General features: G+C 39.2%; 2 protein-coding genes, 1 long non-coding RNA gene, 1 other non-coding gene and 1 pseudogene across 5 annotated transcripts; 1 reads left to right on the forward strand and 4 right to left on the reverse strand.

The window, feature by feature from the left end:
- Positions 1-41936: 41936 nt before the first annotated feature.
- LOC136396569 (U6 spliceosomal RNA) lies at positions 41937-42058 on the reverse strand (annotated as a pseudogene).
- A 36502-nt stretch (positions 42059-78560) lies between these two features.
- On the forward strand, positions 78561-181202 carry VEPH1 (ventricular zone expressed PH domain containing 1). The gene is made up of 5 exons (XM_066365878.1): positions 78561-78698; positions 123890-124105; positions 134279-134453; positions 162522-162687; positions 181153-181202. The coding sequence occupies exons 1-4, from the start codon at positions 78561-78563 to the stop codon at positions 162662-162664; spliced, it is 672 nt and encodes a 223-aa protein (XP_066221975.1). The 3' UTR covers positions 162665-162687; positions 181153-181202.
- Positions 113302-117073, reverse strand: LOC136393266 (uncharacterized). Of its 2 annotated transcripts, none has more exons than XR_010749069.1 (3): positions 116820-117073; positions 115227-115363; positions 113302-114169 (listed from the first exon to the last, which is right to left on the reverse strand). It is a non-coding gene; the product is annotated as an uncharacterized lncRNA (long non-coding RNA). The 2 variants fall into 2 exon arrangements; XR_010749068.1 differs by having other exon boundaries at positions 115227-115379.
- PTX3 (pentraxin 3) lies at positions 148911-154246 on the reverse strand. Its single transcript, XM_066365877.1, has 3 exons — positions 153990-154246; positions 153174-153554; positions 148911-149532 (listed from the first exon to the last, which is right to left on the reverse strand). The coding sequence occupies exons 1-3, from the start codon at positions 154117-154119 to the stop codon at positions 148922-148924; spliced, it is 1122 nt and encodes a 373-aa protein (XP_066221974.1). The 5' UTR covers positions 154120-154246; the 3' UTR covers positions 148911-148921.
- Positions 181203-251662: 70460 nt separating the features above from the next.
- Positions 251663-251738, reverse strand: TRNAA-AGC (transfer RNA alanine (anticodon AGC)). Its single transcript has one exon. It is a non-coding gene; the product is annotated as a tRNA-Ala (tRNA).
- Between the last annotated feature and the right edge of the window lie 36620 nt (positions 251739-288358).

The raw sequence follows: 288358 nt of genomic DNA on the forward strand, positions 1-288358 counted from the left end.
GTCCAATTGATCTAGTATGTCCTTTATGTATGCTTTTTCCTTGTTAATTTTCTTTCTTGAGAATCTATCCAGTGATGTTAGTGGTATATTAAAATCCCCTGATATTATAGTATTGCTGTTGATCTCACCCTTTATGTCCATCAAAATCTGCTTTATATATTGACGTGCTTTGATATTAGGTGCATAGATATTTATAATGGTTATATCTTATCTTGGATTGCTCTCTTTATCATTATGTAGTGACCTTCTTTATCTCTTACTATAGTCTTTGTTTTAAAGTCTATTTTGTCAGGTATAAGTATTGCTACTCCAGCTATTTTTTATTTCCATTAGCATAAAATATATTTTTTTCATCCCTTTACTTTCAGTCTATGTATATCTTTTGTTTTAAGGTGGGTCTCTTGTAGACAGCATATGTACGGGTCTTATTTTCTTATCCATGCAACTACCCTATGTCTTTTGATTGGAGCATTTAAGGCATTTACATTTAAGGTTATTATTTATATGTAGTTGTTTATTGCCATTTTATTCTTTAAATCTACATTTTTTTTACTTGATTTTTTTTTCTTTGTCCTGTTTACAGCAGGCCCCTTAAAGTTTCCTGTAGCATTGGTTTGGTTGTAATGAATTCCTTGAGTTTATTTATTTTTTTTGTCTTGGAAGCTTTTTATTTCTCCTTCAATTTTAAATGATAGCCTTGCTGGACAGAGAAGTCTTGGTTGTAGTCTCTTGTTTTGCATTACTTTAAATGTTTCTACCCATTCCCTTCTGGCCTCTAATGTTTTTGTTGAGAAGTCAGATGTCATCCTTACAGGGGCTACTCTATAGGTAATTGACTGTTTTTCTTATACAGCTTTTATTATTCTTTCTTTATCTCTTAATTTTTGTATTTTAAATATGATGTGTCTTTGTGTGGGCCTCTGAGTTCATTCCTAATGAGACTCTCTGTGCTTTTTGAACTCGTGTGACTTTTTTATTCATCAATTTATGGAAGTTTTCAGCTATGATTTCTTCAATCAGATTCTGTATCCCTTGTTCATTCTCTTCTCCTTCAGGAACCCCTATGATTTGGATGTTATTTCTCTTCATGTTGTCACAGAGCTCTCTTAGAGTTTCCTCAGACTTTTTGAGCTTCTTCTTTTTTTTTTTTTCTGTTCTGCTTCAGTGCTTTTGTTTATCTTGTCCTCTAAATCACTGATTTGATTGTCAGCTTCATCCAGCCTGCTTTTAATTTCTTCTAGTGTGGTCTTTATTTCTGATATTGTATTTGTCATTTCTCAGTAGTTCTTTTTTATTATTTCAATGTTCTTTTTTATACTTGCTATCTCTTTTTTAAGGTGCTCATTATGTCCATCCGTTGTTGCTCTAAGATCTTTGAGTATCCTAACGATCATTATTTTAAACTCTGCATCTGGTAATTTGGTTATTTCTGTCACATTCAGGTCTTTTTCTCGGGATTTCTCTTGTTGATTTATTTGGGTTGCATTTCTCTGCCTTTCCATTTTGTCTGTGTGTAAAAAGGGTGTGGCCACAGGAGTCTAATTGGTGTGGCCTCTGTGTGCATGAGTCCCATAGGTGTGATCTGTCTGCAGGACTTCCAATGCTTCTGCCATCGCCTTGGGCATTCGGGGATGGGTGTTGCTGGTGCCAGCCTGCCACCATGGTCATTGTAGCTTTTTTTTTTTTGCCTCCAAAGGCGAGACTCCATTTGCATACCCAGGCTGCAAACTTTGGCCAGCCTCCGGCCTCTGCACCTCCCCTACTTGCAGGACTGTGCTCTTGCACCTGGGCATCAAACCGTGGCCGGCCTCCGGCCTCCACCTGGACCCTGCAGGCAGGACTGTACTTCCTCATCCTGATGCTGCCTGCCCTCCAGTGAAAACTCAGCAGTGTGGGTGTGGAGATGTAGCTCAGACCTCAGCACTCAATACTGTATTCTTGATTCTTCTGTTTCTAAGCAATTCTTTGCTCTGACTGCAGCAGGAGATCTTCTGTTTGGCTGGTGACCTGCTTCCTTTTGCTGGTATTGCTGGTTTCAGAAAAAAAATACTTACTTTCGATTTGGGGAGTGACTCATCCCAGGGATTAGGGTGGCTGTTCCTCAAAGTGTTTTTCTCTTTGCTTCATCTATTACACTCTCTTCCTGCTATTCTGGTCCTCTCAGCTCACTCCATCCTCCAGAGCCCCAGGTTAGTGGTTGTGAAAGAAGATTTCTGTGCAGTCCCTTTAAGACTAATCCTGGGTCAGAGAAATCTTTCTCTTTCTCGCAAACAGTATTCTGCCTTGTTTAACAGCTAAATACTGTCTGTACACCTCTTTTAGGTTCTGGAGCTGCAGGTTGGGGCTTTGTTCCTGGGGCCCAGGACCCTCCCTTCTCCAGGAAACTCCCCTCCCACCACGCAAGTCTCTTTGGGATGCTGCTTGCTCTCGGAAGCTGGGCAGCCTTTTCCTCATTTCCACTTTTTCTACCAGTCTCAGTGTGGCTTTTTCTGTGATCTTTGGTTATAGATTCCTCTTGGTTTAGCCCAAAATTGGTTTTGTCAAATGATTATTCTTAAGATTAAGTTGTAATCCACTTTGATCCTGGGAGATGGAAGTTGGAATATCCGCCTACTCCATCACCATCTTCCCTAAAGTTTTTAAAAGGTGGAGCTAGGAGGTCATTTGGAGAGAGTGGCCACATTTTTGTAGGGAGGAGGAGCTCAGATTGGAGCAGGGTAGGGAAGCCACATGGAGAGGCAGCCAAAATGGTGAAATGGGAGAAGAAGAAGCCAATTCATGAAGGAGAAGGAGATGGAGCACACAGGTGAATAAGATTGGTGAGGTGGAAACCTTTGATTCTAGAAAAACTTGGGTGAGTCAGTGGCTTTGGGAGCTCTGGATAGAATGGGAAGTATTTTCTGCTGTGTGTATTTTCTCACCTGTTAGGTGCACATTAGGATTAAAGAAAAATGGCCCATCAGTTTTTGGCTCTGTTGCTTCATTACCATTAGTCTAAATCAGGCCTGAACCTCCATTAGCCAAGCAACTTTGATAGTGGCCATAAAAACTGGCCATACATTCTTCATCTGAGCTATGCTGGTCAAATACTTTATATAAAATACCATGTTCCTTTTTTCCTCCAAAGCCTGAAATTATAATAGGGTACAGGACTGAGATATGTACAAATTGCCAAGCACACATTCAGCAATGCCAGGCAAGGAAGGGAAAGCATCATAAACAGTTCCACTCTAGTACTTAGGAATGCCAGTTCTAGAGCCACAGTCTGGTGTGAAAGACTCAATACACTCGATATATGACTAGGCATAGTCAGCTGGCTTGTTGCTATAGGGCCTTATTTAAAACCATACAAACTTGGCAGCTGCCCTGTGGCTCCCCTTGGGTAGGAGAGGTGCTAAGGACCAGAATCTGAAGCAAAGGTGTCCCTGACAACCCAGAAACAGGCACTGGTGGGACCAGAAATAACAAACCACATTACCAAGGCAGTGAGTTCTGCTCATACCCTCTTCTTTCATTTTCTTTTCTTAAAATTTTTTTTTTCTTAATTTTAATGGGGTGACTGATGAATCAGGGTACATATGTTCAGAGAAAATATCTCCAGGTTATTTTGACATTTGATTATGCTGTATACCACTTATCCAAAGTCAAATTTTCTTCCGTCACCTTCTATCTGGTTTTCTTTGTGCCCCTCCCCTTCTGCTCTCCTCCTCCTTCCTCCCACCCCTTAACAACACACTCCTTGTCCATGTCTCTGAGTCTCATTTTTATGTCCCATCTATGTATGGATTTATATAGTTCTTAGTTTTCTCTGATTTAATTATTTCACTCAGTATAATGTTATCAAGGTCCATCCATATTGTTGTAAATTATCTGATGTCATCATTTCTTATGGCTGAATGGTATCCCATAGAATATATGTACCAAAGCTTTTTGATCCACTCTGCCACTGATGGACACTTGGGCTGTTTCCAGATCTTCGCTATTGTGAACAATGCTGCCATAAACATGAGGGGGCATTTCTCCTTTTGAAACAGTGCTATGGTCTTCTTGGGGTATATTCCTAAAAGTGGTATAGCTGGGTCAAAAGGCAATTTGATTTTAATTTTTTGAGGAATCTCCATACTGTTTTCCACAGAGGCTGCACCAGTCTGCATTCCCACCAGCAGTGCAGGAGGGTTCCCTTTTCTCCACATCCTTGCCAGCATTTATTGTGTTGTTTTGTTGATGGGCGCCATTCTGACTGGTGTGAGGTGATATCTCATTGTGGTTTTAATTTGCATTTCTCTAATGATTAGTGATGTTGAGCATTTTCTCATATGCCTATTAGCCATCTATATGTCCTCTTTGGAGAAGTGTCTATTCACTTCTTTTGCCCATTTTTGATTGGATTGTTTGTCTTCCTGGTGTTGGGTTTTACAAGTTCTTTATAAATTTTGGTTACTAACCCCTTATCAGATGTATTGTCAAATATGTTCTCCCATTGTGTAATTTGTCTTTTTATTCTGTTCTTATTGTTTTTAGCTCTGAAAAAGCTTTTTAGTTTGATATAGTCCCTTTTGTTTATCCTGTCCTTTATTTCCCTTGCCTGTGGAGGTAACTCAGCAAATATATTGCTGCGAGAGATGTTGCAGAGCTTACTGCCTATGTTTTCTTCTAAGATTCTTATAGTTTCACGACTTACATTTAAGTCTTTTATTCATTTTGAGTTTATTTTTGTGAATGGTGTAAGTTGATGGTCTAGTTTTATTTTTTTGCAGGTAGATGTCCAATTTTACCAACACTATTTGTTAAAGAGGCTGTCTTTACTCCATTGTATGCTCTTACCTTCTTTGTCAAATATCAGTTGTTCATAAAGGTGTGGATTTATTTCTTGAATATCTGTTCTGTCCATTTATCTATATGCCTGTTCTTATGCCAGTTCCAGGCTGTTTTGAATAAAATGGCCTTATAGTATAACTTGATATCAGGAAGTGTGATACCTCCCACTTTACTCTTTCTTTTCAAGATTGCTGAGGCTATTCGTGTTCTCTTTTGGTTCCATATAAAGTTTTGGAATATGTGTTCTATATCTTTGAAGTATGTCATTGGTATTTTAATTGGTATTGCATTGAATTTATAAATTGCTTTGGGTAATATAGACATTTTAATGATGTTTATTCTTCCTAACCATGAGCATGGCATATGCTTCCACTTGTTTGTATCTTCCTTGATTTCTTTTATAGATATTTTATAATTTTCCAAGTACAAGTCTTTACTTTTCTTGGTACTTTTTTGTTGTTGTTGCAATAGTGAAGGGGGTTGTTTTCTTAATTTCTCTTTCGGACAGTTCATTGTTGGTGTATAAAAATGCTTCTGATTTCTGAGTATTAATTTTATATTCTGTCACTTTGCTGAATTCTTTTATCAGGTCCAGTAGTTTTTTGACTGAGACTTTAGGGTTTTCTATATACAATATCATATCATCTGCAAATAATGATAGTTTTACTTCTTCTTTTCCAATTTGAATACCTTTTATTTCTTCTTCTTCTCTGATTGCTGTGGCTAGGACTTCCAGAACTATGTTGAATAAGAGTGGTGAAAGGAAGCACCTCTGCCCTGTTCCTGATCTTAAGGGGATTGCTTTTAATTTTTGCCCATTGAGTATGATGCTGGCTGTGGGTTTGTCATAGATGCCTTTATTATGTTGAGGTATGTTCCTTGTATTCCCACTTTGTTGAGAGTTTTGATCATGAATGGGTGCTGGAATTTATCAAATGCTTTTTCTGTATCAAAATTATCATGTGATTTTTCTCCTTCCTTTTGTTTATGTGATTAATCACATTGATTGATTTGTGAATATTGTACCAGCCTTGCTTCCCCAAAATGAATCCCACTTGATTGTGGTGTATAATTTTTTTCATATATTGCTGGATCCAGTTTGCTAATATTTTGTTGAGGATTTTAGCATCTATATTCATCAGAGATATTGGCCTATAATTTTCTTTCTTTGTGTTGTCTTTGCCTGGTTTTGGAATCAGAATTATGCTTGCCTCATAAAAGGAGTTTGGAAGTCTTCCTTTGTCTTGGATTTTTGAAATAGCTTGAGAAGAATAGGAGTAAGTTCTTTGAATATTTGGTAAAATTTACTTGTGAAGTTATCAGGCCCAGGACTTCTTTTTGTTGAGAGTTTTTTGATAACTGTTTCAATCTCATTTGTTGTAATTGGTCTGTTTAGGTTTTCTGATTCTTTCAGATTGATTTTTGGAAGATTGTATGTTTCAAGGAATTTGTCCATTTCATTTAGGTTGTCTAGTTTTTTGGCATATAGTTCTTCATAGTATTTTATTTTTTTATAATATTTTGTATTTCTGTTTTGTCATTTGTTATTTCTCTACTCTCATTTCTAATTTTATTTATTTGAGCTCTCTCTTTTTTTTTTTTTTTTTTTTGGTGAGTCTAGTTAAAGGTTTGTCAATCTTGTTTAGCTTTTCAAAAAACCAGTTCCTGGTTTTATTGATCCTCTGTATTGTTTCTTTAGCCTCTATGTCATTTATTTCTGCTCTGATCTTTATTATTTTCTTCCTTCCACTAGCTCTGGGCTTTACTTGCTGTTCTTTTTCTAGTTCTTTTAGATGCAGGCTCAAGTTGTTTATTTGAGCTTTTTCTAGATTCTTATTGTATGCCTGTAATGCTGTGAACTTCCCTCTCAGAACTGCTTTTGCTGTGTCCCATAAATTTTGAGTTGATGTATGCTCAATATTATTCATTTCTAGGAATATTTTTATTCCTTCTTTGAGCTCATTTTTTACCCATTCATTATTTAATAAGATGTTATTTAGTTTCTATCCTCTTTCTTCTTAACCTTCCTCTTGTACCAGCTTTAATTTCTGTCTTTTAAGATCTGTTTTGAAGGCACAATACCAGAGAGCTGTGGTCAAACGTGGCCTGGGTCTGGATAATTTTTAGCCATTAATTCTAAAAAAATTTTAAGTTGCTGCTAATATTTAAAAGCAAAGATATTTCACATAAAAGTAAAAAATATGGGTTTGTATTAGAAATGGGAAAATGTGGCAATTATAGCAGCTCTCTCTACAACAATGGGCTGAATGGAGCAGCTTTACCTTCTAAGGCTACAGGGCTCCAGCGGATCTCCTAGCAGCTCTAACTTTTAAGAAAATATGTAGATAAAAGTGCTGTGGTGGCCCTGGCCGGTTGGCTCAGTGGTAGAGCGTTGGCCTGGCGTGCGGGGGACCCGGGTTCAATTCCTGGCCAGGGCACATAGGAGAAGCGCCCATTTGCTTCACCATCCTGCCCCCCTCCTTCCTCTCTGTCTCTCTCTTCCCCTCCCGCAGCCAAGGCTCCATTGGAGCAAAGATGGCCTGGGCGCTGGGGATGGCTCCTTGGCCTCTGCCCCAGGCACTAGAGTGGCTCTGGTCGCGGCAGAGCGACGCCCTGGAGGGGCAGAGCATCGCCCCCTGGTGGGCAGAGCTTCGCCCCTGGTGGGCATGCTGGGTGGATCCCGGTCAGGCGCATGCGGAAGTCTGTCTGACTGTCTCTCCCCGTTTCCAGCTTCAGAAAAAGAGAAAAGAAAAAAAAAAGAGAGAAAACTTTTTAAGACCTTAATTTACAAATTCCAAAGCTTATTCTCTGACCTCACCTAAACTCACCCTCCTATCCTGGAGTCATGAGAGTGACTTGTACCTCTAGACAAAGGAATCATGATCCCCTTGCATGAAAACCTGTATTCTGTAAAAGGTATATAACCTGTGAGAAAGTCAACTTTGAGAGCACGTTTAATTACCTCTTTTGGGGTTCCACTGTTCTGCCAGCTAAGTAAATCCTACCTCCTTCATCAAGTTGGGCATTTTTGTCCTCCTTTGATTCCTGTGATAACAGATTCTACAGCATGAATGCAGAGGAATCTAGAAGAAAGGCATTGCTTTCTGAAGGGGAAGCATGAGTTTGTGCATGTCTGAAGAGCACTGGCCCATTATGACTCTGGTCTTCTATTCATCTTGTTTACTCAATCTTTAACAAAAAAACCTTATCTCTGCTACTTGCTTAACTTTTCTAAACCTTTTCCCCTCACTTTCATGAAAGTCCTTTGTGAAACAACTGCAGAGACCTTTTTTTGCTTTTGCTAATTTATCTCTTTCCCTAGGAGCTTTTACACTACTACCCCTGAAATTTCCCTGATGGGTTTCACCCAACTTTAGGTACAAAACAGTTTCTTTTTCAGTATAAGAATAGGGGAAACAGCATGCTCAGAGTCTTCAAAGTCAGGCACCACTTCTTACTCGGCTTGACTCCTGCCTGCTCTGCCCCAGCTCTATGATCTGCCATGCTCAGTCAACATGGCTAAGCAGAATTAATTGGAGGGGGGTCATGATGGCATGGTGCCACTTTCCATATGTCACCAAATGATATTTAGCTGCTTAAATGCTGTAAGAAAGTTATTTTTGCAAAATGGCAAATGATATAACAATAAGGTTTAGAGGCTATGTAAAGCCAGTAGCCACACCATCATCACAGCCACCTGGCCCATGCAGGTTCATATTTGATTCAGACAGATGGTAGTAAAACAACAGAGCAAAGAACTGGTGGGCTATTAGCTTTAATCCTAGCTTGCATCTGGCAGGCAAGAAATACACACAGTGGAAAACACTTCCCTTTCCATTCAGGGCTCCCAAGGCCACTGATTTATTTGAGTTTTCTAGAATCAAAGGTTCTACCTCACCAGCCTTATTTACCTTTGTTCTTCATCTCCTTCTCTCTGCACAAACTCTGCATTAACTGACTTCTCCTTCAGCACTCTGTCATCTTGGCTAATTTTTCTTTCCTCCACATGGCCTTTTTCTGCTCTCTTACAGCATGGGCTCCTCTTAGTACCATGATGGTGAACCTATGACACATGTGTCAGTACTGATACACGTAGCCATTTTCAGTGACACATGGCCACATGCAGCTGCATACCAGAGAAGTGTGGGGCTGCATGCCAAGAAGGATGTTTTATTCTTGGCTCCTGCATTGCCAGGTGCAGTAGCCAAGGATAAAACATTTGCTGTAGTGTAGACACTCTGTGCCAGAGGTCTGTAGGCCAAAACAACAGAACTCTGGCACAGAGCGTCTAGTTCTGGGACTTCCGGTTAGGCCATTAGGGGATCTTTGACCTTGCTTCCAGTTGGCAGAGCAGGGAGCAGCGGAATGCCATGGGGACACATCTCTGGGGGCCCTGTGATAGCCATTACCAGCAACCATGTAACCACAGCAACCATCATCCAATCTATTGTTCTGGGGTGTTGTGGATTTCTAATTAACCATCATTACTGAGATAAGTGAGGGGGAGGTTGGGAGAGGCAAGAGCCTGTGTTATGGGTGCTGTTTTCTGCCATTAGAATTAGCGGCAACCATCTTAATTTACATAAGATGCAACTTGCAGAATTTCAAGACAGCATCTGGGCTCAGGTGTTTGTTGACTTGAGGCCAAAGTTTGAGAATCTGGAAAGGTGATGCTTGGAGAATCAAGAGGAGTGCTACTACAAACAGAAAATTTGGAGTGCCTGGAACCGATTACCAGACACTTTTAGCACCCTGAAAAATATAGCAATGGCTTTACTCACAATTTTTTCCTCTACGTACTTTTATGAGACCTTATTCTCAGCATTAAATAACATCAAAACCAACAAAAGAAACAGATTGACAGATGAAGTTAGTAGTGCTTGCTTGGGCATGAAGTGTACAAAATACCAACCTTCAATTGAAGATTTAGCCAATGAAATTCAGCAAAAAAATGTTACTAATAGGCAGGTTAGTTAAAGAATTTCCCCTCGCGCTCACTTATCTTAGTTCACAGCACCCCACACAAGTTAAATAATATCAGGACCAACAAAAGAAACCAACTGACAGATGAACAAAGAAGTCACTAAGCAGGTAAGTTAAATAATTAGTTTTTGGTTTATTAAATACAGTTATATATTACAATTATACATTTTTGTTATTTAAACTATAAATATCATGAAATTATTATGTTTTTCTCGAAGTGACACACCACCTGAGTTATGCTTGGTTTTTTGGCAAATTTTGACACACCAAGCTCAAAAGATTGCCCATCACTGTCCTAGAACGTAATCCCTCTTCCCCCGAACAATGTGATCTCTCTTCCTTTTAAAAGCTTTTGGTGTGAAAGCCCTCCCCCAACACATATTAACATAAGCACGCCTATCACCTGGGTGATGGGCTTCCACGTGGGCAGCGCCATCCTTAACAAAGTGAGCATAATATATTTTATCTGCCCAACAGGCTGGAACACAGATTTGGAGATAGGATATAGATCTACTTTAAATCCTGGCTCTACCATTTTATATCTATATAATTTTGTTAAGCATTAAGCACTGTGTCTGATACAGCAGGGACTCAATAGGTGGGTCCCTTCTGTAGTGCCATTTCCTATAGACAACAGAGGACAAACCTCAGGAGTCTCATCATTCTTAGTGACAGAGAGAAAATCTGCGAACTCTGCAAAGGGAACACTGAGAAATACTTTAACTGCAATATGAATCCAAGCCAACTGAAGGGAAAGAAAACCATCAGCCTGGGAAACTCAGGAGTAAAATTAATTTAAAAGATAGAAATAAAAAATTCTCCCAAATGAAAATGTGTCCTTATTCCTTGATCTACCCTTAAATCAATCCTCTCCAAAGGGGTTGCTTAGCCAAACCCATCTCTCAACACCTGTCATCTGTGCCTTGCTTTATACCAGTCGAGTTCCTTGCTACTGAATTGTGCAGATGAGTAGCATCAACATCTTCTGGGAGCCTGTTGAAATGTCAAGCTTCAACTGAGACCTACAGAATCAAAAATTGCAGCTCAACAGGATTTCCAGATAATTTCTATCATATTTACGTGTGGGAAGCACTGCTGTATTTCATAAACTGTATGCTGTATGTCAATTGGACACTTTCTTGTTTATTTCCATTTGTACTATTCTTTGAGCAACTATTATGTGCCAAGCACTGTTAGGTATTTGGTATCTGCTGTATTTCATAAACTGTATGCTGTATGTCAATTGGACACTTTCTTGTTTATTTCCATTTGTACTATTCTTTGAGCAACTATTATGTGCCAAGCACTGTTAGGTATTTGGTATCTGTATTCTCCAGTCTTCACACATAGAGTGGAAATTATTATAACTAATTTACAAATGCTCAAACTGAGCTGCAGAGATTTTAGGTGTCTTTCTTAAGCAGTGTAGAAGGGATCACAGATTCTCTTAAGTAGGTCTCTTGTATCACAGAGTCTTATATCAGAGAGTCTCTTGTATCTAGAGTCTCTTGTATCAGAGAGTCTCTTGTATCTAGAGTCTCTTGTATCACAGAGTCTTGTATCAGAGAGTCCCTTGTATCTAGAGTTGAGGCTCTCAAACAGGTTTAGTAGGCAGAGTCCCAGAGGCATGATAATGTCTTTAGGGAACATAATGAAATATAAGATATATAATTTTATCACCTGAATTAGAATTCTCTTCATCAGTAAAATACAGTACTAAATTATGTGTTTGCAATATAAAAATCATGAGCTAGACATGTAAAAAAAAGTCAAGCTGTCACACCTTACCGTTAGCTGCTTCTAAATTTTCCATTAATATTCATCTGTTCCTTGATCACTCGCTTGGCTGTCTGTTCACACTCACAAGCCAACAAGTTGTAGCAGGCACCAAAACTGTAGGAAATGTGAGTGAGGAATACTTAAAGGTAAGATAATTTTGTTAATTTTATTTCCCCCTGTGATTTGGATGAGACCACATCTGGCCCATGCTAGCAGTCAGATATCACTGTGTGCAGCTGCTAGTATTTTGACAGAGGGAAGTGGAGAAGTTAACTACTCAATAACTACATAACTACAGTTTATGGTACAGAGAACCAGCCATGCAGCCTGTTGGTGCTGGGAAGCTTCCCCACCTAAATAGCTCAACACATGCTTTCTATATACCTCCATCCCCTGAAAGCACCCACAGCCATCCACAGATGATTAATGGCAACCAGGTGAGATAGCCCACTCTCTCAAATCCTATAGGTGCTAAGTATTTACAGGCCAGGAATGAAATCTAAACTACAACATCTCCTCTTTCTCCATCTCCCACCCTTCCCAGACTTCCATGCATTCAATGAGGGCATTTTAAATAAGATACCTTGATAATACTATTACCATTTATCAAGTGCCTCCTACCTTACACTAGGCCAGGCATGGCCAACATACGGCCTGTAGACAGGATCCGGCCCACGTAAAGAGTTTATGTGGCCCACAATTAAATTTTTAATATTCTTCACTACTGTAAAATCTCAGCTACTCAGAAGCCAAAGCATCGTTGATTATTGGAAATCGAGATATTTAAGAAGATAGTGATATGTGGAAAAGAAATCCACATGTGACTAATCTAGGGTTAACTTCCAATAATTGGTCAAATGGATTCATGATACTTCTTTATTTTTAAAAAAAAATTCCAGTATAAAGATTTACAACTTTTTTACTCACCTGTACTTGATATGAACTGTTTGATGTTTAGTAGCGATGTGAAACCCACATTCTTTTAGGCGGAGTTTGCCAGTGCACACCCAAGTTCAAACAACTTGTTATTTTTGTGGTCAAGTGTGCTGAATCAAGTGGCATTGTAGCATAGACAATAGCTGCAGTTGATAACTGAAAATGTGTCTAGGTTCTTTGTAAAACAAATAATTGTTTTATTTATGATATAACCCTTTCAAGTTCATTCTATTAATTAAATATTGTTTCAACTGATTGCGATACAGTTTGGATATTTATATGGTATGTAATTATGTTTTTATTAAAATATATTTTTATTAAAATAATATTGCATATTAAAATTTTTTCATTCACTGACTTACATTTATTCATAAACAAATTACATAATAAAATTCTGTTTACTTAAATAAATTGTTTTTGTATTTAACATTTTTAAACTTTAATATTCTGTCTGGCCTGTGAAAAAAGTTCTCTTTCTAACCTGGCCCAGGGGCAGACACCGCTGGCCAGGCCTGCACTGGACCCTGCTGCAGGGCTGGGCACAGTGAGACTCCTGTGTGCAGGTACAGAGCAAGCAGGAGCTCTTAGAACCACACCTGTCTGGCCTACAGATGTTGCAGTCATCATCGTCAGAGGCCAGACACCCAGTCTCACTTTAATAGGAGTTCACACCAGCACTTTATGGAGAGAGAATCTACAAGGAATGACAATAATAAAAAAGAAAGCTGAAAGAGACTTTTTACCCTCAGAACCCAATAGCAATTCTCTGCACTCTCAAGTCCTATTCATTTACCACTTTTCCCTCTAGCCATGCCACACATGCTCCATTGTAGACAGAAACATCCAGAGAGCAGGGCCTGAGATGGACTCCCTGTTAATCACTCTGCTGAATGAGGTTCAGTTTAATCCCTTACCATCAGCACAGCTTGGGTACCCACACAGAGCTAAGTTCTCATGAGTGGACTTCTCTCTGCTCCCAGTTCCACTTCAGTGGTCATTCCATCTCTTCTTTGAGCTACTTTTATAACCTAATTTTCTCTAAAATACCTTGTCAGTGGCAGGACAGAGCTCAGATAGGGTCTATGCCCATCTAAAATCCTCCACTAGCTCATTCTCAGCACATATGTCTTTCCTCCACACTGACATGTAAGCCCACAAAGGGACAGCTTTAGTCTACTGTCACACAGGGACACTGCTGGTTTTTTGAATGGGACAATTATTCATGGTGTTGGGCTATCTCAGGAACCATAGCACATCAAGCTACCTTGACCTTGATCATTAAATTTGAGTGGTGCCCCATGTTTGTGACATTCCAAACAGAAATGGGATACATGTGGCTGGCTACATGGGTGGGCAGTCTTCATTCAATGTTATTTCTCAATTGCATTTGGCCACCATGTTTTCTTGTCATTACACTTACTAGTGCCTGATCTATCGATAGGTATCCACAATTATATATATATATATATAGCAAATATGTAGCTTTTTGTTTGTTTGTTTTTATGGGGGGAGGGACAGACAGGAAAGGAGAGAGATGAGAAACATCTACTTGTTGTTGTGGCACTTTAGTTGTTCATTGATTGCTTTCTCATATGTGCCTTGACTGGGGGGCTCCAGCTGAGCCAGTGACTCCTTACTTAAGCCAGTGACCTTGGGCTCAAGCCAACAACCTTGGGCTTCAAGCTAACAACCTTTGGGCTCAAGCCAGCAATCACGGGGTCATGTATATAATCTCACATTCAAGCCAGCAACCTCAGGGTATAGAACCTGGTTCCTCAGCATCCCAGGTTGACACTCTATCCACTGCGCCACTGTCTGGTCAGGCTGAAACAATTTTTAAGAGAGAAAGTTTCCAAGGAGTCCAATATATTCTAGCACCATAATCTCAAGCGGGTTGCTTAACCTTTCTCTGCATCAGTTTTCTCAGCCACAAAATAGAGATAATAAGAGTACTCAAGGACAGATGATTCTTGTTCCCTTTCCATAGTGTAGAATTGTTCTGTGAAGTGACTCCTTGGCCAGAAACTCCATTTCCTTGGCTAACATTGCATGTAGGTGGGGCTATGTAGTTAATTCAATGAAAGGTAAGCAGTAGTGATGTTTGTTATTTTCTGTTCATGTGATTTAGAAGTAGGTGCATCTCTGTACTTGTTTCCTCACTTGCCAGCTAGATGTCAGTTTCCAGAACATCCTAGGAGCCACACATTGGAAATAAAGAAGCAACAATGTGGAAAGAGCCTGGGACCCCTGGATCTCCAATTGGAGAAGTGCCTGCCAACTAGCAATACTCATACTGAACTTGAATGGATAAGGAAACTTCCATTGTGTTTGAGCCATTGTACATTTTGTAGTTAGAACAGGTAACATTGTCTTAAGTAACACAAATATTTACCTCCTGTGATAAATTAAATAATGTAAAGCACTAAGGAAAACCCTTGGTACATAGTAAACATTCAACAAATGCTAGCTATAGTTATTTGAGTTATTAATATTATCTTATATTTTTTAGTGGGGCCAAAGGCATTGAAGTCTCTTCTATTGTGTGGTGAAAATTAAGTGTGTATGACAATTTTGAAAGCCCTGTTTTATCTGTGACTGAAGGGTTTCCTGAGATGTAAAAATTTTAATATAAAAACTGAAGATGTGTTGACCACCTGTCTAGGACCTCTGTAATCAGTTCCCACCTCACCTTCCTCTCATGCATTTATGCATAGGAAAGATACATTTTCTGTTGAGAATGTAAAGCTTGATACCTGGTTTGGTAAATGCAGGTGATTTCACTTGAATAAAAATATTCATATTTCTGTCATTATAGCCATTATGCCATCTGCAGAAGGGTCCTGGGTAGACAATAAAATGAACCACTCTCTTGGCCAAGACCAGAGTACATGAATACTTCTGCATGGCTGGCAGATGTGGAGGTGGTTCTGATACACAGGGCTAGGGCCCTGGAAGCCAGCTCAAGAGGCTGTATCTGCCTGCCTCTGAGTCTGAGGCACATTAATAACTTCAGGTTGGCATAAACCTTGAGAGTACACTTAATGGACCAGAAATCAATACGTTATACAGGCCCAACTTTATTTGTCTTTCATATTGCATTGCCTTTTATTTTTGTTTGCATTTCTTCCTTTGTCAGTTCCTTTTAAGAATTATAGCTGATCTTGGTGCACCAAAACAAACAAGAGCTTTTGCCTACATTTAGGATAGGATTTTAAATCCTTGGAGCATGCTCTGGCCAAAAGGCAATAGTCATCTACATAAGGGAGCTCTGAGCAGGGAGGGAAACACGATGGGATGGTTCAGAACTGCTTAGCCAAGCACCTCCTTCCATCCTCCGGGGCTAACCCTTGATGAAGCTCATATTTTGTTTTAATAAGGGTAGCAATTCCTTATCCCCTTCTGCTTAAGAGCATAGACTGTGGAACCAGACTGCATGAATTCTGACTTAGTCAGCTTGGGCTGTCATAACATTCTGCATTTTGGCTAGCTTAATCAACAAAAGTTTATTCCTCACTGTTCCCTGGAATGCCTCTCTTCTTGTAACCACTATTCAAGTGTCTCCTGAAGCTCTATTTTTTCTATGCAGCAATCTCTGAACATGAACTTTCTCATCTTGGAATTTCTATATTCTTATGGTCAGTATCACATTTTGGTAGCTATTATAGATAACACTAAATTTATTTAATTGTTTGAAGTATATAGATTTATTCACTTAAAAATTGTTATTGAGCACCCACTATACAACGGGCACTAGGGAAACAATGATGAGTAAAACATAATCCTTGCCCCTATGTTTCTTACAGCATGTGGGCCAGTAGTCACAGCCATCATCACAACTGCCTGGCCTGTGCAAGTTTGCATTTAATTCAGACAGATGGTAATAAAACTGCGGAGCCAAGAACTGATGGGCAATCCTTTATTCCAGCTCACAACTGGTGGGCAAGAAAATGCACACAGTGGGAAAACACTTCCCTTTCCATTCAGGGCTCCAAAAGCCACTTTCTTCAGTTTTTCCTAGAATCAAAGGTCTTATCAGCCTTATTAACCTCTGTTACCCTTCAGCATGATGCCATCTTGCTGCTTTCTCTCCAACCACCATGTGGCCTCTCTTTCTTGCAACAACGTGATCTCCTCCCAAAATGGCCTCCTAGCTCCTCCTTTAAAACTTTTTGGCACAAAACCCCCTCCTCCAGCACACATTAGCATAACCAAGTCCCTTCCCAAGCATGAGGTAATCAGCTGCCCCATGTGGGCAGTGCCATTTTTAACAATAATAGTGTGCAAAACCAAATAACACATCTTGGTCAAATAAGTTTGTAAATATGATAAAATATATATTTATTTGCTCACTTATAGTTTGCATTGGGTGTGGGGGACAGGCTGTAAGCAGGCAGGGTTGTTATAGCCTAAGGCTTAGTTTTAAGACTAAGCTTTTCTCCACACCCTTGACTATTGCATGATGTGGGGTAGTGTACTCTCATGAGGAATCCCATTATGTCTCAGATAAATGACTTTGTATCAGAGACTTCCTTGTTTGTGTATTGGATTAAAGGTTTTGATTTCTACACTATAAAATGGGGCAGAGGAGCCCATGCTGCAGGAGAGCAGAGAAAGGCCATATGGAGGGGAGGAGAAGCAGCCAAGATGGTGGAGTGCTGAAGGAGAAGCCAGTTAGTGCAGAGTTTGTGCAGAGAGAAGGAGATGGGGAACAGAGGTGAATAAGGCTGGTGAGGTACAAACCTTTGATTCTAGGAAACTCAGATAAGTCAATGGCTTTGGGAGCCCTGAATGGAAAGGGAAGTGTTTTTCCACTGTGTGTATTTCTTGCCCGCTGGATGCAAGCTAGGATAAAGATGATGGCTCACCAGTTTTTTGCTCCATTGTTTTATTACCATCTGATCTAATCAAATGTGAGCCTGCAAGGGCCAGGCAGCTGTGATGGTGGCCATGGCTACTGGCTTTACAAAACAAATTTTACAAACTTATTTGCCCAACACAGCACTAGAAAACTCCATTCCTCAGATGCCTTCAGGGTCTTCCATGCTGATTAGCCCAGAGCCAAGCATAAGGTGAGCATTTAAAAATTTATCTGTAACAGTATACCTAGGGATATATTTGGAAAACAAAGAATTACCACCACACAAACCCAATTTGTACAGTGTGCACCCATTACTTTCCCTCAATTCTTACCTTAAGCACTGAAATAACCCAAGTGAAAGCTCATTATTACAACTGTACCAATAATTTTAAAATGTCAGTTTCTCAGGGGTTAAACATCTTTCAATCAATCTGGATTATCATGTTTAATCATGTGTTTCCTGCCCCAGAAGAATGTGTCACCATTTGTCTTTTCTCTATAAAAATATCCAGGGCATTAAATCACAAAGGGGAGAACAGACAAGAGAAGAATAGATTTAGGAAATCACTTAGTAATTGCCTTAGGACTTGCACGTAGAATATACAAGATAAAAGAAAGTGAAGACATAATCACTTTCAATAGTCCCTTGGAAAAACTCCATCTCCAAATGTCCTTCATTCTTGTTGCTATTTGTTGAAGGTTCACAAAGCTGACTAAGAGTGCTTTATGCTAATTGGCTTTATCTGACATCCCTTTACCATTTGAAATTAATAGACAGCCTAGTAGGTAGAAGGTTAATGGAATATCTTTTCTACCTTAGATTTGCAACTTGGCATTTTCCCCAAAACACCACTTTCATCTTTATACTAGCAGTTGTGTCGATAAAGTCTTCTAAGAAAGGCATGCTGTCTAATCCCATCAACCCATTTGGGAAGCATTTCAGAAGAAAATTGTTTCACTGTCATTGTAGCTGTTCTGCCTGGCATGCTCCTACATATCCAACAGATTTGACATCATCTCAGCATGGTGGGGAGTCAGCAGCCTGATGTGCCAAGCACCAAGCAACAGCTGGTGCCATGGCAAAGCCCCTTCTTTAACTCTTTAGGGTGATGCCACCTGAGAGAAGGAAAACTTAAAATAAAGTTGAATCAAACTCCATCCCATGGTGCAGAGACGGCAGAGGTCCTCTTCTCTTGCTTTTCCTTTTTTAAGACTACAGGCTGAGAGGACAATTGTAAAAGAAGGATGAAAATACTCTAAAACTGGAAAGACTTTTGGCTAAAGGAGAACTTCTCTGAGTAAATGTAAAGGAAAGAAGAAAGGAGAGAAGAGACACTAGATTAGGGATGATTGTTTTGATCTTCAAGGAAAAGATTCAAAAGGAACAGCAGGTTTATTTCTGTTTGTGCAACTCAGGTCAATGAAGGGACAGGAGACTTCATTGAATGTGAGCCCATAATGTTAACTCCATATACTCACAGCTCCAAGAGGTCCAAAGGCTCCAAAGTATTATCCTACTGCTTAAGACATACACAAAGTATGAAGAATCAAACAGGATGAAACAAAACTCAATACATGTATATATGCCTCCATCTCCTCCCCCTGCTTCCCATCTGTTGGTCAAATAAGTTTGTAAATATATGTTTGCTCACTTATAGTTTGCATTGAGTGTGGAGGACAGGCTGTAAGCAGGCAGGGTCATTATTGGCTAAGGCTTAGTTTTAAGACTAAGCCTTTCCCACCCTAAGTGACTTTGATTCAGAGACTTCCTTGTTTATATATTGGATTAAAGGTTTTGATTTCTACACTATAAAATGGGGCAAAGGAGCCCATGCTGGAAGAGTGTAGAGAAAGACCACACGGAGGAGAGGAGAAGCAGCCAAGATGGCTGAGTGCTGAGGGAGAAGCCAGTTTGTGCAGAGTTTGTGCAGAGAGAAGGAGATGGGCAACAGAGGTGAATAAGACTGGTGAGGTAGAAACTTTGATTCTAGGAAACTCGGATAAATCAGTGGCTTTGGGAGCCCTGAATGGAAAAGGAAGTGTTTTTCCACTGTGTGTATTTCTTGCCCGCTGGGTGTGAGCTAGGATTAAAGGTAATGGCCCACCAGTTTTTAGCTCCATTGTTTCATTACCGACTGTCGGAATCAAATGTGAACCTGCACGGGCCAGGTGGCCGTGATGGTGGCCATGGCTACTGGCTTTACACCATCCCAAAAGTAATCATTACTGGGATTTTGTTCATCACTACATGCTCTTCCATGCCTTTGCTAAGTGCTAATTGTTTCACATGTTTTTAAATCTTAGTTACATCTGTATCGGATATAAATAGAAGCAAATAGATATAACAGAAAAAAAATAAAAGGAGCTTAAACAACAAAAAAATTTTATTCCTCTTTAAGGAAAGAAAATCTGGAAGTAAACCTTCCAGGGCTGATACAGTGGAATACAAGAATCTGCTTCTCCCTAGCTCATGGCTTCCATTTTTAATGTCACGCAAAGTTCGTTGCTTGAGTATCACACATTATGTTCACATTGCTGGCTGAAAGGGGAGAAAGCAGAAGGGCAAAAAAAAAAAAAAGCATCATTAACAACTGAGCAGAACCTCTTTAAGAAGTTCCTGAGAGTTCTGGTCATTACTTCTATTTACAGCTCATTGGTTAGAATTAAATCACATGACCACACAGAGGTGAAAGGTCTCCTTAATTCTGGGAAGCAATTTGTTGAGTGATATTGGCATTCTATTACAAAGAATAAAGAGTTTGGTTTAACACACTGTAGTCTCTGCAAAGATTCATAGTCTATATATGCTTCATTTTGCTTAATTTCATTTCTGAGATTTATGCCATTGTTGGAAAGGGACCAGTGAGTTCCAAAGAGACACCAGAGTTACAGGGAATTTTCAGAGGAGATTTATGAAGCCAGTGACGACATGAGGCTTAACATTCCAAATCATGCTGCCCTGAGGGGTCAGGGTCTGAGGTCTATAAAGACAAGGCTGTAAGCAGGCAATTTCTTAAAGCAAAACTTGCAGTTGGTTTTCAGGAAGTCCCTGCTGACTGTTGAAATCTTCTTGCTGATGGCACAAATTGTAATTTAGCTCAGTTTGCAAACTGGTGATTACAAGAGGATTACAAGAGGCATACAACATGGCTTTGCTTGTGCTAACAGTGCTACAGTTTCTTGGTACCTTGTCGCACCATATTAACAGTTATAGCTCTGGTTCATTAATTTTCACTGTTATTTTCTTTCTTCCTCCCTCCCTCCTTTAATCTTTCCCTCCCTTTCTTGTTAAATTCTCTCTCTCTCTCTCTCTTTCCCTCCCTCCCTCCCTGAATCTTCAGGTCAGTGATGAATACTGAACATAAGTGGTAGTAACAGGTCTTCTAGTCTCAGTCCTAATTTCAAAGGCAATTTTTCTAACATTTCACTTACCAGTTTGAAGTTTTGCTGTAAGTTTTCATACAGTTTTGTATTTAGCCCATTTTATTTCCCTTCAGAACAAATACATACTTATTTATCTATTTAACTTATTTTTGAGAGAGGGACAGGAACATTGAGCTGCTCCCATATGTACCCTGACCAAGGGGAATCGAACCAGCAACCTCCGTGCTCCAGGACAATGCTTTGAACAACCTAGCTATCCAGCCAGAAATTAATTTTTCTTTCCTCCCCCTCCTTCTCTTCTTTCTCCCCCCTTTTTATTTAGAGACAGAGAGAGGGAGGGAGAGAGGGGAGGAGGAAGGGTAGTGCTCATTGCTGTTCCACTCAGCTGTGCATTCCTTGGTTGCTTCCCATGTGTGCCCTGACCAGGGATGGAACCTGCAATGTCGTTGTTTCAAGAACACCCCAACTGACTGAGCAACCTGCCAGGGTCCAAATATTTATTTACAGTTTGCAACATAAAAGGTGCTAAGTGCTACTTAACATTTGCAATATGAAAGGTGCTAGGTGTTAAAAAGTAGACAAAGATATATAAAACAGGGTTCTTCAAGAAACTAACTGGATCATTAGAGATATAAAATACATACAGCTAACTTTAATACAAAGCAGATTGAATGGTGACAAATGAAAGACACAAATCAAGAGTTTAGGTGTTGCATCATCTCCTTGGAGGATTCAGCTCAATAAACATTGAGTACCAACTTTGTTGCAACGATTAGGAAAAGTTCTGTAAGATTATTTGAATCTCAGAAATGTTTCTAAAAATTAAATGAATAAACTCTTTGATTGATAGTAAGGATAAATTTGTCTTTAGTACTTTGATTATTTAATGATTTAATTTTTAAAACCTCAAAGCTTTAAGATGAAATGGCCAATTTTATCCCCATGATAGAGCTAAACTCTAAAGTGTACATATAAACAAATAAAAAAGATTTTATATGTTGTTATTACTAAAAATAATGTTTTAGCTACAAAGATACACTTTAGACATAAATTTTAGATGTAAGAGTTGTAATGTTATCTTTACAGAAATGGAGACAAAAAAAATACTGTTCATAATTGCTTTTAGTGTCTCTAGAACTTAATTTTTTTTTTTGTAATTTTGTAGTTAAATTCAATTTAGTAAACTGCAGGAGAAAAATATCATCCTCTAGGACTTGGATAAAACCATTTTTTTGGTGTTTTCTCATGATGAGTAATTAAAGGTAAAATTTGACTGTGCCCTCTTCTGACTATAATATTTTTTTTAAAGTAAATATCCACTTTTCTAAATCATTGAACTTGGCAATGTTACATGTTTTATCACACAGAAAAAATGACTTTCAACATTTTTCCATACAAAATGTCTATCAATCTTATTATTGTTAATATTTTACAGCTAAAAATCTTGTCTGGCTCAGTTGTGTGTGAAGAGTGAGAAAAAGCAGAACTGACTCTGAGGTTTAAAGTGTAATAATACTGGAAAAAGAACAAAAAATGATGGGAATGATCAACAGTTTACAAAGCCAGTGCGATGAAGATAGATGTCTAAGAAGTATCTGTTCCATGGGGTCAGTAGGAAGTCACCTTACTAAGAGACCATTTTCAATGAAGTGATGGGACAGAGAAGGAGGCCTCATGGTAAGGTGAGGAAAGGTGAGGGAGAAGGGCAATGTGGCAGGGGAAGGTGAGGAGAGCAGATGGTAAGGACAGACAACCTTTTCTGTCAGTGAGTCAACACCTGTATCTCAAGTTCCTTCAGGGAAGTTGAAGTCGGGGAAATCAGTGGTTCCTAATACCGATTGTTAATCCCATACAAATACATAAAACAATTTTCACTGCTCCAAATCAAAGTGAGAAGGATATGGATTTTTAGGAAGCTGTTCACAAAACTACACTTATTCGGTTTAAAGAATTGGTTCCTACCCCAAAATAATGATTCTCCATCTCTTTGAGGAAGTGGGGTGAAAGAGGAGGTAGAAGAGTGGAAAAAACACCCTTTCCTCTATGAAATGACAGGGAAAGTAGAAACATCTCAGTTATGACCTTTTTGTGTATGTAAAAATGTTCTAATTTAGTAAAATTTTAATAGTTGGAGTTACATATTTATTTCCTATTATTTCTGCTGTTTTGGTTTTCTGCTAGCCTAGGATTTCAAGTCTTGGAATTAGATTTCCTTACAAGGGTCCCCAAACTACGGCCTGCGGGCTGCATGCGGCCCCCTGAGGCCATTTATCTGGCCCCCACTGCACTTCCTGAAGGGGCACCTCTTTCATCAGTGGTCAGTGAGATGAATACTGTATGTGGCGGCCCTCCAACGGTCTGAGGGACAGTGAATTGGCCCCCTGTGTAAAAAGTTTGGGGACCCCTGGGATACCTCACTTCCTATCAGGGGCCTGTCTTCTTTCTCCCAAGTTTACTTTCTCAGATGGCTTGCCCTAGGGACATGCAGGGTCCTACTAAGAGGGCCACTTCCTTTTCTTAGCCCAGGAGCAGGGAGCAGTGGCACAGAAGAGGACATAACTTGACCTCTTTAGTTGTAGCATCCCTAACCACCAACTCTGGGCTCCTTAGTGCCCTGCACAGTCCTGCCAGTGTCTCTGTCTGCAGCAGCTCTGTCTGGTGTGTAGGTGGTTGTAGTGTAGCAGTTGTTCCATTTATACTTGTTCAGTTTGATAGGGCAAGAAGCTACCCACGTGGCATTGTTAGGGAGATATTCAGATATGAGTCCAGCATTCAGAAGAGAGGTCTGGGGAGATACAAGTTAGAGAGTCCTTTCCCCACAGATGGTCTTCAAAGTCAGGGAAACAGATGAGATTACTTAAGAAAAAGTGTGATGAAGAAGAGGAGAAGTCCTGGAATGAAGCTGGAGCCCAGCACTTGGAGGTCTGAAAGGGAAGGAGAGAGAAGCTTTACTTTCAAGTGAGAAGAGTACTGATATTTCTTTTTTCTCTGTGACTGTTCTGCTCAGTGAATAGGGCAACTGACAGGGAACCAACAGGAACCAACAAGAGCTGGCCTTGATCCTCCTAGGACTCCTCCCTCCTGAGGTTCTGAGTGAAGCTCCTCCTGTGTTAGTTTCCCCTGTTACACAAAAGGGCCCCTATGGTAGCAGCACTGCCATTGCCATCCTTACAGGGTTTGGTGAGAAGTGGCAAGATGAAATTAAACTCAGGCACAAAGATTTACATTCAAAAGCCAGCCATTTTCTGTCTTTAATAAAGTCAAACTCTGTATTTTAGGCCTTCAGAAATACTAATAATGCAAACGGAATCAAAATCATCATTCGTATTATTAACAAGCATTTTTGAGTAATGTTTTGAGTAAGTGCCTAATAAAGTTTAAGAAATAAAAGTAACTCATGTTTATTAAAGAGGAATTATTTGGTCTCCATTCATAGGCTTTAATATCCTGCTTAATGGATTCCATACAACCTAACACAAAAATCCAGTGAATGAATTATGGAGAAACAGTCCACAAAAATTATATGGTTTCCTCTTTTACTGTTGGTCCCCCTCCGTGAAATAACAATGAGGAATGTAACTTGAATAAAGCCATTTCTTGTAACACAATGAAAGCATTAGGGTGACACTGGTTGTATTTTAGCAGACTGGCAAGAACATCAAAAGCTTTATGGTCAGAAGGCGCCCCCTTGTGGAAGATGTGAGTAAGAGGTGGTGCATGGGAACCAGCATTGTGCTCAAGATTGTGTGAGAGAACCAAGGGTGAGGCAATGAATAAAAGACTTGTTGCCCACATTTTGTAAAGAGCTGTGTAAGGAAGCAGACACTTCATCAAGGAAGGAAATGAGTGTAGCTGGGTGGAAAGGAGAGCCTGGGGCAATTAAGTTTGCAATTTAGGTTCTAGAAAACTTGAATCATTTATAATCAATTGTATATGAAAAAGCCACTGAATGAATTGTAAAGTGGTAAAGAAGTATGTTGTCTTCAAAATCGGGTTGCCTGGGTGCAGTTCTTGGATGTTAGGAGCTGTGTGACTTTAGGGAGACATTTTGCTGTTCTTTGAGCCTCACTCCATCTGTAAAACAGAAACAGAATAATAACAGTGCCTTGGAAGGTGTTGGTTGTAGTTGCAAATAAAGGTTGTTGTGAGAAGCAAATGAAACCATGTATAGAAAGTATTTTTGGTATAGTGACCCCTGTACTAAAACAGCCATCACTATTACTTGCCAGTGTATGCATATAAAATCAGGGAAAGACATTTGCATTTCTATTTTTAAAAATGACTTTCAGATACAGACATTCACTGCCAACAGAGTTTGGAAGCTCTGTAGCTCAGTGAAAGTTGTGAGACTTAAGATTTTTGAACCTGAGACTTGCAGGAGGGAAAGGGGTTGGGGGGAGGTGAGGGAGGGTAGAGTAGATAGATGGTGATGGGAGGAGACTTTCTTTGGGGTGATAAACACACAATGCAACATGCAGATATTGTAGACTCGTGCACCTGAAACCCATATAATCTTATGAACCAATGTTACCCCCCAAAATTCAATAAAATAATTTAAAAAATCAAATAAAATATTTTTGCAACTTTCTTCAAGATGCACCAGAGATGGTAAATCCGCTTCCATTAGCTCATCTGCTATGTATGTATCACTGAAGGTGTGCTGACAAAAATGACCAGTGAGGTCACTTCATTTTCACTGCAGCAGAGTTAAGGTCGGTCAGGGCTTGTTGGGAATATGGTGTGGGGCAGAGATCAGCTTGCTGTGGGAGATAGGTAAAGGCAGGAATGGGAGTCCCACCAGGGCCACAGGAAGGGCACAGGGCTCCTGGCACCCAGAAGAGCTGGAGGGACATGGGCACATTTTCAGGGCAGTACCCCCTTCCACTCAAGTAGGAACATGGTGCCAGTGGGCAAACAGAAGAACAAGGGTGTAATGAGAGGAAGTTTTCTGAGACTTGTTTTAAACAAACAAACATAAAAGTGTTTGTCTTTTAATTCTCTCAAATGTGCTGCCAGAAATTCAGGTATTTGAAAATGTCAAGAAGCACTAGTGAGACTAAGAATCTCAAGCTGGAAAGGGAGGTTGACGATGTATGCTTTGGGTCCAAGGGCCATGCTAGGGGCCAGACTGTCCTTTAGAAGGAGGCCACAGGGAGATGTGGTGATGGACCACTCTGCCTATCTCTCTTCCTCAATGATGGGAGCCACAAGCTGGAGTAGTAAGTACAACTTTTGTGAAATAATTATTAGAATATAAAGGGAAATTCTATTCTAATTAACTAACATTTGGAAATTAACTACCTTTTCCCTCTCTATAAACACTATAAGGGGTAAGTTTCTTTTGTTTTTTCATATTACAGAATGATAGTTCAATAAGCTTTGGTAATTTGTTCTTATGAATGAAACAAAACCAGCCTAATGATTCTAATTATTGATGTTGGACTTCCATGACTTTCTCTGCAACCATGCCATCCTTGTGGCTTCACTTGGCTGGCTCTTTGGCCTTGGTCATTCTTTGCTGTCCCCACACTCTAGCACCTACCATCGCTATCCTCATTGGTTTTCTGCAATTCCCATCTAGCCTGCTCACACCTCTAGGTAAATCACACTTTCTGTTTTGTCTTTTCTTGATCTGCTTTGACAAATGTTACTTGGGAATAAAATCCTCAAATAGTGCTATTAGACTCCATTGTGTGTTTGTCTCTCAAAATCTGATCTGGGACCTCAAGGCCTCTTGCAAATCTCCTATTCATCTCTTGTTGTTCTCACATTGCCCATGGTGTCTGGGTCAGACCTATTCCTCTCCTCAGTGTCTGATGAAGGTGTTGGCAGCCCCACTCTCTGCCTCCTCATTGTCTGGGCACCCCGAACACCTACCCCTCCTGAAGGAATTATTTGGAGTTAGAGACAGCAAGGTTGGAATATTTGTTTTCCAAAATCATAGAGCCAATTTTAAGCCTGGAACATCAACAGAATGCAGAGAGCAGGGTTAAGAACTCTTGTTTTCTTTCTGTTTGAACTCATCTAGAATTAAGAACTCATCTTGAACAAAGAATTACTCCTTGACTTCTTTGTTTATCTCATTATGTGTGTGTGTCTGACAAAAGCATTCAGTTTTCATAACCAATCCTTGAAAATGAGAAAAGTGCTTTAAGGTCTAATAAATGAATGCTATTCTAGTTAATATTGGTTTTGATACCATCTGAGCCCTTAGGTACAAAATATGAAAATTCCGAATGGTTATTATTCAGATTAATCAGCAAAGAGCACATCAATGCCTCAGTGGAGCTTCTCAGCTCAATTAGCACACACAGAGTCCACTCCACATTTTCCAGATGCAGCTCACATCACCCAAGACCCTGCTCAAGCCACATTGTGGTTAAAGATGTGTCACAGTGAATCAACAAAATATGTGGTTTGATCAGCACATTCTGAGAGCAGATCATTAAAATATGCAACCAGATGCCCCCTAAGTGCATAAAAATTAACTAACAAGTTTTGTGTCTTGATCAGTTTAATGAGTGAGAAGTCACTGAACAAGATTGTCAAATTATACAGTCTGGCAAAAGGGGCAGATGATTGCCTGGGAGGAGCTAGGGGGCCAGAGTTAATATTGTTGGTTTTTAAAACACCAGTCCTTAGAATTCAATGTCAGAGAGAGCTGATTAGTATTAAGATGTCGTCCAGCCTGTTTCTAGCAGGATATGATGAGATGTCAAGCCTTCTGATGTAAATGAAACATTGATTCTCCCTTTTCAGGCTTCACTAAGTCTTAATGGACTCAGCCATGTGCCAGTAAGCCCCTGCCAATGGCACCCTATACCCATGTGTGGAACTAAGATGCAGTGGCAGCCTTCTGGATATATCTAAACCATCTGACCTTGAAGAGCAGCTAAAAGAAAAAAAAAGTCCTTTAATCAAAGTGTATCAGGGATGCCCCACGCCATTGAAAAAAAAGCAGGGCTTAATAAACCAAGAATGCCCAAGCAAGAAAGTTGGTGGTGAATTTGAGTAAATTAAACCCGAATGGCTGAAGATCACCAAGGAAACATTTGAATTGGATTGTCACAGGAGACTATAGGGCCTGCCATTGCCAAGCTACTGGCAGGATGCTGATGGAGAGGTTGACAACCCACTTTTAACACAGCCATACATGCCCCAGTGACTTGGCCCATGTATAAACGAGGACTAGAGTACCAGTCAATTAATTCTTTTCGCTACCTTATCTTGACTGAGCAGCTGGCATTACAGCTGCGGAAGCATCCGTTCCCAGGGCATAAATTTACACCATGCTATAATGAGGTGAACAACAGAATACGGCAATCCCAAATAAAAAGCAGAATACGAATCCAAATGGGAAATGTTTAGCAAAGGAAAAGACTGGCTCTCTGGCAAATGCGGAGGCAGGGCTGGCTGCAGCTTGCCTCTCTGTTGAGCATGTACTATTGGTGCAGAGGAGATAGAAGAGAAGTAGACCTTTTTCTTTTTCTGCCTTTTTTTTTTTTTTTTGTATTTCTCAATTTGATTAGACATTTCCAAATTGAGGCACTTGGACATACCTAGTGTAGAATCGGTGGATAATGGGGGAAAGTCACATGGGGAACTCAGGCCCAGGAACTTTGGCTAGGACCGCCCACAACCAAGCGCTAAAAGAAACTTCCCAGGAGCCCTTTGGAAAAGAGCAACACCTCCATCAGCCAGTGAGATTTCACCACATCATATTAACTTGACCACCCTAGGGACCCTTTAAATACCTCTCACATGGGTCACCCTAGGAGACTTCCCAAGCCTCTGTCCCCAGGGCTAGGGAACCTCATCGGGTGGGGTGCACACTGTACTCAATAAAGCCTTTTGTTCTTCCACACTTTGTGGCTTCAGCCCCTTCCTTCCTTCTCGGCGGGGAAAAATACCTTACACCTAGAATGACTTTTGGTCAAATGTGGTATATGGACAAACTTTTAAAATGGTTATATTAATATTTCCATGACTATCAGATAAAATAGAAATAGCACATCAAATTCATCATTTAACTAACATTATTTCTGAAAGTGAAGTAAAGATAACAAAGATGAGTTCAATTAAAAAAAATTTAAGAAAAATTCTACATAGACAATAGAACATGTGTTAAATAGGTATGTCAAAAAACATAAAGAAATTTTCAAATGGCAGAAGTCCAGAAAAATGTAGGTTAGAATATTTTCTTTGAGTTAGAAAGGTTCATGTAATTCAGCCTATAAAAAACAATTGTGTATCTGTTGAAAATTTTAGGAAAACTGGAGGGGAAGAGTAACAGAAGAACCCCCAAATTTGTCACTTATCCAATTTTTATTTGTTGGATGGATTAAGAAAAGTTCTCAATAACACACATCTCATAATGAGTCAGACCCAGATCTGCATGAAGACCCTCTTTTTACATCAATCAGAAAATGTGAATTTCAAAATTTTATAACATACAGGCAAAGGTATCTAAAAGCACATTACTTGCATTGGCTTATTACCTTATCATATACAAAGATACAAAGGGACCTGGCTGGGTACTCAGTTGATTAAAGCATCAATCCAATATACCAAGGCTGTGAATTTGATCTCCAGTCAGGGCACATATAAGAATCAACCAATAAAGACATAAATAAGTAGCACAACAAATTGATGTCTCTCTTTCTCTTCCTTCTTCTCTCTCTAAACTCAATAAATAAATATATTTAAAAAGATACAAAGTAATAAGCTCAAAGCCAGAACACACTCTGAGGCACTAGCATATTAACCAACTGTCGTAAAACCATAAAGCACACTTTGAATTACCAAAATATAATTTTCAGTTATTAAAAGTTTTAGTTAAAATTTTTTTTTTTTTGTATTTTTCTGAAGCTGGAAATGGGGAGAGACAGTCAGACAGACTCCCGCATGCGCCCGACCAGGATCCACCCGGCACGCCCACCAGGGGCGACGCTCTGCCCACCAGGGGGCGATGCTCTGCCCCTCTGGGGCGTAGCTCTGCCGCAACCAGAGCCACTCTAGCGCCTGGGCCAGAGGCCAAGGAGCCATCCCCAGCGCCCGGGCCATCTTTGCTCCAATGGAGCCTTGGCTGTGGGAGGGGAAGAGAGAGACAGAGAGGAAGGAGAGGGGGGTGGAGAAGCAAATGGGCGCTTCTCCTATGTGCCCTGGCCGGGAATCGAACCTGGGTCCCCCGCATGCCAGGCCGACGCTCTACCGCTGAGCCAACCGGCCAGGACCAGTTAAATTTTATTAATATATTATTATAAAGGATAGCATGCATTCAAAAACATATATACTATAGACATATGTATGACATCCATACACACATATGTATATTTTAAAAATAATAAGACAGACCTGTACTCTATAGTAATCTTAAGTAATAGAAAATGACTAGTATTTCTTTTTTTTTTTTTGTATTTTTTCTGATGCTGGAAACGGGGAGAGACAGTCAGACAAGAGTCCCACATGCGCCCGACCGGGATCCACCCGGCACGCCCACCAGGGGGCGATGCTCTGCCCCTCCGGGGCGTCGCTCTGTCGCGACCAGAGCCACTCTAGTGCCTGGGGCAGAGGCCAAGGAGCCATCCCCAGCACCCGGGCCATCTTTGCTCCAATGGAGTCTTGGCTGCGGGAGGGGAAGAGAGAGACAGAGAGGAAGGAGGGGAGGGGGGTGGAGAAGCAAATGGGCGCCTCTCCTATGTGCCCTGGCCGGGAATTGAACCCGGGTCCCCCGCACACCAGGCCGACGCTCTACCGCTGAGCCAACCTGCCAGGGCCAATGACTAGTATTTCTAAGCTGCCATTGTGATCCCCTAAAAACAACCTTGTTCCCTCCCTTTCCCAGGTATGTACCTATTTGACTGAGTTTAAGATTGATCATTGTTTTGTCCTTCTTTATAATCTTACTATGTGTGCCTGTACCTCCAAACAATATATAGTATTATTGAATATTTTTTGTCTTTCAACTTTACATTAAATGACTCACACTACATAATTATTTTTACTTGTTTTTTCATTCAATGTTATAATTTTAATATTGACACAAGTTAATATAACTAGATTTAGTTTATTCATTTTGAATCCTGCATACTATCTCACCGAAAATATCACAGAAATTTATTCACTAAACTGCTCACTTTTATTATTATGAACAATGCTGCTTTTACAGGTTTCTTTGTGTTAATGAGAAAGAGATTTCCTTGGGTATATACTTAGGCATGGAATTGCTAGGTCCTAGGCATGTATCTCTTCCTTGAATAAGGCAGTGTTGCATTGTCTTCCAAAATAGTTTCATTAATTTACATTCTCACTATTTACAATAGCAATAAAAATAAAACTTCTAAGTCTTTATCTTATACTGTATATATAAATCAACTTAAAATTAATTAAAGACTTAAATGTAAGACCTGAAACTATAAAACTTCTAGAAGAAAAAATGGGAGGAAAGATCCTCAGTATTGGTTTTGCCAATGATCTCTTAAATATAACACCAAACACAGGCAATGAAAGCAAAGATTAGTAAGTGAGACTACATCCAACTTAAAAACTTCATCACAGTAAAGGAAGCAATAGAATGAAAAGGTAATATATGGAATGGAAGAAAATATTTGCAAACTCCAGATCCAGTAAGTAGTTAATATTCAAAATATGTAAAAAACTCCAACTCCCTAGCAAAAGAAACACCAAATAACCCAATTTTAAAAAGATCAAAAGACTCAAATAGCTATTTCTCAAAAAAAGACATACTAATGGACACCAGATATATGGAAAGATGTTCAAAATCACTACTCTTCAGAGAAATTAAAATCGAAACAACAGTAAGATATCATCACCACACACCTGGTAAGACTGCTATTCTCAAAAAGAAAAAAAAAACAAACCCCAGAAGATAATAAACATTGGCAAGCATGTGGGAAAATTGGAACCTTTTTACAGTGTTTGAGGAAATGTAAAATAGTGCAGTCACTATGAAAAACAATATGGAAGTTCCTCAAAAAGTTAACAATAGAGCTACCATATGATCCAACAATTTCACTTCTGGGTATATATCCTAAAGAGTTGAAATCAAGATGACACAGAGATATCTGCACTCCCACATTCATTGTAGCATTGTTCATAATACCCAAGATACAGAAGCAATCTATATGTCCACTGATGGATGAATGAATAAAGGAAATGTGATATACACAGACAATAAAATATTATTCAGTTTAAAAAAAAAGAAAGAAAATTCTGCCTTATGTGATAACATGGATGAACCTGAAGGACATTAAACTAAGTGAAAAAAGCCAGTCACAGAAAGACAAATACTGCATGATTCTACTTATATGAGGTACCTAAAATAGTCACATTTATAGGGGCAGAGAATAAAATGGTGGTTGAAGGGACTGAGGTAGTGGGAGTGTGGAGTTGTTCAACAAGTACAAAGTTTTAGTTAAGGAAGATAAACAATTCTAGAGATATGTGGTACAAGATAGTTCTCATAGTTAACAATACTGTATTGTGCACTTAAATTTTGGGGGGAGGGGAAGATCTCATATTAAGTATTCTTATCACAAAAACAAAACCACAAGCAAAGGGGCACAAGGAGGTGATGGACTAACTCTTACTCTGATTGTAGTGATAGTTTCATGAATAGGTATATGTGTATGTCCAAACTCATCAAATTGTGTATATTAAATATGTCCAGTTTTTGTAAATTAATTATACCATAATGCTATTTTAAGAAGTGTTTAAGATGTTTTAAAAATGCATAACTTATTTATTAGATTAATTTGTTTAAAAACATTAAAGAAGTTCTAAATAATTTTGAAATTACAGCATGTTATTAATAAAAAAATTTAATATTATATAAATCTTAACTCTCCTCAAATTAATTGTAAATTTTATACTTCAATAAAAATTTAGATGAAGTTTTACATAAAAGTTATAATTTGATTCTGAAGTTTATATGGAAATTCAAAGGGCTAAAAATATCTAAAATAATTTTGAAAAAGATGAGGCACATGCTCTGCCAAATGTGTTAATTAGAGTGTAATTGATATCCATGCAAAGATTGGCTGTACACTAAAAGAACAAAACATAGGACCCAGAAACAGAACATCTTTTCTTTTTTTTCTCCTGAATTTGTTTGCTGCTTCCTCCTTTTTATGAAAAGATTAGAAAAGAAAAGAGATAACTCAGGACTTAATATATAATGAAACCTGTTTATTTGGGAGAAAGAGGTAACAGATGCTGAAAACTCCACTCCTTCAAAGCAGCCCCTCTTGCATCTCCATTAGATCCTAGTCTTTGTAGAAAATGAATTAAAGTTCTAATCAGTAAGTTTCATTTAGCTTTAAAAGACTCATCCAATTTCCAAAACAAAATGTTTTTCATTTTTCTATTATGTCTTTTTCAGGCTAAGTCTCAGGCTCCAGTTATTACATTTATTTGACATCTAATTTAGGGTCTGTCAATTTTACTTTATGGGAGAGGATTTTTTAGATCTTTATCCCTAACAGAAATAAATGTAAAATTATTCATAAGATTCTGGCTGCCTTAATGGAGTTTACTATTTTGTGGGATGATCAAGTGAAGACAAATATTCAGTTTTCTTAATTACCTTTCTCTATACTCTCCTCTTAAAAAACTGAGCACTACTGCTAAGGAAACAGTGTACAAACTCTTGGTTTTTCTTTTTGGCTTCTCCTTTTGAACTCCAAAGCTGTCTTTGAAGTTCATTTTAGTGTCTGCACAAAACTAAATATTCACAGTCAGAATAAAGGTCAAGTTCACAGGCAAGGTCAAATTCACGGTCATGTTTAGGTTCATATTCAGGTTCATGTTCACAGTGCAGCTATGGCTGTGGCTCAACTCCAGCTCTGGCTCCAGCTCAGGTTCTTACATTTATTTGACCCTCAGATTATTTTTATGACTTCTCCTTTTAATTCCAAAGCTGTCTTTAATGATCATTTTAGTGTCTGCAAAAAAGCTAACAGTTCAAAGTTCAAGTTCACAGTCAAGGTTCAGTTTAAGTTCATGGTCACAATTCAGTTCAAGTTCACGACAGTGGTCAAAGTTCAAGTTCGGCTGTTTAAGTTCAAGTTCAAGCTCACCCATGGGTCAAGTTCAAGGCTAAGCTCAAGTTCAAGGTGGCAGCCAAGGTCCAGTTCATGGTTTCAGTCACCTTCAAGTTCATGGCCCAGTTCGAGTTCAAGTTCACAGCTGAGTTCACAGACACATTCAAGTTTAAACTCACATTCATATTCACATTATGGCTGCCACTCTAGCCACAGCTAAAGCTCCAGTTCTGGCTCAGGCTCGGTCTCCATCTAGATCAGGTTCTTACATTTATTTGACATCCACTGTCAATTTCACTTAATGCGAGAGGATTTTTTTGAAGTTTTATTCCTAACTGAAATAAATGTAGACTTACTCATTCCAAAATAGTAAAGAAAAGCAATACTTCCTAATACATTTTGTGAGGTCAATAATACCCCAATATACAAAATTTTTTGAGAGCCGACAGGATTGCAAAAGGTCACACAGCTATCCCCAAGAAGGGGGTGGTATAGGTGGGGATGGTAGTGTAGGTCACTAGGGGAGGGGTAAACTTCTTAGTAAATACTCCTCTGATTGTTGACTGACTATACTAAGAAAAATAAAACAGAGTCTTACGTACCACCACACACAACAATTAATTCTTGTGAATTAAGATTTAAATGTGAAATGTAAAAAAAAAACATAAAAAACTTTTAGGAGACAGTCTAGGAGAATAAATTTATAACCTCTGTGTAGAGAAGAAATTCCTTAAGACACAAAAAGCACAAAGCATAAAGAAAAATATTTACTTTTTTGACTACATTAAAAATCAAGGTATCAAAAGTCATTTTAAAATGTCATAAAGGGAGTGAATGCAAACCAAAAACTGGGGAACATATTCAAAATACATATATCTGGAAAAGAGCCCTTATCAAAAATAAATATAAAGAACTCTTATGATTATTAAGAAAAACATAAATAGCCAAATAGAAAAATAGGCATTTTACAGAAGAAAATATAAATGGCAAATATTAAAAAATGGGAAGAAGATATGAACAGACACTTCTCCCAAGAAGAAATACGAATGGCCAACAGATATATGAAAAGATGCTCATCTTCTTTAGTTATTAGAGAAATGCAAATCAAAACTGCCATGAGATACCACCTCACACCTGTTAGACTAGCTATTATTAACAAGACAGGTAATAGCAAATGTTGGAGAGGCTGTGGAGAAAAAGGAACCCTCATCCACTGTTGGTGAGAATGTAAAGTAGTACAACCATTATGGAAGAAAGTATGGTGGTTCCTCAAAAAACTGAAAATAGAACTACCTTATGACCCAGCAATCCCTCTACTGGGTATATACCCCCAAAACTCAGAAACATTGACTCGTAAAGACACATGCAGCCCCATGTTCATTGCAGCATTTTTCACAGTGGCCAGGACATGGAAACAACCAAAAAGCCCGTCAATAGATGACTGGATAAAGAAGATGTGGCACATATACACTATGGAATACTACTCAGCCATAAGAAATGATGACATCGGATCATTTATAGCAAAATGGTGGGATCTTGACAACATTATACGGAGTGAAATAAGTAAATCAGAAAAAACCAGGAACTGCATTATTCCATACGTAGATGGGACATAAAAGTGAGACCAAGAGACATTGATAAGAGTGTGGTGGTTATGGGGGGAGGGGGGAGAGGGAGAGGGAAGGGGGAGGGGGAGGGGCACAAAGAGAACTAGATAGAGGGTGACAGGACAATCTGACTTTGGGTGATGGGTATGCAACATAATTGAACGATAAGATAACCTGGACATGTTATCTTTGAATATATGTATCTTGATTTACTGATGTCACCCCATTAAAAATAAATACAATAAAATAAAAATAAAATAAAAAATAAAAAAATAAAAAATGCTCAAACTCATTGGTTATCAATAAATTGCAATTTAAAACCAGGGTAAGATACAATTTACAAGTCAAGCAATATTATCTATTGATGATGACATAGAACTAAGAACTCTCACCCATTGCATATGAGACTGTAAATTAAGACACCCAATTTGAAAATGAATATTTTCTATTAGAGTGGAGGATTCACATAGTCTATGAACTAACAATTCCACTTCTTCTTTTTTTTTTTTTTTTTTTTTTTTTTTTAGTGAGAGAGACAGAGGAACAGACAGGCAAGAAGGGAGAGAGATGAAAAGCATCAATTCTTCGTTGCAGTACCTAGTTGTTCATTGATTGCTTTCTTATATGTATCTTGACTACAGCAAAGCGAGTGACCCCTTGCTCAAGCCAGCAACTCTGGGCTCAAACTTGTGACCATGAGGTCATGTCTCTAATCCCATGCTCAAGCCAGTGAGCCCACGCTCAAGCCAGTGATCTTGAGGTTTCAAACCTGGGTCCTCCACATCCCAGGCTGACATTCTATCCACTGCACAACTGCCTGGTCAAGCTCTGCTTCTAAGCATATACCCAAGACAAACACTTGCACATGTGTGCCATGAGACATGTACAAGCATTTCTAGAACAGACTCTCCAGAAACAAGCCAGATGTCCATCAATAAAGAAAGTATCAAGTAAAACAAAGGCATACAGTGGGCTATTATGCAAATGCAAGAAGTAAATCAATCATAGCTCCATAGAGGAATTGCAAAACACACACACACACACACACACACACACACACACACACAGAATGTTTATTGAAAAACACTGAGTCATAGAAGAATACAAACTGTAATGTCCAATTAATATTTTTAAAAAATAAAATAGATAAATATGTAGCTTATGAAACTATAAAGAAAAGCTAGGAATGATGGTCTAGAATTAACGTAGTACATTATTTCTGAATGGGGAAAGAGAAAAATTAGGGAGATACACACATTGAACTACAGTTCATGTTTATTTCTGTAACTGGAAGGTGAGTACGAGTGTTGATTTTATCAGCCTTTAACTTGTATATATAAAAATATATGTCATGTATAGTGAGTGAAATTATATATTTATAACACAGAGATACAGATAATAGGACAGCAAATCCCAGAAGGAAGGAGGGAAGGAGTTAAGGGGAGGGGGGCAAAAGAGGTGTAATGGGGGGTACAAGGGTGGGGGTGAAGATGTTATATTGAGTGGGACACTTGAATTCATGTTAACATAATAATTTAAAATTAGTAAAAATTTAAAAATAAAAATATACATCGTAACACTTGATTGTATATATTGTAGAATTCACAATAAAAAAAAGACAAAATAAATTAAACAGCTAACAAATATGACAAAAATTGTTAAGGTATCACTTGCTTGACTATGTAAAGGTATTTCTATGTCAGAGAGAAAAAGAAGGTATGATATATAGTATATCAAAGGGCCCATTAATTCATCTAGGACACCAGTGTATACATGAGTATTTGGTACCTGGTACATAATAGATATTTAATACAGTTGGTGAAAGAAAGGAGAAAAGGAAAGAGATAGAAAAGAATAGAGGATGACAGATGGGGATAAGGAGGGAAGGAAGGAAAAAGGTAGAGAACAGGGTGGGGAAGAAAGGAGATTGACTGTCCTAGATTTGTGAATAATCGATTCACAGTATGTAGATTTACTGTTTTCTGGAAAGGTTTCAGTCTTATCTTGACTGAGGGAGAGCTCTATTCTCTTGCAGAATTTAACCCACTGTGTCTTGTGTTACTAATGGCAACATTGACAGCTATAGTACACCACTGAGACTTGCTTGTCAAACATTAACTTCCATACCATGTTATAGATTTTTTTTTCTGATAGAGTAATCAGTACTACTTATGTGAAATGCCAGAAGCTGCCTGATAGTATTTAATCTAATCTGAAAACATAAGAAATAACTTAGCTATGTAAGACAAAGAACCCAAAGGAATTTTTTTTTTAAAGTTAAGACAGGAAGGGAAGCTTTAAGCCTATAGTTTAGTTATAACTAAACTCTGACAGAATGGCAGAATGAACCTTTTGCCTTGGTTTCATGAGAATTGGGACAGTGGATAAATAATCCAGTATGTTGACTGCATGCTTAAATCCGCATTTTTTTAATTTTTATTTATTTTTTTATTAAGTGAGAAACGAGGAGGCAGTGAGCCAGAAAGACAGACTCCCACATGCACCTAGACTGAGATCCACATGGCAAGCCCACACAGGGGGCGATGCTCTGCCCATTTGGGGCCACTGCCCATTTGAGGCCACTGCATCCAGGGCCAAATTGCTCAAACCATTCAAGCCATGGGCTGTGGGAGGGGAGGGATAGAGAGAGAGAGAGAGAGAGAGAGAGAGAGAGAGAGAGAGAAAGGTGGAGAAACAGGTGGTTGCTTCTTCTATGTGCCCTGACCAGGAATCAAACCTGGGATTTCCATACTCTGGGCAGATTCTGAGCCAAGCAGCTAAAGCTAAATCTGCATTTTAAAACTAAATGTTTAAGGTTGAATACAAAAGATATTCATAACATATTTTCAGAGTCTAAAATAATGAAAACAAAAACAAAAACATGTAACCAACATACAGCTTTCAAAAATGGAACATTAATGCAATTTTAGAAACACTTCCCATACCTTCTACCTTCCACTTTCCATTGCACCACGTGACATAATGCTGATCCTGAATTTTCTTTATATTATTGCAGTTCTTTTTATAGTGTTCATATTTGTATATAATCCTAAGCATGACATTCTTTGTTTTATAGATTTTTAAACTTCATATAAATACAATAATGCTGTCCTTTTTTCTACTAATGACTTGTTAATTTTTTTTTTACCATTCAGCACTCATTTTCTGAGACTTGTCCATGATAAAATGTACTTGCCTATAATTTATTCATTCCCATTGCTTTTCACAATCACATCGTATGAATATCACAACGAACTTATCAAGTTTTCTATCAATAATTGATTGATATTTAAGTTGTTAACAGCTTTTTGTCACTACCTCATTTTGAACTTTCTTGTACATTTCTCCCAGTTTGCATGTGCAAGTTTCTCTGGGACTATGCCTAGCAGATAGCATATTGGGTTAGAAGGAATGCACATTGAAAACTTTACTAGATAGTAATTGTTCTCTACAAAAGCTCACTAATTTTTACTCCCACCAGCAAGATTGAAAATTTCTGTGCCTAACTTCATCTGTCATTTTTGCCATACTTATGAGTTAGTATTCATCAAGTCCTCTGATGTACTAACTTATATCACACTCCTAAGTAACTGCAGATGTGATTTCAGTCAGTATACAAACCCTATGCCCATGATTTGAAGTTAGTTGTCCATGTTGAATTGGGCCATGACCTCATTAAGACATTTATCAAAAAGCAAAGCTTAAAAAGGAGAATAACTTTGCTGTTTTCTCAATAAAGTGCTGATTGACAAATGTAAGGAAAAAAATCATGATGTTAGTAATAGAAGTGAAATATTGTGTTTGGCACTGTTGGAAAATCACCCAAGTTTTGTGGGTTTCTGACTTCATAACTACAAGATATTTGGATCAAAGTATACTTAGTTTAGGTGACATATGAATTCATAATCCAAGAAAAAAATCTCATAAAAATAACTTAACATTAAATATATCTTACAAAAAGACCATTTAACTTGGCAAAATATTAATGAAATAAAACACATGGGTTAGATTTCCCTCATGATACACATAGGAATAAAGTGTGCTCAACAAAATATGCTTTGACTTTTGCTAAACTAGAAACATTTGAAAATAACCTAAGAGATTTCCTTAAACCATAGCATGTCCTGGCTTTGTCCACCACTTAATTAAGTGTTGTTTTAATAATGAAGCACATTGAGAGTGGAGGTGGTACCCAGCCTACAAACCATTCTTTATGAGGTTGTAAAGATAAAGACAACAGTACTGACATTAAATATATATATATATATATATATTTAATTTCACGGTCTTACCTTTCTAGCATATGTTTCATATCAGCCATATTAGTTATTTTCTAAAATCTCCTTTAGTTAAGAAAGTTAACCATTGTTTTGTCCTTGAAAATTTGGGTGGAAATCTATTACTATGGATAAAGGATAAAGGAGATAGGAAAGATGTTTCCTGGCAACTGTCATACCATTACTTATGAAGAACCAGGTTATGGATGCTGGGAAAGCATAATCGAAGTTCAGTCATGTTTCAAGGTAAATTATTGCTCTATCCTGTGTCTTCACAAAGTGAACTCTCAAAACTTTAAACTAAGGTTGTAGAAATGATACAAACATAACCATAAGTGCCATTCTAGTACAATCTCAGTATATGTGTGGACTAATTTTCTAACTTATAGGAAAAACAGTGCATTTTAGAGATAAAAACCTGTTTTAGACTTCTACTGCAAATAAAAATAGTCTAGATAAATCTAACTAATCCATCTGCTGAGGACAATACAACTGGAACACGACAATTTTTTAAGTGTTTGAAAAAAAAAATGTGTGTTGAGGCATTGAAAAAAAAAAAAAACCTCAAGCATTGATGAGCCAAGATGTGGAGGAGAATGGAAGCCAAGGGAGGTGAACTTGGCTTTGGGGGCCATTTTTCCCTCAGTGGGCTTTTGCAGATTCAAGGCCATTTCTCCCTCAGTGGGCTTTTGCGAATTCAAAGCCATTTCTCCCTAAGTGGGCTTTTGCGGATTCAAAGCAGAACCTGAAAGCCTAAGAGACTGAGAAGCTGAGCATTACTTTTTACAACTTCACATAGAAAAGGGAATAGGCATTAGAAGCCAGGACCTATTAAGAACAGAAGTGGACTTGTAGAAACCCCTGTAGAAATCCAGAAGATCTAGACCTTAGGAACAAAACAGGGTCTACTGGAAATGGAGAAAATGAAGCTCACTTTCAACTGATCTTAATGTCTAAAAATGAATTGAGGTGACACTAATGTCAACATGTGAACAAATGTGAATCCTCTTTCTAAGAATAAGACATGCTGAGCCTCAAATTATTTTTACCATCAGTTTTGCAAATACAATGCCTTCTCTCTCTCTCTCACACATGCACACATACTCTCTCTCTCTCTCATATACAATAAATAACCAGTATCCAAGGAGCCAACATAATATAAATAAAAACAAGAGAAAAAATAGTAAATGATATATAATTTTCAAGCTAATTGAGAAGAGAAGAATTTTAAATGCTCAATAAAATCCAAAGCAAGGAAAGAGAAAAGAATTGTAAAACAAATAAAAAAACAAATATTAAGACAATAGATTTAAACCCCAATATATAAGTAATTAGATTAAGTGAAAATGGTATAAATGTTCTAATTTAAAGACAAGGATGATCAGATTGAGGAGAGAAAAACAAATTATGTAAAAAGAGAGACATATAGCCCTGGCTGGTTGGCTCAGTGGTAGAGTGTCGGCTTAGCATGCAGAAGTCCTGGGTTTGATTCCCAGCCAGGGCACACAGGAGAAGCGCCCATCTGCTTCTCCACCCCTACCCCTCTCCTCCTCTCTGTCTCTCTCTTTCCCTCCCTCAGTGAAGGCTCCATTGGAGCAAAGTTTGCCCATGTGCTAAGGATGGCTCTATGGCCTCTGCCTCAGGCACTAGAATGTCTCTGATTTTGGCAGAGTGACACCCCAGATGGGCAGAGCATTGCCCCTGGTGGGTGTGCTGGGTGGATCTGGATCGGGCATATGTGGGAGTCTGTCTGACTGCCTCCCCGTTTCCGACTTCATAAAAGTACAAAAAAAAAAAAAGACATATACAAAACATAGAATACAGAGAGGTTGAAGTTAAGAGATAAAGCATACAAATATTAACCAAAAAAAATTTTTTTAAAGACTGCATAGTTGTGTTACTATCAAAGCTGACTTTAGAAGAAATTGCATTAATACAGGTAAGAAATGCTTCATAATAATAAAAGTTTCTATCCACCAAAATGATTATGACAATTCTAACTTTCTATCCAAGTAAACAGAGCCTAACCATAGTGATAATTACAAAATAGAACTTTAAACCAGACCCCCCCAAAAAAACCAATTTCAAAATACATCAGAATATTGTAATAAACCTCAAAATATCTCATTTAAAAGCCATATAAAAGTGATATCATAAAATTTAGAAAACTTATTTGCAAATTTGAATTCATGCACATAAATAAGACACTAAATACAACACACGGGCACTTTTTAAAAATATAGAACACTTCATGAATTTGTGTGTTTGTGAATTTGCCTGTCATGCTTTTACCAGGGTCATGCTAATCTTATCTGTAACGTTCAAATTTAGTATATGTGCTGCCAAAGCGAGCACAGCATCTTTTAAAAGACCATATGATAAGACATAAAAACAAGTTTCAAAATTAATATCTTAAAGTATTGAATAAAGTGAATTCTCTGCCCATAGTGGGGAAATAAAAAGGTAACTAGAAAATCTCTAGATGTTTGGAAATTAAATAATACACTTCTAAAAAATTCCTGAGTCAAAGAAGTCACAATAAAAATAAAAAATATTTTAACTTAATAATAATAAAAATACAACATATCAAAACTTATGAATGACAGCCAAAACCATGGTTAAAAGGAAATTTACAATTTTAAGGTAAATATGAAGAAAGAAGGCTAAAAATCAATAACCTCAACTTTAAACTCAGGAAAATAGAAAAAATAGCAAAATAAATCCAGAGAAAGTAGAAGAAAAAAAGTAATAAAATAAGAGTAGAAAATATATAAACACAAATTAAAAGACATTTTAAAGAAAACTAAAACAATATATGAATAAGCCAGTCATTTCAAGAGGCTAAGGGAAAGTAAAGTAAACTCATTAAAACTTAAGGGATTTATTTTTTGTGACAGAGACAAAGAGAGAGACAGAGAGAGGGACAGATAGGGACAGACAGGAAGGGAGAGAGATAAGAAATATTGATTCTTTATTGCGGCACCTTAATCATTCATTGATTGTTTTCTCATATATGTGCCTTGACCAGGAGACTACAACAGAGTGAGTGACCCCTTGCTCAAGCCAGTGACCTTGAGTTCAAGCTGTTAAGCTGTGCTCAAACCAGATGAGCCCAGGTTTTGAACCTGGGTCCTGTGTCCTAGTCTGACACTCTATCCACTGCTCTAAGGAAAAAACAATGTAAATGAAAGCAGAAGTTAACAAAATAGAAACATAAAACAGGACTAAGCAACAAAATTGAATCTGGTTCATTGAAATAATGAATGACAAGGCAGGTTTAAAAATAAACCAGGAGATACATATAAAGAAGAAAGAAGTAAGAGGTTATGAATTAGGGAATGGGGAGAATGAATAAAACTGTCTTTATTTAGAGATGATAAGATTGTCTCCATGCAAGTGACTCTACAGACAAACCTTTAAAATTAATAATAGGATTTTATAAGGTTACAGATACTATGTCAATATACAGACATATTTAAGTTTCCCTCACACTAGAAATAATAAAATCAAAAATATAATAGAAAAAAATCACAAAAAAGATACAACAGCAACTAACCTACTAAGTATCTAAGTAAAAAGACCTACAAGTATGTGCATAAACTTTACAAAAAAATATGTCATTGCCTACTGAAGAATATAAAAGAGGACTAAAATAAGTAAAAAGTTTATCTTGTCCAGGAATTAAGTAAATGAACATTGGAAAAATATCAGTACTTCCCAAATAATTCATATATAATTCATTAAAATCCATACAAATCTAATTACAATTCTACTCAAGATCTCAAATTGATTTCTAGGAAATGATTAATTGAGTCTAAAATTTATGTAGTCAAAGAATTGTACAGGTCAAAATATTGCTAAGACAAGTTTAAAAAGAACAAAGAAGGGTGACATTTCATACAATATAAAGACATATTAAAATGTTAAGATAATCAAAATAGTGTAGGACTGTCACAGTGGAAAACAAATAGATCAACAGGACATATTAGAGGTTCTTTAAATAAATGCAAACATATATATGTAAACTTGTAATATAAAAGACTATATTTGTATCATAAATCATAAAACATTGGTATCATAAATCAATGGTTTAAGAGAAGAGTAAATATTATGTTAAAAATTTGCTATGTATATTTTGTATGTACATATAAATAAAACCAGTTCTTATCTCATATTACAAAAAAAATCAAATTTTGCATTAAAACCAAAATATGCTAAAGCTACCTATTTTAGAAGAAATACAGAATTATCTATCTTTATGAACTCCAGGTAAAACATTTCATTTTAATTTACTGTTTTATCTCTAGAGATAAAGAAAGATTGAGATTACTTATCAATTATAAATAAATTATGACATATTTATGTAGTAAAATAACATGCAGCTTTAAAAAAATGAGTAAACTCTCTATGTGTCAATATAAAAAAAGTAACAAGATTTTAAGTGATTAAAACAATATACAGGAATCTGGAAGATGGCAGCAGAGTAGGCAGATGCACAGACTCCCAGCTCACACCATCGAACTGGATTACAAGGTAATTTATGAACAATCAGCATAAAAAACCAAATCTGGACTATAAGAACAGTTCTCAAAAACCAAGGAGCAATGAAGAAGCCACAACAAACCTGGAAGAGAGTGCCTGAATCTCCCCTGCTTACAGGAACGGGGAGGGGGGGGGGAGGCTGAAAGCCCAGAAGGGATCTCATTCTAAGGAAAAGAGCAGTAAATACTTCTCACAGCCCCTTGCCGGGTGACAAGGGAACGAGGTGTGTTGAAAGGGCCAGATTATCTTCCACAAAGAAAGGGGAGAAAAAGAGACAGATGGTGTGGGGCAGAGGAATGCAGGGGACGACCTGAAAAGCTGACTCATCCAGAGCTGGAGGCCGCCATAGCTGGGGGAGGGACTAATTCTTCCACAAAACAAAAGAATAAATTGCTTCCAGATCACAGATCTCCAGATATCTCTCCAGTTCCGATCAGCACAACAAGACACAGCTGAAAACAAGAAGTGGGGAGAAGGGGCAGTAACTTAGGTCTCCATGGAGATCTGAGATACATATCCCTCTACTGAAGCTGAGAAAATACCCTGCCCCCAGAGAGATTATCTGGTAGAAGAGGCCTTCAAAGTCTCAGGTTACATCTGCCTCATTCCTGGATACAGTTTCAAGAAAACCCCCTGCTGAGATCAGTAAACAAGACTATAACCTGTTAAAAAAAAAAAAAAATCAAGACTTCAAAGCAGCCCAAATCCAAAAGTAGGTTACAAATAATAGCTGATGCCAACCCAAGAAGACCTAGAAATAACACAATTGAAAACTGGAGGCAGACAACACCAAACCTAGACTCAACCAGCTCTACAAACAAAACATAGACATGATGAGAAGACAAAGAAGTGCAATCCAAATGAAGGCACAAGAGAAACCATCAGGAGATGAACAGAGTGATATAAAAATAACCAAACTTCCAGATGCGGAGTTCAAAATAATGATTGTAAGGATGCTTAGGGATCTTAGAACAACAATGGATGGTCATTACAAACACCTAAATAAAGAAATAACAAGTATAAAAAAGGATATTGAAATATTAAAAAAGAATCAGTCGAAGATGACAACTACAATATCAGAAATGAAGACCACAATGGAAGTAATTAAAAACAGGATGGATAGAGCTGAGGATCAAATCAGCGAGTTAGAGGACAACTAGAAGGAAGGCAAGAAACCAGAGAATAAAAGAGAAAAGAGACTCAAAAAGTCTGAGGAAACTCTTAGAGAGCTCTGTGAAAACATGAAGAGAAATAACATCCGCATCATAGGGGTTCCTGAAGAAGAAGAGAAAGAACAAGGGACAGAGACTTTGTTAAATCATATCATAGCTAAAAACTTTCCTAAATTAATGCAGGAGAAACTCTCACAAGTTCAAGAAGCACAGAGAACTCCATTAAAGAGAAACCCAAAGAAACCTATACCAAGACATATCATAATTAAAATACCAAAGCTAAGTGATAAAGAGAAAATATTAAAACCTGCAAGAGAAAAAAAAAGCTATCACCTACAAAGGAGCCCCTGTAAGGATGACATCAAACTTCTCAACAAAAACACTTGAGGCCAGAAGGGAATGGAAAGAAATATTCAAAGTAATGCAGAATAAGCACCTACACCAAGACTACTTTATCCAGCAAGGCTATCAATTAAAATTGAAGGAGAAATAAAAAGCTTCCCAGACAGAAAAACCTCAATGAACTCATTACAAGCAAACCAATGCTGCAGGAAATGTTAAGGGGCCTGTTGTAAACAGATCAAAGTGGGAAAAGAATATAGCAAAGGAGAAATATATCTTTAATGAATAAAATGGCAATAAACAACTACATATCAATAATAACCTTAAATGTAAATGGATTAAATGATACAGTCAAAAGATACAGGGTAGCTGCATGGATAAGAAAACAGGGCCCGTACATATGCTGTCTATAAGAGACACACCTTAAAACAAAAGATGGACATAGATTGAAGGTAAAAGGATGAAAAAAAATATTTCATGCAAATGGAAATGAAAATAAAGCTGGAGTAGCAATACTTATATCAGACAAAATGGACTTTAAAACAAAGGATATATTAAAAGATAAAGAAGGCCACTACATAATGATAAAGGGAGTAATCCAACAGGAAGATATAACTATTATAAATATCTATGCACCTAATATAGGAGCACCTAAATATATAAAGCAGACCTTGATGGATTTAAAGGGCAAGATCAACAGCAATACTATTATAGTAAGAGATTTTAATACCCCACTAACACACTAGTTAAATCCTCAAGAAAGAAAATTAACAAAGAAACATCAGACTGAAAGGACACACTAGATCAACTCAATTTAATAGATATCTTCAGAACTTTTCACCCTAAAGCAGAAGAATATACATTCTTTTCAAATGCTCATGGTACATTCTCTCGGATAGACCACATGTTAAGACACAAAAGTTGTCTCAACAAATTGAAGAAGATTGAAATCATATCAAGCTCTTTCTTTGATCACAATGGCATGAAACTAGAAATGAACCACAACAGAAAAGCTCAAAAACTCTCAAACACATGGAAACTAAATAGCAGGTTGTTAAATAATGAATGGATTAAGAATGAGATCAAAGAAGAAATAAAAAAATTCCTAGAAACAAATGACAATGAGCATACAAAAAGTCAAAATCTATGGAACACAACAAAAGCAGTACTGAGAGGGAAGTTCATAGCACTACAGGCACACTTTAAGAAACTAGAAAAAGCTCAAATAAACAACTTAACCCTGCATCTAAAAGAACTAGAAAAAGAACAGCAAGTAAATTCCTAAAGTAGTAGAAGGAAGGAAAAAATAAAGATCAGAGCAGAAATAAATGACATAGAGGCTAAAGAAACAATACAGAGGATCAATAAAACTAGGAGCTGGTTCTTTGAAAAGGTAAACAAGATCAATGAACCTTTAACTAGACTAACAAAGAAAAAAAGAGAGAGGACTCAATAAATAAAATTAGAAATGAGAGTGGAGAAATAACAACTGACACAACAGAAATACAAAATATTGTAAGAAAATACTATGAAGAACTGTATGGCAAAAAACTAGACAACCTAAATGAAATGGACAAATTCCTTGAAACATACAATCTTCCAAAAATCAATCTGGAAGAATCAGAAAACCTAAACAGACCGATTACACCAAATCAGACCGAAACAGCTATCAAAAACTCCCAACAAAGAAAAGTCCAGGTCCTGATGGCTTCACAAGTGAATTCTACCGAATATTCAAAGAACTAACTCCTATCCTCCTCAAGCTATTTCAAAAAATTCAAGAGGAAAGAAGACTTTCATGCTTCTTTTATGAGGCAAGCATAATTCTGATTCAAAAACCAGGCAGACAACACAAAAAAGAAAATTATAGGCCAATATCCCTGATGAATATAGATGCTAAAATCCTCAACAAAATATTAGCAAGCAGGATTCAACAATATATGGAAAAAATCATACACCATGATTAAGTGGGATTTTATTCAGGGGAGGCAAGGCTGGTACAATATTCGCAAATCAATCAATGTGATTCATCACATAAACAAAAGGAAGGAGAAAAACCACATGATAATTTCAATAGATGCAGAAAAAGCATTTGATAAAATTCAGCACCCATTCATAATCAAAACTCTCAGCCAAGTGGGAATACAGGGAACATACCTCAACATGATAAAGGCCATCTATGACAAACCCACAGCCAACATCATACTCAAAGGGGAAAAAATTAAAAGCAATCCTCCTAAAATCAGGAACTAGACTGGGGTGCCCCTTTCACCACTCTTATTCAACATAGTCCTGGAAGTCCTAGCCACAGCAATCAAACAAGAAGAAATAAAAGGCATTTAAGTTGGAAAAGAAGAAGTAAAACTATCATTATTTGTAGATGATATGATATTGTATATTGAAAACCCTAAAGTCTCAGTCAAAAAAATGCTGGGCCTGATAAATGAATTCAGCAAAGTGGCAGTATATAAAATTAATACTCAGATATCAGAGGCATTTTTATACACCAATAATGAACAGTCAGAAAGAGAAATTGAGGAAACAATCTCTTTCACTATTATAATCAAAAAAATAAAGTACCTAGGAGTAAATTTAATCAAGGAGACTAAAGACTTGTACTCAGAAAATTATAAAACATTGATAAAAGAAATCAAGGAAGATACAAACAAGTGGAAGCATATACCATGCTCATGGTTAGGAACAATAAACATCATTAAAATGTCTATATTACCCAAAGCAATCTATAAATTCAATGCAATATCAATTAAAACACCAACTACATACTTCAAAGATATAGATCACATATTCCAAAAATCTACATGGAACCAAAAAAGAACACAAAAATCCTCAGCAATCTTTTAAAAGAAGAATAAAGTGGGAGGTATCACACTTTCTGATATCAAGTTATACTATGAGGCTATTGTACTTAAAACAGCCTGATACTGGCATAAGAACAGACATAGAGATCAATGGAATGGAACAGAGAACCCAGAAATAAACCCACAGCTCTATGGACAACTGATATTTGACAAAGGAGGTAAGGGCATACAATGGAGTAAAGACAGCCTCTTTAATAAATGGTGTTGCGAAAATTGGACAGCTACCTGCAAAAAAATGAAATTGGACCACCAACTTACACCATTCACAAAAATAAACTCAAAATCAATAAAACATTTAAATATAAGTCATGAAACCATAAGAATCTTAGAAGAAAACATAAGCAGTAAGCTCTCCGACATCTCTCAGAGCAATATATTTGCTGATTTATCTCCACGGGGAAGTGAAATAAAAGACATAATAAAGAAATTGGACTATATAAAACTGAAAAGCTTTTGCACAGTTAAAGACAATAAGAACAGAATAAAAAGACAAACTACACAATGGGAGAACATATTTGACAATACATTTGATAAGGGGTTAATAACCAAAATTTATAAAGAACTTGTAAATCTCAACACCAGGAAGACAAACAATCCAATCAAAAAATGAGAAAAAGAAATGAATAGACACTTCTCCAAAGAGGATATACAGATGGCCAATAAGCATATGAAAAAATGTTCAACATCACTAATCATTAGAGAAATGCAAATTAAAACCACAATGAGATATCACCTCACACCAGTCAGAATGGTGCTCATCAACAAAACAACACAGAATAAGTGCTGGTGAGGATGTGGAGAAAAGGGAACCCTCCTGCACTGCTGGTGAGAATGCAGACTGGTGCGGCCTCTGTGGAAAACAGTATGGAGATTCCTAAAAAAATTGAAAATCGAACTGCCTTTTGACCCAGCTATCCTACTTTTAGAAATACACCCCAAAAACACCATAGCACTGTTACAGAAGGAGAAATGCACCCCCATGTTTATGGCAGCATTGTTCACAATAGCAAAGATCTGGAAACAACCCAAGTTTCAGTCAGAGGACAAGTGGATTAAAAAGCTTTGGTATATTTATACTATGAAATACTACTCAGCCATACGAAATGATGACATCGGATCATTTACAATAACATGAATGGAACTTGATTACATTATATGGAGTGAAATAAGTAAATCAGAAAAAACTAAAAACTATATGAACCCATACATAGATGGGACATAAAAATGAGACTCAGAGACATGGACAAGATTGTGATGGTAACGGGTGGGGTGGGGGTTGGGGAGGGGACGAAGAAAGAGAGAGAAAATGTGGGGGGAGGGGAGGGTCACAAAGATAACCAGAGTGGTATGCAACATAATCAAATGTCAAAGTAATCTGAAGATGTTTTCTCAGAATATATGTACTCTGATTTATCAATGTCACTGCAATAAAATTAATAAAAATAAGATTTAAAAAATTAGGGATTATAACATAATAAAAAGTAAAATAAAAAAAGAAAGAATTGGATTAGCCAAAAAACATATACTGTATTTCTCCATGTATAAGATGCACACTTTTTCAAAACATTTGAGGTCTAAAAGCTGGGTGTGTCTTATACAGTGGTTGTAGATTTTTTTACTTGCATTTCCCGCCTTTTCACGCTTGTTTTTGTGCTCATTGTTGAAGACAGTGATTCGTCATCAGACGCAGATGAGGACAAGCTGATGGATGGAAGTTTTGACAGTGATGAGGAGTGTATTAATTTTATGATGAATAAAACTTGAATTCAATAAAAAATATATACAGAATTGAGTATATATAGCAAATTGTAATTTATGTAAAATTGGGGAAATAAAAAATATATTTATATTTGTATTTGAATAAAAATTTTTGAAAGAATGTATGTTGCTTTTTGTAAAAGAAAGTCATGCAAGAATTAAGAAGGTGGGGGACAGGGATTTGAGGGTATCTTTTCACTGTACACCTTTATATATATATCTTTTTTTAAACTTGAACTATGTGAATGTATTATGTTTTTGAATTTTATATTAAAACAAAACTTTTTTATAACAAAACCATCCCCTAAGCTAAAGTGAGGCCCTGGCCAGTTGACTCAGTGGCAGAGCATCGACCCAACATGTGGAAGTTCTGGGTTTGATTCCAAGTCAGGGCACACCTGCTTCTCCTCCCCTCCTACTCCTCTTTGTCTCTCTTTCTCTTCTCCTCCCTCAGCCATGGTTCAATTGATTCAAGTGTGTTGGCCCTAGCACTGAGGATGGTTCTATGGAGCCTCTGTCGCAGTTACTAAATATAGCTCAGTTATAAGCATTGGCCACTGATGGGCAGAGAATAGGTCCCAGACAAGGGTCAACAGGTGGATCCTGGTCTAGGCACACATGGATGTCTGTTTCTCTATCTCCTGTCCTCTCACTTAAAGGAGTAAAATGTGAAATACAAGTTAAATTAAATTTAATTGCAATATATATAGGCAACAAAGCCTTAGTACCTATAGCTGTAAGAAAAAGACACTCAATACCAATCCATAAAAAGAATATAATTTTAGACAGACATTTAACAGAAGAATTATGAATACATTCAGAATTTAAAATATGTTTAATTTCATCACTCATCTGAAAAGGCAAATTAAAATTTAAAAAAAACATAGTATTTTCATCCACCAGGTCAAATTAAAGAGTCTTTGTTTCATGTTGTCAGACATGTGACAAAAATGCACCCTTCTTGTGGGAGTATTGGTTGGTACTGACAATTTGGAGTGTATGTTGGCAGTCTAGTAAAATAAAAAATGTGTATACTCTACAACCTAGCGATTTCACTTTTGGTATGTATCCTGGACAAATTCCTGCAACTGTACTCCAGGAAGCACTTACAAGGATGTTCCTTTTAGTGTGTATTTAACAAACACTCATGTAACACATACTGCATTCCAGTCTGGTTTCTAAACACTTTACAACTATTTCCTCAGATAATCCTCATAACAACTCTAAGAGGTAGGTAAAATTAATATCCTTGCCTTATAGAGAAAAAAGAAACATGACATGCTAAAAAAAAAAAAAAAGGTTAAGATTGTGACTCAGAGTCACATGGCTAGTAAATGGTAGACTGAGTGTGAACCCAGCAGCCTAGCTCAAATGTGTTCCTCAACCCCAACAGCACAGTGTCTCTTTGTCAAATCCTGCACACTGTTTACAACTTTATCAGTAGAGGAATGAACAAACAGAATGTGGTATTCTCATAGGATAAAATGCTATCAGCCACTATACATATTTATAGATATTTATTTATAATTCCTATATGAATAGTTCTCAAAGCATCTTATTGTGAAATAAAATTTCTGAAAGAATTTGTATCTAATTGGTATTATTTATTTCTTAAGTGTTGTATAGAATTTATCAATGAAGCTCTCTGGGCCTCGACTTTTTTTAGGGAGTTCCTGGATATGCCTGAGTTTTTCCGAACCTGTGATAACCTTTTGCGAAACTGGGTGCTGAGCACAGAAATGGTGCACCTGAAGGGTGCTCATGGGTTTCCGGTAAGAGGAATACTTACAGGGAATGAAACCATTTAGGAATTCTCAGTGTTTATATGTAATTTACCCATGTTAAAGTTGCTTTAGAATTCATATAATTGCCATGAAGGAAGCGTCTCAGTCTGACTTTGTGGTTGAAGAAAATGTTCTTTACTTCAAATTTACCAAGAATGGGGTCGGGACAGGAGCGGGGTAGGGGGGATGAAAATAGAGCAGTAGTCTGTAAAGCTTATTAGCCAAAGGAATTTATGAAAACTGTGCATGCATGGATAGGCTTCACGATCATGTTTATTGAGGTCAAATAGTATGTGGCTAGGAACCACCCAACAAGTCTAGGTGGTTAAAGTGCAAGGATTTGAAAAATTGAACATGTTGATTAAGAATAATTAATTTAGAAAGTCCCACTTTCAGGTACACTGAATAACTGCCTCTTCCCTAGGCCTTTCTGGCCTCTACTGGTTGTCTGTGGAAGCCTGTGGTTGTCATTAAAGGGGCTTGTTTGTCACAGTTGGTTTCTAATGAGTCTCTTATTTCATTTCCTTTGCAAGCAACTGCCCTGCAGGAACACAGAGAGCCCTCCCACAAACCTGGGCTTCCTCTGTCAGGTAGAACATTTTTAATGGTAAATGGCAGAAAATCAAACCCCAAATTACTTAAGCTAGTGAAGAATTGGCTTCCAGTGAAGGGTAGATCTTGTGAATTTTAGGGGTAGTTAGTTTAAGGGACCCAAATGAAGTCACTCAGATTTGATTTCCTGGTGGCAAAATGACAAGAACAACCAGTCCTCATATTTTCTCATCATCAAATCTAGCAAGAATGACTCTGCCCCACCAAAACCAAACATTCATCTTTGTCAAACCTTTCATTGGGCTGAAAGGAATAAAACACGTCCACTAATCACTATGGTCAGGAGAATGCAATTTCTTTAAATAGCTAAGACCCAACCTGTCAATGCAAGTCAATTCTGCCTAAAGATCATTGTTTCTCAAGAGATATTTAGGTAGAATTTTTACCACAAGTAGGATAAGTGGATGGTGGGTGGTAAACACACAAAAAAGGTTCTCTTTTCCCCACAAATATGCCTTGTAATTGAGCAAGCCATTTTATTTACATGCCAACATGGTTGCCAATGACACAGAAATATTGATACTTCCAATTGTACACCTTGTTCTTCCCCACCCACACATGCACTTAGTTTGACTGAAAGCAAGTTAGAAGTGACCCAGAAATATTCTAGCATTCTATGTGTAGGCAAAACCTCAGATACACTTAAAAAGGGAAAGAAAAGCTTCAGGTATAACAATCCACTGGGTACCACCAATTAACTTATGCATTAGAGGTGTAAAGAGCTTCTTTTTAAAAGAGCGAGGGAAAGAGAGATATAGGACTGCTTGTAAGGGATCCTCAGTGTATTAAGCATGAAAGGAAGAGTTCTATATTTAGATGGTACAAGGAAGTAAATTTGGTGATTTGGATGGGTGCAGGAAGGCATAGCACTGGCTTGGAAAAGTCCCTAGTGCTTCATTTAGTTCTGTGTTTCATCAGCAATACCAATAGCAGACTTTGTCTTTTTGTTCCTTTAGCCATTTTACTTCTCTGGTGGTGTTTTTCTTCTATCATATTTGCCTTAAATACTATTTCACTTCACTGCTTCCCTCTCTGTCCCTGCCTGAGCTGTTATTTCTTGATGCCTGCTTGATAAAAGGCCCACATCTGATAGCAACCTAATACTTCCCTGATTCCTTAAAGTGGGTTATTTATTATTATTTTTGGGGGGTATTTTTCCTAAGTGAGAAGCGGGGTGGGGGTGAGGGGAGGCAGATAGACAGACCATGTGCCTGACCAGGATCCACCTGGCATGCCTACCAGGGGGCGATGCTCTGCCCATCTGGACTGTTGCTCTGCTGCACTCAGAGCTATTCTAGCACCTGAGGTGGAGGCCATGGAGCCATCCTCAGCACCTGGGCCAACTTTGCTCCAATGGAGCCTTGGCTGCAGAAGGGGAAGAGAGAGACAGAGACAAAGGAGAGGAGGAAGGGTGGAGAAGCTGATGGGCGCTTCTCCTGTGTGCCCTATCTGGGAACTGAACCCAGACTTCCACACATTGGGCTGACGCTATACTGCTGAACCAACCAGCCAGGGCCAAAGTGAGTTATTTATTAACAGAAGTTAAATTACTGGCTGTTATGGAGATCCTTTCATTCTTTCAAACTACTGATTTGCTCAGAGAAGCTTCTGTAAATCTCCTGTAGAAATAAGCAAAGCTTTGTGTCAATTGTTAGCTCTGAACAGAGGTTTGGCAGAAGGAAGAGAAGTTACTCATTTGTCCGGTTCCACACGGTGAGTCTAGGGGAAGGAATCAAGTGTACCACCGGCTTGACAAGCAGCACAGGGAAGCTTGCTGCTGCCAATAGGACAGGATGGGGTAGGGGCTACTGGGCTGCCTCTGAACATGGTCCTGGGTTCCAGATGAATTGCTCTATAGATCAAGCATTTTGCCTTCTCTTTCTTATGATGGCCAGAGGTTCCTGAGCTAAGAGGTATGTATATCCTCTTTCCTGTCTTTTTGTTCAGCAAAAACAAAATCTAATTAAAATAAGTGTCAGAAGCTACAGTGAGACAGGGAGTCAACTGTGAAAGCTGGGCAGAGAAACTTCAAGGGGCTGGCTGATGGTGCAGACAAAGTGCATTTGGGCAGGGTGTGTCTGGCTGTGAATGCATGCTTTTCAGTTATTAGGGTAAAAAGTTACCTCTCTGTGGGTAATTAAAACATGTCTGTAGGTCTCAGAATATGAAAACTGTGCTTCTATTGCATTTTTGTTTTACTCCATGAGAGTCTAGACCCATTTCTATTTCACACTTTTATTTACCTGAAGAAACATTTTGCAACAAAGAAATTGACCCTGCCTATTGTTTTCCAAGAAAATTCAATAGCACCATTGCAATCACTGAGCAGGACAGTCACATTACTACTATTTATTGTTGCTATCATTTTTTTCTTTGATATTTCAGATACCTTAGAAATCCTAATTGAATCTAACCACTTTTTAGTTCATTCAAATTGCTGCAGTAAATTGATCATTGGATTTCATGACATTTATATGTTTTCAATTTAAAGGTTAGAAAAAAAATACTTAAGGCATTACTTGAATTGGCCATGTTGTTTGATATATAGAATTTAAAAGTAAATAAAGATACATTTAACATTGAATTTTTCTTGTAATTTGAGAGTTTGGGTATCCTTTCTGGAAAAACAAGCCTGAAAAATTAGAATTAAACTTTTTAGCAAGATGTATACCAATTTCAGAGTACATATGACCTGCAAAGTCCAACTTTACAGGTGAAAGTGGATACACTATAAAATCATTGTGACAGATCACAAATTTTTAGTTTAGAATGTTGCTTAGACTTGAAGGTGTTTCCCTGATTCCCAAGGAAGAAAAATGTTTCCTATCTATTTGTGTTTCAATAAGTTGCAGTACATATTCAAATTTAAATATGGTTTTTGAGCCCTTGTCTAAACAGATCACCAGACCTATTTGTTGTGTGCTTATTGTAACGAGCCTGCTACAAACTTAGACTATATGAGTCCTAGCAAACAGACCAAGGGCTGAATTCTTTAGCATCATGTGGAATAATACAGCCTCAGAGGTTTCCCATGGAAGTGAAATGTAGCAACCTGTCATGGTAGAGGAAACCGAGAGAGCCCAGGTAACAATAGCCATCTTGCCGGAAGGGCTGAAATGAATGTGGCCAATTCCATGCGAATGCTCAGAGTCCTTTTACACTGTATGAAAAACAGATGCGCCTTGAAAAGAATCTTTACTCCTTTCTTTCAAGGGAAAGTTTATCTGAGAACTTTATTGAAAATTTTTAGAACCCAAGTGGGTCTATGTTAAGTCAGTTGGGGTTTTTAATACAGGTAATAAAATAAGAATTTTTGATGCACAATAATGTTGTCCAATGCATGATGTAAATAAGTATTGTTATTCTAGAAGGGAAGAAGCCAGAGAACATCTGGACCTGGAGCTGGAAGCTAGAGAATAATTTTCTCGAAAAAAAAAATTGGCTTCTTGAGTTTTCCTGTATTTTCACTGAGCAGGAACTACTGATGCATAATAGTGTAAACCAGCAATTTTATTATTGTCCATTGAGTGTATGTAGGTCACCTTGAAAAGTCATAAAGAACTTTCCCTTCAGTGTCCAGAAGGGAATTAATTACACACTCCCTCTTTACTGTTACTATTTAGCCATGGTAGAACAGTGTCATATAAAGGTTTTTTCTACAGGGAATAAAATAAACTTGCCCAAAAAGGGGGGGTAGGGGGACACATTCAAGATAGTTCATGAAGTGTAAATATAACACAATGGGAAAGTGTATGGCCAGTAGCCACAGCCATCACAGCCAGGCACATACAGGTTCCCATTAGATACAGACAGATGGTAGAGAAACAGCAGAGCCAAAAACAAGTGGGCCATTCCTTTACTCTAGCCTCACAACTGGCCGGTGAGTAAAAACACACAGGGCACCAAAACCCACTCACACATTCTCCAGTCCCACAACCAGAAAAATATTTTAATGATTTTTCTTAAAATCAAAGGCCCCCACTAGCTCAGTCACCTCTGGTTCCCATCTGCACACCTTCTCCCTTCTCATCTCTGCACAGACTGGCTTCTCTGTCAGCACCCTGACATCTTGGCTGCTTCTTCCTTCTCCTGTACCACTCTGCCTTCTCCCTGCTCTCACTCTGCAAAAACATGGCCTCCTTCCTCTCCTTTCTACTTCTTCTTAAAACTTTTTGGCTTGAAAAGCCCTTCTCCAGCACACATTAGCACAGGGGTTGGGAACCTTTTTGGCTGAGAGAGCCATGAACGCCACATATTTTAAAACGTAATTCTATGAGAGCCATACAACCACCCGTTTACGTTATGCACTATCCAATAAAAATTTGATGTTGTCCGGAGGACAGTTATGATTGGCTCCAGCCACCGCAACCATGAACATGAGCAGTAGCAAATGAATGGATTGTAATATGTGAGAATGTTTATACTTTTAATGTTATTTTTTTTTATTAAGGACTTGTCTGTGAGCCAGATGCAGCCATCAAAAGTGCCACATCTGGCTAACGAGCCATAGGTTCCTGACCCCTGCATTAGCATAACAAAGCCCGTTCCCAAGCAGGAAGGTAATTGGCAGTTTCACCTGGCAGCAATTTACCTCGGCAGTGGCCATTTTTGAGAATAAAAGTGAGCAAAACCAAATAACAGAAATTTTACAAACTTATTTGCCCAACAGAAAGACATGGACATCTTTAATGCTGTGTATTCAATGTTACAGTAGGCCTCAGTTTTTAAAAGGGATGGCATTGGGACATGATAACAGGAAAACGACTTACAAAAATAATATTTTTTTTTATTAATTTTACTAGGGTGACATCAATAAATCAGGGTACATATGTTCAAAGAAAACATGTCCAGGTTACCTTGTCAATCAATTATGTTGCTTACCCATCACCCAAAGTCAGATTGTCCTTTGTCACCTTCTATCTAGTATTCTTTGTGCCCCTCCCCCTTCCCCTTTCTGTCTCCCTTTCCCCCCAACCCCCGTAACCACCACACTCTTAGCAATGTCTCTTAGTCTCGCTTTTATATCCCACTTACGTATGGAATAATGCAGTTCCTGGTTTTTTCTGATTTACTTATTTCACTTTGTATAATGTTATCAAGATCCCACCATTTTGCTGTAAATGATCCGATGTCATCATTTCTTATGGCTGAGTAGTATTCCATAGTGTATATGTGCCACATCTTCTTTATCCAGTCATCTATTGACGGGCTTTTTGGTTGTTTCCATGTCCTGGCCACTGTGAACAATGCTGCAATGAACATGGGGCTGCATGTGTCTTTACGTATCAATGTTTCTGAGTTTTGGGGGTATATACCCAGTAGAGGGATGGCTGGGTCATAAGTAGTTCTATTTTAAGTTTTTTGAGGAACCACCATACTTTCTTCCATAATGGTTGTACTACTTTACATTCCCACCAACAGTGAATGAGGGTTCCTTTTTCTCCACAGCCTCTCCAACATTTGCTATTACCTGTCTTGTTAATAATAGCTAATCTAACAGGTGTGAGGTGATATCTCATTGCAGTTTTGATTTGCATTTCTCTAATAACTAAAGAAGATGAGCATCTTTTCATATATCTGTTGGCCATCTGTATTTCTTCCTGGGAGAAGTGTCTGTTCACGTCCTCTTCCCATTTTGTTATTGGATTGTTTGTTTGTTGTTGAGTTTTTTTTTATGAGTTCTTTGTATACTTTTAATATTAGGCCCTTATCTGAGCAGTTGTTTGAAAATATCATTTCCCATTTAGCTGGCTGTCTGTTTATTTTGTTATCAGTTTCTCTTGCTGAGCAAAAACTTCTTAGTCTGATGTAGTCCCATTCATTAATTTTTGCCTTCACTTCTCTTGCCTATTTAGTACAAGGGGACAAACTGTAGTCGAGTTTTATTCTTTTGCCTGTGGCTTTCCAGTTTTCCCAGCACCATTTGTTGAAGATGCTTTCTTTTCTCCATTGTGTGTTGTTGGCCCCTTTATCAAAAATTATTTGACGATATATATGTGGTTTTATTTCTTGGCTTTCTATTCCGTTCCATTGGTCTGAGTGTCTATTTTTCTGCCAATACCATGCTGTTTTGATTGTCGTGAAATAAAGTTTGAATCAGGTATTGTAATGACCCCAGCTTCATTCTTTTTCTTTAGGATTCCTTTGGCTATTCGGGGTTTTTTATAGTTCCATATAAATCTGATGATTTTTTGTTCCATTTCATTAAAAAAAAGTCATTGGAATTTTGATGGGAATTGCATTAAATTTGTATATTGCTTTGGGTATTATGGCCATCTTGATTATATTTATTCTTCCTAACCAAGAACAAGGTATATTCTTCCATCTCATTATATCTTTTTTAATTTCCCTTAACAATGGTTTGTAGTTTTTGTTATATAAGTTCTTTACATTCTTTGTTATATTTATTAGTAGGTATTTTATTTTTTTTGTTGCAATCGTGAAGGGGATTATTTTTTGAGTTCGTTCTCAAATGTTTCATTGTTCACATATAGAAAGGCTATGGACTTTTGTATATTAATTTTGTATCCTGCAACCTTACTGTATTGGCATATTGTTTCTAGTAGTCTTTTTGTGGAGTCTTTGGAGTTTTTGATGTATAGGATCATATCATCTGCAAAAAGTGATACCTTTACTTCTTCTTTTCATATATGGATGCCTTTTATTTCTTTGTCTTGTCTGATTGCTCTGGCTAGAACCTCTAGTACCACATTAAATTAGAGTGGAAAGAGTGGACAATCCTATCTTGTTCCTAATTTAAGGGGGGAAGCCTTCAATTTTGTGTCATTTAATATGATGTTAGCTGATGGTTTATCATATATGGCCTTTATCATGTTGAGATATTTTCCTTCTATAGCCATTTTGTTGAGAGTCTTAAACATAAAATTGTGTTGTATTTTATAGAATGCCCTTTATGCATCTATTGATAAGATCATGTGGTTTTTGTTCTTTGTTTTGTTGATATAGTGTATTACATTAACTGTTTTATGTATGTTGAACCATCCTTGAGATTCTGGGATGAATCCCACTTGATCATGATGTATTATCTTTTTAATTTGTTGTTGTATTTGATTTGCTAGTATTTTGTTCAGTATTTTAGCATCTGTATTCATTAAAAATATTGGTCTGTAGTTTTCTTTTTTTGTGCCATCCTTGCCTGGTTTTGGTATGAGGGTTATGTTAGCCTCATAAAATGTGTTTGGAAGTATTGCTTCTTCTTCAATTTTTTGGAAGACTTTCAGTAGAATTGGAACCAAGTCTTTGAATGTTTGATAAAATACGCTAGTATAGCTGTCTGGGCTGAGACTTTTATTTTGGGGGAGGTTTTTAATGGTTTTTTTCTATTTCTTCTCTACTAATAGGTCTGTTTAGGTGATCTGCTTCTTCTTGACTCAGTCTAAGGAAGGTTGTATTGTTTTAGGAATTCATCCATTTCTTCTAGGTTGTTAAATTTAGTGAAATAATGTTTTTCATAGTATTCTACAATAATTCTTTGTATATCTACAATGTCCGTGATGATTTCTCCTCTTTCATTTTGGATTTTGTTTATATGTGTTCTTTCTATTTTTTCCTTGTTAAGTCTTGCCAGGGGTTTGTCAATTTTGTTGATCTTTTCAAAGAACCAGCTCCTTGTTCTATTCACTTTTTCTATAGTTTTTCTGTTCTCTATTTCATTTATTTCTGCTCTGATTTTTATTATCTCCTTTCTTCGGCTGGTTTTGGGTTGTCTTTGTTCTTCTTTTTCCAGTTTCTTAAGGTGTGAAGTTAAGTGGTTCACTTGGGCTCTCTCTTGTTTGTTCATATATGCCTGAAGTGATATGAACTTCCCTCTTATCACTGTTTTTGCTGCATCCCATAGATTCTGATATGTCGTATTGTCATTTTCATTTGTGTGTATATATCTTTTGATCTGTGCACTTATTTCTTCTTTGACCCATTCATTTCTTAAAAGTATGTTATTTAGTTTCCACATTTTTGTGGGATTTTTTTCCTCTTTTTTGCAGTTGAATTCTAGTTTCTAGGCTTTATGATCAGAAAATATGCTTGGTACAACTTCGATTTTTCTGAATTTGCTAATGTTGTTTTTGTGGCCCAAAATATGGTCAATTCTTGAGAATGATCCATGTACACTGGAGAAAAATGTATACTCTGTCACTTTGGGATGAAGTGTCCTGTAGATGTCTATCATTTCTGGTGCTCTAGTGTTTTATTTAAGGCCAATATATCTTTATTGATTCTCTGTTTGGATGACTGATCTAGAGCCGTCAGCAGTGTATTGAGGTCTCCAAATATGATTGTATTTTTGTCAGTTTTTGTTTTTAGGTCAATCAGTAGCTGTCTTATATATTTTGGTGCTCCTTGGTTTGGTGCACATATATTAAGAATTGTTATGTCTTCTTGATTTAGTGTCCCCTTAACCATTATGAAATGACCATTTTTGTCTCTGAGTACTTTTGCTATCTTGTAATCAGCATTATCAGATACTAGTATTGCTATGCCTGCTTTTTTTTGGATGTTATTTGCTTGGAATATTGTTTTCCAGCCTTTCACTTTGAATTTGTTTATATCCTTGTTACTTAGGTGAGTTTCTTGTAGGCAGCATACAGTTGGATTTTTTTTTAATCCATTTGGCTACTCTGTGCCTTTTTATTGGTGAGTTTAATCTGTTTACATTTAGTGTAATTATTGACACTTGTGCGTTCCCTATTGCCGTTTTATAGATTGCTTTCTGTTAGTTTTGTGTCTTGTTTGATCCTTCTCTTTCATTTTTCTATCTTTTGTTTTTATTTGGTTGTATTCCATACATCTGTCCTCTTTTGCTATCTTTTTTAAGTCATGTGCTTTGTGGTGGTTTTTTTAATGGTGGTTACCATTAAGTAATGAAAAGGGTTCCTACCCTGTTCATTGTAGTGCACTATCTTGTTAGTACTTTTGCACTCCATTGTCCTTTGCTACTGTTAATCTCCATCCTCCCCCCCCCCTTTCTTTTTGTTGTTGTCACAGTTTAAATTTGGTTTTATTGTGTTCTTCTTGGAGCCTTTACTTGTGGCTTTTTTTTTTGTTGTTGTTGTTGTTCTTTGTATCTGATTGGAGAAATCCCTTTAGTAATTCCTGGAGTGGGGGTTTTCTGATGATAAATTCCCTCATCTTTTCTGTATCTGTGAATGTTTTCATTTCTCCTTTGTATTTGAAGGATAGCTTTGATGGGTATAATATTCGTGGCTGATAGTTCCTCTCTTTCAGGACTTTGAATATTGGAGTCCACTCTCTTCTAGCTTGTAGAGTTTCTTTTGAGAAATCTGATGATAATCTAATGGGCCTTCCTTTATATGTTGTATTCTTCTTTTCCCTGGCTGCCTTGAGAATTTTTTTTTGGTGTTGATTTGTGCCAATTTCATTATGATGTGCCTTGGAGTAGTTTTGTTTGGGTTAAGAAAACTTGGAGTTCTGTTTGTTTCCTTAATTTGAGGCTTTCATTCTTTCCACAGGCTTCGGAAGTTCTTATTTATTATTTGTTTGAATATGTTCTCCATTCCATTTACTCTCTCTTTTCCCTCTGATATATCTATTATTCTTATGTTATTCTTTTTAATGGAGTCAGATAATTCCTGTAGGGCTATCTCAGTTTTTTTAATTTTTGAGTCTCTTTCTTCTTCTCTCTGTTGTGCCTCAAGTTGCTTGTCTTCTATTTTACTAATCCTACCTTCTATCTGGCCTGTTCTATTAGCTAAGCTTGTTACCGCATCTTTTAGCTCGTGAATTGAGTTTTTCATATCTGTTTGATTTGTTTTTATAGTTTCAATTTACTTGGTAATATATACTTTGTGTTCATTGAGTTGTTTTCTGAGTTCCCTAAATGGCCTTTCTGTGTTTTCTTGTATATCTCTGAGTATTTTTAGGATTTCTATTTTAAATTCTCTGTCATTTAGCTCCAAGTTTTCCAATACATTAAATTTTTTCTCCATAGATGTTTCCTCATCTATCTGTGTTACCTCTTTCTTTCGTATCCATGATATTTGAGTTTCTCTTTCTTAATGGCATCTGAGGGTGGTTTTGTTGATAGAATTAATGAGATTTGATAAAGAATAAAAAGTTAAAAAAATAAAAATAAAAAATAGAAAAGAATTTAAAAAAATTAAAAATTAAAAAAATTATTCCCCCCCCTCCTTTTTTCTTCTCCTCTCCTCTCCCCTCCTTCTTGAGAAACTCTTGTGGTAAACTGTGAATTATATTGTGCTAAATAGAACAAACAATACCTGTAATGTAGGGCCTGAGTTGGGGAGAAGTAATAAAGGGGCAAAAGAAAGGGGTATGGACCTACAAAATGGAATAAAGGAAAAAATTTGGGTCAAGAATAAAATGATTTGCTTTTATGTATTGGTTGACTAAGAGATATGATGAGAGGAATAAGAGGAAAACAGGAAAATTTAAAAATTACTATTGTATTTAGTGGAACAAGAACTAGATAAAATGGAGAGCCAGGGTTGGGAGCACTGCTAGTGAGTTAAAAAAGTGAAGTAACCCCCCCCCCCAAATGCCACAAACATAAGTTTGAATCCCAGATAAGATAATTTGTTCATTACTGAGTGTTGAATGAGAGGAGATGTAAGGGAGAACGAAAGAAATTAATATAGAGGGAGAAAAGAAAGAGAGAGGAAAAAAAAAGAGGGAACCATTAAAAGAAGAAAAAAGAAAAAAAGGAGAGAGAGAGAGAGTGTTAAGGGTTTTGGATTGCAACCTTCATAGAGAGAAAGGAAGAAGAAAGAGAAGATAATGGTAGCTGTAACACTTATGGGTAGTGTAGTTCAAGGAGAGGAGAGAGTAAGACTGGCAGAGAATTAAATAACCAAATTGGAAGAGGAAAAAAATAATCAAGACATGAAGATAAGAGAAATAAATAAACAAATATAAAAAAATGGGATAGGTTATAAAGTTTGTGGATTATTCTTGATTTTCAGAGGTTATCTTCTTGCTTTTTCTTTTCTCTCCCTCTTCCTGGTTGGTGACTCTGTACCCCGGGTTCTGCCCCTGTGGCACACTCAGGTAGAGGTTTGCAGTTGATAAGTCTCTATGGCGATGTCATATATTGGGCTTCAGTCTCGTTGGCAGTCGAGGCTCATTAGCATTTGTAGGCTCCAACAGTTAGAGAATCCATGTTCCCGGATCCTCTCTCCTAGTCTTTCCTTCCTCAATTAGTAGCCTGATAATCCAGCTATGGGGTTGCTGCTGCCTCTGCCTGGAGAGTAAGAGGCTCAAAGAGCTGGCAAATTCCCACTCTATTCTCACTCAGCACAGGGCTCTGGGTAAGACTCAATCAGTCAGAGCTGCTAGTATAATCAGGTGAGGCTTCCACCCACAAATAGACCTCTGACTCTGCCACTCTGTCCAGTAACATGGGCGGGCACCCACTCCCAGGGCGCTCGGAGGAAGCTCTCACTCAGTATCTGTGCGCGCAGACCAGGGTATGGAGCAGGCCATCTCTTACTCCGAATGAGACCCCCGTCTGCACAGAAAAGTCCAAGCGTTAGAATTAGCTCTCGCTCCCTCCTGTGCGTGCCTTTTTCAGGGCACTGGGTCGGCCTGGAGATTCTGCTTTTGGCCCACACAAAGGCCCCTGACTCTGCCTCTCTGTGGGGTAACACGGGCGCCCACTCCCAAGGCGCTTGGACGGATCTCTTGCCCACTCTCCATGCACGTCCACCAGGATAACAGGCCGGCCATCTCACACTCTGAGAGAGACCCCTGCCCACATGGAAAAGTTCCAGCATTGGAATTAGCTCTTGCTCCCTCCCTGTGCGCAGCTTTTTCAGGGCGCTGGGGTGGCCCGAGATTCCGCTTTTGGCCCTCACAAAGGCCTCTGACTCTGCCTCTCTGTGGGGTAACATGGGCGCCAACTCCCGAGGACCTAGCAGAAATCTCTTGCCCACTATCTGCGTGTGCCGACCAGGAGATGGGGGCAAATGGCTGCCCCACTTGTCTTTCTTTGTGTGGGTTTGGCGTGAGTGTTAGCTTGTATTGACTGGGTTGCTATAAATACAGTTTTTTCTCAGCTTTGATCTCCGTGCCACAGCCTGATTCAGCCGTTTGTGCCACGGCCTGGATCTATTCACCCCCTTTGCCTGCCTTAGTTCTTATACTCTCAGTTCCCAGTGAAAACAGCCCTATTTAGGTTAGTGAGGAAGTCAGAGTGTTTCTTACTTCCTATTTCCTTTGGGGTTTGATTATATAGTTAGCCAATTTTTTGCTCGACCATACCTTTGGGTGTATTGCAGAACATCTGGAGGCTCCAAGAATAGATTTTTCTGTTTCTGGTTTAAGATCTTGTTGAGTTTTTGGGGAGATTTATTGGTATCACTTCCTACCATGCCATTACTCTGATGTCATTCGAAAAATAATATTTTTAGGGATACAATTGTTGTCACTTCTTGTATGGTTTCTCTCTGCCAAGGTCTATATTAAATGCTTTACATAATCTCATTAAACTTTCCAACAACCCAGATTCCAATATTTAGGTGCAAATAAATAACCTCAAGCTTGGGGAAGTTAATTAACATGCCCACATTTACACTATAAGCAATAAGCCCAATTGTGTTCATAGCTAAGCCCAATTGTATTCAGGTTCCCATAAGTCTGGACCCTATATTCTTTTAAAAATGTAAGAAAATTGAATAAAATCTAGTGATAAGAACCATTGAGAATTAACAGAGAATGAGAAAGAAGGAATGCTAAAGAAATATAAATTCTTCACTAAAAGAAGCAATGCTATCTCTATCTGAATGCTAGAAAAATTACTAATAAAAGAAGACACCTACTCATAGATGACCAGACTCTCTATTTTTATGAAAGACCTCTTCAAAGGGACATATATCCATGAATTAATGGCTTAAAAATATGATTGATCATCAAAAGTTTATGAAGGTTTGTGAGGTCACTGAAGGCTATGACAGGGTTCAATGGCAGGTATGGGAACATCTGTCTACATACCTTTTGGGAGAACACCATGAAAAGACAGTCACAATGCCTACATCTTAGTGACCACAGATGGATTTATGTACAACACAGTTTCCTGTACACTTTGTCAGCAAATAGGTGATTTGATGAGCTATTAACCTACCACAGAAACAGGCAAAATAGGGGTGGGGATTACAGTTTGAAAACATACTTTTTAAAAAAATTCACTGCCAACTTTTGAAACAATAAGATGGTTTCTGTATCCTTTGGAATGTGAATAGAACAAGCAAGGTAAACATTTTCTCTGCAATATTTACAAATTAATATATCTAGTTCAAATAGATTTTTATGAAGAATCTTCCAGCAAATAAAGTAGAAAAAAAGAGGATATAGTAAGTTCTCACTTAATGTCATCAATAGGTTCTTGGAAACTGCAACTTTAAGCAAAATGAGGTATACCAACACTATTTTTATCATAGGGACATTGATATCAACAATGTTTAAATTCCCGTAGCAGTTTTCTGGTCACAAAACCATGCCAAACTTTTAAACAAACACCCAAAACACTTGAAATAAATGGAAGCTATACATACATTTAAGAAGATTAATAAAAAGAAGTCAGATCATTATTTTCCAACCCGCTTATTCCAGTTCAGGGTCTCGGATGGCATTCTATGCTTGCAGTTAGGGTGCAAGGCAGGGACCATCCTGGACAGGATGCGCTTTCATGGTGGGGGAGACTTACACACACACTCCCACAGTTATGCAATCTGGAACAATTTAGACAAGCCCATTCACTTCACATACACACTTGTCAGATGTGAGAGAAAACCTATGCAGATATGGGGAGAACTTGCATATGCCACACAGACAGTGGCTATAGACTGGGATTCCAATTTTTTTCCTAAACAATGTTATAACAAAATGATGTTGAACAAAAGGACATTATTTGAGAATATGCTGTGTGCATTTCTGTTGAGTAAATTTGTTCTATTTATTAGCAACTTTTTCCATCTTTAAACTTTCAACATTATTAATCTAGAGGCAGATCAAGAAGATCACTTCTTCAGGAGCTGTGGCTCTTGCAGGACAAACGCTCAGTGTTTCCGACTCAAAATCTCAATAGGGAGGCAAGTGTTAATTAAGTTACTGTTCTCTCCTCCCCAGACTGTGAAATGGCTCCCAGTGGCCATTCCAGTCACCTGCTCAAGTTCCTGTTGAAACTGTGTTTCCTACGTGGCTTTTCCCCATCCCATTCTTCCCAGGGAAAGTATAGATTTTCACAAACACAGGGAGTTTTGTTTTCTCTGTTAAAAATAACTCTACTTTACTAAAGCAGGCTTTATGTTTTGCCACAGGACACAGAGCATTTTACTCAGAGGTAACTCTCTCCCCACTGGGTGAAGTGCAGTCTGTCACCTAACCAGCTCCGGAGCTGCGGATGGCATTGGCTGCATTTCTTGAACTCTTTCACCCACCCCAGCACAACAATAAACAGCTTCAGGCTCCCTGATTTGAGCATTCCGCTGGCTGTGCCCTGCAGTCCTCTGCGGATCTCCCTCAACCTCTAAACACACAGCTAAGTACCAGCAGGCATGCCTGTGAGGAGTGGCCGGCAGGTAAACGCAGTGTGCAGGAGGTCTGTGATTCCCTGAAATGTGTCACTCTTGGTGCCGAATCCTTCCTCTTTCTGTAGTGTCTGTTTCTCATTACAGAAACTTGACTTGTCAACCAAGACCTGCTTAAATTATATACTGTAAATAATGAGAATGTTGACTTCAGATTAGGCTCTCTTTGAATGTTAGAAAAAGAAATTATGAGGGTGGAAGTTGAGACTATAAAGAAATTTTATAAGCCAGGTTTTTGTTTGTTGTTTGGGTTTTTTTTTTCTTGTGATTTGAAAAGTACAAGATTTGGAGGCTGACCTACTTGGATGTGAATCTTGGCTTTGTGTGTAGCCTTGGACAGGATATTTAATCTCTCCAGTCCTGTTTCCTCTTTGGTAATATCTATCTGCAGGGATGAAGAAAGTGTCTAGCAAAGAGCTGGTGTATGGAATGTATCTGATGTGCATATGTATGCATGTGTGTGTGCTTGTGTGCGTACAGTCAGTGCATCTCTATGCAAACATACGCGCCATGGGGCTACGACATGTATAAGGATAGTGGGTTTCCCAGAAGATGAGGTGGAATTTGATCTGGCTCTGACCTTCTCTGCTGTTGCAAACAGACCAGACACTTGAGCAAAACACTGACCTGAGCTGCTGAAACATAAATACCATGTCTTGCTGATCCTTATCCAAGAAGGGTAGGTATAATGTCGCATGTGGGATACTCTTTAAATGGACACTGATGGGAAGATAGGAAGCTTAGTAATATCAGCCATGGCCATATATACAACTGCATGTGCCTGGAGAGTTTTGTCTTGAGGGACCAAATGCCTTCAATCCTCACTCTGCAGCTTACTGTCCATGTGTCCCTGGGCTTGTTATTTTCCTCTCTGAACATCCGTTTCTCATCACAAGGAACTGTCATGAGAATTAAGTTATGCAATACTTGAGAAGTGTGTGGTACATGTTAACACTTGTCAAATATCAATGTTGGTGTCATTATTTTATAAAAAGCTCTTTTATGTTTTATGTTATCAGCTTTGATTTTCAAAATGACCTGATGAAATAGACTAGGCATGTATTAGCCCCATTTTTGCAGCTCAAGAAACTGAGGCTCAGGAAAGAGAGAAGTGTAAATAGAAAGTCCCATAACCCCTGAATGGCCAGTCTTGAACTTGAACCTCATTTGCCAGACAGGAAGCTGACTTAGGACACATTCATTGGATGAAATATATTCTAATAGGTTTGGCTCAAACAACATTTCCTCTGCAAAGCCATTCCTTATCATATTCCCCTAGGAGAACTCTCTCTCTCCCTTGTAATTCCATAGACTTTCTTTTACAGTAAGTACACAGGAGAATTTGCTGGGTCATCCTTATATTGTAGAATGTTTGGCATAAGTCTCACTCCTCCCTCACCCACCCCTAGATGTGTGAAAATTTTTATGTATAGCTGTGTGTTGAACAATGATGGTTTACACATGGTGGACACTCAAGAAGATGAAAGTGTAAAGCACCAGCTGTTGCCATATGTGTGGAGAGTAAAGAAGGAGCCCAGGAAAAGCCTGTGGGTGCTCCTCTCACCCAGCCTATATTTCTGCTCCTTCTTGGAACTCCCATTCTAATAGGTGTGGGACAGCTGAGTCTGATTCAGGAAGTGCTAGATATTGACCAAAAAGCTGACTGATCAAGAAAAATTTATTTCTACTCAATGTATCATTTTCCTGAATATAATTTCACTGAGACTTTGTCACTTAAATGTCTGAAGTGGGGTGGGGGGATGTGCTAAGGGAAAAATTCAGAAAAGTAACCATCTTAATTTTTCTTGTAGAAACTGTAGTTTACCCTTCCATTTTTGCCAGAGAACAAACTACTCTGTGGGACCCTCACCCCTCACTTCCTGAAACCTTCCCTACCAATCTCTTTCATTTCTCTTCCTCTAAGCTTGTCTTCCTCGTGACTCTCCTGCTCTCTGGTTGGCCTAAATCCCAGGGCATAGGTGGGCAGGGATGCAGGGTCAGTGAAAAATGGAAGAGGAATACATTTTCTTAAGACTCTACTCATCTCTTCATCCTCAGTACTTTTAGGGACTTTACTCCTAATAGTAGCCTCACATGGCATCAACATTCCACAATGGTTATGAATTTTGAGCCTAGTGCTCTAGGTCTAAACTAACTCCACAGTTTACTAGCTATGTGGCTTGGGCAAGGTATTTAGTGCCTTGGGTTCCTCACCTGTCAAAGGGGGTTCAAATACCCTCATATATTTATTATTGGGGTAAAATGTTTACAAAGCATCTAGAGCAGAACCTGGCACATAGTCAAGCATATATAAAGACTGGGGTTCATTTTTTTAAAGCTGGCAGGTAGTGTAAAAGATGTATGTAGACACTATTACCTTTCATGGAAATTCCTTCAATGGCCTATATAAATTGTATTCTTTGAAATACTACTGAGAACTTATTTAATTGAGTGTCTGGTGAAAGATTAGGCTTGTATTTAGAGACCATACTGTGTTGAGAGTATATATCTTTAAACTTTAAAATTGCATTCAGAACAGAGAGGTACTCCCACAGTGACAGCTCATAAAGGACATCTGAGATGGCCCAAGAAGCAACAGATGCCCCTCATCCTTTCCACACTCATTCTGTGGAGCACATGCAGAATGAAATGCTGGGCAAAATTTCCTATTGCTTTTATTAAATAAATCACTCTCGGCTCTCACTCTCTGTGCATGTGGCTGCATTTGTAAGTTAATTGCATGCTTGAGATAACTTCACTGTAAATTGCAGGAAAATTCCACTAACCAGAAATTAGAAGAACAGCACAGCCAAGTTACCATGGGGCCTTGGTGTGGGAAACAGGCTGTAAGCTAGCAAGGTTGTTATAGCCTAGGTTTAGCTTAAGACTAAGCCTTTCCCACTCTTTTAATACTAAGATCTCTTAACACTAAGGTCTCTTAATACTAAGATCTTTTAATACTAAGATCTTTTCAACACTAAGCTTTTCCCCACACCCTTGACTGTTGCATGATGTGGGGTGGTGCACTCTTATGAGGAATCCAATTTATGCCTCAAATGAGTGGCTTTGTATCAGAGACTTCCATGTTTGTATATTGGCTTAAAGGCTTTAATTGTCTATGCTATATAATAAAGCAAAGACTGGGGGCTCTTGTTCTCTGATCTTGCCATCAGCATTGCAGAGGCCTCCCGATCCCATCTTCTTTTCTCAGTGAGTCTATTTTCTTAATTCTGTACCATTCTCCCTCAGGACCTGGAATTACTAGTTGCACTGGTTCACAGCAAGTGGCACCCAATGTGGGGCCTGGGTACAAGAATACTGAACTAAAAACAGATGAGAGTACTCCCCAAGTGTGCCCAGTGAGTAAAGAAAGTTTTTGGGGAGAGTATAGTTGTGAGTAATAAATTATGGGACAATTCGGGTCAAAAGTAGGGATCTTTTTGTAAGAAGAATTATGCAGCTAGAATGCTTTACACAATATATTCAAGATGTATGCCCCTGGTCCCCAAAGAAGAAAATGGTTAGTTCTGCTAACGGGGAGCAAGTAGATAAAGTTCTGAAAAGGCAGTGGTGTGAGGAGACTATGGAAGGTGGTTCTGTACTTTGTGGCTTAGGAGCCAAGGAATGTGGGACAGTGTGGCTGCTCCTAGTTCTCTCCAGCTGCTTGGTCTGCCACTCAGCTAAAATTGAGGTAGAAGAGAAGTCCTTCCATGGTCTTCCTGAGCCATCAGTTACAGCAACTATGGAATTTGAGAATGGTTAGGAGACTCAGCTCTTAAAGTTATAGCTTTTCCTGTTTTGTCTGATTGTCTTTAAAGTGTTAGCAACAATCCTCTGAACTATTATTTTGTTTCTTTTCTATTTTTGCCTGGAAATTAAGGCAGGAGGCCCCTGGTGGATTTGACTGCAAAATCTCTCATGCAGCTGCTGAGAGCAAATTTTCTCAGGGAGATTTTGTTTAGTCCCATCCTTCAGTCCCTCTGTCAGAAAATGCCCTGACTAAAATCAGGCAGGCATCTTTCTACTCAGGTTGTGCCCTAAAATCCCAGGTCTCTCTCTGGGGTTTTTTTGGTTCATCTAATTCTTGTTTCTATTTAGTCTTTGTTTAATGTTGTCTAAAATGTGTCTGTTTTTAAGGGCTAAATTAAGTTCTTGCATGCAAAAATTGGAAATGCTGGCTCTAATATTGAAAAAATAAAATGATTTTAGAACTTGTAAGGAGCACTCATTTAAATTTAAATAAAATGGAATGTAGATCCTTAAGACTTACTAATTTGGTTCATGCATTGTGAGGTGTGTTCAGAGTTAGGAGCCAAATAGCAATTCAAGTATTAGGATCAATCAAAGTTATATGTTATACTTGTGTTTTTGTGCATAAATTGTCTTGTTTATGTGTAAAGCTATACTCAGGTAGATAAAACAAAGGAATTGAGCAAAATTAAGCAGGGCCCTAATAAGCCATTTCAAGAATTTGTCTAAAGCTGCTTCAGGCAGTTAGAAGAATAGTATAAAAATGTTAATTCTGCTTCTCAGGCCACACCCTGCAAAAAGGGCCCCAAGGAAATCAGGATTTGGATTCTCTGATTTTGCCTATTAAAATCAAAGGATAGGTCAGGAATGCCCTGAAATAGAGCTAACAATACAAGGGCATAAGTTCACAAGACTCTTAGATACAGGAGCTAATGTATCTGTTATTGCTGAGCAACATTAGCATTCTTCCTAGCCCACTTATAAAGCAGTCTCTGAGCTGTGAGGCATAGGACAAAGTAAGTACCCCCAACAAAGCTCTAGTTTTTTGCAGTGGAAAGATAAAGAAGGTCATACTGGACTTTTTCAACCTTATGTGCTCCCTGGATTGCCAGTTAATTTGTGGGGTAGAGATGTTTTGAAAAATATGGGAGCATTGCTTGTCAGTCCTAATAATTTAGTCAGTGTTCAAATCCTTAATCAGGAATTTTTGCCCACTAAGGGACTAGAGAAAGAACGGGGAATTCTCACCCCCATAGAAGTGGCATTCAATACCAGAAGGTGTGGATCAGGGTATCAAAATTTAGTATAGGGATCTTGGTAGCTCCTGATACTCCAGTAATGCATTGTGCAGACCCAATTACTTATAAATCAGATGATCCTGTATGGGTAGACCAATGGCCCCTCTCTCAGGAGAAACTTAAGGCAGCTGTCAATTGGTATAAGAGCAGTTACAGCTTGGGCAATTGAACCTTCTAACAGCCCATGGAATATGCCTATATTTGTTATTAAAAAAATCAGGAAACTGGAGGCTATTACAAAATTTGAGAGCAATAAATAAAACTATGAAAATTATAGGTCCTCTCCAGTCAGTACTCCCCTCTCCTAATGCATTCCATTGGATTTTCACCTTATTATTATTGATTTGAAGGATTGCTTTTTTACTATTCCTTTAAGCCAGGGGTCTCAAACTCAACTCAGCATGTGGGCCGCAGAGCAAGATCACAGCCATTCGGCGGGCCACACTGGGTCTACAAAAGGCAACTGTTACGCAACACTTTTCTCACTGCAGTTGAAAACAAACAAAAAAATCAGTACAAAATTGTTCGGCGGGCCGCATGCGGCCCGTGGGCCACGAGTTTGAGACCCTGCTTAAGCCCTCATGATTGCAAGCATTTTGCATTCAGTGTTTCTTCATTCAATTTCCAGGCTCCCATGGAGCGATACCAGTGGAGAGTTTTGCCTAAAGGTATGGCTAACAGTCCTACCTTGTGTCAAAAATATGTTGCTCATGCTGTTTCTCCAGTACAAGGCAGCAACCTAAGGCATACATAATTCATTATATGGGTAATATTCTTATCATTCATTTAGATAAAGACACTGCTTACCATTTTACAACAACTAGAATATTCTTTGAAAGAATCAGGACTTTATATAGCTCTTGAAAAGGTACAGCAGTCCTTGTCTTTCTCTTATTTAGGACAAATTATTGAGAAACAACAAATTTGTCCACAGAAATTAGAAATCAGGATGGATCATTTGCAAACTTTAAATGATTTTCAGAAATTGTTAGGAGACATCAATTGGCTTAGACCTTCCTTGAAATTAACTACTGGGGAACTGAAACCACTTTTTGATATTCTTAAACATTTTTTATTTGAACCAGCCTCCCCTCAGCAACTTAGAGCTGTGGGACAACAAGCTTTATAGCTTGTAAAAAAGGCCTTGCAACAAGCACAAATAAAACACAAAAATCCTGAAGAACCAATTGCCTTACTAATTTGTCCTTCAAGTTACACTCCCATGGGATCATTGTGGCAAGCTTCAGGTCCTACTGAATGGATTCATTTAGCTGTTGCTCCTAAGAAAGTTTTATCTCCATATTTTGATCTTGTCTCATCCTTGATTATCAAGGGACATAGGCGACTTTTACAGCTTATATGTTTTGAGCCTCAACTTATTGTTCCTTTTTCAAAAGATCAACAACAATGGCTCTGGGAAACTTCTACTAAATGGTAAATTTCTTTTGCAAATTTTACAGGTCAAATTGACTCTCACTACCCAGCTGATAAAATAGTTCAATTTTCATTAGTTACTACATTTGTCTTTCCTAAGACAATTTTTAATGAACCCATTCCTGAAGCACGTACAGTCCAGCTCAGGAATAGCAGGCTTAATAATCAATGGACAAGTTTATACTGAAACAGTCACCTTAAAATCAGCTCAAAGGGTAGAATTACATGCCATTATCATGGTTTTTCAGCATTTTCCATGTTCCTCCCTTAATCTGTATACAGACAGCATATATTTACTTATGGTTGTTTCCACTATAGAGACTGCTGTCTTAGGGACAACTGCTGATGAGGAACTATTTCAACAATTTCTCCTTCTTCAAAGACTTGACATCAACATAGAGGTCCATGTTTTATAGGACATATTTGAGCTCACTCCATACTCCTTGGAGCTTTAGCACAAGGGAATGCTAAAAGCTGATCAAGCTACTTAAAAGAAGATTATTGGAGCAACCATGTCAGATCAAGCAATTCAGTCTCATACTATTTATCACCAGAATGCTGCAGCCCTGCATAAACAGTTTCAACTCTCTCGGGAGGCAGCACAGCAGATTGTTAAATCCTGTCCAAATGTCCTATACTACAATCTGTCCCTTCATTTGAAGTTAACCCTCGAGGACTCCTACTGGGGCAACTTTGGCAAATGGATGTTACTCATATACCCTCATTTGGCAAACAATCCTTTGTCCACGTTACAGTGGATACTTATTCTGGATTTATAGTAGCCTCTGCCAGAACAAGTAAGGCTACTAAGCATGTTTATCTCATTGTTTGTACGTATTTTACTTCCTAAACTGATTCAATACTCCTACATATGTAGGAAAAGCATTTACTATATTTTGTCAAACCTTTTAAATTGTGGGTATTTTTTACAATCTTTAAAGTCAAGGTATTATTAAAATGTACCCAGCAATTATTTAAAGGTCAATTTTAAAAAATATGAAAGGGGGAGTCATATCCTGGAACTCCTGCAAATCTTCCCTATCATGCTTTCTACTTGATCCAGCTAATAATGCTGTTTTGTCTTTTTTCAATTAGCTCCAGAAATACAGAAAAAGTTTATATAGGCAGATGAGGACTCAACCCCCTCAGCAAGATCTTCTGAACATGGCTTTTAAGGTCTATAATGACCTGTGGTGGCACAGTGGATAAAGCGTCGACCTGGAAATGCTGAGGTCGCCGGTTTGAAACCCTGGGCTTGCCTGGTCAAGGCACATATGGGAGTTGATGCTTCCAGCTCCTCCCCCCTTCTGTCTTTCCTCTCTCTCTGTCTCTCCCTCTCCTCTCTAAAATGAATAAAAAAAAAAAAGATGGTATTTAAAAAAAAAAAAAAAAGGTTAAGGTCTATAATGACCAAAAGGAACAGAAAAGGCAGACAAAGCCCAAAAAGAGATCAGGCAAAATACCAGCTTTTGGCATATGCCCTTAAAGGCTCCTATGCCCTGAAGGGGTCTCATAGGACTCCATCAGGGATGGAGAATGAAAAGAAAGGTCATTGAGCTTCCAGCCCCCACCAGGGTTGTACCTTTGCTGTGGGAAAAAGGGACACTGGAAGGTAGGCTGCTCCCTTGCTCCTCTAAAGGAGGGCTCAGTCTCTTCCAGCCCTGCTCCAGCCACCTGTGACTTGACCTTGCCCAGCCTGCTGGGACTTGCCACTGAAGGCTAAAGGTGCCCAGGACCATCGGCCCCATCACACATCACAGTGGACAAGCCTAGGGTATTTCTTCCAAGTAGCAGGTAAACTGCTCTCATTTCTTATGGACATGAGGGCCATTTACTATGCCTTGCCTTAATATTTGGGTTTTTATTTATCCCTCGAAGATCTCTGCTGTAGGTGTTGACAGTTTTACTTTCTGCTGCTTTGTTTAATATATAGTCTCTTTTATTCCTCCTGCCTCAATGCTCCATGCCTATTTTAGGCTGGGACCTACTCCTAATTTAGAGCTCTCTTTCTTTTTTTTTGTTTACTTCTGTTATAAATTTATCTCTGCCACCCAGCATAGTGTATCCCAAGGTTCTCCTCATCACCCCATGGCTGAAAAACTCCAGGAAGGGGCCCCGTTGTCTCATCTCTCCAGGCTGAAAAGAACAGGGGCTCCATCTCCACACATGCCTGCAGATGGCCCTTCTAGTTTACCTGAACCATATCCAGAAACCCAGAATTGACATTAGGCTTGAGACAAAGGTTTAATGTGCTGGAAGCAGTGGTCATTGGACTTGGAGGCTAACTGCAGAGTGTGAAAGTGTGGCAACAGTTCCAGTGCCATGCAAACTTTCCCTGGATGTGTTGCTGGACTCCTGAACTTTTTCTGGATGTGTTTCCTGAACTCCTGCTCCTTGTGACAGCTCTCAATGACTGAACTGAGGTTGCGTTGCATTTGCAGGGAATGCAGAATGGTGATGTGTCAGCATGGACTTGGTGAACATGTTAAGGGCATTCAAAACAGCAAAGACTCTATTATAGACCCTGTTATATTGGCTAAGAATTTGCTTAAGGGTTTTAATCCCTGTACGTATTAAGACACTTGTTTAAGTATCTGTTAACATTGGCTATGCTAATTTTCTGTTTATTCTGTATTTTTCCTATCTGCCTCTGTATTAGAATCTGGGAAATAAAATGAATGCAAAACTCAGCACATGAGCTAAATTTAAAAAATATAAAAAAGGGGCATATGTGAGAAACAGGCTGTAAACTGGCAAAGTCATTATAGCCTAAGTCTTAGTTTAAGACTAAGCCTTTCCCACTCTTTTAATACTAAGATCTTTTTTTATTTCATTTTATTTATTTTATATTTTAATTATTCATTTTAGAGAGAGGGGACAGAGAAAGAGAGGGAGAGAGAGAGAGAGAGAGAGAGAGAGAGAAGGGGGGAGGAGCAGCAGAAAGCATCAACTCTCATATGTGCCCTGACCAGGGAAGCCCAGGGTTTCAAACCATCAACCTCAGTGTTCCAGGTTGACACATTACCCATGGTGTCACTGCAGGTCAGGCAATACTAAGATCTTTTATTTTTAACACTAAGATCTTTGGATACTAAGATCTTTTCAACACTAAGCTTTTCCCTACACCCTTGACTGTTGCATGATGTGGGGTGGTGCACTCTTATGAGGAATCCAATTTATGCCTCAGATGAGTGACTTTGTATCAGAGACTTTCCTATTTGTATATTGACTTAAAGGCTTTAATTGTCTATGCTATATAATAAAGCAAAGAAGGGGGGCTCTCGCTCTCTGATCTTGCCATCAGCATTGCAGAGGCCTCCCGATCCCATCTTCTTTTCTCAGTGAGTCTTTTTTCTTAATTCTGCACTGTTCTCCCTCAGGACCTGGAATTACTAGCTGCACTGGCTCACGGCACCTTGGTGAAGTCATTAAACCTCCTCGGCCATTATATGATTGTTAAGGTCTCTACAGTACAGATGGTCTGTGATTTTATTAGGCTCAGAAGGAAGCTGATGAAAATAATCAGATATTTAATTTGTGCCACTTTTCTACTCTCTTTGGGCTGTTAATTGAATGAGAAGTACAGTGGAACTTTATTAGTTCAGCTGTGGGAATAGAGGGAGGATTGCCTGCTTTGAAATGTTATCATCTACAAGTTCAATGTTCAAGTTCATGCTCACATCCTGTCAAGATTTATCTGGCCACATACTCATAGGCAGCATGCTTTATTTCACTGTTACTAATTTAGAGATTGTATAAGAACAGGGCAAGTATTGAGGTCATCCTCTGAACTGAGGGTAGGACCAGTTTCTCTGGTTGGTTTAGCAAAGAAACCCAGCCAAGAAGGTAAGCATTCCTTTCCATGGCCAGGAAAAGAGAGGAAACCAGGCAGCAGGTCTAAAAGATGTTTTCTGTGTTCTCTCTTTCCTTCATTGCCCTTTTCTGTTTGGTTTCCATGGGAATCTACTTGGGGGAAATCTGGCATGTTTGTTGCTTGTTCCTTTATTTTTTTGTGGCATGGAGAAAAGGAGATGAATATAGAAAAGAGAAAAATAAGTTTAGGGTTGACACTGCTTTTTAAGGCTCAAATTAAATTCTGGAAAAACCTAATACTCTTTGATAAGACTTTTTGAGACAAAAATAAGGAAAGATCTTATTTGAATCTGTCAAGCCACAATCTTACTCTATGCCAGTGATGTTCAACCAGTGTGTCACAAGAAAAACATGCAGTGCCTTACTATTTAGTCAGGGGCACTGACCTCTTTTCCCTTAGATTGTCAAATAAAAAAAAATAAAAACAGCCATCTGGTATGAATGAATCAAAACTATACCTATATTTTTGTCAGTTCAGCAAAAAAGATGTTTTTGGTGTGTTGCAGATTTTTGGTAATCGGTTTATGCATGCTATGAGATGAAAAAGGCTGAAAATTGCTGCTCTTTGCACATTTCCAAAGGTCTTCCTTTTTCCTCTCTGTTGGACACCAAGTTCACTTTCTGAGGTCATGTTTTTCTGCTAATGGCTACATTGTGTCATTTGTTTCTCTTGCAGAAAGTGTCAAAAAAGACCTCAAAGTCTGGAGAAACATGACCTTTTAAGGAATACAAAAGTATACCTCCTGCTACATGTTTTTTTCTTACTAACGTCTGATAACTGGGACACATGGCCCTGGGCCTACAGAAAGTCAATTGACTATCAAACTGTTCATCATGCATTACCTGTTCAGACTGGTCTTGGGACAAAAAGATCTTTCACAAGCCAGGGACCTCTTCTTCTTAGATGACTCTGAGATTGAAGATAGCCTGACAGAAGCTTTGGAGCAAATTAAAATAATTAGTTCATCTTCAGTAAGTAAACTCATTTTTAGACTAGATCCCTGACATGACCTATTTATTCTAGAGCCAAATAATTGTACTATCCTGGGGGAAAGGGTCTGTGCAGGAAAAAGAGGAAGGATTACTAATATTGGTCTCTCTGTGGTATAATTGACATCTAAGGAGTAATACCAGGAAAAGTCATTGATTGATTTTTGCCCACTTGTGGAGACCAGAACTCTGGAAATTGCAGACCAAAGTTTAATTCTCAAAAAAAGGTTTTCTAAAGGTTATCTCTAAGTCCTTGAAATGACATGGAAAGGAAAGAGAGAAAATCCAGGGGAGAGCAGACCTGCCAGGCTACACTGATGTTTACAGCATCAGTAAACAAAGCAGGGTGTGCATGGAGGCTGAATAATAAAAGAAGGCAAGATGACACTCTTGCCGTGCAAGTAATATGAGACAAGGACAACCACCACTCTGCTGCTAGAAGGGACAGTTGCCCAGGGCTTGATAATGCTTATTCTCTTTGCTTCTATATCATCTCTGGGTTTGTTTGTTTTTTAAAATTTTTTTCCTTTGTTTCTTTTTCTACATCCTCATCCCCTTACCATTTAATTCACCTCACCAATTATTAGCCCCCAAGGTTAACAGACAAATTTATATATTTATATATATTTATATATAGTCAAGTCATTTATATATTTATATATTGACCATATTTATATATAGTTAAGTTTATATATTCTAGAAATACTTTCCCAAAGGGGGTAATATGGAGTGTCTGGTGTGCTTTGATCTTGACCTTCCTGATCATGCTTAGGCCCTTCATGAGACTGGTCCCATCTCAAAGGCCAAGGCCACCAAGTACCCTATCATATTCTCCCAGCTTAAGAGCATTCACCAACATGTGACATAAACATGCATGGGGCAGAGGAAAGAGGCAATAGGCCGAAAAATACCAAACAACAAATGTGTACACACTCAAAAGGAACAGCTTTCTTCCATGACATAAGAAAGGAATGTTTAAAAGGCTTTCTGGCAACCTGGGCATCTTCCTTCTCCAGCCTGTATGTGTATCCTCTCATGGCTGTCACTAACCTGCCACATCCCCGCAGTGGTGGGTGAAATCACAGCCCAAACATTCTTCTTTTCTCAGGTAATGCCTTTGACAGCAATTATGTGTCCATATTTTTTCCAGAATATTAATCAACTTAGTTTGGCTCAAAACACCAAGTTTTCCTGGTAGATTTCCACTTTCTGGGTAAGATTTATGTGCTATTTCTAGCAGTCTATTCTTCATACTCCTCTGGAAATAAATTGGGTGAATGTGCCACTGATTTTCATCTAATCTAATAGCATGTATATATTTCTAATAAATATTATATTATTTATAGTATTTATTAGATATAATAAATCATTATGTTTTTTCTAGTAATACAATATTATGTATATCTACAGTCCCTGAAATCTATTTCCACTAGAGGTCACTAGTGTCAGTGATATTTTTTTCATGGTTGTTTCTTTCCTTTTTCAATTGCTTTGTCTCACAGATGTTAAATTTAGAATTTTAGGGCTGTAGAGTTCTGTGTTATGTGTCCCACTGTTCACTGTTAACCACAAGAGCTGGCGGGTCCCTTGTCATTAGAAGCACTGGCCATCCTTTAAACCTTCCAGTGAGCATGCCACCAGACCAACAGGTCTCCTGTGTTCTTCATATACTGACTTCTTCATGTCTCATTCTTCCATTTCTCTATCTGCAACCAGGGCACAGGGCATATGGGTGGCATAATAAAAATTATCATTTTTCAGGGGAATCATGCAAATCAACCCAATTTTTAAATTCAGTAGCCATTCTGATCAATCCAATATTTAACTTTCCGGATCAATCCTAGTTATAAATATGTCCCTTTGTGGAATTCCTTTTCCCTTTCTATTTCTTTAAGAGCCAGTTCAAGTTTTATTATTTCTTACATAATCTCTAGTGGTTTTAAAAAGACATAGTTGCCTTATTGCATTATATTTTGTCCTTATAAAACCTCATCTATTCATATAACTTCAAGTGAAATCTCTACATGAGAGAATTCCAAATCTGTTTTTAGGCTTGACATCTCTCCCTAAGCTTCAAGCTCATAGTAGTTGATACCCAACACCTTAAAATTAATGTCTTAATCAGCAGTTATCATCTCCTTCCAGTTATAGTAATAGTGTCATTTTCCTAGATCTCCACGTTTGAAACCTAAAGTCCCTCTTGACCCCTTTCTCTCTCTCTGCTCTTGCCCTGTGTGTTCTGTAGACAACACCAGAGAAATGCCTCCTCATATGCACCTCACTTCCTGCTGCTGTCACCCTGGCTCAGGCCTCAAAACAACTAATCTCCCTGACTTTGGTTCCATTTTTCTCTAGTTCACTTACCAACAATGACCAGATTAAACTTCCTAAACCTATCACCATAACTGTTTGGTCACTGTCCTAAAGCCAGATAGTGCAGTTTTGGTTTTATTCCCCAAACCTTTGAACCATTTTATATCTTTAGTATTATGTTACTGTAGTTATGTAGACTTTTTCTGTTGCTTATGACAAATGAATCATAACTGACAAAGAGATACCTGTTCACTGTTTAAATTGTTCGCATGTTTCTGCTCTCAGCCAGATGAAATCCATTCTTTGTATTTTCTATGCATTGTTCTTTGTTCTTTTCTTTGCCTCTCAAATTAAAAGAATCTAACCTCTGCTCATACAAAAAAAAACTTTAAACATATGAAGACAGTTTTAATCTCATCTTAGACTTCTCTCTTCCCAGCTAAACATTCTCAGTGCCTCGTGTTTTTCCTTAACAAGGAAAGGGACCCACGACAGGCAAAGGCTACATCACCTCCTATTTTCAGTCTCAATTTTGGCAACTCAATTTTGTCCTGCTATCCAAATCATACTATCCAAATGCAAAACTCAGAAGTATAAATTAGAATGCTGACTTGTTAATTTACAATGTAAAATAAAACTCATGAGAATTAGCATCTCTGTGTGCTCTATGCTGTTCTCTCCAAGTCTATGTACCAAATCTTTTACTAGACAAGATTGATTAGTTTCCTCCTCCTGTGTTATAGTCACATTTTTGTTCTACCTCTCTGAGATTATATTTAACTCACCTTTGAAGTCATCCATATAGCTTCTTAGATTAGCCCTGTAGCTGGCTGATTTTACTCATACAAGTGGATTTTGTTGTTGTTTTGTTTAATCCTCAAAGGATAATCTTGTTTTCCAGTTCTTGGGGAATGTCTCCTTGTAGCTCCAAAGAACTGTCTGCATTCTCAACATTCTAGTTATCCTCCCCTGGAATCTTCTTAATTTATTATTGTAATGTATCATTGCCTAGTACTTGAACCAATTGCTTAGAACAACTGCTGATACTAATCAGATACTCAATTTTTTTCAATAATAACATCACACAGTTGGCCACATTTATCCTGTGATATGCCAAGATCCTCAGGTTGAATCAACATTTGTAATTGAATAATTTGAAAAAAGTTTTTAAATGAATTATGTCACATTTAAAAAAAATTTCAACAATATTCTTATTTTTAGGCCCTTCTTTCAGGATATTCATACTTTTTTAAAAAATCATGATTCAGTTTGATATATTAGTTATTGACCCTTAAATTTGGTAAACAAAACTCCAATATTTTTCCCAAAGCCATTCACAAAATTATTGAAACATACTAGATCCCACTCTATAGTTCATGCCTTTTTTCTATCAATTACTCCAAAATCACTGGAGAATATTTTGTTCTTTTCCTTTACTTTGAAAATGTGACTTTACACTAAAATTTTACTCCATGTTGCCCTAAATGACTTTAAATGCGTCTTTTCCTTGCAAGTCTTTTCTGGAATACCTTTACCTAATAATCACTCTTCTATCTGGGCTCTCCTCCCAGGCAATTGCAGGCAAGACAGTCTCCTCATCCATTCATCCGCTTCTCCCATTTCCAGCCCCACTTTTCCCGTGATGTTCACTCATGCCTAATTGTTCCATCCATCTTCTAGATCTCTCTAATTTTTTTTTTTTTTTTGTATTTTTCTGAAGCTGGAAACTGGGAAAGACAGTCAGACAGACTCCCACATGCGCCCCACCGGGATCCACCCGGCACGCCCACCAGGGGGCGACACTCTGCCCACCAGGAGGCGATGCTCTGCCCCTCCGGGGTGTTGCTCTGTTGCGACCAGAGCCACTCCAGCGCCTGGGGCAGAGGCCAATGAGCCATCCCAAGCGCCTGGGCCATCTTTGCTCCAATGGAGCCTCGCTGTGGGAGGGGAAGAGAGAGACAGAGAGGAAGGAGAGGGGGAGGAGTGGAGAAGCAGATGGGCGCTTCTCCTGTGTGCCCTGGCCGGGAATTGAATCCGGGACTTCTGCACGCCAGGCTGACGCTCTACCACTGAGCCAACTGGCCAGGGCCTCTCTCTAATTTTTTTTTTATAAAAATAAAAAATATTAGGTACTCAAAAACCACCCAATTTAAGCAATCTGATAAGACTGAAATCACTTGCCTGTCAATCTTTTATCCATTTCTCCTCTCTTTTCTCCCAAAGGTTATCAGTATCTCGATTGTGATATTTATTTATGCATGCTTTTTATTTCTTTGCTACATAATCATGATTCAATACTTAAAGTATTATATTTCATGTTTTTAAACTTTATATCAATGCAGTCATAAGCTCATGTTTTGAGGTTTAGTTATGTTGATGCATGCAGTCCCAATTTATTATTATTATTTTTTTTTTGGTGAGATAGAGTACAGGTATTCTATTATATGACTATGCCACAGTTTGTTTATCCATTCTTTGCTTGATGAACATTTAGTATTTAAACAGTGCTACAGTGAAAATTCTTATAATTAGCAATTTTGGCAAATGTGCTAGTATTTCTAGTATACACCCTTGAAGTGAAATAACTGGTTCGAGGGTTTTATATATTTTCAACTTTCTGGGATATCACCAAACTGCTCTCCAATGTGGTGAAACCAATTTGCACCCCCATCAGCCATGTACAAGAGTTCCATGACTTTACCTTACCCATTGTTGCTTTTATCAGATTTTTAAAGTTTTTGTCACTGTAAGTGAAACAGTATCTGATTGTTGTTAAAAGTTGCAATTCTGCATTACTAGGATGGCTGACCATTTTCTAAATAAGTTTATTTGTTATTTACCATCTGGCTTTTCTCTTCAGTAAAATACTTGTTTATGGTTGAGGTTCTTTTCTTTCCATTTTTCTATTGAGATTTTTAGAAATATGCATTTTCTTATTAATTTGAAGGAGTTTTTTTGCTATCTTTTTTTTTTTTTTGTATTTTTCTGAAGCTGGAAATGGGGAGGCAGTCAGACAGACTCCCGCATGTGCCCGACCAGGATCCACCCAGCACGCCCACCAGGGGGCAATGCTCTGCCCATCCAGGGTGTTGCTCTGTTGCAACCAGAGCCACTCTAGCACCTGAGGCAGAGGCCATGGAGCCATCCCCAGTGCCCGGGCCATCTTTGCTCCAATGGAGCCTTGGCTGTGGGAGGGGAAGAGAGAGACAGAGAGGAAGGGGTGGAGAAGCAAATGGGCGCCTCTCCTGTGTGCCCTGGCCAGGAATCAAATCTGGGGCTTCTGCATGCCAGGCCGACGCTCTACCACTGAGCCAACCGGACAGGGCCAATCTTCTTATACTAATCCTTTGTTACTTGTGCATGTTTCACATCACTTACTTCAAGTACAGCTTGTCTCTCACCTTTTATTATAGTAATTATTGATATCTGGTTGAAAAATTATCTGCAATTTTTTTAAAATTGTTTTGGTTTGTTTTTGTCCTTTAACAATTTTCTATCAGGTTTCTTAAGTTTCATAAATAACTCTGTCAGTATTTTGATTGAAAAATTTTATTACATCTATAAATTAATTTGAAGATTAACAATTTTATTCTATAGTCTTTTTATCTGTAGATTTTGTCTATCCATTTATTTAGCTTTTCTTAAATATCTTTCAATAAAATTTTATAATTTTTTTCTTAAGGATCTTAAGAGTCTTATACATCTTTTTTCAATTTATAAGTATTTTCTATTTTTAGCTGAGATTATAAATGATATCCTTTTTGTGGCAGAGACAGAGATAGTCAGAGAGAGGGACAGATAGGGACAGACAGACAGGAAGGGAGAGAGATGTGAAACATTAATTCTTCATTGTGGTTCCTTAGCTGTTCATTGATTGATTTCTCATATGTGCCTTGACCGGGGGCTACAGCAGACTGAGTGACCCCATGCTCAAACCAGATGAGCTCGTGCTCAAGCTGGCGACCTCAGGTTTTTGAACCTGGGTCCTCCACATTCCAGTCCAACACTCTATCCACTGTGCCACTGCCTGGTCTGGCTAAATGATATCCTTTTTAAAAATTGTATTTAGCAACTATTTTAAGGTTGTTATAGCAGAAATGACACTTGTGTAGTGATCTTGTATCCAGTAGACTCGCTCAAGTCTCTTTTTTTTCAGAGACAGAGAGAGTCAGAGAGAGGAATAGATAGGGACAGACAGACAGGAAGGGAGAGAGATGAGAAGCATTAATCATCAGTTTTTTGTTGCAACACCTTAGTTGTTCATTGATTGCTTTCTCATATGTGCCTTGACTGGGGGGCCACAGCAGACTGAGTAACCCTTTGCTCGATTGAGCCAGTGACCTTGGGTCCAAGCTGATGAGCTTTGCTAAAACCAGATGAGCCCACACTCAAGCTTGTGACCTCGGGCTCTCAAACCTGGGTCTTCCGCATCCCGATATGATGCTCTATCCACTGTGCCACCGCCTGGTCAGGTTCAAGTCTCTTATTAATCCTAATTATTTGTCTATAATTCTCTTCCATTTATTCAATAAATATATTAGGCACATACAATGTTGCAGACACTGTACTGGATGCTGAGAAATCAGGACTGGACAAAATTGACCCCCCCCAAAAAATGTCTGCTATCATTCATTTAATTGGGTTAAACAGAAAATAAAATAAATAAGAAAAATATATAGTATATTAGAAGAGGATAAGTAAGTGCTGTGTAGAAATATAAAGCAGTGCAGAAGGACAACGAATGAGAAGTTTGAATTTTTAAATAGAGCAGAGATGATAGGACATACTGAGAGCTGACATTTAAGCAAACCTTTAAGGAGATGAAGCAGCAATACCTCTAGATACCTGGAGGAAGTCATTTCAGGCCAAAGAAACTACTGGTGCTAAGGCCCTGAAGTCAGGGGAAGCCTGGAGTTTTTGAGAGACAGCAAGGAGGCCAGTGTGTCTGTAACAGAAGGAGCAAAGTAAGGAGGTCAAAGGACAATGGGACTTCCAGCTACTTTTGAGAAGTAGAGGCTGGAGAGCTCTGACCTTAGAAGTAACACAAACTGAGTTTCCTTTTCCTGGTTTGAGAAGAGTCTGTGAAAAGGCAAAAACAGAATTAAGGATGCCAGTTATAATCTGCAATAATCCAGATTAAAAAGAACAGAGATGTCATGACCATTATGGAGCAATAGAGGTGGTTATAAGTGTTCAGATTCTGGATACATTTATGAAAGTGGAACCAAAAAGATTTACTGAGGTAGATGTGGTAGAGAGGGAGAGAGAAAAAGAGAAAATTTCAAAGCTTTTTGGCCTGATAAACTAGAATGATGAAGTTGTCATTAAGTAGGATGGAGGAGACTAAGAGAGGAACTGATTAGGGAAAGAAGGTATGAAGGAATGAGAAGTTGTGTTGTAAACATGTCGTAAGGCCAGTGGCTGCCACCATGGCTATGCAGGTTCTCTTTGGATTCAGGCAGACAGTAAAGAAACAGTGGAGCCAGAAAATGGTGGGCCATTCCATTTATTAAAGTCGCTGTAAGGTATTTTCCCCACTGAGGAAGAAGGAAGGGTGTAGCCACGAAGTGTGGAATAATAAAAGCTTTATTTAGTACAGCGCATCCCGCCCAACAAGATTCTCTGGTCTGGGGGACAGGAGCCAGAGAAGTCGCATGGGGGAAACCAAGTGGGGGAAATTTAAAGGGTTGTTAGGGCAGTCGAGCTAATATGACATGGCAAAATTTCATTGGCTGACAGACGGTCACTCTTTTCCAAAGGACTCCTGAGAAGTTTCTTTTGGTGCTCATGGGTGTGAGCGGTTCTAGCCAAAGTTTTTGGGTCTGGTTCCTCAAGTGACCTTCCCCCATTGCCCACTGACCTCACATTCCAACCTTTTATGTTAGATAAGTGTGCCACTATTCATCTGGCTATTTCCTGCTGGTTAGGGACACCATGGGGAGGGGAGGTCAGAAGGTGGTGGCTTTGAGGAGAGTTGTGAGGAACATCTGTTTGACTGTGACTCAAGAAACTTCGTGGATACAGTCCTGTAAGAATTTTTCAAATAGAGAAGCAAATATGAGTAATATGCTAATAATTAGAAGAGAACTCAGAACAGGGGCAGCCCAGATGAGCATGGGTGGCTGCCATCAGGAGTTAAGCGGGTTGTAGAAGGAGAGGTCCTTGTTCATTTTCTCTTGCAGATGGTAAAGGACCCTGATGCTTTCTTCCATTGGGCCAGTCTCATGGAACAGCATTGCTTCCTGCTTTAGCTCACTCTGGATGCAGGTTTCTGGTGGGAGGGACAGGAGCAACAGTAGGATCTGCACGGCCAAACCTTTTAGTGAGCTGGAGACTGGTAGGGCCCAGTGGTTCTGACTGCCAGCTTCTGCATGGGGGCAGCTTGAGGCAAGAGACATGGTTAGAAATGAGGGTAGTATTAATTATGGAGGAACCCTTGGAAGCAAGGAAGATGTTGTCAGCTGGATAGTTGCTCCAAGACTTTGTGAAATGTCCTGACCCAGGAGGAGTACAGGGCATGATGGCATAACTAAGAATGAGTGTGGAAGGAGATTTCATCCAAACTACATGTCAGAGGTGGCATGCAAAGGAGAAGGGGTCCCATCCATCCCATAACCAAGACCTGTGAGGGAACTAGAGGTCCAGAGTGTGATGGCAAAACAGAGAAGGTAGTCCCCATGTCCACAATAAATGACATGGACTTACCTGCTACTTGGTGAGGGTGATGGGGGGGTCTCCGAGACTGGGCCGTGTCAGTTGTCCATGAGACCTAGGAGTTCTAGCAATGGGCCCACCTGGCTGGCTTGGCCTCCCATTTGGGTGGCTTGTCCTCCACATAGAGGCACTGAGGAAAAGCCTGTTGCCCAAAAGAGGCAATCGCTCCACCAGTGACTGGGCTGCTTGCAGTTAGGGCAGGGCTTAGTGGGCAGCCACGGGCAGAGGCACTGCTGGGACCAGTGTCTCTCTTTGCCGCATTTAAAGCAAGCTCCTGGTGGGGATCCTCTTTGCAGCCCGGACTTGGGTCAGGCATCTCCTATGCCTTGCTCCTGATGCTCTGCTGGCCTCAGGGCTGCCACAAGAGCCTGGGTATGGAGCATCACCTTCTGCTGCATGTGGGCTTGGTGAGCAGCCTCGGCCTTTTTCTACTAGCTGCGACCATTAAAAACTTTAAATGCTATGTTCACAGGTCTCAGATAGGGGTTCGAGAGCTGAGAATAAGAGGAGGGGGAGCTCCTAAGGAATCTGGCACCCAGATCCGGCCATAAATGCTGGAGCCAGAGGCAGGACAGGACAGGCCTTCCTGCAAGAAGATGAGGGTTGGACCATGGGATCAGAAGCCCTGCAAACCGGCATGAGGGCCAATGCCTGGTGGCCTCCAGGCATTGATGGGGGAGGGGCTTAAGAACACAGTGGACAAAGGAGGGGCCCTTGGCCAGCAGGGGAGGAAAAAGAGGGACTGGTATTTGCAAGTAAATGAGAACCAGGATTGGTGAAGGGAGGGGAGGAGCCTGATAGGATGGAGGGAGCCATGCAGGAGGGGAAGAGAGTTGGGGGTCGGCTAAGGAGGAAAGATCAGGAGTGAGGTTTCTCTGGCCAAAAGGACCTGTGTTGTTGACCAGCTGGCACAGAGATTAGGACAAGAGGGCAAATACTAGAAACTCTAAATGTAAGGGATCTCCAACCAGTTCCCAGTTCTTTTGATGATTGTTAAATTGGTGAGGGTGTTAAAACTGAAAGTCCCTTCAGGAGGCCACCTGGTCTGATTACTCAGTGTGTTCTGTGGCCTGGCCACAGCAGAGAAGAACAGTTTCCTCTTCTTTAGGGAGGGAGAGATTTCAAATAAGGCAGTCCAGGAGTGTTTTTGGATCAGGTTTAGATTCCTGTGCTTCTATGGCTGCTCTAAGTTCTTGGAGTGGTCAGAGATGAGAATTGGCATCCCGCAACTCAAGCTCTGGCCACCAGATGGTTAGGTAGAGTGGAAGTGACTGGGACGTCTCCACGGGCTCACACGCACTCAGAACAGATAAGAGGTCTCTGACACAGCTGCGATTACAGACAGGGAGTCTTGGCGGAAAGAATTGTGGGGAGGCTGGAGGCAGGGGACTTATTGCACTGTGTGCCGAAGTGGGTGGGAGGTCAGAGATCTTGATTCTTCCTTGGAAGGGAAGGAGAGAAGAGTGGCACCAGCAAACTTCAAACTCCTCCCAGGTTTTCGTACCAAATGTAAGGTATTTTCCCCTCCAAGGAAGAAAGAAGGGCGTAGCCACGAAGTGTTGATAAACAAAAGCTTTATTTAGTACAGTGCATCCTGCCTGATGAGGTTCTCTAGTCCGGGGGACAGGGGCTCAAGAAGTCGCATGGAGGAAATTTAAAGGGTTGTTAGGGCAGTGGATCTAATATGACGTGGTGAAATTTCATTGGCTGACAGACGGTTGCTCTTTTCCAAAGGACTCCTGGGAAGTTTCTTTTGGCATGCTTGGGCGTGGGTGGTTCTAGCCAAAGTTCCTGGGTCTAGTTCCTCACATGACCTTCCCCCATTGCTGACCGAACTCACAGTCTCTTTTTTTTTTTTTTTAAACTTTTTTTTTAATTAATTTATTTATTTATTCATTTTAGAGAGAACAGAGAGAGAGAGGAGAGACAGAGGAGAGAAGGGGGAGGAGCTGTAAGCATCAACTCCCATATGTGCCTTGACCAGGCAAGCCCAGGGTTTTGAACCAGCGACCTTAGGATTTCCAGGTCGACGCTCATCCACTGCACCACCACAGGTCAGGCTCACAGTCTCTTAATGGTGGACAAGCAAACAGGCAGAGAAGACAGCTACCTTCTCACTCAGAACTCTCAAGCCTGGATTCACTTTTCTCAGCACCTACCAACCTCAGCACTCCCCAGCAAAACAGGCCGAGCAGAAATAACCCTTCTACAGCAAATAATAGCAAACAATAGCCCCTCCTCATGGAGGTTGGCAGTTCACAATTTGCAATCTTCCACCCTGAGGGCAAGCACAGTAGCCTTCCACAGACTACACACACATGGTGCTGACCCATGCCAATTCAAACCTAACATTTATGAAGCACATTAGTTTGTCCTACATTCACCTCTTTTGCTCGCTTCACAATCTACACTCCAGGTATCCCTGTGCAAAGAATGAGGTACATTATATAAACAAACTATAGCAACAGCACAAGTTACACAATTGCAACAATTACCAAGGTGCCCTTGCAATATCTCCCTGCGCATTGTTTGCCCAAGGTGCAAACTGGAGGCCCACCTCTAACTCCCTACTCCACAGTAGGTGGGAGGGCCTCAGGGCTGTGTTCATGGAAATCTTAAAGTGTCCTTGGTACATCTTGCCAACTGGACGAGAACAGCTTTCCAGTGCAGGAGGGCCCCCACCAGAGCTAACCCCCCCATCAGAGTCTGTCATACTGTCCAAAAGTGGCATGTCCATTCAACAAGGAAGCTGGTGCCCCCATTGGCTGCAGTTCAAGAGTCCATTATAGACAGCCAGGTTCACATAGGGCCTCAGCATCCCCTCTTATTCCTACCATCATGGTAGCTCTGAAGACACTGCCCCAAGGAGCACGTGGCAACAGTAGTAAACCTCTCCACCTCTGCTCCAGAGAGCATAATGCTGTTCACCCCTATGTTCCTACCAGGGATAGTACTCTTTGCTGCTGGGTTTTTACCTTCTGAATGACCACTGGCCAAGCTCTGAGTGTGCAGACGGCAGCTTCAGCCCAAGCCTCCTCATCCCCAGAAGAGGAGCTAGAAATGCCTGTTCCTGCTGATTCAAAGCCACTCCACCTGCACAGCACCATCTTTGTCTCCTGCAGCTGCCAGCTCTTGGCCTGAATCTGAACCCACAGTTGTTTCTCCAACAACTGCTGCTGCCAATGTTCAATTTCCAGGGCAAACTGCAACTCGCAAACTGTTCGGCCTCCTTCTCCATAGACCACTTCAGTTTCAGGCACTGTCGGTGCTCAGTCTGCTTCTGCAGCTCTCAAACCCAGTCAGCCTCTTTCTCCAGCATTCATTCCAGTTCAAACCATAGCTAGTTCTCAACCTTTAGCCTGATCTACAGTTTTCATATCTGCAGCTCTTTCTCCAGTGGCTATTCCAGCTCATGCTATTGTTGCTGACCTTGGACAGCCTCTCCCAGGGCTGTAAAAAACACCCAGCCCATGGTCCCCAAAAGGAAAGCCATAAAGAACCACACTGGGAAGCAATGATCAGTCCTCTACCCCACCCCTCAAGGTGGCAGTGGATCCATACTGATCTGATCTAAATCCGGCTGCTGTGCCAGATGTATTGTCCCTGCTGTCGCAGAGGCAGCCAGTCTGAAATTTGCAATCTGCTGCCCTGAGGGCAAGCACCATAGCCTTCCACAGACCACACACATGTTGCTGCCCACACCAATGCAAAATACAAGTGAGCAAACTTAACATATATGAAACACATTGGTTTGCCCAACACATGTAAATTATAGAATGTCTGATGTCTGAGCAGAGATGTCATGTAGGTAGTTGGATGTATGAGTCTGAAAGTAAAGAGTAAAATTTGGACTGGACATTATCATTTTGGAACTTAACAGCCTTGAGATTGAATGAGATCACAAAAAAGGAATGAGTGTGGAAAGAAAATAAGAAAGTTTAAATACTAAGCCTAGTTCTGAGAAGTCACAGAGATGATGAAGGATTATTAAAGAACTCTTTTTTCCCAGGGAAGGGGAAATAAAGTTGGAAGGTTGGAAGAGCATGTTGTTGTTGGAATCCGTGGGAGTCCGAAAAGACCAGAGTAACAGGCTTTATTGAAAGAAAAAAAGGAACCCTACTGGGCACTTCTCCAGGGAGAAGGGCACTGGTACAGACTAGGGGGTAAATTTTTATAGGGTTTGGGAGAGCTTGAGGAAGTACTGAGTCAAAAGTTCTGGTATGTCCCCTCCTGCGGATTTACGGTTTCAGCTTTCTGGAACGCTCCTCATTAGGGTGGTTGACCAGCTTCCTGGAACTCTACTGCCTCAGGGGTGATTATCCAGTAAGTAAGGGTGAGGTCAGGCAGTCAAGTGGAGAAACCAAAGGGCAGTTGGAATCTGGTAAATTCATATATCTATCATTTCTCAACTCTGTGGTATGATAAAAAGGAAAAGAGGTTGGGGGAAGGAAAGGGTATGGAGTTCAGGAAGGAGGTTTGTCTCAGACTGGCTATCTTCTAGAGATACTTCCTGCTGTTATCCCTATTGGGTGCCCCCTTCATAAACCCCCCTAGCGTAGTTGGAGTAGGGGTGTATTTATAGGGTTCCAGATTCTTCTGTTTTGTGAGGGCAGGTTTCAGGGTTGATATGTAGGGTTAGGTAGATTTTTCCAATTTTCTGATTGGCAAAGATCTGCAGGCAGTTCAGTAAGCAACTAGTGAACAAATGTAAGAGGCAGGGTTCAAAAGTTAGAAAAATAAATGGGAGAGTGAGTGGACCAATATCAAGACACCCAGTTTGTGTGAAACCACTGATTCCATGTTTACGAATTTGCTGGGCTTCAGAGAGAGAGAGAGAGTGGGAATAAGACAGGGAAGTGGTCAGTCCCCCTGCCCCCAGAACTACTTCTGTAGATATTCCTAAAGCAACAAGAAGAGAAATTACCTGCACAGCTTGTTTGGTCTTTAGACTGATGGGTAGTGTACTAGGAACTAAAAGAGGCTTATGGGGTGGGATTAGGTTGATACTTGAAGTGAGATTAGGGTACAGGTTTCTGTCCAATTATTAGGGAGACATATATAGTTGTTATGCCATTTTTCTACTTTAGTAGCAGTGGGAGTTGTCAGGATCCTGGTGTGTGTGGAACTGTCCATGTGAAAGTCAGTCCTTGGGTGATGCAATGTTGGAAGCACCTCTTGAACAGTATTTGAACAGTTGTCTGAGTAACCTGTAAATCCTGCAAGTACTTAGGGAAAAGGTGGTTACATTTCTACACTTTGTAGCTAGAGTTTAAGTTTTAGTGACCACTGCTTTTAGCTGGAATTAGCAGCAGATCCCAGCCTACAGTAGGCATGGGGCATTGAGACAAGAGGAATAAAGGAGACACGATACATTAAATAAAGCAGCCTGACCAGGCAGTGGCACAGTGGATAGAGCATCAGACTGGGATGCAGAGGACCCAGGTTCGAAACCCCAAGGTCGCCAGCTTCAGTGCAGGCTCATCTGGTTTGAGCAAAAAGCCCACCAGTTTGAACCCAAGGTTGCTGGCCCCAGCAAGGGGTTATTCAGTCTGCTGAAGGCCCAAGGTTAAAGCACATATGAGAAAACAATCAATTAACAACTAAGGTGTTGCAATGTGCAACGAAAAACTAATGATTGATGCTTCTCATCTCTCTCTATTCCTGTCTGTCTGTTCCTGTCTATCCCTCTCTCTGACTCACTCTCTGTCTCTGTAAAAAATAAATAAATAAATAAAAATTAAAAACAATTTAAAAAAGCAATAAAATTAGACTGTCAATACCCACAGTAGAGATCTTTGAGGGATAAATAAAACTCAATATTTAGGCAAGGCATAGTAGATGGCCCTTGTGTTCACAAGAAATGAGATCAGTTTATCTGCTACTTGGAAGAAACACCTTAGGTTCATGAACAATGTTCTTGGGCCTTCAGTGGCAATTCCCAGCATGCTGGGCAAGGTCAGGTCACAGGTAGCTGGAGCAGGACTAGAAGCAACTGAACCCTCCCTCCATGGGGCAAGGGGCAGCTTACTTTCTCGTGTCCCTCTTTCCACAGCAGAGATATGTCCCTTGGTGGGGCCGAGAAGCCTGGCGGGCTTCAGTTCAAGGATGTTTCTTTCCACTCTTGAAGTAGGGCCATGATGAAATTCTTTGAAGTCCTTTAGGGCACTGAAGCCTTTAAGAGCGTATGCCAAAAGCTGATATTTCCTGACCACTTTTGGGCCTTATTTGCTTTTTCTGTTACTTCCTTGGCCATTATAGACCTTAAAAGCCATTCTCAGAAGATCTCACTGAGGAGCTTGACTAAGAGAGTAAAATTGGGAATCCAGTGTCTAAAGAAGCCTATTAGACTGAGGAAAGAAAGGATTTGATTTGCAGTGTTAGGTGGTTGAAGATTGCAGAGGGTCTGAGTTTGATCTAGGATGGGACCTCAGGTGGTGGAGGTTAAGGCAATGCTCAGATAAACTACAGACTAAGAGTGAAGTTCAGCCTTAGCAGAGAAGACATGATATCTCTTTATGGTGAGGAGGTTAAGAAGGATGGTGGTTTGTCTTCTTGAGGCAGACAGGGAGGGGCTGCAAAGGAGTAGGTTATCTACATATTGTAAGAGAGTACTAGTTTTAAGATTGTATGCTGCTAAATCCTGAGATAGTGCCTGCCCAGACAGGTGTGGGCTGCTTTTGAACCCCAGGGGTAAGACAGTCCATGTAAATTGCTGGGCTGCATTATTTCCAGGTAAAGGCAAACAGAAAGTAAGAGTCAGGGTGTAGAGGAATGGTAAAGAAGGTCTAGGATCATGAAGTGAGTGGTGTTTGAGGGAACGTGTGACAGTAACTTGTAGAGATTAGGGACTACTGGATGGAGGGGAATTACTGCCTCATTGATTAGGTGTAAGGCCCTGAAAGTTTTCAAACAGGAAGGATGGGGATATTTCAGGGAGAGTCTGTGGGGATGAATAAGCCTGGTTTAAGAGGTGGGTAATTATTGGTTTAAGGCCTTAGAAACAGACACAGTTACACATTAAACAAAGCCTTCATGTACAAATTATAAAGTAAGAAATTTAAATGAGTGCACTTTACTTGTTTCAATTAAAATTATACTAGAGATGTTTTCTGACAAAGAGACAAAACAGATTACTCACTCACACAGCTCAATAGACAACTGTGCCTTTTTAAGCTTTTTGAGATGGCAGGGAGTTGTCAGCATAGAGGAGAGGAAAAGAGAAAGCAGACAGATGGACAGTGTGAACACCTAGATGGAAAGAAGAAGGGTCAGAATCTGCAGGAGGAGGAGGAGGAGGAGGAGGGGGCTAAAGTGCTGGTGGTGGTGCCACATGGTCAGAGGAGTTAAAAAGATTTAAAACTCTGAAGAGAAAGGAGAGGATGAAGGGGAGAAGGGCATAGCCGTAGCTAAAACTGGTGAAGTGGGAGGATGAGTAAGATATAGCCAAAGCTGGTGGGGAGGGGAGAATGGGTCAAAGAAGAAATAGAGACAGAGCCACCCATCTGTAAGGAGGGAGGAGGGGTGTGAGAACACAGTGGAGAAGGAAGGGGACCCTGGCCAGCAGGAGAGGAGAAAGAGAGAATGGTATTTGCAGGTGAATGAGAAAGAATTCAGCAAAGAGAGGGGAGGGGACTTTCTGGAGGAAAGAGACTGGAGCAGAAGAGGTCCAGAGAGGGACCAGAGAGGGGTCCCAAGAGAGAAATGTCCCTGGGGTTTAGGCAAGAGAGGGAAAGAGTTGGAAGTCCACCAAGAAGGAAAGATTAGGAGCAGAGGTTTTAGGTGAGGTTTCTTTGGCCAATAAATCGCCTGCATGTAGAACAGGCAGCACAGAGATTAAGGCCAGGAGCAAAGGGAGAAGAGAGCCTGCATGTAAGAAATTTCTGATGCCCTCCTCGTCTGGTGGCAGAAATTGTCAAGATCTCTTAGGATATTGTAATAGTAGTAGAAGGCAACCTGGCTAGGTGCCTAGACTTTTGAGAAAGTCCATAGAAGCAGGCTGCTCAGAGTAGAAACCTCCCAAAATGTGAACTTCAGACAGTAGAGTGAGTCCTGAAGGAGTAGAGGAGTAGTAGTCTCTGAGGCCTGAGATTGGGAGGAGCTCATGTTCCAAGGGGAGCCTGGCTGGATGGTTTGGACTGAGAGGAGCCCACAGTGGAGGAGACTGGTGAGAGAAGGGGGCATACTCACCTTCAGTCACAGTTCCGAGAGGAGAAAATTTCTGTAGAAAGAGAGTCTCAGACAGGAGGTTGTTACCCCAAAACTGAGATCCCAGGACATAGGAGAGGGGCCTGGCTAGGTGTGCCTAGACTTTCATAGAAGTCCATAAAGGAATAGAGGCAGACCATTTGTAGATATGGGGTCTGAAGTCAAAACCATCTGACCAGGAAGGGGTGTTTTTAGAGAGAAATTTGGAGGCCAAAAGAGGAAGTGGAGGGAGAAACTCCTTACCTTTTCGGTCTGGCAGGGGTTTGGGACAGGGACAGATCACCGGACAATCAACCTACAATTACACATACAAACAGAATTAGGGAGTAAGCCCAGGACAATCTGCCACTGCTCATTGCTTCCCTGGTTGTAAGTTTGGACAGCAAAGAGGGATCGTACAGGCAGTTATTACCCTGTCCTGGGTTTTGGCACCAAATGTTGGAATCCATGGGCGTTTGAAAAGACCAGAGTAACAGGCTTTATTGAAAGGAAGAAAGAAACACTGTCAGGCACTTCTCCAGGGAGAAGGGCACTGGTATAGACTAGGGGATGAATTTTTATAGGGTTTGGGAGAGCCTGAGGAGGTACTGAGTCAGAAGCTCCGGTATGTCCCCTCCTGCGGATTTATGATTTCGGCTTTCTGGAACACTCCTCCTTAGGGTGGTTAACCAGCTTCTTGGAACTCTACTGCTCAGAGGCAATTATCCAGTAAGTAAAGGTGAGGTCAGGCAATCAGGCGGAACAACCAAAGGGCAGTTGAAATTTCTGGTAAATTCATATATCTATCAGATGTCTTTTTTTTTTTTTTGTATTTTTCCAAAGTTAGAAGCCGGGAGGGGGGGGGAGGCAGACAGACAGACTCCCGCATGTGCCCACCAGGATCCACCCAGCATGCCCACTGTGGAGGGTGCTCTGCCCATCTAGGCAATGCTCCGTTAAGGCCAGAGCCATTCTAGCACCTGAGGCGGAGGCCATGGAGCCTTCCTCAGCACCTGGGCCAACTTTGCTCCAATGAAGCCTTGCCTGCAGGAGGGGAAAAGAGAGACAGAGAAGAAGGAAAGGGGGAAGGATGGAGAAGAAGATGGGCACTCCTTCTGTATGCCCTGACTGGGAATCAAACCTGGGACTTATACATGCTGGGCCAACTCTCTATCACTGAGCCAACAGACCAGGGCTGAGCATGATATCTTTAAAGCCAAGTGAAGACACCGTGTCAAGGACAAAGCATTATTAAATGATGCTGGTAGGTCTAGTGATTTGAGAATTCAAATCAACCTTGATTCAAACACATGAAGGTCATGGGACTTGACATAAGCAATATCATTGGCAAATAGTGGTGAATGTTCGACTGGAGTTAAAGACAGAATGGGAGGAGAAAAATTGAATAGAATTAACTGTGACAAGGCATTTTCCTACAAAGAGGGGCAGAGAAATGGGTAGGTAATTAGAGTCAGGAAAGAATTATTTTAGGGTGAGAGAAACACATTCTTTGAAAATTTTTATGATGGGTTTGTTTTTTCCTTTCTAATCCTTCTGCCTTTGATTCCCTGTCTCATTGTCCTGACTAGCACTCCAGAATAATGTTGCATAGGCTGGGCATAACAGAAATCCTTTTCTCATTCTTTAAAGGAAATTTTCTGACTTTTCAAGGTAGTTATGATGTTTGCCCCAGGTTTTTAGTTAATGCCTTTTATCAGACTAAGGTAGTTTTATTTCTGTTTTTCTAAGAATTGTTTATCAACTGCTTTTTCTGCTCTTCTGAGATATTTTTTCCCTTTTAATCTGTTAATGTAAATTGCAGTAATAGATTTTTAAAAAGAAACCATTATTGCATTCTTGGGATAAAACAAAAATTGACATTTATTTTAACATATTTCCTGATTTGGTTTCATCACCAGAGAAAACCCGAGTCCCTGGGGCTTCTACCTCAGTTCTTGTCATGTTTGTGAGAAAGAACTTAGGTGAGATTCAGGGTGCAGCATTCAAGCAGAGCAAGCAGTTTATTAAGCAAAGTCACAGGGGGCAAACTCAGTCTGAGCCCCTGCCTATTGGGGTCTTAGCTTCAAGGCTTTGGTTCCTTGTTATCAGGGTTCAAGGCTCCCCTTTGTAGTTTTTCTTGTAACTGTTGGGACACCTGGTCATTCAATGGGTGAGATAAACCCCCCTTGTTCCCTTCCCCTTTTCCTGCCCTGAGAACTATCCTGCCTAACAGTATGCTATTTTAGAAGGAGTTTTGGAACTATGAGATTAGCTTCTGATGATCTTTTTTTCTACTGTCTCTACCTGGCTTTGTATCAAGTTAAACACACTAGTCTCATAAAATAAATTGGAAATGTTTCCACATTTCTACTATTTATAAAAGTTTTATAAGATTGTGATGATCTATTCTTTGATTTCATAGAAAGCTGTAAACACCTCTGGGTATCATAAGATTTGCCTTGTTTCAGATTTTTTTTTGAGTAGATTTTAAAACTACTGATTCAATTGATTTAAAAAAAATAGATTGAATCAATTTATTTGCAGAAAATTTGAGTGGTTTCTTTAGCCACTTTTGGTAAAAACATTTTCTAGGAAATTGTATGTTTTATCTGAGTTTTCAAATTTATTGGCATAAAATTATTTGCATAATCTTATTTCTTGTGTTCTCCTGCATTTGTATTTAAATGCTCTTTTTTGCTGATATTTTCTGTCAGTATTTTTAGAGCTCTTTGTCCTTTTTTTAAAAGCTTTTAGTTTATTATTTATCTATATGGGATCTTTTTATCTCTCATTAACTTCTTTATTAATGTTTACTAGTTTCCTCTTTGTTCTTTCTCTGGTTGTATTTTTGTATTCTTTTTCTAACCCCCTCAATTGTATAATTAGCCTTCTGATATTTTTACTTTCTTATTTCTAATAAAAGCATTTAAAACCATAAATGTAAGTATAAAACTCTAGCTTAACCACATACCCTTTTGAGATATAGTATTTTCATTATGAATTCTAAATAATTTCTTATTTGATTGCAATTTCCTCTTCAATCCATAAGTAATTTAGAAGTTTGTTATATTTTCCCAAAGAAATTTTATAAGTATTTTTGTCATTAAGTTTAAATTTTTTTGCATTATAGTCAGAGAATATGAACTACATGATACTGATTGTTTGGAAGTAATTGAGACTTGCTTGGTAATTTAGGCTCATCTGAGTAAATAATAACAGCAAAAACTGTGTAGCACTCCCCATGTGCCAAGATATTCTAAGAGCTAATCATATGTTAAAGTATTTATTCCTATCAATAAGCTTTTGAGATAAGAGGGATAATATTATCCTTATTTTATAGAAGAGGAAACTGAGGCACAAGTTAACTTGTCCAAAATTTTATAGTTAGTAAGTACTAGAGCCAAGAATCAAGCCTGGAGAGTTTGGCTTCAGAAATTGTTCTTAGCGACCATAGTACACTGCTTTTTTACACAGTTTGTATAGGCTGAAGAAGAATGTATATTTCCTAATTATTGGGTATAGGATATTAAGTATCTTAGTTTATAAAATTCTTATTTTATTGGTCAAATTTACTATATCCTCACTCAGTATATCTATGCTTGCTTAAAATGTCAGTTATTAAGAGAAATGTTTAAAAATTTTCCACTATAGGAGTGACGTCACGGAAATGGCGCCGTGAGCAGCGCGTCCGACAGATCTCCCCAAAATCACAACAAATTTATCAACTAGAAACAGGAAAATTTATCTTCGGAGCATTCCGGAGTTCCACACAAACTGAAAGCGAAGGGACTGTTATCACTTGGATCTGGGAGACGAGGGTGTGGAGGAAGCTACCGCAGGGACGTTCATTCAAGCCGCGAGGAAGTGCGCCTGTGGTGGTGGTGAGTCAGCCCATACTCGGGAGCCGCGAGCCGCCGCCGCGAGCCGCCGCGAGCCGCCGCGAGCAGCGCCCGGTTCGGTTGCAGAGCGAGCACCGCCGCCGCGAGCAGCCGCGGGCAGCGCCTGGTTCAGTTGCGGAGCGAGCGCCGCTGACGTTCCCAGCGGCCCGTGCACGGGGAGCAGGAGAGGCCCCAGGGCGGTATTCCCTACTTGGGAGATTCTCTCCGCGGGCGGGGCACCTCACCCAGCCATTCAAGCTAACAATCAAGCGTTGGGGGAGGGGCACGCGCAGGCAGCCTGAAATACCTTCGGGAGCACAGCTGCGACCCAATTACTGAAATTAACTTAACCCGTGAAATCTGCGCACCCTCGGTTCTAATTGATAAGATCTCTCTCAGTTCACCGACCCAAGACAAGAGGTGTGATATTTTTTAGTGCCTCTCGCTAAAAGGGCGGGGGCAACTTCTGATTGATAGAGCCTCCATATTCAGGGATAAATGCTAAAAAGAAGGACTTAGCAGATAATAAGATCTATACCACACTAGTCGCAAGCAGAGACTAGTGCCTCTTCTTCCCAGCCAAAATAGGCTACAAAGTGTGGAAAGCCTGGGTTGAGAGGTCCAACGGAATGCTAGGCGCTGAACAGTCACCTTGACAACAATTGACTCCCACCCCCGCCTGATTACACTGGAGGCCCTGACTGCCAGAGCCTTTCCCAAAGCTTTGCACTGAGTGGGGATAGAGTGGGGATTTCCCAGCTCTTTGAGCCTCTTACTCCCCAGGCAGAAGCAGTGGCAGCCTTATAGCTGGATCACCAGGCTGCTAATTCAGGAAGGGGGGACTAGGAGAGAGAATCCAGGAAAGCAAACTCTCTCATCGTTGGACCCTGCAAACGCCAACAAGCCTTGACTACCAGCAAGACTAAAGCCAATTATATGACATTGCCATAGAATCCCATCAACTGCAAATCCCTACCTAAGTGTGACACAGGGGCAGAGCCTGGGGTACAGAGTCACCGACCAGGAAGAGGGAGAGAAAAGAAAAAGGAAGAAGTTAACATCTCAAAATCAAGAAAAATCCACAGAATTTACAACTTGTTCCACTAATTTTTTTTTTTGTTGTTGTTGTTTGTTTCTTCTATCTTATTGCCTTTATTTCCTCCACCTCGGTCCTTATATTCTCTGCCCATCTTATGCTTCCTTTTCTTGAACTACACTACCCATAAGTGTTACATTTTATTTCTCTTCTACATCCTCACCCTCCTTTAAGATTATACTCCAAAACACTTAACTCTCACTTTCTCCTCTTTTGTTTTTTTTTTTTGTTTTGCTTTATTTTGTTTTTTTCCCTTACTTTTTTATTTCTTCCTTCGTTTTTCTCTTTTTCTTATTTTTTCCTTTCTATTCGTTTTTTCTTTTTCTTTTCTCATTTTACTTTCCTCCCATTTAATCCTCAATCACGAACAAATTAGTTAATTTGGGACTCAAAGCTTTTTTTTGGCTTTATTTTTCTTTTTCACTTTTGTTTTTGTTTTTTTCTTGTTTGTTTATTTTTGTGGCATTTTGGGTCCTCCCAACCCAAGGTCTCCATTGTATTTAGTCTCCGCTTCACTTAATACAACAGATTTTTACTTATTATTTTTATTTTTTTCTTCTTTATTATGCCTTTTTTTGTCCTTTTTTTTTGGTTCCCTCTTATCCCTCTCATTATATCTCTTAGTTGACCATCACCCACAAGCAAATCATCTTATGCTTGTCTATGATTTTCTTCCTTTTTTTTTTTTTTTTTTGCATTTAGTAGGTCCCTACTCCCCTTTTTTTTTGCCCCTTGAACTCTTCACCGCAAATCAGACCCTCCATTATAGGCACGATATTTCCCTGAGGAGGGGAGAGGAGGGAAAGAGAAGAAAGAAAAAAAGGGGGAAATAATAAATTATTACTGCTTTTTTTTGTGGGGTGTTTTACCTTTTTTTTTTTTTTTCTACTTTTTATTCTTTATTAATTCTAATTAGTGCTATCAACAAGACCACCCTCAGATGCCAATAAGAAAGAGGAAATCGAATATTATGGATACAAAAGAAAGAGAGGTAACACAAATAGATGTGGAAAAATCTATGGAGAAAAGACTTAACATATTGGAAGCCTTGGAGCTAAATGACAGAGAATTTAAAATAGAAATCTTAAAAATACTCAGAGATATACAAGAAAACACAGAAAGGCAATATAGGGAGATCAGAAAACAACTCAATGAACACAAAGAATATATTACCAAGGAAATTGAAACTATAAAAACAAATCAAACAGAAATGAAAAACTCAATTCACGAGCTGAAAAACGAGGTAACAAGCTTAGCTAGAACAGCCCAGATTGAAGATAGGATTAGTGAAATAGAAGACAAACAACTTGAGGCACAACAGAGAGAAGAAGAAAGAGACTCAAAAATAATAAAAAACGAGAAAGCCCTACAGGAATTATCTGACTCCATCAGAAAGAATAACATAAGAATAATAGGTATGTCAGAGGGAGAAGAGAAAGAAAATGGAATGGAGAATATACTCAAACAAATAATAGATGAGAACTTCCCAAGCCTGTGGAAAAAACTAAAGCCTCAAATTCAAGAAGCAAACAGAACACCGAGTTTTCTTAACCCCAACAAACCCACTCCAAGGCACATCATAATAAAGATGACACAAACCAATGACAAAGAAAAAATTCTCAAGGTAGCCAGGGAAAAGAAGAGTACAACATATAAAGGAAGGCCTATTAGATTATTATCAGATTTCTCAGCAGAAACTCTACAAGCTAGAAGAGAGTGGACCCCAATATTTAAAGCCCTGAAAGAGAGGAACTTTCAGCCAAGAATACTATACCCATCAAAGCTATCCTTCAAGTATGAAGGAGATATAAAAACATTCACAAATTCAGAAAAGATGAGAGAATTTATCAACAGAAAGCCCCCACTCCAGGAAATACTAAAGGGGGTTTTCCAACCAGATTCAAAGAACAAAAGAAAACAACACCACAAGTAACAGCTCCACCAAGAACACAATAAAACCAAACTTAAACTGTGACAACAAAGGAAAAAAAGGGGGGAGAGAATGGAGATTAACAGTAGCAAAGGACGATGAAGTGCAGAAATACTTATAAGATAGGGTACTACAATGAATATGGTAGGTACCCTTTTCATTACTTAATGGTAACCACCCTAGAAAAAACCACCACAAAAACACATGACTTAAAAAAGGTAGCAACAGAGGAAAGAAGTATGGAACACAAACAAACAAAAACAAATGATAGAAAAACAAAAGAGAAGAATCAAACTAGATACAAAACTAACAGAAAGCAATTTATAAAATGGCAGTAGGGAACCCACAAGTGTCAATAATTACACTAAATGTAAATGGATTAAACTTACCAATAAAAAGACACAGAGTAGCAGAATGGATTAAAAAAGAAAATCCAACTATATGCTGCCTACAAGAAACACATCTAAGCAACAAGGATAAAAACAAATTCAAAGTGAAAGGCTGGAAAAAAATACTCCAGGCAAACAACACCCAAAAAAAAGCAGGTGTAGCAATACTCATATCTGATAATGCTGACTACAAGACAGAAAAAGTACTCAGAGACAAAAATGGTCACTTCATAATGATTAAGGGGACACTGAATCAAGAAGACATAACAATCCTTAATATATATGCACCAAAACAAGGAGCACCAAAATATATAAGACAGCTACTTATTGACCTTAAAACAAAAACTAACAAAAATACAATCATACTTGGAGACCTCAATACTCCGCTGACGGCTCTAGATCGGTCATCCGAACAGAGAATCAATAAAGATATAGTGGCCTTAAATGAAATACTAGAACACCTGGATATGATAGACATCTACAGGACACTTCATACCAAAGCGACAGAGTATACATTTTTCTCTAGTGTACATGGAACATTCTCAAGAATTGACCATATGTTGGGCCACAAAGACAATATCAGCAAATTTAGAAAAATTGAAATTGTACCAAGCATATTTTCTGATCATAAAGCCTTGAAACTAGAATTCAACTGCAAAAAAGAGGGGGAAAAACCCACAAAAATGTGGAAACTAAACAACATACTTCTAAAAAATGAATGGGTCAAAGAAGAAATAAGCGCAGAGATCAAAAGATATATACAGACAAATGAAAATGAAAATACGACATATCAGAATCTCTGGGATGCAGCAAAAGCAGTAATAAGAGGAAAGTTCATATCACTTCAGGCCTATATGAACAAACAAGAGAGAGCCGAAGTAAACCACTTAACTTCACACCTTAAGGAACTAGAAAAAGAAGAACAAAGACAACCCAAAACCAGCCGAAGAAAGGAGATAATAAAAATCAGAGCAGAAATAAATGAAATAGAGAACAGAAAAACTATAGAAAAAATCAATAAAACAAGGAGCTGGTTCTTTGAAAAGATCAACAAAATTGACAAACCCTTAGCAAGACTCACCAAGGAAAAAAGGCACAGGACTCAAATAAATAAAATCCAAAATGAAAGAGGAGAGATCACCACAGACATCATAGATATACAAAGAATTATTGTAGAATACTATGAAAAATTATATGCCACCAAATACAACAATCTAGAAGAAATGGATAAATTCCTAGAACAATACAACCTTCCTAGACTGAGTCATGAAGAAGCAGAAAGCCTAAACAGACCAATCAGCAGGGAGGAAATAGAAAAAACTATTAAAAACCTCCCCAAAAATAAAAGTCCAGGCCCAGACGGTTATACTAGTGAATTCTATCAAACATTCAAAGAAGACTTGGTTCCTATTCTACTCAAAGTCTTCCAAAAAATTGAAGAAGAAGCAATACTTCCAAACACATTTTATGAGGCCAACATAACCCTCATACCAAAACCTGGCAAGGATGGCACAAAGAAAGAAAACTACAGACCAATATCTCTAATGAATACAGATGCTAAAATTCTAAACAAAATACTGGCAAACCGAATACAACAACATATTAAAAAAATAATACATCATGATCAAGTGGGATTCATCCCAGAATCTCAAGGATGGTTCAACATACGTAAAACGGTTAACGTAATACACCATATCAACAAAACAAAGAACAAAAACCACATGATCTTATCAATAGATTCAGAAAAGGCTTTTGATAAAATACAACACAATTTTATGTTTAAGACTCTCAACAAAATGGGTATAGAAGGAAAATATCTCAACATGATAAAGGCCATATATGATAAACCATCAGCCAACATCATTTTAAACGGCATAAAACTGAGGACTTTCTACCTTAAATCAGGAACAAGACAGGGTTGTCCACTCTCTCCACTCTTATTTAACGTGGTGCTAGAAGTTCTGGCCAGAGCAATCAGACAAGACAAAGAAATAAAAGGCATCCATATCGGAAAAGAAGAAGTAAAGGTATCACTTTTTGCTGATGATATGATCCTATACATCGAAAACCCGAAGGACTCCACAAAAAGATTATTAGAAACAATAAACCAATACAGTAAGGTCGCAGGATACAAAATTAACATACAGAAGTCCATAGCCTTTCTATATGCCAACAATGAAATATTAGAAAACGAACTCAAAAAAATAATCCCCTTCACGATTGCAACAAAAAAAATAAAATACCTAGGAATAAACATAACAAAGAATGTAAAGGACCTCTATAATGAAAATTACAAAGCATTGTTAAGGGAAATCGAAAAAGATACAATGAGATGGAAAAATATTCCTTGTTCTTGGATAGGAAGAATAAATATAATCAAAATGGCCATATTACCCAAAGCAATATACAAATTTAATGCAATTCCCATCAAAATCCCTATGAGATTTTTTAAAGAAATGGAACAAAAAATCATCAGATTTATATGGAACTATAAAAAACCCCGAATAGCCAAAACAATCCTAAAGAAAAAGAATGAAGCTGGGGGCATTACAATACCTGACTTTAAACTATATTATAGGGCCACGATAATCAAAACAGCATGGTATTGGCAGAAAAATAGACACTCAGACCAATGGAACAGAATAGAAAGCCCAGAAATAAAATCACATATATATGGTCAAATAATCTTTGATAAAGGGGCCAACAACACACAATGGAGAAAAGAAAGCCTCTTCAACAAATGGTGTTGGGAAAACTGGAAAGCCACATGCAAAAGAATGAAACTCGACTACAGCCTGTCCCCATGTACTAAAATTAATTCAAAATGGATCAAAGACCTAAATATAAGACCTGAAACAATAAAGTACATAGAAGAAGACATAGGTACTAAACTCATGGACCTGGGTTTTAAAGAACATTTTATGAACTTGACTCCAATGGCAAGAGAAGTGAAGGCAAAGATAAATGAATGGGACTACATCAGAATAAAAAGTTTTTGCTCAGCAAGAGAAACTGATATAAAAATAAACAGACAGCCAACTAAATGGGAAATGATATTTTCAAACAACAGCTCAGATAAGGGCCTAATTTCCAAAATTTACAAAGAACTCATAAAACTCAACAACAAACAAACAAACAATCCAATAAAAAAATGGGAAGAGGACATGAATAGACACTTCTCCCAGGAAGAGATACAAATGGCCAACAGATATATGAAAAGATGCTCAGCTTCATTAGTTATTAGGGAAATGCAAATCAAAACTACAATGAGATACCACCTCACCCCTGTTAGATTAGCTATTATCAACAAGACGGGTAATAGCAAATGTTGGAGAGGCTGTGGAGAAAAAGGAACCCTCATTCACTGTTGGTGGGAATGTAAAGTAGTACAACCATTATGGAGGAAAGTATGGTGGTTCCTCAAAAAACTGCAAATAGAACTACCTTATGACCCAGCAATCCCTCTACTGGGTATATACCCCAAAACCTCAGAAACATTGATACGTGAAGACACATGTAGCCCCATGTTCATTGCAGCACTGTTCACAGTGGCCAAGACATGGAAACAACCAAAAAGCCCTTCAATAGAAGACTGGATAAAGAAGATGTGGCACATATACACTATGGAATACTACTCAGCCATAAGAAATGATGACATCAGATCATTTACAGCAAAATGGTGGGATCTTGATAACATTATAAGGAGTGAAATATGTAAATCAGAAAAAAACAAGAACTACATGATTCCATACATTGGTGGAACATAAAAATGAGACTAAGAGACATGGACAAGAGTGTGGTGGTTACCAGGGGTGGGGTGAGGGAGGACAGGGGGAGAGTTAGGGGGAGGGGGAGGGGCACAGAGAACTAGATAGAGGGTGACGAAGGACAATCTGACTTTGGGCGAGGGGTATGCAACATAATTTAATGACAAAATAACCTAGACATGTTTTCTTTGAATATATGTACCCTGATTTATTAATGTCATCCCATTACCATTAATAAAAATTTATTTAAAAAAAAGAAAATTTTCCACTATAATATTGAATTTGTCAGTTTTTCCCTGTAATTTTGGCAAGGTTGCTTTATGAATCTGAGAGCTTTTTAATTATGTATATACAAGTTTAAAGTTGTTATTTTATCCTTGGAGAAATTTTCTTTTTATTATTATATACTAAAAATTTTTATTTTAATAAGTTTTGCTGATTTTCTTTGGCATAGTAGTTGCCTATTTTCTGTTTTTTTAATTTTTTTTTACTTTCTTGTGTTTTTATGACTTAAATATAATTTGCAAACATCATGTACATAGACTTTTTAAATAACCCAAATAGAAACCTGTCTTTTAATTGGTTAATTTTGTCCATTTATATTTATTGTGATAAATTAAATATGTGAATGTATTTCTCCACTCTTTTGTTATATTTTCTGATTTTTTAAAAATTCTCTTTATTTCTTTTCTACAATTTTTAATTATATTTTTATTATTTTATTTTCCAATTCTGTTGGCTCTACTGATTTGCAATTCTATTTTTATACTTTTAGTATTTTTACAATTTCAGAAAACATATTCTCCATATTTCATCAATTCTAAAATAGTTATTTTTCATATATTTATATCTCTGAAACAAGTATATATTTTATAACTGACTGTTATTTTTACAGTTGCTATTGATGAGGTATTAGGAATAATATAATTGACATTTCCTGCATGTGCATGGATTTGCCATAGCTTTTCATGTTGCCACCATTCAACTCATTTATGTGCATTATTGTTTATTGCCAATGTTGTGTTAGATATATATTTAAAATGTTTTCATAACTTCTAGACATAATGTGGCACTGAAACAAAAACTTAAGACAATGCATAAAAGTATAGGAAGAGAGCGCCAGAATATACTGTATTTTTTTCTCCATGAGATGCACCTGACCATAAGATGCACCTAAGGTTTTAAGGAGGGAAATTAAATAATATATATTCTGAACTAAATGGTGTGTTAAAATATTTAATAAAATATACCACAATAATATTTCAACAATGTAAGCTCAACAGCAGTGTTAACAATCATTAGCACTGTTATTAACAAATGAGAAGAGACTTTAATGTTCAAATATTCTTCTAGTTGTCTGGGAACCCACAGCAGCTAAAAGAAATGAACATTTGCTCCATAAGACACACGGGCATATTCCCTCCACTTTTGGGGAAAAAAGTACGTTTTATGGAGTGAAAAATATAACTTTTGTATTATTGAGCCAAGTATTCACCATTGGTAGGAATAATAGAAATTCCACATTGTCTTGCAAAATAATAACTGAGAGCTTTATAGAAATTAAAAGAGAGCTTACTTTTTTGTTACTGAGATATTGTTAAAAGATGGTCTAGTACACTACACCAAGTAATGTAAAGAAAAATAAAATAAAAAGGCAATTCCCTTGAAAGAGATTAAAGAAATTGTAGAGAAATGAGAGGCTAGTACCATTTATTCATGTCTTACATAAAATTCTCTTTAGGACATAATATTACTCATAACTTAATTGGCAGTCTTTTCTCTTTCCTCATAATGGAAGATCTTATAAAATTCATACCTTCTTACATTTGTAGAATTACGATAACTATATCTAAAGTTATTCAACAGGTTTATTCTCATAGTACCATAAAGACATTGGGACACTTTAATGCTCATCTTACATATAATTCTTAAGCAGCACTTTCATTCCACCTTGTTTAATACCCTAGAAACTATTCTTTAAAATTATGGATTTTTAAAAAATTCATCCAATCAATATTGAGTACCTAATATTTTCCTATTTCTTTTCTGATTATTCTTTTCTTTGTCTTCCTTTTTTTTCTAAATCCAAGTTTCCATTTTCTGAAGGATTCATTTTAAAAGTCCCTTCCATGATGATGTATTAGTGATAAACTCTTAATGTTTGTATTTACAAAAAGTTATTTTGCTCTCAATTTTGAATGATAATTACCTGGATATAAATTTTTATATTGGCAGTCTTTTTATTTCTCAGAAATTTCTACTCTTGCTGTTATAAAATCTGTTGTCAGTTTGTCATTTTTAATAGCTAATCTACTTTTTCTTGTATTTATTATTTTCTCTGTGTCTGTGGTGTTCTATGTCTCTATTATGTTTTTAAGTATGGTTCTTTTGCATATTTCTACTCAATCTTCATTGTGTATTGTATTCAAGTTTTATAACTTTTATCAGTTTTGGAAAGTTTTAAAATATTGTTAAATATTGTCTTTTACATCTAATCTCTCCCTCTGAAAAATCTTATTTATTTACTCATTTACACATTCAACAAGTATTTATTTATCTTCTATTTTTCAACAATATTCCAGGCATTGGGAATATAATAGTAAACAAGGCCAACAAAAATTATTGCCTTTATGTCCTTCATATTCTGTCTTAGTTTACCCTCCATGTCTCTTAATCTTTTATATATTTTTGTCTATATGTGATACATTATTCTCCTCAGCTCCATATTTTAATCCATTGAGTCTTTTCTCAGCTGTATTATCTACTATTTCATTCATTCATCAGGTTTTTTCATTTCTAGAAATATCATATGGTTCTCATTAACATTTTTCTGGTCTTTTCTAAAGTAACTTGGCCTTTGTTCATAAAAAATTTTTTTTATATACACTGAATCATTTTGAACATATAATTACATAATTTGAGGTCAACAATTACATTACTTGGTTTTCATATATCTAATCTGTTCTAAGTTTTACCTGCTGATGTGTGCTTATGTCATATTGGCTAATTTCCTTGAATATTATCATTTTGAATTTTTTAGTTCAGTTTAAATAAAATTCTACTGTGTGAATACTGACTTGTTTGAGTTGAGTGTTTCATCCCCTCAAAGTACTTTGCTTCTGCTGGAAATTTCAGTGATACTATCAACTCTGAAACCCTTTTTGTTGTCGTTGCTGTTATTATTAGAGCTTTGACTTTAGAGACTCTTAGAATGATAGAATCAATGAACTGTGTATATGTGTGCATATTTTTTTTTATTCAGTGAGAGGAGAGGAAGTAGAGACAAACTCCTGCATGAGCCCCCACTGGGATTCACCCAACAAACCCACGAGGGGGCAATGCTCTGCCCATCTGGGGCATTGCCCCATTGCTCAGCAATTGAGCTTTCTAGCACCTGAAGCAGAGGCCATGGAGTCATCCTCAGAGCTGGAGGCCAACTTGCTTTAATCAAGCCGTGGCTGCAGGAAAGGGAGAGATAGAGATAGAGAATAGTGAGAGGGGCAGGGGTTGAGAAGCAGATGGGCCCTTCTCCTGTGTGTCCTGACTAGGAATTGAACCTGGGACATCTAAATGCCAGGCTGATGCTCTACCACTGAGCCAACCAGCCAGGGCTATATGTGTACTTTTAAAAGTGGGAAAAGTGATACAAATATATAGAGATTTGTAGAATGTAACAAAAAGAGAGAAGTAACTATGTGTTCTGTTGCATTATACATTATTAAGTGGTTGTGGAATAAATGTGTACAATTATATCCACGGAAGAAAATATCTGTAACTCACCGTATGTAATAAACAAAAGTGATGCACAGCAGAATTGTGTTCCAGTAAGTGTAATAATTCTGCTTCATTAAAATAAAAAATACAACAAAGGAAGAAGGTAAAAGAAAACATACGAAAACAACCTACCAAGCCAAGTGATGTTTATTCTATAAATGGAAGGATGAATTAATATCTAGAAATTTCATACTATATGGTAATATCATACTTTGTATCTAAAACCAGATTTAAAAAATGTTTGGTTACCTCTATAGATACATTTAAAAAATTAATATATAGCCTGACCAGGCAGTAGCGCAGTGAATAGAGCATTGGACTGGGATGCGAAGGACCCAGGTTCGAGACCCCGAGGTCTCTAGCTTGAGCGTGGGCTCATCTGGTTTGAGCAAAGCTCACCAGCTTGAACCCAAGGTCGCTGGCTTGAACAAGGGGTTACTCAGTCTGCTGTAGCCCCATGGTCAAGGCACATATGAGAAAGCAATCAATGAACAACTAAGGTGTCACAACAAAAAACTAATGATTGATGCTTCTCATCTCTCTTCATTCCTGTCTGTCTGTTTCTGTCTATCCCTCTCTCTGACTCTCTGTCTCTGAAAAAATAAATTAAAAAAATTAATATATAAAATTTAAAAATAAAGTGATACATCTATTATATCATATGACATTTATAATATCTTCTTGCTTTTGACCAAAAATAAGGAACTAATACCAAAAACAAAATGAATATTCTTGCTGTTATCAATTTTCTGTGAAATAGCTTGGGAAATTGTAGCTGACACAATAAGCCATGAGATATATGTTAGAATTAATTGGAGTCTGAAAAGACCAGTGTAACAGGCTTTATTGAAAGGAACCCTGCCTGGCTGTCTTGTAAGGTAAAGTTGTGCCAGGCACAGGCTAGGACCACGCTTTTTAAGGGTTAGTGGAAAGGATAGGAAGGGTCGTGGGGCATCATCTGATTGGCTGCTGGACAAAGGATGGTCTTTTATGGAAGTTTGAGTATATTTAACTTCTAGCAGTTTTCAATCATCCAGGACTTCTCAACTTGTGATGTCAGACATTCCTTTGTGATTGGTCATCTGCCGCAAGCCCTGAAACAGACTTACTGGCAGGGTTAAAGAAATGAAACCTAAGGTTCCCGACTATTTGACAGATATAAAAAAGGAAAGAGAGTGGTTTCTAGAGAGGCCTCAAGGGAAAAGAGAAAGAGGTCATTATCTTCTGTAACTTCTTCCTGCTGAGTAGGGGCAGTGAGGGGTTATGGCCTCTCTAAGGATCACTCTCAGTGAGGGGTACAGAGATGCAGTGATGGCTTCTTCTCAGGTAGGGGTGTATTTATAGGGTTCCAGATTTTTCTGTTTCGTGAGGGCAAGTTTCAGGGTTGGTGTGTAGGGTTAGGTAGATTTTTCCAATTTTCTGATTGGTGAACGTCTGCATGCAGTTCTGTAAGAAACTAGTGGACAAACATAAAAGTTAGCATCCAAAAGTTAGAAAAATAAATAAGAGAATGAGTGGACCAATGAAAGGCAATAGTCAAGACACCTACTTTGTGCAAAACCACTGATTCCATGACTCGGTTTGTTTTTTATGAATTTGCTAGGCTTCAGAGAGAGAGAGAGAGAGAGAGAGTGGGAATAAGACAGGGCAGTGACCAGTCCCCCTGCCCCTAGACCTATTTTTATAGAAATTTTTAAAGCAACAAGGAGAGGAATTACCTGTATAGCTCATTTGGTCCTTAGATTGACGAATAGTGTACTAGGAACTGGAAGAGGCTCATGGGGTGGGATTAGGTTGATATTTGGGGTGAGATAGATTAGGGTACAGGTTTCTGTCTAATTATTAGGGTGACACATATACATGTTGGTCCCACCCATGTAGAAATTCCCTGATTGGATGATATAGGATGAGAAGTGGATAGAGAATTGATGGACAAGGGGTTGGTTTTGTCTGTCTGACTCTGAACTCCAGATGGTCAAGGTGGAGAAAAGTGCAGCCCCAACTGGGGGGGCATAGTTAGAGGCCTGTTTTGAGCATTGCAGCCATGTGGTAAGGGTAGTGAGCCAGGGATATAGCTGTGTGGTGGGATAGGAGCATTTATGTTGTGAAGCTGTAAGAGTAGGGGGTCCTGTGAATCGAACGGGATTAGAAAATAATCCATTTGTTTTTGGAGAAACTTGATAGTTGACTCTATAATTGTGATGGTTTTTGAAAAATTGGATAATTATTGTGCTGTAGTAGAGGTTATAAGGGAGGTGACTTATTGGAACAGTACCTTGAGCAGTAAAGCATACTCTTAAGGTAACATAATCAAAGATGTTTACAAATCTTTCAGGGTTCATCTTCCCTCACTAGTCTAGAGGTATTTTACCCTCATGATTCCAGGAAAGGGGAAGAACTACAATCAATGCAAGATGGTATGTAAATGCTGTCTCCTATTGAAAGAGAAGTTTCTAGGTTAACCTTTATTTTAGATTTAAAACTGGATGACCCATTGTTCTTGCCAGCCAGAAACTTCTACATTCTTTTTCCTCCCCTCCCTAAAGGAGGGACAGGACAGAAAGGCCTGATAGGAAAGCCTGACCTTTCCTCCCAGAATATCAACATCAATTTTCAGATTTTTGGTACCTTACAACATCCCACTGGTTCTATTTCCTAAGTCAAATACTTGACTTAATTTACTGAAGAGTATGAGGCTGTTGTCTAGGGATATTAACTTAAAACATGTAACAGATATTTAACAGACAGGAACAAACCTTGCTATAAAATTGATTAAACATGGTACAAGACAATATTAAAGTAAGAGGACTAATCGCCACAGACAACAGGATTGTTAGCTAGGGTGACTTATTAAACATTCTTCAAAAACCAGTTTTCTGACTGTTCAAATTCTTTTTTCTCTGTACAAACCTCCTACAACCTGCACAAACCTTCTACAACTTACATAAACCCTCAGCTTTCATGCACTTTCTTATCCAGAAATAACTGGATTTCATAAAAACTTACTTTTTCCTTTTTCTTTCAAAAGTATTTACATAACTTCCACCTTCTATTATCAAAACCATACAATTCCTCTCTAGTCAGAACTCTTGATTTAAAAATCTTTAACCTTTAGTGACAATTAAGTTGACTTTCTTTTTACCCTAGATTCCCTTTTCCCAAAGTCTGATTATAAGAGTTCTTAGTTTTTTCATATATTCACCATATGTAGACCAACCAGCTTCAGGTTTGTGGTTGGATTGAGGCATGCCATTTTTCTACTTTAGCAGCATTGGAAGTTGTCAAAATCACAGTGTATGGACCTGTTCACATGAAAGTCAGTCTTTGGGTGATGTTCTTGATCTACTGGTAATGCTGGAAGCACCTCTTGTACAGTCTTTGAACAGTTTTCTGAGTAACCTGTAAATCCTGCAAGTAGTTAGGGAAAGGGTGGTTACATTTCTTTTACTATTTGATTCATGTAATTTATTTGCCTGAACCTTTTGGTATGGGTGGGCACAACTATTAATTAATACTATAATGGGCAAGTTAAACTTAGAAAGAATTTTATATAACAATTTCCTAACATTTGTCAATTATTTTATTAAATTCTATTTTAAATGTTTACTTGGGAAAATTCTTTTTTTCCATAATTTAGTAGATTCTAAGTTTGGTTTTTCTAATTATTTCTTTCCTGTTGGCCAAATCTTTTTCTAATTGGTTTTGAATATACCTTTGGCAATAAGGATCCCAAGACCCCACTGGTTCTGAGTGGGATCTATTCATATGAATTACTATGTTCCAGTTTTAAGGCAGACTGAAAAAATATACAATTAACAATAAAATTCAAATGTTAACAAATACTATAACAATCATCTTAATAAAATGACTAAGGCCTACTAGATTATTAAACAAAATAAATTTCTAACTACTATAACAGGATTAAAAATAAAATTTTTATAGTCACAAATGTTCTTAACATGTTAATGTAATGTTACTAAGTCTGAGAAATGTCCTAAAGAACAAGAGTTACACATATTCAGAAAAGTCCACAAGGCATTGGAGCTGTGGTCATATTTCTACATTTTTCAGCTAGAGTTTAAGATTTAGTGACCACTGCTTCTAGCTGGAATTAGCAGCAGGTCCCAGCCTACAATAGGCATGGGGTGTTGAGACAAGAGGAATAAAGGAGACACTATACCTTAAATAACACAACAAAATCAGACTGTCAATACCCACAGTAGAGATCTTCGAGGGTAAAGATAAAACTCAAATATTTAGGCAAGGCATAGTAGACGGCCCTTGTGTTCACAAGAAATGAGATTAATTTATCTGCTACTTGGAAGAAATACCTTAAGCTTGTGAACGATGTCCTTGGGCCTTCAGTGGCAGTTCCCAGCATTCTGGGCAAAGCCAGGTCACAGGTAGCGGGAGCAGGACTAGAAGAGACTAAACCCTTCCTCCATGGAGCAAGGGGGCAGCTTACCTTCTTGTGTCCCTCTTTCCAAAGCAGAGATGTGTCCCTTGGTTGGGCTGGGAAGCCTGAAAGGCTTCAGTTCAAGGATGTTTCCTTCCACTCTTGAAGCAGAGCCATGATGGAATCCTATGAAGCCTTTTAGGGAGCTGGAGCTCTCAAAGCCTAGAGGAGTGTGTGACATAACCTCTAGAGATTAGGGACTACTGTATGGAGGGGAACTACTGCCTCATTGATTAGGCTTAAATTGTGTATGAGGCAATAAGCCCCTGAAGGTTTTCAAATAGGAAGAATGGGGGTATTGCAGGGTGAGTCTGTGGGGATGATTAAGCCTTGATTTAAGAGACAGGTAATTATCAGTTTAAGGCCTTAGCAACAGACACAATTACACATTAAACAAAGATTTTACATATAAATTATAAAGAAACTTTAAAAAGCATGCTTTACTTGTTTCAATTAAAATTATATTAGAGATATTTTCTGACAAACAAAGAGACAAAACAGATTGCTTACTCACACAGCTTAATAGACAACTCTGCCTTTTTAAGCTTTTCGAGATGGCAGGGAGTTGTCAGCATAGAGGAAAGGAAGAGAGGAAGCAGATGGATGGACAGCATAAACACCTGGATGGAAAGGAGGGTCAGAATCTGCAGGAGGAAGAGGAGATTGAAGTGCTGGTGGTGGTGCTACGTGGTCAGAGGTATCAAAAAGATTAGAGCCTCTGAGGAGAAGGGAGGGGACGAGGGGGAGAAAGGCACTGCTGCTTCAGCCTGTGAGGAGGGAGGAGAGGTCAAAGAAGAGAAAGGCATTTGCAAGTGATTGAGAAAAGGATTCGCAAAGGGTGGAGGCTTTCTGGAGGGAAGAGACTCAAGTGGAAGAGATCTTCAGAGTGACCAGAGAGAGGTCCTGAGAGAGGGGTGCCCCCGGGTGTCAGGCAGGGGGGTCAGGCAGGAGGGGGTGAGAGTTGGGAGTCCACAGAGAAGGAAAGATTAGGAGCAGAGGTTTTAGGTGAGGTTTCTCTGGCCAAAAATGGCCTGCGTGTAGAACAGGCAGCACAGAGATTAAGGACAGGAGCGAAGGTAGAAGAAAGTGTGCATGTAAGGAATTTCTGAAACCATCCCAGTCCGGTGGCAGAAATTATTTAGATCCGGGAGGATGTTAATATCAAAAGTTCCATTTCCGGGCCAGTTGGAGCCATTATCTAGTCTGTACTGAGGCCATGCTGTGTTACAGAAGAAGATTAATTTTTTCAGTTTGAGATCTGAGAGACTGAGTTTGGTGAGGTTTTTTAAGAGACAGTCTCTAAGGGTCAGGACTGAGAGGAGCCCATTGTGGGCAGAGAATAGAGAAAGAGAAGAGCATCCTCTGACTCTTTCAACTATTCTTTATACTGTACATGGAAAACGAGAAGGCCAATCATCACCAGAAATCTTGCTTTCAAGAGAAAGAGGAGCAACCTGGCTAGGCACCTAGACTTTCAGGTAAGTTCATGTTACAGGCTGCCTGGAGTAAAGACCTCCCAATTAGGGACCTCAGAGGAGAGAGAGTGAGGGTGAGGGATAAATAGGGCCCTACTAGAGATTAGAAAGAGAAAAAATTCCTTACCTTCTGGTCCAGCAGGGTTTTGAGACAGGGTCGGATAGCCTGCCAATCAACCTATGTTCACACAGCCAAATAGAATCAGGGAGTAAGCCCGGGATGAGTTGTTGCTGCCCATTGCTTCCCTGGTAGTAAGTTTGGCTGGTGGAAGGGAGTGTCCAGGCATCCACTACCCTGTCCCAGGTTTTGGCACCAAATTTCAGAATTAATTGGAGTCCAAAAAGACCAGTGTAACAGGCTTTATTGAAAGCAGCCCTGCCAGGCTGTCTTGTAAGGGAGAGTGGTTCCAGGCACAGGCTAGGACCATGCTTTTTAAGGATTAGGGGAGGGGAGTAGAAAGGGTAGTGGGGCATCATCCGATTGGTTTCTGGACAAAGAATGGTCTTTTATGGAAGTTTGAGTATGTTTAACTTCTAGCAGTTTTCAATCATCCAGGACTTCTCGGCCTGTGAAGTCAGACATTCCTTTGTGGTTGGTCATCTGCCTCCAGCCCTAAAATAAGACTTATTGGCAGGGTTAAAGAAATGAAACCTAAAAATATACAATACAAAAGGTATAGATATCATCTTTCCAGAAAACCCATAAGAATAATCTGAAAAATTATCAAAATTGAGAGTGGAGCTAAAAATCTGGGTGCAAAATAAACATTTTAAAAAATCAAACCTCTAGGCTGATTTAATCAGTAATAACTAAAAGTTCTAATGAGAAAAAAACATAGATTTTGTTAACAACAGCAAAGACATAAAATACACTAGGAACACTTTATAAAAACTTGTGAAGCTTAGATGAATAAAATGACTCAAAAGAGATGAAACAAGAATTGCAAAAGAATTGAGAGATGAAACAAGCAAAGAGAAAAGACGGCCTGAAAGTAGAACCTGATTTATATAAAACAATTACTAGGAAATGAATTATTCAATATCAGATGGTAGAAGAATTAGATTAGCTATTCAGAATACAATCTACATATTTGCTTAGTCCCATAAATACCAGATAGATCTAAAGGTAAAGTGAATAGTTAAGAGATTAATTTCTAAAATATCAAGTGTTAAATATTTTGACACATTTTTTAATCTAGAGAAAATGCAGATGAATTTTTATTAAAACATTGATAAGAAAATATGAAATCAAAAAAGAAAAACTACCATAGGAATTACAGAGAAGAAAAGAAGTTCTCTAAATGACCACTTGCATGTGCCTGGAGTCCTCTGCCAAATAGTGAGAAGTTGGTAAGGCTGGTTTCCCTTGGTAAATGGAACTGGGGTAACCATTATAAATATCAATGCACCTAATATAGAAGCACCTAAAAATATAAAGCTGATTTTGATAGAGATAAAGGGTGAGATCAACAACAATACTATAATAGTAAGGGATTTCAATACTCTACTAATAGTACTGAATAGATCCTCAAGAATGAAAATTAACAAAGAAACAGCAGACATAAAGGACCCACTACATCAACTGGATTTAATAGATATCTTTAAAACCTTTCACCATAAAGCAGCAGAAAATACATTCTTTTCAAGTGTTCATGGGACATTCTCTAGGATAGACCACATGTTAGAACACAAAATGAGTATCAATAAATTTAAAAAGATTGAAATCATATCAAGCATCTTCTCTGACCACAGTGGCATAAAACTAGAAATCAACTATAATAGAAAAACTGAAAAATAATCAAACACTTGGAAACTAAATATCATGTTATTAAATAACAAATGGGTTAACAATGAGATCAAGGAAGTAATCAAAAATTTCCTTGAAACAAATGAAAATGAACATACAACTCAAAATTTATAGGACACAGCAAAAGCAGTCCTGAGAGGGATGTTCATAGCATTACAGGCATACCTGGTTATATTTCCCTGTTTGAGTGCTTCTTTTATCATTATGTAATGATCTACCTTATCTCTTTGTTTTAAAGTCTGTTTTGTCGGACTTTATTGTTATTGCTACCCCAGCTTTTTTTTTCATTTCAATTTGCATAAAATATTTTTTTCCATCCCTTTACCTTCAGTCTATGTATATCTTTTGTTTTGAGGTGGATCTCTTGTAGACAGCAAATGTATGGGTCCTGTTTTCTTATCCACGCAAGTACCCTATGTCTTTTGATTGGAGCATTTAATCCATTTACATTTAATGTTATTATTGATATGTTGTTTATTGCCATTTCATTCTTTAAATTTACATTCTTCTTTTACTAGATCCCCCCCCCCTTGTTCTATTTACAGCAGGCCCCTTAGCATTTCTTGTAGCATTGGTTTGGTTGTAATAAATTCCTTGAGATTTTCTTGTTGTTGTTGTCTGGGAAGCTTTTTATTTCTCCTTCTATTTTAAAAGATAGTCTTGCTGGATAAGGAACTCTTGGTTGTAGGTTCTTGTTTTGCATTTCTTTGAATATTTCTTGCCATTCCCTTATGGCCTCAAGTATTTCTTTTGAGAAGTCAGATGTCATCCTTATGGGTCTCCTTTGTAGGTGATTGACTGCTTTTCTCTTGTAGCTTTTAGTATTTTTTCTTTATCTCTTTGCTTTGGTATTTTAATTATGATGTGTCTTGGTGTAGATCTCTTTGGGTTCCATTTTAAGGTGATTCTCTGTGCTTCTTTAACTTGTGTGACTTTTCCCTGCATCAGTTTAGGGAAGTTTTCAGCTATGATTTCTTCAATCATGTTCTCTATCTCTTGTTCTTTCTCTTCTCCTTCAAGAACCTCTATTTATGTGGATGTTGTCTCTCTTCATGTTGTCACAGAGCTCTCTTAGAGTTTCCTCAGACTTTTTGATCCTCTTTTCTTTTTGCTGTTCTGCTTTTGTGCTTCCGCATATCTTTTTTCTCTAAATCTCTGATTTGATCCTGTGCTTCATCCAGCCTGATTTTAATTTCTTCTATTGTAGTCTTCATTTCTGATATTGTATTTTTCATTTCTTTGTGATACTCTTTTATGATTTCAATGTCTTTTTGATGACAGCTATCTCTTTGTTTAGGTGCTTGTTTTGTCCACCTATTGTTGCTCTAAGATCATTAAGCTCATAACAATCATTATTCTAAACTCTGCATTTGGTATCTTCTTTATTTCCATTTCATTCAGTTCATTTTCTGGGGACTTCTCTTATTGATTCTTTTGAATTGCACTTCTCTTTCTTCCTATTTTGCCTTTGTATAGATTAGATACCACTCTAACTATGGTTGTTAGGTCCTTAGCTGATACTCTCTGTATCTGGCTGCTGATTGTACCATTCCTGGACCTTCCTGACAGAACCTGGTACAGACCTGTCAGGGTCACTGCTTTTGACTGGTCCTTAGCAACCTTATTGGAGCTACAGGCAATCCAGAATTTATGACTGCCTTTGCTGGGCCCTGATGCCATTGTAACTATCAGCTTCACTCCTAGGCTGGCTTTTATCTACTCTTGGCCAGTGTTTGTGGCCTCTATATTCTTGATTTGAGGTCTTTATTCTGTCCCCCCTCTTTTCCCACCTCCTCAGGCACTTAGGCACCAGCACGGGCTCACAGGCCACAGCTTCAGTTGCTCCGTGTGTCCGTGGAACTCTTTGCCTCGCTGAGCTCCACCTCTCATGGGCTTCTATGCTGCCTGTCGGGGCACTGCTCCTGTGGGAATGTAGGATGCCTCTCTGGGCTCTACTCCTCGCTTTCTCAAGGCCCTTTGTGGGTATGTGGGCTTTTCTTCAGTCTCTGCCCCACAAAGGTGCATAGAAGACTCTCCAGGCTTCACCCCTTGCTGGCTTTGTGCGGACTGCCTGGCTCTGCTCGCCATGAGCTCAAGGCACCCCTCTCTAGGCTCCACCTCCCATTGGCATGTGGGATGTTTCACCTGCTGGGTTCTGTCCTTGTAGGCAAGTGGGAGGCATCTCTAGCTACATCCTCCATGGGCGCCACACAGGCTGCCTTGATGGACTCTGCCTCTGACTGCTGCATGGGCCAAACACCACAGCCATCTCCACAGCCAGGCCCTCCCACCCTTTGGAGGGTACTCAGCAGGTTGGGGGGCCATTTTCCCAATCTCAGGACTCAAATCCTGTGTCCCTGATGTGCCCCCTGCTTCTAAGTGTCTCTCTGCACTGACTGGAACAGGAAAGCCTCTGGTGGGTGGGGCAATTGCTTCCCTTTGCTGGCTAGGTTCTCCCAGAAAGAATGGGCACTTTTGGTTTAGGGAGTGACACAGTGCAGGGGTCAGGGTGGCTGTTCCCCATAGTCTCTCCTTGTGCCCCCGAGACCCCTCTCTTATCTCAACTTGAGTCCTCTCATTGCTCCCCACTCCCAGAGCCCTGGGTAAGTAATTGTGAATGAGGTTTTCTGTGTGGTCTCTTTAAGATGGAGCCTGGGCCTGAGAGTTCTGTTTCCCTCTTGCAAACAGTAACCCGACTCTTCTTTCAGCTAACTACTGTCTGTACACCTCCTCTAGTTTCTGGGGCTCCATGCTGGGGCTCCAGTCCTAGGGCTGAGGGTCCACAACTCTGCCAGAAACCCACCCACTGTGAAAGACCCTCTGGGATGCTGCTCACTCCTGGGAGTGGGGCAGCCCTTTCTGCATTTCCACCTTTTCTACCAGCTCAGTGTGATTCCTTCGGTGATGCTTGGGTTTAGACTCCTTAGTTTAGTCCAAAGTTGATTTTTCAAGATGATTGTTCCTAAGTTAAGTTGTAATCCACTTTGGTTCTGGGAGGTGGGGGTTGTAACATCTGCCTACACTGCTGTCATTTTCCTTCCTTAAAAGGAGATTTATTATGAGGAGTTAGTTTATGCAATATAGAGGCTTTGAAGTCCCACAATCTGCTGTCTGCAAGCTGGAGACCCAGAAAAGCTAGTGGTATCATTCAGTCTCCAGTTTGTCTTGAGTAAGTTTTTCCATAAGACACTAGTAATTCCCAGTGGGCTGGAGTACTACACTTTTGAATTTTTGTACCATGTCCATAAATTTTATTTTCAGAAATTAATAACAATTTAAGCTTCCAATTTAAAAAGAGAAAAACAATAAAACCCCAAAATATTAACAGATTCAACTATCTAAAAACTTAGCATGTCAATATATAACAGCAAAAAAAAAAAAAGTAAAAATATTGATACTTGGAGACACATTCACAAGCAATATGCCAAATGTTGACTTAATATCTTTAATAGAAAAATATATTGCACCAAGGGAGAGCCACCCCCTGGGAGAGCCCAACCCCAAAAATGAAGTCATCCAAGGAAAAATGGACATAATACGCAGTGGGCAATTCCAAAGGAGGAAATACACATGGCCAATGAACATGACAAATATATTCAACTTCCCTTCTGATCAAGGAAATTCCAAGTAAAACAGCAATGAGATACTGTTTTTCACTGATCTCATTAGCAAAGATTTAAAATATTTTGTTCTTGCAAAGGTATAATAGTCAAAACATGTTTTCACTCAGCTGATAGGAGTAAAAATCAGTAGGACCTTTCTGGAAAATAGTTTGGCAGAATATATTGTGAGCTTTTAACATGTTTCTGTTGAGCCTGACCAGGTGTTGATTCAGTGAATAGAGCATCAGACTGGGACATGAAGGACTAGGTTCAAAATCCTGAGGTTATTTGCTTGAGCACGGGCTCATCCAGCTTGAGTGTGGGCTCACCAGCTTGACCATGGGTCCCTGGCTTGAGCATGGGATCATAGGCATGACCCCATGGTCACTGGCTTGAGCCTAAAGGTCACTGGCTTGAAGCCCAATGGCGCTGGTTTAAGCAAGGGGTGACTCAGTTTGCTGTAGCCCCCAGACAAGGTACATATGAACAACACATATGAGAAAACAATCAATGAACAACTAAACTGTCACAATGAAGAATTAATGCTTGTCATCTCTCTCCCTTTCTGTCTGTCCCTATCTCTTCCTCTCTCTGAATCTCTCTCTCTCTCTCTCTCTCTCTGTCAAAAAAAATGTTTCTGTCAGCCCTGGCTGGTGATTAAGAGGTAGAGTGTTGGCCCAGCATATAGATGTACCAGATTTGATTCCTGGTCAGGGCACACAGGAGAAATGACCATTTGCTTCTCCCCATACTCTCTCTCTTTTCCTCCCTACAGCCAGTGGCTCAATTGGTTTGAGCATGGCCCAGGTGTTAAGTATAGCTCCCTTGCAGAGCATCAACCCCAAGCACTAAAAATAGTTTGGTACTCAAGTATCAGTCCAAGATGAAGTTGCCAGGTGGATCCTTGTCAAGATGCATGCAGGAGTCTATGTCAGGATCTCCCCTCCTCTCACCTAAAAAAATAATGTTCCTGTCCTTTGATTCAGAAATGTTTACTTGTGGAGAATCTCAGCTCAAAGTAACTTACAGTGCAGAGATGGTTCCTGCAGCATTACTTATAACAGTATAAAAAGGCTGTTGGTGCTGGAGCTGGAGGTAGGATAGAGAGCTAGTCATTTTCTGTCTGACGGCACATGCTTGTGTAAGAAACCAAGTGTTTCCCTGCTCCATTATGCTTGCCATATTGTCAGTTCACCATGTGGAGTTCACTGAGGCCAGTTTCCAAATGAAAGCAATGTGCCTATTTTCTACATTTAGATGCTTTGAAGGGTCACATCATCTCTCAATAAAGATGATTAGGAATGAAGTGAAATTGAGTTGGGGAAAGTTAAAATCTGAATTGAAAAAGGAAGATGAAATGATGTGTTGTTTTGTGTATATAGAAAGAAAGCTTATGAGGAGAAATTGGAAGGTAACTTGAATCAGTTCACAAAAGTTACTGAAATGCCGGAGGGAAAAAAATAATAATAATGAACTTAGAAACTGAAATAGCCTGAAGGATAGACCCACTTAAAGTGAATAATTAAGCTCTTTTGGCTTATCACTGCTCCCGTCTGTGTGTTGATGACAGCAGGGACTGACTCCAGCTCAGTACATTTCCTGCTCTGTCGCTTCCATAAGAGTCCCATTGTGCAAGCAGGCCTTTATAGTACTGGACTTTACCACCTCACCTCCTAGCCACACAGTGTGGCATACCTGATTGCTAAGTGACTCAGTTTGTGTGTTCTCTGGCCTTTGAAGGATAACTTTCCAGAGTATTATTTAACATGAAGGTTTTCTTCCAAATAGGATTACCAAACCAATAACAATGACCGGGCAGTAGTCGAAATCTGCATCACAAGAATCACGACAGCCATCAGAGGGACAGAATCCATCAAAAAGCATGCAAAGGCCCTCATGGGGCTCTGGGACTCCTTCTTGGAACACAACCTGAGACCCTCTGGGAAAGATGAAGACAATCCCCATGCCAAAATCGCCTCTGATATCATGAGTTGCATTTTACATGTATGTTGGTGTTCAACAGCACACTATTTGATACTGGCTTAGTGGTGTAGATGAACACATAATGTCTCCGAACCAACAGCCAATGTTTCTTTGGTGTTTGGATAAGATACCACAAACCATCAATGGCTAAGACAGACAGGCTGGTCATTAATAAACTGAGAAGGTTCTAGCAAGCCCCTATTATATGCAAGATGCACTGTAAGCAGTTCAGAGGAAAACCACAGGAAATATTAATTTGTTTGTAAAAATGAGACATGTACATTATAAAAAGCTAACAGTAAAGCAATATGTGCCAAGATTCAGATGAGGAATATTGGAAAATGCAAAAAAAGGAGACCTCTTTCATCCAAGGTGAACAATAAGGGAGTGCAGTCTGAACTGAGTGGCAATGAGCTTAATATATGTGGAGAGAATTAACTTGATCATTTTTAAGTGTGTTTCTGTATGCATCATGAATTCTCCATAATGATAATATTTGCCTGTTCTGATCATGTTTGAATTCTTTTCTCTGGCATAAACATCAATTTGGAGTTTTGGCTCAGCCACAAAACAATTATGTAAGATTGAAATGTTGGGCAAGACACTTAACTTACTAACCCATAATTTCCTCCCTGTAAAATGCAGATGAAGAAACATTGCCCATGACAAATTTTACTAACCACTGATGTTGATAGATATTTCTTTAAAAACAATTCTGTGATCAAAAAAGTTGGTAAACACTGAATTTAATATTTCCCTTGCTTCATACTATTTTAAAGTTTCTGGAAAGTCTTGCAATCAAAAAAGCTGGTTAACTTTTTAGTACAGCATTTTCCACTCTGATTTGACCATGAAACTTTCTCCCCTGGAACCCAGCCCCATCACAGTATGTATGAATAGCCTTGAGAACTATGGTTCCCCTAAGCACAGTTCAGGAAATTCTGGTTATGTTCAAGTGTCTAGCACAATGTGTGGCAGCCATTAGTTTCATTTCTTCTTCTTTTATTTTTTTCACAGTTGTCTATGCTTAACTGCAAGCATATTTCATATTTCATATTCAGTCCAGGGACTGGTCAACTGAACGAAAGACTCTAGACTCACTATCACACTGGTTTTTTTGTTTTTGTTTTGTTTTGTTTTTCATCCCTAGGATTAGGGATGGGAGGGAGGAAATGGGGATTTCAGCAAAATTAATGAGAGGTTAATGCTGCTTATGTTATGTTTATAACAACAAAGACCTAATATGTCTGTTCTTCATTGGTTATGTTGAATACCTTATTGACATACATCAGAAACAGATTATTTTACTGCAAAGTGCCACTCCACGAAATTCAGATGGGAACTCATACATTAGCTGTACTCTTCAGCTCCCACTGAAATTTCGAAACCACTGGTCTAGACTCTAGAACCATGCTATCCAGCAGAAACAGAATGCATGCCACCAGCACGAGCCACCTACGTCACTGGAAATTTTCTAGTAGCCACGTTAAAGAGAAGTACAAAAAAACAAGTGAAACTGATTTGAGAATATATTTTTCTTAATTCTATAGATATAAAATATTATTATTTCAGCATGTAATCAATATAAATATTAATGAGCTATTTTACTTTTTTTAATGCTAAGTCTTATAAATCTGGCAGATGTTTTAGCATCTCCTACTTTGGAGTACTCATGTCCCAGTAGAGCCCGAGCTCTAAGTTGATCAGTGTCCCTGATTCAACTTTCCCGTGCTGTGGGACACTTCTGCTTAACAGCAGGGCTGGTGGCCTTTTTGAGGCGGCTGTGAAGATGCTACTAATCAGTGCTGACTCTAACTGCCACCGAAGGAAAGACACAACGGACACACAAGTTAGTTGCCAGAATCACACGGACAGTTTATTACTCACAGGTCCTATGGCGTGCCTGGGGACAGCTTAAGGGGACCCTGTTGGCGTGCTCCTCTGGGCTGTCCTTGATCAGAGTGGCGTGGAGACAGTCCACGTTCAACGTTGGAATCTGGACAACTACTGTGGGGGGGGGGCAGACCTTAGCTTTAGTACCTTTTCTGGCAGGTGTCAATTTATAGGATTATCACCTCAAACCACCTTTTTGGGAGTTCCTCACAGGGAGCCCTTTTTATGGTTATCTACTAAAATGTCACATCAAACCACTTTTAAGGTGTTCCTAGAGAAGCTTCTTGTTTATGTTAACCTACAGAGTTATGACATCAAGCAACTTCTTATCCATATGTAACTTCACACAGACACTAACTGGGGCCTGTGTGAAAGGCAGAGCCTGCCTATCATGTCTGTACACACTGGATCAATTCCTATCCAGATGGCATAACTTTATTTACTTTGCTTAATTGCCTTTAATATTATATCCTAATTATTTCTATATATTTTCCATATTTTTCTATATTTCTATATATTTAATTGCTATAACATTATACTACTGCAACAACTCATCTTTCAGGGGCTTGTAGCCTCATGTGGGTAGTGGCTGCTGTGCTGGGAGAGTTCCAGAAAGTCAGGAAGGTTTTCCTGGATGGAGGTTGTATTTGGAAAGGTTTATGGACAATAAGCAGGAATGTCATCAAATAGAAAGTATGCAGTGAGAGGACATTCCAAGAAGAAAAAACATCCTGTGCAGAAATTCAGGTTTGTGAAATAAGACCAAGGTTAGAAAAACACACTGCCCTTGCAAAATGCCCTGAATTCTGTTACAAAGGAATGTTTCATTCTGGGTAAGTTGGGAGTGGGGTGGAAGAGAAGAAAGCTAATGCTTTTGAGAAATAGAAATGCTAAACTTATTGCTGTCAATGACTTAGTGCCTCAGGGTAAATGAGTTTTTAGGATTGTCAAGAGTAGGACCCTGAGGACAAGCACTGATATTTTGAAAAAAAGAGAAAAGGGCCAAGGGATAAACATCTTGGTTTAGAGGGACAAGAGAAACCAGCCTGTAAGCAGTGTGAGCACAGGGTATCCTTATGGTACTCTCCAAGGAGGCAGAAGATATTATTATGGAAGGCAGGAAGCCCTTTCAGCAAAGATCAGTGATTCATTGCCGTGCTCCCCCCACCCCACCCCTGGCCATGTGATCCCAGAAAGTCAACCTCAGGAACCAATGGCAAGGCTGTAGTCATAGCACTGGAATTTAGCCTTCATAGAATTTTAAAAAGAACTTTTGGGCATACAGTAAATACTAAAATGATGTTTTTTATCCTACTTGTAATTTGGGTTCTTGTGGAAACCATGTATAAATCTAGATGGCTCATATTCTTTTCTTTCAGTTAGATCAACTTTCAAAAGACAACCTTAGAATTTTTGGCTTGCACAATGACAACAAAAAAAGAGTGAATTCCTGTCCACCCACCCACCTCCTCATATAAGCCATCCTGGCATCAGGAAGGGCCACCAGCCTTTCTATGTCCTTGGCCATTTCACTTGATGTCTTTTTCTAGCCTGTCATTTTAAGCTTAAATATGTTCACTCACACAAAGACACTTTTTGTCTTATTTTGTCCAAAATTGCCTTTCTCAACATATATTCCAACCTATCCCAAGGGGCCATTCTTATTCCTCTTTTAAAGAGTAATTATACAAGGTAGGCAAGAGTAGGTTTCTAGTTGTACAAATAAATAATACAATAATTAATAAATAGTAGTACAAGAATAAACTGTTTTGTGTACTCATACCTGTAAACCTACTTTTGCCTAGCCCTGTATTGAATCCTTTCTTTTCTTGGTTCCTAAATTTATGAACTTGCCACATTAATGTTAATATAATACAAAATTCTAGATTTCACCTTCTAGACATTCCTCCACATAAAATCAGCCAGGTGTGCAACATACACTTCTCAGTTCTGCTTTTTCTTGCCTTGGATGATACGGTTTTACCCACCCACACCGAGTCCTTAGACAAGTCTCTCAACCTGTCGTCTGGGCAACAAAGGAGGAACCAGATCACCTTCCTGATTGAAATTCTGGTTCCCTTAGGAGATGCGGAGAGGTTTTAGAATAGCAGAGAGCTTTAGAGCTGAAGGCCTCAGAGGCAGATGCTCTTGGTCTTAACTTATTTTCTCTCTTCAAGACTCTGTTCTGCCAACTGTAAAAATAACAGATGTTGCTCATGAAGAGCATCTTTTATCATAAAAGTGATATCCCTGTGTGGTCTAGCCACTATCCAGAAATACCTGTTTCAAACCACAGCTTCCTCTGACCAGGTCTTTATACGAAGTTGGCCAATACGTATGTCTTTACCCCTGGAAAAATCATGAAGGGGAAGGTACCCTCCACAAGATACATTACATTCTAGGATAAATCCAAACCTGGAGAGGCTTGAAAAAAAATTAAAATGGCCTCAAGGAGTTTGAAATAACTGACATAGCTGATGTACTAGAATGAAATTCTAGAGTAGTTACAGCCTCTTCCCCAACCAAATCACTAAATAGAGCAGTTGTCAAGTAAGCTTGCATCTCTTTCTCCTCTCTGCTCACACTGTTGATAACCCCTGTGAAGGGAAAGATTTCCCAAGGGGGTTACCTTGAGGTAGAAATAGGAATAATCACCAAATTTACTGTTGGAAAATCAGAAAGTATCTGTTTTTCCTCTTCAGAAGGACCTCACTGTCCATTCTCTTTGATTCCACACTTTAGTTTTCTTATTTCTTCTTCCCCAGTTAATATTGTATAAAGATACAACATCTTTCCCTGATTGACATCATATGCAAAGTGCCTTGAATAGTTTTGAGAGCATTTTCAATGCAACTCTTAGAAGCAGGGCTGGTTATGTTGGTTTAGAAGTTCATGCAATAGGCAGCTCCAGCTCCGTCATTTACTGGCAGAGTGATTTTGAGCAAAATAATCCTTTTGTGCCTTCATTTTGACATCTGTAAAATGCAGGTGATGAGAGTAGTTGTCTCATAAGTCTGTCATGAGCATTAAATGAATAGACATTTTAAAAACAGACAACATCTCTAAGACACAGAATGTGCTGCATGAGTATGGACTCTGATTGGTGTCATCCTTTGTGTTATCTGCAGAGACCCTAAAATAGCACTCAGTACTTTCTAATGGGTTGTTAATTTAATTATTTGTTACAACCATGTTCATATGCTTATCTCCCCCTCCCCAAAATATATGCTCTGTTTTACTCACTAATGTAGTCCCAGCACCTAGAGCAGGTGAATGGCACATACCAGGTGCTCAAAATGATATTTAATGAATGAATGAATGAACAAATAAATAGTTCAAAAGATGTGACTGTTTACTGGCTTCCACACTAGCTACCCTTATCTCAAAGGGTCCAAAGTATTTACATGTCAATCAATGCACATAAGACAGTGCCATGAAATGAATGGAGTCTGGGACTCAGAGGTGGATTAAGGTTGTTTGAGGCCCTGGGTGCAGAAAAAATTATTGGACCCCTTACATTAGAAAAAAATGTCAAGGTGGGGTTTTGTGGGGCCCTTCAGAAGTCGGGGCCCAGGGCGCATAGCTGGTGCCCCTGCCGTTAAGCCCACCTCTGCTGGGACACAGTCCTGAGCTCCTGAGATCCACTCTTTTATTTATTACACATCAGAAAATATATCGGGAAAACTCAGACGTGTGCGCCAAGTAGATTTCATATATTGCCATGCTACTAAGAACCAGACATTTTATGTGTAAATCCAAATTTAATTTGATTATCTGATCAATAATGCCAGATGAATAACCATAAAATAAATACTTTGTTAAGTGATATTTACTATTTCTTGAGACTACGCTTTCATGGCTCTTAAGTTCGAGGCTGGAGAGCCAAAGAACTTTTTAGCTGCTATCATCTCAGATAAATATCTTTCCTACTTAGCTTTATTCTTTTCAATTTTGAAACACTGGGAAATGTTCCCAAAGTACATTTTCAAAAGTAAAGTCACCACCAAAAGCTCAAATGGGTGCTAATCTAGTTAAGAAATATAATTCTTGGCATCTGTAGAACAAAGCCCTCTTGTTTTGCTTCTCCAGCTAGATATAACTATCCCCGGGAACACAGTTTTATTTCTCCCTTGTACTTCACTGAGTTTGTTCCCTGAGTACTGGGCAGTGAGTCACGGGTAAGACGATATTCATGGTCACGTCTGCACAGAGGGCCAAGATCTATCACAGGCTCTGGCATTAGCAGCCGCTGCTAAAGTGGTTTATTTGTACGGGTTTTCACAGGCCTTTCTTGGCATGTGTGCCATTAGCATTCCTGTGATCTAAAGAATCCTGGTGATAAAACAATGTCATGGGCCTGACATCTACTGCATTAGCAACTCCTTTGTTTCACTTGAGATGGAAGCTCAGCCACCGGAAGGAGGTTGTACAGTACCTGTCAGGTACTAGGGCTCGTGTTTGTCCAGTCTTATTGTGGACCACGCACCCCCTCACTCGTATCCTGTTGCTGCTGTCAGCAGTGCTTGTGGCTTCTTAATACACTAGGAACCATCTAGACACTGTTTAGAGATTATGAGCCTTTAGTCACAATTCCTTAGTGTTTATATGAACTACTTGCTCATTGCTTAATGTTTCCCTTCTCCTATTATTTAAGAAATTTTCAGATGTCCCATTTGGGAGGAAAAATAGAAAAATTAAATGTGTTAAAGGTTTTTGTTTTTGTTTTAAGTAATGACATTATTCATTTTTAGGGGATTTTATACATTTCACTTGGAACCACACTTAAAAGATTTTACTAGCTGCCCCCTGTTTTTCTCAAGAACATCTAGAAATGTGGTAAAAAGAATATAATCAGATTGGCTAAGACAACCTGTTATTTCATTGCTGTTGGCAAGTGTTAGTTCACATTCAAGGTGCAAAAACATTAGGTGCTGGGTATACTGATTTTTATTGACCTTTTGCTGTGCCTAAGTCCATAATTATTTGGAAACAACTGAGTTGTACTTCTGAATGCCACTACTTGTGGTTTCTTAGCAAGTTACAGGTAAAATGTCCTCTAATGGAAGATGTGAACCTCTCTAGCTGCAAGTTATTCTTGGCTAAGTACTCAGAGTGATAAAGTAAACTTGGGTCTGAAGTTCATTGTAGGAAAGCTCCAAGAATTGTTTGTGTTCTACTCTCAAAATGAGGGTTGTGACCTGCCATCACAGGGACAAAGATGTGTCATCCAAAAGCTAATTTAACAAAAGTCTACATATAATGGAGAAAGTGGCTGTCCATAGGGACAACCCAAGAGATTGTATAGATAAGATTGAGAGGTTTAGAAAACATCCAATGCTCTAAGGTAATATGAATATAACCTCAAGGAAGCAGGGATAGAATATGATTATAATTGAGAAAATGGACACATGAATTAGCCCTTCCTAAACACTATGTGTCTGAAGAGTAAATCAATGAAAGAAGATGCTCAGTGTGAGATCGTTATTTTGACACATTTATCCAGCTCTGCCTTGGGGGTAGAGATGGAATCTGATGAACAGGAAAGTTCTAATCACTAGAGATGGCAACTTTAGTGGTAGTTCAGAAATGTTATTTTAATTAGGTTTCCCATGGCCTAGATGAAATGTAATATCAGGATTTTTCTGTGCTCTGATATGATCTTATGCCCATCAGTGAAATGTCTGGTTAGTAATCTGGTTTGTAATACCCTAATATGAAAGGGACATCCTAGGTGTGGCCTGAGAGATATCCTCACTGTGGATGAGTACATTGGCCTGACTGATTATTCACCAGGCTTTTGGAGATTTCTTGATGTAAGTTAGCCTCAGTAGATCCAAAAATTTCTGTGTCTGACCAAACACACACCCAGACTTCCAAAGTCAAAGAGAGGAGAGCAGCCAGCCTGTCAGGGAGACCTGTTAGCTCATCATATCAGTAATAGCCTAGTCCAATCAGGCTCAATTAAATTCACCAAGAGGGGAGACACTAGATAAAGGTAAAAAGCCTAGAATCAAAGAAATAAGACAGCAGGCCATAGTTATACACTGTTAGGAACTCTAAGAAGTTAGGCAGAGACCTAGTAAGTGAAATTGCTATATAACCATGATTTGTCACCAAGAAATAGGGTCAGGACTTTTAATATGGCTGATTTAATAGTGGAATGTCACATTAAAGTTGTTGAATATCTATTTTCTCTACTCAGAAGTCAGATTGACTCTTGAGTCTGGGAAATGAGTGAAACTACAAGAATGGATTAAGGGTTTATTGGGTATACTTTTGTTTCTAAGGGCTAGAAGGGGAAAAATTCCTAAACACAAGAGACTTAACTGGCTCACAAAAAAAATTAGGGATAGAACTGGCCTAAGGCACAGCCTAATGCATGAGGCTCAGATGATATCACCAGGGCCTAGTTTTTCTCAACTTATATCTCAGATCAATCAATATTGCCTTGAATCTCAAACAAATTCTTTCTGCAGTCACAGGATGGCAGCAGCTACACCATCTTCATTCTCAATACTATTTTGGATCCATCAGAAAACAGAATCTCTTTCACAGAGCCTTTTAATGGCTACTTAATTATAATTGGATAACTTGTCCATATTTGAACCCATCATTTGGACCAAGGCAATGTGATTCTCTTATCAATGTCTGAGTCATTTGACCACCTTGGAGTCAAGGGCAGAAATGTCTTTGTGAGAAATACCTAAGATGATGTCTATCAAAGTTGGAATCTACTGAGGAGTGCAGAACAACTCACCTGCCCAATCAACTAGCCTAGAAAATGAATGGCCCTGGAGCGTCAGGCTCGCACTGGGCCAATGAGGTCAGTGGGTGATGCCAGAGAGAGGGAGGGGAACAAGTGGGATTCCCACTTCCTTCTCCTTTTCCTTCATATTATGTTCCCAATGACAACTATAACAATAGATTTACATGTTTTTCATTAGTTATTTGATTTGACATATGTTTACTAAATATCTATCATAAACTCAGAATTGTGGGAGGTATTTGAGGGGATAATTCAGAGTAGAAAGATACACAATAAGCACTTTTCATGTAAACAGTTAGAAAAAGCAACCACTTTTTATTTGTAATATAATATGAAGTCAGTTCCCAAACACATTGTGCACTGTGCAAGCTTTACTTTATATTTAGTCTAAGAGGTTGGTCAAAAAGGTTGATGGTAGTGAAGACATATTGTTCACTTTTAAGAAAAAAAAATGTGTTTTTCAAATATTATTCCCAAATTAGGTAATTAAATGCTGATAACATTTTTTGATATATAAGATATTGCTGTTCAGTCACAAAGTAAATCAAGAAGAAAATTATTTTAGGATCTAAAATTCTTTTCCTTTCTAGTCTTACATTCATTTATTTTTTCTTCTGAATCTCAGTAGCTGAAATTTTAGTTTTTAAGATACAGTCAGAAAGCAGTTTCTTCAACATTCCCTGGGTTGTTTTCTTAAGTATAGATCTAATGTTATTCTTCTCATCAGTGACTCCTGATTGCCCTATCAATTCCAAATTCCTTAGCATGCCATGCCAGCCTTTTATGATTATATCCCTGTTTACTTCTGCAGTCCCCTCTCCCATCTCCCCACTCCAGTTCTCCACACGTACCACACTCCAGCCACACTGAATGACGTATAGTCTCTTTCACCTCTGTGCCTACACATGTGCTTTTCCTTCTGTTCATTCTTTTGTTTGCCATCACCCAGTCATCTCTATTCACCCACTGGGTATCAGCTGAGACAATATCTCCTGCCAGACTGGACCAGGTACTCTGTCTCTGCTTTATGCATACCCTGCACTTTGCCTGTCATGCCTTCATTAGCCTATGCTCTTTTTGTGTGTGACAGAGACAGAGGGATAGAAAGAGAGAGGGACAGACAGACAGGAAGGGAGAGAGATGAGAAGTATCAATTTTTCGTTGTGGCTCCTTAGTTGTTCATTGATTGCTTTCTCATATATGCCTTGACTGGGGGTGGGGAGCTATAGCAGACTTGAGTGACCCTTTGCTTAAGCCAGTGACCTTGGGGTTTCGAACCTGAGTCCTCTGTGTCCCAGTCTGATGCTCTATCCACTGTGCCACCACCTGTCAGGCAGCCTATGCTCTTAATTGCTTATTTACCCTTGATTCCCCTTAATAAGAACAAGAGTTTCCAAAGACAATGAAAACAGGGTAGGACTTGTGTTTTCATGGCTGCACTTTGAAAGCTTACCTCAAAAAATATTTTTAGATGAATAAATAAATGAAAAAATAATGAGCCACTTACTATTTGTTGTTTTGTTGCATTTCCTCAGAATTACAACCAGCCCCCTGTGATGGCATTAGCGATCCCCATTGCAGTGAGATTCCTCCACAGAGGCAACAAGGAACTGTGCAGGAATATGTCCATCTACCTGTCCCTGGCCGCAATCACCCAGGCAAATCTCCTGGCTGAACACACAGAGGTCATAGTGAAGAACATACTCCAAGGTACAGTGTGACAGCTAAGCTTGGGCACATGTTTTAGGGGTTAAAGTATTTTCATGATACAGTTACAATTTATGGAAAATGAGACCTAAAATATTGAGAAATACCTTAAATTCTCTGCTTTACAACTAACTAGTTGACTTATGAACTTGGGTAGGGTTACTTGGGCTGAGTCTCTGGCTCTTTACTGGACAGATGAATTATTTGGATTCATTAGCTAAGTTGTAAGCTGCTCTGTAACTCTACATACCTCAGTTTGGAGAACTGTGTCTTCCATGCTTTGGGTCACTTTGTCCATCTATCAACTTTATTAACCTTGTCTGTCTGTCTGTACCAAGTGAAACCTATCTTGCTGCTCTCTATGGCAGATGGAAAACTTCTTTCGGTTTCCAAAAGCAAGGAATGTTAGATAAAATACAACAGAAAACGTGTAAAGATTTCTTTTTCTTAAATTTTTTATTTATTTTAGTGAGAGGAGGGGAGGCAGTGACAGACTCCCACATGTGCTCCAATCGGGATCCACCCAGCAAGCCCACTAGGGGGGTGATGCTCTGCCCATATGGAACTCTTGCTCCATTGCAACCAGAGCCATTTTTTAGCACCTGAGGTGAAGCCGTAGAGCCATCCTCAGTGCCCGGAGCCAAATTGCTCTAATGGAGCCATGGCTATAGGAGAGGAGGAGAAGAGAGAGAGAGAAGCAAGAGGGGTAAGGGTGGAAAATCAGATGGGCACTTCTCCTGTGTGCCTTGACTGGAAATCAAACCTGGGACTTCCACACACTGAGCCAATTGGCCAGGGCCTAAATATGTTTTAAATATGAACATGATCAGGGACTGATTTGTAATTGCATTAAACACTATCATAAAAAATCAATTCAGGACTTGACTTGTGGTGGTGCAGTGGATAAAGCGTCAACCTGGAACCTTCTTAAGGTTGCCGGGTTTGAAACCCCAGGCTTGCCTGGTCAAGGCACATATGGGAGTTGATGCTTTCTCTTTCTCTCTCTCTCTCTCTCTCTCTCTCTCTTCTCTATAAAATGACTAAATAAAATCTTTAAAAAAATAAAATCAGGACGCCTCTCTTAACTGTTTTACATTTGGAAATGATGCTGTAACCTCCAGCCATCCAGGATGGTTAAATGTTTTACATTTGAATAAAAGAGATCAAGTTAGTCCACTCAAATTATTTTTTTTTTGTGTTGTGTTTTTTCACTTGGTTTCAGGTCTATCAGAAACCATGTTTTTTAGATTTGGGATAAGAGAAGAATATATGGTATTATTTGGTATTCACTGAAATGTCTGCGGTGCTCATTAATAAAATTATATGAGGTCCATGAGTGTCTTGACTTACATTTTTCTGACACCCCCTCCCTACATGCTCAAGTTGAACATCAACCCATTGTAATGTGCTCCCAGACAGTATTTCTTAGCATTCACAAGGGAGTCTGACATGTGCTCTCTTCTTGAGGTATCCAGACCAGTCCATAAGCCCATGCTGCTATGCTCTTCATGCTTCCTGGTGTGTCATGCTGTGCTGGCATCATCTCCACCAGCCTGGGCCCAGCACACTCTGCGATGGCACCATCAAGGCCCCAGGAACAGACTCCATTCCACACCACCCTGCCTGTCTGTCCTTTTGTGTTGCTCCACTGGGAGTTCAGGGGCCACCAGCCCTCCGTCCACTAATTCCACGTGTCAGGATGAAGGAGAACACTTATCTTTCTCCTTGGTGTTACATTTTAGTGCAGAGGCCTGAGAACACGATTGCTTGGCTCTCAGTGCCAAGCAGTGTTACCACGTTTGTGGTCCATAGACAGTGCTATTTTATCTAAAACTCTCTTCTCTTAGCTCCACTATTAACCCAGGGGTAGGGCTAGCAAGAAATTTGTCCTCCAGTTCTCAAATGGCTTGCCAAGGACCAAGGTTCTGTTTATGTACGAAACATTCCCAAGAAGAGTTTGTACTCCCACCTCTCCCCCAGACATCTGACCAGCCGCCCCAATGGTCTGCCAGATGCCTATATGTGTCTGAACCACAGCCATGACAGTGGAAGTTTATCTCTCTCCCTGTGCTCCCCTCTGAAGATTTGTCATTGATATTAGTAGTCCGTATCATTCTCTTTGGCTACAGGGTTGAATTGTTCATTTCACTTTACACACATTAAATTTGCTAAAAGCTCAGAAAAACAATTATGTTTTTTTCACTACTTTGGCTACATATTTAGAACATATTTTGTAAGAATTACAAACACTTACACAGACCACATGGTTTAAATCCATGATAGACTCGTAAGTTACTGATATGGGAAAAAAAAATAGAATTGCCTCTTTGTAGCTGCCAAGAACTTAGGTCATGTATTTGGTTGTTGTTTCTTTCCTCTTTATTTTTATTTTTTTTGAAATGCACTTTCAATGACAGAGAGATCTTTTGAAATGCAAAATACACATTTTTAATTCACTGTTAGCATTTGAAATAAACAAATGATTTGGTATATTTCATCTGGCACAACAAAAATTATTATAATATCAATGATAATTTGACCTAAAAGGTTGGGGTACATACTTCATGGTTTAGATTTTTTAGGACAGATATGTCTGTAGAACTCCAGTTACTTACATGAGCACATCAAACTTCGATCTTCAAAGCCAAAGAGATCTGTTGTCTATGAGTAGTAAATTTTCTGCTCTAAAAATCTTTCTTGTATACCATATTTTCCCATGTATAAGACGCTTCCATGTATAAGATGCATGTTAATCTAGGGGCTGGAAATTTGAAAAAAAAATGTATTACATAAAGTTAGTTATTGAACTCAAGTTTTATTCATCATAAAATTCATACAACTCCTCATCACTGTCAAAACTCCCATCTATAAGCTTGTCCTTATCTGTGTCTGATGACGAATCACTGTCTTCATATATTGCTTTGTCCTCAGTTCCATCTACGGCATTTGAAATGCCACAACCACTGTATAAGATGCACCTGGTATTCAGATCCCAAATTTTTCGGAAAATGGTGCGTCTTATACATGGGGAAATACATTATATATTCTGCCAAACAGCCTTAGGAAAGATCAAAAATATTGATTTATTTTTACTTACAGTTTTTTTTCTTTTAGAACTTCTTTCTTGACTTATACTATCTGAATCCTCATTCTCCCATTTTTCTACTTCTACAGAAAAGGTTAAAGTTTACAGTTGCTTGATTTGACCTAAGTTTTTAGAAGATTAGAATTATAAAGGTGTAGAATCTTAGGTTCGGACTTTAAATATGATCTAGCTCAGTTACCCAGGCAATGCTTGAATCCCTGTCAAGTGGTCATCCATTCAATGATAACAATAATAGTTTTAATAACCACAATAACTACAATGACTAAAATTTATTTTATGCTCTCTTTTACCCAAATACTTAAGCACTTTATATGATTATAACATTTAATTCTCACAATAATTTCATAACATAAATTCTATTATTATCTCATTTTACCAATTAGTAGTATTTTTTTTAAAGCTTTTTTTTTTTTTTTTTTCATTTTTCTGAAGCTGGAAACAGGGAGAGACAGTCAGACAGACTCCCGCATGCGCCCGACCGGGATCCACCCGGCACGCCCACCAGGGGGCGACGCTCCGCCCACCAGGGGGCGACGCTCTGCCCATCCTGGGCATCACCATGTTGTGACCAGAGCCACTCTAGCGCCTGAGGCAGAGGCCACAGAGCCATCCCCAGCGCCCGGGCCATTCCTGCTCCAATGGAGCCCCGGCTGCGGAAGGGGAAGAGAGAGACAGAGAAGAAAGCGCGGCGGAGGGGTGGAGAAGCAAATGGGCGCCTCTCCTGTGTGCCCTGGCCGGGAATCAAACCCAGGTCCTCCGCACACTAGACCGACGCTCTACCGCTGAGCCAACTGGCCAGGGCCTTAGTAGTATTTTAAGTAACAGAGACACCAGCTACAAATGCCTTAATAATAATGATGACAATGACAAGGATGATGGTGAAGAAGATGAGAGAGACAGAGGAGGGGGCAGTGGGAAGAGGAGAGGGAAAAATAGAGAAGGAGTAGAAAGAGAAAGAGAAACTCCTCACTGGAACACATGACTACAAAGGGCATGAGTTTATTGGACTATCCATATGGCTTGATTCTGGCGTCAATGGTGGTCCCAAAAGTCATTACTTAGCTCTGCTTCCTGGTTTCACTCTCATGCTCCATACTATGGGACTCTGCAGTTTCCAGCCCACATTATCATTAATACCAATTGAGCAAAAGAAACTTCATATCTAGTATCATTGTGTCTAACCTGACATGAGTCACATGCACATTTACAGTTTTATGTGTTTGCCTGTATTATTTTTCACTTACTTCTTAAGAGATTCAGCCTGTTGTTTTGACATGTCAAGATATTTAATAATAACTCTTTCATCTCAATGTATCTGTAGTTCTTCCAAGGTTCTTGTCATTGGTAAATTTTATGAAAAAAACCCACTCTACCTTCATTTTAAAACACTAATTTAAAAAAGTAGACCAGATAGAGACAGGCAAGTCTTGAGGTATAACAGTGGTGACTTACACTGGGCTGATAGTATTCTATTGATCATATATTTTTTTCAATTGTATTATACATGGTTGTCCCTGATTCCAAATTAAATGTCATCTTTATACTTATAAGTTAACCATGAGAGACTTTGTCAAATGAGCACATGTATTTATCCCTGAAGGTAAATATTTCAATAGTTGTAAGCCATTTTTCACCACTTCTCATTATGAATTATTACGTTTAAGTAATAGTGTTTACTTTTACATTAAATATAAACACAAATTTATTTTATTCATTTTCATTAAACCTCATTTGTCTGTTCTGTGTTTTCTGAACCCTCCCTGTAAGGAGGAGATTGAGCCAGGATCTTCCTTTTGGGGAAAAGATGAAAAGCATCAGCAAAGTCTTTCTTGATTTGTACTTGAGATCTAAGGAGATAGAAACCTGAATGTCCCTGTATCAAATAAGACAAACAAATCTGTATTTTAAAATCAATGTATCAAATAAAAGCACAAACAAAAACTGTCCCATTTAGTTTTATAAGCAAATTAGAATGGATATACAAGGAATAATTACAACCTTACCTAAACTTTTTTAGATAATTAAATAGAAGTACATCTTTCAACTAATTCTGTAAGGCTAGTATAGCCATAATATTACCAGACAAGAATAATATAAAAAAGAAGACATAAGCCTATCTCAATTATAAACATAAATACACAGATCACAAAATTTTTTAAGAAAATGACTCCAGCAATGTTGAAAGAAAAAATATATAGTATAGGCCCTGGCTTGTTGACTCAGCAGTAGAGCGTCAGCCTGGTGTGTGGAAGTCCCGGGTTTGATTCTGAGCCAGGGCACACAGGAGAAGCACCTATCTGCTTCTCCACTCTTCCCCCTCTCCTTTCCCTTTGTCTCCTCTCTCCTCCTCCTGCAGCCAAGGCTTCATTGGATCAAAGTTGACCTGGGCACTGAAGATGGCTCCATGGCCTCCACCTCAGGTGCTAAAATAGTTCCGGTTGCAACAGAGCAATGGCCCGGATGGGCAGAGCATGCCGGGTGGATCCCAGTCAGGTGCATGAGGAAGTCTGGCTCTCTGCCTCTCCACTTCTTACTTCAGAAAAATAAAAAAGAAAAAAATAGTATACATTTGCAGAGTGCTTTCTCTGTACCAGAATCTGGTATTTTAATTTCTATAATTCTCCCAGTATCCTATGAGGGAAAACCTATTAGTATCCTCATTTTATAAAATTTATAATGACTAAGTTAAATTTACTCCAGAAATGCAAAGATGGTTTGATATTCAAAATATAGTATAATTCTCACAGTAAAAGACTAAAGGGGAAAAAGGTCATGTGGTCAGTAAGCATTTTATATAATTCAGTACTCATAGGCATTCATAAAAAAATAACAAACTAGGAATTTTTTTAAAACTTTTTAAAATGATTAAAAGTGTGTATATATATATATTTTTTTCAGTGTGTGTGTGTATACACTTCTGTTTCATCACTATATATATGAAACATTAGAAGCACTTCTTTAAAGTCAAGAATGAGACAAGAATGGCACTAAATATAGTTCTATTTACTATGACACTATATCATCTTCATATTAAAATCAGAAAAAAAAAATGACAACAATGATTATTCCTAAAAAATGTAGTTACTTATAGCAGAAAATTCAAAACCTTCTAGTCAATCCTTGGACATAGTAAGAGAAATTTCAGTAAAGTTGCTGAAAGTGAGATCAACTTATAGAAACCAATTGCTTTCTTATACACCAAAAACAACAAATTTTAAATATAATGTAAAGAATATTAAAGTAGTGCCTAATTTGTGGTGATGCAGTGGATAAAGTGTTGATCTAGAATGCTGAGGTCACTGGTGCGAAACCCCCAGGCTTGCCCAGTCAAGGCACATATGAGAAGTAACTGAAGTTGATGCTTCCCATACTTCCTTCCCTTTCTCTATTTCCCGCCTCTCTCTAAAAGTCAATAAATAAAATATTTAAAAACATGTTAAAATAACAAAATAAAAGACACCCAGAGAAAAAAATGTGTGTGGCTTTTGAAAATAAAATAATAAATCTTAATTGAAAGTAATGAAATTAAAGATAAGCAAATAAAGCAATAAACCATGTTCATGGATGGGAGAACTTGATGTAGCAAAAATGTCAGTTTTTTCTAAATTAATCCATAAATGCATGAAATTTTAATAAAATCCCCACAAATATTTCCATGGAAGATGACAAGCTGAGTGTAAAATCACAAGAAAGATACTCTGGAACAGGTAGCCAAAACAATGTTGCTGGAGAAGATGAGGAGGTTTGGGGAGGAGGATGAGGCAATAACTTCTAGATATCAAGACATTGTAAAATCATAGTACAGAAAGTCCTTGACTTATGATGATTTAACTTTGCCATAGCATGAATTTGGTATACATTTGGTAGAAACCAAACTTTGAATTTTGAACTCTGATCTTTTCCCGGACTAGCCATGTGCAATAGATACTCTCTCTTGATGCTGGGCAGTGGCAGCAAGCCACAGCTTTAAGTCAGCCCTCAGACAACAAGGGTAAACAACTGATACTCTACAGCAGTGGTCCCCAACCCCCTGGCCGCAAACCGGTACGGGTCCGTGGGCCATTTGGTACTGGTCCACAGAGAAAGAATAAATAAGGTACATTATTTCCGTTTTATTTATATTTAAGTCTGAATGATGTTTTATTTTTAAAAAATGACCAGATTCCCTCTGTCACGTCTAAGACATAACATCTGTCTAAGACTCACTCTTGACGCTTGTCTCGGTCACGTGATACATTTATCCGTCCCACCCTAAAGTCCGGTCCATAAAAATATTTTCTAACATTAAACTGGTCCGTGGCCCAAAACAGGTTGGGGACCACTGCTCTACAGGATATTGTGTTGCCAGGAATTTGGAGATATTATATTTTGTGTTTTTACATCCCATCTGTGAAAGTCAATTACTATATTTCCCCATGCATAAGAAGCACCCTTTTTTGAAAAATTTGGCGTCTAAAACTTGGGTGCACCTTATACAGTAGTTGTGGTATTTCAAATACCAATAGATGGAACTGAGGACAAGGCAATATATGAAAACAATGATTTGTCATCAGACACACAGATGCGGACAAGCTAATGGATGGGAGTTTTGACAGTGATGAGGAGTTGTATGAATTTTATGATGAATAAAACTTGAGTTCAATAACTTTATATAATACATTTTTTTTAAATTTGGGGCCCCAAATTAAGGTGCATCTTATACATGGAAGCATCTTATACATGGGTAAATATGGTACCCCTGAGATAAAATTCAGCATAATTGCCCAACTGTAGGCTAATGTAAATTAGGCTAGGCTAAGTTATGGTATTCAGAAGGTTAGGTATATTAAATGTATTTTGTATTTATGATATTTTCAATTTACGATGAGTTTATTAGGACATGGACCCTTTGTAAGTCAAAGAGCATCTGTGATTAAAATGGTTTGGTGCTGGTGAAAGAACAGATAAATAGCCCATGGAATAGCATAAAGAAGCAAGAAAAACATCTTTGCATATATGGAGGTAGCAGGGGAGTCTTCATAATGAATACAGATAAACCATTCAGTAAATGGTTCTGGAACAACTGTCCATATCACAACATGTATAGGTTAATTTCATGTGGGATAAAGACCTAAATAAAAAAAAAGGCAAAGCTTTAAATCTCTCCTTTTGTAAAATGAAAAGTCTATTCATGATAAAAATCTCACAGCAAATTAGCAATGGAAGGAAACATTCTTGTTTTTTTATTTTACATTTTATTTGTTTTTAGAGAGAGGATAGAAAGAGAGGAGAAGCAAGAAGCATCAAATTGTAGTAGGTGCTTTCTATGTGTGCATTGACAGGGCAAGCCCAGGGTTTTGAACTGGTGACCTCAGTGTTCCATGTCGATGCTTTATTCCAGGGGTTGGAAACCTATGGCTCGCAAGCCAGATGTGGCTCTTTTGATGGCTGCATCTAGCTTGCAGACAAATCTTTAATAAAAAAAATAATAACAACATTAAAAATATAAAATATTCTCATGAATTACAATCCATTCATTTCCTACCACTCATGTTCATGATTGCGGGTAGCTGGAGCCAATCACAGCTGTCCTTCAGGACAACACCAAATTTTATTGGATAATGCCTAATGTACATGGGTCGTTGTACGGCTCTCATGGAATTACATTTTAAAATATGTGGCGTTCATGGCTCTCTCAGTCAAAAAGGTTCCCAACCCCTGCTTTATTCACTATGCAACCACAGATCAGGCTGAAGGAAACAGTCTAAATCTAATAAAGGATAGATATAAAAACTGTATAACTAAAATCTTTCCTAATGGGAAAATAGTGAATTTTTCCCCTTGGATTAAAAAAAATAAAGCAAGGATATTCTTTGGGTAATGAATTTGTTTTCTGCTCCAATTATATCAGAGGTGATTCCATATTTTGTAACATCAGAATCTTTTCAGAGAGGAATTCTCCACATTTGTTCTTTCCCTGTGAAGATGATCTGTAGAATCTGTCCAGTGTTGGGATATAAAAGCAAAACTAATGCTTATCTTTCACCCAGGAAGATGACAATATTATTAGAAATCACTAAAATTAGAGTCTCTCCAACTCTAAAGGGGTTATTTGAGGGCTTATAGAGAAACCCTTTCCAAATTTTGATTTCCAGCTCTGTGATGCAGTGCACACCAGTAGTATCAAACTAATGCAGTGACGTCTCTTCCTTTGCATTTCTGAGTCAGTGGTCATGATAAGGAAATACTGTGTCTGTCTGTCAACGTGCCTTTTGCATGACCAGATGGCACAAGCCACAAGATGATCTTGAATGATTTGAAACTTAAGTAGAAAGTCTTTGGAAAGGAAATGCAATATTGTCTCAGCAAGAGTCCAAATTCCTTTCTGACTTATTGGCAATAGCCTAAAAAAGGACTGTCTAATCATGATGAACTCATCTTATTTTGTTCTCAATGTGAGACAAAATTCAAACCGCATATTAGCTGTCTAAGAAGAAATGTAGATAGCGGAGTACCCCCATTTATAATGGCAGTGATAGTGTGCACTACGTAGGGTGGGTGTGAGGCTTAAATAATGAAGCAGATATATTCTGTACAATGTCAGACCATAGTTCAACATGGTTACTATGATTCCTTAAGAAAAACTAGGAATACATAATTCAACCATGGTTCATCATGGTTAATATTACTATCACCATCATCATCATCCCTGTTGTCATCATTAATTATCATATGCCAGATGCCAGGCCCTCATTAATACTTATGGCAGAACCATATCCATTTGTGGAATTTAATAATTCCTAGTCATCAAAAATTCATGATACAATTATTCTTGAAGGAAAAGGTTTTAAGTTCACTGTATTACAGTTTGTTGGGAAAGAATTTATTATACAAACATTTTAGGAAATGGATGACTAAACAATATTATGAAGTATATTCAGCCTGAATATTTATATACAAAGGTAAATATTAAATATAATGTTGTAAAAAGGCAACCCAACTGTGGATTAAGAAATTGAGACCTATTTTTGAAACAGAAGAGGAACTGAATTATTAACCAATTCTTGGATCTGGTGCAGGCCAGACTTTGCACCTTTTCAACTTCACCAGCAGATGGTGCTGTGAAGTAGAATAAGGCCTGCCCAGACAGGAGAACCCATGAGCTGAACTCTGAGACAACCACGACCTAAGGGAGGCTTTATATTTATTTGTTTGTGTTTTTGTTTGTTTGCTTATTTTCAATCCCCTGGGAATGACTTGGGAATCGTTTTTTAAGACAACTCTCTTATTTCAAATATTATTTTATGGTTTTAGAAAGAACTTTTAGATATGCTATCTGTTCTTATATTATTTTCAAAATAACACTTCAGCAAGACGGGCATGTCCTGATATCCCTAATTTCTTGGCTGATTTGAGATTCATAAAGATTACTTGACAGGCTCAACATATAGTTTGTAGGTAATGGTGGTCAGATTTGAATGCTGGATTTCTGATCCCCAGCAAGTTTTCTTCTATACTCCAGATTTATAAAACTGAATATAAGTGTCAGCAATCTGAGTTTTTAAGTTCACTGAACTTAAGAATACTTAAATAAGCATATATATTGCATTGGCCAAGATTTTTAACTTCACGACTGCTATTGCTTAAGTGGCTAAAAGATAGTGCTGGAAACATTTTACCTGAGTGTCTCAAAGAAAAGCTCTGTAATATACATTTAACAAGATAAAGTAAAATTCAGTTATAATTACTTTCTTGTTTACAAATCTAATTCTTTGTTAAAGTGAAGCAAATTAAGTATTGTACATACCAAGCTCTAAAATTCTTAGTAATAAAATGTTCTGCATATATTTTTAAGAATTAATAAAAACCAATTTACATTGCAATAAGCAAGGAACATAGATAAACTAACTCTGTTTTGTTTATATGTTATCACTGCAAAAAGTTCTACTGACATACATGTGTATCTGCTAGAGTGACAAAGTCACAATTTGCCTGGCACTGAAGGGTTTCCTGGGACACGGGACTTGCAGTGCTAAAACTGGAACCATCTTAGACAACACAGGATGCACATAATATTTTATTCTTTATACATATGTAGTGTATTATACTTTTTCTTCTTAATAACTTGAATCAGTTTGCATAGTTATTTAACTATGCCATAATATGATGATGCTCCATTTAACCATTTTGATGAATAAATGTGCTAAACCAAGCCAGCATTCTAATATTTTTTAGATAGTTTCAGTTTTACACATTTCTTACTGTCTCCTTTTGTTGTTACTATGTATTCTAAAACCCTTTAAATGCTAGTAGTAGAAAAAAAAAGAAGTCAGATAGCCAATCAACTTCCTAAAAATGTGTAAAATGTACTTTCTAAATATAGTGTATAGTTTAAAATTATAGTTGACATACAGTATCGTATTAGTTTCAGGTACTATATTATATTACAATAGTTTCAGGTATACAACATAGTATGTTTTTTTTACAACATAGTGATTAGACATTTATATATCTCACAACGTGATCACTTAAGTCTAATACCTACCTAGTAGTCATTCAAATTTATTACAATATTACTGACTATATGCCCTATGCTGTGCATTATATCCCTGTGATTAATTTTATAAAAGGCAGTTTATAATACTTCTTAATCTCTTTTACCTTTTTTGTTTATCCACTCCCACACCCACCCCAGACAACCATCAGTTTGTTCTCTTTATCTATGAATTTGTTTCTGTCTTGTCTTGTTTGTTAATTTGTTTTATTTTTTTTTAGATTCCACATATAAGTGAGACCATATAGTATTTGCCTTTCTTCATCAGACTTATTTCATACAGAATAATTTCCTCTAAGTCCATGCACATTATTGCAAATGGCAAGATTTTATCCTTTTTTAAGGCTGAGTAATAAATAGTACACTGTAAATATATACCACATTTTTTTAATCCATTTTTATTTCAATGGACACCTAAGTTATTGCCAAATCTTGGTTATTGTAAATAATAGTGCAATGAATATAAGATGTCTGTGAGCATTTTGAGGGCATAAAGTGCATGGTCTTTTTGATTTAAAAAGAATTGCTCTACTGGATAGAATTAGATTAGTTGATCAATCAACAGTGGATTAAAGAAGATAGAACTGTATTTCTCTCTCATGTAAAAGAAGCCCAGGAACAGGCAAAGAAACATTATTCCATTGGGGAAACCAGACTGATTACACTGAGTCTCATGGTCATAGATGGTTTCTGAGATTCTAGCCTTCATTTCCATGTTCCAATCAATAAGAAATCGGAAAGGTAATAATCACATTCAAATTTCTCATGTCATCCAGAACTTGGTCTATGGCTACATCTAACTGTGATTAATGCTGCAAAATACAGACTTTATCGTGTGTGGCCATGAGTGCACCATTGAAACCGGAATTATGTTACATAGGAAAAGAAAGACAATTAGAAGTCCCTGGAATACCTATCCAGACTTGCTACTGTAGCAAATTCTACTTTTGTAAATTTTGTAGCTCAAGAATTACTTTATTTTCTTCTGTTTTTTCTCTTTGCCTTCATCATATTTCCATAAAAAAATGTAAAGTTCACTTATGTTTAACTTGCCAGCATATGAGTTTGCATATATCTTGGCCTGCATCATTGTAGATCAGACATAATTGAAGAGATATAATTCATACTGAAATGTAGAAAGGAGTTGAAAGCATGTGTAACTCTCTGCTTAAGGCTGAATCCAGCTAAGCTTTTGAGTCATGTAGAAAATAGCTAAACAGGGATTTGCATATGACCACTGTACCTGCAACCTTGAATTATGTAATCTCCAAGGGTCTGAAACCGACCTATGACCTCAAAAGTACAATTTACTTTGAGAGTCATCAGCCTGGTTTTGGGAGTCTCACCAAAACCTTTACCGATACCATGAGTGTCTTTAAAGATGCCTAGATTCATGGAATTTTATTGCTAACAAAAGTCCAACTCCCTCCTTTTACTGAGAAGGCCCAGAGGAGTTAGGTAATTTGTCTAAGGACACTAAGCTATTTAGTTACAAAATGTACTTTGATAATTATTCCTGGCCCAGTTCTCCAAATGTCAGGAACATGGTCTGACCTGTGGTTGTTCAGGCCCTATCTTTAGGTGAACACGCCATCACTGCAGTTCTACTATATCTCCCATTGACATTCAGAAGCACCTTTGTGATGTTCTGCCAACCCCACATAATCTTTACAGGAAAAGAACACTAGTGTGGTAGAGTTACCTCCACATCTGCAGGGTGAAGAGGCTTGACTATTCACTCTTTCATGTGTAGTAAGAGAATGGGATGTGCTTTAAGGGCAGAGTCATTGTTTCTTTTTAAGATATTTTGATCTCCCAAGGAACAGTCCTAAGCTGTCCCTTTCAGGTATCACCTGTATCTGGGGAACTCTGATCATTCACTTTCCCCCCATGTTACACAGAACAGAAAGTTGTATGTACTCATAGAATCATCAAATTGAAGGAGACCTAGAAATCATTATTTTCTCAACTTCTTGATTTCCTCGGCTGCAAAAACTAAACCCAGAGAGATGAATTGACTTACCCACACTCATATTTCTTCCTTATGATTTATAGAAAGCCAAAGCTTAAAACAACTCCACAGTTCATTTCTAATAATATTAACTCTTACTTTTTACATAATAGACTAGCATCTGAAAACTAATTGACCACTTTAGATAAAAAAAGAAAAGTGTGGAATTGCTCCAATAATCTTTTAAATTTATAATTACATGATATGGGCTAGGTTTATAAAATATTTTATTTACAGTACAGCTTTACAAAAATAGTCTTAATAAAATTAATACAAAACCATTTTACAATATAACTTATATAACTCTCTTCTCAAAAAAGCGACAGTTGATTATAACACATAAACTACATATATATTTGTTGTCACATTGTAGTATAAATATGTCTCATCATCACTTTTTTATAATAAGGTACATGCCAATAACAAGGAACAATGGACAACAAGTGTTATTTTATTATTCTTCCAAAGTAAAAGTCATCTCTGGCCAAAACAAAATTAACCAAAGGAAAGTAAAACAATTGGCCTTCTGTTCAACAAAACAGTCTTTTTTAATTATTTGGGAGTTTATCTGACAAAGACACAGCATTAATTTGAAAGCACCATGGCATAAAGTCTAGTAACAATATCCCCAAAAGACTTCTCCAATGTCTTCACTCAACAATTTATTCAGTATTTTGCCAAGATAAATAAAGACTGATCTCAACTCTCTCCTTCATTAATCTCAACCGTTCTTAATGTGCATTGAGGTTTTGAGACCTTCCCAGCTGGCATATGTTGAAAATATGAGTTTCTTTCTTTGGCTTCAAGTAGTTTCGCAACCCTTAGGAAATGTATTGAGCTCCTCCATGTGGCTGAATCTCTGTGACTCCCCATCCAACAACATTTCCCCGGATGTTACAAGACTCGGCTCCTTCAGTCTTACTTATCTCCTCATTGCTGAGAACACGATCCCAGATATTGAAGCCTGTGAGTCTTCCAGAAAAGGCTAATGCCTCATCAAAGCCACCGCCCACACAGCAGCCATTCTTTTCTTGCCCAATCTGCAGTATTCCTCCCTCGGGAACAACATGACCTGTGGCCATCCCAACAGTGGTAGCCATCAGTTCACCATTTACCCACAAGGACATGTGCCCTCTCTCGGAATTCCAGGTGCTGCACAGATGGGTCCACCTTCCCAAGGAAATCCCAGTGTCGGCAACCAGTCTGTTCTCCCCATCCACCACAAACACTATGGACTGAGAGCTGAGGTACAGCTGGATCTCATATGGATTCTTTTTCGTGCCATAGGAAAACAGGATGGTTTTGTTTAACACGTCAGTCGCTTTGACCCAAATGCAGGCACTAAAAGATTCAAGCTTCATTGGTGTTGCCGGATGCACGCTTCCAAAAATTTTCTTGGAACGCATTGGGAATAAAATTGCTGTTTCACAACCTAGAGTAGCCAGAAAATAAGAAAACTATGAAAGAAAATATAAAGTCATTCAGAACTGATTCTGACATTTAGGTAATTTAGTGTGGACATTTTAATGATTATAATTGAAAATAATATGCAGTATCACATTATGACTTGAGGGACCTCAAGTATGTTCTCTGTAGAGCAAAGAGAAAGAGTAAGGAAAGCCAGCTGTTTCATTTAGTGATGCATCTAAATGGATGAGAAGGCATGCAGAGAAGCCAAATTGCTCAAACCCACAAAATAATGAAAATCATGATTTAAGAACTATTTCCTCTCCTAATAAGCTTATTTTCCTTGTTACAACTTTTAAAAAAAAATGTTGAATTGCTAGCATTAACTTCAAACAATGACACCATAATTCTCAAGAACTCAGAGCCAAATTCATGTTCTTCTCTTGGCCTTCACCACACTCCTAGAATAAAAACTTGTGAAATTCAATGGATCTAGCTCACCCCATTTAGCCATTGTTAGCATGCATTTTTAAACAAAAACTCGAAGACAGTCTTGTTGTTGCTGAATATGTTTTAATATACTATGTGTTCTCAAACATTTATAAATTTTGCAAAGTTTGTAAAAAACTACCTTTTAAAGGCAATACTGTATACTAATGATGACCAACTTTACTGGGTGCTCACTGTGTGCCAGATACTGTTCTTAACACTTTATATGTCATTTTAATCCTCAGATCAACCCTAAAAGACAGTCTTAATATTCCCATATGACAGATGAGAAAAGTGAGTCACAGAGCACTAAGTAACTGAGCTATGTTTACATAGATGATAAGTGGCAAAACTGAGGCCTGGACTTGGGCACTCTGGCTGCAGAGTCCACACCCCTAACCTGCATATACTGCATTGCCTTGTAATGGTAGAAGAACCCCTGAATTTGCCTAGAATAGCTGGAATCCAGTTTGCTGTACTACCAGTAAGCTGTGCTGCTTTTGATGAGCACCCCGAATCTCTCCAAGCTTCACTGTTTTCTATAAAAGGCTCTTCCATTCATTCTCTTCCTAATAGTCTACAAGTCAGTAACTAACATGTACACTCAGAAAGAGTTGTGTAGATCAATGATATGTTTAAAAATTCTTACTTTGTCCTCATGCTTATAAATAGTATTAAGCAGTAATAGAAAACTTGAAGAGTGAATTCTTCCAAGCGGACTGGTGGAGAACCTATTTCTGCTAAAGAGCACTTAGAAGGAGGCTTTCAAACTTGGGGGCTTGGAGCACAGTGAACTGACCCCTCTGTCCCTCTCCAGGTCACATGTCTGGGAAAAGAGCTGGAAACACTGAAATGAAGACCTTTTAGGTGTCTCTGGGACAAAGTATGTGCTATAAAGCCTTTAATAGGTGGGCTCTGCTTTGTGCTAATCTTCTATAGGTAAGAAAGCCCAGATAAATATTTTTAATCTAAATTAGAACTAAGCATTCCCTTTGCAACAACTTAAAGAAGATTCACCATAAAATAGCTTTGAAAAATAAACTTCTGGAGCAAACAGACAGAACCTGCAAAAACCAAACATCCATGCAAAGTGTGGTAAGCTAAATACCTGCAAATGGTTAAGTGCTACATTCTGCCCTAAAGAAATTAAACAGATGTAAATAGTCAGAGAAAATATTGAGATTCATAAAATTAACTACAATATTAAAGCACAAAATTGGTCCTGTCACACCTTGTTATTAACTTTTTTACTGAATAATTTGAAATTTTGAAGATTTTTAAAAAATAATTTTCAGTGAGACATTGATTCTTTTTTCAAATAAAATTTGTAGGTGTATTTTTTTCTAGCTATGTTAAATAAATCAAAGTTCATGGAACAAAAGATCACATGCCTGGGCATTTGAGATATTCCCTGTAATGTTTCAGAAAATGAGTGTTCAAGAAGGTGTCTACTGCAACCTAATTAACTGATTTCCTGTTTAAATAAGCCCAGGCAGTCAGGATTGAATTCCAAAGCATTCCTTCATTGCCTTTCAAAGGCCCCTGTAGGCTGCACTGGCTATGTGAGTTCATGGAACTGCATGTTGGCAGGTTTTTTCTGGTTTCTTCTGAGGACCAGTGATTGAAGTTCTTGATATCTCTTTAAAATGTCAGAAACTCTCTCATGAAATGGCTTTTAACTAATAGATTTTTCTGATTATGTTATCAAAGACCAAACAAAATTAAAACAGGTTCTTCAGAGTCCAACAACAGAATGATTAAGAATCCCTTAGAAGCCAAGCTGGCAGGAAACCAAGACAGAGAAAATCAAAGCATGTGGGTAACTGTATTATTGAATTTAATAAAGCATTAACATTTAGAATTCAGAAATACATCCCTCTTCTGCTCTAATAGGCAGAGGTAAAGATGAAAATTAGCATAATTCTTCAGTTTTTCAGGTTCATTTTATGTACAACAACTTTACATGGTTTGCAAAAAATAAAAAAAAACAACAACAACAAATTTCACTCATTAAAATAGACACAGAATTACAGTTTGACTCCTTGTCACTTATACTGAGGATTATGCTCCCCCCCCCCAAAGCCCACTTAATATTTAAGAAAATACGTTCTGTACTATTAAATAATCCTCAGATATTTAGGAAAGACTGATATTCTGGTATAATTTCTTTAATTTTAAATGAAATGTGCTCTCACACATGCTCATGATTTTCCCTCATGCTCTATCCAATAAGAGTTGTTTTATAGAAATATAGGGAAAGATGGTAATGTTTGCAATTTTCTTCAGTTTCTGAGAATCTCAGGAAAAATGCAACTGTTTTCTTACCCAGAACACTGATTTTCTAATATAACCCACAAATGATTGTTGCATCAGCATTTCCTAGACGTTTTGGCTTATAAAGGAGTGTTACTTGGCTCTAATCGTCTCTCTAATTCTTACAACTATTCTTAAAAATGTATTATTTCGGGTCCACATGCGTTTGGAGATTCATGAAACATCACATAGGACTTGGAAAAACTGCACCTGGTTTGAACCACCTCTCTCCTGGGGTAGGACGGGGGTACCAATTGGTTCCTACACTGAAAGTTCTACTTTGGATCCCTCGGCGGCAGGTTTATGTCAAAGTTCACACCCTGGGACCTCCACTGCCTGCTAATTCCACAGACTAGGGGCTAGGGGCCCCTCAGGAATTCCACAGCCCCTTCATGAGATCAGATTCAGCCTCACGTCTCTTGCTCAGAACTAGTGTGGGAAAGAGACTGGTCCAGGGATTGGTAAACGTCCCTAAAAATTAGGCTGGGCCCTGAGATAGCGCGGGGAACCAGAGCTCCCCTAAAGAGAGAGAAAAGCTAAAATGAGAAGTGGAAATCTCTAACGGAGGGAAACCAGACCCAGAGCGAGTACGGTTGTAACTGTTCGGATCGGGTGTCAGTTAGGGGCCCTGGCCTATTTCAGGATTAAAGATAGTGACGTCCACAGCTATCTTTAGTGGGTTCCTCGGGGCTGGAGAATACCTTTTAAAGTCTATGTTCCCGTCTTCTATAGTGTATCTGAGCTCTGTGGTCGCGCATGCGCGTGTGATTAAAGCCTCCCATGGAGGGCAGCCCGACGTGGCTTCCCAAAACGCGCTGGAAGAACAAAGCATGAGGGGCACTCTTGCTTGGTTGGCGTCCTTACCTGCGGGCAGCCAGCGCCGGGCCGCCCAGCCTTGCACCGCGCGGAGGTCAGCTCGTGTCTGCCGCAGCTCCCGGAGCACCGCGTCCAGGGCGCGTCCCACCTCCCCCGGGCGCTGCGCCCCAGCACCCTCCAGGCGCGGCAGGCTGCGACCCGCGTCGTGGCTCGCCTGTAGCAGCTCGTCCCGCGCGGGGGCCGCCGGCGCGCACGGCCTTCCCAGGCTGCCGGCCAGCCGGCCCAACTCAGCCCGTAGCCTCCGCAGCTCGCCTCGGAGGATGTCGTCGGTGGCCTGCAGCAGCATGCCCTCCCTCATCTGTGAGTCCTCCAACATGATGAAGAGCTTGTCCCACTCGGAGTGCTCCCGACGGCAGTCACACGGCGTGGCTAGAGCGCGGGACACACACACATTACCGACCTGCCCAGGCCTTCCTTGGGTGTGCTTTGTCTCTCCTAGGTGGTCCCAAATTACTGCCATATCGGCACCTCCTTTCCCCTTAAGGATACCTCGAAGAAACAGCGTGCAAATATCTCGAGAAATGACAGAAATCATTCATACAGGTATAAAGGTGAAATCTATGTAAAATTGCCGTTCGTGTAGCTCAAAACAGGCACATGTCAGCGATTCCATACGGTTCAACCCATTATGGATCTGTGGCAGAAATAACTTTCTGAAACCTCTTCTAAAGTGCTTCTGTCTTTTGCAAAATAAATTATACTTTCTAGCCCATTTCATTGTCTGCACAGTATATGTGTAATTTTAGATCCAAAGAAGTAGATGTGCAGTTAGGGTTAGCAGAGAGACAGTTAAAATGAACTTACGGTCCTCAGTGGGGTGGAGTCCATTGTCTATTTCGTTGTCCAAATTCACGTACATGAGCTCGTAATCATCCGAGTTCTCGGCGCACACTGAAGCCCAGAAAATACAGAATAGAATCGCACAGAGATGCATTGCTAGAGAGAGACACGTTCTTCCGCGACTTCCCACCGCCCGCAGGAGGGGACCTCTCCAGTGAGCAGAGTTGGAGCAGAGGAGAGTGAGAGTGAGAAGCTGGAGCCCAGAGCCCTTAATAAATGCCAGAGAAGCCTGACTGGGGATGAATGAGTAATGCCGGTGGCACTGCACAGCCGGAGTTCCACTGAATTTGAGGAGGAGGGGTACTGAGTGGGGGGGGGGGTAAGGGAGACGTGGGGGTTGCACAATAGTAAACCACAAAGGTTTGCACTGCAGTCAGATTAATTGGAGGCGTGTCAGAAGGGAAAGGGAGGGGAAAACTGTGCCCCTGAGGATTATCTGTTGTAATTTGAACTGGTAGCACTGAGGGATGAAAGGGAAGGAAACCGTTAGGGGAAAGACTGATTCAGCGGGCATAGTGGTGTGAAAGCAAGATCATCATTTCTGCATTTTGTGTGCACTTTTATTATTTCACAACCTTTTATATATAAACAAATTTTTTTCACTTTTCCTTTGTAAGCAGTTTTACAGGTCTAAACTGTGATAATTACTCACTGATTTCAAGATAAACCAACTTAGTAAGAATTTCTATGACTCTAGAAATCAAGGCTGTTGCTAGCTATTCTGTCTTTAATCCTTCTGAAGTTGTAAATATAATTTTATAAACATATTTTAAATGACAACAGAGCAAAACTGTAAATCTAAAATGAGAAAGAGCTGGTGAAAAGGAATAAAGTGATTTTAAATATGTTTTTAATAACCTGATATTATATGTAAATTATGTTATTCTGCTAGGCTTAGAGTCAAAGATCATGTTTTTAAAGTAAATTTAGGGATTCATGCTTCTACCAATATATAGAGATCTATATAAACCAAAAACTTTTCTGCACAAAACACCTATAAATGTGTTTAAATTATAATAATAAAAAATTTTTAATGTACAAATAAATACATTTATTCCCCCGAAAAGGGAAATATCCAGGCACCAACGATGGAGAAGGAACCAAAACTAGAAGGTAAGCCCAAGAGTGGATGCTGGAGACCCCCTGAAGGGAAGGTTATCAGTTCTGTAACAACCAAGTGTTAGTGACCATGTGGGAGCCAAGGTTAAGCCAAGGTGGGGCATTAAAAGTGAGGCTCTCACCTAAAGCCAGACTCTCACACAGGTGTGGGCCCACTCTTTGCCCCACACCAGAAAGTGAAAAGTAAGCATGTCTCTCTTTGATGAAACTCTAGAGTCCCTAAGAATTTGTGAATTGGGGCCTGCCCTCATACATGTTCCAGATTTAAATATATGTGTACTATCTGCCACTGTAAAAATAAATTCACAATGAACATATGAGGAAACAATCCCCCCCCCCCAGAACTTTATTTTTAAAATAATGTCAGGTAGAAACTAGAAAATAAGTGTGTTTAAATTATTTAAGATCTGTGAGAAAAAATTGGAAGTCCCCCCCAAAAAAGACACTGAAGAAAAAGACTAGATTGCTTTTCTTTAAAGAACCAAATAACTTTTATAATTAAAAAAAAAAAAGTTCACTGAGTTTTTTAGAAAACTTCAAGAAATTGGATTAAATGACAAATTAGGCAAAGCTGAAAAGAATATTGAGGAACAGGAAGAGCTAAAAAAATAATCCAAATGTACTCTTTAAATTCCATATCCTAAAATACTTTTATTGTGCATTATTGTGCAGGAGGATGATAGAAAAAAATAAATGTTACTTTTTTAGTTTTTTAGTTAAAAACCTATGGTGGTGCAGTGGATAAAGTGTCAGCCTGGAATGCTGAGGTCGCCAGTTCAAAACCCTGCACTTGTCTGGTCATGGCACATATGGGAGTTGAAGCTCCCTCCTTCCCTCCCACACTCTCTCTCTCACTCACTCTCTCTCTCCTCTCTAAAAATGAATAAAATTTTAAAAGGACCTGAAAAAAAATTTCTCTTTTTAAGGACAACCATCAAAATCAAAAGGAAGTAGAATACCCAAATAGAAGGAAAAAAGGGAATTTAAAAATTATCTATTCAATAGAAAGCAGTGAAAGAGGGAAGAAAAACATAGAACAAGATAAATTAAAAGCACAACATAATGGGTAAAAGTAAATCCAAGTACACCAAGAATCACTATAAATATTAATGAAACAAACTTTCCAGTTAAGAGACAAAGGTTGTCAGATATATATTTTTAAATCCCCAGCTACATGTTGCTTATAAGAGCCATACGTAAAAAATTGGAATCTAGAAATGTTGAAAATAACCAATTTAAGGCAGGGGAGAATATACTAAACATATGCTATTTTAAAAAGCTAGCATAGCTATATTATCAGTCAAAACTAGACTTAAAGACAAAAGAGAATAACTAAACTATGATAAAAGAAACACTGTCAAGAAGATATTTCAGAATTATCTAGGAAGATAATTTAAAAATATATACCCAAGAGTTACAGAATTATAAGGAGAAATGGACAAATCCATAATTATGGAGGGATATTTTAACATATATCTCTCATAACTAAGTCCACTTCTGTCCTAACTAATCCTTAAAATATTAAAAACACTGTTAAAAGATACAGAAACAAACTATATAATTTAAAATTCAATTTAATGAAATATAGAGAGCATAACCCAAGTTTTATAAGCAAGTTTAAACTAACATTCAAGGAACTCATAATTGCCATCTTATCCAAACTACTTCTTAGAATAGAGTGCACTGAAATGTACTAAGTTCTTTTTATATGTCTTGTAAGTATGATACCAAAAAGACACAAGGACAGTTTAAGAAAGAGAAATTGTCAGCCAGTCTCCTTTAAGAACATATATGCAAAAGCTCTAAATAAAATATTGACTAAACAAATCCATCAACATATATATAAAAATACATCAGAACCGAGTTGAATTTATTCTGAAACCTCAAGACTGATTAAATGTTAGATGATCTATTAATTTATTACATTAACTTTTTTTTAATTAAGGAAGAGGCGGGGAGGCAGAGACAGACTTCCGCATGTGCCCCAACCAGGATCCACCCAGCAAGCCCTCTTCTGGGTGATGCTCTGCCCATCTGGGGCCCCAGCTCCATTGCTCGGCAACCAAGCTATTTTAGTACCTGAGGCAGGCCAGGAGCCATCTGTAGCACTGGGGCCCAACTCTCTCAAACCATTTGAGCCATGGCTGCAGAACAGGAAGAGAGAAAGAGAGAGAAGGGAGAAGGGTGGGGAAGGCAGATGAGTCACTTCTCCTGTGTGCCCTGACCAGGAATCTAAGGGACTTCCACATGCCCCGCGATGCTCTATGGCTGAGCCAACCAGCCAGGGCCTACATTAACAATTTAAACAAGAAATTATATAGTCATATCAACAGATGCAGAAAAGTTATTTAATAAAATTTAGCACCCATTCATGTTCAAACTGGGAAACAGGTACTTAAACTGATAAAATGTAAATACCAAGAATCTATATTCATACATAATGGTGAACTTAGAAAACATACTCTTAAAAGCAGAAATCACTAAAGGATTCTCATGGACACTAATTCTATTTATCAAAGTGTTGGAGGTCCCAACCAGTAAAAAAAAAGACAAAAAAAAAAAAAAGCCACATAAGGAATAAGGTTGGAAGAAACAAAGTTGTTAACCAATTATTCTGAGTTGATTATCCATATGCAAGAAACTTAAGAGACTCTGAAGACAGGGTATTAAGAGACTTGAGTAAGTTTTGCTGAGTGGAAGATGAACATACAAAAATCAGTTGCTTAACACCAGCATACAACTGAAAATACATTTCTAAAAAAAGCTTCCATTTACAATAGTGACAACAAATATGGAAGACAGGAATTGATTTAATAAAAAATACATAAAGTATAATTAATATTATAAAACTTTATTGAAAGGACCTGGCCGGTTGGCTCATTGGTAGAGCGTCGGCCTGGCGTGCAAGGGGTCCCGGGTTCGATTCCCGGCCAGGGCACACAGGAGAAGCGCCCATCTGCTTCTCCACCCCTCCCCCTCTCCTTCCTCTCTGTCTCTCTCTTCCCCTCCCTCAGCTGAGGCTCCATTGGAGCAAAGATGGCCCGGGCGCTGGGGATGGCTCCTTGGCCTCTGCCCCAGGCACTAGAGTGGCTCTGGTCGCAACAGAGCGACGCCCCGGAGGGGCAGAGCATCGCCCCCTGGTGGGCAGAGCATCGCCCCCTGGTGGGCAGAGCATCGCCCCCTGGTGGGCGTGCCGGGTGGATCCCGGTCGGGCGCATGCAGGAGTCTGTCTGACTGTCTCTTCCCGTTTCCAGCTTCAGAAAAATACAAAAAAACAAACAAACAAACAAAAAAACTTTATTGAAAGATGTATAAAACAGTCTACATGGATTGAAGGATATATCATGTTCTTTAGTGGGAAGACTCAGTTTCACAAAGTCAGTTGTCTCAAATTAGTTTATACATTCAATGTGGAAAAAATAAAATCTCAACCTAATTTTTTAAGGAAATTGACTAGCTACTGGTAAAAATTATGTAAAGAAGCTAAGAAGAATTTGAAGTAGAAGATGAAGAAATTTTGTGATGAAATATAATGATATTATAAGGTTAATTATAATTAACAAAATGTGTAATTGGTGAAAATATGATAAATACTCAGAAATAGACCCAGACATACGGGAAACCTTATTTTGGAAGAAGTATTACAAATCAGAAAGGAAGCAGTTGATGAGTAATAAATGGATCTGGGATCATTGTTTATAATAAACGTGCAAAATATATATAATTTGATCCTTTCCTCATATGTACAAAAGTAAATTCCAGATTGATTAAAGACAAATACAAAAACAAAACCATAATGCCTTTAGGAGAAAATATAGAATTTTTTATGATCTTTGTGTAGAGGGAGATTTCTCAACAACAACAAAAATACAAATGATAAAGAAATTTGAAATATCAACTAGATTAAGATTACAACTTTAAAACTAATAAACAAAAAGTTAGTGTCTGGGTTAAATAAGGAAGCTAGATTAAATAAAAAAACACAAACATCCCACTTGAAAATAAGTAAAGGATATGAATGGCCAAATCATGGGAGAGGAAATGACCTGTAAACATATAAAAAAGGGTTTTCAGCTTTAGGAGTAATTAAGGAAATTAAAATTAAAACAAAAAAAATGAGATATTCTCTCACATCCCATCAGAGTGGGAAGAAATGATGTCTGTTGAGACCGAATGTTGGCAAGGATGCAAAGCACTGGAGACATGCTGCTGGGAGGTATGTAAATCATCATAATTATGGTGTAGGTAGAATAATGTCCCCCGAAAGATGTCCACATCTTAATCCCATAACCAGAGAACACAGTATAACTTATTGCACTGAAGATAGAATTAAGTTTTTTAGATAAAATAGGGAGAAAATACTAGTTTATCTTGATGGGCCCATTGTAATCAGAAGGGTTCTTAAAAGTGGAAGAGAGAGGCAGAAGAGAGAATCAGAAAAAGAGGCTTGATAAAGGAAGCAGGGTCAGAGAGATGCTATGCTGATGACTTTGAAGATGGAGGAAGGGGACCCCAAACCAAAGAATGCTGGTGGTCTCTAGAAGCTAGAAAAGCCAGAGAAACAGATTCCTTTCTACAACTTCCAGGAGCAATTCCAGCCCTTCCAACATCTGATTTTTAGTCTAGTGAGACTCATGTCAGCCTCCTGCACTATAGGAATATATGATAATACATTTGTGTTATATTGGACTACAAAGTATTTAGTAAGTTCTACAGTAGCAATAGAACACTATTACTATCACTTTGCAAAGAAATTTAAAAAGATCAGAAATTTAATTCTCAGGTACATACCCACTGCTTTGCTACTTAGTTATGTGGTCTAGGAACCATCTGCATCACCTTAGAAGTTGGTAGAAGTTAGATTCCTAAGCTCTACCTTCAACCTGCTGAAGCAGTATGTGTTTTAACGAGTTTCCCAGGTGATATCTATGCACATTGAGCTCAGAAACAGTCCCCTAGGGAACAAGTCCCATTTATACACAACGAAATAGGTATAAAAATTACAGCACTATTGGTAAAAGCAAGTGGTAATAATAATGTATCTTGCAAGCATAGAATGTATGAATAAATTGTTGCATATGTTTACAATGGAATACCATACAGTTGTGAGAATAAATGGACAGTTTCTTGGAGATAAAACTCCAAAATAATGTCAATTGGGGGAAAAATATGTTGCAAAGAGATATGTTCAATGTAATAGTATTGGTACAAAATTTAAAGCATGCAAAACAATACTATAAAATGCTCATTGATACATACAGATACAACTAAAGTGTAAAAACATTCTGAAATGATAAATACCAACTTTAGGATGATGGTTGCCTCTGGGGAGAAAAAGAAATGAATAGGATGGGAAGCAATTACAACATAAAGTTGAGTTTTGACAAAACTGGTTGGTAGGTACACCAGTGTTCCTTATATTATTGTCTGCATTTGTTCAATGGCTTGGAATATTTCATAATTAAAAAGACTATACTAACTTATTAATGGAATTTACAAGATTTCTACACAAAAGTATCTTTATCAGTTTCTAACTCAAAAAAGTTCTTATGCATTTATTTTTGTATTATTTGATCAAAATTGAAATCAGCCAAAAATGACTTATCGAGGTTTTCCCCTTCCAGACTCCCAGAGCCTGTAGGGAATGTTGTACAAAAAAGCCTTGCACCAATTTCCTGTCTTGGATTTCAACAAGAGTCCCATTCATCATGACCTTTTCTGGAATGATCAGTTTGTCTATATAACTAAGCTCTATGATCCAATGTGCTCTGTATAGATTGGGCATTATATGTAAAATTTGTGATCTTTTAAAGAAATGTTCTTAGTAAAACTAAAACATTCTTTTTCAATTGACATAAGCTTTTTTAAAAATAAAACCCTGAACATTTCTAATACCTTGTACTCAATGGGCATTTGACTAAAATCTGTTTGAGACTAATTCTGCGAGCTGGATGTAGAAAAAGCTATTTTCATTATTTATTGTCACTCAATACATTCAGTTTGATCCAGAATCAGACTTTCATTAAATTTAGTCATAAGGCCTGACCTGTGGTGGCTCAGTGGATAAAGCGTCAACCTGGAAACGCTGAGGTTGCCAGTTCAAAACCCTGGGCTTGCCTAGTCAAGGCACATATGGGAGTTGATGCTTCCTGCTCCTCCCCCCTTCTTTCTCTCTCTCTCTCCTCTCTACAATGAATAAATAAAATCTTTAAAAAAAAATTTAGTCATAAGCATTCTGAAAATGTTGGTGTTCTTTCTTTATTCTCATATCTAGATGTTCTTTATATATGGGCTTGTTTCCATGGTTTAATAAAGGTCTACAAGCCTTGGCCAGGTATTTCAGTTGGTTAGAGTGTTGTTCCGTTGTGCCAGGGTTGCAAGTTCAATACCCGGTCAGGGCACATACAGGAACAGATTGGTATTCCTTTACTTCTCTGTCTCTCTCCCTTCCTTTCTTGCTAAAATCAATAAATGAAAAGTTTAAAATAAATAAATAAATAAAAATCTACATATGCATAACCACTGCTCATTTGATTCCTTCTGTGTATATTTTCTATACACAGAGCTAAATTTAAAAGAGGCAAGAAAATTCATTTTCAAGAAATCCATTAGAACAAGTTCTCCTGAGACAATTAAGCACTTGAGTGGATTTTGAGAAAAACTCCATACCATGAAGCGATAGACAGATGTTTTATATATGTTGTTTGCAGATAAATCCCTGCTGTTTATGTAATATTTTTTTCTTGAGATTTTGTCATTTTAAATCCAGTTGTTCATAGATGTCTTTGAGGCAAATCACATGTGACAAGCTGACTCAAAACTTCCCTTGAAATAGTGCAGAAATTAGGGACTTAAATTTGCATTGCTACTTTTCTAACTATTCATAAAAATAAGGTATAGTTTCCATATGTCAGTCTAAATCATGTGCCTGGTATTTCTCAAGAATGTGAATACATTCCTCTGCAGTTTTTTTGCTGTCGTTGTTCAGTTTCATTTAAATTCATGCTTAAGACACTGCTTAGTTTTCACCTAAATAGTGTCCAGTGTTCTCATCAGGATTTTTTTTATTAGAACTGTTTCCTTCTCAAGGGTGTGGTCTGGTTACTGTCACAGTTTCCTCTCTCCCTGTGGTGCATTACTCAGGAAAATTTTTCATTAGATAATAATACTCATATTCCCACTTATGAAATCAGTTTAAATTGTGCTTTCATAATTTTTCAAAATAAGTGGCATAAGGTACTATGTTACTCTCAGCAGAAGACTTGGACATAGTGCTATTTAATGTGTGAGTGCAAAGGTTATTGCATTGACAGTAATGCTATTTCTAGTGCTCATGGACTGATAGAGTCATCATTCCCTTTATTGTTTTCTCAACAGGTAATGCCATGTTGTTGAGGGTGTTACCTGCTGTGTATGAAAAGCAGCCTCAGCCAATTAACAGACACCTGACCAAACTCCTGGCCTTAATGTCTCACTTGAACAAGCTGAACAGTACCATCTTCTATGGCTTTTGCACGTAGCCTCAAAAAGAAAGCAACCAGAGGTAAAGAGTACATTGTGTACTTGATGGACCACACAATCAGGCATATTTTGGGCATATGAACAGGATGTATACTTCAGGTTAACTCTCTCTTGTATTTATGCACACTCATCTTTAAATGAAAGCACTCATTCACTTTTATAGAATCATAAAAGTCAGGAGATGATGGCAGAAGTTGGGTACTATCTTGAGTTCCTCCAGAGAAGCGAAACCAATAGGATTTTGTATTTATGTTTACCACTTATTATGAGGAATTCACTTATGTGATTGTGGAGTCTGAGAAGTCTCACAATCTACCATCTGCAAGTTGAGGGCCCTGGAGAGCAAGTGATGTAGCTCAAGTCTGAGTCCAAAGACCTTAGAAACAAGAGAAGTGATGTCCAAGTCAAAAACCCTGAGAACTTGAGGGATGATGGTCCTAAGTCTCATTTTGGGGACAGGAGAGGACCAATGTACTATCAAGAAGAGTCATATTCAGCACCTTGATGGATTGGATGCAACCCACCCACAAAGGGCCAACTGCTTTACTCATTCTATTCACTGAGATGCCAGTCTCATCTGAAAACACTCTCACAGATACCCAGAATAATATTTAACCAAATATCTGGGTACTCACTGACCCAGCGAAGTTAACACACAAAAGTAACCATCACAGGTACAGTGATAAAACACAACAACTGTGCAAATCTGTAGCATTGAGGGACAGCTTTAATGAAAGTTTAGTGTGGCCACACAGTCCTAGGAATCTATAGTTTTTCAGACAGAGCCAATGGAAAGACATTTGCATGCCTGGATTCCCAAGGAAATCAGCATATAATGAAAGCAAAGGCCTGTTTTCTAAATAGCAAATTAGTGTTCTTTGGATCCAAGTAAAAGACTGTAATAATTAGGATGCTTGTAATTATCAGTAACAGAACACCCAACACACAGTGGTGAAAACAATAAAAGAAATTTATTAGCTATTGTGATTGGGGGAAAACCTTCAGTTGAGGCTTGATCAAGGAACTCAAATAATGTGGACAGTTTATCTCTATTTCTCAGATTTTCAAAAAAGACTTGCATCAACTCCCATATGTGCCTTGACCAGGCAAGCCTGGGGTTTCAAACTGATGACCTCAGCATTTCAGGTTGATGCTTTATCCACTGTGCCACCACAGGTCAGGCTCTATTTCTCAAATTTGACTCCTAGGTTTTGGTTTCCTTTTTCTGCAGGCTTTCTCCTTGTAAGTTCAAGACAGGTTCTGGGGGCTCTATGGGCATTTTTGTTTTCCTACTTCCCCCACCATCAACAACATCCAAGCAAAAGTCCTGATATTCTCTGTCTAGGACACTGGTAGGCAAACTGAGGTTCGCAAGCCACATGCTGCTCTTTGGCCCCTTGAGTGTGGCTCTTACACAACATACCATGTGCGGGTGCTACCTCAATAAAGAATGTACCTACCTATATAGTTTAAGTTTTAAAAAGTTGGCTCTCAAAAGAAATTTCAATCGTTGTACTGTTGATATTTAGCTCTGTTGACTAATGAGTTTGCCGACCACTTGTTTAGGACACATGCTTTACCTCTGGAGCTTCACCTAAACCCTGAGGATCCTCAGATAGAAACTTGAGACTACCAGGAAGAGGGTAGTAGAAATGGATTCTGGAGGGTGCCAACACATGTGCCCAGTAAAGATTAATGCTCACCCAGAAGTTAGATCAATTATGGTTGCATCATACTCCACTTCTTGATAATGTCACTATCTGTCACTTGAAAAACTAAGGCGAAGACTAGAACATTTGTATTCAACATTAAAATTGTCCAGAGAAAGGCAGGCAAGAATGGTCATATGCATAATTAACCACAATAGATGCAAGCTTCTTGTGGTAAGCAATGATTTCTTTTCTTCTCTATCCTAGACCTTGATATAGTATCTGATAGCACTCAATAAACATTTATAAAATCAAACTGAATTAAACAAGGTGATAAGTTTTCTGTAAAGGAATAAACAGAGAGAGGGGGCACTAAATTCTGCCTTACAGGGAAAGAGGTCATGTGTACCATGGGACCCGCCATGAGAGTGGCATCAGGGCCTGATCTGGATGAATGTGTAGTTGTGCCCTAGGTGGAGAAGAGATGCAAAGGGCCTTCAGAAATTTGAGACAAGGCTGGCAGTTCTGAAGAACAGGCTCGACTCCACTGCCAGAAATTTCAGTTTAGTAGATCTACTTTTAAAAAAAGTTTCTAGGTGATGCTACTCCTAATATATCAGAGATCACACTTTGAGTTGCAAGACTAGAGGTTGGGCAGAGGACTGAGAACCTTTGGGTTATGCATGTTTACTGTTGCCTTTAAGACAATATATTGTCATTATTTTTGCAGGTCTCTCTCTTTCAGTGCACTGTAAACTCCCTGAGGAGCATAGAATCTGTGCCTGCATATTTCTATATACTCCCTAGCATAATGCTAAGGTTTTTATGAGAAGTTATTACATTCAGAAATGAGTAAATGAACTAAAAGAGATCAAAGAAGGTGAAGACCTTAAGGACCAAGAAAAAGATGTGTTGTGGTCTCCAAAAGGGGAAAGTGGCTCACTGTATCAAGATCTAGAGAAGTAAAGGAGGCTTGAGATGACAACTGACCTCAGGTTTGATAGCTGGGGGCTCACCAGTGACCCATGCCAGGCAGTGTTGGTAGGGGTGTGGTGTGAACTGGTAGCCATCTATTGTGGATTATGTATGGAAAAGAAGGGAAAGAAATGACTGCATGAATGTGGGAGTTTAGAGGAAATAAGGAGGGCTAAAATAAAATCCAATATGAATAGAAGAATTGAATATGTGAAAGAAAATATTAGATAAGAACAAAGTGTAAGAGGAAGTTAGGGGATGAATTCCAGAGCAGAAGTGTGAGAATTGACTTTAGAAAGGATTGAGGACAGAAAGGACAAGCAAAGCTTCAGTGGAGTGTGGATGAAGTGCAGAATTGAGTGATCCCTGGATCACCTAAAAGGAGGCTCAACAGGAGGTGGGAGCAGGTGGTGTGGTGTGTTCGTCTCCTATGCTGCTGTAACAAATTACTGCAAACTTAGTGATTTAAACAACATCTACTTATTATCTTACAGTTCTTGGGGTAAGAAACACAAAATGGGTCAGCAGGGCTGAGTTCCTTCCAGAGGGGAACTTGTTTCCTTCCCTCTTCCAGCTTCAAGAGGCTGCTTGCACACCTCAGCTCATGGCCAGCATCACTCTCCACTCTGCTTTTCTCATCACATCTCCTTCTTTGATTCTGGCTCTCTGTCCTCCCTCTTCTGAGAGCCTTGTGATTACACTGAGGCCATCTAGATAATCCAGAGTTATCTCACCATCTCAGTACCATTAATTCAATCACACCTACAAAGTTACATTGGCCATGGAAAGGGACATATTCACAGGTTTTGAGGATTAGGATATGGACATCTTTGAGAAGTCAAGATTTTGTTTATCACAGGTAGAGTCTAGCATTATGGGGAATAGAAAAGGGTGACTGACTAAAAGGCCAAAAAGGCCCTGGCCAGTTGGCTCAGCATAGAGTGTCCACCTGGCATGTGAAAGTTCCAGATTTGATTCCCGGTCAGGGCATATAAGAGAAGTACCCATCTGCTTCTCCACCCTCGCCCCTCTCCTTCCTCTCTGTCTCTCTCTTCCCCTCCTGCAGCCAAGGCTCCATTGGAGCAAAGTTGGCCCGAGTGCTGAGGATGGCTCCATAGCCTCTGCCTCAGGCACTAGAATGTCTTTGGTTGCAGCAGAGCAATGCCCCAGGGGGCAGAGCATTGCCCTCTGGTGGGCATGCTGGGTGAATCTCCGTCGGGTGTATGCAGGAGTCTGTCAGTCTGCCGTCCCCTGCTTCTCACTTTGGAAAAAGACAAAAATAAAATAAAATAAAAGGCCAAACAATTTCATAAAGAAGGCAACTGGCATGCCATTTTATCTGCAGCCTGAGAGCAAGACCAACACAAAAACAGTTTTTGGAAAGGTGGGTTCAATAAAAGTTCAAGGGGGATCTGGGAAGAATGACTTTATTCAACTTATTTCCCAAAGTGTAAAGGCTGGGCAAGTAAAGCCAGGAGGAGGTTCATGTACAGGAAGGAGGTGAAAGGACTCTGGTCACCCACCCAGAAAGGTGAGGTCCAAGAGTGAAGGTAGAAACAGGTAGAACATTCTAAGAGATCCTGTCACACCCCTGGCCAGCACTTCTATGGCTGCCCAGAGACTCAGGATATAACATAGGAGTCATTTAAAACTAGGCTCCTAACCTGAAAATGGCAGCAGAATAGGCAGACACACAGACTCCCAGCTCACACCACCAAACTGGATGATAAACTAATTTATGAACAATCAGCGTGAAAAACCAAATCCGGACTACAAGAACAGCTTTTAAAAACCAAGTAGCAAAGAAGAAGCCACAACAAACCTGGTAGGGAGCACCTGAATCTCCCCTGCTTATAGGAACGGGGGTGGGGGGTGAGGCTGGGCTCTCACTCCAAGAAAAAAGCAGTAAATACTGCTCACAGCCACTTGCCTGGTGACCAGGGAATGAGGTGTGTTGAAAGGGCCTGCTTGTCTTCCAAAAAGAAAGAAGAGAGAGAGATATGGATGGTGAGGGTAGAGGAATATAGGTGATGACATGAAAAGCTGACTCAGTGCTGGAGGCGGCCATAACTGGGGGAGGGGCTGATCCTTCCACAAAGCAAAATACAAAAGTACTTCCAGGTCACAGAGATACAGACATCTCTCCAGCTCTAATCAGCGCAACAAGACACAGCTGAAAACAAGAAGTGAAGAGGAGGGGCAGTAACTCAGGTTTCCATGGAGATCTGAGATACACCTCCCCCCTACTGAAGCTGAGAAAGCAATCGACCCCCAGAGAGATTAACTAGCAGAAGAGGACTTCAGAGCCTAAGGTCACACCTACTGCATTCCTGGATACAGTTTCAAATAAGCCCCCTGCTGAGAACAGCAAACAAGACAATCACCTGTTAAAAAAAACAAACAAATCAAGACTACAAAGGGGCCCAAATCCTAAAGTGGATTACAAATAATAGCTGATGTCAACCCAAGAAGACCTAGAAACAACACAAGTAAAAACTGGAGGAAGACAACACCAAGCCTAGACTCAACCAGCTCTACAAAAAAAAACACCCAAACACCCAGACACAATGAGAAGACAAAGAAGTGCAATCCAAATGAAACCCCAAGAGAAACCTTCAGGAGATGAACTGAGTGATATGGAAATAATAAAACTTCTGAATGTGGAGTTCAAAATAATGATTGTAAGGATGCTTAGGGATCTTAGAACAACAATGGATGGTCAACGCGAACACCTAAATAAAGAAATAGCAAGTATAAAAAAGGATATTGAAATGTTAAAAAAGAATCAGTCGGAGATGACAAATACAATATCAGAAATGAAGACCACAATGGAAGGAATTAGAAACAGGATGGATAGAGCTGAGGATCGAATCAGCGAGTTGGAGGACAACTGGAATGAAGGCATGAAAGCAGAGAAAAAAAGGAAAAGAGACTCAAAAAGTCTTAGGAAACTCTTAGAGAGCTCTGTGACAACATAAAGAGAAATAACATCTGCATCATAGGGGTCCTGAAGAAGAAGAGAAAGAACAAGGGATAGAGACTTTGTTCAATCATATCATAGCTGAAAACTCCCCTAAATTAATGCAGGACAAACTCTCACAAATTCAAGAAGCACAGAGAACTCCACTAAAAAGAAACCCAAAGAAACATACACCAAGACACATCATAATTAAAATACCAAAGCTAAGTGATAAAAAGAAAATATTAAAAGCTGTGAGAGAAAAAAAGGTTATCACCTAAAAAGGAGCCCCCATAAGGATGACATCCAACTTCTCAATAGAAACACTTGAAGCCAGAAGGGAATGGCAGGAAATATTCAAAGTAATGCAGAACAAGAACCTACAGCCAAGACTACTTTATCCAGCAAGGCTATCATTAAAATTGAAGGAGAAATAAAAAGTTTACCAGACAAAAAAAAAAAATAACTCAAGGAATTCATTACAACAAAACCAAGGCTGCAGGAAATGTTAAGGGGCATGGTTTAAACAGATCAAAGTGGGAAAAGAATATAGCAAAATAGGAATACAGCTTTAAAGAATAAAATGGCAATAAACAACTACATATCAATAATAACCTTAAATGTAAATGGATTAAATGATCCAATCAAAAGACATAGCATAGCTTCATGGATAAGAATACAGGACCCGTACATATGCTGTCTACAAGAAACACACCTTAAAACAAAAGATGCACATAGGTTGAAGGTAAAAGGACAGAAAAAAAAAAAACATTTTCTTCAAATGGAAATGAAAAAAAAATCTTGGGTAGCAATACTTATATCAGACAAAATGGATTTTAAAACAAAGAATATAGTAAGAGATAAAGAAGGCCACTACATAATGATAAAGGGAGCAATCCAACAAGAAGATATAACTATTATAAATATCTAAGCACGTAATATAGGAGCACCTAAATATATAAAGCAGACTGTGATGAATACAAAGAGCGAGATCAACAGAACACTATAATAGTAGGGGATTTTAATACCCCACTAACATCACTAGATCAATCCTCAAAAAAGAAAATTAACAAAGAAACAGCAGACTTAAAAGACACACTAAATCAACATGATTTAATAGATATCTACAGAACCTTTCACCCTAAAGCAGCAGAATATACATTCTTTTCAAGGGCTCATGGTACATTCTCTAGGATAGACCACATGTTAGGGCACAAAAGTGGTCTCAACAAATTTAAGAAGATTGAAATCATATCAAGCACTTTCTCTGATCACAATGGCATGAAACTAGAAATCAACCACAATAGAAAAGCTCAAAAATTCTCAAACACATGGAAACTAAATAGCACGTTGTTGAATAACAAATGGATGAAGAATGAGATCAAAGAAGAAATATAGAAATTCCTAGAAACGAATGATAAGGAGCATATAACAACTCAAAATTTATGGGACGCAGCAAAAGCAGTACTGAGAGGGAAGTTCATAGCACTACAGGCACACTTTCAGAAGCTAGAAAAAGCTCAAATAAACAACTTAACCCTGCATCTAAAAGAACTAGAAAAAGAACAGCAAGTAAAGCCTAAATGTAGTAGAAGGAAGGAAATAATAAAGATCAGAGCAGAAATAAATGACATAGAAGCTAATGAAACAATACAGAGGATCAATGAAACTAGGAGCTGGTTTTTTGAAAAGGTAAACAAGACTGATGAACCTTTAACTAGACTCACCAAGAAAAAGAGAAAGAGAACTCAAATAAATAAAATTAGAAATTAGAGTGGAGAAATAACAACCGACACAACGGAAATACAAAGGATTGTAAGAAAATACTATGAAGAACTGTATGCCAAAAAACTAGACAACCTAGATGAAATGGACAAATTCCTTGAAACATACAATCTTCCAAAAATTAATCTGGAAGAATCATAAAACCTAAACAGACCGATTACACTAAATGAGATCAAAACAGTTATCAAAAACTCCCAACAAAGAAAAGTCCTGGGCCAGATGGCTTCACAAGTGAATTCTACCAAATATTCAAAGAAGAACTAACTCCTATCCTTCTCAAGCTATTTCAAAAAATTCAAGAGGAAGGAAGACTTCCAAGCTCATTTTATTAGGTGAGCATAATTCTGATAACAAAACCAGGCAAAGACAACACAAAAAAAGAAAATTCCAATATCCCTGATGAATATAGATGCTAAAATCCTCAACAAAATATTAGCAAACTGGATCCAACAATATATGGAAAAAATCATACACAATGATGAAGTGGGATTTATTCTGGGGAGGCAAGGCTAGTACAATATTTGCAAATCTATCAATGTTATACATCACATAAACAAAAGGAAAGAGAAAAACCACATGATAATTTCAATAGATGCAGAAAAAGCATTTGATAAAATCCAGCACCCATTCATGATCAAAACTCTCAGCAAAGTGGGACTATAGGGAACATACCTCAACATGATAAAAGCCATCTATGAGAAACCCAGAGCCAACATCATACTCAATGGGCAAATATTAAAAGCAATCCCCTTAAGATCAGGATCAAGGCAGGGGTGCCCCCTTTAAGCAATCTTATTCAACATAGTCCTGGAAGTCCTAGCCAGAGCAATCAAACAAGAAGAAGAAATAAAAGGCATTCAAGTTGGAAAAGAAGAAGTAAAACTATCATTATTTGCAGATGATATAATATTGTATATAGAAAATCCTAAAGTCTCAGTCAAAAAAATACTGGACCTAATAAATAAATTCAGCAAGGTGGAAGGATATAAAATTAATACTCAGAAATCAGAGGCATTTTTATACACCAACAATGAACAGTGAAAAAGAGAAATTAAGGAAACAATCCCCTTCACTATTTCAACCAAAAAAATTAAGTACCTAGGAGTACATTTAACTAAGGAGACTAAAGACTTGTACTCAGAAAATTATAAAACATTGATAAAAGAAATCAAGGAAGATAGAAACAAGTGAAAGCATATACCATGCTCATGGTTAGGAAGAATAAACATCATTAAAATGTCTATAATACCCAGAGTAATTTATAAATTCAATGCAATACTAATTAAAATACCAATGACATACTTTAAAGATATAGATCACATATTCCAAAAATTTATATGGAACCAAAAGAGAACACGAATAGCCTCAGCAATCTTAAAAAAGAAGAATAAAGGTGGAGGTATCACACTTCCTGATATCAAGCTATACTACAAGGCCATTGTACTTAAAACAGCCTAGTGCTGGCATAGGAACAGGCACATAGATCAATGGAACAGAACGGAGAACCCAGAAATAAACCCACAGCTCTATGGACAACTGATATTTGACAAAGGAGGTAATGGCGTACAATGGAGTAAAGAAAAACTAGGAATAGTAAGCCCAGAAAAGACAGCAGTGGCGAGTGAAGGAAGCACATTCCAGGTAGAGAACACAGCATATACCATGTAAAAGCTCAGTGATCCAAGAAAAAGTGCCTACTGGCAGGGACCGAGGCACTAGCCTCTTCAACAAATGGTGTTGGGAAAATTGGACAGCAACCTGCAAAAAAATGAAACTAGATCACCAACTTACACCATTCACAAAAATAAACTCAAAATGGATAAAAGACTTAAATGTAAGGCGTGAAACCATAAGCATCTTAGAAGAAAACATAGGCAGTCAGCTCTCCGACATCTCTCGCAGTGATATATTTGCTGATTTATCTCCACAGGCAAGGGAAATAAAAGACAGGGTAAACAAATGAAACTATATCAAACTAAAAAGCTTTTGCACAGCCAAAGACAATAAGAACAGAATAAAAAGCAAACTACACAATGGGAGAACATATTTGACAGTACATCTGATAAGGGGTTAATGACCAAAATTTATAAAGAACTTGTAAAACTCAACACCTGAAAGACAAATAATCCAATCCAAAAATGGGCAATAGACACTTCTCCAAAGAGGATATACAGATGGCCAATAGGCATATGAAAAAATACTCAACATCACTAATCACTAGAGAAATGCAAATTAAAACCACAATGAGATGTCACCTCACACCCGTCAGAATGGCGTTCATCAACAAAACAACACAGAATGGCAAGGATGTGGAGAAAGGGAACCCTCCTACACTGCTGGTGGGAATGCAGACTGGTGCAGCCTCTGTGGAAAACAGTATGGAGATTCCTCAAAAAATTTAAAATCGAACTGTCTTTTGATCCAGCCATCCCACTTTTAGGAATATACCCCAATTATACCATAGAACAGTTCCAGAAGGAGAAATGCACCCCCATGTTTATAGCAGTATTGTTCACAATAGCGAAGATCTGGAAACAGCCCAAGTGTCCTTCAGAGGACAAGTGGACTAAAAAGCTTTGGTACAGGCCTGACCTGTGGTGGCACAGTGGATAATGCGTCAACCTGGAATGCTGAGGTTCCCAGTTCAAAACCCTGGGCTTGCCTGGTCAAGGCACATATGGGAGTTTATGCTTCCAGGTCCTCCCCCCCCTTCTCTCTCTCTGTCTCTCCTCTCTCTCTCTCTCTCTCTCTCTCTCTCTCTCTCTCTCTGTCTCTGTCTCTCCCTCTCCTCTCTAAAATGAATAAATAAAAAAAGCTTTGGTACATATATACTATGGAATACTACTCAGTCATAAGAAATTATGACATCAGATCATTTACAATAACATGGATGGACCTTGATAACATTATACGCAGTGAAATAAGTAAATCAGAAAAAACTAAGAACTATATGAACCCATGAATATATGGGACATAAAAATGAGACTCAGAGACATGACAAGAATATGATGGTAACAGGGAGTGGGGTGGAGGGGTGGGGAGGGGGCGAGGAAGGAGAGGGAGGGGTGGGGGTGGGGAGGGGCACAAAGAAAACCAGATAGAAGGTGACGGAGGGCGATTTGACTTTGAGTGAGGGGTATGAAGCATAATCAAAGGTCAAAATAATCTGGAGATGTTTTCTCGGAACATATGTACCCTGATTTATCAATGTCACTGCATTAAAATTAATAAAAATAAGATTAAAAAAAAAAACTAGGCTCCTGATTGAACAACTATACAACCCTCGGCCCCTGCCAGTAGGCACTTTCTTGGATCATTGAGCTTTTACATGGTAAATGCTGTGTACTCTACCTGGAATGTGCTTCCTTCACTCGCCACTGCTGTCTTTTCTGGGCTGACTATTCCTAGTTTTTCAGACAGCTGCTGAGATGGCCCTATTTTACCAGGAATCTTCTCTGACTCCTTCCTTCTTCTAGCTCCCACTATAGCAAATTTCACATTATCTCTCTCTCTCTCTGAACCACCTTGGCTGTGGTGCAAATGCTAGAGACATAAAGACTACCTTGTTCACCACTGTGTCCCCAATGCCTAGCATAGCAGCTGGTATACAGAAGTCATTTTATGAATATTTCCTAATATGGACGAATTAGTGTTAGTGACTACATTTACAAAGGATTTTATTGCTCACAAAGGACAACTTTTAACATCCAATATCTCATTTAAACCTACCAATAACTCTATATTGCACTATTTTTTTCTCCATTTTACACCAAACGGATGCTCTGAGAGGTCAATCTGTATCCCACTCCCCACCCCATACACAGGTAATAAGAAGTAAATAACAATCCAGGACTCTGAATCCCAACTTTCTCATCCCTTGGCCTGGGGAAGTAACCAAGTAGTCCCCACTTGAGAAGGGAACAGTGTTCTCAGCTGGTTACAGAAGGCAGAGGAGGGTGGACATGGGCTACTAATACTGACCTAGCTCATTCTACATATAAGGCACTGTGTAGGTGTTCTTCAGACATTTCACTTCCCACAACTTTTCATCTTGTCAATAGAGAAGTCAAAGTTTGGAGAGGTTAAGAACAGTGGTGGTACCCAGGAGAGACTTGGTGAGATGGCTTTTCATGCCTCCATCCCATCTTTATCCGTCCCTCCAATTATTATATGAGCAAAGTCCACATCTTCCCTGGCCATTAGAGTCACACTGCTATTGGGAAAACAAGTGTGTTAGGCTTGCTCACTTGTTCTTTGACTGATTGGTACATAAGCACAGGGCAGCATCACGTGTGTGTAGTCTACATAAGGCTGCAGATGCTTGCCCTCAGGGTGGCAGACTGTAGATTGTGAATTGCCTGCTGCTATTGGGAAGGGCCACTTTTTGCTATTGTTTGCTGGAGAAGAGTTTCCCCCTCCTTGGCCTGTTTGCTCATCAGCCCTGAGAGAGGGAAGCTGTTTTCCCTGCCTGCTTGCTCTTCTGCCTTTGTGAGACTCCAATAAATGGAATAGCCCACCATTTTCTGGATCCATAGCTCCTTTTTTGTCTGCCCAAATCAATGAGAACCTGCATAGCCACAGCCACTGACATTACAACTGCCTTCTCTAAGAATGCCATTAACAAAAATTTCTGGAACTGACACTGGCTAAATATTGTTCCCAAATCTATACAGGTCAGGCCAACCTACATAATAAACCCAGTATTAATCCAACCAATGCAGTCTTTTGACCTCAATGCACTAACAGTTGAGGCTGCAAGGCTGTGGTTGGTAAAGCAAATGGAAGTTCCAGAGGCACAGCAGAAGACAGCAATCAGAAAGATGAACTAGACAAGAGGAAGAAACTTGAACTGAACAAGGAGGAGAGGGTAAAAACAGATTCCTGTAGGTATTGTGGGTGCTGAGTATGGGTCCCAGAACAAAGAAGAGAGGGTTTAGGAAACATACACAGTGAATGAATGGACACCCCCCACCCTCCTGTGCCAGGGTCCTAACTAGTGGAAAGAGTTGTGATGAGGTGGGGAGTTGTCCAACCCTTTATTTCCCATCAGTGCTCCTCCTCATGTTAAAGCAGCCCCTCCTTGCCACCTTCAGCCCTTGGCTCTCCATTAGCTCACCCTTGATCACTGAAGTGCGCAGGCAGTGAGCTAGAGAAGTGCCTGATTCACCTCATCTCTCTTAAATTGTTCTTAATTTAGACAGTGGGCAAAGGGGATGGGAGGAATATGGCAAAAGGTTTCCTGAGAGAGGAAAATGAACTATGTGTCAATGACAAGAAATGAGGACTGAAACTTTCAATGACTAGTTCATTTAATTTCAGATAAAATGAGAAGCTAATTGAAGAGGTTATTGACCTTGTGAACTTTGGATTAAAGTAGAGCTTTTTTTTTTCTGCATAAATGCTGTGTCACTGCTCTGTAACTTGTAGGTAAATGCTGGGGTTCTACAATGAGGGCAATGTGTAGGGATGTTTCATGCTTTCTTTAATGGCTTCCTCACTACTCACCTTCTGTGACTGGTGATAACCTGGCTTTCCAGGGCTGAAGGGTCAGCAGTTGGCCCTTGCAAAAACCTCTTCTCTATGTATAGCTGGGTAGTACACAAGATTGAAAATGTGGTATAGCTTTGACATCCATACATCTGTGAGCTCCCATGTGGTTGGTGGGCAAGGGGGTTCCCTTGCTTCATCACTGCCCTCTGGGTATTTCTGTCTCAGTAAACCATCTTTCCTAAGTGGAGACAGGAAGTTCCTGGTTAGTGGTTAATTGGTGGGAGCCCCAGAGAATCCTCAGAGTTCATTTATAGGAAGAGGTTGGGTGGTCAATTTTCCAAGTGGCCTTCTGGAGCAAAGTCTGTATCCTTGGCTGCTGCAAATTATGCTGTAGTCTGGCCAATGAAAAGAACAGAACTTAGTTACACATATAAGCATAGCTGCTATTATCCCCAGGACATGGGCTTCTAGCCCTAACTGTACAGAGATGAGTAGCAGCAAGTGGCAAGTTCAGCCTTCTGTCAATTAATGTCCAGACCCAGAGGAACTACTTTTGTGGTCTGGTCCCCAGAGAAGAAAGTAATTTTCTAGGATTTTCCTCTGAGCAGTGTAGAGCATTTCTATTTACATACCTAAGCCTCCAGCAGCAAACGTAGCATTGCCAAGCAGATATTACTCAGAGGTCACTTGTGGTATTTAAAATAAGATGTCAGTTGCAGAACATTAAGTAGTTAGTGCTAACTGGTGGTGATGCAATGGATAGAGCATTGGCTCGGGATGCTGAAGTCCCAGGTTAGAAACCCTGAAGTCACCAGCTTGAGCGTAGGCTCATCTGGCTGGAACACAGGCTCACCAGCTTGAGTGTGGGGTCGCTGGCTTGAGCCCAAAGGTCGCTGGGTTGAGCAAGGGGTCACTGGCTCAGCCTGAGCCCCCCAGTCAAAGCAGGTATGAGAGGCAACTAAGTGACACAACTATGAGTTGATGTTTCTCATCTCTCTCCCTTCCTCTCTTTTTCTCTCCGAAAAAAAAAATGTGTTAAGAGGGAACGCACTCATACACACATATATGCATGCGCGCACACACACACACACACACACATACCATTCCACCTTTTATTCTATACATTTCAGTTATGGTGCTATGTTTCCAGTTGGCCCTACCCACAAGGTGCCCATGGCTTGGGGTGAAGACCTGTGTCTACAACAAGTCATTTCAGTGACAAAATACTAAACTAACAGCAGATTGCTATGGAAGCAAAAAACAAAACAAAACAAAACAAAAAAACAGTAATTAATTCTGCTCAGGAAATACCAGAAAAGCCGGGGATAAGACTCTTCCCCTAACTACTGGCTCTAGAGGGTTCTGGTCTGGGCCTGTGTTCCTGGTTCCCAGCTATTCACCCATCTACTAAACACAGTCTCTAGGTAATTCAGAATCCCATTTCTACATATCTCCATCTTGCTCCAAGGCTTGTACAAGCTTGTTACTGGATCTCTTCTCCCAAGGATAGGCCATGCTAACAATATGATCCCACAGGACTGAGGGGTGGCCTGGATGAGCTGTGAGCTCATTATATGTGGGCTGGAGGAACCACAAACACACACTCCTTGCAGGCCAAAGCCAGGGGTAAGAAGAGAAGGGAGGGGCATTTTTTCGTGTTCCTTCTACAGAGGCCAAAAATTATAAATTCAAATCAACTCCTCTGGGTTGTTATAAAAGTGTCAGGAACAAGGAAAGACCATTTCTTAAATAGCTGCTGAACACTTGGGTAAGTGGTCTGGGGGGATCTCCATTTGTACTCCAGCCCCAGGTCCTGCAGATGTTAGGACAGGCTGGAGGGCGGGTTTCCTGGAAGCTCAGCTATTTGAGATTGACCTTGAAAGCATGAGAGTTCTCTTGGTGTTCAAACCACAGTGGATAGTCAGTAACATGTTGCTGAATCAGAGGGTTCAAGGGGAAGAAGCAGCGGATTTGCCCCTCAACTAAGACCCTGGAACACTGTAGCCTGGGATTCTGGCTATGGCTGTGGGAAATCTTTGAAGTCTTGTCAAGATCAGATGGGCTTTTATGACAATGACTCTGATGGCTGTGACAAGGCTGAGTAGAAGGAAGAGATACTGTGGGCAAGGGAGCCAGTTTGGAAGCTTTTTCATTGGTCTGTGAAATGGTCTTATGGCTGGGACAAAGGCCACGCAAGCTTCCTCTCTGCCAGCCATCTGTACTGTCTGAGTGGCCACCCTGCTTTCTGCCAAGACAAGTCCTTCTCTGAGACATAAAGCAGCTCCCAGTGCGCCAGCTCTCGAGAGACCAGACTAAAGAAATGCCCTGTGTTTGGAAAATAAAAATTCTTCTTTATCCAAGAATAATCTATCTAAAGCCTAAAACACAACTTCCCTATCACAAGTATGATAAACTTCAAAAAATATCTATCTTTTCCATCACCATAATAATAAACTTTGTATTATCAGGAAATTATAACAAATAATCAACTCTAGCCTAATTGGCCAAACCAAAATCACTTTGTTTACATTGTTTGGGGCATCTCTTCTCTTGGCATTTTTATTCATTCAACTCTATCAGGCATATATATTTGCCTTGAACCTTCCTTTTTATTTTCTTTCTCTCATCTTCTTTATTCTTTCTTTTCCTTTTTTATTTTTTTCCATGGGGCAACAGACATAATATACCCTGGAATGCCTTGGTGTGTATGAGTGGAATTGAAATGAAACTGGCATGACTGAAAGCATGTGTCACAGAGACCGTGGTGTTCCAGGAATAGGACATGAAGAGTAAGGACAGGGAAATGGAATGTTATAGAATGGGGTAAGAAGTATGTAAGCACTTTTCATTCCTACAGCTTCAGGTTAAGTGTGCTGCGCTGGCCCCGAGCAGCTGGTAACAGTTCTGCCATATGTGCCAGGGACCTGTCATAACGTGATCTCTCCTGGAGGACTATTGCTCACTCCTAATGCACAGGCACCATTTACTGAACTGTCCATTCATCTGTGCCATTTACCAGAAACTAGCCCCATCTTTCCCTAGATAAATACTGAATATGAATACAAAACTTACATTTATATGTATTATGTTACTTATCTTAAAACTGCTTTTTTTATGTCTATGTTAGTTATGTTATCTATGGCACATGACGACATGTACATTCAGACATTATGAACAATTCAAGTATATGTAGGGGTAGATTATCCGAATGTTACCCGGGAAAATCATTTAGTCTTGTTTTTCTTTAATGTGTTCCTCAAGTATTTATTAACTCACCTTCTGGCCAGGCTCTGTGCTAGGCACTGAGTATGCAAAAGTATACAAAATAGAAACAATACTTGACCTGGTAGATCTTTCAATCCAGCCTGCAAAACAGACACCTAGATCAGCAATAAGTTGGTATGAGAAGGGCCTGCTCAGGGCCAGTTAGGGTGTGGTCAGAGCTTCAGCAGGGCACTAGACTGAGAGCAGGAAAGTTGAGAAATGCTTTTTAAGGAAATAATAGCTAACCTGAGGCCTCCAGAATGACTACCAGTTATCCAGCAAAACTGGGACAATGAGAATTACAAGCCAAAAAAAAAAAAAAATACAAGCAAAGTGAATTGCTTGGCTAAAATCCCAGATGCAAGAAAAAACTTAGCAAGACAAGAAAATTTTTAACAATTCAACATAATTGAAGTGTGTGATATCTGGATGGGGAGAAAGTAGAACAGGTGGGTGAGGAGATAAGCCTGGAAAGATGAAGAGCTGTCAGTTCGGGAAGGTATGCTAAACCTCTATCTTTACAGCAGGGGCAAATTAGTGAGGTATTGTAAGCATTGTGGCCACATGTTGAGGAGGTATTAGATAGGCAAGACTGAAGGCAGGAAGAGCAGTTAAGAAGCTATTGGAATAACCCCAATACAGGGTGACTGGTTAGTGGTCTCAGCTTAAATGTCCTTGATGAGAGAGGACTTCCCTGACTGCTACTCCCAAATTAGAATTCTGAGACAGTCTCACAACACCCTGTATTTTCCCTACATGGAATTTATTAATGAATTTACTATGTGCATTTTTGTGTTTTATTAAATGTGTCCTTTACTAGCTAGTGATCTATTACATGAAGGCAATTGTTAGCAACTGTAACTCCAGCACCTAGAACAGTACCTTGCAAATAAGAAGGACTCAGTAAATATTTGTGAATGAGTGAATGTTTGGATGAATAGAAATGAAGGAAGGGGACAGATCGCAGGATACTTGGGATGTGGAAACAATAGGGCTTGACGGTTGAGGCCGCTGATAAGGAAAAACAGTTAGCTGTCAGGAATGAGTCCCAGTTTTCTGGTTTGAGTTTCCAAGAAGATAATGGCATCATTATGGAGAAAGTGGACACTTGAGTCTAAAGAGGTGAGAAAAGCAAGCTTAGGATGGGGTCCAACACGTGGAGCTGTACATCCAATCTGGTTTTAGCACTGGAAACTACACTTCAAGTCTATTTTACAAAAAAAGTAACTAACCAAAAAGGCAAACCAACAACAAACAAAATAAATATGTATAGTAGAAATATTGATGGCAGTATTTACTTTTATTGTTCAGTTTTCCAAAGGTTGTTTTTTTAATTATTTTATTTTAGCAGATAAAACAGTTTATTAAATTATCAGTATGCAACATGTCTGTGTATTAACATAATGACTATATTACACAAAAGTTTACATTTTCCTTAATATAAATATTGCATCCTTATATTAATAAAAGCATAAAAATACAGAAAGAAATATTAGGATATTGGGAATATAGTAGAACTTAACTTACTTCAATAATTTTTTATTACATTACATTTTGTGATCAAAATGGAAAATTGAAGAAAACACGGAAGCTTTTTTCAGCTTTCTTATTTTTATTATTAAATGTTTCCAACCATATTTCTCCAATTTGAAGGTTTTGATTGAAGTCATCAAGGATCTCTCACATGCCTAGTCCTTTAAATTGCTGCTCTCATAGTGGTTTGAAGGAAATATAACACTTCTCATGAGGAAATAACACATCCAAACTTGATTTATGAATAGCAACATCTAAGCCCTTGTAAACTTCATTCTTTAATAGCAGAGCATAGATTAGAGGAAAAGAAATTGAACTATCTGTAATTCTATTGTAAATTTAAAATTCCAAACTTAGGCTTGATGAGTAATTGAGTAATGGCACAGTGGATAGAGCATTAACCTGAGGTGCCAGGTTTGAAACTCCAAGGTCACTGGCTTCAGCACAGGCTCACCAGCATGAGGACAGCATCGCCAGCTTGTGCACAGGATTATCAACATGATCCCAAGGTCACTAGCTTGAGCAAGGGGTCACTGGCTTTGCTGGAGCCCCACAATCAAAGCACGTATGAGAAGCAATCAAGAAACAACTAAAGTGAAGAAACTACTAGTTGATGTTTCTATCTCTCTTCTCTCCCCCTCTTTCTTCTTGTCTCTCTCTCCTAAAAAAAAAAAGAAATTCAGACTTAGATTTGTTTCAGTTCTAACAAAGATAATAATCTCAAAATGTGTTGAGTTCAGATTTAATACAAAAAGAAAATATTAGATTGATTCTGATTTAATTTTCTTTTTTGTTTCTTTTCCCCCCCTCTTTCTCTCCTTTCTTTTTGTAGGTGGTTCAGAAATGTATTCCTTTTTTAATAGAGCATTTGAAGGACTCGACCCAAAATGATGTCATCCTAAACATTCTTATAGAGATAGCAGGTTACGAACCAGTGGCTTTGAACAGTTTTCTTCCTATGCTGAAAGAGATTGGTGAGAAATTCCCCTACCTCACTGGACAGATGGTGAGAATCTATGGAGCTGTTGGGCATGTGGATGAAGTAAGTTTGGCTTTTTTTCCCCCTCTCCATTTCCCTAAATTCCGTTAAAGCACTATGACCTACACATTTTGGGGGGGCCTTCTGAGAGTTCCCATTTCTCTTACAAACCTTTTGCATGGACAGTGGTCTCTGGACCAAAGACATATTATAGCAGTACTACATCAAGTGCTCAGGAAGTAAGGATTTCATTGCTGGAGTGTCACCTGAGGAAGGGGAAGAAATAAAATAGAAAGAGCATTATGACAGAATCAAGACCATCTTATAATAACAACAACCAATACAGAGTTTCATCGCATTTCTGGTCTTAGTTCTGCTTAACCCAGGAGACCATCAGTAAGTACAGAGTCAGAGACTATCTGTTATTATGAGAGCCCATTCCTATCCTGTCAGTAAGGGCTGGACATGGTATGTTTTGAGCCCTCGGGATGATGTTACTTGGGAGAGTGAAATAAACATTCAGGGATGTTTAAAAGTCCTGGCCTAAATATTTGCATAATGGAATCTTTCAGTAGAAACAGCAGATGCCATCAGAACTTGTGGGGATTAAGCAACTAAGAAAGAATTTCCAGTTCTGAAGGGTGCATGCACACACAGGGACATGCACACACACTGCCTGGCTTTATACTGGGATTTAGGAGTTTCATCCTTTAAAAAGAAAGGCAAGTGGATAAGTGATACAGAGAAGCTTTTACTTTTACCCACTGACATATAATACAGTTCTTATAAGAAACAATAGTACAACTCTTAAAATGGATTTCATAGTTCATCAAGCTCAAACTTTTGATTCTACACAGGAGAAAATTAAAAACTGAGAAAGTTAAGTGACTTATTCAGACCCAGACCAGGTTAGATGGTGACTCAGTTGGAACTAGATCTTTGGTATTCTTGACACTCTTTTCTAATGTTGTGTTCAAATGGATCTTTGTTTCTCTTGAGATCTGTAGAAAGCATGGTGAATGCTAGGCTTCCTCCTGGTGAAGAGCTGTTTTCTCTAGCTTCCCCAGAAAAAGAAGGAGAGCTAAAGTCCCAAGCAGCCTTCATATGTCAACGTGAGGGTGGATCTTATTAAAGGACTACTTTGGTAGGGACATGCTGCTTAGTCTAATCCCTTTGTGTCCATTACTGTTGGGAATGTCTCATGCCTGCCAAGATCTGCCTTCTGGTAACACTTCCTCGTGCTGCTGTCACCTTTGCTGCCAAGAGAGCCTACCGATCTGTCCAAACATTTTTAGGCCAACTTTGGCTGACAGCAGTTTGAATCTGCTGACACTGCAGACTTTTTCATGAACCAAAAAATTCAACCTCTTATGTGGAAGGCCCTGGAATTTTTAAAAAGGTACTCTTCCTGTACTGTAATGGTGTTCTTCAGGATTCACTAAAGTGTAGTAATGCACATTGGAAATGACTAAACTAAATCCACAGAAAATGTATTCTATAAAAACAAACAAAAAACACTAGCCACATAACAATTATGGCATTGTATCTTTTTTTAAACTAAGGAAAACCTAAAAAAGAATGGTCTATTAGGTGACATTTGTGTGACTCCAGGTGGAAACAGAAAGAAGAAGAGATTTAAATAGCATTAAGAATCACTTATTTCAGATGACGTCAGAGTAATGGTGGGGTAGGAAGTGATACTGATAAATCTCCCCCAAAACTCAACAAGATCTTCAACCAGAAACAGAAAAACCTATCCTTGGAGCTTCCAGATGTTTCACAATACACCTGAAGGTATGGTTGAGCAAAAAATTGGCTAAATATATAATCAAACCCTGAAGGAAAGAGAAAGTAAGAAATGCTCTGCCTTCCTCACAAACCTAAACAGGGTGGCTTTCACTGGGAACCGAGAGTATAAAAACTAAGGTGGGCAAAGGGGGTGAATAGATCCAGGCCATGGCAAAAACGGCCGAACCAGGCTGTGGCATGGAGATCCAAGCCGAGGAAAAACTGTTCCTGTGGTAACCCGGGCAATAAAAGCTAACACTCGTGCCAAACCCAGACAAAGAAAGACAACTGGGGCAGCCATTTTCCCCGGCGCGCACAGATAGTGGGCGAGAGATTCCTTCCAAAGCCCCGGGAGTGGGCACCCGTGTTATCCCACAGAGATGCAGAGTCAGAGGCCTTTGTGTGGGCTGAAAGCGGAATCTCTGGACCGCCCCAGCACCCTGGGAAAGCCGCGCACGGGGAGGGAGCAAGAACTAATTCCAACACTGGAACTTTTCCGTGCGGACGGGGCTTTCATTCAGAGGGTGAGACTGCCGGCCTGATATCCTGATCTGCGTGCGCAGATAGTGATCGAGAGAGTCCTCCAACTACCTCAGCAGTGTGCACCCGTGTTATCCCACAGAGGAGCAGAGTCAGGGGCCTTCGTGTGGGCCAAAAGTGGAATCTGGGGCCACCCCAGCACCTTGAAAAAGCCGCGCACGGGGACGGAGCAAGAGCCAATTCCAATGCTAGAACTTTTCCATGCAGGTGGGGGTTTCACTCAGAGTGTGAGACTGCTGGCCTGATATCCTGGTCTGCATGCGCAGATAGTGAGTGAGAGTTTCTCCCAAGCACCCCGGGAGTGGGCGCCCACCTGTGTTACCGGACAGAGTGGCAGAGCCAGAGGTCTTTGAGTGGGCGGAAGCCCCACCTGATTATGCTAGCAGCTCTGACTGACTGAGCCTTACCCAGAGCCCTGTGCTGAGTGGGAATAGAGTGGGGAGTTGCCAGCTCTTTGAGCCTCTTACTATCCAGGCAGAGGCAGCAGCAACCCCATAGCTGGATTATCAGGCTACTAATTGAGGAAGGAAAGACTAGGAGAAAGGCTCCAGGAACATGGACTCTCTCACTGGCAGAGCCTATAAATGCTAATGAGCCTTGACTGCCAACGAAACTAAAGCACAATACATGATATTGCCATAGAGACTTATCAACTGCAAATCTCTACCTTAGCATGCCAAAGGGGCAGAACCTGGGGTACAGAGTCACCAACCAGGAAGAGGGAAAGAAAAGAAAAAGCAAGAAGATAATCTCTCAAAATCAAGAATAATCCGCAGACTTTATAACCTATCCCATTTTATTATACTTGTTCGTTTGTTTCTCTGATCTTCATCCTTGATTTTTTTTTTCCTCCTCCAATTTCATCGATTAACCCTCTGCCGGTCTTACTCTCTCCTCTCCTTGAACTACACTACCCATAAGTGTTACATCTCCCATTATCTTTTCTTTCCTCTTCCTTTCTTTCTATGAGATTGCACTCCAAAACCCTTAACTCTCTCTCTCTCTCTCTCTCTCTCTCTCCTCTTTTTTCTTCTTTTAATGGTTCCCTCTTTTTTCTCTCTCTCTCTTTCTTTTCTCCCTCTATATTAGTTTCTTCCTTTCTCCTTTATGTCTCTCTCCTCTCATTCAAACCACAATAAAGAACAAATTATCTTATCTGGGACTCAAACTTATGTTTGTGGCATTTTGGGGGGTTTTTACTTTACCTTTTTAACTCACTAGCAGTGCTCCCATCCCTGGCTCTCCATTTTATCTAGTTCTTGTACCACTAAATACAATAGTAATTTTTTAATTTGTTCCCCCATTTTCCTGTTTCTCTCTTATTCCTCTCATCATAACTCTTAGTCAACCAACACCTAAAAGCAAATCATTTTATTCTTGACCCAAATTTTTTCCTTATTTGCTTTTTGGGGGTCCATACCCCCTTATTTTTTCTTTTTCCTTTTTTTTTTTTTTTTTGCCCCTTTATTACTTTTCCCCAATTCAGGCCCTCCATTACAGGCATTGTTTTTTCTATTTAATAAAATATAATTCACAGTTCACCAGAAGATTTTCTCAAGAAAGAGGGGAGAGCAGAGGAGAGAAAAAAAGAAGGGGGGGAATAATTTCCTTTTCTTAAAATTTTAATTTTATTTTATGTTTCTTTATTTCATTATTAATTTTTTTAAAAAAAAACAACTCTTCAATTTTTTATTTTTTTAACTTTATTATTTATTAAATCTCATTAATACTATCAACAAAACCACCCTCAGATGCCATTAAAGAAGAGAAAATCGAATATCATGGATACAAAAGAAAGAGAGGTAACACAGCTAGATGAAGAAAAATCTAAGGAGAAAAAATTTAATATATTGGAAAACTTGGAGCTAAATGACAGAGAATTCAAGATAGAAATCCTAAAAATCCTTCGAGATATACAAGAAAACACAGAAAGGCAATTTAGGGAGCTCAGAAAACAACTCAATGAACACAAAGAATATATTTCCAGGAAATTGAAACTATTAAAACAAATCAAACAGAGATGAAAAACTCAATTCACGAGCTGAAAAACGAGGTAACAAGCTTAGCTAATAGTACAGGCCAGATAGAAGAGAGGATTAATGAAATAGAAGACAAGCAACTTGAGGCACAACAGAGAGAAAAAGAAAGAGACTCAAAAATTAAAAAAAATGAGATAGCCCAATAAGAATTATCTGACTCCATCAAAAAGAATAACATAAGAATAATAGGTATATCAGAGGGAGAAGAGAGAGAAAATGGAATGGAGAAATACTCAAAAAAATAATAGATGAGAACTTCCTAAATCTGTGGAAAGAATTAAAGCCTCAAATTCAAGAAGCAAACAGAACTCCAAGTTTTCTTAACTCCAAAAAACCTACTCCAAGGCACATCATAATGAAATTGGCAAAAACCAATGGCAAAGAAAAGAAGAATACAACATATAGAGGAAGGCCCATTTGATTATCATCAGATTTCTCACAGAAACTCTACAAGCTAGAAGAGAGTGGACCCCAATATTTAAAGTCCTGAAAGAGAGGAACTTTCAGCCATGAATACTATACCCATCAAAGCTATCCTTCAAATATGAAGGAGAAATAAAAACATTCACAGATACAGAAAAGATGAGGGAATTTATCTTCAAAAAATCCCCACTCCAGGAATTACTAAAGGGAGTTCTTCAATCAGATACAAAGAACAAAAAAAAAACAAAGCCACAAGTAAAAGCTCCAAAAAGAACACAATAAAACCAAATTTAAACTGTGACCAAAACCAAAAAGAAAGGGTGGGGGAGAGGATGGAGATTAACAGTAGCAAAGGACAATGGAGTGCATAAGTACTCACAAAATAGTGCGCTCCAATGAACAGGGTAGGAACCCTTTTCATTACTTAAAGGTAACCACCATTGAAAAAAACTGCCACAGAAGCACATGAGATAAAAAAGTTAGCAATAGAGGAAAGATGTATGGAATACAACCAAATAAAAACAAAACATAGAAAAATGAAAGAGAAGGATCAAACAAGACACAAAACTAACAGAAAGCAAGCTATAAAATGGCAATAGGGAACTCACAAGTGTCAATAATTACACTAAATGTAAATGGATTAAACTCACCAATAAAAAGGCACAGAGTAGCAGAATGAATTAAAAAAGAAAATCCAACTGTATGCTGCCTACAGAAAACTCATCTAAGTAACAAGGATAAAAACAAATTCAAAGTGAAAGGCTGGAAAACAATACTCCAAGCAAATAACATCCAAAAAAAAGCAGGCGTAGCAATACTCATATCTGATAATGCTGACTACAAGACAGCAAAAGAACTCAGAGACAAAAATGGCCATTTCTTAATGGCTAAGGAGACACTGAATCAAGAAGACATAACAATTCTTAATATATATGCACCAAACCAAGGAGCACCAAAATATATAAGACAACTACTGATTGACCTACAAACAAAAACTGACAAAAATACAATCATAATTGGAGACCTCAGTACACTGCTGACGGCTCTAGACTGGTCATCCAAACAGAGAATCAACAAAGATATAGTGGCCTTAAACAAAACACTAGAGCACCTGGATATGATAGACATCTACAGAACATTTCATTCCAAAGTGACTGAGTATACATTTTTCTCCAGTGTACATGGATCATTGTCAAGAATTGATCATATATTCAGTCCCAAAAACAACATCAGCAAATTCAGAAAAATCGAAGTTCTACCAAGCATATTTTCTGATCATAAAGCCTTGAAACTAGAACTCAACTGCAAAAAAAAGGAAAAAAAAATCCCACAAAAATGTGGAAACTAAACAACATACTTTTAATAAATGAATGGGTCAAAGAAGAAATAAGTGCAGAGATCAAAAGATATATACAGACTAATGATAATGACAATAGGGCATATCAGAATCTATGAGATGCAGCAAAAGCAGTTATAAGAGGGAAGTTAATATCACTTCAGGCATATATGAACAAACAAGAGAGAGCCCAAGTAAATCACTTAACTTCACATCTTAAGGAACTAGAAAAAGAAGAACAAAGACAACCCAAAACCAGCCGAAGAAAGGAGATAATAAAAATTAGAGCAGAAATAAATAAAATAGAGAATAGAAAAACTATAGAAAAAGTGAATAGAACAAGGAGCTGGTTCTTTGAAAAGATCAACAAAATTGAAAAACCCTTTTCATGACTTACCAATGAAAAAAGAGAAAGAACTCATATAAACAAAATCCAAAATGAAAGAGGAGAAATCACCACGGACACTGTAGATATACAAAGAATTATTGTAGAATACTGTGAAAAACTTTATGCCACTAAATTCAACAACCTAGAAGAAATGGATACATTCCTAGAACAACACAACCTTTCTAGACTGAGTCAAGAAGAAGCAGAAAGCCTAAACAGACTTATTAGTAGAGAAGAAATAGAAAAAAACATTAAAAACCTCCCCAAAAATAAAAGTCCAGGCCCTGACGGCTATACCAGTGAATTTTATCAAACATTCAAAGAAGACTTGGTTGTTATTCTACTGAAAGCCTTCCAAAAAATTGAAGAAGAAGCAATACTTCCAAACACATTTTATGAGGCCAACATAACCCTCATACCAAAACCAGGCAAGGATGGCACAAAAAAAGAAAACTACAGGTCAATATCTCTAATGAATACAGATGCTAAAATACTGAACAAAATACTAGCAAATCAAATACAACAACATATTAAGAAAATAATACATCATGATCAAGTGAGAATCCTCCCAGTATCTCAAGGATGGTTCAACATACGTAAAAACGGTTAACATAATACACCATATCAACAAAACAAAGAACAAAAACCACATGATCTTATCAATAGATGCAGAAAAGGCTTTCGATAAAATACAACACAATTTCATGTTTAAGACTCTCAACAAAATGGGTATAGGAGGAATATATCTCAACATGATAAAGGCCATATATGATAAACCATCAGCCAACAACATATTAAATGGCACTAAACTGAAGGCTTTCCCCCTTAAATCAGGAACAAGACAGGGTTGTCCACTCTCTCCACTCTTATTTAATGTGGTACTAGAGGTTCTAGCCAGAGCAATCAGACAAGACAAAGAAATAAAAGGCATCCATATATGAAAAAAAGAAGTAAAGGTATCACTTTTTGCAGATGATATGATCCTATACATCGAAAGCCCCAAAGAATCCACAAAAAGACTACTAGAAACAATAAACCAATACAGTAAGGTCGCAGGATACAAAATTAACATACAGAAGTCAATAGCCTTTCTATATGCCAACAATGAAACATTTGAGAATGAACTCAAAAGAATAATCCCCTTCATGATTGCAACAAAAAGAATAAAATACTTAGGAATAAACATAACAAAGAATGTAAAGGACTTATATAATCAAAACTATAAACCATTGTTAAGGGAAATCAAAAAAGATATAATGAGGTGGAAGAATATACCTTGTTCTTGGTTAGGAAGAATAAATATAATCAAGATGGCCATATTACCCAAAGCAATATACAAATTTAATGCAATTCCCAACAAAATTCCAATGACATTTTTTAAAGAAATAGAGCAAAAAATCATCAGATTTATATGGACGTATAAAAAACCCCGAATAGCCAAAGCAATCCTAAAGAAAAAGAATGAAGTTTGGGGCATTACAATACCTGACACGACAATCAAAACAGCATGGTATTGGCAGAAAAATAGACACTCAGACCAAAGGAACAGAATAGAAAGTCCAGAAATAAAACCACATATTTATAGTCAAATAATTTTTGATAAAGGGGCCAACAACACACAATGGAGAAAAGAATGCCTCTTCAATAAATGATGCTGGGAAAACTGGAAAGCCACATGCAAAAGAATGAAACTGGACTACAGTTTGTCCCCCTGTACTAAAATTCACTCAAAATGGATCAAAGATCTAAACATAAGACCTGAAACAATTAAGTATATAGAAGAAAACATAGGTACTCAACTCATGGACCTGGGTTTTAAAGAGCATTTTATGAATTTGCCTCCAAAGGCAAGAGAAGTGAAGGCAAAAATTAATGAATGGGACTACATCAGACTAAGAAGTTTTTGCTCAGCAAGAGAAACTGATAACAAAATAAACAGAAAGCCAACTAAATGGGAAATGATATTTTCAAACAACAGCTCAGATAAGGGCCTAATATCCAAAATATACAAAGAACTCATAAAACTCAACAACAAACAAACAAACAATCCAATAAAAAAATGGGAAGAGGACATGAACAGACACTTCTCCCAGGAAGAAATACAAATGGCCAACAGATATATGAAAAGATGCTCATCTTCGTTAGTTATTAGAGAAATGCAAATCAAAACTGCAATGAGATATCATCTCACACCTGTTAGATTAGCTATTATTAACAAGACAGGTAATTGCAAATGTTGGAGAGGCTGTGAAGAAAAAGGAACCCTCATACACTGTTGGTGGGAATTTAAACTAGTACAACCATTATGGAAGAAAGTATGGTGTTTCCTCAAAAAACTGAAAATAGAACTACCTTATGACCCAGCAATCCCTCTTCTGGGTATATACCCCCAAAACTCAGAAACATTGATACGTAAAGACACATGCAGCCCCATGTTCATTGCAGCATTGTTCACAGTGGCCAGGACATGGAAACAACCAAAAAGCCCGTCAATAAATGACTGGATAAAGAAGATGTGGCACATATACACTATGGAATACTCCTCAGCCATAAGAAATGATGACATCGCATCATTTACAGCAAAATGGTGGGATCTTGATAACATGATACGAAGTGAAATAAGTAAAGCAGAAAAACCAGGAACTGCATTATTCCATATGTATGTGGGACATAAAAGTGAAACTAAGAGACATTGATAAGAGTGTGGTATTATGGGGGGAGGGGGGAGAGGGAGAGGGAAAGGGGGAGGGGGAGGGGCACAAAGAAAACTAGATAGAAGGTGACAGAGGACAATCTGACTCTGGGTGATGGGTATGCAACATAATTGAACGACAAGATAACCTGGACTTGTTATCTTTGAATATATGTATCCTGATTTATTGATGTCACCCCATTAAAAAAAAATTATTTAAAAAAAAAGAATCACTTATTTCAGAATTTAGAATATCAAAACATTCTTTCCTATCTCCTCCTCCTTTAGTCTCTCCTTCTCATGTGCCCATGTACACATTTATGTTTGAGGGAGAAAATATTTTATTCTGGTGGTTCTGATTCAACTTCTCTGCAGAGAATAATTCTAGGGCAAATTGCTTTCAAATGTATCTGGATATCAGGATTACATGAATAAAAATTTTAACAATATAAGTTCTCAGGCCCCATAGAATACCCAATAAATTAAAATGTTTAGGAAAAGAACCCAGAACTCTGGATTTATGGGCCTTCTTCTTGGGTAATTCTGATGCAGTTGTTTGTGGATCAGTATTGGAGATTCTCTGACATAAAGTATTTAAGAATTTTTCTCTTTTAAACTTAGAATCAGGCTTGTCCATCACCCATTCTGTCCTCCTCTAGAAAGCCAGGCTAATCAGTTAAAACTTTTCCAGACTACTGGAAACTATAGCAGTTTAGATTAGGTATGGCTTAAAGTAACACAACAATTCAAACGATTGTTCAAAGTGGCTTAAACAAAGATTCATGTCTAGTTCTCTTCCACATAAAGACGTCTAGAAGGCAGTCAGTTTAGAACCTCATGCTGCAGAAACCCAGGGGTTTTATACTTGTTGCTCTATCATACTTAAGTACACCAGAGAGCACATGGCTTCCATCTCTCAGTCCAGGATGACTATTCATCTTTACCCATCTAGTCAGTATTTCAGTCAGCAGGAAGAAAAAAGGGGAGGAAAATTTTTTCCAGATAGTGAAACACAACCTACTGCTTATATCCCATTGTCTAAACAGAACAAATCTGCAAGTGATGACCACACCTCTCTGCAACGGAGGCTGGAACATGTAGTCTGTATTCAGTTGGCCACATGCCCAGCTAATTGAGAGAGAAGGGCAGAAAAAATAATGAAAGACAAAGAATGTCTCTGCTGCACATTGTTGAGTCATTTCATTTCTCTGGGTCTCTTTTCTCTTAAAAATAATGTTTTATACTGGTTTACCTCTCTTCTGGCTCTTATATTCTTTGATTCCTTTATTCCATTTCATTTAGAATTAGTCTGTCAAAATTACCTATAATTGTCAGCCAGCCTCCATTAGTTAGGATAATGCCCTTTGTTATTTGTTTCTAAAGCCTGAATATTATCTTTTAAAAAAATCCTTCTTTTAATTTTAAAGAACACTAAAGTTCAGATGTTCCAATAATAAGTATGGTAGTCTAAGCAGCTATTAACTGGTTAATTTGGTGGGTTTTATTGATTGATTTTTGAGAGAGAAGAAAAGAGAAAGAGGGAAAGATATCAGTTTGTTGTTCCACTTATTTATGCATTCATCAGTTGGTTCTTGTATGTGCCCTGACTACGGGTTGAACCTGCAACCTTGTTGTATCAGGACAATACTCTAACCAACTGAACTGTCCAGTCAAGTCTTACTGTTTAATTTGAGTGAACCTGTCCAACTCTCAAAAAAATTTTGTGGAGCCATATTCTTAAAGACCAAAGCCAACAGGTATTATGAGTATTTCTACCTAGCTTCTTTTCAAAAGGGAGTAGGAATTTTCTGAAGTACATCTCCAGGTGGGCATGAAGGCAGATATTGACTAGGGGGTCCTGGACACCTATGGAGGAGGAAATTGCAATAAAGAGGGAGCAGCAAAAACACTGGTTTTGTTTTCCTCAATTGTTTCTTACCCCAAGAAATTTGGAAGGTGGCAATGGAGGGGGGGCTGGGGATAAGTGTCTAGCCACAAGTCACATCCACTGTGTTCTAACTTAGAAAGGGATGGGAAGGATAGAGCCTGGTGTCTTTGTTCCCTATGCTTTTTTTCTTGCCTCAATAGGACCCTAGTGACCTCAGGCCCTAGGATCCTTTTCACATCCTATACTGGCCTAATCTAAAAATTGACTTAATTAAAAATTTTCCTTTTTGACACCAAAATAAAACTTTCAGATGTATTCAGTATTCCAAGTATCAGATGATTGTATTTCTAAGATTTAAAAGATTTGGGAAATGCAGAAAAGCTAATCCAACTTTTAGGTTCTTGGTCCAACTTAGAAATGCACAATCTGTGACTAATTGGAGCCTACTGTTTCTGCCTCCCTTGCAGCTGGCTTCTGTCAAACTGCATGGTTTGATCCTTAAGAGGCAAACGGGTGTCTCCTGGGAGTATGCAGGCTAGAGACAGCCTCGGGGCTAGAATCAGCTCAGAATCAATCATACAAGTTATTAATTGACTTATGCTTCACCTTCTGTGCTTGTGAAGAGAAGTATAGGAACTCCTGGGCTGGCTATGGGGAACCAGACCGGTGTATCTTCCAATGCAGGGCCCATCTGACTGGGCAGACTGCTTCCACAGCTTAGTAGCCTCATCACAATTTTTCCATCTGCACTGCACCCAGCAGAGGAAAGTTGTATGAAACAAAAAAATAGCCCTACAAATCCTTATTTTCTCTATCTCCTAGATTCCCTCTAGAATCTTTATTTTCTGCCCAATTTACATGAAAATGCACTTAATAGCCACAAAATTTTCTTGTCACTATAGACCATTTCCACATACATATATTTTTTTTATTAAATTTAATGCAGTGACATTGATAAATCAGGGTACATATGTTGAGAGAAAATATCTCTAGATTATTTTGACATTTGATTGTGCTGTATACCCCTCCCCCAAAGTTAAATTGTCTTCTGTCACCTTCTATCTGGTTTTCTTTGTGACCCTCCCCTCCCCTAACCCCTCTCTCCTTCTTCACCCCCTCCCCCTCCCCCAACCTCCCGCCCCTGTTGCCATCACATTCTTGTTCATCCACATACACATTGACCTCCACTGAATATCTGCTGGATGGAGAGTGAAACTGGGAAGGCCAAAGGGCAGAGAAATATTCTCCTGGGGCAACCGACACATTGTCATCAGAGGTGCAACCCTCTGTGGCGCTGGCCAGTAAAGGGCGCAGCTGGTTCTGGACCGTGCCAAGATTCACTCCACTTTCACAGGAGCCTCAGTTGAACAAATGTATAAATAAGAAATATTATTTTATTACTATGTCCTCAACATGACAAAATTACAGAGGCCTTTTTGTGTTGAAGATGGCTCTGTGGTCTCTGCCTCTGGTGCTGAAGATGGCTCTGTGGCCTCTGCCTCTGGAGCTAAAATGGCTCTGGTTGCATCAGAGCCATGCCCCAGATGGGCAGAGCATCGCTCCCCCCATGGGCGTGTCGGGTGGATCCCAATCAGGTGCATGTGGGAGTCTGTCTGACTGCCTCCCCGTTTCCAACTTCAAAAAAATACAAAAAAAAAAGAACAATCATCTTGGAAAACCAAACTTGGACTAAACAAAGAGGAATCTATAACCAAGGATCACAGAAGAAGCCACACCAAGACTGAAGACTCTGTGGGGGAGACCAGGCAGCTGCAAGAGGAGGAGGAGCAGCTGAAAAGTGAAGGCAAATCTCATGTAGCTTGGGACTTTTACGGAGCTGCTGTCATCTCTAAGTAGGAAGAAACTGATTGTTACACAAAGGTTGGCCTCTCCCACACAACCCAGGTACAGAAAATGCAGACACAAACAGTGAAAAGTGCAGTAGCTGCAGACAGGTAGCCCACAGTGGGTTACAAAAAACTGCTGACACCAACTCAAGTAAATCGAGAGCCAACACAAATTGTAGTGGGTGGCAGACAGCACCAACCCTAGACTAAACTACCTACACAAGCAGCATGCCCAAAGGAGGAGTCTAGCAGGCACCAGACACTGTGGAGAATAAATACACCCAACAGAACAGATACTGCACAGTGTGTAATACACACGATCAAGGTTGACCCTTAGAGCCAGCCAGCCTGAAGAGATAACCATACCCATGAAAGAATCAACTGAATCTAATACTCATATACAACAGGAGGGAAAATAGTACCCTCAAGAAGCATTCCTAGAATAAAGAAAACAGGAGGGCAGTACCATCGAGTCCATCTTCCTCATAAAGACACAACAAAAATTTCAAAGTCAGACAGTGCTACCTAATACACAGACAGAATAGGCAGACAGAAAAATGTGACCCAAATGAATCAACCAGAAATTCCCAGAAAAAGAACTAAATGAAATGAAAGTAACCAAACTACCAGATGCAGAGTTTAAAATAATGATTTTTAGGATGCTCAAGGATTTTAGAGCAACAATGGATGGACATAATAAGCACCCAAATACAGATTGCAAGCATCAAAAAGGATATTGGAATCATAAAAAAGTACCAGTCAAAAATGACAAATAAAATAACAGAAATGAAACCTGTACTAGAAGAAATCAACAGCAGGCTGGATGAAGCAGAGGATTGAATCAGTGATTTAGAGGACAAGATTAACGAAAGCATAGAAGCAGGGCAGCAGAAAGAAAAGAGGCCCAAAAAGATTGAGGAAACTCTAAGAGAGCTCTGCGACAACATGAAGAGAAACAACATCTGCATCATAGGGGTTCCTGAAGGAGAAGAGAAAGAACAAAGAATAGAGAATCTGATTGAAGAAATCATAGCTGAAAACGTCCCTAAATTGATAAAGGGAAAAGTCACACAAGTTTAAGAAGCACAGAAAGGCCCTGGCCAGTTGGCTGAGCAGTAGCATGTCGTCCTGGTGTGTAAAAATCCCAGGTTTAGATAACGTCAGAGTAATGGCGGGGTAGGAAGCGATACCAATAAATCTCCCCCAAACCTCAACAAGATCTTCAACCAGAAACAGAAAAACCTATCCTTGGAACCTCCAGATGTTTTGCAATACACCCAAAGGTATGATCAAGCGAAAAATTGGCTAATTATATAACCAAACCCCGAAGGAAATAGGGAGTAAGAAATGCTCCACCTTCCTCACTAACCTAAACAGGGCGATTTTCACTGGAAACTGAGAATATAGAAACTAAGGCAGGCAAAGGGGGTGAATAGATCCAGGCCGCGGCACAAATGGCCGAACCAGGCTGTGGCAAGGAGATGCAAGCCGAGGAAAAACTGTCCCTGTGACAACCTGGGCAATACAGCTAACACTCGCGCCAAACCCAGACAAAGAAAGACAAGCGGGGCAGCCATTTTACCTGGTTACCTGATCCCCTGGTCGGCGCATAGTGGGTGAGAGATTCCTTCCAAAGCCCGGAGGGTGCGCCCGTGTTACTCCACAGAGAGGCAGAGTCAAAGGCCTTTGTGTGGGCCGAAAGCCTCCGGGCTGCCCCAGCACCCGGGAGAGCCGCACATGGGGAGGGAGCGAGAGCTAATTCCAACACTGGAACTTTTCAGTGCGGGCGGGAGGTTTCACTCAGAGGGCAAGACTCCGGCCTCACATCCTGGTCTGTGCGCATGGAGAGGGGGCAGGAGACTCCTCCCAGCACCTCTGGAGTGGGAGCCCGTGTTGTCCCACGGAGGGGCAGAGTCAGGAGCCTTTGTGTGGGCCAAGGGCGGAGTCACAGGCTGCCCCAGTGCCTTGAAAAAGCCGCACATGGGGACGGAGCGAGAGCCAATTCCAACACTGGAACTTTTCAGTGCTGGTGGGGGATTTCACTCAGAGGGCAAGACTTCCGGTCTAACATCCTGGTCTGCGCACGCAGATAGTAAACGAGAGTTTCCTCCAAGCACCCCGGGAGTGGGTGCCCGCCCGTGTTACCGGACAGAGTGGCAGAGCCAGAAGTCTTTGAGTAGGTGGAAGCCCTGGCTGATTATGCTAGCGGCTCTGACTGACTGAGCCTTACCCAGAGCCCTGTGCTGAGTGGGAATAGAGTGGGGAGTTGCCAGCTCTTTGAGCCTCTTACTATCCAGGCAGAGGCAGCAGCAACCCCATAGCTGGATTATCAGGCTACTAATTGAGGAAGGAAAGACTAGGAGAGAGGCTCCAGGAACACGGACTCTCTCACTGTCGGAGCCTATAAATGCTAATGAGCCTCGACTGCCAACGAGACTGAAGCACAATACATGACATCGCCATAGAGACTTATCAACTGCAAATCTCTACCTGAGCGTGCCAAAGGGGCAGAACTCGGGGTACAGAGTCACCGACTAGGAAGAGAGAGAGAAAAGAAAAAGCAAGAAGATAACCTCTCAAAATCAGAATAATCTGCAGACTTTATAACCTATCCCATTTTATTATATTTGTTCGTTTGTTTCTCTTATCTTCATCCTTGATTTTTTTTTTCCTCCTCCAGTTTGGTCATTTAACTCACTACCAGTCTTACTCTCTCCTCTCCTTGAACTACACTACCCATAAGTGTTACATCTCCCATTATCTTTTCTTTCCTCTTTCTTTCTCTCTATGAGGGTTGCACTCCAAAACCCTTAACTATCTCTCTCTCTCTTTCTCTCTCCTCTTTTTTCTTTTTTCTTCTTTTAGTGGTTCCCTCTTTTTTTTCTCTCTCTCTCTTTCTTTTCTCCCTCTATATTAGTTTCTTCCTTTCTCCTTTACGTCTCTCTCCTCTCATTCAAACCTCAATAACAAACAAATTATTTTATCTGGGACTCAAACTTATGTTTGTGGCATTTTGGGGGGTTTTTACTTCACCTTTTTAACTCACTAGCAGTGCTCCCATCCCTGGCTCTCCATTTTATCAAGCTCTGTTCCACTAAATACAAAAGTAATTTTTTAATTTGTCCCCCCATTTTCCTGTTTCCCTCTTACTCCTCTCATCATAACTCTTAGTCAACCAACACCTAAACGCAAATCATTTTATTCTTCATCCAAATTTTTTCCTTATTTGCTTTCTGTGGGTCCATACACCCCCTTTTTATTATTATTACTTTTTTTCTTTCCCTTTATTACTTTTCCCCGATTCAGGCCCTCCATTACAGGCATTGTTTGTTCTATTAAATACAATATAATTCACAGTTCAACACAAGATTTTCTCAAGAAAGAGGGGAGAGGAGAGGAGAGAAAAAAAGGAGGGGGGGAATAATTTCCTTTTTTAAAATTTTTATTTTATTTTATTTTTCTTGATTTCATTAATAATTTTAAAAAAAAAACACAACTTTTTTGAGATTTTATTTTTTTAAACTTTTTATTTTTTATTAATTCTCATTAATACTATCAAAAAAAAACCACCCTCAGATGCCATTAAGGAAGAGAAAATCAAATATCATGAATACAAAAGAAAGAGAGGTAACAGATAGATGAGAAAAAATCTATGGAGAAAAAATTTAATATATTGGAAACCTTGGAGTTAAATGACAGAGAATTCAAGATAGAAATCCTAAAAATACTCAGAGATATACAAGAAAACACAGAAAGGCAATTTAGGGAGCTCAGAAAACAACTCAATGAACACAAAGAATATATGTCCAAGGAAATTGAAACTATAAAAACAAATCAAACAGAGATGAAAAACTCAATTCACGAGCTGAAAAACGAGGTAACAAGCTTGGCTAATAGAACACGTCAGATAAAAGAGAGGGTTAATGAAATAGAAGATAAGCAACTTGAGGCACAACAGAGAGAGGAAGAAAGAGACTCAAAAATTTAAAAAAATGAGGTAGCCCTACAAGAATTATCTGACTCCATCAGAAAGAATAACATAAGTATAATAGGTATATCAGAGGGAGAAGAGAGAGAAAATGGAATGGAGAACACACTCAAACAAATAATAGATGAGAACTTCCCAAGCCTGTGGAAAGAACTAAAGCCTCAAATTCATGAAGCAAACAGAACTCCAAGTTTTCTTAACCCCAACAAACCTACTCCAAGGCACATCATAATGAAATTGGCACAAACCAATAGCAAAGAAAAAATTCTCAAGGCACCAGGGAAAAGAAGAATACAACATATAAAGGAAGGCCTAACATTAGATTATCATCAGATTTCTCAGCAGAAACTCTACAAGCTAGAAGAGGGTGGACCCCAATATTTAAAGTCCTGAAAGAGAGGAACTTTCAGCCACGAATACTATATCCATCAAAGCTATCCTTCAAATATCAAGGAAAAATAAAAACATTCAGATATACAGAAAAGATGAGGGAATTTATCATCAGAAAACCCCCACTCCAAGAATTACTAAAGGGGGTTCTCCAATCAGATACAAAGAACAAAAAAAAAAAAAAAGCCACAAGTAAAAGCTCCAAGAGGAACACAATAAAACCAAATTTAAACTGTGACAACAAAAAGAAAGGGGGGAGAGGATGGAGATTAACAGTAGCAAAGGACAATGGAGTACAAAAGTACTCGCAAAATAGTATGCTACAATGAACAGAGTAGGAACGCTTTTCATTACCTAAAGGTAACCACCATTGAAAAAACCACCACAGAAGCACATGAGATAAAAAAGATAGCAACAGTGGAAAGATGTATGGAATACAACCAAATAAAAACAAAAGATAAAAAAACGGAAGAGAAGGATCAAACAAGACACAAAACTAACAGAAAGCAAGCTATAAAATGGCAATAGGGAACTCACAAGTGTCAATAATTACACTAAATGTAAACGGATTAAACTCACCAATAAAAAGACACAGAGTAGCAGAATGGATTAAAAAATAAAATCCAACTGTATGCTGCCTACAGGAAACTCATCTAAGTAACAAGGATAAAAACAAATTCAGGCCCTGGCCGGTTGGCTCAGCGGTAGAGCGTCGGCCTAGCGTGCGGAGGACCCGGGTTCGATTCCCGGCCAGGGCACACAGGAGAAGCGCCCATTTGCTTCTCCACCCCTCCGCCGCACTTTCCTCTCTGTCTCTCTCTTCCCCTCCTGCAGCCAAGGCTCCATTGGAGCAAAGATGGCCCGGGCGCTGGGGATGGCTCTGTGGCCTCTGCCCCAGGCGCTAGAGTGGCTCTGGTCGCAATATGGCGACGCCCAGGATGGGCAGAGCATCGCCCCCTGGTGGGCAGAGCGTCGCCCCATGGTGGGCGTGCCGGGTGGATCCCGGTCGGGCGCATGCGGGAGTCTGTCTGACTGTCTCTCCCCGTTTCCAGCTTCAGAAAAATGAAAAAAAAAAAAAAAAAAAAAAAAAAAAAAAAAAAAAACAAAAAAAAAAAAAAACAAATTCAAAGTGAAAGGCTGGAAAACAATACTCCAAGCAAATAACATCCAAAAAAAAGCAGGCGTAGCAATACTCATATCTGATAATGCTGACTACAAGACAACAAAAGTACTCAGAGACAAAAATGGTCATTTAATAATGGCTAAGGGGACACTGAATCAAGAAGACATAACAATTCTTAATATATATGCACCAAACCAAGGAGCACCAAAATATATAAGACAGCTGCTTATTGACCTTAAAACAAAAACTAACAAAAATACAATCATACTTGGAGACCTCAATACACCGCTGACGGCTCTAGATCGGTCATCCAAACAGAGAATCAACAAAGATATAGTGGCCTTAAACAAAACACTAGAGCACCCGGATATGATAGACATCTACAGGACATTTCATCCCAAAGTGACTGAGTATACATTTTTCTCCAGTGTACATGGATCATTCTCAAGAATGGACAATATGTTGGGCCACAAAAACAACATCAGCAAATTCAGAAAAATCGAAGTTCTACCAAGCATATTTTCTGATCATAAAGCCTTGAAACTAGAATTCAACTGCAAAAAGGTGGAAAAAAATCCCACAAAAATGTGGAAACTAAACAACATACTTTTAAAAATGAATGGGTCAAAGAAGAAATAAGTGCAGAGATCAAAAGATATATACAGACTAATGAAAATGACAATACGACATATCAGAATCTATGAGATGCAGCAAAAGCAGTGATAAGAGGGAAGTTCATATCACTTCAGGCATATATGATCAAACAAGAGAGAGCCCAAGTGAACCACTTAACTTCACACATTAAGGAACTAGAAAAAGAAGAACAAAGACAACCCAAAACCAGCCGAAGAAAGGAGATAATAAAAATCAGAGCAGAAATAAATGAAATAGAGAACAGTAAAGCTATAGAAAAAATTAATAGAACAAAGAGCTGGTTCTTTGAAAAGATCAATAAAATTGACAAACCCTTGGCAAGACTTACCAAGGAAAAAAGAGAAAGAACTCATATAAACAAAATCCAAAATGAAAGAGGAGAAATCACCACGGACACCGTAGATATACAAAGAATTATTGTAGAATACTATGAAAAACTTTATGCCACTAAATTCAACAACCTAGAAGAAATGGATAAATTCCTAGAACAATACAACCTTCCTAGACTGAGTCAAGAAGAAGCAGAAAGCCTAAACAGACCTATTAGTAGAGAAGAAATAGAAAAAACCATTAAAAACCTCCCCAAAAATAAAAGTCCAGGCCCTGATGGCTATACCATCGAATTTTATCAAACATTCAAAGAAGACTTGGTTCCTATTCTACTCAAAGTCTTCCAAAAATTTGAAGAAGAAGCAATACTTCCAAACACATTTTATGAGGCCAACATAACCCTCATACCAAAACCAGGCAAGGATGGCGCAAAAAAAAGAAAACTACAGACCAATATCTCTAATGAATACAGATGCTAAAATACTAAACAAAACACTAGCAAATCGAATACAACAACATATTAAAAAAATAATACATCATGATCAAGTAGGATTCATCCCAGAACCTCAAGGATGGTTCAACATACGTAAAACGGTTAACGTAATACACCATAGCAACAAAACAAAGAACAAAAACCACATGATCTTATCAATAGATGCAGAAAAGGCTTTCGATAAAATACAACACAATTTTATGTTTAAGACTCTCAACAAAATGGGTATAGAAGGAAAATATCTCAACATGATAAAGGCCATATATGATAAACTATCAGCTAACATCATATTAAATGGCACAAAACTGAAGGCTTTCCCCCTTAAATCAGGAACAAGACAGGGTTGTCCACTCTCTCCACTCTTATTTAATGTGGTACTAGAGGTTCTAGCCAGAGCAATCAGACAAGACAAAGAAATAAAAGGCATCCATATCGGAAAAGAAGAAGTAAAGGTATCACTTTTTGCAGATGATATGATCCTATACATCGAAAACCCCAAAGAATCCACAAAAAGACTACTAGAAACAATTAGCCAATACAGTAAGGTCACAGGATACAAAATTAACATACAGAAGTCAATAGCCTTTCTATATGCCAACAATGAAACAACTGAGAACAAACTCAAAAGAATAATCCCCTTCACAATTGCAACAAAAAAATAAAATACTTAGGAATAAACATAACAAAGAATGTAAAGGACTTATATAATGAAAACTCTAAACCATTGTTAAGAGAAATTGAGAAAGATATAATGAGATGGAAGAATAATCCTTGTTCTTGGTTAGGAAGAATAAATATAATCAAGATGGCCATATTACCCAAAGCAATATACAAATTTAATGCAATTCCCATCAAAATTCCAATGACATTTTTTAAAGAAATAGAGCAAAAAATCATCAGATTAATATGGACGTATAAAAAACCCCGAATAGCCAAAGCAATCCTAAAGAAAAAGAATGAAGCTGTGGGCATTACAATACCTTTCTTCAAACTCTATTATAGGGCCACGACAATCAAAACAACATGGTATTGGCAGAAAAATAGACACTCAGACCAATGGAACAGAATAGAAAGTCCAGAAATAAAACCACATATATATAGTCAAATAATTTTTGATAAAGGGGCCAAGAACATACAATGCAGAAAAGAAAGCCTCTTCAATAAATGGTGCTGGGAAAACTGGAAAGCTACATGCAAAAGAATGAAACTGGACTACAGTTTGTCCCCCTGTACTAAAATTCACTCAAAATGGATCAAAGATCTAAACATAAGACCTGAAACAATAAAGTACATAGAAGAAGACATAGGTACTAAACTCATGGACCTGGGTTTTAAAGAGCATTTTATGAATTTGCCTCCAAAGGCAAGAGAAGTGAAGGCAAAAATTAATGAATGGGACTACATCAGACTAAGAAATTTTTGCTCAGTAAGTGAAACTGATAACAAAATAAACAGAAAGCAAACTAAATGGGAAATGATATTTTCAAACAACAGCTCAGATAAGGGCCTAATATCCAAAATATACAAAGAACTCATAAAACTCAACAACAAACAAACAATCCAATAAAAAAATGGGAAGAGGACATGAACAGACACTTCTCCCAGGAGGAAGTACAAATGGCCAACAGATATATGAAAAGATGCTCATCTTCTTTAGTTATTAGAGAAATGCAAATCAAAACTGCAATGAGATACCACCTCACACCTGTTAGATTAGCTATTATTAACAAGACAGGTAATAGCAAATGTTGGAGAGGCTGTGAAGAAAAAGGAACCCTCATACACTGTTGGTGGGAATGTAAAGTAGTACAACCATTATGGAAGGAAATATGGTGGTTCCTCAAAAAACTGAAAATAGAACTACCTTATGACCCAGCAATCCTTCTACTGGGTATATACCCCAAAAACTCAGAAACATTGATACGTAAAGACACATGCAGCCCCATGTTCATTGCAGCATTGTTCACAGTGGCCAGGACATGGAAACAACCCAAAAGCCCGTCAATAAATGACTGGATAAAGAAGATGTGGCACATATACACTATGGAATACTACTCAGCCATAAGAAATGATGACATCGGATCATTTACAGCAAAATGGTGGGATCTTGATAACATGATACGAAGTGAAATAAGTAAATCAGAAAAAACCAGGAACTGCATTATTCCATATGTAGGTGGTACATAAAAGTGAAACTAAGAGACATTGATAAAAGTGTGGTGGTTACGGGGGGAGTGGGGAAAGGGAGAAGGAAAGGGGGAGGGGAGGGGCACAAAGAAAACTAGATAGAAGGTGACAGAGGACAATCTGACTTTGGGTGATGGGTATGCAACATAATTGAAAGACAAGATAACCTGGACTTGTTGATCTTTGAATATATGTAACCTGATTTATTGATGTCGCCCCATTAAAAAAATAAAATTATAATAAAAAAAAAATCCCAGGTTCAATTCCTGGCCAGGGCACACAGAAGTGCCTGTCTGCTTCTCCACCCTTCCCCCTCTCCTTTCTCTCTATCTCTTTCTCTTTCCTCCCACAGCCAAGGCTTCATTTTAGCAAAGTTGGCCCAGATGCTGAGGATGGCTCCATGGCCTCTGCCTCAGGTGCTAGAATGGCTCTGGTTGCAACAGAGCAACACCCCAGATAGGCAGAGCATCACCCACTAGTGGGTATGTCAGGTGGGTCCCTATTGGGCATATGTGGGAATCTGTGTACCCCACTTCTCACTTTGGGAAAATATTAAAAAAAATAAAAAAGAAGCATGGAGAGTCCCATTAAAGAGGAACCCAAGGAGGCCTACACCAAGACACATCATAATTAAAATGCCAAGTTAAGAGAGAAAGAAAAACTGTAAAAGTTGCAAGAGAAAAGTTAATAACCTACAGAGGAGCCCCCATAAGGATGACATCTGACTTCTTAACAGAAACTTTTGAGGCCAGAAGGGAATGGCAAGAAATATTCAAAGTGATGCAACACAAGAATCTACAACAAAGACTGCTTTATCCAGCAAAGCTATCATTTAAAATAGAAGGAGAAATAAAAAGCTTCCCAGAAAAAAAAAAAAAACCTGAGGAATTCATTACAACAAAACCAGTACTGCAAGAAATGTTAAGGGGCCTGTTGTTAAAAGATCAGGAACAAGGCAGGGGTGCCCTCTTTCACCACTCTTATTAAATATAGTTCTGGAAGTCCTAGCTACAGCAATCAGACAAGAAAAAGAAATAAAAGGCATCCAAATTGGAAAAGAAGAAGTAAAACTATTATTATTTGCTGATGATATGATACTGTAGATAGAAAACCCTAAAGTCTCAGTAAAAAAAACTACTGGACCTGATAAATGAATTCAGTAAGGTGTCAGATTTATCTCTACAGAAATCAGAGGCATTTTTATACACCAACAATAAACTGTCTGAAAGAGAAATTAAGGAAACAATTCCCTTCACTATTGCAACAACAAAATAAATAAATAAATAAAATACCTAGGAGTAAATTTAACCAAGGAGGTAAAAGACTTGTACTTGGAAAATTATAAGACATTGAAAAAAGATATCAAGGAAGATACAAACAAGTGGAAGCATATACTGTGTTCATGGATAGGCTGAATAAACATCATTAAAATGTTTATATTGTCCAAAGCAATTTAAAAATTCAATGCAATTTCTGTTAAAATAGCAATAGCATATTTCAAAAGTATAAAACAAATATTCCAAAAATTTATATAGAACCAAAAAATAATGTGAATAGCCTCAGTAATCTTGAAAATGAAGAGTATAGTGGGAGGTATCACACTTTCTGATATCAAGTTATACTACCAAGCCATAGTAATCAAAACAGCTTGGTACTAGCATAAGAAAAGGCAGATAATTCAATGGAACAGAATGGAAAACCCAGAAATAAACCCACACCTTTGTGGTCAATTCATATTTGACAAAGGAGGTAAGAGCAGTGGAGTAAAGACAATCTCTTTAATAAATGGTTTTGGGAATATTGGACAGGTACATGCAAAAAAATGAAACTAGACCACCAACATACACCATTCACAAAAATAAATTCAAAGAGAAATAAAAGACTTAAATGTAAGTCGCAAAACCATAAATATCTTAGAAGAAAACATAGGCCATGAACTCTCCGATATCTCTCGTAGCAATATCTTTGCAGATTTATCTCCACAGGCAACTGAAATAAAAGACAAAATAAACAAATGGGACTATATCAAACTAAAAAGTTTTTGCACAGCTAAAGACACCATGAATAAAATAAAAAGACAACCCACACAATGGGAGAATATATTTGCCAATATATCTGATAAGGGGTTAATAACCAAAATTTATAAAGAACTTCTAAAACTCAAGAGCTGGAAAGTAAACAATCCAATTAAAAATGGGCAAAAGAGGCCCTGGCAGGTTGGCTCAGTGGTAGAGCATCAGCCTGGCATGCAGGAGTCCCGGGTTTGATTCCCCGCCAGGGCACGCAGGAGAAGCACCCATCTGCTTCTCCACCCCTCCCCCTCTCCTTCCTCTCTGTCTCTCTCTTCCCCTCCTGCAGCAGAGGCTCCATTGGAGCAAAGATGGCCCAGGCGCTGAGGATGGCTCTGTGGCCTCTGCCTCAGGCGCTAAAATGGCTCTGGATGCAACAGAGCAACACCCCAGAGGGGCAGAGCATCGCCCCCTGGTGGGCATGCTGGGTGGATCCTGGTTGGGTGCATGCAGGAGTCTGTCTGACTGCCTCCCCATTTCCAGCTTCAGAAAAATGAAAAAAAAAAAAAATGGGCAAAAGAACTGAATAGACACTTCTCCAAAGAGGACATACAGATGGTCAATAGGCATTTGAAAAAATGTTCAACATCACTAATCATCAAAGAAATGTAAATTAAAACCACAATGAGATACCACCTCACACCTGTCAGAGTGACGTTCATTAACAAATCAACACAGAATAAGTGCTGGCAAGGGTATGGAGAAAAGGGAACCCCCTAGCACTGCTGGTGGGAATGCAGATTGGTGCAGCCACTGTGGAAAACAGTATGGAGATTCCTCAAAATATTAAAAATGGAACTGTCTTTTGACCCAGCCTTCCCACTTCTGGAAATCTATCCTATGAATATCAAATTACTGATTCAAAAGAAGGTAATCACCCCCATGTTTATTGCAGCATTGTTTACAATAGCCAAGATCTGGAAACAGCCCAAGTGTCCATCAGTGGATGAGTGGATTAAAAAGCAGTGGTACATATACATAATGGAATACTACGTGGTCATGAAAAAGAAGGAAATCTTACCTTTTGCAATAACATGGATGGACCTGGAGATTATTAAGCTAAGTGAAATAAGCCAGGCAGAGAAAGATAAGTATCATATGAACTCATTTATATTTGGAATCTAATGAACAAAGTGAACTGAGGAACAGAATAGAGGCAGAGGCAGGGTCACAGGGAGCAGAGGGACAGCAGTCAGAGGGGAGGGGGATGAGGGGATGGGATCAGAGAAGGTGAAGGGATTAGTGAAACTATATATACATAACACAGAAGTATAGATTACAGGACAGCAAATCCCAGAGGGATGGGGGGAGGGAGTTAGGAGGAGGGATAAAGGAGGTGTAATGGGCAACACGGGGTGGGGGGCAGGGAGTTATATTGAGTGGACACTTGAATCCATGTTAACACAATGAATTAAAATTCATAAAAATTAAAAAAAAGAATTTGAAGTATGGATTTTCATTATTTTGTTTCAACCAATTCTCTCTATTTCTTTTAAAGTACATAATTATAACTTAAGAGAAAGGAGCAAAAATAGTAAAATGAAAAAGACTGTTGATACTTCAGAGCCTACACAATTCAATGCAATTCCTTTTAAAATACCAATGGCATATTTCAAAGATATAGAACAAATATTCCAAAAATTTATATGGAACCAAAAAATAACATGAATAGCCTCAGCTATCTTGTTATCTATAGGTGAGCGGTGAGGATGAGTTTGACAGGAGACATGGAAAGCACAAGACAAGTCATATCCATCCATGAGTCTAAAAGATTTTGGCTCCTTTGTAGTTGACTAAGAGAAGGATGACACTGAGTGGATCATGAAAGGAGGTTTTCAAACTGGTGGAAGTGCATCTCCAAGGAGGAACAGTCATTGCTGTGGACTGAGTAGTGACCACCACCTAGGATATGTCAGGGCAAGAACCCGTTGCTTGAATGTCCTTGCTTACCATGGGGTACCCACACAGTACAACGTGGTGAATAGGAGAGTGGGCTCAAGAGTGAGACTGCCTTGGTCTGAATACTGACTCAGCCACTTACCAGCTGTGTGGCTTTGGGCAAGTTCTATCACTTCTCTTGACTTAGTTTTCTCACCTGTAAAACGGGAGTAGCAATATTAGTTACCTCATAAGTTTGTTGTGAGGATTTAATGAGTTAAACCATATTCAATGGTGTCTAGAAAATGGACAACATTCAATAAATGTCAGCACTTTAATTAATTTATTACTTCCTTTCTCAGTACTCCCAGGGCTTTCTCGTGGCATGTGTTTGGATACGATTAAAACTTAAGCACAACAGACAAATTAGGGAAGACAGCAAACAGGTAAATGACTTGCCTTCTCCCTGCTTCTCCAAGGAAAGAGACTGAATAAATGGATATGGGCAGGACAGCTCAAAGAAAGGCCAGATAGAGAAAGAAATGAGGTTCCAGAGGAAACCACATGTATTTTATCACTAAAGGTGTAATGTAGAACGAGTTCTATCTTTCCTCTATTTTTAGGAATAAGTGGTATAAGTAGATTTTTTTCCTCATAGTGCAATGTGTTTCTGCTTTATATCGAAGAGCATTTTTCCTAAGGGGAATAAGAATAACAAAAACAATAATAAAGCCACATTTTGTAAAAATCCTATACTTTAAAGTAGGCCTGTTTTCTTAGGTGCATTGCAAGTGCATTGCTTCTCATGAAGGGCAAGTGGTCCCCAGCTCCCCACCTATAAAAACAACTAAAATAAATTTGTTCAGAAACTCTCATTAACTAAATCTGAAGTGGTTGAAATTAAATGTAGGCCAGACTGACTTTTCTTGTCATGGAGAATTGGAATACAATGTTTCAATTCTAGAGGCTTCTGTGATTTTTATTCTTTTCTTCGCTCAGTAGAAACTCAGCTTGTTTGGGTACAGGAGACATTAAAGCCCTCTTTCCTAACATAGGTCAATACAACGTAGGCAAAGAGACACATTTAGAAATGGCTTTAAATCTTTGATAGGCTGAATTGAATTCATGTGTCTATCTACGTAAGTCTCAAATGAATTGAAACACGTTTAGTTTAATAGTCAAATCCTCATTAGGACCACGTCTCATTAGAAGGCCCACTGGTTTATAGCATGTTCTCCATTCCCATGTCCTTCCTCACAATTCCAGACATACAAGGCAGCAGACCTATATGGTGGAAACAGAGGAGATGCTTTGAAATGCTCTTTACCAATGATCTCATGGCACATGGGAGGATGCTCTGGCCCTTGTTTTCCTCAGATGGAGACCTGGTGTCTGCACCTGTGAAGAATCAAATGCTGTGCTCTTCAAGTGCAGCTGCCACCAGGGTGGGTGTTAAATTCTGTGCCCTCTGCCTTGTTTTTCTGACTGACTGGGATGTGCTGGCCAAGCACCAGGGCATGCTGATCACATCGTCTCTGGGCTCAGAGTCATGGACACATTCCAAATGAAGAAGTGACACATATCTTGCCCAGGTCGCATTTCTGTGACATCTGGCAGGCCTGCCGCAAAAAAAAAAAAAAACACTTTCGGGAGGAAAAGGAAAAGAATGACAAAGGCAACTGAAAACCACTCATCCTGACTGGAAAACATCCTGCAAAATAGAATCTGGATAGATGGCCTGTGCCTTTAACTTGCAAACCAAGGCTTAAGGGTTTGGGGCTCTTTCTACAAGAGATATGACCTGTGACTCAAAACCACTCTTTCCCCAAAGATGGAGAAGTTAATTAAAATTTTGGTACGTTTGATGACTTTGGGTATTATTTTCTCAAACCTTGGTTGGTGCCAGGCACCAACTGCTTAGTACTATAGAACTGTCATCAATTAGGAACAATTTTTAACCCCAAATTAAAATAGCTTTATTATTTTTTGTATTGTAAGATTACATGCTAACTATAAATAATATTAATAATAAGCTCCTTACACAATGTAAAGAAAAAATTTTTAGTATACACAAAATATACTTTCAAATAACTTCTGATACTCCATATTCTTCCTTATTTGATGATGTAATGTTGAGGTGCTGATTCTTTCTGGTTACAAACCCAATGCCGTTGATGGGGACATGGAGAGGAGAAAGACATGGGCTCACAGTGAATCAAGACCAGGGAGATGTACAAACAGATGATTCAAATTTAATTTGGTGCCTGTCCATTCTGACTTCTGAACTAGATCAAAAAGAAGCACACAGTTCTGCATAAGGGAGTTTGGGAATATAAATCGGGCTTGCCTGATAATGGGATTATGTTTGGGAAGGAGGAAGAGGGTATTCATAGAAGCAAGGGCAAGAAGTTGGGAAAAGGCCTGGAGTCTTCTGGAAACTGAAGAGTTGCAAGTGCCCAGAGCACTGAACGCAGACGGGGTGAGATGAGGCTGGAAAGTAGACTGGGCCAGATGATGAGAGTTCCTCACTGACTAGCAGACAGTCCCTGCTCTGCCTTCTCTCTCCACATGTACTCATGACTGGCCCATCTGCTTCTCCACTCCTCCCCCTCTCCTTCCTCTCTGTCTCTCTCTTCCCCTCCCACAGCCAAGGCTCCATTGGAGCAAAGTTGGCCCGGGCGCTGAGGATGGCTCCATGGTCTCTGCCTCAGATGCTAGAATGGCTCTGGTTGCAACAGAGTGACGCCCCAGATGGGCAGAGCATCGCCCCCTGGTGGGCATGCCAGGTGGATCCCGGTCAGGCACATGTGGGAGTCTGTCTGACTACCTCCCTGTTTCCAACTTCAGAAAACAAAAAAAGAAAATATATATATATAAGGCATGATCAGAAGATAATAAGAAAAAATTTTTTTTTCTTGTTTAGATACTTTTTTTATTAATTTTAATGCAGTGACATTGATAAATCAGGGTACATATGTTCAGAGAAAACATCTCCAGATTATTTTGACATTTGATTATGTTGCATACCCCTTACCCAAAGTCCAATTGTCTTCTGTCACCTTCTATCTGGTTTTCTTTGTGCCCCTCTCCTCCCCCACCCCCTCTCTCTTCTTCCTCGGCCCCTCCCCATCCCTCCATTACCATCACATTCTTGTCCATGTCTCTGAGTCTCATTTTTATTTATTTTTATTTTTTATTTTTCTTGTATTTTTCTGAAGTTGGAAACGGGGACAGACTCTTGCATGCACCTGATCGGGATCCACCCGGCATGCCCACCAGGGAGTGATGCTCTGCCCATCTGGGGCATTGCTCTATTGTAACCAGAGCCATTCTAGCACTTGAGGCAGAGGCCATAGAACCATCCTCAGTTCCCAGGCCAACTTTGTTCCAATGGAGCCTTGGCTGCTGGAGGGGAAGAGAAAGACAGAGAGGAAGGAGAGGGGAGGTGTGGAGAAGCAGATGGGCGCTTCTCCTGTGTGCCCTGGCTGGGACTCCTGCACACCAGGCCGGCTCTCTACCACTGAGCCAACCGGCCAGGGCCTTGAGTCTCATATTTATGTCCCATCTATGCATGGATTCATATAGTTCTAAGTTTTTTCTGAATATGTAAATATGTTTAAATTAGAATATGTAAATATGTTTAAATTCTAATTGCATTTTTATTTATTAATGGAAAGAAAAATACATTCAATTACTCTGAGCTGAGAAATAAAAAAAATATAAGGCACAATCAGAAGATAAAAAGAAAAAATTTTGAATGTGACTTTTTGGAATGCTATTTGAAAATCAGCTCATAATTGGAGGTTTATCTGCCTAAAAGAGACTTTCACAATGTTTTTTGTTTATTTATTCTCTACTTTATTTCACACACACATAAAAAAGGATTTTGGGAGAATTATTGAATCTTAGCTTTTGATTATGATAAACTAACAACATTTGATGACTATTTACTGTGCAAGCATTTTACATATAACTTTATAATATTTTAAGGCTAGAAGTACATATTTTTATCTGGGTAGCATTTTTTTTTTTTTTTTGTAACAGAGACAGAGAGGGACAGACAAGAAAGGAGAGAGATGAGAAGCATCAATTCTTCATTGCAGCTCCTTAGTCTCCTTAGTTGTTCATTGATTGCTTTCTCATATGTGCCTTGACCGGGGGGCTCCAGCAGAGCGAGTGACCCCTTGCTCAAGCCAGTGACCTTGTACTCAGGCCAGCGACCATGGGGTCATGTCTATGATCCCACACTCAAGCCAGCGACCCCACACTTGAGTCCATGCTCAAGTTGGCGACTTTGGGTTTTGAACCTGGGTCCTCTGCATCCCAGTCCAATGCTCTATCCAGTGCACCATTGCCTGGTCAAGCTGGGTAGCATAATTTTTAAAGAATAATACTTATTAATTGTATAATTAGTTTAGACTTTATAGATTACTGGATAGCTTAACCATTATTGCTTTGCTTACTCCATTACTTATTTGTGGAATTGAAAATGTTATAGTAATAGAATATTTTTATTTCAGACACAAGAAAAGATTGAAAAGGGTTGGCAAATTATTGCAAAGAGAAAGAGATCTAGTAATCTATAAAGAATAAGTTAAAATTGGATTTAGGTCACTAAGAAAATCTTAAGTAAGTTATATACTGTTTTGTGTTACATCCCAGGAGACAGGCCACAGCAAACCCAAAGTGAATTTTATAAGTTTTATTGCAAACCTGCGCAGGGACTGCAGGCAACCCACACAAGGGAACACTGCAGCCCCCAAACCTGCATAGGGACTGCAGGCAACCCACACCTCCGAAGAGACTGGAGCACTGCAGCCACGAGCTTCTAAAATGGCTCTTTTTTATAGGGTGGCTAACTAGGATGAGCAAGCAAGCAATGTTTACAAGGGCGGGAGAGGTCGCACAGCATAGCAACGGGGGGGGGGGTATAGCTCAGTGGAGAATTTCAAACATAAACTTCTGATAAGGGTCTCTGACTCATAGCCTGTTTTTCTAAGAGTTAGACAGCACACTTCCTTGACCCTAACATTTTGACTTAATAATGTTCAGTTTTTTTTTAAAAGGAAAATAAGCATATTTCTCAGTAAAATTAGCATATTTGGCAGTTTACCAAAACACTGTTCCACATTTACTTATAATGAGCTGGTTGGGGTGGGGGTGGGGGGTTGACATTCCTAGAATTTCTGAACCTTTGTCAATTCACAAAATACATTAACTGGGAGAAAAATTAAGGGATAGATTGCTTCTGAGAAAGCCTGGTTTTAGTTTTTGTGATAATACAAACATTTTCATTTAGTGTTTTTGACAAGTAATAATAACTAATATTTATTTATCATTCCCAAATGCCAAGCATTAGTCTAAATGCTGTTTCTAACTTACTGAATCCTCATAGTCACCCTGAGTCAGGCACTGCTCTTAACCTGTTTTGTAAACTGAGCCATGGAAATAAGTGATTTGCTCAAAGTCCATGACTTGCAGTGCCAGGATTCAAACTTCTAAAGAAGATTTTGAGCCCAGCCTGTGACTAACCACACTACAGCCCACACCTGCTCAGACAAGAGGCTCAGATGTGAGGGTTTAGACAGTACAACCACATTTCTGTTCTCTGAGGGGGGAATTTTCTCTGTGAATATTTATCTAAAGAAAATCTTTCACATTGATTGATCATTTGAATAGCCAATAATCTTGTTTGCCTTGCTAGTCTCTTACGTGCCAATTCTACTTTACCTGCAGTAGAGAAAGCTTCTGGAACACCAGACCTTAACCTCTCCTCCTTTTCAAGGAGAGCTTTTAGGCAGTGGAACAATTCAGGCATTGCTAGAAGACAGAGCTGTAAATCTAAGGACAGAGGAAGTTTAGGGAAGCCTGCAGAGTGACTGACGGGCATTGAGCGATGTAACATCTTGCTCAGACGGACCCGCTGGGCCTGACCGAAAAGCAGTGCAGGCTGGTCTCAAAGGACTGACTTAGTTATCATTTTGGATTTTCTAAAAAAAAGACCATAAAATATTTACTATGTGCCAAATAGAACACCTGGCATTGAGAACAACTATATTTATAATAAACACTGGGGCTATACCAAGTGGTTTATTTTTTAATTCATTGATATTTCTGGTCATTCAATCTTATTAAAAATAATACTAATAATACCCATTGATTGCTACCATTAAAAAATCATTTGATATATGCCAGGCCCTTTATAATTATTATTTCATTATTCCTCAGACAATATTGTGAAGTATTTGTGCCAGCTGACATGAGTTTAGTGGTGGCATATTTGGCTGAAGCTGAGTTGAATAATAAGAATATCTGTTATTTCATATAATAAGAAAGATATGTTGAGTTCAAGGTTAATTTACAAGTTCTGCATTGTCATCGAGGACCCTTAATGACAAGGCTCTTTTCATCTTTTTCCAACCATCCTCGGTATATTGATTTGGCCCCATAAGCATGCTCCCTTGTGCTTGCAAGAGGGCTGCCACAGATCCAAGCAGTACATGATGTAGTTGTAACAATGTTAAAGAAAAGGCATGTGTCCTTCCCCATGAATTGCTACCTCCAATTTACAGATGAAGATGCTGAGGCTCAGATGCTTAAAATGATACAGCTAATAAAAACACTCAGCCAGAAATCATTCCAAGTTTTTCTCAATGTAAATCCAAGCATATCAAATAAATCTACCAGTAAGCCATTCTGCAAAAGGAGGTAAGAAGATTAAAAAGTTCTATTTTGCTGAAAAGTATTATGTTTCCCTACCTCATGGTTCCAGAGCTGTGTCTGGGAGTGGTGGGGTGCTGGTAGTGATTATCAACATTAAAAATTACTCTATGTCAAGCAACACATTAAGTACTGAAAGTATGAAGATGAACATGACATTCTCAGCTTCTAAGACATGCCCAGAAAAGTCAGACAAATGGACACAAAAGTTGCTGACGAGCTGTCATGAAGATACGTCAGACATCTGAGGAGCACAAACATAGAAGCAACCAATTTTGGTTGGGAGAGTCAGGAAAGATTTCACAGAAGAGATAATATTTGAATTGGTTTAAAGTCATTTATAGTAGAGTTTGAGGGAGAGAAGGGGAAGAAGGGCTTTCGGTAGCTGAAGGTCTGCCCCAAAGGAAGACATATGTTTTCTAATGAGAACTGAGTTGTTGAGATTGGCAAAGAAAGAGAAAAAGACTTTAGGGGTGTTCTTTTTAAAATGGTAACAAATGCCTAGCCATAGCTAGCTCTGAAAAGAAAACAGATTTCAACATGTCCAATAGGAACACCACTTCATAAATGTTTTACCAAACACATCAAAATCTATTTCTTTTAATTGAATGATTGATTTTAGAGGGAGAGAGAGAGAGAAAGAGAGAGAGAGAGGAATTAATACATTTATTGTTGTACTTAGTTGTGTATTTATTGGTTGCTTCAAGTATGTGCCCTGACTGGGGATGGAACCCACAACTGTATTGTTTTGGAACCACGCTCTAACAGACTGAACTAACTGGCCAGGGCTGAACAGGATCTATTTTAAAAGGTTTTGCAGATATTTGGTTTTCTCATAATTACACTTCTCATTCAGGGAAAGCTCCCTAACTTAGTGTCCTAAACCAAATAGATCCCCTAAACAAACAAACAAACAAACAAAAAAGCATTATCTTAACATCTCTTTTTTGTCTCTTAAGTGGAGAACAAAGAAAGAAAAAATTTATTTCAAAATATTTCATGTTACTCAGTTGCCCACACTTTTCAATTTCAACTGTAGACAATTGAATTGCAAATGGCTGTCACCAGTCTACAATCTGCACGCTTGAATTGGGTCATATATACAAAATAATCTGTAATGAGGAAAAGAATATGTGGATGAGAAACAATTAGTGCTCACATGGATCTGGATGTACAACATCTGTATCTGCGGGTTTAACATCTGTAGCAATAACTAACTGTATATCAAAAATATATATTTTTATAGTGTTCTGTGTGAAGGTAGTCTTACAATGGTTGCGTCTATGCTGAACATGTCCAGGCTTTTTTTTGGTCACTATTTCCTAAACAATACAGGATAATGAATATTTAAATAGTGTTGCATTGTATTAGGTAATCTAGAAATGATTTAAAGTGTACAGAAGGATATATAGATATTATATATATATATATATATGTTATATGCATATACTATGCCATTTTATGTAAGAAATTTGATCATCCTCAGATTTGGGTATCTGCAGAGGGTCCTGGAACCAATTTCCTATGAATACCAAGGCACAACTGTATAGTAAGTTGCTAAGGAGAAATAATCTCCATTTATAGGCAATCAGGGAATCTGCTAGTGGTAGAAAGTAGAGGGAAAGCCCAACTGGAAGACGTGCTGAAGACCTAAACTCAAATCAAACCCCACCTGACCTTGAAAAGGTGAACTCACATTCCCTACATGATAGGAATTGGCCAAATAAAAAGCCATGTCTTAATAGTTTATAATATCTTTCAACTCTGTAGGGTGTCTTTCAACTTTGACCTGCCAAGATAAAAGAGCATACTTCTCTTTTCTAAGATATCCACAAAAATCTGAGATCAATTGATTAATCTATCTATCTTTTTATCCAACTCCCAGATTTCTTATTTGCAAATTCACCTACTTGCTAAAATGCATTTATAACAACAAATCAATACTTGAGGCCCCTCCTCTGGGATCATTCACAGGTACACACAGAACAGCGAAAATTTTGAGTAGCTCAACGCATGGTTTCCCAGCTTTGGTAGAACAAGTCAATGCTCTGCATCTTTGTTTCAGCTCTCTTCTTGTAAGCAATTGTCTTTTCTTTTGGGGGCCTGGTTAATGCCACATTTTTCTCATTTTTGTTGGTGATTTTATTGTTTAAAATGTCCCACAAGTGTAGTGTTAAAGTGTTCCTTAGTGTTTTTTTTTGTTTGTTTGTTTGTTTTTAGTAAGAGAGATAGAAACAGAGAGAGACAGAAAGACAGGACAGATAAGGATAGACAGACAGGAAAGGAGAAAGATGAGAAGCATCAATTCTTCATTGCAGCACCTTAATTGTCCATTGATTGCTTTCTCATATGTGCCTTGACTGGGGGACTCCAGCTGAGTCAGTGACCCCTTGCTCAAACCAGAGACCTTGGGCTCAAGCCAGCGACCTTGGGCTTCAAGCCAGTGACCTTTGGGCTCAAGTCAGCGACCATGGAGTCATGTCCATGATCCCGTGCTCAAGCCAGCGACCTTGTGCTCAGGCTAAATGAGCCTGTACCCATTGGTTATCTCAAGGTTTTCAACCTGGGTCCTTTGCATCCCAGAATGATGCTTGATCCACTGTGTCACTACCTGGTCAGGCACTCCTTAGTGTTCTTAAATGCAAGAAGGCTGCGAGGTGCCTTATGGAGAAAATTTGTGTGATACAAAAACTTTGTTTATGCATGAGTGATAGTGCTATTGGTTCTGAGTTAAATTTTAATGAACAACTTATATTAACTAAGAAGTCTTTAAATAGAAACATACATAAGACAAGGTTTTGTGTTAATGAAAATGTGTGACCAGAGGCTTGCAGGAACACAATCCTGTATTTCTCCTAGAAGCAAGGCTTCAGTATTAACTAATTCAGTGTTCAAAGTGACTTTCGAGAGGCTAGCTGCCATGAACAGTGATAACTGACAGTGTATACACAGAGAGAGAGAGAGAGAGAAATACATCATCATATTCACCAGCAATGTGAGTCTACTGAGCAGTCAGCTAAGGTGAAATAATTTCCCACCTATTCACAGACTCTAGAGTAGGGTGACCAACTGTCTCAATTTGCCTTTAATTGAGGGATTTCACAGGACAAAGGACCCTCAATGCTAAAACTGGGGAAATCCAAGGACAAATTGAAAAGAATTGATTCCCCTACTCCAGAGTTTCTCAAAGCCAAAGCATTGGGGTGGGAGATAGACCCATACAAACCCTTCAACTTTTGCTCAGGAGCTAGTAACCCCATCACCATTAAGAAAGAGACTCATAGAGTAAATATACTCCCAAGCAGGTAAGCCCCACAGGACTCACTCAGGCTTCCAAGGGCTCCAAGGGAGCCTGCAGTCACCCGGGCAAAGGCTCAGTGAGAAAGCACTGATGCCGAGTGCATTTGACTCACTTTTCTCCTGGCCTCACAAGTGTCTCTGGTGTGTAGAGACTCTGAGGTATGTAGAAATATAATGATTTTGTCATTATAAAATAAAAAAGCAGTAAATAATAATAAATAAAAATAAAAAATCAAGAATAACAGATGGTAGATAAAATATTTTATGCAGGCAGTAAAATATATCATTTTCTTTTACCCATTTGTAAATTGATAAAGGGTAGAGAAGAAAAAAGTGTGAGTTTTAAGACCTGTTGGTCAAATGAGTTTGTAAATATGATATATGTGTTTGCTTGCTTGTGGTTTGTGTTGGGTGTGGGGGACGGACTGTGGGCAGGCAGGGTCGTTGTAGCCTAGGGTTTAGTTTTGAACTGGGCTTTTCCCCACACCCTTGACTGATTATATGATCTGGGTGGTGCACTCTCATGAGGAATCCAATTATGCCTTGGATAAGTGACTTTGTGTCGGGGACTTCCTTGTTTGTATATTGGATTAAGGGTTTTTGGTTTTCTACACTATAAAGTGGGACAGACCAGGAGCTGGCTCACACAGTTCCTGCTATCATGATTGCAGGGGCTTCCCTGATCCCTTGCCCTTCATGGGAAAAGCTGGTTTTCTGCTTTTCCCTTGTCTTCTTTTGTGGTTTGCCTGTCTTGGTGAGACATCAATACATAGGATGGCCCACCATCCTCCGACTCTGCCATTTCTTTACCGTCTGCCCGAATCCAATGGGAACCTGCATGTGAATGGCCACGATGGCGGCTCCTGGCCTTACAACTGGCGTAGTTTCTGGCAGGATTCAGAGATTGGTATGGGGCCACCACCATTGATGGGTGGGATAGAGTACTGGTTGCTGCTCTGGCTCCCCATGGCTGTCCTTTTAGGGGCCATGGGCTACGTGTTTTTTACTCAAGAGGAAACCAGGAGTTCTGTGCGAGAAGCTGCCCGAGGTCAAAAGCTTCAGTATGAATTGCAAATAGAACCGCAGAAAAGGCTGGAATTGGAGCGAGCACTGGAGAAGGAATTACGTGTTCGAGAGTTGCAGTTTACCCTGGAAGCTTAACGTTTTCACCGGCAGTTGTTGGAGAAACAACTGCAGATTCAAGAGCTCGAGTCTCAGCTTCTGGCCAAAAGCCAGCAGCCACAGGAGCATAAACAGTCACCAAAGGAGCAGCAGCATCCGTGCCAGTGGATTGGCTTTGAGTCAGTGGGAGCAGGCGCTTACAACTCCTCTTCTGAGGATGAGAAGGCTCAGGCTGAAGCTGCCATACGCACACTGAGAGCCCGACCAGTTGTCGCCAAGAAGGTAAAAACCCAGCAACAAAGAGTCCCTCAGGGGCAGCCACAGCCTCCTGCCCAGGTAATGGAACACTCTATGGTCCGGCCCTATACCCAGGCAGAGCTGATGGAGTTGGGGGCACAATTTAGGCAGAAACCTACTGAATCCCTGGTAACCTGGTTACTACGATTATGGGATATAGGGGTGGATGGCATCATGCTCTCTGGAACAGAGATGGAGAAATTGGCCACCATTACCACACACTCTTCCTTGAGGCAGCATCTTCAGAACTGCCATGGCAACCCAGGAGACCATACCCTATTAGAATGGGTGATGGCTGCCATTTGTACGGTCTGGCAGAATGCTGGAGAATTGCCGGGGGCAATGAGTCAGTGGCAGTGCTACAGTGAGTTAGTAAAGGTCCTTCGGGAACTAGGTATGAAGAATGCTGTTTTCAACCCTGGGTCTCGTGGGCCAGACAAGGAAGTGTTTACGGCAAAAATGAGGGAATCTGTCCTTGCTAGCACCCCATCAGCCCTTTTTGGGTCACTTGTGGCTATCTTGGGCCCCTATGTGGGGCAGCCCATCAATGCAGTTACACAGATGGTAGCAGATTTGGGAGAGCTGGAGGCCACTCGGGATCATAAAGCAGTGAGGGCTGCTGCCTATGTTGCCCCCCCCCCCAACTAACAAGGGAAACGGGCCTGTAAAGGTTACCTGAATGCAGATGTGGGTAGACTTGATTGCGGCTGGAGCAGATAAGGGGAAATTGGATGGCCAGTCTAATAAAATTCTTTTGGAGCTTTAGCGGCAGCTTAAACCAGGACAGAAGTTCCAGCCACTGAGACGAAAGGCCCCAGCAGCTATCAGTAAAACGTTTGGTGCGCGCACAGCTCAGTTACAAGATTATATGATAGAGACGGCCGAGGGAGAAGAGAACTCCCAAGACCCATTGTACCAGTTTGAATAGGAAAAAGGCCGAGGGACCCGTCTAATGGGGATGGGCGGGGACCGGAGGCCACATGTGGAACTGGCTATCCACTGGTCCCCTTCCAATGTACAACTGGTGTTGGCCTTGGTGGATACAGGTGCAGAATGTTCCCTTCTCTATGGGAACCCGGAGCGGTTTGCTGGGATCCCAGTGGCCATTGACGGTTATGGGGGCCAAACTATTCAAGTGAAGCCAATAACTATTCCATTGGGGATAGGGAGACTGCCTCCTAAGCCATATAAGGTGTATGTATCTCCTATTCCTGAATATATTTTGGGGGTAGATGTCTTACAAGGACTGTGGTTGGAAACTACAGCTGGGGAGTTCCGGCTACGGATCAGGGTTGTGAAGGCAGTATTGCGGGGACATGCATCACATTCCCCTTTGCAATTACCCATCCCTCGGCGTGTAACTAACACCAAGCAGTACCGCCTGCCAGGTGGTTATGAAGAAGTCACAGGGACAATCCTTGAACTAGAAAGGGTGGGGATCATCCGGCCAGCACACAGTCCTTACAACTCCCCAGTATGGCCTGTGCACAAAGCAGATGGAACCTGGAGAATGACAGTAGATTACAGGGAACTTAATAAAGTTGTTCCCCCTTTGCACGCTGCTGTTCCCTCAATAGCTAACATGATGGATCGGCTAAGTCATGAGTTGGGGACCTACCACTTTGTGGCAGACTTGGCCAATGCTTTTTTCTCTATTGATATAGCTGCAGAGAGTCAAGACCAATTTGCCTTCAGTTGGGAAGGGAGACAATGGACCTTTACAGTGTTACCCCAGGGTTATTTGCATAGCCCTACCTTGTGCCATGGGCTGGTGGCTGCTGACCTGGCTAAATGGAAACAGCCAGAGGTAGTCCGCATGTACCATTATATTGATGATATTATGCTAACTAGTGATTCTCTTCCAGAATTGGAGCAAGCAGTCCCTACCCTGCTATCCCATTTGAAAGCATGTGGCTGGGCAGTTAACGAGAACAAATTACAAGGACCTGGGTTATCTGTTAAATTCTTGGGAGTTGTCTGGTCGAGTAAGACAAAAGTTATCCCTGATGCAGTTATAGATAAGATTCAAGCATACCCCGTGCCCACTACAGTAAAACAGTTACAAGAATTCTTAGGTTTGTTGGGGTATTGGTGAGCATTTATACCGCATTTGGCTCAGTTACTATGCCCCTTGTACAACCTTATTCGAAAGGGGGTTTGTTGGGATTGGACTGAGCAGGCGCAAGGTTCATTTGCAGCTGCTAAGAGAGCTGTCAAGGTGGCACAGGCCTTGAATGTGTTTGATCCTGCCAGGCCCTGTGAGCTGGATGTTCATGTAACCTCGGAGGGGTTTGGATGGGGCTTGTGGCAGCGGACAGAGCACCTACGGCAACCTATTGGATTTTGGTCCCAATTGTGGAAAGGTGCTGAAGTTCATTACTCATTAGTAGAGAAACAGCTGGCAGCTGTGTATGCTGCCCTCCTGGCAACTGAGAGTATTAAAACCACAACACCAGTTATAGTCAAAACAACATACCCTATAGCTGGATGGGTGAGAGATTGGGCAACTAAACCACATAGTGGTATGGCCCAAATGTCTACCCTGGCCAAGTGGGGTGCCTATCTGCAACAACGCTGTGCTCTTAGCACCAGCCCATTGAGGGCAGAACTGCAGGAAGTCTTGGGTCCAGTCACCTATGTGACCTTAGAGTCAGGTGCAACTGGGGCTCAGGAGGCAGAACCTGAGGTCAGTCCCTACCAGGAGGGGCGGGTGCCCATCCCTGAGAATGCCTGGTATACTGATGGTTCCAGCAGGGGCCAACCTGCCAAATGGACGGCTATTGCCTTCCATCTGGCCACTGAGACTATTTGGATGGACACGGGTACAGGCCAAAGAAGCCAATGGGCAGAATTAAGAGCTGTTTGGCTAGTTTCCCATAATGAACCTTCACCTCTGGTGATCTGTACTGACAGCTGGGCTCTCTATCGTGGACTGACCCTTTGGATTGCTACTTGGCACATTAACCAGTGGATGGTAATGCACCGTCCACTATGGGGTCAAGCCATGTGGCAGGACTTATGGGAAATAGGACACCAGAAGCAGGTGACAGTATATCATGTCACAGGGCATGCCCCTCTAGCTCATCCTGGGAATGATGAGGCAGATACGTTGGCAAGGGTACGATGGTTGGAGACTGCACCTGCAGGTGATGTGGCACAGTGGCTCCACTGGCGCCTGCTCCATGCAGGACAGAAAACTATGTGGGCTACGGTTAAGGCTTGGAACTTGCCTGTGTCCTATGCAGAGGTACTTGCAGCCTGTGAACAATGTGCAGTATGTTCCAAGGAGCACCCTCAGAGACCACTGGTGTCGCCTGGACAGATCCAGAGGGGTCATGTTCCACTGACACAATGGCAGATAGACATCATTGGACCCTTACCAAAGTCAGAAGGGTACCAGTATGCAGTTACTTGTGTAGATACTGCCACCGGGCTGCTTGCTGCTTACCCCGCTCGTAACCCTGACCAGAGGGCAGTCATACAGGCTCTGGACTGCCTGAGTGCTGCATACGGGCGACCGCTGGTCCTTGAAAGCGACAATGGTACCCACTTCACTGGTTCAACGGTGAGGCAATGGGCTCAAAAGCTGGGGGTGGACTGGAAGTATCATGTTCCCTACCACCCCCAGGCTGCTGGTATCATTGAGTGGTATAATGGACTCTTAAAGCAGGGACTGCGACAGGAGGGGGGCACCGGCTCTCTTACCAGATGGACACGCCGCTTATGGAAAGTACTTTGGATTTTGAATGAGCGACCTCGACGGGGAAGCCCAGCTCCAGTAGAGGCCCTGCTGCATCGGACAGCTGCCCCCATTCAGTTGCAGATACGCACCAAGGACATTTTACTCAAGCCAGGTTTCGGACAGCAGGGCAATGTGCTCTTGCCTGCTCCAACAGCCCTTCTTAAAGGACAACGGCTTCAATGGACTTGGCCCTGGACTGTACAGGCCCTCCATCTGAGATGGGTGGCCTTGTTGGCATCACGGGGAAAGGGGTTAGAGGTGGACCTCCAGTTAACTCCTTGGGCGACCAGCACCTGGCCACCTAAGGTAGAAGTGTATTATCCCTTGAGTGCTCAAGGGGACAGCATTTTGAAGGGCATCTTTGTAATTTCTTTATGGCCAATAATGAGTTCTCCTATTTTACTACACATAGAACCAGCAGATGCTGGTGTATTGGCCAATAAGGTTTGGTATGCCTGCTCAGGGCGGCCTCTGGTGCCAGCTACAGTGCTGTCTGCAGACAAAACTCTGGCCTGTGTTCTGCCAGAGGGAAAAGATTTGCCTCTCTTGGTGCCACTGACAGCTCTTTCATTTCGTCCATAGCTTTTGATCTGTTAATCCTATTGCTGTATTTGTACTATCTCTGTTTATGCAATGTATCCCACTCCTTGCACAGTGACCATTATGGAAGATACCTGTGGTTTAGATTGTAAAGCGAGCAAAAGGGGTGGAATGTTGGTCAAATGAGTTTGTAAATATGATATATGTGTTTGCTTGCTTGTGGTTTGTGTTGGGTGTGGGGGACGGACTGTGGGCAGGCAGGGTCGTTGTAGCCTAGGGTTTAGTTTTGAGACTGGGCTTTTCCCCACACCCTTGACTGATTGTATGATCTGGGTGGTGCACTCTCATGAGGAATCCAATTATGTCTCAGATAAGTGGCTTTGTATCGGAGACTGCCTTGTTTGTATATTGGATTAAGGGTTTTTGGTTTTCTACACTATAAAGTGGGACAGACCAGGAGCGGCTCACACAGTTCCTGCTATCATGATTGCAGGGGCTTCCCTGATCCCTTGCCCTTCATGGGAAAAGCTGGTTTTCTGCTTTTCCCTTGTCTTCTTTTGTGGTTTGCCTGTCTTGGTGAGACACCAATAAATAGGATGGCCCACCATCCTCCGACTCCACCATTTCTTTACCGTCTGCCCGAATCCAATGGGAACCTGCATGTGAATGGCCACGATGGCGGCTCCTGGCCTTACAAGACCAAATCTACATATTTTAAATCAGTAAATTCTCAAGATTTGAGAGTTTTGGGACTCTATGCAAAGGTTAGCCAAAGTAGGTTAGTAATAATAATAATAATAATATAATAATTAATAAGAAAATAATAATACAAGAATCAACTGTCCTGCACTCACAACTGTAAACTTACTTTGGCCTACCCTTGTATAGATTAGTGATTCTCAACCTTGGCTGCACATTTGAATTATCTGGGAAGGTTTAAAAATTCCTAGGCCTACCACACCCAATTCAATAAAATTTATAGAAATAGGTTGGGAAGGGTTAGCAAACATTGGAATTATTTTAAAAGCTTCCTAGGTGATTTTAATGCACAGCCAGGGTTGAGAAGCACTCACAAAGAGAATAGTGTTGAGAAAGGGTCTCAGGAAAGTTTAGCAGAGAGGAGCACTACAATCAATTAGGAGCACTGCTGTGAATGCAAGAGAAGAGACTTGTAGCACACAGAACTGTACTAAACTGTCTTTTTCAGCCCAGGCAATGTGGAAACATTTGAACTCTGAATCAGGAAGATCCTTGATTCAATCTTCCTCTGTCACTATGACTCTATCACCTGTGTAACCTTGGTCAAGTGACTGTATCTCTTGACATCAGTACTCATCCTGATAGTCATTTTGCAAGGTTGTTGTGAGGATTAAGTAAGGAAGCATAGGCCAAGTACCTGGGACATAGGGGGTGCTTAATAAAGGGAAATCATTGTCATCATAACCAGGCACCCACACTTTCATCTTGGGCCATTTTCTGAGTCATATTTTGTTATCAAAGAATAACAAATGAGTTTTATGAGATAAGAGTAGCAGTATTCTAAAAACAAAGATAAACAGATAATGTAACAGCCAAAGCAATTTTGCAAGCAGATAGTTCAAGGATCAGCAAATTAGTGCTTGTGAGCCAAATTCTGCCACACCCACTTATTTACTTATTATCTGGAGCTGTTTTCCCACAACAAAGACCATATAGCCCAATAAGCCAAAAAATATTTGCTGTCTGGTCTTTTACAGAAAACGTTTGCTGACCCTTGACTTTAGTTCAACAGTTCTCAGTGTGGTCCATGAACCCCTGGGGCCCCTTCTGGGGATCTGTGCGGTGAAAGCTGTTTTCACAGTAACACTCAAACATCATTGACCTTTTCCATGGTGTTAACATTTGCACTGAAAAGACAAAGGCAACAAGTGGGTAAAACTGCCAGTACTTTAGCACAAATCAAGACAGAAGCACCAAATGTATTCATAACTGTATTCTTCACCACCACATACTCACAGGAGGGAAAAAAGCCAGTTTCACTTAGCTTAGGGTTTCTCAGCCTTGGTTGAGGGGTGAAGTTTAGCAGCAACTTTGGCCTCTACCCCCTACATACCTACCACAAACCATTCCTCCCATTCCCCATCTGTAGCCACTGAAAATGTCTCCAGATATGTATTTCTTCATTTCTCAATTTTAACTTAATATATGGTAATTATCAGTAGGTATAATTCATATAAACCTTGGGAGGTCTTCTACAATTTTTAAGAACATAAAGGGTCCTGTGACCTAACAGTTTGAGAACTGCTGGGCTATTTTGTATTTATAGTGTTGGGCAGATAAAATGTATTATGCTCACTTTGTTAAAGAGGCCGTTGCCCAGGTGGTATTAATGTGTGTTGGGGTGGGCTAAAGGCAGGCAGAATCCTTGTAGCCTGGGGCTTGGTTTTGGGATTAAGCCTTTCCTACCCTTTTTGGTGTAAGGTGGTACAATCCTATCATGCCTCAGAGAAGTGACTTTGTATTAGAGACTTCCCTATTATGTATATTGGATTAAGGGTTTGGATTTCTACACTATAAAATGGGGATGGAACGAGAGTTTGCGCCCTTGGTTCCTGAGGTTAGCATGAGAGAGCAGAGAGAATAGAGCCAGCAGCGGGAGGAGGCCATGTGGAGGAGGCCAGGAAAAGCAGCCAAGATGGCGGAGTGCTGAGTGAGATGCCAGTTTGTACAGAGTTTGTATCTGGGATAAGGAAGGAGATGGGGAACTGAGGAGAATAAGGCCGGTGAGCTAGAAACCTTTGATTCTAGGAAACTCGGATAAATCAGTAGCTTTGTGAGCACTGAATGTGACTGGGTTTTGGAGCCCAGTGTGTATTTTTACTTGCCCGCCGGGTGCAAGCTAGATTAAAGACTATGGCCCACCAGTTTTTGGCTCCATGGTTTCTTTACCGACTGTCCGAATCCAATGCGAACCTGCATAGGCCAGAAGGCTGCTGTGATAGTGGCCCTGGCCTTGACTGCTGGCTTTACATATAGTATTTATAATGTTTATGTCACTAAATAAAAATAATTAAATTAAAAGACAACATAACTGCTAATGAACAAGATATAGAAAGAAGGAGTAGAAAAAATATGCGCAGGGTGGGTTTGGGATTTTGACACAAGTATCTGGGGCATGGCCTGCAATGACACATTTGTAGAGACAGAAGGGGCAATGTGACCTTAAGCAAGTCAGTCTTTAATCTGTGCCTCAGTGTTCCCCTTGTGAAATGGCCTTAATCACAGGACTTGCTTCATGGTATTATTGAGAAAAATATACGAATAAATATATTTTAAAAACTTGTAGAATAGACTTGTCATCTATATTAAGTGCTCTCTGTGGGTCAACTATTATTATTTTAATAATAAGTAATCAATTCATGTCAGAAGGGATGAATTTATGTCAGAAGAGATGAATTTATGTCAGAAGGCCTGCAATTAAGGTGTACAGGTACTGCTGACCTTGTCCCCACAGGGCGGTGACTGAAAATGTAGTCACTGGCTCCATAAACGAAATACCATGAACTCAAGGAAGAATCAGTCTCCTAACCACTCTTTTTACCTTAACATCACACTTTCTAATCCAAAATTATATCTGTTACCCCTGAGAGGTATATGGACGTGCTCCTTGGTGTCAGAACAAACCACGAGAAGTTGGCTTGCTTTCACATCTTAGTTCCAGAGCAATAATTTTTCTGGTTCCTGCACTGTGATTAATTTTCCCTTCAGCTCAATTTGTCTTCACCAGATTATGTGGATTTCAGCAAATACCCACACAGTTATCTTCATCTCTAGGAAGATGAATGCTGGGCTTGCTAATTTTTATGAGAAAAATTCTTAATGAAACCATAGGTAAACAAATGAAATGTTTGTGATATGGTGAGGAACCTGAATCAGAAGCTGAGAAAGCTACTTGAAATTTGAAATTACATTCTCAGTAGTAAAATGTCATGCCTCCCATGTCCCAGTTCTTACATCATCTAACCTCACTGAATTGACCAGGACAACTTTTAATTATTCTCTATGGTTACTGAGAATGCTGGCTTCAGATTCCAAAACTTTGCTGAATTCAAGTGTGACCTTCCTTGTGAGATCTGACCTGCCTGAATTATTTAACATTGACACCCTTTCTGGGACTCCCTGTCCTGCCCCATCTTTTTTTGAAACAAACTTCTCTATCCAACATGCTATATACACTGCTCATGAAAATTAGCGGATATTTTATCGCTTCATATTCATGTTAAAATATCCCCTAATTTTTGTGAGCAGTATATTTTACATATGCATTTTGTTTAATATCTATTGCTTCATTATCATGACAAGTATTTTCATTCTTCTTCAAGGCTGTGTTCCTAGCTTCTACAACAGTGCCTGGCACATGGTAGGGACCCCTACATCCAGCTTTTGCCTTTAAATGGTGAATGAAAAATGTCCCTGTGATGCATTACATCCCATGAATTCACATACAGAGCCCTTGCATGAATGAAAACATCTATGTTGAAATATAGTCTATATTAGACTCAAGAGCATTTACATCCTTCTGCAACCTGGCAATTGTATGAGCCAAAATATAAAATGGGCTGTCATGAACTTGTTCCAGTGTTCTTATTTTTCATTCATCTAATATTTTTATCCTTTAATCAATAATTATCTCTTCAATTAGCTGTTGAGCTGTATACTCTACTTCCCCAAGAGATGTGTTCCAATGCAATTAATTGTACATGGAATCTTTGAAAATCAAGTTAAGTATTAAAGAGCAGGGTACTTCACTGCTTAAATATGTTCTGTGATAAATATTTCTTGTAAAACACACAGATTCCTTTGCAACTACATACTTTATTTGTTAGGTAATATTTTGGCATGTAAGGTTACTTAAATCAATTAGGTATAGAGTACAGGCTCAATTCTGTGCCAGGCAGATGATTGATCTATGAGAAGTAGCACCTTTGGGAGACTTAATTGGTACATAAAACCATTAAAAAATTATAAATAAAAGGGGGATTGCAAGTCCCATAAAAGCAGAGAACAATTCTCATCTACCTTTGTCATCTAGAGTCTAGCACAGGCACATTATAGGCATACAATACCTAGTAGGTGACTGAATAAAAGCAAGAGTAAACAAATGATTAAGTCCTAAACAAGGTTTTTAAAAATAGTGTATAATACAATGGAAATTCAGACACAAGAGGTCACTGGGGACAGCTTCATGGAGGAGATAGGAAGGAATTAAGTCTGGAAAAAAAATGAGTCTTCAAATGCTAGAACAAGATATCGAAGGAAATTCCTGGTTACAAGAGTAATTTCAACCTGTACATCTATCACTTTAAAGGAGTTTGAGCATCTATTTCCAATATATATATTTATTTATAATTATAAATTTTTTATTACATTAACATTATAAACAATTTTAATTATGTAAAATAAGAATTTAAATGAAATAAGCCACATTTTGAACTATTTTTATTTATTTATTAGTGGCATATCATTAGTAATATTGGGCACACATCTACATTTCAAATAACCTTCATAATAAAAATTTGGATAAATTCTAATCATGTTGGATTAAATTATGTCAGTTCTTAATATGGCTGATGAGAAGTTTTGATATATATAAGAAACATGTCAGCTGAGCCATTGTCTTGTCATTCACTCATGTCTGCATTATTGTTGTTCATCTTCAGTTTCTTTTAAGTCACTTGTGAGTGGTAACTTGATTAAAACTAGGTAATACACTCTGGATGGATAGTTTAGTTGGTTAGAGCATCATCCCAATATGCCAAGGTTGCAGGTTCAATCCTAAATCAGGGCACATACAAGAATAAACCAATAAATACATAAATAAGTAGAACAACAAAATCGATGCTTCACTCTCTAAAATAATTTTTAAAAACAGGAATACAGTCTACTTGTTTTACCATGCACATAAGCTCAAAAACATGTTGAAAGATGCTTAAAATAAACAAATGAATGAGTATGTCTTGTGGAGAAGATTTGGACATGGATTTGATATATAGCATCAAGTGACAGATAGATGAATGCAGGATTCCATGGACTCAGCCTCCCCTGTACAGGTAGAGTTAAGAGTCACAGACTTGGAAAGTCTGGCCAGAGAAGGACACAAACTTGGGAAGGCTAGATATGTGGGTAAGATTATTAATGGTGGTTGAGAGATTTGGACCTGGCAAGATAGGTAAATGAGATCACTTACATATTTACAGGAAAAGAATAACAGGAAAAAAGTTTATTTAAAAAAACATTTTCCTGGAAATCAGGGAAAAAAATAAAACTTCAAAGAAACCTATTCAAAGGCATTACAAATGAATATTACTGTTTAGCTTTAGCTAGCTCTCTGAGTCAACTCCCCTAGGTTGTTCTCTGCAGGTCACAGGACCCTGATTTTCTTTTAAAATATAGAGCTTTGTTCTTCATTGTTCTCCTCCCCTCAGGCTTGTTGAGTTGTAACTGACAAGATAAATTGTAAAATATTTAAAATGTAACAATTTGATCTATGTATACATTGTTAAAGTGTTCCCCCATCCATCGCCAGGTATTTTTAGCAAACTTCAATAACACAGTACAGTGTTTTCAACTATAGACACCATGTTGGGCGGATAAAATGTATTATGCTCACTTTGTTAAAGATGCCATCGCCCAGGTAATATTAATGTGTGTTGGGGGCAGGCAGGATCATTGTAGCCTGGGGCTTGGTTTTGGGATTAAGCCTTTCCCACCCTTTTTGATGTGGGGTGGTACAATCCAATCATGCCTCAGAGAAGTGACTTTGTATTAGAGACTTCCCTATTTTGTATATTGGATTAGAGGTTGTGAAGCTACACTATAAAATAGGGGTAGAACGGGAACTTGCGCTCTTGGTTCCTGAGATTATCATTAGAAGAGAGAGCAGAGGAGAGCAGAGAAAGGCCACATGGAGGAGGCCAGGAGAAGCAGCCAAGATGGTGGAGTGCTGAGTGAGATGCCAGTTTGTGTAGAGTTTGTATTTGGGATAAGGAAGGAGATGGGGAACAGAGGTGAATAAGTCTGGTGAGCTAGAAACCTTTGATTCTAGGAAACTCGGATAAGTCAGTGGCTTTGTGAGCACTGAATGTGACTGGGTTTTGGAGCCCAGTGTGTATTTTTACTTGCCTGCCGGGTGCAAGCTAGGATTAAAGACTATGGCCCACCAGTTTGTGGCTCCGTTGTTTCTTTACCGACTGTCCGAATCCAATGCGAACCTGCATGAGCCTGGCTGCTGTGATAGTGGCCCTGGCCGTGGCTCCTGGCTTTACACACCATGTTATACATTAGGTCCTCATCTTGTCATCTTATAACTAACAGTTTGTACCTTTTTATTTTCCCTTATTTCACTAGCCTAATGCCCTCTAGGTTCATCTATGTTAATACAAATGACAGGATTTCCTTTTTTTTTGTCTGGATAATATTCTATTGAACATGTATGTGTGTGTGTGTATATGTGTGTATACATAAACACATCTATACATATTACCATTATCTTTAACCATGGACACTTGTTTTCATGTCTTGGATATTGTGAATAATGCTGCATTGAACGTGGGAATGCAGCTATGGCCTAGAGATAATTATTTTGTTTCTTTTGGGTATATCTCCAGAAGTGGGATTATAGAGCAGTTTCACTTTTAATATCTTCAGGAACCCGCACACTATTTTTCATAGTGGCTATCCTAGGTTACATGTCCACAAGCACCTGTACGTGTCCATTATTGTTCTCGGCAGGAGCGAGCCAGGAGCTGCCCGCCCTTCCTGGTGAGTCAGCAGGCCAGCGTGGAGAACTCCTTTCACCATATTCTCCTGCTGGAGATTAAGAGCATCACGGACACATTCTCCTCCATCCTGGGCCCTCAGAGCAGAGATATCTTCCGTATGAGCAACAGCTTCACTGCCATTGCCAAGCTCCTTACCCGACAACTGGAAATGACCAAGCCCATAAGTGGCAGGTGAGCAGGATTTACTGTGGACTCAGGAGTCTGTTGTGCATGCTTGGAAGCACAGGACAGATACCTGTACTTTCTTTTGAAGGCGTTAAGCTTCCCAGAGAAAGCCAAACTCACTGTCTCAACCTAGGGTAACTTCTAAACAAATTATGACACTCGCCAGGACTAAAGAAAAACAACTGGTTCAATGTGGCTTAAGTGTATGGTGGGAGAGTAAGCTGAAAAGTTAGGTCAAAAGCAGATGATCAGATGTCTTATGCATTATGCCAGGAAGCAAGGAGTTTGTCCTGTGAACAAAATAGAAGTCTGGGAAGATTTTAATGCAGGGAATGATCATGGCTCCCTAGCACAGTAATTAACAGACAGACAGTAGGCACTTGGTAAAGATTTTCTCACCTAAGGGTTAAGTGATTGAGGAAGAAGATAACATTGTGGATCACTAAATGGATTTGGTAGGAGAAGCAGACTGGCAGGAAAGAGAGTGGCCAGAATGCTAATGCTGGAACTTTTTCAGTAGGTTCCTTCAATTGTAGTCAAGGGTGGGGACTTAACAAATCAGGGCAGATTGTTACAATGAAGGAGCTCAGGATTATGAGGACCTGATCACTAGTAGGAGTTATGAGGAAGAGAAGGTTGAGGAGTAGATGGAAACCCAGAGATGTCTAGCTTGAGTGACTGAATAGACATGATGTTGATAACTAGGAAAAGAGGTAGTGGGAGGGGGCCAGTCTGGATGGATCTCTTAGCCCACTCTACAACAGAAAATACTCTCTAGCCAGATGGTCATCAAAGTTGACAACAGCTGTCCAGCTGAGGAAGACAAACTGCAGATGCCCTTTTATGTCGACACCATAGTTTTGACTGAGCATGTAAAACGTCTGTTGCCTAGTTTAATGTGCAGATGCCTATCTACCAGGGTTTTTAATTTTGGTACTATTAAAATTTGGATTAGATAGTTCTTGGTTGTGAAGCTATCCTGTGCATAATAAAATATTTACCAGCATCCCTGCCCACTGCATTCTAGTATCAACCCTCTCTTTCAGTTGTGACAACCACAAATGTTTCCAGATATTACTAAATTGTCCCTAGTTGAAAACCACTGCTATCTACATATTCCATTCAAAAACAGCATTTTCCCAGACCTATGACCTGCCTAGCGACAGCCCAAATATGGCCACATCCAAGAAATCCAGGGCCAAAATCACAAAGGGGTGATCTGTCATTTATACACAAGCACAGTCACTGCTGGCACATTTTCATGATGTGGTATTGAAAATTTTGTTTCAAGCTTCTACAGCTGGCATTTGGGGGAGCCATTTTGTATTCTGCACACAGCCAGCCTGCTGTTTCTTCTTCCAGCGAGGGCTGCCGTGTAGATCAGATGTGGACACATAGGCACGTGTTCAGCCAGCCGCTCAGCCATTCTCTGTTGCTTTACAAATGCAAAGTTGTAAGAGGCCAACTGACATCTGTGAGATTATATGTCTGAAAAAGGTTTATGTAAAAGGAAAACACGTTATACAAGAGTACTACATTTGGCATTCTAACAGGAAAATTAATCCTTAATAAGCAAGCCCAATTCAATAAGCAATAAACCATTTCCGCATGAAAAGAAGAGTTTAGGAGGTATGTAGATAGGAGGAAAAAATAAGGTCTAATTACCAAAATATCAGTCTTTCTGTATGAGAATGCACTTAAGTTTCTCCTCCCTTTTGTTATTTTTCTGAGAAAAAAATACAACAGAGAGGAAAATTAAATGCGAAGACATGAAAGGTCACCAGTCACCTCACATCCTATCACCACTACCAGTGTCACCACCTCAACATCTTCAGTTCAAAATATTTAACCCAGTTCAACCCTCACTGTCAATCTCCTTCTAATAAATTATAATTATTCAGTGGGAACTTGAAAATGCTGGTTGTGGATAGCCAGCCTTTTGTGTTAACTGCTCATCCTCTCTGGGATGGTTGCTAAGGCTTCTCTCCCAACATCTTTCCCCTCAATAGCCTTCATTGTGACCATTTAGCTGCAGTAGTTTTGATCTGTGCCCCTCAAAGCAAAAAGGTCGACACTTTTGTCTAAAGCATCCAGCAAAGTCTGATCCTTACAATTGGAAGGGAAATTAATAAGTGGAGAGAGCTTGAAAGAAAATTAAAGATGATAAAATTCAAAACAAATGTCATCTAATTTACAAATCTGACACATAGCCCAGCAGGCCAGATTTTAGACTTCAAGCCAAAACCACAAGATTATCAAAAGAAAAACAATTAGCATCCTAGAGAGAAGGAAAAACTGAAGCAGACAAGAGCCTTCTTTGTGCAAAATGATTCTGAATTAACTGGGTGAGCTTTATTAGATGCATCAGGTAAGTACACTTGTACCTTTCTTGTTCCTGTGTTTTAGGGGGAAATGTTTATATCTAAATAATAAACAACAGAGGTAAAAGAACAGGACAGCTAAGCAAAAGATTTAGACTTTGAAATTAATTCTGTAGAAGCAGAAGGGGGACAATAGCAATTGTGGATTGAAAAAGAGAAGGTGTTAAGATGGGAGGAAAGGTCATTACCATTTGAAATCATGTGAGCCGTCAGTGGTCTTTTGGGCAGGACCCAGAAAAAGATGGGGAAGGAGGAGGTGACATCTGGCAACTGTACGCTGGCTGAACATCCATCGATCAGAGACTAGAAGGTGCCTTTGCCAAATGCATGTGGTACCGAGGAGGTTGCTCTAATCAGGCACCATCAGAGTTAGGGACAATTTGTCACAGGTGGTCTTAGTAGGAAATTCAGCTCAGGTCCCAATTAGAGATGGAAATTTTGAGGGATGGAAATACTTAGTGGGAGAAAGCAAGGGCAATGGGAAAAGACAGAGAGAAAGGATGGCAATAAGAAAAGCACAGTGGGAAAGCAGAGAACAGAGAAAGGGCACCACACATCCCTGAGTCCCGGACTAGGGTGGGGACGTGAGTGGTGGCAGCTTAGTCTCCCCCACTTAGATCCAGCTTTAAATCCCTAGTCAAGGCTATCAAAGTCTGTTTGGGGGGGGGGGTTGCTTTTAAGTAAAGTTTTAACACAAGGCATGTGATTAAAACTTTTCCAGACCTCTGGCTCGGTTTAATGAGTGGTATGTTCCTTTGTTGTTTTGGTGGTAACAGTGTTATTGGTGGTGAGATTTTGTGTTTAATTTTGTTTTTAAAAATCAGGCCTGGATAAAGGAGAATTAAAGGTAAATTATCTCCAAAACCAATTGGGTAGGTATAAATCTTATTTAGGTATAAATGGAAAGAGATGATAGATGGAGAGAAAGAAATAAAACATTGTGTGGGGGAGAATGAATGGAAAATAGAATAAGGAGATCATGTTCACAGGAGACTGGCTCCAAGAAATCTTTCCTCCTTGGAGTATCCCCAGAGTTTTGTTTTATCCTAAATTTCATGCAATGAACATTAAAGAAATGGATGACAAGGAAGAGCCAGGGATTTGAGTCAACGTATGGCCCAACTGTGTAGACAAGCAACATGGCCTGCAAAGACCCTTTTCAAACTGTGAGACTCCTTGGAACCTGTCATTCAAGAGTTCCCATCTTGACATCCTGGGAGTCACATGAGATCCTCACCCTGGGGTCATATACAGTCTCTGAAGGCATTGCTTGAGAGTGATGCCTCTATACTGAGTTTGCAACAGAGATTGCAGAGAATGGGGAGCCATGTTCTTCTCTACTATTTTGCAAGGAAGACTGTGTCTGTAGGTCTGATCAAGCTTTTAACTAGCTCCTACCACATGACAGATTCTGCAGTATGGTCTTTTACTGTTCTATTGTTTAATTCTCACAGCAACAAAGCCTTTAAATATATGTAAGAATTACAAAGGTGTAATAAGGTAAACCTGGAAGACAGGCAAGAAAAAAGTAAAATTCTCTACCCAATCCCTACTCCCCTCTAGGCCCATGATAGTATTTAGATGGCAATAATATAAATGCCCAGATACCAGCTCATGGAGTTTCCTTCCATTTCTTCCTTCAGTGTAGTCCAGTGGATCCCAAATTTTAGTGTCGATGAGACTTATAATGTTCGCTGTACATCATGTTTAATTTAAATGAATTTTAAGGGAATGTCAAGGGTGATTTTTGCCTTTTCTTTCCCAAAATGGTACGCCACTAACTCTTTTTTTTTACTGTGATACAGTCAGAGAGAGGGACAGATAAGGACAGACAGACAGGAAAGGAGAGAGATGAGAAGCATCAGCTCTTCGTTGTAGCACCTTAGTTGTTCATTGATTGCTTTCTCATATGTGCCTTGACCAGGAGGCTGCAGCAGAATGAGTGACCCCTTGCTCAAACCAGCGACCTTGGGCTTCAAGCTAGTGACCTTTGGGCTCAAGCTAGTGACACTCAAGCCAGAAACCCTGTGCTCAAACTGGTGAGCCTGTGCAAACGCTGGAGACCTTGGGATTTCGAACCTGGGTCTTCTGCATCCCAGTCCGAAGCTCTATCCACTGCACCACTGGTCAGTGGCACACCCTACTAACATTTATCATTACTTTCTAGAATGCCCTTTTTATACCTTTTTACCCGTTGAAGTCTGCCCTTCTCCAAGACTCCAGTTTGGATCCACTTCCCCATGAGTTGTCCCTACTCACCTCTGCCCACGGAGACCTTCTGTCCTTAACTTATTATAGCTCAAATTGCTTCTTCACTTGTCCACACTTACAGTCCTGCCTTAAGTGTTAGATATTGTCCCTTGGGTCCCTTCTTCAGTGTCCCCCAGACTTAGGTGAGCCAATATTCAGAACCTCTGCTCAACAGAAAGAAAATAGTCTTAAATGTGCTTACAAGAACTTCCACTTTTTTAGGCAAGACATGTTTATACAAAGAAATATTGATTCTTTGAGAACAATTGTTGGCTCAGAGAATGCACATGAAGAGGTTCAAAACTATAATTAAAAACATGTGATGTTCTGGTCAGCATTGCCTCCCGCTTAGAAGAAGCTAAATGTAATTTCACCCCACCAAGGTAACCAGAGTTTTAATAAAAAAAAAATAAGTATCTCTTTCCAATCTAGAGAGTTCTATGCTGGTCACTTGTCTAAAAGGAACATCACAATGGCCATTTGGGGCAGCAGCTGTGACTATTGCTGCCCCCCCCCCGACCCCCGCTCAGGGAAGGAAGGAAGGGTTTAGGTTTTTTTGCCCTTCTTCTTATCGAAGAGGTTGAGTCTGATGTGTGGTAACATTTAAGGTCCATCTGTTTTTCATTTACTCCACCATTTGTCCCTCCTTAGAGCAGCATTTATGGTGATGTGAAGGTCTATAATGGCATTTCAGGAATGCGTTTATCAGAAAGAGGTGTAGGTGGGAGACATCATTATAAGCTTTGGAGACAATGAAGGAAGCCCAGGCAGTGTGAGGCCCCAGAGGGGCTGAATCTGCAAGTGTGGACCAAGAGGGCTGGGGTTGGGGGCAGGGCAGCCCCGCAAGAAGAGTGAGCAGCACCATCGCAGCTCTGACAGAGGTACCAGGCCCCTTTCTTATAACACAGCAGTGTTCAAAATACAAGACACACCAAAAAGAAAACAGCTTCTTGTCAAGCTTCTACAGCTTGGTTTCTCATTACAAACAAGAGAGGAACACCGAAGCTTCAGCCCAGAGGAAAGGAAAAGAGTGTTGGGCGGGAAGGGGGGTGGGGGCATGCCCCTTACAGCCCCTGTAGGAGGGGTGCCTTGACCCCATGACTGAGCTATTTGCTATTTCGGTTTCCCAAACGCTCTCTGTTCCTTTTTGGTATCACTCATAATTGAACTCTAAGGTTGCTATTTGTATAATGTTTCCTGACTTTTGAGCACCTTTCCAGTTTTGGTTAAAAGGAGTGCCAAAATTCACACTTCAAATCACTATGAAGGGTTGATCAGTGGTTAAGTGTAATTCCGTTCTGGTGTCTGTTACCACGGGATGTTACCAAGAGATATTAGGGTACAATAATTCTTGTTGGTTATTTCACTATCACTAATCCTGTTGCGGTAGACTGGAATGCCCACGAAGCCAAGCGACACTCAAAGAGTTGGAAAACCAGTTTATTACACCAGTGGGCTCAGAGGAGTTAGCACTCAAAGTCTGAACAATGACTGGTGGTTTCTTGGGGCTTTATATAGTCACATAGTTACCGTGCAAGAAGCAAGCAGGTGGGTTTACAGAGGAAAGAAGAGAGAAAAACAAACAAAAGCAGAATTGCAAGAAATGGAACAGTCATGTCAGCAACTCTAACAGCCATACCATTGTAACCTATCAGTAATGGCTTTATCAAGAACAGTCATGATTGCAATATGTCATATCAACCATACTAGTTTCATCAAAAACCTCTAGAGAAGATAGAATGTCGATTTCAGGATTGCAATGTAACAGCCATATCAATCCCATAATAAGTATTACTTATTCCTGGGGTAGATTCAGACACAACCTGAACCAAACACTTCCTGAGAGGCAGAGGGGGAAGGGTGAGAAGTGGGGGAGCTCTGAAGGCAGAATTTAATGCTGGGTTTACTGGTTGACCTTCAGTAAGTTATTCAACATCTCTGTGCCTCTGTTTCTCCATCTTCAAATGGAGAGAGTAATAGGGCCTGCCCCACTGGATTATGGGAGAATTACTACATGTAGCAGACTAGAATGGAGAGTGTCTTGTGCATAGAAAACCCTCAGTAAATATTGACAACATCAGTACTCTGTTCTAGGTGGGTATTAAAGTAGGTGATCTCACTTAGTATGTCCATTAGATCACAGCTACTGAAAGTTTCCAGAACCCATCTGCAAACTGTTCCTTATCAGCCTGTACCACCTGTTTTTACAGAGGTGGAGGGATAGAGCAAAAAAGGCCAAAAAAAAAAAAAAAGACAAAACAAAACAACAACAAAAACTCATGGACAAGAACAACAGTGTGGTTATTGGGGGGAAAGTGGAGGCGGGTGTGGGAGGATAAGTGGTAATGGACAAAGACTGGACTTGGGGGGGACACAAATACAGTGCACAGAGATGTGCTGTAGAGTTGGGTGCCTGAAACCTGTATAGTTATGTTAACCAGTGTCACTCTAATAAATTCCACTAAAATAAAAGAAAGAAAATAAGAGTTTAGAACTTTTGTAGCAATTTGACATTACTATAACATCCAAATGCATAAACAGTGGGATCTTACCTTGTAAGTCCTTATTTTACTCATTTTATTTCTCTGGTAATTTATTTTTACTGTAGTTGAAAAAATATCGGTCTGTGACATAAAAATTAAAAAACCAAAAGCTGGGTGTTTGAGAAGCATTGCACTAGATCTTCCATGCAGCTGAGCCTGGACAAATCTCAGAACTTCCTTTAATAACTAACACTTTGCTCCCCAAACTTTCCTTTGGGACCTAAAGAAAGAGATTTCATAAATGAAAGGTAATGAATGCACAACATGTCAGCCATGATTTAGGTACAGCTATTGTGAAATAGCTCAGCTGAGGAAACAGTTCTTAATAGTATTCACATTTATCATTGGACAAAAAGTGGGCTTTTAATTAGTAGGCAGTGTGAATGCTGTCAGCCAGGTTTTGCCACAGGTAAATGCTGAATTCTAGGTGGACTAAGAACTGTCCACACACAGGGTCATAAGTAGAGTTCCAGCCCCAGCTCCATCATCTGAGTGTTTGATTAACTATGATTCTTCATTTCTGGGTTGCCATTCTACCTATTTCAAATAGGGTAGGATATCATATTTGGGATGGAGATTATAAAACAATGTATGAAGAAAGAAAAGTTAACCATTTTCCTGCTTTTCCAGCCTCAAAACTTGGGGAGTGACACGTGTTACTTTTTGTCTGCTCCAGGGCTAGCAGTTGCATCCTCGCAGCAGGTGCCACCCTCCTCCCCATTGCCAGACCTGTGACGGGTTCATATTCCCAGATTATAAAGTTCAGCTAGAAAAAGAAGAATGTGTCATTTTTACAGTTCTCAACCCTGATTCAAAGTGCTCTCATGACATGACTACTTTACAATTCTATACCTCTTTCTAGCTTACAAGTGCCTCTGTGACTTGTGCCACATCTAGACGGCAATTCGCTAGGACCCAACATCTGAAACAGTATCTATCAGTGGCAGAAACTGACAAGGTACCTTTACCTCAAAATAAATAAAAACCTGAAAGTCTTGAGGATGACAATACTGTGGAATGGGAGCCACATACAGTTTACCATGCACCAGCTCTATATATGGCACACACTGTAAGTTTCACGTCTCTGCAGCATGAGCGCTGCCCTTAGCTGCTTTGCTTGATCAAGGGGTCCACTTGATTAAGCCCTAGTCCACTTCTGATTCTGCATTTTTCATTGTCTGGGCTGGTGCTTCTCAAACTTGCACGTGCTGGTGGGCCGCCTGGGGAAGATGCATGTTCTCGTTTGGTAGGTCTGGAGCAAGGCCTGAAGTTATGAGTCTTCAACAATGTCCAAGGTGATGCATCTTAATAATCATTATTTTATACTCTGCATCTGGTAGTTTGGTTGCTTCTTTCTCATTCAGTTCCTTTTCTGGGTATTTCTCTTGTTGATTTATTTGGGTCACATTTCTCTGTCTTCCTATTTTGTCTGTGTATTAGGTAGCGCTGTCTGATATTGAAATTTTTGTGGTGTCTTTATAAAGAAGATGGGCTCAGTGGTATTGTCCTCTAGGTCACCTGGGTTTTTTTTGTTGTTGTTCTAAGAATGCTGCTTTCTTTTTTCAGAGACAGAGAGAAAGAGTTAGAGAGAGGGATAAATAGGAACAAACAGACAGGAATAAAGAGAGGTGAGAAGCATCAATCATTAATTTTTCGTTGCAACACCTTAGTTCAGGGGTTGGGAACCTTTTTGGCTGAGGGAGCCATGAACGCCACATATTTTAAAATGTAATTTTATGAGAGCTATACAATGACCCATGTATGTTATGCATTATCAAATAAAAATTTGGTGTTGTCCAAGAGGACAGCTGTGATTGGCTCCAGCCACCCATAACCATGAACATGAGCGGTAGAAAATGAATGGATTGTAATACATGAGAATGTTTTATATTTTTAACGTTATTATTATTTTTATTAAAGATTTGTTTGTGAGCCAGATGCAGACATCAAAAGAGCCACATCTGGCTCGTGAGCCATAGGTTCTTGACCCCTGCTTTAGTGGTTTGTTGATTGGTTCCTCATATATACCTTGACCATGGGGCTATAGTGACCTTGGGGTCTCGAACCTGGGTTCTCTGCATCATAGGCCGATGCTCTATCCACTGCACCACCACCTGGTCAGGCTCTAAAAATGCTTCTTGAGGATACTATTTTTCCTCTTGTTGTGAGTATTAGATGCAGTTGATTCTTTCCAGGGTGCTATTATTCCTTTAGGCTGGCTGGCTCTAAGGGTCAACCTTGATCATGTTTATTATACACTGTGCAATGTCTGTCCTGTTGGGCATATTTATTCTCCACAGAGTCTGTTGCCTGCTAGACTTCACCTTTAGGTGTTCTTGTTGTGTAGGTAGTTTAATCTAGGGTTGGCGCTGTCTGCCACCCACTACCAATTGTGTTGGCTCTAGTTCTTCTTGGGTTGGTGTCAGCTGTTGCTTGTAACCCACTGTGGGTTACCTGTCTGCAACTACTGCATTTTTGCTGTTTGTGTCTGCGTTTTCTGTGTCTGGATAGTGTGGGAAGTGTCAACCTTTGTATAAAGATTAGCTTCCTCCTGCTTAGAGATGACAGCATTTCCATAAAAGCCCCTAGCTGTGTAAGATTTGTTTCCACTTTTCAACTGCTCCTCCTCCTCTTCTGTAGTAAGACTGTAGTTTGGGCTCAGACTGGCTCTACCCAACCAACCCCTCTACAAATTGCATGCTTGGAAGATTAGGGCAGCTGAGGTTGTGAATACAATATTAGTGGGACCCCCTACTTCAGGGATCTCTTGGTCAGGAACTCAGTGCAGGAAATGTGGCCCCTACTCCAGAGCTTAATCCCTCAGCCACTGCTAGATACTCAAATTTTATTTCTTTCCAACAAGGTGAGCAGGAGGTTCAGACTGAGTGTGGTTGATAGTCTCCTCTGAAGAAGTTTATTCAGCTGGTGAGACTCAGTTTTAGGGAGAAAGACTGAGAGTGTCCTCTCCAGGGGCTGACTGTGCACCCCCTGAAAATGGCTAAGCCCCTTAACCAGATCTAACAATAGGCTCACAGGGACCCACACTTTAAACGTCCATGCTCCAAGCCTCTCTCCCTTCTCTTTGTGGAATCTAGCCTACCAGGACAGAATATTCAAAACCCAGCTTGGCTGACTGTGAAGCTCCACCCTATCCAATGCACATGAGCTGCTGTGCCAGTGCTGATCACAGAGTGGAACTTGCCTCAACTGGGCTAGGTGTGAGTAGTTTTTTGTTAGGATACCATTCTAGCAAGTGTTGTTAGGTCCTGAACCAATGCTTTCTGCAGCTAGCCCTTGGATGTGCCGGCCCTGGGCCTTCTTGTCAGGAACCTGGCACAGACCAATGGGAGACACTGCCCATGACTGGCTCTCAGCAACCTTCTTGGAGCTACAAGCAATCCAAAGTTTGTGTCTGCCTCTGCTGGGCCCAGGTGTACATAGAAATACCAAGCTGCACTCCTAGGCTGGCTTTTACCCACTCTGGGCCTGGGGGAATGTCCACTTAAAAAGCCAAGTTTCCCTGGGTCCTGCTTCCTTCAGCCTCTCTCTGCTGGCTGCTTATTGGACTCAGCCATGAAAAAACCTTTGCTAGAATCTAGAGCCTGAGGCACTTCAGCGATTAGAAAGGGTGGTGTGTGTGGCTCTGCTCCCCAGCCCCAGGTGTCAGTCTGTCCAGACTTTTTTCACAGACCTCAGAAGGGTGTGGCCCCAGGAGTCTGGTGGATATGGTTTTTGAAACCCAGAGGTGTGGTCTGCCCACTTTCTTGACAGTTTTCTCTGAGTCTCCCATGAAGGAGAAGCACCAGTCATAGAGTTGGGAGAGTGTGAGGGGGAGCTCTGGCTTCAACACCAGAAAACTGAGTCACTGATGCTTCTCTTGTTTCCTGGCCTCTCAGAATGACTCAGTCTACATGACTGGAGCAGGAGAGACTGCCGAGGGCAGAGCCGTTGCTTTTCCCCAGGCTGATGCAGCACGGAGGGGTCGCTTTTTCCTAGAAAGATGGCAACTGCAATATTGGAGAATGACTCACCACAGGGGTTCTGGTGGCCATCCCCCACAGTGTCTTTCCCTGGGCCTCCAACTTTCACTCTTCTCATGCAACTCCATTTCTCTCAGCTTTCCCTCCACCACAGCCCCAGGTAAGTGGCTGTGAATGAGACTTTTTGCACAGGCCCTTTAAGACGATGCCTGCATATCTGAGAACTCTGTCTCTTTTTTGCAGACAGAAAGCGTGCTCTTTTCTCCGCCAAATGCTATCTGGGCACCTGTTTTAGGCTCTGGCACTCTAGCTCTGGGGCTCTGGGCCTGGGTCTGAACACTCGCACCTCTCAGGGTGACCCTCCCCAAAGTAACAGTCCCTCCGGACCCTCAGCTTCCACTCACTTCTGGGAGCAGGACAGCCTTTCCTCATCTCCGCCTTTCCTACCAGTCTCAATGTGGCTTCTTCTGTCATACTTGGTTATAGACTCCTCTTAGTTTAGTCCAAAGTTGGTTTTTCAAGATGATTGTTCTTAAGTTGTAATTCAATTTGGTCCTGGGAGGTTGCAGTTAAAATGTCCGCTACTCGATCGCTATCTTGGAATCTCCCACAGAACTCTAGGGAGTTGAAATCTGGGAGAAACAACTCACAAGAGTTGTCTCTTCCTCCTGCAGTCAGGGCAGGGACCACTAGGGAGAGCTCTGGTTGTCTGACATGTTTATTCTGGGCCTCAACCCTCAGGATCTCTTGCTGACAACTCAGCTCAACTAGAGCTGCTGGGACCAGAAGAAAGATCCTGCAGCCTTCACTATGGAGTCTGGTCTGGGAACTTCACAGAGACTCCAAGAAACCCTCCCCAGAGCTGCCTCACTGTGAAACATCTGCACAGAGCATTAAAATCCTCCTGACCCACAGCTTTCCTTTTTCTCCTCATAAATGGTCATGCAGCATCTCAGGCCTTTGGTAACTGTACAATAAACTTTGGTGAACCTCTCTGTATCAGGATTTTGTTCCTCTAACTTTGCTATTTCTACTTCAATGAGACAAAAAATATCAGCTAACTCTTTTGTAGAAAACTTTTATTTTTAGAGAGAAAAGAAAGGAGAGAGAGCAGGGAAGGAGAGAGATAAGAAGCATCAACTCATAGTTGCTTCACTTTAGTTGTTTTTATTGATTGCTTCTCATATGTGCCTTGATGGGGGAGGGGATTCAACCCAGAACAGTGACCCCCTGCTCAAGTTAGCAACCGTGAACTCAGCCAGCGACATTGGTCTCAAGCCAAAGATCTGAGGCTTCTAGCCAGTGACCTAGGATCATGTCGATGATCCTGTACTCAGGCTGGCAAGCCCATACTTAAGCCAGGGAGCTCATGTGCTAGCCAGTGACCCTGTCACCTGGCTTCTTTGAGGTTTTGAATCTGGGCTTTCAGCATCCTGGGCTCTCTATTTACTGCGCCACTACCAGTCAGGCTATAGAAAACTTTTTCAGTTCTGGAGTTCCTAGATCCCTGTTTTCTTCCCTAGGTGCTATTATCTGCTGCTCTAGTTTCATAAGGTCCTCATTGGTTACTTCTTTGTCATGGGAGTTGATATAATTTTCACTGTTGTCCGACTGCAGTTGATTACTGAGAGCCTCTGTTTGTAAGTATAAGTTGTACAGAAGTCAGATTTTGTAGCTTGGGGACTTTACTAGAAAATAAACAATGTCTTAGTTACCTAATGGACAATCTGCTCTCGTCCCCAGCTTTCACCCTGCATCATTAACACATTTCCTTGGCTGGACTAACAAGGGGATTTGGGCACTGAGGACCCCAAACTCTGAACCCTCACTCCAGGCCAAGATCTCTCTCTTGGCCTACCATAAAAGCTGCAGGATCTAACCCTGCCCTCAACACTCCCCAGTGCTCCCCAGAGACATGGCCCAAGAATTGTTATCCATTTTTGTCTTGGTTTTCCTTAAAAAAGCAGTGTCGGCCCTGGCCGGTTGGCTCAGTGGTAGAGCGTTGGCCTGGCGTGCAGAAGTCCCAGGTTCAATTCCCGGCCAGGGCACACAGGAGAAGTGCCCATCTGCTTCTCCACCCCTCCCCCTCTCCTTCCTCTCTGTCTCTCTCTTCCCCTCCCGCAGCCAAGGCTCCTTTGGAGCAAAGATGGCCCGGGCGCTGGGGCTGGCTCCTTGGCCTCTGCCCCAGGTGCTAGAGTGGCTCTGGTCGCGGCAGAGCGATGCCCCGGAGGGGCAGAGCATTGCCCCCTGGTGGGCAGAGCGTCGCCCCCTGGTGGGCGTGCCAGGTGGATCCCGGTCGGGTGCATGCGGGAGTCTGACTGTCTCTCCCAGTTTCTAGCTTCGGAAAAATACAAAAAAAAAAAAAAAAAAGAGAGAGAGAGAGAAAAAAAGAAAAAAGAAAAAAAAAGTGTCATTAAAAAAAAATTTTGTATTTTCTCACACTCACCTAAGTACTATGTCAGGTTTACTGTGGGCCTTAGAAGGAAATAGTCAAATGTTTGCAAAAGCCAGGTGGTTTTGGTAGGCTTGAGGCCTTTCCTCAACCTCCAGGGAAAATATTAAAAGAGCCAAGTAAATACACACAGACAAACCAACAGAATTATTAAGCCATCTTAATGAATAGATTTCTGGGGATTATTAACCCTTGTATTTATAAGAAAAAAATTAATACTAACCCTACATGATATAAATAGTAGTAGGGTAACCAATTGTCTTCCTTTAGGGAGAACAATCCTTCTTGTGTAAGTTTGTCCTCCCTCAAAAAGTGTCCTCCTACACGTCCTTCTTTTTGATATTGGAAGGCTAATCAGTAAATGTCCATACTCATTGGATGTAGAGTTGATCCATTGCATGTAATGTGACGTATTTGTATTTGACATGACGATTCATCAAGGATCAGTACAGTGCCATGAGACGTGATTATGAGATACATGCACTCTGCATGGGAGACCTTGAGAGAGCGCATGATATACGGAGAGCGCAAATGGCTTTGTGTACTTCTTACTGAAACACAACATGGCACATACAACATTGTAGACGCATGATTATTTCTTTCTTGGTGAATATTCAATCATAGGTAAGCATAATTCATGTTTTATTAATTTATTATTATCTATTTAATAATTTCCAAATACATATAATTTTATTTACAAGTATTTTCCTAAAATTCGAGTTTTAAAGTGGAAATATAACCTCAAACCATTTATTAATAACACATTTGATTAAATAGTTGCATAAAACAGATGTTTTCTAATTATAAAATGATAAATACACCCAAATATCACTCCAAATTAGTGATTTCATTTGATATTTAGTTTTGTTAATTTAGCTTCCGGAAAATTCGCCTACCATGATGGAATGTTTCCAGTTCCTAATGTGCTTGCCACATTCATGCTTGTGTAGCTCTATATTTTATTTTTAATTTTTAATTTCATTTAAGGGATGAAAAAATCAAAAAAGAGAAAATGTCATTTCAACGATAAATTGAAAAAGAAATTTCCATTTCTCATATTGAAGGAAGATACCCTTGTTTTCTGCAATATTTGCAGTGGAGAATTTTGTATTACAATAATGAAACACTTGACCACCAACAAACATAAGCAATCATTAGATGCATCAGCTTCCAGTTATAAAATAACAAGTTTTTTTTTTATTTCAAATTATTCTGAAGATGAAAAATGGTTGGCTGCAATGGAGGGAACATTTGCATTTCATACCATAATTCACAATCAAAGTTTTCATGGTATGGACTGTACAACTAAATTATTGAAAAAGTTTCACAATGCAAAATTTTCATGTGCCAGGACAAAATGTGAGGCTGTTTTGAAATCAGTATTTTAAAATTACTGTGACAAAATACTTACAGGGGACTTGGAAATGCAGCATTTGTAAAGTTTTTATCTGATGCTTCAAATCATAATGAAATTAAATTGTAACCAATAATATCATAGTAAGATATTTTAATGTTACCAAGGGCATTCAAGTAAAAATTTCAAATTTAGAATTGAGGGTGAAACTTCTAAAATTTTGTCAAACCATCTATACAGAGTAATAAATGAAAACAATTTGAAATCCAAAGTTGTTGCACTAACGGCTGATAATATAAATACAAATTTTGGTGGGCAAAGATGCAAGGGGTGAATAATGTGTATGTAAAATTACAAGAGTTACTCCAAAAGAAAATACTAGGAATAGGTTGTAATGCAAATATTTTGTCAAATGCAATCAACACAGCATCATGTGTCATGCCAATTGATGTAGAAGTAATAATAACTACATTTTATTTGCATTTTAGTCATTTTACCTTTAGTGTTGCTACTTTAAAACAATTTTGTGAAGAAGCAAATGTTGAATATAAAAACTTTTAGGATATTCAAAAGTTAGATGGTTTGCTCTAACACCTGCTATAGAGCATGTTCTACAATTATTTGAGCCTCTCTGTTAATATTGATAAGTTTAGACAAATGCCCTAAAATCTTGGAATCATTTTTCAATAATAAAATATCTGAGATATTAATGTATTTTTTACATAATTAAGAATCAATTTTTCTCAAAACAATTTAAAAGATTGAAAGTGAACACATTTCAGCTATGAAAGTTAGTCTTATTTTGAATAACTTTCTTCTTTAATATAAATCTTGTTTTGAAGAAAAATTTCTTCCTTTAGTTACAAAAAGACAATTGAAAGACTTAGAGGAATTAAATACAGGCATAATAGAAAAGTTAATCAAAGAAGTATATAATTTTTACCACATATATTTTCAATATATGGAAGAATGGTCTGAAACCAATATCACAGGAAATAACAGTTTTCAATGGTGTTTTTTTACTTCATCACAAGTATATTGGACAGATATTGAATCCTGTCTTGAGTTTTTATCTAAAGAAATGCCAGACATCAAAATAGACAAAAATTGTCTCATTCAAGAAATTAGAAGACTGAATGTATATTTAAATTCTGAAAAATTAATACAATAGGAAAATGAACACGTCAAAATTGATAAAAAATGGGTGGAAATATTCAGCCATTTCAAAAATTAACATATTACATGTGAAAATTTATTTATTCTTGTTCAATTTACCTTGTGCTACCCTGGAACTAATGCAGCAGTTGAAAGAGTTTTTTCAATTGCTAATAATTTTAGGACAAATGAGAAATCAAGATTAAATTATGATACTCTAGCTGCAACACTTGCCCTAAAATTCAATATGAAGGATATTTCTTGTTCAGATATTTTCAATATATTGTTACAAGATAATGCATTGACAAAAAATATTCATTCAATGGAAAAGTACTCATTTAGATAACATTATTTTTCTTACAATTATTATTAAAAATTAATAGGCATGTAAGTATAATTACAATATAAAATATTACAAATAATTTTATTATGCATTTATCATATTATAGTGTGTTATTCTTACAATGAATAAAATGTTTTTTTTTATTTACAATATTTTTTCTTCAATTTATTTTTGTCCTTTTCACTGTAAAAAAGTTGGTCACCTTAATAATAGTGATTGTAAAATTAAAATTAGAATAATTCTAGGCAGGCTCCTGTTAGACAGCAGATTAGGAAGAACAATGTAGACTTCATTTCTGTAATCATTCAGCACCTTTGTGAACAGCAGTGAGCTCTGTCTGCTGCTTAATCTGAACTTTTTTTTTTTTTTTTCATTTTTCTGAAAGTGGAAACAGGGAGAGACAGACAGACAGACTCCCGCATGCGCCCGACCGGGATCCACCCGGCACGCCCACCATGGGGCGACGCTCTGCCCACCAGGGGGCGATGCTCTGCCCATCCTGGGCGTCGCCATGTTGCGACCAGAGCCACTCTAGCGCCTAAGGTAGAGGCCACAGAGCCATCCCCAGCGCCCGGGCCATTTTTATTCCAATGGAGCCTTGGCTGCAGGAGGGGAAGAGAGAGACAGAGAGGAAAGCGTGGCGGAGGGGTGGAGAAGCAAATGGGCGCTTCTCCTGTGTGCCCTGGCCAGGAATCGAACCCGAGTCCTCTGCACGCTAGGCCGACACTCTACCGCTGAGCCAACCGGCCAGGGCAATCTGAACTTCTACTCATCCAAGGACTATGTTTGCTGTTAGAGGGGTTCCAAAATTATTCCACAAGTAGCCCTTGCTTTAAAAGAGGTAATTTTAATGGTCCATGCAGTGTTTTAGAAATTCTTCTAAAAAAGATATTTGGAACTTCTAATATCACTCATGGAAAATCTCTTTTATCCAACATATTAAAATTCCATAAGATGTTTCTTGCTTTGTAAGATGAAAGACTCACATTGATTTCCATAAAATTAACAAAACCATGAGTTTTGACAGCCCACTTGAAATGTTCTTGTTCTATCAATTTCAGGAGAAACAGATCAGCACAGGCAAACTTCCTAAGAAAATGTCTAGCATGAATTCCCAATGAAAGCTAGATAAAAGTATAGTAGTAGATGACCATAAAAACTGTTTGATTATTCTCTGAATCCTTCAAAGTATTTCTAATATAAAGTTGACATAAAACATCAATGTTTTTAAACTTCTGGCAGAATAAGCTATTGAAACAATTTTGAAGGCACATGTTCATAGTTGTTACTCAATAAATAGTTGTTAAATGACTAATAAAAATTTAAAGCAGGAAAACTATTCAGTTTTGAATGAAAACAGAGAACAATGCTATTCTGAAGGGTGTATGTGGCCAGCTTCTAATGCAATAATTTTTATTCCTTTAGGAGAAAAATCAGCACTGAAATTGGATTCCCTGAGAAGCTAGAAGGAATCAACCTCCCTGTAGCTGCAAACAAAGACCAGGAAAAGCTTCAAGTTAAAATAAAGGCTTTTGAAGACAAACTAAATGCTGAGAACAATACCCCTGGATCTATCAGAAGATATAGTTTGGGCCAGGTTTTCAAGGAAGAAAAAAAAGATATTAGTTTTCACAGGTATAAATTTTGCTTGCCTGGTTTTCTAAAGTGTGTAATTCATGTTGGCTATTAGTTTTGTTATCACACTGTTATGGGGTGGTTTTTACTACCTTTTACTGGTAGTCACCCGAAGTTCCATCCTTTCATGAATGAAATGTCCTTCACACTGCTTTAAATATCCAAAAAAGCTCACTTTTTTTAAAAAAGAGAATGCAAATGGAAAGCAAGCCTATGGCTTATTTTTTAAAAACACTTCTAGAACTCTATAGACATGCTAATATTGAGAATGACTTATCAAAAGTTTCTTTGGCCCTGGCCAGTTGGCTCAGCAGTAGAGTGTTGGTCTGGCGTGTGGGGGACCCGGGTTCGATTCCCGGCCAGGGCACATAGGAGAAGCACCCATTTGCTTCTCCACCCCCCTCCTTCCTCTCTGTTTCTCTCCTCCCCTCCTGCAGCCAAGGCTCCATTGGAGCAAAGATGGCCCGGACGCTGGGGATGGCTCCTTGGCCTCTGCCCCAGGCGCTAGAGTGGCTCTGGTCGCAGCAGAGCGACACCCCAGAGGGGCAGAGCATCACCCCCTGGTGGGCAGAGCATCGCCCCTGGTGGGCGTGCCGGGTGGATCCCGGTCGGGCGCATGCGGGAGTCTGTCTGACTGTCTCTCCCCGTTTCCAGCTTCAGAAAAATACGAAAAAAAAAAAGTTTCTTTTAATTTCTGATGAAAAAGCTGGAACAGAAATATAAAAAAGAATATAAATATATAAGACCATTGAATTCCAGTCAATTTTGCCATAAAACTGATTTTTAAATCTTTGTTTTGAAGTGGTCTAGATCTTTAAGAGTGTGGTTTACTACATAACTTTGTAGTCTATGTTTTATCAAATCTGTTAATAGTGCAGATGTTCAGTTTCCCACTCTAGAGGAAATAACTTTTGCCCCAGAGTTATTATTATTATTATTTTTTTTTCTTCATTTTTCTGAAGCTGGAAACAGGGAGAGACAGTCAGACAGACTCCCGCATGCGCCCGACCGGGATCCACCCGGCACGCCCACCAGGGGCGACGCTCTGCCCACCAGGGGGCGATGCTCTGCCCATCCTGGGCATCGCCATGCTGCGACCAGAGCCACTCTAGCGCCTGAGGCAGAGGCCACAGAGCCATCCCCAGCGCCTGGGCCATCTTTGCTCCAATGGAGCCTTGGCTGCGGGAGGGGAAGAGAGAGACAGAGAGGAAAGCGTGGCGGAGGGGTGGAGAAGCAAATGGGCGCTTCTCCTGTGTGCCCTGGCCGGGAATCGAACCCGGGTCCTCCGCACGCTAGGCCGACGCTCTACCGCTGAGCCAACCGGCCAGGGCCCCAGAGTTATTATTATTCCCTTTTACTTATCAGTAATGGTAGCTCTTTACTGTCTGGGCCTTCCCTTTGTTTGTATTGTAGGTCAAAGAGCTTGGCTTTGCACACAGTGTTAACAAAGAACATGAGTTCAGATAATGGGAAGGTTGTTGAGAGTACAGATATACCAGCCAGCATCTCTCTTTTAGAAATAGACTCACTGAGCCAAGAAAATAAGATACCCTTTAAGGCAGACACTGATGGATCCCAGCTGGGAAATTCTTCAGTTTCACACCCAAGTATTATACATATAAAATCAGAGAATTTGCCAGAAACAGTAAAAAAAAAAAACTCCCAGGAAGAAACTCCAGAGGTGACTGTAAATTCTATAGAATACCAAGATGGGCTGTACTTGCACTTAAAGAAGAACCTCAGTCAAGTGAAGGCATATGCTTTGAAAATTGGAAAGAAGATTCTAGTTCCTAATCAATGCACCATAGAAGGTAAGTGTCTAAACTCCCCAAAGTTGGGAAATTGAAGAAATCACTGAAAAAAAAAAAGAGCTCAAAATGGCATTAATTGCAATTTCTGGATTTTTTTTGCAAAATGCATCATTTTGAAATACCCCTACATTATTTTAATTACTTTCCATCCCATTAAGATCAATCATTGTTTTGATTCTCATTTGCATCTACTTAGGTGCCTCTGATCTTTTTGAAATTCAAGATATATTGTTTCTGGTTTCTTGTTTCTAGTATGAAGGAAAATCCTAGAAAGGGGTATGTGACCCCCCAAATAGGCTCTTCAGTAGGGGTCCAGCTAGAGGCATTTTTCCATCCCTATAATCATGCAAGGAAGCTAGACACAACATTGAGCTCTAATAGATTTTTTTTTTTCATTTTTCTGAAGCTGGAAACAGGGAGAGACAGTCAGACAGACTCCTGCATGTGCCCGACCGGGATCCACCTGGCACACCCACCATGGGGCGACGATCTGCCCACCAGGGGGCGATGTTCTGCCCATCCTGGGTGTCGCCATGTTGCAACCAGAGCCACTCTAGTACCTGAGGCAGAGGCCACAGAGCCATCCCCAGCGCCCGGGCTATCTTTGCTCCAATGGAGCCTTGGCTGCGGGAGGGGAAGAGAGAGACAGAGAGGAAAGCGCGGTGGAGGGGTGGAGAAGCAAATGGGCGCTTCTCCTATGTGCCCTGGCCGGGAATCGAACCCGGGTCCTCCGCACGCTAGGCCGACGCTCTACCACTGAGCCAACCAGCCAGGGCTTTAATAGATTTTTCTTCCATTCATTCAATAAGCATTTATGAAGCAGCTACTATATTCCAGGTGCTCTGCTAAAGACTGAGCTTTGTGCAAGATTCATCTATGACATAAAGAGACACAATCCCTGACCTCTTGTTGTAAAGTACTCGTACCCCAGATGCTGAAAGGTACTGTACCTCAATTCCTAGGGTTTATATAGAGACACCAAGTCCAGATTAATTTTGAAGAGTTTTATTAAAGGAGAAGATTTATTAAATATGCCGGCCGCATATAGCTGACATGGGCAGTCTGGAAGCCCAAATCAGGTGCCCCAAAATAGTTCAGGGGCTATTTATATACCCTTAATCACACAGGTGGGGGAGAGCATGACATCATGGCACGAGCTTACAACATTTGTTTAGGGGATACAGAGAAACATTAAGACTTTCAAGGTAACACAATCAAAGATGTTTACAAATCTTTTAGGGTTCATCTTCTCTCACTAGCATAGAGGTATTTTACTCTCAAGATTCCAGGAAGGGGGAGGAACTACAATCAATGCAAGGTGGTATGTAAATTCTGTCTCCCATTGAAAGAGAAGAAGTTTTTCAGTTAACCTTTATTTTATATTTAAAACTAAATGAACCACTGTTCTTGCAAGCCAGAAACTTCTACATTCTTCTCCCTCCTCTCCCCAAAGGACAGGAAAGTCTGACCTTTTCTTCTAGAATATCAATATTAATTTTTCAGCTTTTTGGTACCTTACTACAATCCTCACTGGTTTTATTTCCTAAGTCAAATCCTTGACTTAATTTACTGAAGAGCATGAGGTTGTTTTATAGAAATATTAACTTATAACAGGTAACAAATATTTAACAGACAGCATTAATAGCAATACAGTTCACTAAAGAAACAAATATTATTGATCAATTTCCTATAAACTGTACAAACCTTTTGCAATTTATATAAAACTAATTGGCTTTTATAACAATTTACTTTTAGTTAGAACTTTTAATTTTAAAACCTTTAACCTTTAGTGACAATTAAGCTTGCTTTCGTTTTACTGTAGTTTCCCCTTTCCCCAAAGTCTGATTAAAAGGGAGTCCTTAGTGAGTTTCTGCATACATTTGCCATATGTAGATGTTGGGCAGATAAAATATATTATGCTCACTTTGTTAAAGAGGGTGCTGCCCACGTGTAAGCCCATTGCCCAGGTGATATTAGTTTCCCTTTTTGCTTGGAATGGGTGTGATTATATTAATGTGTGTTGGGGGAGGGCTTTTGCGCCAAAAGGTTTTAAAAGGAGAGATCACGTTGTTCTGAGGAAGAATGATTGCATTTTAGGAGAAGCCCATGCTATAGGAGAGCAGAGAGGAGAGCATAGAAAGGCCACGTGGAGAAGAGGAGAAGCAGCCAAGATGGTGGAGTGCTGAAGGAAAAGCCAGTTTGTGCAGAGTTAGTGCAGAGAGAAAGAGCTGGGGAACAGAGGTGAATAAGGCTAGTGAGGTAGAAACCTTTGATTCTAGGAAACTCATATAAGTCAGTGGCTTTTGTGAGCACTGAATGAGTGGGTTTTGGAGCCCAGTGTGTGTTTTTACTTGCCTGACAGGAATAAAGGTAATGGCCCACCGGTTCTTGGCTCCATTGTTTCATTGCCGTCTGTCCGAATCTAATGCAAACCTGCATGGACCAGGTGGCTGTGATAGTGGCCGTGGCTACTGGCTTTACATTAGACCAACCAGCTTCCAGTTTGTGATTGGAGTAGGGCATGCTATCCTTCTACCTTGGCAGCAGTGGGAGTTGTCAGGATCACAGTGTGTGGACCTGTCCAAGTGAGAGTCAGTCTTTGGCTGATGTACTGGATCTCCTGGTAGTGCTGGAAGCACCTCTTAAACAGTCTTTTAAACAGTTTGCTGAGTAACCTGCAAACCCTTCAAGTACTTAAGGAAGGGGTGGTTACATTTTACTTGCCCTGAACCTTTTGGTGCCTAGGGGCACAATGTAACTTTAAATTAGCTTCTAATTAGTAACGGGTTCCTTTTTCTACCAGCTTTGAGATAGTGGACACAAATGCAGGCCAAACACTAGAATGGGCAAGCTAAACCTGGAAAGAATTTTATATAGCAATTTCCTAACAATTGTCACTGTGGCCTTATTTCTAGAAGGAAAAGCTTCTATTTACTTGTCAATTATTATTTTTTTTTTGTATTTTTCTGAAGCTGGAAATGGGGATAGACAGTCAGACAGACTCCTGCATGCGCCCGCCCGGGATCCACCCAGCATGCCCACCAGGGGGTGATGCTCCGCCCACCAGGAGGCGATGCTCTGCCCCTCCGGGGAGTCGCTCTGTCGCGACCAGAGCCACTCTAGCACCTGGGGCAGAGGCCAAGGAGCCATCCCCATCGCCTAGGCCATCCTTGCTCCAATGGAGCCTTGCTGTGGGAGGGGAAGAGAGAGACAGAGAGGAAGGAGAGGGGGAGGGGTGGAGAAGCAGATGGGCGCCTCTCCTGTGTGCCCTGGGCCAGGAATCGAACCCGGGACCTCTGCACGCCAGGCCGATGCTCTACCACTGAGCCAACCGGCCAGGGCCACTTGTCAATTATTTTATTAAAGTCTATTTCTAAATGTTTACCTGGGAAAATTTCTTTCTCCCTGTTTCCTTCTATAATTTCTCTATTTTTCTTAGTATTCACTTGGACACAAACTAAATATTCAGGTATTATGTCTTCTATAATAGATTCTAAGTCTGGTTTTTCTAATTATTCCTTTCCTGTTGGCAAAATCTTTTTCTAATTGGTTTTTTGTTGTTTTTTTTTTAATTTATTTTTATTTTATTTTATTTATTTATTCATTTTTAGAGAGGAGAGAGAGAGACAGAGCAGGAGAGAGAGGAGAGAGAGACAGAGAGAGAGAAGGGGGGAGGAGCTGGAAGCATCAACTCCCATATGTGCCTTGACCAGGCAAGCCCAGGGTTTCGAACCGGCGACCTCAGCATTTCCAGGTCGACGCTTTATCCACTGCACCACCACAGGTCAGGCTCTAATTGGTTTTGAATAAACCTTTGGCAATAAGGGTCCCAAAACCCCACTGGTTTTGGGTGGCATCTTTCTACTCATTTGAATTCCTATGTCCTGATTTTAAAGCAGACTGGAAAAATATGCAATTAACAATAAAATCCAAATAGCTAATGTTAACAAATACTATAACAAGTGTCCTAATACAATAAAGTGACCAAAACCTGCTAGTTTATTAAACAAAGCTCTAACCAATATAACCAGATTCAAAATAAAATCCTTACAGTCTTAAATGTCCTTAACATGTTAACATAATTTCACTAAGTCTATGTTGACATTATCACTGCTTTATATTATTTGCAAATGTAACCTAATTCCCACTTTAGTCTGAGAATTGTCCCAAAGAGTAGGAGTCACACATATTCAGGAAAAGTCCACAAGGCACTGAAGTTGTGGTCACATTCTACACTCTGTAGCTAGAGTCAAAGTCCTAATGATTACTGCTTTTAACTGGAATTAGGAGCAGGTCCCAGCCTAAAATACACATGGGGCATTGAGACAAGAGGAATAAAGGAGACATTATACATTAAACAAAATAACAAAAATAAGACTGTCATTACCTACAGTAGAGATCTTCAAGGAATAAATAAAACTTGAATATTAGGCAAGGCATAGTAAGTGGCCCTTGTGTTTACAAGAAATTAGATCAATTTACCTGCTACTTGGAAGAAATACTCTATGCTGTTCATAGTTACATGAGATGGGGCCAATGGCACTGGGCACCTTTAACCTTCAGTGGAGGTCAGGTCATAGGTAGCTGAAGCAGGGCTGGAAGAGACTGAACCCTCCCTCTGCAGAATGAGGGGGCAGCTTACCTTCTCATGCCCCTTTCTTCCCACAGCAAAGGCATGTCCCCTGGTGGGGCCAAGAAGCCTGGCAGGCTTTAGCTCAATGACCTTTCTTTCCACTCTTGAAGCAGGGCCCTGATGGATCCTATGAAGCTCCTTCAGGGTGCTGAAGCCTTTAAGAATGTATGCCAAAGGCTGGTATTTTTCCTGATCTCTTTTGGGCTCTATTTGCCTTTTCTGTTCCTTACTTGGTCATTATAAACTTCTACACTCTTCTCCCTCCCTTCCCTAAAGGAGGGAGGGGACTGGAAAGCCTGACCTTTCCTTCTAGAATATCAGTATTAATTTTTCAGCTTTTTGGTATTTTACTACACTCTTGGAGATTAGAGTATAGAAAGAAAGGAGCAAACCTATGGTCAGAAGGTGATGTAGGTCAGGAACAACTGAGAGTGTGAGCTAGTCAGAAAACAAAGGCCAAAGTAAGATAAAGATGCCAGGGGTCCAGACTTCAGTTGGGTGCACATTTTAAGGAGGTGTGCAAACAGCTCAGTAAAATTTTAAGTAACAACAGAATCAGTAAAATGTCTTGCCAAACCAGGTTGGAGAGGAGGCAAGAAGTCATATTGATCATGTCTTTATTTACATTTTTTGATGAATTGTTTATCATGGACTTTTTATTAATTTTAATTTAAAAAATATTAGTGAGTACTATTTTCTGGTGCCTCCTTACATTTTGTACCCTTATTTTGTCCCTGAGAATGATGATGGGTTTGAGACATAGGTACTAAAAATGGCAGTATCTGTGCAGGCTCATTCCTTCCGGCAGTGTGTTAAACAGGTCTGGATGGCTCCAAGTGTCAAGCCAATTAGATCTTTCCTACACTGATTCTTAGGCAGCAGGCATGTCTTTTCCTTGAGATTTAGATGAAAGCCTTAGCCCTCTCTTTGGACAGGCATCTTTCCATAGGCTACAGCCCTCACTGCAAAAAGCCAGGCACCTCATCTTCCAGAAAGAAACACAACTGAAGGACAGTGAATCCAATTCATGTTCACTCACCTACTGACTATCATCCCCTTCAGGTTTAAAAACTGAAAAGGTTTTTCCTACTCTACTTTCTATCCCCAGTATCAGAGGAAAGAATATATTCTAATGCTAACACAGTTGGGCGGGGGAGCGTTCAAGGGTTTGGTAATGAGAAATATTATTTATCAGGTCCGTATAGAATCTGAAATTTAAAAGGTATTTACATTAATTTAATGATTACCCTTCTTACACATTTTAAAATGTTGACAATAAAAGAGATATTGTTCATATTCAATGTAAGTTTTGGATAATTAAGTATACTGGGACTTGGGAATAGCTATAATCAATAAAACTCAACTAACAAAAACTCTTACAATTTCCCATTTCACTAATAACCTATTTATAAATTCTTGTGTATTTAATGCACAAGTTGGAGAATTTAACATGAGAGGTTAACTGAATTTTCCAGTTTGACAGAGGAAGTTTGTAGCAAATATAAAGTTAGCCACATTTTCATTTACTAGAAGAGTTTCTGTTCTGGGTTTTGTTTTGTTTTGTTTTTAAGTTTAGCCTAAAGCATTCAAGATTAATTACATGGTGAATTGTAATCATGTGAAGAAATAAAGAAGTCCTGCAAAGTTACTTTAAGCATCTAGTTGTCAAAAACACATGATATTCCCTATTGCTTTAAATTATTTTGGGAGTTTGAGAGTTAACTATGTGACTTGGGGTTTTTTCAAAATATTGAATGAATCCATCACCTTTACTAAAAAAATAAAAAATAAAAGAAAGAAAGAAAAATGAAAATATTTTTTTTTGAAGTTTCCTATCAGGAGTGACCTAAAAGTGAGTATTTATATTTTTAAGTTGACATTTTGGAATTCATTCATACTTTTATAATTTTCTGGATGTTCTTGGGAAATCCCTTGCACAGATATATGTGTGAGGGTTGGAAGATTTATATGACTCACTCTAAATACAACCACCAAGAAAGGCTTCAAGCTGACTGCAGGGGACACATTGTTATTATTTTGGAGATTGTGTAAACCATTCAGAAAAATGCCAGCAGTCTTCTGGCTGACACAATTTTGCTTGTTCTCATGAGTTCACTCGGCTCAATGATATCAATGATATCATGCTTCTATCCTTAAAAATTTGCCTAACCAGGTGGTGGTGCAGTAGATAGAGCATCGGACTGGGATGTGGAGGACCCAGGTTCAAGACCCCAAGGTCATCAGCTTGAGCGCGGGCTCATCTGGTTTGAGCAAAGCTCACCAGCTTGGACCCAAGGTCGCTGGCTTGAGCAAGGGGTCACTTGTTCTGCTGTAGCCCCACGGTTAAGGCACATATGAGAAAGCAATCAATGAACAACTAAGGTGTCACAACGAAAAACTAATGATTGATGCTTCTCATCTATCTCCTTTCCTGTCTGTCTCTCCCTACCTATCCCTCTCTCTGACTCTCTTGTCTCTGTAAAAAAAAATATGGAAGAAAGATTTAGGCTCAGAGATTATGTGTTGTTGATGTATAATTTGTTGTTACTAATTTGGTCTTTCTTGCTACATTATACAAAGTAATTAAGAAACAAAGGGAAGAAGCATAAAAATCATTTTCACAACACTAAAGTTAAAGAGACATATAGCAGGAAACAAGAACAACAACAACAAAGCAATGAGAGTAATTCTAGACTGGTGTTACAGAAACATGTTCTTATAAAAACATGACAAAACAACCCTTGAAAGAAGTTCCTTTAGTTTTGGTTGGAATCATATGTCAAAACTGATACTTGATATCTTATTTTGACCTATAAAAACATCATTTTCATATCCTTATCTTAACACTTTGGTAATACACTGTGCTGAAGGAACAGGTACCTCACTAGTTACAGTATAGCAGAATTCATTATGTGGTGAATCAAGGTGACAAATAACTCTCTTAGCCCAGTCAGCGGTCTTATTACTTAATGTTATTGATCACAGAGGGGACAGGAAATGGAGTATAAAGATGTCAGCACGAATCTATTAGCATGTCTAGAAAAACTGACAAACCCCAGGTCTTATTGAGGTTGGGTCAGCAGTGTCATTTTGTTTATGAAAGAGTTTGTTACTCCCAAGTCAGTAATTCTCTCCTGGGCTTTAGAGGCCTCAGCATGGGTGCAAGTTATTTATTCATACTCAGGGTGATGGTCTAATATCACTGTCTGATTACATTTACATACAAGATCAAAGGAATTTAGTTCACCTGTTAAAGGGGGTGTTAATCTGAATCACTGGTATTCATTTATGTGAACCAAAATGATTAGAGGTTAAAAAAATTGCATGATACTGAAATAATCCTTGAAAATCTGGTTCATCACTGGTGTTCCGTAAAGGATGATATAAAAGCTTACAAAAACCCATCCATGCTGCTTTGGTTAGCTTTGAAGTCTTTCTTGATTAAGTGAAAATAAATCCCATCTGTAAAGCATATCAGCAAGCCTGACTTGCAGAAAGCTAATTTTAAAGCTAGTAATGTGTCCTTTCTTTAATAGACCCATGGGAGTTGATTTGTCTTGACTTGAACAGATATAAGAATATACAAAAATATAAAAGTTCATTGTAAATGTCAAGAAGCAGAAGCTATTTTTATAACTAATTACAAATAAAGCTTCCTTCTTAAAAATTTGCATGTAGTCAAAACCAACATCATGTTGGGAGGTCAGAGGGGACAAAGTCAAGACCAGTCTTGACATATTCTTGCTCAGTTGGTCCAATCTGGGAGATGATAATGGTAACACTCATCCAACTTAATGGTTCTGGGGAAGGGTTCTCTCTTTTTAAAAATAGTTTGGTTTACTCATGGGACTAGGATGATTTATGCATAGAGGGAGACTTAAAATTTGGAGGCAGAGAAAAATCCTAAAGCTTTTCCTCACAATTTGAGAGGGTGAAACAACCAATAGGAAGATGTTATACATTTCCTGAAGCCTCATTTCATTGAAGTTATCCCTTGGGCCCACTAGTTAGACAAAACTTTTCTAGAGAATTTTTCTTGATATTTTCAAATTTATCTTGGGTTATTTTAACTGATTTATCAGTTTTTATTTCCCCAAAGTATAAATTTTAGTCAAAAGCAGACAGCTATAATGGTCACTGGGTTTCCAGTCATCTGCAATGGCCCACAAGAAATTTCCAAATAAAAAAAGACCTACAAATCCTTTTGAAAAGATCCCCTCCAAATTACTCTAGTGAGTTAATACCAGATTGTTGCTTTTCCCATCCAAGAGGACCATGAGGCCCAGGCAGAGAATAACATCACTGGTGAGGATGTTACACTCTTCAATCTATAAGGTAACATGTTGTAAAGTCCCACTAGAAAATATCAAATAGCTTTACTTTTCATTAATTATATGTCCAAAGGCTCTTCCTTCTTAAAAAATAAAGTTTGACTTTCTTTAAACATTAAAATAAAGAAAGAAAAATGCCTAAACAATGTTACTGGACAAAGGGGTATGTTGTTTATCTGCCTCTTGGTTTACCTGATATTTATCTACAGATAAGATGTATATTTATTCAACTAAGAAGCAGCTTAGAGTAAAATTGGTAAGCACATGTGCATTCTTGGGTCATTATATGTGAGAATTTGGAGAGATTATCTGCCTGTCAATGAAATGAGTCACCCAAACACTTTGAAATAGACAGTTTCTCTAATATTGTGTCCACCTTTAGTATGTCCTTATTAAATTTAAAGGGACCTTGTTAATAAATAAACAAAACTAGAAGTATATACATAAAATGGAGAAAAATACACAGGAGTGTCGCGGTCCAGCCACGACAATTCTGTTATGGGGTCCTCAAACGGGAAAAGGTATGGAAGTAAATAAATGATAGACAGAGAATTAAAGATATATACATAAAAATGGGTTCGGGAGGACCACATGGTGAGCAGTCTCTACTGCTCCTAAGCCAATGCAATGGCAGCCCCCAGAAGCTCATCTGTCTTTATTCAAGGAAAAAACGTGGTTCATTAGCAACTCAATTGCTTCCAAGACAACTCAAAGACAACCCTCACCATACCATTTAGATCTAACTTTACACCAATAAGAAACTAGCTTCCAGCCTCTTCCAGAGAACATGGGTGGGATAAGCAATAATCAGGTATAGCTCTTTGTTAACTGGGCAGGTGAGATGGGTGGTTAGGCCCAGCACCTGGCCCCTGGATATAAAAACACCCTGTTTATATTTCGGTCCCCAACACAGGAGCACATTTCAACGTGTCTTACCCTAACAGCAGCCACATTAAAATAAGAAAGAGGAAGAAAAATGAAGGAGGTCGTTTTTAGGAACAGTAGATTGCTATGGCGTATTTAATATTCTTAAATATTTCTTCTAATTGTATTTTTTTAAAATAGAAGGTTATATGGTGTCATGCTCTTATATCTGCAGGAGTATTTTTACCTTTTTTAGGGAGCTTCTGCTCAGACTCATGCGTTATTGCTGTTTGGCGATGGTCTTGACTCAAGTACACAGTGCCATACGGAATGCTGCTGTGCACTGACAGTACCCAGAGGAAGAGCAAATTCAGATCCAGTTTGCCACAATCCAATTTCAGGAATGTGAATGTTATTTTTCCATTTACTACCTCTATGAAACTAGCAGTATATGCCTGTTAGGGAAACACACTGGTCCCTGGATATTGTCAAATCTCATTTAAACACGAGTATATCCATTTTTCTGAGCACTGTTGGTGATGAAAATCTGGTAGCCAGGGGACTGAAAAGAGATTATAGAGCTAGGTAATGGGTTTTGCTAGGACAGAAGTAAAGGGAAAAGAAAAAGAAAATTTCCTCTTGTTCTACAACAACCACCAAACTTCAGAGTATGAAGAATTTTAAAATGTTTTTTCAAAACCATAGGCAATTACATAGTTCATCATCAGGGGTTTGGTATTTGATTATTTGGCAGGCATTAATTTGTGTTGTAGACCATTTTCAGAAAGGGGCGTGTTCCCACACTGCAGATGAGTGGATCGAAAGCACAGAGCCTGTGTCACATATTGGCAGGCACACTTGGATCAAGTGAAAAAAGAGCCAAGTGAAAGGCACGGAGCTCCTGGGCTTCCTCTGTCCACCCAGCTGCACTGCACACATTAGAGACCAGTAAGAAATTATAAAATGCAGCTCTTTCTTTTCTGAATAAAAGATTCAGTGGCCTTTTAAAAATAAACTGTCTTACAGAAAATAACTATTTTCCAGAATGAAATATTCACATCAATTATCCAACAGCCATTTAAATATTATGACACCATTAAAATGAGGCACAGATGCAGAAAATACCACCACTGCAGAAACTCTGAGTATGCCTCAGCTTCTCACCTCAAACTTCCTCATTTCTAATTTCTAAGTGGCTTTTTCAGATTGGCTTCTTTCACCAGTAGTATGCATTTACAGTTCCTTCATGGTTTGATAGGTCATTTCTATTTAGAGATGAATAATATTTCATTGCATGGCTATACCCACCACTATAGTATTACACAGAATAGTTTTATTGCCATAAAATTTTCTGTGTTCTGCCTACTCATTCCAATTACTTTTCCTTTCTTTTCCTTTCCTTTCCTTTCCTTTCCTTTCCTTTCCTTTCCTTTCCTTTCCTTTCCTTTCCTTTCCTTTCCTTTCCTTTCCTTTCCTTTCCCTTTCTTTCCCTTTCTTTCTTTCTTTCTTTCTTTCTTTCTTTCTTTCTTTCTTTCTTTCTTTCTTTCTTTATTTCTTTCTTTCTTTCACAACTATTTCTGACTGCTTACATCTTGCCAGCTTCATTCTAGGGACTTGGAAAACATTGGTGATCAATCAGGCCAATATCCTTGCTTTCACAGAGACTGTTTTAGTGGGGAAAGGCATAAAATAAATAAGAGAAATGATAAACAAGTAGACTATGCAGGGTGTTATAAAGTGTTAAATGCTGTGATAAAGGGGAAGATATAGCTGGCTAAGAAGAAGGAGGACAAAGAAAAGGAGGGGAGAGTTCTAGAAAAAACACGATAGCAGTGATTTTTCTCTGAAGAATCAGCTTGGGAATGAGGGTTGAGGAGAAGCGGAGAAGGAAGGAGAAACTTGTATATTTTAAAGGTTTAGAGAGAAATATTGGTAACTTTGACCCAGGTGAAAACTCCAGACTCCTCAGCATCCTATCTAACCAGTGTCTACAAGATTGGGTTTCAGTCCCAACTCTGTTGTTGGGCAGTTTCAACTCCTCAGACAGGTTCTTCATCTCCTTGTGTCACCACTTTCTCCCCTTTATCCCAAAGTGTATTACAGGGTCCTGGGCTCTCCACCTGTGCTCTTTCAAGAGCTTCAGGGACTCCTTAGCAGGACCCCAGACTCCTCTCTTCTGTCCCTGCCATGCAAACAGAGCAGCTGTGAGTTAGCTGAGATTATACATTGACCTCCCTGATAGATGTTTAAATCAAGAATTCTAAAGCTTAAAGGAACTTGACAAATACTCAGCTGAATCATTTTGAGGCCCTTTTTATAAGGTCCTTTATGCTATAAATTATTTCTAAGTGCATTAATGGCAAAGCTGGCAAAATATAATTAATGTGTTAGCCAATTTCTTCAGGAACCTCAACTTTATTGCTAATATTATACCTCCATTATAAAGTTTTTAAAAAACCAAAACTTTTCTTTTATATTAATTTCCTGTTCTTTCTCCAGACATCTGTATTCATCAGTTTACTGCTGTTTCTTGGGAGAAAATAAGCCAGATTGTTAATACTTTTGAGGTGTGTCTCACTATCTGACCAAATTTATTACTATTTATCAAACAGTAAATGATCAATTTTTGTTAGCAAATTAATGCATTGTGTTTCTCCTGGGTGGTCTACTTCTATTCAAATTGTTTGATTTACATTACTTAGTAGAAATCAATCTTATTTCAAATTGTGTATGAGAGCCTATATAAATATATAATAAAATAAAAAAGACGATTCACTGAATGTGAGGGGAAAAGCAAACAGAAATAAAATAAACTCAGTAATTAAGTTATTTTTCAGAAATTGTATGAGAATTTTTTCACAATTGCTAAATGTGGTTTATAAATTTACATATGAGCACCGTAGTGGCCATAGTAAAAAGGGAAACAAAAATTGGTTAAAAACCCATAGTGTCAATAAATAAAAATAAAATAATTGTCCAGGAGAAAACAGAAAGCTGTTTATTTATTGTAGTGCTGTACTCACTGAAGATGGTTTATCAAAAGGTGTTTATATTATTCAACAAACATGTAATAAGTATAACAATGCAGCAGTGATTCTCAACAAGAGGAAATTTTGTCACCAGGTTGGGGATTTTTGGTAATGTCTATAGACATTTTTGATTATCATGACTAGAGGACAAGAGGCAGGGGTTACTGGCATCTAATGGATGCTGTTAAACTGCCTTCAACAAATAGAAGATCCCCCAAGACAAAGAATTACCCAACCCAAAATGTCAATAGTGGTTGACAAACCCTGAAACAGAACCTTGCTTCTCAAAATGTGGTCTGTAGACCAGCAACATCAACATCACCTGAGTACCTGTTAGAAATTCAGATTCTAAGGCCAATCCTACACCCACTGAATTTCCATTTATAGTTTAACAAGATCCTTCAGGTGATTCAAAGTTTGAGAAGCACTACTACTACAGAAATGAGATATTCTAGCAGCTCCCAGTAGTAGGGAAAATAATTTTCTTACTTACAATCAATTTGTGATTTAATTAACTGACTCTTCATTTAATCATTACCTCTTAATTGAAGAGATCAGTATTCTTTTTAAGGACACTCAAAGACACTGTGCTTAGTCATCTTGACTGTTCATGGCACTCAGTTTGTAATTCCTATTGTCCTTTGGTTATTCTCACAGAATAATGGTTTTAAGAAAAGATAGTTTGGCTTAGAAGACAGGAAATTTTACTTGTTGGTATATTGATTGAATTTTAGTGTTTGACCTTCTTACGTTTCATGTACATGGTATTTAGTTCCTGAGGAAGGGAGTTTTAACAGCTTCAAAATTCTTACAAGTATCAAATATGTTTTAATCATGCTTAGCCATGTTGTGTAAATGAATTCAAAACATATGGATTACATTTTCCTTAAAATACTCAGAGAATTAGAATTAAGCAAAAAAGTAAGGATTCCCAAATTCAAAACATTGAAAGATGGTTGGAGGCAAGTATCAATGTGTGGATTCACCTATCATTGAAATTTAACGATGAATTTTTAAAAGAAACTAAATGTACTGTTCTTTGGACCATCTTTTCTTTACTGAATCTAAATAATTTTTTCTATTTTTTTTAAAAAACCTTACAAATATTTAAGTAATAGCTATCTTTCCAGTAAATGTAGAAAATTAAGACTATTTTTACATTATTATCATGTCTTTCTAATAAATTTTTATTTTCTAGTTGTACCACCTCATAACTACAGTTACACCCTGGGGGGTTTTATTCATTTATTTTTTAACAGTCTTTCAGCTGTTATAAGCAATTGAATCTACAGTAAAAGACTCAAGACAAACATAGACATCTTTATATTCTTACAACATTGATACTGTGTCATCTTGCTATTATTCCAATGTCAGATATACATTAAACACTTAAGATGGTTGTTAATGTTTCCAGAAATTTTCTTATGTTAAATTTTGCATTCCCTGGACTATTGTATATTTTAATTCATGTGCAACATCAAGAAGAATATTCTGTCTTCTTAGAGTAATTCAGTAACTATATAAATTAAAGGGTTTATGTGAGAATTTTTTTTCTTTTTTTTCCAAGTGAGAGAAGGGGAGATAAAGAGACAGACTCTCACATGCGCCCTGACCAGGATCCAACCAGTGACCCCCATCTGGGGCTGATGCTTTACCCATATGGGACCATGTTCACAACTGAGCTATTTTTAGCACCTGAGGCAGAGGCTCCACAGAGCTATCCTTATTGCCCAGGGCCAATGTACTCATATCAATCAAGCCATGGCTGAGGGAGGGGAAGAGAGAGAGAAGGAGGAGGGATGGAGAAGCAGATGGTCATTTCTCCTGTGTGCCCTGATAGGAATTGAACCCAAGACTTCCACATGCCAGTTTGACACTCTATCACTGAGCCAACTGATCAGGGCCTATGTGAGAATTTCAAGTACTAAAATATAAGGAAATTTTTAAAAGAAAGATTAAACAATAGCATGTTGCCATCCTTGGTTTATTAGAGTGTTATCTGTGAATACCTTAAATGTAAATTATGTTGCCTTAATGAAGAAAGGAACCATCTAAGTTCAAATTAGGAACTTGTTTTTCAACACTTGGAATTTAAGAAATTCCCAAATGCTTTTAGTCAAGCATTCTATAGTTAACTTTGGAACTCATATACATTTTGAGGAAATAAAATTAATGTGCTTGAAATTGAGTTTCACTTTATCCATCAAGATATAGTTTGGCAGAATCTTCTGATCCCTATGGGGTATTTTACTGAGAATAAAAATCTCATCAAGAAATGACTCTTGCTGGTATTAAGAAGAGAACTGTATCAGATTGCTGTAATGATGATCTTACTGACTTTTGAAGTAAAAAAAAAAAAAGTCATTTTCAGGTTTTGGTCACATTTTTTTCCCTCCATCTCAGATACCATTAAAAGCAAACAAACAAAAAATTCTAACTTGAAAGGAATCGTGGAATCAGCTGGTTGTGAGCAAGACAGGCCTCTCTACTCATTCATGGTAGGTCAGGCTGGGTTTAGAACTACCAATAATGGTATAATGATGGGGACTAGGGACCATAGAGAGTCTGAGAATTCCTCTTCTCTTTCCTAACCCAAAGTCTACACCATTACCTCTTTATTGGGCAGGAACCTCAAATAATTTCTATTAGCAGTGTATTCCTTTGTATCCTCATCCTTTCTCCCATTCCTCTAGACAGAAGGTGATGAATACAGATGAGGGTCTGGAGACACAAGATCTCAAAGGGAGAGTGTGGAGGTGAAGTGTCCCCAGTGAATGGACCAATATCATAAGAGCAATCATAGCTCGTAACTACCTTTGTACCTGCTCACCCGAAGCAGGACCCACTGCTTGACACCAGCTCAGGTGGAAGAATAAGGTAAACTAATATTTTTTTTTAATTTAATATGAAAATACTGACCAGGCAGTGGCTCAGTGGATAGAGGGTTGGCCTGGGATGCTGAGGACCGAGGTTTGAAACCCAGAGGTCACTGGCTGGAGTGGCTTAAGCACAGGCTTATCAGCATGAGCATGGCCTCACCAGCTTAAGCCTGGCGTCGCCAGCTTGGTCATGGGATTGTGGACATGACCCCATGGTCTCTGGCTTGAGCAAACGGTCACTGGTTCCATTAGAACCCTCGGATCCAGGCACATATGAAAAATTAATCAATGAACACCTAAGGTGCTGCAACTATGAACTGATGTTTCTCATCTCTCTTCCTTCCTGATTATCTATCCCTGTCTGTCCCTTTCTCTCACTGGCTAAAAAAGAAAACAAAAAACTAATATGTGAAGAGTTGTCAAACTTCCCTCTATGAGTAACAGGTATCTCACTGCTATATTGGATACAAGATATTAAATGTGAATTAACACCTTTCTTTAAGTAGATATTCTTTTGCCATACCTTAGTAATATACATTTCTTTCCTTCCTATGGCATTCAGTTTGACATCAAGATTAAATGTAATAATTCCAAAAATATTAAGATTTTTTAAACAAGATGAAAACATAGAAAAATATTTACATCAAGTCTTACAGTATCATTTGTTATTATCAGTGTGCATTCTAGACCAGAGGTTGGCAAACTTTTCTGTAAAAGGCCAGATAGTAAAAACTTTTGGAAAGAAACAGGCTATGTGGTCTCTATTACAACTCCTTATTTTGTCATTGAAGCATAAAAGCATTTATAGTTAACACATAAATGGATGGCTTTGACTGTGTTCCAACAAAACTTTATTTATACAAACAAGCAGTGAGTCAAATTTGGCCTGGAGTTGTAGTTTATCAAGCCCTTTTCAAGATAATCACTTTTTTATTGACTTCCACATTTACCTAGAGTTTTATGTTATAGATGGTGTATAAGAATTTCTGATACCCCTCCTAATACAAACACACACACACAGGTTATCAGTAAACATGGCTAGTTGAACACATGTTCATCTTTACTACTACTAAAACTTCAGTTAAATTATTATAATAGAATTAAAAGGCATAAGCTTAGGCAAATGCAGAAGACAGGAGACAAAGGATGTTGACAGAGTAAAAGAGACACAAACTTGGCAGTGAACAGTGTCTATAATGCCACTTGTGGTCCAAGAGAGGTCTCACATAAGAAGAATTTTGTACAGTTCTACTGATATCTAGTGACCTAGTGCTGGAGGGGCTCAAACTATTTCTCAGGGAAGCTGGGTCTTAACCTGATGTTACTATCTGAGCTGCCATACTTAGCTTATTTGTTAAACTCCAATAAGAGGATGTGGGTGACGGTGACAACCTCACTCCAACTGTAAATGTTTGGTATTCAGTAAGCTTTTGGAATGAGCATAGGGCCAACAAGAACCAGCAGTTCAACATCAGTGCTTTCCTGATATTGAGTGGTTCTGAAGCCCTTTTCCTCCAGCTGTTGGTCTAAGACCCAGTGGGACGTTTGCTAACATTTGCAGTCAGAGTCACTCTTATACCCTCTGATGAGATTCCATCTTGCGAAGAAGGAAGGGGCACAAAATCAGAAGACAAAAGATGGCAGAGAGAAGGTTCTGGGATGCTGATTTGCATGTCTAGTCTCAGTCCATGGAAGAAAGTGTCAGACAGAAGGAGGCTGGTGGCTGTGGTGCCCAGTGTGGGCTGTTCAGGTGTGAGCCTGGCAGACAGAGGCAGTGTGTAGGGAATGGTGTACTCCACATGCACATTTCAAAGGCCACTGGGGTCATACAGAACAAGCTTCACTCAATCTAAGCCAGTAACTCCATCTCCTTTTCCTAGCAGAGTATTTTTAAAATTGATGAGAAAAAAAATATATATGCAAAGTTGCCTGAAGTTTTTGCATCAGACCCTCTGTGTGCTCTGTTCTCTCTTTGGTCCCAAAGCAGACAGTAGTTATATTCAGGTCTTGTTTGCTCTATTCAGAGTGAAAAGAATTAGACGGCTTGGATTGTTACCACCACCACCACATTATTGCCTTCCCTCTGACATGACTTCCTTTCCTCATATAAAATCTTTCTTTCTTCCCCCTCTCTTTAATGTTCTGTCTCCTGTCCTCAGCTCATTGCATTTGCATTGCCTTATCCCATGTCATTCCTTTCAGTCTTTGGTCTGCTCTACTCTCTTTGAGAATGTCAAAGAACAAACACCCCTGAATATCCCATTCTCACAGGCCATGGTGGGCTTTTCCACAGCAGTTTCTCAGAGAGCATTTCACTGAGCACACAGAGCACCATAATATCATTGAAAGTGGTTAGTACTGGTTTTCAGTTTTGACAGAAGGTAATTAAAATCAAATCAAATTCGGCAGCTCTTCCACCCCACATGTATTAGGAAAGACATAAAATATGAGGAACCATGAGCTTCTGCTGGGTGTCGAACATCATCCCTGCTATCATCGCCCACTAGAGCCTGTCTATGCGTGGTGGCATATGGGTCTCCATCCTACTGGAGTTGAGATAAATGTGAATTCCTAAGGGACCTGTGTGCCCAGGATCATCTGTAAGGACATCTGCAGACCACCTGCAGTTGTTTACCTGCCACGAACCAGGTCTTGAGTGGGAACAGCAGGGAATTAAAAAAATATGCTTAAAGTAAAAAGATGGGCTCAGGAGGGCTCTGTACTGCTGATGGCAAGAACAGAGAACACTCAGCATGTGCTTCCTGCTTTATTTATAGGGCAAAGTGAGGCCATTATCAAATCAGAGATCTCTGATCACATTTCCAAGGCAACCCAAGAATTCTACCAAGGGCAGAAAACCCCCACCATACATAACATCCTAACTTTACAAAACAAAAGATAAAAGAAACTTGCTTCCAGTCTTTCTGGGGGACATGGAGGGGGGGGTAAAATGAGTATGAACAATCCAGCAGCACCACAGCTTAATAGCCTTTAGCAACTTCACAGAATTTGTAAAGTGGGGGGTTGGGCAGACTGTCAGCTTACTGCTAGTTCCCCACACCTCTGTCCCCTAGAAATCTAAACTGCAAAAAACCGTGTTGGCTTTTTGGTCCCCAACATTTACCCATGGATTTATGCTAAGTAGTAGTTATATTTGGAGAAGGGCTTACTCAGCAAGACCAGAGACATAAATAGTGAGCATTTGCCATGCTGGACCTGTAGGAAGAGCTTTGACCATCTCACGAGAGTAAGGTGTATAGGAGGAGTTAGAATCTTAAAATAGATATAAAATTAACCTTACCAGTTTTTGTTACACTCTTCATTATTGTTAAGCCTAATCCAGAGGGACCCGAAACATTGAAGATGCGAACAAAGTCCATTGATTATACACCAAAGCTTTATTGTCTAGCTTGGCCAAGCGGCGGCAACTCCGACAGAAATCTGAGGGAAAGCGCGCTGGCCCTTTGTTCTACCTAGTTTTTATAATTTAGCAAGTGGGAAGTACAGAAGCAAAAATTGCAATTAGGTGCCTTTTACCACTATTGGTTATAGTCATATGTTCTTTAACATGATAGGACCATGTTCAATTTGCAAGCTATACGTCATTTTGGAGAAAACAAAATTTACAAGTCAACACAATGGTAGAAAGATGTCTCTTTACATATTAAAAGGCATTCCTATTCTCTAATGTTTATCCGCCATCTCTGTCCAGAGTCACACACATTAACCACTGCATTCACATAGGAGAGGTAGTTTCTGTGGGGACAAATACCCGCAAATGGCTCATTGCTATAAGAAAAGGTTTGGCTTTTCTCTTCCTGCACCTGGCTAGCCATTCATCCCTTTCCCCACAGGTGTGGTGGAATGTCTGGGAATCCATGTTTTCCTTCTCTTTGCATTTACAATACAATGCCAAGGGCCATCCTGGTTATGCCAATCACACAATACAGAGACTATTCTCACAATTTCTCTACACACCATAACCCAAATTAATAAAATCTTCTTCAAGCCTCTTAAAATATTAATATTAATTCTGCAGCTTTTGGTACTTTACAACACCTGCGACTGAAGTGGCGCAGTGGCTCCTCATTACTATTTTATTCTCAGAGCACAGTGTAGTCACATTTTTTTCTATAAATTCACTGGGTCTGATGTGAGTTGCTTTGTGAGAATGTGATCTCTTGAAGCTAGGGGCCCTTTTATAAGTCACCCTTCTATGGCTGCTTGGGAAGTAGACTGCCCCTGCTGCCAGAAATGGTTTTCAAAATTCTCTTTCAAGAGTTGCCAATGCATATTAGAGATCATCTAGGCCAACTTGGCTTTGAAGTCATCTATCAAGGCTTATTCAAATTTAAAAAGAAGAGGACAAGCTACCAGGTCTGGTGAGATCTTGGAAGACAATGTACACCAGCCCCAAGGTGCAGGTTCTTTCCCACAGCAAGGCCAGACCTGGACCACTTTATCCCCACCCTCCCCTTGCTCACTCCTGCCTGTCCCTGACATCTCAGGACAAAAGCCGCTTCCTCAGAGCAGCCTGACCCCACTCTGATCTAAATGAGCTATTACCATACTGTTTGAGGGGAGAAGGCATTCTTCCTGTTATTTCTTTCAAAACACTTATCATATTTGTATTTTTCTGTATTATTCTTTATTGTTTGTCTCCTCCACTACACACACACAAATAAATCTTTTATTTACTACTGTGTACCCAATGTCTACAATGTAAGAACTCAGTAAATGCATGTTGAATGAATGACCTTTTGAAAATTCTGAGTCTACATCTATACTATATTAAACCTCTTTTAATAGTTATTTTTTCTAATGCTTAGAAAAACCCAAATCTTTATAAGGGGCTCAATGAGCCCAAACTAATATTTATATGTCTGGATATTTTTGAATTTTATTTTTATAGATTCTATTTTGATTACCTTCTTCCCAGTTAAGCCTGGCCTTTTAAAAACAAAAACAAAAACAAAAAAACAACAAGAAAATAGGAAATTACTTTTAAGTTATTGAACAAGAAAATATATGTATTATAAATAATAGAAATAAGCCACCATTTGGCCTCTGTTATTGGTTTGCCTTTATGTCAGTAATGGTATTGAAGGACTGTAACTTGAATTGACTTTCATTTCTATTTGTATGTGGTTTGTGCTTCCAGTTTAAGGTTCCAGTAATTCCTCACATGTACCTACTCTTTTTTTTTTTTTGTATTCTTCTGAAGCCAGAAACAGGGAGGCAGTCAGACAGACTCCCGCATGCGCCCAACCGGGATCTACCCGGCACGCCTACCAGGGGGCGATGCTCTGCCCATCCGGGGCGTCGCTGTGTTGCAACCAGAGCCACTCTAGCGCCTGAGGCAGAGGCCATGGAGCCATCCCCAGTGCCCGGGCCATTTTGCTTCAGTGGAGCCTTGGCTGTGGGAGGGGAAGAGAGAGACAGAGAGGAAGGAGAGGGGGAGGGGTGGAGAAGCAGATGGGCGCTTCTCCTGTGTGCCCTGGCCGGGAATCCAACCTGGGACTCCTGCATGCCAGGCCGACGCTCTACCACTGAGCCAACCGGCCAGGGCCGTACCTACTCTTTCTAATAGGCCAACTTATTAATTTTAAGAATAGCCAGCTTTACTGAGACTGAGACTTTTTATGGTGTTTAAAACATATTTACTGAATAAAAGAATAATTGAATCAATTATTCTATTTAATCCTATGGAAATCAGCAGTCAAGTTATTATTGTCCTCATTTTATGAATGAGAAAAATTCAGAAAGTCAAATAGTCTGTCCAGGATACTGTAACTAATAGGTGGCAGAGTCAGGACTTCACCTTGGATTCAAGGCAATGTCTCTGCTCCTGGAGGTGCCCTCTGCTCCATTTATCTCAGCCTTCCCTCCTTCATCAAGTCCAGAGCCGGTCTTACTTCCTCTGTCCTCAGTGATTCCAGTTACTACTAATCTTGCAATTTACTGTAGATTGCTACTTTTCCTATTCATATATTCTTAATATGTCTTTTTAAATTTATTATTTATTTATTTATTTATTTATTTATTTATTTATTTATTTTAGTGAGGAGAGAGGAGAGAGAAAGAGAGAGAGAGAAGGGGGGAAGGAGCAGGAAGCATCAACTCCCATATGTGCCTTGACTGGGAAAGCTTCAGGTTTTGAACTGGTGACTTCAGCATTCCAGGTCAACGTTTTATCCACTGTATTACATATGGCTCAGGCCTAGTATGTCTTTTTAAGACTCCTAGTGAGTCTTTTTAATAGTTTAAGTACTCAGCCCAATACCCCATACTGGATAAACCTATGAATTATTTATTAATAATGGTGATTATGTTAGACATTTCCATGGTGCAGGATAGCAAATGAAATCAACCTTCTTTAAGCTAAGAGGTATCTGTATTGTCACAACAGCTGCATTAATAAAAAGAAATCTGTAGCAGCTTTTAGAATTTGTGCTGTACGTGTATGGTTCATGTGAAAATACCTTCCTCAGAGGATTTTGGTCATAGTTGTAGGCTGTAGTATTGAATCTCCCTTAAGACTAAAATTAGGTTCTTAAATTAGCTTCCAAAATTGGTGGTATATCTTCAGAACTGGCTGCACAAAATTAGTTGCTTTCTATTCAGTGAAACTTCATTTAGCTGTAGTGAATAAAACAAGATGGTCCCTAATTTTTCAATGTCAGACACATGATTGTGAAATCAGGTTAGAACAATTCCCTAGTGGACATCCTAGGGAAGCTGGACTTTGGTAGGAGTGGCTAAATGCCACTTCCTGCAAGAGCTTCAAAGAGCTTGAGATAGTTGATACATACTGTGTGGAAGTCCCGTGCCTCTTTCACCAGCCTGTCTGGCATAATAAAATCTCTTGGTAAATACATACGATTGTCCTATGTGTGTTCTCTTGAGGCTGGTGGATGATGGCTAAGCCAGGAGTTCTTAGCTCAGAACTCACAACTGGAGAGAGCACTGAAATAGATGATTCACATAGAGATAATCTGAGACCTGTTCTTCTTTCCTTATAGGAAAAAATATATAAACAGACCTATTTTAGTGGAGTTTAATAATAAAATTTCCTAAAGTTTTTTGTGCCCTAAATCTGGTTGCTGTTACACATTTTGCAGAATTGTAAAGTAATTGGTAGCACATGGAATGGTACATGCAGGGGATTATGGCTTGCCTGCCTTGTTTGCCTCTGCACAACTTTTAATAAATCTCTGCTTAGGAGAGCCAAATGTTTATTTATAACACATTGCCTTCCACTGGCTCAGTGTGACCACAAAGTGACTCTGTATCATTGCCAGAAATCATGCAAAATATATATCCACATACATATTTATATATATACATGCATACATATATATGTATTTAATTTAAAATTCATATAAATTCCAAAATTACTTTTGTGTCTGCAAATTGTGCTAGCTTTATAAAACTATCCCAGATTTATTTCTGATCATATTGATGTTGACTACTTTGTATTCTGTTTAGACATGTAACTTGTGTTTGGTAACCATCAAGAGTGTATGGGAAGAAGAAATTGACTTCTTCCAAATGAACTTACCCCAAAGGATTGGTGATTGGTTGTGTGCTCAGGTTCCTCTTTCAAGAGTTGACTCAGACTAATCACTGCTGTTAAAAAATGCATTCCTTCTAGTAGTAACCTAAAATTCACCAAAGAAGTAATAAAAGTATCAATATAGTCATATAAAGTTAAGTTTAATTTTATTTTTTATAAGTTAAGTTCAATTTTAAATGAGTTTTATAATTAATGTTTTCATTATTCTCATTTTGGGTGAATACTAGCTAAATTTCTGGAAATACTAGAAATGGCATTGGAATTAACACAAAATATGGGCAGTATTACTGTAATAACCCTTTTATATAGTTATAAGAAGTCAGTCACACAATCAGAAATTATCCTGATTTGAGCTCTATTTGTAAGTGTTGAGACTCATCTTTCTGTATAATCAGGGAACCAAGAAAGTGACTACAGAGACAATAGATGTCGCTATTCAAGTACATCTTCTTTACAATTAATGTGATCATCTTACTTTTAAATTTGGACATTATAAGGACAAGGAAATAATTGTATGTGACAATTTCTCAACAAGTTAAACATAAAATTATCTTATGACCCAACAATTCCATTCCCAGATATATACCCAAAGGAATTGAAAACAAGTGTTCAAATAATAGCATATATATAAATGTTCATAGCAGCTCCATTCACAAAAACCAAAAGGTGAAAACAATACAAGTGGCCATCAATGAGTGAATAAGTAAAAAAAAAAAAAATGACTTATCCAACAATGGAATGTTATGCAGTCATCAGAAGGAATGAAGTAACAATACATGCTAGAATATGGATGATCCTTAAAAACATTATGCTAAATGAAGAAAGCCAGATACAAAAGCTACATATTATATGACTCCATTTATATGAAATATCCAGAATAGGCAATTCATAGAAACAAAATATAGATTAGTAATTGTCAGGGACTGTGGATAAGGGAAATAACTGTTTAATGGGTACAGTGTTTCCATTTGAAGTAATGAAAAAATTCTGGAACTAGATAGAGGTGATGGGTGTACAATATTATAAATGTACTTAATGCTACTAAATTATACACTAAAATGGTTAAAGTGGTAAATATTGTGTTCTGTGTATTTTATAATAAAAATTGTGACTGCACATCCTGTGACCAACTCCATACTTAATAAGCAGCAGGTACTACATAAATAAACATAATTATACCATGTATGGATTACTAGTAGCAGCAAGCACTATATGCTAAGCTTCGTTTTAAATTTTTTACTCTACCCTGAATAAAATATTATTATTCCTAAATTTAAAATGCAGAAACTGAAATATAAAAAACAAAATTCGGGCCCTGGCCAGTTGACTCAGTGGTAAAGCATTGGCCTAGCTTGTGAATGTCCTGAGTTTGATTTCCAGTCAATAAGTTCCACAGAGGATAAGTGCCCATCTGCTTCTCCACCCTGCCCCCTTTCACATCTCTCTCTTTCTCTTTCTCTCTGTCTCTCTCTCTTCCCCTTCTGCAACCATGGCTCAATTGGAGCAAGTTTGCCTGGGGCTCTATGAGTGGCTTTATGGCCTTTGTTTCAGGCCCTAAGAAGGGCTCAGTTGCTGAACAACAGAGCAACACCCCAGATGGGCAGAGCTAGTGGTCTTGTGGGGTGGATACCAGTAGTGGCATATGCAGGAGTCTGTCTCCCTTCCTCCTCCTCCTCTCACTGAATTAAAAAAAAATAGAAAAGAAAATTTGCCTCAGCTTACATAATTGGCACCTAGATGATACACCTGAGATGTGATTCCCAGTTGGCTAACAGCAGAATTTGTACTATTAGCAGCTGCACTATAGGTTGAGCTGATCTTGTTTAGTCCAATGATGAGAAAACTGATGTGGTGATGGCCACATGTCCTCAGGTTCTCAAGAAAATGTGATACAGTTTCAGTTCTTAAAGAACAGACTATTTTTTATTTAAATTTTTATAGTAAAATCATATTTTATTGCCATTATTATTTTTTTGTTTAATTGCCTTTGAGCATACACATGCCATAAAGAATCATGAGAAGTACAGTTCTATTTTGGTGCAAATTTAATATGCTCTGTAGTCAGGGGTATCCTATGGCCATCTTCAGGTTCCTTCTGCTGGAACAAGAGCTACATGCAATTCCTCACATTTCTCTTGCCCTCCCTGTTTTTCATTCCTGGAGCTAGACTTTGTTAGCTAAATGAGGTGGTTGAGTCATGAATTAGGTTCTTGGTCATGAGTTTATGCAGGTGGTTGAGGGAAGTAAAGCATATCATAAGAACAGAGAACTGGGGTAAGAATTCATGGGTGAGAAAAAGCTAACAAGAATAGAATGTCAGCTTGCTCCGGGCATCTCCATACAACCCCAAGTCACACTGTCCCAGGAGTGTGGCTCTCTTGCATTGAATGAACAGGGCCTCTGCACTGGCTACTCAGGAAGGGTACCATTTATCCTGTGGCCTGTGTGGAATGATGCCCGCTGGACCACTGCAGTGAAAAGGCTGAGTGGCTGTAAGCAGTGGTCCTGCAGACAAGGCCTAACATCATATCGAAAAGGATGACATTTACAGGGCAACAGAGCTCTTGGGAAGCTGCAGTTCTTGGCAACAAATGTCAAGGGCATGTTTCCAGCATGGTCCACTGAAGTGGACATGGGAAAATCCATGATCAGGGCCAATTGCCAGGTAGGAGGGCTCTGGCAGCAGCTGGGCAGGATTCAGAACCAGGTCCCATTCCAACGAAAAAGCAGATGGGTCCCACTCGTGGGCAGAAAGTGAGGACCCACTACCTATTGTTGATGTATCTCCATCTCTGTGCATCCAACACAGATGATTTCCAGCCCAGTAGCATTAGTGGTGACAGAGCTCCTGGTTAACTACCAGGTCTGCCTCCCTTGGTTTTGGAAGTGGTTCAGTCAAAGTCTTCCAGCAGGGATTGTTGCTCTTGATTGGTGGCCAGGGTCAGCATAAGCAGGGAAGGTTCTGTGGTATGTGTATTTGAGGCACGTGGTCACTTCAGTTTCTTCAAGAACGCTTATGGAAACCTAGGATTTTATCTACTTCTTGTGTTTTTGCTATCCAAATCCTAGGAAAGACTTTTTTTATTTATTTTACCTGCTCATTCTTTCCCCCCTTTTGTGATTTCTTTCAATCCAAGAGCCTCCTAGGACTCAAAAATAATGAAATGTTTCCTCATAAAGTATTTTCATACCTAAATAATACCAGATATGGTGTGGCAGCTCAGACGACTATGAATTCATGAATGCGTAAGGTTTTCTCCTGGATGAACTGCTTCTGGGTTTTCTGCTAAGAGATTTCCTTTGAATGAGATGCTATCACGATACATAGATAGGTTTTAGATGTATCAACCATTTTTAAATGAGCTCTGGGTCATCAATAACTCATATTTTGACTTTCTGATTCTCAAATTCCCCTCACAAAAGAAGGGGTTCAGCAAAACATAAAAATGTATAGTGGAGGCCTTGCCAAAGTGGAAACATTTTATTTAATTTTAAAATGAAACCATTATGATCTAAGTACATGGGGATCAGACATATAAGAGACAGAGTACCACAAATGCCTTGGGCACTGACTAATGCAATTACAACATTTCAGGTGTTCCAACAGGAGACTGAACAGTCACTGAGAGGAAGTTTAGGGATCTCTCCTTCTCCAGGCCAAACCTAGTAGCAATACCAATTTCTTGTCTAAGTGGAAGGAGCTTCTCAATGACAAAAGATGATATAATTTTACTGTGTTTCTTAATTTCTTTTTTAGTTGAATAAATGCCTCTCTTTTGTTATTGTAACAAGGCAGAGAATTGAATGTTATTTTAATAAATTGAATAGTGCTTCTTTTGAAAAAAATAATAAATAAATACATGGGGAAAATTAAATTGTGAGTTTGCCATGCTTCAAGTGTATTTGAATCTCAAGATTTTAAAGTAAAGAGTAGCTGTCAGAGCGGGTGCCACTGCAATCTTGTCTTATAAGAGCAAACCTACTATTCAGTCGCTTCCAGCTCTGGGATGTTATGATTTCAACTGGCACTCAGCATCAGATTTTCCACACAAGGCAAATATTTGAGACACCAGAGTTTCTAGGAGCAGTAGGCCACTCCTGAAGCCTCTGCTGAATGAATGTTAATTGTATTCTCACCCCATAGTTCATGCTATTGCTTGGACCACTGGGAAACTGACAATTGAGGCAGGAATAATTCAACCTTATTAATGCTAACACTAGTTCTTCAATAGATCTTTCTGTCTTCCTCTATGGAACAAAATATATAACCAACTATTTCAAATTTACAACTTGAAACTTGATATTCTGTAAGCTGAATAACATTGCTACTCTATTTTACTTTGTCTCTAGGCTGAAATAGAAAAATGAAGGTAGAAATTATTAACTAAAGGAGTAAAAAAGTTTACTTTTTTTTTGAAACAGTTATCATATTATTTTAATTGCACGATATAATGGTTTGTAATCTACATGTTCTTTAGCTTTTTAAAACATTTTCATCAGGTATTTTTTAAATTAATTTTAATGAGGTGACATTGATAAATCAGGGTACATATGATGTTCAGAGAAAACATCTCTAGGTTATTTTGACATTTGATTATGCTGCATTCCCATTACCCAAAGTACAATTGTCTTCTATCACCTTCTAACTGGTTTTCTTTGTGCCCCTCCCCTCCCCCAAACCCTCCTTCTCCTCCCCCCCACCCCATAACCCCCACATTCTTGTCCATGTTTCTCAGTGTCATTTTTATGTCTCACCTATGTATGGAATCATACAGTTCTTAGTTTTTTCTGGTTTACTTATTTTGCTCAGTATAATGTTATCAAGGTCCATCCATGTTGTTGTAAAAGATCCTATATCATTATTTCTTATGGCTGAGTAGTATTCCATAGTATATATGTAACAAAGCTTTTTAATCCACTCATCTACTGATGGACACTTGGGCTGCATCCAGATCTTCACTATTGTGAACAATGCTGCCATAAACATGGAGGTGAATTTCTTCTTTTCAAACAGTGCTATGGTGTTCTTGGGGTATATTCCTAAAAGTGGTATAGCTGGGTCAAAAGGCAGTTCGATTTTTAACTTCTTGAAGAATCTCCATACTGTTTTCCACAGTGGCTGCACCAGTCTGCATTCCCACTAGCAGTGCAGGAGGGTTCCCTTTTCTCCACATCCTCACCAGCACTTATTCTGTGTTGTTTTGTTGATGAGCGTCATTCTGACTGGTGTGAGGTGATATCTCATTGTGGTTTTAATTTGCATTTCTCTAATGATTAGTGATGATGAGCATTTTTTCATATGCCTATTGGCCATCTGTATGTCCTCTTTGGAGAAGTGGCTATTCATTTCTTTTGTCCATTTTTTGATTGGATTGTTTATATTCCTGGTATTGAGTTTTACAAGTTCTTTATAAATTTTGGTTACTAACCCCTATCAGACCTATTGTCAAATATATTCTCCCATTGTGCAGTTTGTCTTTTTATTCTGTTCTTATTGTCTTTAGCTGTGCAGAAGCTTTTTAGTTTGATATAGTTCCATTTGTTTATCCTGTCTTTTATTTCATTTGCCTGTGGAGATAAATCAGCAAATATATTGCTGCGAGAAATGTAGGAGAGCTTACTGCCTATGTTTTCTTCTAAGATGCTTATGGTTTCAAGACTTACATTTAAGTCTTTTATCCATTTTCAGTTTATTTTTGTGAATGGTGTAAGTTGGTGGTATAGTTTCATTTTCTTGCAGGTAGCTATCCAATTTTCCAACACCATTTATTAAAGAGGCTGTCTTTACTCCATTGTATGCTCTTACCTCCTTTGTCAAATATCAGTTGTCCATAGAGTTATGGGTTTATTTCTGGGTTCATGGTTCTGTTCCATTGATCTATATGCCTATTCTTATGCCAGTACCAGGCTGTTTTGAATATAATGGCCTTGTAGTATAACTTGATATCCAGAAGTGTGATACCTCCCACTTTATTCTTTCTTTTCAAGATTGCTGAGGCTATTTGTGTTCTTTTTTGGTTCCATATAAATTTTTGGAATATGTGTTCTATATCTTTAAAGTAAGTTATTGGTATTTTAACTGGTATTGCATTGAGTTTATAAATTGCTTTGAGTAATATAGACATTTTAATGATGTTTATTCTTTCTAACCATGAGCACAGTATATGCTTTCATTTGTTTATATCTTCCCTGATATTTTTCTTATCAATGTTTTATAATTTTCCTAAAAGTGGTATAGCTGGGTCAAAAGGCAGTTCGATTTTTAACTTCTTGAAGAATCAAGAAGTTAAAAGTCTTTAATCTCCCTGGTTAAATTTATTACTAGGTACTTTATTTTTTTGCTTGCAATGGTAAAGGGATTGCTTCCTTAATTTCTCTTTCTGACAGTTCATTGTTAATGTATAAAAATGCCTCTGATTTCTGAGTATTAATTTTATATCCTGCCACCTTGCTGACTTCATTTATCAGGTCTAGTGGTTTTTTGACTGAGACTTTAAGGTTTTCTATATACAATATCATATCATCTGCAAATAATGATAGTTTTACTTCTTCTTTTCCAATTTGGATGCCTTTTATTTCTTTTTCTTATCTGATTGCTGTGGCTAGGACTTCCAGAATTATGGTAAATAAGAGTGGTGAAAGGGGGCACCCCTGCCTTCTGCCTTGTTCCTGATCTTAAGGGGAGTGCTTTTAATTTTTGCCCATTGAGTATGATGTTGGCTGTGGGTTTGTCGTAGACGGCCTTTATCATGTTGAGGTATGTTCCCTGTATTCCCACTTGGCTGAGAGTTGTGATTATGAATGGGTGCTGAATTTTATCAAATGCTTTTTCTGCATCTATTGAAATTATCATGTGGTTTTTCTCCTTTCTTTTGTTTATGTGATGAATCACATTGATTGATTTGAAAATATTGTACCAGCCTTGCCTCCACAGAATAATCCCACTTGATCATGGTGTATGATTTTTTCCATATATTGCTGGATCCGGTTTGCTAATATTTTGTTGAGGATTTTAGCATTTATATTCATCAGGGATATTGGCCTATAGTTTTCTTTCTTTTTGTTGTCTTTGCCTGGTTTTGGAATCAGAATTATGCTCGCCTCATAAAAGGAGCTTGGAAGTCTTCCTTTCTCTTGAATTTTTTGAAATAGCTTGAGAAGGATAGGAGTTAGTTCTTCTTTGAATATTTGGTAGAATTCACTTGTGAAGCCATTAGGCCCAGGACTTTTCTTTTTTGGGGATTTTTTGATAACTGTTTCAATCTCATTTGTTATAATCAGTCTGTTTAGGTTTTCTGATTCTTCCAGATTAATTTTTGGAAGATTATATGTTTCAAAGGATTTGTCCATTATATCTAGGTTGTCTAGTTTTTTGGCGTACAGTTCTTCATAGTATTTTCTTACAATATTTTGTATTTCTGTTGTGTCAGTTGTTATTTCTCCCCTCTCATTTCTAATTTTATTTATTTGAGTCCTCTCTCTTTTTTCCTTGGTGAGTCTGATTAAAGGTTCATTGATCTTGTTTACCTCTTCAAAGAACCAGCTCCTGATTTCATTGATCCTCTGTATTGTTTCTTTAGCCTCAATGTCATTTATTTCTGCTCTGATCTTTATTATTTCCTTCCTTCTACTAGCTCTGGGCTTTACTTGCTGTTCTTTTTCTAGTTCTATTAGATGCAGGGTCAAATTGTTTATCTGAGCTTTTTCTAGATTTTTGAGGTATACCTGTAATGCTATGAACTTTCTTCTCAGTATTGCTTTTGCTGTGTTCCATAAATTTTGAGTTGATGTATACTTGTTATTATTCATTTCTAGGAATTTTTTAATTTCTTCTTTGATCTCATTGTTAACCTATTCATTAATTAATAACATGTTATTTAGTTTCCAAGTGTTTGAGTATTTTTCATTTTTTCTGTTGTGATTGATTTCTAGTTTTATGCCATTGTGATTAGAGAAAGTGCTTGATATGATTTTAATCTTCTTAAATTTGTTGAGACTGCTTTTGTGCCCTAACATGTGGTTTATCCTAGAGAATGTACCATTGAAAAGAATGTATATTCTGCTGCTTTAGGGCGAAAGGTTCTGAAGATATCTATTAAATCGAGTTGATCTAGTATGTCCTTTAAGTCTGCTGTTTCTTTGTTAATTTTCTTTCTTGAGGATCTATCTAGTGATGTTAGTGCAGTATTAAATCCCCTACTATTACACCCTTTGCTGTTAATTTCACACTTTAAATCCATCAAAGTCTGCTTTATATATTTAGGTACTCCTATGTTAGGTGCATAGATATTTATAACAGTTATATCCTCCTGTTCGATTGCTCCCTTTATCATTATGTAGTGGCTTTCTTTATCTCTTATTATATTCTTTGTTTTAAAGTCCATTTTGTCTGATATAAGTATTGCTACCTCAGCTTTTTTTTTTTTCATTTCCATTTTAATAAAATATTTTTTTCCATATTTTTATCTTCAGTCTATGTGCATCTTTTGTTTTAAGGTGTGTCTCTTGTAGACAGCATGTGTATGGACCCTGTTTTCTTATCCATACAGCTACCCTATGTCTTTTGATCAGATCATTTAATCCATTTACATTTAAGGTTATTATTGATATATAATTTTTTATTGCCATTTTATTCTTTAAAACTATATTCCTCTTTTGCTATATTCTTTTTCTCCTTTGATGTGTTTACAACAGGCCCCTTAGCATTTTCGGCAGCCTTGGTTTGGTTGTAGTGAATTTCTTGATTTTTTTTCTGTCTGGAAAGCTTTTTATTTCTCCTTCAATTTTAAATGATAGTCTTACTGGATAAAGTAGTCTTGGTTGTAGGCTCTTGTTCTGCATTACTTTGAATATTTCTTGCCATTCCCTTCTGCCCTCAAGTGTTTCCGTTGAGAAATCGGGAGTCATCCTTACGGGGGCTCCTTTGTAGGTGATAGTCTTTTTTTTTTTAGCAACTTTTAATATTTTCTCTTTATCACTTAGCTTTGGTATTTTAATTATGATGTGTCTTGGTGTAGATTTCTTTGGGTTTTTCTTTAATGGAGTTCTCTGTGCTTCTTGAACTTGTGAGATGTTTTTCTGCCTTAATTGAAGGAAGTTTTCAGCTATGATATGTTTGAACAAAGTCTCTATCCCTTGTTCTTTCTCTTCTTCTTCAGGAACCCCTATGATGCAGATGTTATTTCTCTTCATGTTGTCACAGGGCTCTCAGATTTTCCTCAGACTTTTTGAGTCTCTTTTCTTTTTTCTGCTCTGCTTCTGTGCCTTCATTTATCTTGTCCTCTAACTCGCTGACTCGATTCTCAACTTCATTCATCCTGCTTTTAATTCCTTCCATTTTGTTCTTCATTTCTGATATTGTATTTTTCATTTCTGACTGATTATTTTTTATTATTTCAATGTCCTTTTTTATATTTGCTATCTCTTTATTTAGTTGTTTGTAATGACCATCTATGGTTGTTCTAATATCTTTGAGCATCCTAACAATCATTATTTTAAACTCTGCATTCAGGTCCTTTTCTTGGGATTTCTCTTGATTCATTTGTGTTGCATTTCTCTGCTTTCTCATTTTGTCTGTGTAAAAGAAATTTTGGCCACTGGAGTCCACTGGGTGTGGCCTCTGAGTTTCCTAGGTATGGTCTGTCTGCAGGCCCACCACCCCCTCTGCTGTTCCTGCCTGGGGCGTTCGGGTATGGGTGTTGCTGGTGCCTGATCACTGGGGCTGTTGTTGTGGTTTCTGCCTCTCCTTCACGGGATTGGCTCTGATCATGTGCTCGGGTGTACAAGCCTCAGTGGCCTTGGCCTTCGTCCCGCCCCTGAGGCTGGCGTTATGCTCGGCCCTGAGGGCAAGGGTGAGCACCTTTGCTGAGCTGTGAGTCTCCACCTGATACTGGGCTTTTGCCCCGCCCTTGCAGGAGGAGCCTGCTCATGGGATGGCTGCAAGCCTTGGCTCCACAAGCCAGGTGGGACTGCGTGCCTACACTCAGTAACAGGACTCTGCCTGTTTTGGGCTTTTGGCTCCACCCCCACGGGAAGAGCCAGCTCCCAAGTCAGGCCACAAGCCTCGGTTCACGGGCAGGGCAGGGCTGTGTTCCTGTGCCCTTGCTGAAGGGCTGGTCTCTGCCCCTTCTGGAGTCCCGCCCTTCCCCCCGCAGGCTGGATTGCAGGTGGCTTGCAGCTGGTCTTGACCACTTTTGCACATCTCCTCCTCCCCAGCCGGGCATGACTAAGCTCACACCTGGGCCTCAGTGGTGGCCAGCCGGCTTCCACCCTTGCCAACAGAACCACGCTTCTGTGTCCCCCTGCTGCCCACCCTCAGGCTAGCCCTCAGCCATGTGGGTGGGGGCGATGCAGTTCAGACCCTAACACTCACTACTGTAGTCCCAAAAGCTTCCTCCTTCTAAGCGACTCCACTCTGAGGGCCAAGGGAGAGCTTGTTTGGCTGGTGTCCTGCTTCCCTTTGCTGGTATTGCTGTTTCCAGGGGAAATATTCACTTCAGATTTGGGGAGTGACTCGTCCCCAGGGGTTGGGTGGCTGTCTCTCAAAATGTTTCTCCCTGTGCCTCCTAGATTACACTCTCTTCCTGCTACTCTGGTCCTCTCCGCTCTCCCCATTCTCTGGAGCCCTGGGTGAGTGGTTGTGAGAGAGGTTTTCTGTGCAGTCCCTTTAAGAAGAATCCTGAGTCTGAGAAATCAGTCTCTTACTCACAAACAGTATCCTGTCTTGTTTCCAGCTAAATACTGTCAATACGCCTCTTCTAGGCTCTGAGACTGCAGGCTGGGGCTCTGTTCTTGGGACTCAGGACCCTCCTCTTTCTGCTAAACTCACTTCCCGCCACGCGAGTTTCTCCCGGCTGCCATTCGCTCCGGGTAGCTGGGAAGCCCTCTCTGCGTTTCTGCTTTTCCTACCAGTCTCACTGTGCCTTCTTCAGTGTTCCTTGGTTGAAGAGTCCTCTTAGTTTAGTCAAAAGTTGGTTTTTCCAGATGATGGTTCTTAAAATTAGTTTCTAATCCACTTTGGTTCTGGGAAGTGGAAGTTGGTACGTCCGCCTACTCCATTGCCATCTTGTCTCAAAAGTTGACTCTTTTTAATGTTAATTATGATAACTAATGCCATCTTCCCTGGATTTTAGGTTACCTAAGAATGACACGGGGGGTGGACGGTGAGGGTGTTATATTAAGTGGGACATTTGAATTCATGTAAACATAATAAATTAAAATTAATAAAAATTAAAAAAATAATTATATAAAATATTTCAGGTCTATAAATATTTATTAAGTGCCTCTCAACCATTCCATTTTCAATACAGTTATTAATTAAAAAAATGAAACAGCTTACACTTGACTATAACTTAAAAGAAGCGATGGATAGAACTAAGGCTTTCAAAGATATATTGATGTTTGTCATGGGTAATGTTAATTTATTGAAAAATAATTTTATAATTATGATATTTGTTTCTACTGTAGACATCCTAGTTTCCAAATCTAATTTGACAGAGGCAATTTATTTCCTTGACTTATTTCTCTGATTGCTATGCTTCCAGTTCAGGTGGGTCCCACTGGGTAACAGTAATACCTTGACCCAGGATTTTTAAGGTCAATCAAATGGGCTTCACTCAAGAGAGGTTTGAGCATAAATGAGAATGTACCACATAACTCATCCAATTATATCACAAAGATCAAAATCGTAATCAAAACCAAAACTGTCAACCAATCTCTAAATACTATGAAAATGAAAGTGATACACAATTTATATAGAGTTTACATAATTTTTTTTTTAAGTGAGAGGCAGGGATGCAGAGAGACAGATTCCTGCATGTGCCCTGACCAAGGATCCACCAGGCAAGACCCCTATGGGGTAATGTTCTGCCCATCTGGGGCCATTGTTTTGTTGCTCAGCAACTGAGCTATTTTAGTGCCTGAGGTGAGTCTATGGTGCCATCCTCAGTGCCCGGGCCACCTTGCTCGAATGAGCCATGTCTGTGGGAGGGGTTTAAGAGAGAGAGAGAGAGAGAGAGAGAGAGAGAGAGAGAGAGAGAGAAAGGGTGGAGAAACAGATGGTCACTTCTCCTGTGTGCCCTGACCGGGAAACTACCCAGGGACTTCCACACCAGGCCGACCTCTACTGCTGAGCCTGCTGGCCAGGGCAATAAATTACTTACATCTTTGAGCATCAGCTTCTTCCTCTAAAGTAGGAGTAGTTATATCATAAGATTGTGTGAGCATTAAGTGACAATACATACATAAAGCTATTATATTGATGCCCAACATATAAAAACCATTCAGTTAATGTTTGCTATCTTTTTCCTTATTCTGCTGCAAGAAAGTCTTTCTCTCTTTTGTAATACATTGAATATAGCAAAATAGCAAGCCTTTCCCTAGAGCTTCCCAGTAGTGTTCTTGCCATATTTCTGTGCTTCTGAGCCTCAAAATAACATTAACATCAAAAGTCTTACTTGCTCCTCACTAGAGTATGAGAACTTTAGAGGATTTTAGAGACCAAATGAACATCTTCAAGCTCTGTTAATAGATCTTTCCTGCTAGATTTTTTTTCTGCCATGTTCCCCAGAGAAGTTTATTGCCAGCGGATGGAATTCTATCTCAGCCTAAACCTCAGTGTCAGCTCAGTATTAAGCTCTTTTTAAAATAAAGAGGTGAAAATTTCAGGACACTAAGAGACTTAGAAGTTTCAAGAGCTATTATGCAGCACCTTTTCTCTAAATAAAGCAGCATAATAGCAATATTCAAGTACTTGCAGCTGGCTGAGGGATCACTTCTTTTTCCATATATAATAGCAGCAGCTGTAATAGTGATGACAGTTGAATAGATGATAATGATAACAAACATTACTGAGCACTTACTCTGTGCTGAGTAGGCTTATGTCAGAGAAACTCATGTTTTATGCTCCCATTAACCAGGGTGGCCAGTTTCAATTCCTCTTGGTTTACCTGGCACCTACCCAGTTTTAACAATGGAAGTCTCAAGCCCCAGGCAAGCCAAGAGGATTGGGTGACTCTATAGAACCCTTAGAGATAGAGCTGTGATTATTATTCCCAATTAAGTCACAGTTTGTATAACTTGCCCCAGGACATAAAGCTGGTAAGTAAGAGAGCCTCACTCCAGAGTCTGTGCTCTTAACCTCCATCTTTGCGCAAACTGGACTTCGGAGGAGTTGTTGGAGCAATTGGTCTTAGGATGCCTTCTGAGGGGAGGGGCTTTTCAGTCTCTGCACCAGGGCAGCAGCCAAGATTCTCCGTCAGCTGAAGGTTAATGGGCAAGTCTCACCCTGTTCTTCAATTGCAACATAAAACTGCAAGCAGGTACAATATCTGAACAGTTTTAACATAAGAAATATGCAATCAACCATATAAGCACCAAGAGACACTACACCCCACTTCATGTGATGTGAAAAATGTCTGATACCCCTCCTCAGCCGATTCCATGTCCTCCACCCTTTACTACCTGACTCTTAATAAGACTGACATTTTTTCTCCTTTTTCTCTCTGATGTTTTGTTAGGACAGATTTCTTTGTCTAGCTGAGTCTCCTTATTCACTGAACTTTAATTGTCTGTCATCAGTTTTTACTTATTGTCAGATTATAAAATTTCACATTACAACTAAGATGTGCAGAGAAAATATACCATCATTTTGTCTAGAACTCATCACAAGCTGGCTGCCAACATCTCCACACCACAGGTCTATGATATATCCTTAAAGGGAGATAAAGAAATATAGACTACCCTCCTCAAGACAAAAGTTTTATTTGTCATGCTGCATAACCCAACTCTGGTATTTGAATTCTATCTTACCTAGGTTTTTCTCTTAGAATTCCTAAAATTAGCTACTATTTAGCCCATCACCACTACTGTGCCTACTTGACTGCCAGGTAGATGGAGGCTCAAGTGGATTAGGGGAAATGTGGCAAACTCAGGAAGGCATAAAAGAAATAAAACTAGTTCCAATGCATGATAATTTGGTGAGACATTATTTAAATTACCTACTTCAAACGATATCAACTTTTTTATTGTATATGATTTATTTTTTTTAAATTATACAGGTAACATAATAATATAATCCCATAAGG

The sequence above is a fragment of the Saccopteryx leptura genome, chromosome 2 (genome assembly GCF_036850995.1).
Source record: "Saccopteryx leptura isolate mSacLep1 chromosome 2, mSacLep1_pri_phased_curated, whole genome shotgun sequence".
Lineage (NCBI taxonomy): Eukaryota > Metazoa > Chordata > Mammalia > Chiroptera > Emballonuridae > Saccopteryx > Saccopteryx leptura.

Excerpts from the sequence above, each read along its gene's own strand:
- VEPH1 (XM_066365878.1), top strand. The coding sequence starts at position 78,561 with ATGCATTACCTGTTCAGACTGGTCTTGGGACAAAAAGATCTTTCACAA. Across the intron at positions 124,106-134,278 it reads TCATGAGTTGCATTTTACAT|AATTACAACCAGCCCCCTGT; the intron begins GTATGTTGGTGT and ends GCATTTCCTCAG. Across the intron at positions 134,454-162,521 it reads AGTGAAGAACATACTCCAAG|GTAATGCCATGTTGTTGAGG; the intron begins GTACAGTGTGAC and ends TTTTCTCAACAG.
- PTX3 (XM_066365877.1), bottom strand. The coding sequence starts at position 154,119 with ATGCATCTCTGTGCGATTCTATTCTGTATTTTCTGGGCTTCAGTGTGC. Across the intron at positions 153,555-153,989 it reads ACTCCACCCCACTGAGGACC|CCACGCCGTGTGACTGCCGT; the intron begins GTAAGTTCATTT and ends CCCGCGCTCTAG. Across the intron at positions 149,533-153,173 it reads CCGGCGCTGGCTGCCCGCAG|GTTGTGAAACAGCAATTTTA; the intron begins GTAAGGACGCCA and ends TGGCTACTCTAG.